The sequence below is a fragment of the Caloenas nicobarica genome, chromosome 1 (assembly GCF_036013445.1).
Source record: "Caloenas nicobarica isolate bCalNic1 chromosome 1, bCalNic1.hap1, whole genome shotgun sequence".
Classification (NCBI taxonomy): domain Eukaryota; kingdom Metazoa; phylum Chordata; class Aves; order Columbiformes; family Columbidae; genus Caloenas; species Caloenas nicobarica.
Genome location: NC_088245.1, coordinates 89,073,270 through 89,316,817, shown reverse-complemented (window position 1 = coordinate 89,316,817; position 243,548 = coordinate 89,073,270). Strand labels below are relative to the sequence as shown.

Below are 243,548 nucleotides of genomic sequence, written 5' to 3'. Positions count from 1 at the left end.
GTTAACTCTTAGTCTGGCTGTTTCCGATGAAGCAACCATACTAAACTCTTTAACAGAGCCTGGAAATGTTGGATGTACGCCGACAGTTGCTCTGTCCGGGAGAAGGTACCTTTGGGAAAGCCATGCTGTGTTTCAGTCTGCTTTCCGTTGCGGTTCGCTCCCCTGTCTTCGGTTATTCCCTTGAAACGTTTAGGACGTTGCCTTCCCTTCCATATACAGTCGTACACGTATGGGGGGTGGGGGGGAGAAGCCACCTGTGGGGCGAGCCCCTGGAGCCAGGGGGCGAAGGCTCCATGACACGGGGGGCCACCCCCGCCCTCTCCCCACCCGGATCCCCGCCGGGCTCCTGGGCCCAGCGCCCGGCGGCCCCAACAGCGGCCCAAGCCGCCCCCGCTCCCCCGCGGCGGGAGGGCTGCGACGGAGGCGGAGCGAGGGGAAGCGAGGGGGCAGCCCCGCCGCGGCGGCCGTTGCCGCGGCGGCCGTTACTGCGGCGGCCGCCTCGCGCCCCGCCCGCCGGTTACCTCACGGCGGGGACGGGGAGGGGGGAGGGGCGGGGCGGCGGCGCGGCGATAAAGGGCGGGCGCGGGGAGCGGGGCGGGGACGCGCGCGCGAGGCTGGCGCGGTCACTCGGGGTGCGCGGCGCGGCTGAGCGGTGAGCGGCGGGCGGGCGGTCGGGCGGGCGGTGGGTTCGGCGGCGGGCGGGGTCGCTTAACAATCTCCTCCGGGCAGGCGCTCGGTGACGCTTTTTAAATTACTGTGGCGACTTAACGGCGCGCGTTCCGCGCGGGGCAGGTGAGTGCGGGTGCTGAGCGCGGGGTGCGCCCTGCGCGGGGGCCGGCGCCTGCGGCCCCCGGAGGGGCTGCAGCTGCAGCCGTCCCGCAGCGGGGCAGCCCGGCGCTCAGCTCCCCTCTCAAGAGAAAACGTCTCTGAGAGGAGCTGAGCCTCCCTCCCCGCCTGCAGTGCCGCCGGGGTTTGAGGGGGCTTGTACCGCTGAAGCGTCGCAGGGGTGCTGCTTGCTGCAGGTACGGTTGTCTACATATTTTTAGGTGTTGTGTCAAGTTATACGTCTTACAGGGCAAAAACCTGCTGCCTGAAAAGTAATGTGCTTCATCACGACAAAGGTGAAGGCACGTTGTCCTTGCTCCTCCTGCCTCTGATTCGAGCTTTGCATCCAAGTGAAGCTATGATACTCTACACTTGGTATTAAAAATAGGTGGTGCCGATCTCAGCTTTGGAGTTGCTTTCTTCCCAGTGAATGAGCATCTTCAGGTATCAGATCTTCTTGTGATGGAAGGTGTTGGTGGTGAAATGAGGCATGTGAGCTGCTAGCACCCCAAGTACTTTAAAGCTACTAAGATCCTATTGTCACTAATGTAAATCTTGCAGAGTAGGCAACACATGAGTGATTTGGGGATGGGAGGCTTCCTAGCTTGGCAGCCTGAGAATTAAACTCTCCACTGTGTTGGAAATGAAATACTTCATTTTCCCACCACAAGGGCAGCAATGCACATTGTTTTCCTAGATAAGACTTGCCAAGCAGAACCTAGTGTGTGTGGCGGGGTGGGAGGCACTTTTCTGAGTCCTTTCTGGTTGCTGGGTGGGCTGCGTGTGTTGTCTTGGCTGCTGAGAAGGTTACCAATGGAAAGGAGGAGAGGGAATGCCTTCAGAGGTAGTAGCTGAAAGCACTTGCAGCTTAAGCTAGAAGTCATGGAAGACTATATAGTGGTTTGAAAGTGAAAATGTACTTGAGTGTGTTTGAAGTGCCGGAGGGCGACTGTTGGCAGGCTTGATTCCTCTGGGTTTATGCTGCATTGCAGCCTTAAGGATTGAGTTTGAAGAATTCCTTGATTTATTGTGGACTAATTATCTCAGGAACCATAGGTTTGTTTCCTGCCTGCTGGAGCTGATGTGACCCACAACAGCAGAGTTTGTAATGCAACAGCTCATGCTTAAGGGCAAAAATTGCTTCCCTGGGAGCACTTCTGCCTTTCTGTATATTTTATCCTGGATTTGATTCTCTCCTGTAGAGGAGGTGACAGGTCAAATGAGCTGTGCAAAAATTAAAAGCTGGAAGAGGACAGGCATGAAATGACAGTAACTGCTCTTTGAATCTTGCTTGGAAGGTGTTCCATGCACTATGTTGATGCATGTTAGGAAACGATATGGTTGGGTTTTAAACAAGGTAGGCAAGAGTTAACTGGCCTAAGTCTAACTAGTCTGACCTTGGCAGCTGCAGTCCTCACAAGTACTTGGGGCAGAAGAAGGTGAGGTCTCAATTAGTCTGTAGCTGTCAGGAAGCACCTGGCCGCAATAGAAACCTGGAACACTTAAAAAGATAAGTGTATTAATACCACTTGGAGTTGCATGACTGTAGAACATATGTAAGTATCTGCATACTTCAAAACACAAGCCACGTAAGCACAAGAGAATGATCTGGTCAGCTGTGACAAGACTCTCTAAAAAGTGCAGAAATTCAGACTAGGCTGTGACCAAGTCTCATAAGCAAGGTTCTCAAGTCCTAGGTGTTAAAGAGTAACACTAACATGATATACATCATCTGAATATAAGCCAGCTGCTACAGCCTTGTTTGCCCTCCACAAATCAGCAAAAGGTTGGGGCAAGTATGAATATTTCAGAAAAGGTAGTTTGATTATACAGGCTATCTGAAGAAGAGTAAAGAGTTGCTTATGAAGACTGGAGTACAAATTGAATAGTTGTGTTATCTGACACTGCAGCTGAAATTCTGTTCAGGGTGCTGAAGTGTTATAGCTTTTTGCAGGAGTAAGGTGTACTTGGCCTTTATCCTATGAGTGGTAGATGCTGGATGATTGAGAAAGGAAAAACTTCTATGAAAAAGAAGAATCTTGTACCTCTGTAATTACAACTGCTTTTGGTGATCTGGATGTCTAAGCCCTGAAACTAACAGTTGAGTGTCAACTCTTGCGTTAGTCAGAGTGAGCAGTTTGAGCTTTATGTATAATGAAACAAGTTCAAAGCTTAACTTTCAGAAATGCTTTGCGGTTACAGCTCTCACTGGCTTCAGCTGGTGCTGCAGACCTTTAGGCAAAGCTTGTGTCATCTTTGATAATTTCGCTTTGACACATTGACACAGACCGCTTTGCTGAAGTACTTAATGCTGTCTTGCCAGAAAAAGTACAATGACAAATTTTTTGCCTGCACTGAGCTGAGTATCTTTTCAGGTGAAAGACTTGCTGGTAGTAATTAATACATAGAATTACTTCTTTCTAGTGCGTACCTCTCTGTGTAGACAGAAAAGCAGAGCATTGGATATATCTAGGAATTGTAAAAGTCTGATTTATCTTTTTTTTTTTCTTTCCCACCTCCCTACAGTTTCTTTGGAGAAGAAAGCCTTAAGATGGCAGGCAAAGGAAGTAACACAGACTGCATGTCGTGCAGCGTATTGAACTGGGAGCAGGTCAGCCGTCTGCATGAGGTTCTTACAGAGGTGGTTCCAATCCATGGACGAGGTAACTTCCCGACACTGAAGATAACTCTGAAGGACATTGTTCAGACTGTTCGGAGTAGGCTGAGTGAAGCAGGCATTGTGGTGCATGATGTCCGTCTGAATGGCTCTGCAGCTGGTCATGTCCTGGTCAAGGATAATGGGCTGGGATGCAAAGACCTGGATCTCATTTTTCAAGTGTCTCTTCCAAGTGAGGCAGAGTTTCAGCTGGTTCGAGATGTGGTGTTGCGATCCCTCTTGAATTTCCTGCCAGAAGGAGTAAGCAAGCTAAAAATCAGTCCAGTTACACTGAAGGAAGCCTACATCCAGAAGCTAGTCAAGGTGTACACAGAGTCTGACCGTTGGAGCTTGATATCGCTTTCCAACAAACATGGCAGGAATGTGGAGCTGAAGTTTGTAGACTGTATACGACGACAGTTTGAGTTCAGTGTGGACTCCTTCCAAATCATACTGGACTCCCTGCTCTTTTACTATGACTACTCGGAAACCCCGATGTCGGAGCACTTCCATCCAACTGTGATTGGGGAGAGCATGTATGGAGACTTTGAAGCAGCTTTTGATCATCTCCAGAACAAGCTGATAGCTACCAAAAATCCTGAAGAGATCAGAGGTGGCGGGCTTCTGAAATATAGTAACCTCTTAGTACGAGACTTCAGGCCCATGGATAAGGATGAGATCAAAACATTAGAGCGCTACATGTGCTCCCGATTCTTCATAGACTTCCCAGACATCCTGGATCAGCAGCGCAAACTAGAGACCTACCTCCAAAACCACTTCTCCAAGGAAGAGAGGAGCAAATATGACTACCTCATGATTCTGCGCAGGGTGGTGAATGAGAGCACGGTCTGTCTCATGGGACATGAGCGAAGGCAGACCCTCAACTTGATTTCTCTGCTAGCACTCAAAGTGCTGGCAGAACAAAACATCATCCCTAATGCCACTAATGTTACCTGTTACTACCAGCCAGCACCTTATGTTAGTGATGTAAACTTCAGCAACTACTATCTTGCAAATGCTCCAGTGCCATACAGCCAGTCCTACCCCACTTGGTTGCCTTGCAATTGATCGCTTCACTTGACTGTTCTTGAATAGAGGCTACTGAAGACCAAGATGCTGAGTGTATATAGACAAATAATAACTATCAGTTGGAGGTTTTCTAATGGAAACATGACTGCATTGGACTGTCCATTTCCTGGTGTGCAGTAGGAATATGCAACCAGGTGACCTGCTATGAACCTTTCAGTATATCTCTACAAATGCCAAGAAGCCTTATTACTTCTTCATTAGGAGAAGAGAACCAGCGGCCAGATGTTAGAGGAGTAGTTACAAAACTTGGTACTAGTTCTGGAAATGGCTATTAATATGTGACCTCAGTGGAGTATTCAGTAAACTGGGTTAGTTAGTAGAAGAAAGACTGTAAAAAGTCTTGAGCAGAAGCCACTCCTGCAACAGCAACAAAACTCTTTCTATTGCCTAACCTCATTACTCTATACTTCCTCAGTTCAAGTTCTGGCCAACTTTCTGTTGAATTGTGCAAAAGTGGACTCATGTTATGCCTGGGCTGCTTCTACTTTCTGTCTGTGTAGAACTGGTGACTGTATGGATACTGTCTGTCTTGTAGAGGGCCTAAGTGTTGTTTCCTGTAGTACCTAGAGATACATGGTCCTGCCTCAAGTTCAAGATTAATTTCTTGGAAGTTAAAGATCCATTAGTAAGTTTATCTCTAAAACATAAACTGGCTAATTTTTTCATGAGTACAAAAATTTGGAAGGTGGGATCTCCAAACATGCACCAAAACACAATCTAAAACTTTGTAATGTGAAAAGTCCTTGAAATGGGGAATTTAAGCCTCAAATAGAATTGGAACCACAGTTTGAATAGTTAGGATGGAAAAATACTGTTGAATCCAGGCTCAAGATAAAGCCTTTCTGACTGCATCTTTCAAAACAATTTTTGGCACAGTTGGAAAGTAGCACAGCTCTTTGCACTGAGGTTTTGCCCAATTTTCTTCCTGACAGGTCCACAGCAAGCAAGCAAAACCAAAACAAACAGCCCCACCACCCTCCCCTCAAAAAAACCCAAACCACTGTAAGTTGCAGGATAATGTGCACTTCTGCCACAGTATAAATTCCTAAAGTGCCTAGTAAAATTACTTGTACAATTTCAGGCAGGTCCTGAAGGCCTGTCTTTCTGTCACCACTTAAGGGTTGGGCTTACTTGTCACTATCACTTGGTCACTGTATGAGATGGTATTTTGAGTGGTTAGAGTCAAATTCTTCCTCTTTATGGGTCTCAACTCTCACTCTAAAAGGTATATGAATGCTAAGCAGAGCTCTCCACAGAGGCTGTGTGTGGTGGAAGTTTGCCCCTGGAGGTATATGGGCTCCCTTGGAGGTGTAGGTGGCTGACCTTCCTAAAGGGTATGTGCTGAACTTGCTGATTTGAAACTCCTGTGCATTATAAGGAAGGTTAAAAATTCCTCAGTTATGTATATAGCAGCATTAGAAACTGGTGTATTAATTGGATGATTTTCACTGAATTGCAATAGTAAAAGACACATAAAAATGATCGTGAGTTTCCTTTGCTTAACCAGAGAAGTAGTATGGAAAGGCAATATTAGAGGCATTTAATATGTGCTAGTGCAATGTTTAGGAATACTTGTTTGCTAAACCTTTTTTATGACTGTCTCTGCAAGCTCATGAGACCAAAGTGCCTGATCAAACAAGTGATTTAAGCTTAGAAGGTAAAGCAGAAAGCAAGTGAAACACCAATGCATGGTTGCTGTTAAAGGTGGAAAACAGTAGCAGTGCAGCACTTAAATGGCAGTAAAAAACTGCATGTTCCTAATAGGACCAATAACTTCTAGTTACATTGCAAGTTCTCTCACTTTTATAACTACTTCATGAAGACTGTCTCAATAAAGCAGTGAGCCTACTCCTTTGTTTGGATTTCTTCATTTAGCTTAGGAAGGCGGGGAGGGATACAATCTAGAAAGCGGCCTGTAGCCAAGCATGCTTTAGCTTAATTTTTTTGACAGTTTTGTAAGCACCTTAGTAGCAAATAATTTGATCTCTTCTGTTGTGTGTCTTTTCATTAAAGACTTCCTGTGTAGTCAGCCAAAGTAGCTAAACTTGAAAGTGAACCCAGCCTTTTTCACTAGCTGTGGCTTGGACTTGGTGTAGCTTACAGACAAGGCATCTCTCACTCAAGACTTTGACTATTTGGAAGGCTTTTTAAAAACCGATATGATGCCAGTGTTGTGTGTCAAACTTAGTGCAAGCTTGCTGCTGGAATGCAAACTTAGGCGTGAATAACTTCTGCATGCAAGGCTATACTTGGCCTAGTATAGAGTATCACTAGAAAGAAGGAAGTTGTTTGCTTAGGAGTTTAATTGCTATCATCTCTTAAATAGCTGTTTTTAAAGCCGACCTAAGCTATATCCGTTGCAGAAGTAAACCATTGGCTAAATTCACATTGTTTGATTTACATATCAAATAGCCTAGATTCATGTATCTGTTTTGTGTGATCTCATGGCTGATCTTTAGAAACTGTCCTATGCATCAGCTTGTGCGAAGAAGTGGTCTGATGCTCAGGAGGAGTCCTCACAAGCTTGAAACAAACAAATTTATGTTTTACTGGTCTTTGAATGCCTTAGCTGCTGAACATCAGGGCAGGTGCATCTATTGGAAAAGGCAGTGCTAGAAAGAAGGCTCTAATAGATTCCTACTGAGAGAGAGCTATGAGGAATTCAATCTTCCTGCCATAAATATCATGCTTTTGCCAATGTAACCTGTTGCTGAGGCCTCCAAGGAAGCTTGTGTTGAATGGCTGCTCCCTGAACAGCTGACTTCCTGGGTTTAAGCTTTGCAGGACTGCTGTGTTCCCTGTTTGTCTATTAAGTTTCTCTGGTGTATTAGAAATACTGATGCTTTGTAGCCTGGCTACTGGGTGTTAAGCTCTTGAATAGTTAAACTACATCCTGAAGCTGCATACTACCTACTGCTTTGGCCCTACTGTATAAGGGGTTGCTGGGACACTGTTTATCTAATTGTCTTCAAGATAATCCTGGTTCGGCAGGTAGAGCAGGTAGCTTTTCATTGCTGTGTTGCCAGCAGTCTACTCCTTTCTGTTTCAAGTTGTCCTAGCAGCCTGATGTTACATATGGCGGTGGCTTGGTTTGGTGTGTACTAGCTGGTTTGAGTTCAGGTTTATCTGGCCTCTCTAGCAAGCAGTAACATGAGAATGAGTGCTAGGTAAGAGTTAAAAATTATGACCTTAGGCCGAGTCTAGGCTGCTTGCTTGATTCAGTCTCCCTTCAGTACTTAATGATGCCTCTGCAAACCTGCTCTATCCTCTGTTGCTCACCTGTGTGTCAAGTGGAGGTTAGAGAAAGACTACTATACTTCAGACTGTTACCCTAATATGTTCCCTCTTTGCAGTGTCATCAAAACAAAGCTGCAGTAACAACAGACTGCAAGTCTTGTATCAGTGCATCATTCCTCAGGACTAGGCTTCTAGTGAACTTGTCTGTGCAGTTTAAAATAGCTGTTTTCTTCCTGTAGCTTATAAAGCTCTGCTGGGCTAAGCCAGTCTGAGGTTAAGCATCTGTTGTCGATATTTTTTCCAAGTCTCTCTTGACTTAGTTTATTGTTGTGACTTCCTCATTGTAAGATAGCATCTTTATCAAACAAAAAAAAATAATCTACCAAGGAGACCTATCACTTTGAAATCCATATGCTGATCCATGGTCCCTCTGAAAAGTTGTAAGGTACAGCATACTCCATGCTCCCTCAGCTCAAGTTTTAATTGTTGCTGTGGTTGTTCTCAGCTAGTTCAGTCAATCACTAAGCTGGAGGTTAAAGACTACTGCTTGCTTTTGAGTAACCATTTTTCACAAGATCCTCACACTTTATTTTAACATCAGTATCTTGTCTACAAAGCAGTAGGTAGTATTTAAATCTAGTCTAAATACCTAATGCTTTCTATCAAAACTTAAGAGACCCAATCTTGGGATTGAGTTCTGGGGTTAAGCATTTGGTATGTTTTGTGCCTAGGCTTTGTCGGTTTCTGATCACTACAATAACTACTAATGTTGGTAGTAACCTCTGCTTATCACTCTACAAGTGCTTGGGGAAAGGCCTCTTAGAAGAGAACTTGGACAAATTACTTCAATTTTAAGCCATCAGTATACTACTGATGGCACTTGTTTATTAACCTCTCACTCATTCAATCAGGGTGCCACAGTTGTTAGGCACAGGAATAAGCAATAAGCTGACCATAGTCACTGGCAACTTTGTTTAATTTGGGCATTGAGAGATCCAAATGGATAGTAATACTTCTAGCCTTTGCATCTAGGTCTTACTCAACTATTTGTTAAATGTGATGAAGCATATTTCATATGTTCTTTCAATGAAACTAGTTATAAGGTGGGATACTGGGCTATAGTTGTAGAAGCTTGGGGAGGAATGGTTGGAGCACTCTAGTTTTTATCACTTCACTGAAGTGTCTGGATTGGGCTTATCTCTGACTAAAATTGCACTTTCTGTTAATTTAGAAGGTCTTTTTTTCTGTTTAGCTTATATTCTTTTTACTATTAAAAGAAGTCAGCTCTTGGAAAATCTGTCTTGTACCTCTTTGGAAGAAGTGAGTGGTTTATTTGTGTTTTTTTTTTTTTAATTTAATCTGGCAAGACAAGGTATGAGAAATATTTGAATTTGTGATAAGCCCAAAGGTGAGACTGTTCACAGTAACTTTGTCTGCTTTTCTTCACTGTTGTGTTCACTTGTCATTCTTGGGAATTAGGGTTTGGACCTTAATGATTCTGAAATTCTCATGCAAATAAACTTATACTAAACACTGCTTGCCTCAAGTAATTCTTGCATCTAAATAGTGCTGACAAAGTATTTGTGGAGCTTATTGGCCAATGTGTGGTTTAAAAAAAACCCCCACACACCAAAACAAATAAACAAAAACAACAAACAACAAAACCGCTGGGAGGGGAGAAATAGTGATGGGGTACACTATAATGCTTGGTTTTAGATGTTATTCAAGGTACTTTTTTCTTACTCATGAATGTACACATCTGCCTCAACTTATTGAAGTCAACTTATTGAAGATTGAAAGATGAGTCATGTCTCAACTACTTTCATTAGAGTGACAGTTTATAGAGAAGCATTTTTGCCTTCTCTGATGGTTATCTGGGCTCAGCTTGACTTTAAAGCATGTCAAGGTGTAGCCCTAGGCCTGTTGGCTCGTGTCTGGTCTGAGCTGGAGCCTGCCAGTCTGTTCTGTGATACACTCCAGTTTATAGGCTACTCCAAGTTGAGGGCCCCTGCATACCTCAACTCATGAGCCAAGGAAGTGAGGAACGGTCAGCAATTTCTCTTCAGGTTACTTACAAGTTGAAAGTCTTTCTGCTTCTACTCTGTGTCCTAAGAGCTGATGCTCCTGCATACCAATGGTCAATGGGGCTTGAGCCTGTGAAAGCTAAATAAAAGCTAGGGGCATGCGGCAGTCTCCTTCCTGCTCCTCCTGTTCTAGGATCAGAAATAAATGGACTGTAAGAAGTGTGCTTGCTTCTAATCCCCTCCAGACCTCAGACAAGCTCTACCCTATCAGTTAAGAAATGCTGGAGAAATTCCAGTCTTCAGGATCTTGTAACACCTGCAGTGGAAACTTCTGCAGAGATTAGTAGAGGTAGTGTGATCTCAGGGAAGTAACTGTGAAGCTTCTGTAGATCTTTTTCAAGATGTAATTGCTTCCCTCTGAACTGAAGAACTGATAATGCAGTGGGGCAGAATGAACCCTCTGCTTGTCACCTGAAACTCCCTTACTCCTCAGCTTATCTCCTCATAAAAGCATTAGAGTTACTTTGGGTAACATCCCTGTGTTTCTAGAATGCCCAACTTAGATTTGCAGGTTTGGAAACTGAAACAGCAAAACAGCTATGCTGAAGCAAGCAGCAGCATGTACTCTTTCAGTTCCACAAGGAACTTGCATAATAGTAAAAACTGAGAGAAACCGAAGATGTTCTTGCTGAGTTGGTGTTAACGAAAATACAATTTTAAGTGTCCCGTTCTGTTGTACCGCTAGAACCCAGCCTTATCCATGCTGTGCAAGATGAGCTCAGTTTTGTGATAGGGGAGTGAGAGGCGTGAGAGAAACAAAGATTTTTCTTTGCATACCTGCTTATTTATAATATTGCTTACTACATATTTAGTGCACTAATACCCTAAATACATGAAGTTGCTGTTTTCAGCAATAAAATAGGGTTTGTATTTATCCAGCAGCTTACAAGGGAGATAGATACATAAAGGGTGTAACCTATTATTTGAGTGTGCGTGCTAGATATAGTGCTCACTTTTTGCTGCAGTAGTGGTGCTATAATCTCTTCTGCTTCATCTCAACAAGAAAAAGATGAGCTTCATATTCTATAGGCAAGACTGCTGGGCGAAGAGAGTAGTTAACCTGCCAAACCTTACTAATTTTCCTAGTAGGAAAGAGTTGAGTCATCTTGCTGGAAAAAGAGAGTCTTGCCAAGAATTGTGTGAAAAGCAGCTGTTTGATCCTAAACTGGTAGTTCACATGTACATTAAGGAAAGTAATACTACCTACTTTGTTGTTACCACATTGAGTCTCAGCTGGGTGGCTTAGTAAACCAGGAGGAACTAGTTGCCTAGGCTGGCTGCTTCCACAAAATACTGTATTGAGTCTTCATCACTGATAAGTAGTGCAGGGAACAGTCCATGCCACTCACTCTTTGGAGACCAGAGAAGTGCAAACTCTTAAAGTGGTCTGGCCAAGACAGAGCATAAGGAAGCTGGCCAGTCTGATCTCATGTGTAGCAATAACCCTCTTGTCACTGATAAACCCCTGTAGCTCGCCTGTATATTTTAGGAGACTCCCAACGAATGTCGAAGGCCTGAACTCCTTTGGGGAAATGATCTATCCCTGTGCTTTCCCAGCAGGCAAGTGATGATTTGATGCTGTAGAAGTGGTCTCGCTGCCAAAAGTTGGAAAGTTTCTCTTCTGATCTTATGTGGTTTATTGTGGTTCTGTTTCAGCATGTGAATGACATAACCAGGTAATTCATGTGCTGTTATACACCTGAAACATATGTTAACTTTATGCTACGTGTTCATGTAGCAAATCTGCTTGAGAAAACTGTGAAACTTGTGCTACCCAGGGATTATACTGATTGCACCTCAGGCAAAGGGAAAATTGTCTCCCTTGCAAGAGAATGGTTGAAGTGCGAGACTTCTGATTCAGTCACTGTCTCCATGCAGGAAGGCAAGTCTTCTAAGCACAGCAGATGTGTGGCACATGAATTACACCCACAGGCTGGTCCCTTTGTGGATGCCAGTCTCTCTTTAGAACTAACTGTCTAACTGCAACAGTTCCCTTCTTCACACCCTCTCTATTGCTTATCTGAATAACTTCTGAAAGCTGTATCTCTGTGTGCCTCCTTGAAAGTTATTCAATCTTGCCCTAAAGGTGCTCAGTAGTGGCAATTCATCATGTACTTGGAGAATCTTTTCGAATATTTTGTTGTAGTCATTACTGAGAAATTAATTTGCATTTCCACACTGATCCTCAAACCATCCTTATCAACAAGGCTGAAAAGTCACAGGCCATCACGTGCTATCCACTAATGCCTTCAATTCTTGGGTGAACTACAGAAAATGAGCACTTGAAGCATTATGTTGTGTATATTGGATTCAGAAGCTGGAAACCTTTTCTTCTGGAACTTTGTTGATCCTGTGCATCTCATGACCCAGCACCAGTTGCTAGCCCAATGCTCTACATATCGTGGATAAAAAATAGTGCTAGGATTTCTTCTCAGCCTCTTGATATTTCTGTCCACAAACTATACCTGCTGGTTTTGCTATGGCATTATGGCATGCTGAGTGCTTGTGCCAAGTCAGTTATTCACAGTGATTTCAAAGTCCATCTGCTGCTTCTCAAGGCAACTCCCATCTGGTACTGACAACATTTGTGCTCCTGGTTTCCAGATGTAATATTTTGCATTTGGTGGTATTAGAAAAACATTTTGTCTGAATCCTACAGGCAATTAGTCACATTGTTGATGGACAGAGTAACTCATCTTCTTCACTATTTACTATCTAATTGACTTAAGTGGTGCGTAGTGCCTGGAGATGATGGAAGTGCTCACAGTTTTGCATTGTTCTTGAGTACTGAAGGGTACGCAAGGTTGTTGTGGGCACTTTGAAACCTGCAGGTGGTTTAAAACCAGCAGCAGCACAACATCTGCAGAGGTACTGGACACAGACTATTTTGGGAGTATTCTTTTTTCTCTGCAAATACAGGGTAGAGACAGTAGAGGAAGCTTAACAGCAGTTCCTCAGTCCTTTTTTCTGCACCTCCACATCTAAAACACTGTGGTGACAAGTATCCCTGGGGCACGAGTCCACAGCATGAGTGAAGCAGAGAGCTCCATATTTCTGCTCTTGCCATCACATCTGTTAGTCATCACAATCATCTGCCTCTCTGTTTTACTGCTCATGTGGGGCTCCCCAAATGTTATGTAGCCCTGACTAATTGCCAGGACTGATGTAGCTCTCTAGACCCCATAAGCTCCCTTCCACTTTCTCCTACTAGGCAGCTTTTCTTAAGACTGGGGGAAAGCAAGTTATTTTTGGGAAGTGAGCCTGCTATCAATCCCACCACCCAAATTCCCTGGGACACCAGTGGGAGCTCGTCAAATGCTATGAGGGATTTGCTGACAGCCTGACAGACCCAGGTGGCTACAGCTCCTGCATTACAGCTGTCCCACCGCCCAGCTCTGCTGGAGTAGGTGTCCACAGCTCTGTTTGGTCGGTGGGAGCAACATGTGTGGATGGGGCTCAGCCTCTGGCAGCAAATTCATGGAGTTACTCCAGAGAAATGCTGCTCGTAAAAAAATGGCATCTGTTTAGGAGCAGAAGAAACTTTGAATATGAGTAATATTCCAGCGAAGCATGTGCATGCTTCAAATTAGTGGTTAGCCTCCTTCCTTGCTGCACTTCTCTGATAGAAGGAGGATTCCTATTTACTACCATTTCCCAGACGAAAAAATGAGCCCCAAAGAGGGGAAGCAGCACACTTAGGCAACACAGACTTGCTGGCAGGGCTAGGAGCAGATATTTTGGAAGCCCTGCCTATTGATGGGGTGGGAAGGGAAGCAGGGGTGAGTGGTACTGGGACATTTCAGAAATCGAGTAGAAGGATGCGGGTGTTTAGAAAACCACACAGATGAACTGGGGAACCACAGCTTTTAAGTAGAGGTGTACCATCATCTCACAGGCATGTCTGATTTAAAACTGCAGCAATGTGCCAGGAAAACTTGCAGAGGGGCTGTGTTATGCCCGTGTTTAGGATACTCTATACATGTAATTTGTAACTTCTTGCAATACTCAATCGCAATATAAAATCATGGGAGTAGATGTGCTGTTCTGTTATTGTGTGTTACACACATGGCTCTCCTCAGCAGTTACGGTATGAACTCTGGCCTTCGGTATTCTCAGCCAGATTTTTAGTTGTCTGGTTAGAAATAAAAGATTGCTGTATGGGTATAATTGCAACTACGTTCAGGAGTTTCAGTTGACCAGAACTTGAATTTTTGTTTTAGTTGAAGTATCAGTTGAAAACTTGGATTTAGTTTAAAAAAGGAAATGTCTTTCATGAATACGAGTTCATTAACTAGCAATGTGATATTTGACAGAAGTGCTCTTACATTTAACTGTAGAACTGCTTGTGAAGTTATGACTTTTAATTCCAGAACAGCAGCTTTTACTTTGAAGGCACTTACTATCTGATTACTGATTTTGCTTATTGCTAATAAAGAATAGACGAGTATTAAAAGGGGCTACAGTTCAGAAGGATAAGGAATTACTGGAGGGAATCCAGCAGCAGGCTACAAAGATGATTAGGGGCCTAGAGCACCTTTCTTATGAGGAGAGACTGAGAGAGCTGGGTCTATTCAGCCTGGAGAAGAGAAGGCTGAGAGGGGATCTCAATGTTTATAAATATCTCAAGGGTGGATGTCAAGAGGATGGACCAGACTCCTTTCAGTGGTGCCCAACAATAGGATGAGGGGCAATGGGCACAGACTGAAGCACAGGAGGTTCCATCTGAATATGAGGAAAAACTTCTTCTCAGTGAGGGTGCCAGAGCCCTGGAACAGGCTGACCAGAGAGGTTGTGGAGCCTCCTTCTCTGGAGACATTCAAAACCCGCCTGGACACCTTCCTGTGTGATCTGCTCTGGGTGAACCTGCTTTAGCAGGTGGGTTGGGCTAGATGATCTCCAGAGGTCCCTTCCAACCCCAACCATTCTGTGATTCTGCGATTCACCTCGGGCATCCTTTGACTGACTTGCAGTATCATAACACCAGCTCATTTTCAGAGAGTTTATGTCCACTGCTGACAAGACCTCCAAATCACAGACTTCATGGGAAAGTAATAGTAGTACTGCTATAATGCATTATACTGTACTTGAATAAGAGAGAAACTGCAGAAAAAATGATAAACCTGGTTTCTTTATGATGACTGTTCTTGAGGCTGTTTCAGCCATGCTTGATAGATTACAAACAATGTTTAATTTGTAAGAAGGACCATCTCAGAGGAGGCTGTTCATTGCTATATGTATTGCATTGTAATATATCACAAATAGGCTGCAGTATAGTAGCACTGGCTTATGGAACTGTTTGAAACAGTCTAACGTAAATGGCTGAATTTTTAACCTGTTGAAGTGACACTACTTTTACAAATGACATCAGAGGGCTGAGAAACCTACTTAAGACATTCAAGGTTCGGGAGGGCAGAGCTGTCTGGCAGCTGTTGGTGTCTTCTCTGCCTCTTGAGGAGAGGATTTCTGTGCATGGGCCGTTTCAGAGAGGACCTCAGGGCACTGATAAGCACAGAGCAGCAGCACGGGCCCTTCATTCACCTGCTGTATTCACTGCATAATGATGTGAATTAAGCGACAAGTTAAATCTTACCTCCAAATGATGTGAATTAAGCAGCAAGTTAAATCTTACCTCCAAATGATGTGAATTAAGCAGCAAGTTAAACCTTACCTCCAAATTTAATTGGGCTCCTTAGCAATCCTTTTTTTTTTTTTTTTTTTTCCCAGTGGTTTAATTTCCTTTTTATTTCCATAGCAATGGATTCTTGAGAATCCAGACATGCCGGAGTGCTGGCACATTACCTAGACTTTAACCAAATCTTCGTTTTCACAGTATAAAGTTAGCAGAGAACTGAAGCACTGAGAAAATAAGGTGTAAATACTGTATAAATGTTGTAAACAAACATTTAAAAAACTTTTTTTAAAGCTCAAAGGGCTCCTATTATGGAAAAAAATTTAAAGAACTAGCATCTTTTATTATGTAGTCGCCAATTTAATTTTTCTTTGGGTAGGTGCCAGTTGTAGCCTGACTTCCAGATATCACCTGGAGATTCTGGACATCAGTGATGAGGACAGCAAAAATCAAGGTGTGACTGTTATTCAGGCTGATGTTTTGCTTCTGATGATCCACTGTGAAGACCTTTTTTCCTTCAGAAAATCATGCACAGGCTCACAACAATATTTTTCTTTCATGAAAGATCATTTATATAAATTCTTTTATAAAAAAATGCATTGGAGCAAGCCGAGGGGTTTATTTTGGCTGAGGGTTCCCGACATACAGCCACCTAAAATAAGTTTCTGATAGCACTTCACACAGTGTTCTGTCTTGCACCCAATAACCCAAGGGTTATTGTGAGATGAGGCAGCCTGTGGTGCTGGTTCCTGGCTGCAAAACCTGTCTGGAGCTTTTTTTTCTCATTGATGCTTGAGGTTAGCTGGGGTTCAAACTCAGCCTCCAGTCAATCTTTACAGCATTGCTTCTACAACGAGCTGGCACACCAGGCATTGGCTGAGGTCAATGCAGCATGGGGGGCATGACCTTTCATAGATAAGCTTTCATAGAATGTCCTGAATTGGAAAAGACTCACAAGGATCATCGAGTCCAACTCCTGTCCCTGCACAGGACAACCCCACAGTTCACACCGTGTGTCTGAGGGTGTTGTCCAGTCTCTTCTTGAACACTGTCAGGCTTGGGGCCGTGACACCCCCCTGGGGAGCCTGTTCCAGTGTCCACCACCCTCTGGGGGAAGAACCTTTTCCTGATGTCCAACCTAAACCTCCCCTGGCACATCTTCCTGACATTCCCTCGGGTTCTGTCATTGGTCACTAAAGAGAAGAGTTCGGCATCTGCCCCTCTTCCCCTTGTGAGGAAGCTGTAGACCAAGATGAGGTCTCCTCTTAGTCTCCTCTTCTCCAGGCTGAACAAACCAAGTGACTTTAGCCACTCCTCATACCTTCACCAACTTCGTAGCCCTCTTTTGGACACTCTCCAGTAGCTTGATATCTTTTTTATAGTGCGGTGCCCAGAACTGCACACAGGGCTCCAGGTGAGGCCACACCAGTGCAGAGCAGAGCAGGACAATCACCTCCCTCGCCTGGCTGGCAATGCTGTGCTTGATGCACCCCAGGACACGGTTGGGCCTCCTGGCCGACAGGGCACACTGTTGGCTCATGTTCAACTTGATGTTGACCAGAAACCCCAGATCCTTCTCTGTGGAGCTGCTCTCCAGCATCCTGTCCCTGAGTCTGTAGGCACAGCCAGGGTTGCTGTGTCCCAGGTGCAAAATCCGGCACTTGCTGTTGTTGAACTTCACGCGGCTGGTGATTACCCTGTTCTCCAGTTTGTCCAGATCCCTCTGCAGGGCCTCTCTGCACTCCAGACTGTTGACAGCTCCCACCAATTTTGTGTCATCATCAAACTTACTAAGCAATCCCTCAAGTCCTGAGTCTAAGTAATTTATGAATTCATTGAAGAGTGCCAACACTAAGATGGATCCCTGTGGAACCCCGCTAGTGACTTGTCACCAGCCCAACATAACCCCATTTACTAGAACCCTTTGAGCCCGGCCCGTCAACCAATTACTCACCCACTGCATTGTGTGTTTACCCAGCTGTGTGCTGGACATCTTGTCCAGGAGGATACTGTGAGGGACAGTATCAAAGGCTTTACTGAAATCCAAACCCATCACATTCACAGGCTTCCCTTGCTCAGCTAGGTGGGTAACCTTGTCGTAGAACAAAATTAAGTTTGTCAAGCAAGACTTTCCCCTCATGAATCTGTGCTGGCTAGGACCAATGACTGTATTGTCATTCAGATGTTTTTCAATAACTGCCAGAACAATCTTCTCCATGATTTTGCCAGGAACAGAAGTGAGGCTGACAGGCCTCTAATTACTGGGGTCATCCCTGTTGCCCTTCTTGTAGATTGGGACATTTGCCAGCTTCCAGTCTTCTGGGACCTCTCCAGATTCCCAAGAGCGTTGAAAAAATCACAGGTCTCACTATGATGTCAGCCAGCTCTTTAAGCACCCTTGGATGCATCTCATCAGGCCCCATCAACTTGTAGGGATTTAGCTGGACTAGCAGATCCCGTACAAGTTCTGGATTGATGGGGAGTTTGAGGTTCAGGGAAAAGCTGTTTGACGTATCAGGTGTACCAGGACAAGCTGTGAGAATGGGACGGTTTCTGTGCACATGCTGGTTGTTGGGAGTGTATTTTGGAAACCTTTGTTCAACCCTGTCCTCTCTTCTGACAGGCTATGCTGTAGTATGGGATCACTGGGCTTTAAAAACATCCATGTTTCTATAGCTACAGAGAAATCCTGGAGCAACCGGTCCAGATACCTACAACCCAGACAACTAAAAAGGGTCAAGTAGAGTCTTATCCCAAACACCCAGAAACCAGACAACAATACCAGGAATTTTCTTCCAAGCCCACTGGAGTAAATTCTTCCTTTCCTGTGACTCTGTTTCTGTGATGACAGTGTGGGTCCATCCTTGCAGGTTGCTTGAGTCTTCTTCTCCACTCTGTGTCAGGTCGGATGTTAGCAACTCTCCCAGCCAAAGGTCTGCATGTAGCAAAGTGGAGACGTCTCCTGCAGGGAACAGAAGTCTTTACACCGTCTGTCTTCCACTCTCCCCTAACATTGAGTGACCCGCTTATCTTGGCTTTTGTTTTTTCCACATCTATGCATGTGCCAGGAAGACCTGCTGCAATGACAGGAGCAGAGGGTTCAGGAAAAAGTCTGACTTGGAGACCAGAGCTTTATTGGAGAAAGATTCACATCTTTTGTGCATGCTTAACGCATGGTTTTAACCATTTTTCTCCAATCATCTTTGATCCACACTTGGGTGAAATCATTGTCAGCCCTGTGGACTTAAAGGACACCTTGCTTCCAAGTGAAAATGACTCCAAAATGACTCCAAAACATTCAGGACCCAGCAGGAGAAAAACAGTCAGTGCTGGGAAGTGACTGATGACCATATAGATAAGATTGGTTCAGACAGAAAGAGTTCAGGGGTCTGAAAGCTGGTCTTGGACTCCCCAAATGACAGCCTTTAGGATGTGAAAAAAGGTGTTCCTGCCAGTGGTTTGAATTGTTGTGGCATGTCTCTAAAAGCCTAATATCCCAAGAGGAGGAAAGTTTGCTTTCCTCTTGGGATATTAGGCTTTTAGAGTGTAAAATAGATGGGAAGAAAACCTTGTGGAGGGAAAAAATGTTTTCAAATGCGGAAAATTATTTAGGAAGAATATATTAGATATATATATATTAGAATATATTAGATAGCCAAAGAGATGATAGGTTTCGCTAAAAGCCATTGTACTGAACTACAATGAAGGCAGCAAGTAGAAGCAAATATGCATGATATTAGATATGGCTAAAAAGGCAGTAATAGGTGGCATTTGATGTGAGTGAAACTTCTGATGTACAAAAAACTATAGGAAGGGGATGCTGAAAACTAACTAGATACATTTTCCTAAAAGACAGTAGGAAGATGTTTTTTCATTTTTGGAACAAAACTTACTGTGCTAAAGGCAGACACCTTTTTGTTTTTTGGAAGTCTGTTAATAAAGATTCAAAAGATGGTATAATTTTTTCTGATGAATGTTTGAAAGGGAGGGTGCTCTACTTAGATGACAAACTACTCTTGAGCCCCTTAGCAAAAGAAAATTATTTGAAAACAGCAACTTTTGAGAGGAGTTGGCTGGAGAGCATCTTGGTCTGCTGATATTAACATTAAGTCTTGTAATACTGGGTAAATTCAAGTAGAATTAAAACATATGGCCTCTATTCCAATATTGTAAGAGGAGATCTAGGAAGAACCATATAAATCCTTATCTCTGGACTCCAGTTTTACAGGTTAGTGGAAGAAATGCCTTGTACATGTGAAGGAGTGGTCCTGGCACGTGAGGTGAACAGAGGACTTTTTCCCATAAGACTTTAAATATAATATTAAGTGAGGTCCAAGGAGAAGCTTCATAGTGACTTTAAAAGAAAAGAATGGGAAAGATTTCCCTTCTTTTTTTGCCATGGGCTTCTTGAAGGTGTTGTTTTGGCTGCAGGCCAATGAACTTCCCACAGTGCAGCATAGCACTTGATACACTTGATACCACTTGATACAGCCACAGAAGATCTAGAACTGAGTTGAGGAGGATGATATGCCACTTCATCTTGGGGCACCAGTATAAGGGGTCCAGTAGCTATGACTGGCCATCTCCAGCCTTGGATAGCAAATGTGTAAGCCCCCATCCTGTCCTAGTTAGCACTCAGGAACAGTCTAGTAAACCCACCCAAAACTGAGATCACACACTCTATGTGATTGACAATGGGAAGCCTGCTGTCAGCTCTGACAGCCCTTGCTTAGCTATAGGGGTTCCACCACAGTAGCCATCTCCCATTTACTTCTGTCGCATTTAGTAGCAGCAATTAGAGTGCATCCAATAGCAGACCAGCCTCACCAGTTCCAGGAATCGTCACAAGGTACATGGTTCCTCTGCTGAGTGTAAGACCCATGATCCTGCCTGTAAAAGTGGGAATGTATGTCCTGTGATTTAACTTCTGCCCAACTTAGCCAATAAACTTTATTCTCTATTTCTAAAACAGTTCCTGCTGTCTCCAAACCCAGTTCACCTCACCTTAAATGAATATTGCTAACAAGGAAAAGATTTGGTTTTAATTTCTCATTTTGTAGAAGCATGGGCTCTACAAGTAAGAGAGAGAAGAGAGGCACATACTTAAATGCCCATTTTTAGTCTCAGAGAAGTTATTCCTCTCTCTGTTTTGTCTCAGATTAGTTGCCTCAATGAATGAGCAGTGACTTGTGCATTCCTACTGTGTTTTTTGGGTGAATCCTTGAGTCATTTTCTATTACTCACTGCCACCTTTTATACATACCACACACCTGTTCAGCAGCTGCATGTGCCTGTTTGGGCCAGTGATAAAAGGTCCACCCCTGCTTTGAGTCTCATTTAATTAATTTTGTTTATTTTAATATCTATTCTATTCTATTCTAGTCTAGTCTAGTCTAGTCTAGTCTAGTCTAGTCTATATAGAATAGATATTACATATAATAGTATATGTAATATATAAAATTTTAATAATATTATGAATAATACTAATTCCAGATCAGAGAGAGGCCTGGAGGGACTCTGGCTGTAAATGTCTGTAAAGAGGCTTGTTGAAAGCTGTGAGGGCAATTAACTATGTATCCTTGCAGAGGCAGCTTCTGAAACTCCTTAACCTCTACACCTCCCACCTCACCGCTTGTCAGGCTGCTGCAGAATTCAGTAGGGAGCCCTCTTCTTCAGTGGCCAGGGAATTTCGTTCAGAATAGGGGCTGAGGATGTTGTGAAGTACACAGAGGACTGCGTCGTAGTTATTTTTTACTTTTAGAGTTGAGAGATGACGATACCCCTGAGCTGGCACGGGGGTGGAGAAAGTCACGCCATAAACTCGTTTTCCAGTGTTTAATTCACATTTTGGTGTTTTGGTTTTGTTTCGGTTTTGTTGGTGTTGTTTTGCTCCCCCGTCCCCCCAAATCCCCGTCACCCGGCTTCACCCCCGCGCCGCGGGAGGCCCCGGGGAGCGGCGGAGGCGAGCTCAGCACCGCGGACAGCGCCCGGGCCGCCCCCGCCGGCGGCCGCCGCGGTGCGGGGGGAGGCGGCAGCTCCCGGGCCCGGCCCGCCCGGCGGCCCCTCGGCTCTAGGCGGGGAATCACAGAATCACAGAATGTTCGGGATTGGGAGGGACTTCTGGAGATCAACTCGTCCAACCCACCTGCCAAAGCAGGTTCACCCAGAGCAGATCGCACAGGAAGGTGTCCAGGCGGGTTTTTAATGTCTCCAGAGGGGGAGGCTCCACAACCTCCCTGGGCAGCCTGTTCCACTGTTCTGGCACGCTCATTGTGAAGAAGTTTCCTCTCATATTTAAGTGGAACCTCTTGTGTTCCAGTTTGTACCCATTGCCCCTTGTCCTATCATTGGTTGTCACCAAGAAGAGCCTGGCTCCATCCTCGTGACACTCATCCTTTACATATTTATAAACATTAATGAGGTCACCCCTCAGTCTCCTCTTCTCCAAGCTAAAGAGACCCAGCTCCCTCAGCTTTTCCTCATAAGGGAGATGCTCCACTCCCTTGACCATCTTTGTTGCCCTGCGCTGGACTCTCTCCAGCAGTTCCCTGTCCTTCTTGAACTGAGGGGCCCAGAACTGGACACAATATTCCAGATGAGGTCTCACCAGGGCAGAGTAGAGGAGGAGGAGAACCTCTCCCGACCTACTAACCACATCCAGGATGCCATTGGCCTTCTTGGCCGCCAAGGGCACAGTGCTGGCTCATGGTCATCCTGCTGTCCACCAGGACCCCTGGGTCCGTTTCCCCTATACTGCTCGCCAAATGGAATGGGGGAATGGGAGACCCGCTTCCCCTGCAGGCCAGGGAGGACCCCACCAAAGCTAGTGTTGTCAGATGGGAGGGGTCTGGAAGGGAGGGGGGAGCAAAGTTTGGATGTTGTGCACATCCTCGAGTTAATTAACTCTCTTACGAGCTTCCTCTCTTGATGGAGAAACCTCAACAAAAATGATGCAGAGACACTGTGGGGATGGTTAGATGGTGAGCAAGAAGATGGGGAGTTCAGCAAACTGAGTTACCATGTTCCCTGTGATCCTGGTCTGAATGGAAGGCTCTGGAGTGAGTGTTTATTCTCCAAGACCTCTCCCCACCAGCCGTTCTGAAGACAGCCTCCTCCTTGAGCCCAGGGAAGGCACTGATCAGGTAGCATGTGACTGAACCTATGTCTTTGCTCTCTGACCAAGAACCAGCCTGCAGCTAATGGAAGGACTGAATTTGGAGACTTTCCTTACAAAGCCTGTCTGTAACGAAACTTCTGCTGAGCTTTCAAGTCATCCTCGCATTCTCCTGTGATTAGAAGTATAAAGAGAAGATGAAAGCTCATTTCCATCCTTCTCAGGGCTTGTCTAGCACTTGTCACCTACACAAATACTGTGCATCCACCTACTCACAGCTGTGGACATGTATGCCAGTTCCTCAGTCACAAATGGTTAATACCATTTCATGTAGATCCTTTCACTGTGAGAGTCTCATAAGGATCATTTGCCCTTTGGCATGAGAGAAGGAAGTATTTTAATTTCAGTTTTATTTGTGGAGACCTGAAAAGAGAAGGAAAGAGAAGAAAACTGTAGTGACACAGCGAAGTTGCTTTCTTCAGGACCTTACTGTTTTGTGTCCCTTCAGGCTCACCTCTGCACTTACTGTGAAAAACTCTTCCCTGCAGCATGGGCTTGTTTCTTCCTCAAAAAGCACAGACAAGAGAAATCTCAAGGCAAATTCTATTTAGTAGGCAGCTGCACAGAAAAAGTAACTCAGGACTAGGGCTTAACAGAAGAAACATGAGAAGAAAAGCTTTCCCACCTCAGCTCCTGCTCAGTGTACATTTGCCAAAAAACACTAGGGACTTGTTTGCAGCCAGCTGAGAACATTTAAAAGGCAATGCTTACCTGGCTGTTGGTTTTGAATAGCACATTCTCCCTTCTCTTCTGGTGTTACAGTGTGAGCTCCCTGCCCTGTTTCAGTCTGCTTGCTTTCTGGGGCCGGAGACCACATATTAGCTTGCAGCAGTGTTTGGGCAATACTTTTACATGTAACTTCTAATCCCCATGAGATGTGGTAGAAAAATAAGGGATAGGTCATGCTGTATGCATTCTTGTGTAGACCTTTGTATGCAAAAGTGTGATATCAGTGTTTAAAAGACAGAAAATATCAGAAGGGAGAATATGTAATTAAGGATAGAGAGGTCAGGACTAGACCAGCCTGACAATGGAAATGCCAACAGGAGGAAGGAGATGGACACACGGATGACCTTTTTTTGGACTGCATGTTAAAGCTCTCTCTGGGGTCTGTGCCTTGCTGTGCTGGTGCACCCAGTCCAAGAGGACTCAACTGCCCACCTCAGCTGCCTCCCTCCAGTGTGCCCCCCTCTCACCAGGGAGAAAAAGGGTGAGGGAACTTGAAGGTTGGCTTGAAAACCTGAGTGGGTTTGAGTGATCTTTGACACGTAAGAGAATTAAAGGTTCTTTCAATGGTAGTAGAAAAACAGATGGAAAGAAAACGCTGCCATGGCATGGGATTAGAAGAGGGGTCATGCTGTGGAACAGCCCTCCCCAGGCTGGCAGGTTTCCTAGAGTGGAAAAATAATTGTTACCACCCTCAGTAGAAAGAAGGTGCAACTGATGGGGGACAATGGGGAATTCAGGAGCCCAGCCACCCAGGATGGCCTGGGGATTAGTGATATTCCTTTCTTCTCCTTCCTCTCCCACAGACCCCAACCTTTACAGCCTCTGCTTGCTCCCCGTGTATGCACCCCCCATGACCCTTATCCTTCTCTTCACACCCCTTTGCAGGACTGCTCTGCAGCTGGGCTGAATTTAACCCTGTCCTTCCCTTCTTTAACTGCAGAGGGGTGCTCTGCTCTGCAGGACAAGGATCAATACCCTCCACCTCTGGGCACTTCTTGTCATGCAGCATGGAGGGGTTGAATTGCATGCCTGCACCGTCAGCAGCTCCTCTCCGGTTCCACACATGTGCTGGCATGTCAGTGGTGCAGAAAGCCCGGGGACATCATTGGCATCCTCCCCGGGAGCTTGTGTCCCTGTGGTATGGGGGAATCCTGGCCAGCTGTGAGCACTCCTTGGCAGCCAAAGGGTGGCACGCTGTGTACATAAGAGTGTGTGAACTCAGTCAAACTTCACAAACAAGGATAAGAACACAGCCAGGACATAATCAGTGCTCAAATATAGCAACTCAAGGTTTTCTGAGAGAGAGACAAGTGAAACAGCGAGGCAGAGCAGGTGTCGCAATCCCTGCGGCTTTCACTTGCCCTCACCTTGGCTTCTCAGCAGTGAAGCTGGTGCTGGCCACAGGGCCCAATTTAGACTACAGGCAGCAAAACAGCCTGTCACAGGTAGCCTTGTTGCTATGCAGGACAGGAGTCTTCACCATGGCCTGCATGGTGCACGTCCCAGTGCCATGCAAGTCCCTCACCTCTGGCAGAGTCACTGCAGCCACCCCCCCCGCCTCCTCTCCATCTCCATTGCTAGCTCCAGTGCTGCTACCAAACCAGCCGAGCGTGGTCCCAGTCGGCAGTTCAGAGCAGCCTCATGGCTTGCTCCTGGACCAAGAGCTGAGTGGCTGTGCCCCTCTTCTGCACAACTCTTCCTTCTGCTCTGCAGAAGGAACCAGCACAGCTGGAGCTCCAGCATGGGAGACAGCTCTCCATATCCCAGGATGTTTCACTACCTGAGAAAGGTGAGGTGGATTGAAATAAAGCTCTGGAGCCTGGAGGTTCCCCCTCATCTCCAGAACAAGAGGCTAGGCATCTGGAGGTCTTATAATACTGACATTTGGGTTTAATCCAGCCCATTGCTTCTTCAGCAAGGGGATCGGTAACATTGTTTGCAACGCAGCTACTGGTCAGATTCAGCTCAGCTTGGCCTCTCTGATGGGTCTGGTTACAGATTTCAGAGGGTGGAAAGATTGGCTTGATGAAGCATGCTGTTGGCCAAGGTGGCTCAAGTCTTTCTGTCAGCCCCTGGAAGACATTATGGGGGGCGCTGCAGCTGCCTGGCATCCCCTCCCTGGCATGGCTTGGCTTGCTGGGTGCCCACCAGTGCTAAGAGAGGCTGTGCTTTTCATTGCAACCAGTAAATTGCTGCCCCTTTGAGCCTGCAGGGAGCTGCTGTAAGAGATGAGCTCATGCTCCCCAGCCATGCCAGGTAGTCTACATGAGGAAAGCCACCTCTAGCTCTCTGTAGGCTTGGGCACAGCTTGGGATGAGGTAGCTGTGTGTCAGACATGGCCTGAGAAAACGGAACAAGGAACCTCTGAACCTAGGGACAGGCTTAGAGTTCTCCTAGGTCTGGATCTAGGCAAGAACTGACTTGTGCTCAAGCAGGGACCACGAGAACCTCAGCAGCCTCAGAAGAAGAATGTCTCTGTTGGAGGTGTCCCAATTCTTGGCTTTTGCATTAGTGCTACAGGGGTGCGGGCTGGCAGGTACCATGGCCATCTTGGCTGTGCTGTAGCCTTGGAAGAGAGGCCAGGTTTCCTGGAGAGCTGGAGCCAAAAGGGAAAACTTTCAGAAACAGGGACCTCCCGGTTACACTGAAGCCGGGACACCTGGGGGCTGAGAGTGTCCTGTGAAGCACATCCTTTGCCTGACCTCCTCTTCAGAAGGGCTGTCTGCTTTTGAGGCCAAGCAGTGATACAGCAGTGCTTTTGGCTGGAAACAGCCACCCTCTCTGTGCCGTTTTCTGACTCAGAACAGCAGTTCTGTGAGAGAACACAGCAGCTAAAATGGGATGAAGACGGAGGTCCAGGTGCCGCCTGCATGAAAGCCTTTGTAGTGTCCCAGGTGCTGATAACATACTCAATAGGGGAGGGAGAAAAGGGGAGAGAAACCAGCCATGTCCTCCCGCGCACCCACAGTGTCTCAGGCTCCCAACCGAAGCCCAAACCAGGTGTTTCCTGGGGTGCGAGCATGCAGGGGGGTCCCTGCAGCTACCCCCTTTCTGCAGGGTGCTTTGGTCCCCATCCTCCTCCTCCTCGCCCCTCATGCCTGCGGATGGCACGGGGAGCGGAGCCTCCTCTGTGCCCCTGAGATAAGGAATGTGTCCCACTGCTTTCCTGTGCTCCTGCACCCCATAAAATGACTCCTGCCCCTGGTTTTGTGCTCTGACCTGAGCACCTGTGGGTAGATGTGAGCCATGGCCAGCAGAAAGCCATTCACAGTGAAGGCCTGCTCTGTCTTCATCAGTCACCATCACTGTGGTTGCCTGAAGCCACAGGCTTTGACGCAGGCAGGTGGAGGGGACCTGCACCCAGGCAGCTGGCTGAATTGGGTGAGGGTCTCTAAGGAGAGGTACAATGCCTTCAAATCCTTCAGCTCTCCAGTGGTTGACTGGCAAGTGAAATGCCACAGATCAGCAAAATTCCACATGTTCTGCTGTATCCCCGGTTCAGCCTGGTGACGGACTGAGCCACCATCCCAGCTGGGTGCCCACTGCCAGAGCTGTGTCCTGCAATGGGGCCTGTGGTCATGCGGCACCTGCTCCATGCACAGCTCTTCTGTGGCCTGGCTGTGCTGTTTCCCAGATCTGAATCCTGTCCCCTGTGCACCCAGTGCTGTCCACACCCTGCTTCGGTGGTGCTCATCCTCATCCCACCCAGGGGCTGGGATGTGGCTGGGTGGAGATATTTCCACCCACCTTGGAGAAGCGATGTATGAGTGTGCGTGGACGAGTTACCAGCTCAGGAAGTTTGTGAGCTGTTCATAGTCCATCCCAGTAAATGATCTGAAATATCCATGCATCTGGTCCCCAGAGGCACTTGCTCCTTTGGGAATCTGGAACTTGTGGTCCTCCCTGAAGGTCTCTGTGATGCCTGGAGGGTTTATATGCCCATGTCTGAGCAGCACAGCGCAGCAGATGGAACAAGTACCATGCTCACTTGGCTGACCCCTCTGTTTTGCAACAGGAAGGGACTCTTTGAGGAGAAGTCAGAGTCTTTCAGAGAGTTTGGAAACTGTGGATGGCAGCCGTGGTGCATCTGACAGCGTTCAGAGTGGTGGCTCAGCCTTTTGGCTGCTCTGCCCCACGTCGGGTGCCAGTCCTCTGGCGTTTGCATCCTGCACAGCATATGGGGCCCAGGGAGCTGCCTCTCAGCTTTGCAGGGGAGCCAGCATTGGTGCTAAGGTTCTGTAACCTCACAGCTCAGTCACTGCCTGCGAGCTCCGCGCTGCAAAATGCCTGGGAGCCAGTGATCCCTGTGAGGCAGCAGCAGGCTGCAGGCACAGCAGCGAGGTCAGAATAAATATCAGCTGTGTACAAGGTTGTTGATGTTTTGTCCTGGAGGAAAAAGATCCTGAAAAGACCTTGAGGAGGCAGTGAGGTGACTCTCTGTGCCAGGATGAGAACCCTTCCCCAGCTGCAGCCTTTTTGAAGAGACCCTTAGTGGGTGCATGCAGCCTCTGGCAACACTCACTGCCCTGGCGTGCGTTCCCAGGCTTGTGTGACCTGGAACAGGGAGGTAAAACAAGCCCTGAACTTGTGCCGTAGCTCCAGTCACATCACGTTTTGGGAAGCTGCAGAACCAGCATCCCTGGGGACACAGAAACCACATCAAACCCTCTCCCGAGCGCTGGCATCCCAGACTGTGCCAGCACTGCTGGGGCTGTGGGACAAGCTGGGCAGCTGCTGGACGTCAAACATGCTGCCAGCACTGCTGCTGTGGCACAGCCTGACAGGTGGGTTTTGCTGGGGCAAATGCTGCTGGCCTGAGCAATTAGGATTGCCAGTTAAAGTGGGCCTAAAACAATTTTTAAAAGGAGTCCACTGAGCTGCTGTGTGCTGCTTCCAGGCTGGAAGAGGTTGGTACAATCGTGGCAGCATGGGGTACGCTGGGGTCTCAAAGAGAAACTGCACACGGTGCTTCCATGACAGGTCTGTGGGTGTCATGCTTGAAACTGTTCATTACCCAGCTGAACCCAAATTAACTCCTCCTTTAGGTTTGCTAATCTTAATCACCGCCCTGGAAGCCTGCCCAAATATTCCTGCCCATGTTCCTACCCCTTCATCTGGTGTTGAGCCACGGCAGTGTTCCTCTCCTTGTTGCACAGGAGGCAGGACTAACCAGTCTCTGCTCTTCCTTAAATATACAAGTCAGGAACCAACACGTAAAGTCCATATGTCCTTGTATGAATAAGGACGGTTTTAATATCTATTTTAATAACCTTAAACACCATGAGGCAGAATGCCTAGAAAGAACAAAACCCTGCAACCCTATATCCATATACTGTGTCTGCAGATTAATTTAGAAAAGACATTATTATTAAAGATCTTTGAAAGTCTGAATAAATGTCAGTTCATTCCCTTTTAGCCACTTTTTGGCTGACACAGTTGAACATCCCATTGAGTTCATGAGACGATGACATTTGCTCTGCAGCAGGCTACTGGCTACAGTCCGTGGGTTTATGATTTTTCTAAATGTGTCTTTTCTTCTTCTTTATTTATGGCCTCTGGTGATTTGCCAGGTAGGGGTACAAGCCCTATGGGTCTGCACTTCTCTAAAATAGTGGGTTAATGCTATTTGGAAGTATTAACACAAAATGTTGGCATAAATTAGCCCATTTCATACTGTCTCCAACTTGAAAAACTTCCTTTTTCATTGAAAAGCAGCATTAAAACAGAAAGGAGACTTCGCTTTCTGGCCTGTCTTGTGAGGGGGTGGAGGCAAGACAGTTCCTTTTGTTTGCGGGATGGTTTTTAGCTGTTTGTTTCTTTACAAGCAGATGCAAATATCTGCAATATTGGCAGACTTGGGTTTCTTCTGGTTTTTTTTTTTTTTTTTAATTTAGGAAATTAGGTCTTGACTTCTTTCTTTTTCTTGGAAGACTTTGCCCAGTGCCAGTTACCAGTGGTGTAGGAGATGGATTTGACACAAGCCAAGCAAGGGGGGAAAAAACAAGAGCAACCACGAGGCAAAAATACTTCAGTTAATCAAACGGTTCATAACATACATGTTTTATGTTGGTTTCTTTTAGCAGCCATTTGTCTCCAGATGTCTGGCAAGTGGTCAGAAGAAGCATTTTGTATGAGAACTCCAAGAGCAGTCACTAACAACGGAGAAGGTTTCCATGTCTGATTATCCATATCTAACCGCCTTCCTGCAGGAACCAGGAAGGACACAGGAGACGCTAGGTAAAGCAGGTCATGCAAAGAGAACCCAATTCAGGATTAAAAAACAAATCCATGTCTAAAAAAAATAAACCCCAAACCCCTTCTTGGCTACCTTGAGTTTTTTATAGACCAGAAAACAAAAGTCCTAGAACAAATTAAACTCTCACAAAGCCACAAATTGCCTGTGACCTTTTGGAGACCATAAGTGACTGTCATCGCCGTGTCTTTGCCTCTGGCAGTGACGTTGCTAAGGGCTGACTCGCTCCACAGCGTGAACCCTTTTTCTACCCAGGGAGGACATTTTGGCTTAACTGATATGGTTTGTATCTTGGGAAAGATTGAAACTTGCTTCGAAAAACCTTCTGCCTCTTTGACTGCTGGCTTTATCTGGCTGAGGACCTTTTGCAAAATGCTAATGGAGCTTTTGCTGCTAAAACTTGGGGGCCAGGGGTGGTGGCGGGGAAGAGGATAGCTCAAATGTTCTTGGACAAAAAGAGGTAGTTGCATTTGCATGCCATGAACTGAACAGCTTGAGCAGAAATCTACAAAGTGCCTGGCAGCTGTGGGGCTTGTGGGGCCCGTTCCCAGCACTGCCTGCAGGTCGGTCCCTCGCTGCAGTGCAGAGGTGCCCCAGTGAGCGGACCTGGCCAGGTTCAGGGTCACCCCTATCAGCTCTGCCCCCTCCCAGGCAGCCCTGTGGCCGCAGCTGCTCATCTTCCCTCTGCCTCAGCCCTGGGGCTGACGGCCCTTGGGCCCAGCCCCAACAAATCTCATCGTCAGCTGGTACCACGGCTCCCCACGCTTGGCCAGCTTAGTGCCAAGGGCAGGGATAAGGGACCAAATTCAGGACCACGGTTCCCCATTCACTGTGCTGCCGTTCCTGGCGACTGGTATCCTTGGGTAAACAAATGGCTCTCTGACTCTTTTTTTTCCCCTCCTTTTTTTTTTTTTTTTTTTTTAAGAATAGAAAGTCAAATCTGTCTTACTTGTTTTTGAAAGTGGCAAGAATAGGTGGGGAGGAAGTTGAGGGGATGTGACCTTTCAAAACAGTGTCTGCCAGCAGGAAAGCAAATGCTAAAGAAAAAAAAGGGTTTAAAAAAGTGAAATAGTTAAAATTCAAGAAAAAAAATCCCATCAGTATCACAGTTTGGGCCACCAGATAACATTCTCAAAGTTTATTCTTTGGTTGAAGAAAACCCTGTGCTTTCTGGCTGGTTTTCTGGGGAGTCCCAAGATACTGCCCAGGCCTTGGCTGGTCAGGCTGTAGTGGCACCACCTGCACTGTGCCAGCTCACCTGGGGACAGGCAGCTGTCTGTCCTGGGACACAACGGCGTGTCAGAACACGGCAGCCTGCATGAGCCAAGACTGAGCCCAGGTTAAAAAAAGCCTTTTGGACCCTGGGAAACAGAGCACCCCACTCCCCTGTTCCCGCCTCCTTCCCACATCTTCCCAAAGGGACCAAGAGACTTTCTGTGGGCCCTGTGGGCTCCCTGTTGCATTGGTTGGTCCTGGGGGGAGCAGCCCCAACATCACCTCCATCCTCTCTGCCAGTCCTCCCTTTGTGAGGTTACTCAACTGTGTGTAGGAAAATAACTCATGTGTCCCAGTTTGTTATTTCTCCTAAGCGGATGAGAGGGTTGGAGACTGATCAGAGCAGAGGAGTCGCCTGGTGAGTTCATTCTTCAAAAACTCGGGTGGGCTGCTTCTCATTAGGGCTTGCTATAGTGCCAAGAGAAAAGAATATTTCTCTCTGGATTCATGTGCATGTCCCTCTGCACTGTCCTGGAGCTGCAACAGCTGCTCCTCTCCTGGGATTTGCCAGACACAGCAAACCCCTTGCTGTTAGCCTGCACGGGGTGCTGGCAGCTGGAGGTGGAGGGCTGGGAGCAGCTGTGCAGCGCTGCTGTGGGCACAGCACCCATCTCTCCCACAGTGCCCAGGTGTGGGCACACACTCCATTTGTGGACCCTGTGACGCATCAAAGAACAACTGAAGAGTCTAGGGAACTCCTAAACAGCTTTGTTTCTCCCCACCCAAAACCCCCCAAGCCAAAACTTCAAAACCTCCAGAAGTGTCTGGAGTCAACATGCTTAATTTAATGGTGATAGTTTAAAACTGCACCAAGCCGCGCTATGGGCTGGGACGCCACTGGAACTGCTTGCTGCCCCTGTCGTCCTTGCTGCTTGCTCCAGGGTTGCAGTGTATTTCCTTGGGCCAACTGACGAGCACTGCCTTGGGCAGGGGGTGCCTGCAAGACCAGGCTAATGAAGGAGTCCTCCATCAGAAACCCTTGCTGCTGACTCTGCAATGTATTTTTCACAGGTGTAAAGACTGTTTCTACTTCTGCTGCTTGCTGCCTATCTGAAGCAATAAAATAACCTGCATCCAACTGCAAACACAGAGATGTCTTTCCAACCCAGGTGTTGGAAAGGTGTTGCACTTTGAGTCCCTTGGAAATCGCGCATGGAGGATGGGGCAGGAGGGAACAATGGGTTTTGCACTGGGGCAGCCCCAAAGTCTGTTTTTAGTGACTCACGTTGAAGGCTTATTGCTAATTGTGAAAAAATTCTGCACCGTTGCTTCTGTAACGAATATTTAAGTAGTTTTGCTCACTAATGATAACAGTGATGATTGCAGCACATAGAGAGAAACATTTAAGTGTGATGCAGCAGAGGAGAATTTGCCTAACTGCATCAATCTCTCAAAAAATGTGTTAGAGGCCATCTTGCCCACAGCCATTCTATCTGCACAAACTCCACCATCTTCTTTGGGTCTCAGTATGCTCTGCTGTACTGAGTACTCATCCCACGCCCCTAGTCTCTGCTGTCTTGAGCTGGCACATCAGCAAGTCGCACTGATGGCTGCTACTGCAGCAGCCAGGCTGCAGAACATGTCTATGTATTGTGCTTTGGAGGCATAAGCTGTTGGGGTTTAAAATTTTATTATTTTTTTTAAAAAATCCTGGATCAGTCCCTCAAAAATGCTTTGGTATATGGCTGTAACAGAGTTAAGTTCAAAGAGATGCTCAAGAGCAAATAAAGCTACCAAGATAAGACATGGAACATTTCCCTTTAACGTAACTACTTAATTGGGATCTGCCAAAAGAAACTATCCTACTGTTACCATAAAATAGGTTTGAATTTTTCACAATAGAGCAGCTCTTATGGCTCTGGACCTAAAGAAATTCTTGCTTAATGTTACTGTTCTGACCATGCTGTTGACCATCAACTGGTCTCTGCTTGGTAATATCTTACCAAGCTCACGTTTCATACTGACTGTATATGAACTTCTGGATACATTTACATAACAAATCAGACTCACATTCCTGAAATGTCATGCTGTCTAGTCACCTTTGGAAGAGCCCTCTGAAGTCCACTGGGACCAGGAAAGGGGGATTGCCCCTGGCCTGCAATGCAGAGCACTTTCAAGGAGATTTTCAGCTCTGCCTAGCAGTTTTCTGTCAGTTTCCCCCCCTTCTTGCAGACTCAAAGTGTTTGATGGGGTGGCCTGACTAGGCTTTACTTACTGATAATAGCAGATTTAAGTGACCCCAGGGTCTGAGGTTTCTTTCTCCACTCTTCTGCCTTTAGGTGAGCTCTTGCCAGGCTGGTTCACTGACTCTCCTTTGGGATCTCCTGTTGCTGGCCTATCTCTGGGTCTTTGCAGGTTACTGAGGATGTGGCCCAGAGACTTTTATGATCTCCCAAATCCACGTGGGATGCATGCAACTCTGAGGGCAGAGTTTGGTTACACTTAGCCTGTTATTGCTCCTGGCTGCTACTGAGAAGACTAGGTTCATTTACTATGGAACCACCTGCCCCAAGCTGCACACTTTCTCATGTGTGCTTTTGCCACTTCCCTCACGTTTGATCCAGCAGGCACATGATGGCCCTGGTCAGAGCAGCTCACTGCTCGGGTAGAAACCCAATGCAGCAAGAGGACACCGATGGATCAGTGAGCCAGAGAGCCACCAGGGCTATCAAACACCAGCCAGGATTTTCCTTTTCTCACTACTAATTCAGGCAAGGGGCCATGTTGCACCTTCCTTGTTCTTGTGATGATGTTCCGTGGTGTTAGTCTTTGACATACAAATGCCCTTTATGGACAGACAGGGTAACATCTTCCTTGCACATAAGCAAACCTGTTCAAATGATGTAAATACGGCTTTTCCTGCCAAACCATTAGCAATGCCTAAGCGTGTCCAAGTTGTTACACCAGCCAGCTGCAGTTATTAGGCTTTTAAACCATGCAAGTTAGGAGCTCCTCATTGCGCAAACATTCTGGTGAGAACAAGGAAGCAAGCAGCTCTTTCTAGGAAATAAGCACAGTAAACTGCACAGACAACACTGGGTATGTTCTGTGGGACGTGCACTTAGCCCCAGCGTAGGACACTCGCGTGTTGATAATCTGGCTGGTTAAATGACTGTGAATGATCCTGTTGACAAAGTAGCTCCACTTAGCAGTACAGACACATTTGAAACTTCACCTCCACCCCTTTTGTAAAGCAGAAGGCCAGGTTACAGCCCAGCTGCACAGACTACGCAGGAGACAGTGTATCCCTGTGCCAGGTAAGAACTGCAGGTTGGGCAGCAGCTCGGCTTTATTATAACCACAAAGACCCTCCCACTCAAAGCGTTCTCCAGTCATGCCCAGGAACCACCTTTCCTGTGTACCAGGCATGCAGGTTTTTATGGGAAAAGATGCCCAGCAGAGAACATACACTGGTCTGCAGCACACCACACAGATGGTCTCAGCAGAGATGGTGAGTGCGTCACTCCAGAGCTTCATTAAAAGGTCAAAACAATCAGTCATTCTCCTTATCAACTACTTAAAAGTTGCTTTTGCTTTCTGGAAAAAAACCCATAACCCAGCAAAAGGATCAGGCTGAGCCTTTCTTCTGAGTGTTTGCTATTCATGTTGGTTCCCAGCAAGTTACAGGACCTCCCCAAAGGACTGAGATTAAGAGCCCATCATGTTTTCTCACAGCTTCCTTGATGGCTGTCCTGAAAATCACATATGCAGATAGAAATTCAACTGCAGGCACCAGGCAGAGATGAGTCGGGACCACATTGACTCATGTAGACACAATGCAGATTTGGTGTGTATGCTGGCTTGGGTCTCTACTCCAGGTGCAGTCTCTCCAGACCATCTCTCCAGGACCTGGCTCAGGCTGCTTATGCCATTACTGGCTCCCTGGCTACAAAAGCCCGATCTCCTTCCTAAAACCAGTTCTGCTCAGAAGCATCAATACTAGAGGTGAACACTCAACTGTTGCTCGATGCCTCAGGCAGTCCTCCTTCCACATTTAACAACCTTCCTCCCTACCTCCAAAAAAGGGGAGAATAAACTCCTCCAGTAGAAGAGACTCTGCTGCCCACACCTTTCCTAGAGTAAGGGATTCTTATAACATCTCTGTGAAAGTGTTGCGCATGCAATACATTGAGTTTTGCTGCTTTTGTGCTAACCGCACTGTAATAGCAAGCAGCCCTGCCTCATCTGGATGAGGAATCTGGTTTTCAAGGGAAGAACAGCTGAGAAAGGCTTCAAACAGGGTCTGATTAGCCAATTAAAACCAGATGCTGTGCTGGCAGACAAAGCTGCTGTGGATCATCTGGTACAATCCCCTTCCTCTCATTTTTGTACACAATGTCCTTCCAAGCAAAGCCACCTCCCCCATAGCTATGTCTAAATTGCATTAGGAATCTTGGCATTTTTTCAGTTATACATCTTGTGAATGGTTTTGCCATTTAAAGTATTTTAGAGGGACTGTAGATTCAAGTAGTTGAGTGCTCATCAGAAATCCACCTGGTATTCAAAGGAGGCAGAGCCCATGCTGCACAGGACCTGGGGCTGTAGCATTTTAATCTCTGCAGTCCTTGACCTTTACACAGCACCTTCCCCACTTCTCCTGGAGGAAAGAGCTCCAGCTACTCTGGGACCAGAGAAAGGACACCCTCCCCACCACCCCACAGGCTTTGCTTTACTTTTAAGCGTATGAGCTAAGAGGGCTCTGCATCCCAACATAAAACATCTTTCATTCAACTTGAGAAGGAAACGGCACCTTGCAGCAGCAGTTTTGCTCACTTCTCACTGTTCCAGTGCAGTTCAGGGCTGCTTTAGCTCATCCACATCCTCATCTTATTCTGATGCAGAAACTGCATGTTGCTGGTCTATGCACTCAGTCATTTATCCCTCTAATTTGGGGCTGAATCCTTTCCCACAGGAGACTGAAGAAAATCCAGTGGGCAAGCTGCCTTAGGACTAGAGGCTAAGTACTGATGTTCATCCTCCTTGGCACTGAAGGACCACAAATTGAGTTGTTCCAGGTAGACTTTTTACCTTCTTCCCCAAATGCAACTGAAACATTCCCTTACTCTCTCTCAAGATTGCACTTGCTAACAGAAGTCACTGGGATCAGTTCCTATATAGCCAGAATCAACATATTCAGGAATTTATGTAATACAATTAGAGTTGCAAAGAAGTTTCAGATTGGGACTATTCATTGGGTTACTTGGTCACAGATGTAACAGGAGATTCAACCAAGAGAGGCCAAGGAAAGGGGATAATTCCTTTTGCTCTTGTTTTTCAGTTTGACAAAGGAAAAAGGCTGATATCAGCTTGTTGAACAGCAGAACCATCTAAATTGATTTCACATGGAGTGTCTGGGCTCAGCAGTGGGATGCTAATCCTTTGCAGAACTACAACCACATAAGCACTGAGGGACAGACCAGGGAAAAGGCCTAATTCAGCACAAAGCTGAGGCAGAGGCACATACAATAGAAAAACACAAGGTTTTAGGCCACTGCTGGGGAAGAGAAGATACCAGAGAAAATCAGCAGTTCTGTTTTCTTTCTAGGATCTTGTAAGCAGAACAACACAGGAAAAGAACAGCTCAGCTTCAAGTGTATATGGCAAGCTCATGCTGGCTCCATGACCTGTAGAAAGCTAACATTCTGACTTCACCCACAACTTTTTGCCCCTTCCTACTCCCATCCGTATCCAATTAAGAAATAAGCACAAAACACAAAGAGAGAAGCAGCCACCAGATATTTACCTTTCATTGCCTTGGCAGTTGCTTCAAAATTCGTCTTGGCCAAATGAGAACAGGTAATCCAAGATACTTTGAGCCACCTGTCCATGGACAGACATCATCTTGACAGACTCCCTCTCTTACGACATCTAATGGCAGTGCCAGCAAGGGAAGACAGGATGCTTTCAGATGAGGTGCAGCTAATGAGCGTCCAAGCACCACATCTGAGTTGTACTGACAACAATGTCACTCTACTGTCAGCATCACACAGGGAGTTACAGGGGTAATAATGACACTCACAATTACGCTAATACACTTCCCCATGGAGACTCCCCTTTTGAGCCTGCAGATAGTGTGAAATAGCCTTAAGCGAGGCAATAAAACCTTCATCAGGGCTTTTCATTATGCAAATGACTGCACTGGGTAGAGGTGTTAAAATGCACAGAGTTATGATATACACAGACTGCCTCCCTGGCCTCTTCAAGAGGAAAGCATAACTAGGGTATGCCAGTTTTTCATCTCAGCCTAAATGAAATGCAGTTCAGCTGGTTTAATGCACATTTTTTGCATATTAGAATTAAACATTTTAATAGCAATGAATATCTCAAACACTTAAATGATTAGATTATTTTTCCACTGGCATGTTACTTTTAAAGGTCTCTATTAAAAATAAATTGGTAAATTGTCCCAACTCCAGACTCACGGGAAAATGCAGGATCTTTGCAGCACAATGCAGGTCTGTCTTGCCGCTCACATTTGCGAGACTCGAGTAAAAAAGCTTTAAGCAAAGTCTTTCAAGGGAAAAATATACACAGTAAGATGCACAATGCCAAGATCTCTTTTTTGCTTTGCAAATGCTCTGGAGGCAGATTCGCACTTCACTGAGCCAAGTCATTTCTTAAAATGACTGGACCAGGGTTTGAAAAACGTGCAGACTGCGTCCTAAGAATTGTTTAGGTTTTATGACTGAGCCATCTGTGAGCTAAAGAGACAGAAACCAGCTAAAAACTGTGAAGCTGAGAGTTCAGTTTTCACGATATGCCCTGAATCACCCTTTATCTGCCTATTAAGTGGACACTGGCTATTCTGCAACAGCCCCGCTGAAAATGCCATGGGTGTGAAAAACAGCAGATGGTTACGGGGGCGGAAAGCTATACAAATTTTAGAGAAGCATGGAAAATTCATTGCTGGCCATAAAAGTCACTAGACAAGGGCAGCTGTAAACAGCTAGGTGAAAAGAGGAGGTAGGGACATGTGGTAGCTGCTCTGTATGGACTGTTGCTATTTCCTTCTCAAAAACCACCAGAAAAGTGCTGAAAGAATCACAAGTGAACTGATGATAAGGTGCAACACTCCCAAGTATTAACACCGTGGCAGTTTTCCATTGTGCTACAGTTTCCAGCTTTAGCAGCACCTTGGATCCAATAATGGAATCACATAAGGACACGGGGGGGGGACACTTAAAAAGCAAAACCACTTGCTTTTTAGATGTTGTACATGTACGACCATTAAATCCCAGCCAAGTGATTATCTTAATCTGTAACTGATATACCAACATGCTGAGGATACACGGAGTATAAACACAACATTAAGCCAGGCTTGGCCAAGGCAGGAAAGGAAACTCAGTATGGCCCATCTTTCACTGCACTTACAAAAGCCCAGCCTCTCAGACTGCAAACACGAATTGTGACATGCAATTAGATGACCAAGACCAAAGGAGGATTTTTTTTTTCCTGTTTATCCCAACAATTTACAGGATCTTTAAACAGGATAGAGACACCTATTTCAAATCAACTCAATGGGCATGAATAACCACCTTCTAAGATATCTCATGATGACTTTTGCTTATGCTTAAAGAAATGTAGTTATTGCAGAAGTGGCAGAACAAGGAAAACTGAAGTTTGGTAAAGAGAGAGCAGCAGACAAGTCAGGACAGGAAAACAGCTAGAATGAAAACATGAAAATCGTACCATCATTTTCATATTAAGTACTGTTGCAACATTCTTCCTACCAGGGATTCCATCCTTCTGTATTTGGGACTGCCTTCCCTGATTATGTTTTACAAGGGAGCCTTCTCCCTCTTCTTTTAGCTTTCCATTGGCAAGCTGAAAAACTTTTCACCTCCAGTTTTGTAAGTACCCTGTGGCTCAGCTCTCTTACATGTGTCTTGTCTGTCAAAAATCAGTGTCAGAGTAACAGCAAATAAAAGGGACACTGATATCTCTAAGAAACAATCTCTGCCACCAGAGGTTGAGGTTGGAGTCACCATTTCACCTTCTCCTTCACACATACTTCAGGCAGATGGCATTCATTTATCATACAAACACATCTGGCCATGTCAAAGGAGAACATAAACAACTATAGTTAGAGAAAAGAAACCACAAGTGCTTTTCAGTTTTATTCTTACTGGGAGGGTAGTGGCATCCTGACATGTCACGTCATCCAATTAAAACTGACAGGGACTTTATCAAGGCTCCTAGCTCACTTAGCATTTATGGTACTAAGTCTTGCAGTAATCTTGGCTTGGCGGTAGTACTTTGTCCAGCCTGCAGACATGGCATTCCCAATTCCAGATATTTTTGCTGGGTCAAGACCAAAGTAATGAGTACTAACAGAAAAGGAAAGTAATCAGATGTGAAACACAGAGCACATGATGAGCAATGTGTCAGGCTGCTACTGCACAGTATTTGTGCAGACCAGTCAGAAATGGGTATTACAAATGGAGCTGAAAAATGGTAATAGTTAAAAGCATGATCAAGTGCTTTTGATGGATGTCCCAGAAAAGAGAAAGTCTGTAACAACTTCAAACCACCCCCCCAAAACAACAACAAAAAACCAAATAAAATGCACCTAGTGATTTTTAAATCAACTTTTCAACTGGATAAATATATTTGAAATAGTTGTACAGTTCACAGTGGCAACAAAGTTCTCTGATTGCTTGAGTGCTTGAAAATATCTCATCAGTAAAAAAATACCAGAGCTGGGGGAGGAAAACCCTCTCTCTGAATTCTGTACATGGGCAAATGCACAGGTTTTGGCAGGCGTCAGGTCATTGGATCCATGGGAAACCAGCAGCATTGCAGGACTGCAGATCACAAGTCAGGGGATGGAGGATAAGAAGAATAGTAAGGCCCATTTTCCTGCAATGAGAACAGAACAAGCAGTTAAACAAAAGTCCTCTCCAATCCATCTGGGTGCAATGGATGATGACACAGAGGCAGAAATAAACAGGTACCCCTGGCTTCATCTTCCACAAGTACAGTGACTGCCACAATTCACCCAGGAGAGGATTGTGCTTGTCATCAGGCAAAAAAAACAGGCCTTGTTTTTGCCTCTGTTTTAAGGAAAAAGTGCACGTTAAAGTTTTGCCACTAAGCCAAAGCTGTGATGCAAGGAAGCCAGAAATGCAAGCATAGCCAGTCACTCAAGACAAAGTTGCTTATGCAGACGCACAGCTCTGGCTATTACTTTGTAGTTATTGAACATCCTCTTGGAATGATTTGGCCAGAAGCCGCCATATTTGATCTACCATTTGGTTAGCGACCTGGGATGGAGAAGGGAAGAGGAACAGGGACCAACACAAAGGCAAGGTGGCCTTCTACAGTTCCATTTTTTCCCTGCTACTTTTTTTATCACCTCCCTGCTCCCCGCTCTCTCCATCCTGTGTGTTTGTTGATACATGGGACAGGGAAGATGAAACACAGTATTTCTTTTTGCAGTCAGTGTAAGGTATATAGCAGGTATATAACATGAATTTTATCTTGTCTACGGGCTCTTAGTGTGTTTTCTTACAGTTCCTGGCTGAAGAAGTGTAGTCTGCCTTTCATGCACAGGCTGTATTGGGAAAGGAGTCTGCTTCTTAGCCAAGCCCTCTACTTGGACTGACATAAAAAAAAACCAAGCAAACACTTTTAAGACAATTATTACCCACAGAAGAACAACTGGAGTCTCCAGGAAGCCCCCCTTTCTTCTCCCCATTCTTAAGATGTGGAAGTCAGCTCCTTGAAAGAATGAGAGAAGCACAAAAACTACACCTACGAGCAAAGACTGATGCTTGCCACATTCAATCACTTACCCTGGCATCATACTCAAGGACAAAAGGGGGGAGATCAATCTGTTCTGGGGGTATGGCTGTGAACAACTGCTGAAGGCTTTCCACATAGTGGATTTTGTCCTTTAGCCCTGAGACTGTAAAGGTTGTGAAAAACCACGCTGAGACCTGTAAACAAACCCCAACAACAACAACAAAAACTATTAAGATGGTGCAGTTTCAAAACCTTCAAGTTCAACATTATACTCCATCATTAAGCAGTCTCGAGTTAAACTTGAAACGCTAATATCATGGCAATAACACGACAATGTCAGGAACAACACACCACTGACTGCTGGCAAGCACTGTCTTGAGATGTTTTGAGCTCGTGTTTTCTGACGCCATACTCACTCCTCCCCAACTTCCAGTTTAAGGTCCTTTTCTTCTGTACAAGAGTGACAGCTATTCTGCTATTTGTATTTCAAAAACCATCAGTATAGTGGCACATTTTCACTCCCTGTTTAGCCAGCTCATGACCTATTTGACTATATCTGAGAGAAGCATTTTTAATCCTTTGCCTTCAAGTTTTCACAGAAAAGGCAACCCAAGGGAGAGAAAGACTTTCGGCTGTTCAAAGGTCCTAAAGAAATCTCCTCTCTGCTTTGGGCTGGCTAAGTGTGTCTTTCTGTTTTGCCACATTTCTTATCAAAGCCTTATCAACGTATTCTACAAGATTTTACTTTAAGTATTCACACCTCTGCCTCTTTTAGACGTAAATGGGACAATTAATTTTTGTTTTGCAAAGGCCAGTAAGACACCATGCATATGACTACAAGTTATTAAATATTCCTGTTTAGGTTGACTTCACAAGCCTTTACTTTTCAACTCACCTTGCCCAAAATTAAGCACTATATTACTTTTTGTTTATTTCTTATCTAGCCTTTTCCTGGCAGACTGAATGGAAAGAAAAAAAAAAATGTTCTACAGGTCAACAAATGCTCATATTAGGGACCACTCACATGGTCCTGGGCAACCAGCTCTTGCTGACCCTGCTTGAGCAAGGGGGCTGGACCAGATGACATTCAGAGGTCCCTTCCAACCTTGACCATTCTTTGATTCTGTTTGATAATTGTATTTTGACCGCAGTAAGTTAACAAAAAAGAAGAAACGACAGAAGAAAAGCCTTGAGGAAAGTGGGACTTTCAAACAAACTAAAACATTAATTGATAAACATAAAATTGATCTGCCTGGATTCAACATTTAAAGAAAAAGTAGATGCCTAAGAACTGTCCTGGATTAACTATGCTGCCTCCTCAAAACAGCACGTTGTCATGAGAAAGGAACAATAGAAAATACAAAAGGAGGTAAAGAACAGGACAGAACATTTAAGATTGGCTTATTAGTTTAAAGGCAGAATTAGAGATTTATGTCAGCAGAAAGCAGGGAGACTATTACTGGCATACATTATTTACTATATTTTTCTAACAAGACCTCTTATGAGTGACACTGGACAGTTTAATGAGTGAAAAATACCCTCTCAATCCTGTATCAAAGTAGCATGCATTCCAAGGTGTATTATGAATTATAATCGCTAAACATAATTGCTATTATGTTTAATGTATATAAGCCTAATAGGGAATATTTTTGCAGCCATCATGAAAGCTGTTATTGAGAAAAGTGATTTTTTTTTTTTTTTTTTTTTAAATTTCTCTGCCCCCTCTCAGTGTACAAGCCATTGCAGTTTGACACATCTTACCCAGTAATGCAGGGAAAAAAAAAAAAGGGGGAGACAGAAATGTTACTAGAATTTTTCTATTATCTCCATTCTCAATAATCACAGGTTATAGAAACAGCAAGATAAGAGCACCCATTTCCTTATCAGTAAGAGGACCTAGAACATGAAATGAAACCAAATCCCTGTTAATGTACTGAAAGCAGATTAACTTATGCCACAGCAGTCCAAAAAAAGTTGAAAGTCTAGTCATCTGCTGAAGTTTTCCTTCATTTTTCTCGTCCTGCAGTACTGAATCTGAATAAAAGGCTATCAGAATCATACTGCCAAGCTAGAAAACGACAGGGTTAAAGTATTAGATGTCTTTCCCTCAAAAAACCAGCACAACACAGATAAAGTGTCACCGATCTCTTAATTAGGTCATACTCCAAAGAGAAACTTACTAAGATCTGGGAAATTTTATTGCAGTTTGAAGGATATTGTGTAGAAAGAGCCATAAGTAATATGCAAAAACCTTTATATTGGCATGCGATCTCTAGAAACTGCTTTTATGACTGCTACAGAAAAACACAACAAAAACTGTTCACTATAAAGATTACGATGATTATGAACACCTAATTTGAGTATTCAGATATATTTCAGTTTTGAAACATTCTTCATTTACAACTAAGTTACTAAGTTTATCAAAACACAATTTCTCTGGGTGCATTGTTTCATATCCAGCCACTGACAATTCACTCAGAACACACCAAGCTCTATGAAGCTTTGTTTGGAGAGCTCTCAGAAGAGGAAAGCCAAGAGGATATACACAAAGATGCCCCCAAAGCCCTTTATTTATATATCAGCAGCAGAAATACATTTACACGCAAGCATACAAAGGAATTTGTGATAGCACTTAAAGGGGATCTTAATCTAAGTCCTGGTGGTGAAGAGTTCACACTGCAAGAGTTGCTGTCAGCCTAAATAATTGCTATATGCCTATGATGCAATTTCATCATAAGTTACATTTCAGCAGCACAGCAGTAGAACCAAGTTCTTCACAGGTAACAAGAACGCTCACATCAAAGCACGAATAAAAGCAGGGTTAGTGTACAAAAACAGATTGTGCAATGACACACCCTGCTTCAGTTACTCTGTGTTCTAGGATAACTGCTGAACCTTCCTCCCTGCATTCTGAAAATAAAGTATTGTAGATAGGCAATTATCCTCAGAATATATATAATTTAAAAGTTTCACATCTAGAAACCAAACAAAGAATCATCATTGGCACTATGAAGCACTTTCAGAACTATGCTTGTTTTCTAGGGAAACACTGTGTATCCAACAGGCAAGACGAAAAGCCTCTTGATCCCTTTTAGCCCAGAAATAAGCAAGACGACTACCACATGGCAAATGTCCACTGTGCCAGGATTCAATACTGCAGTAAAATGGACCATTTATATCAGAGATGTAAGAATTAGATATATGTACAAGGGTGATGGGTTTGGGAAGCTGCATGAAGCCTTCCTTCCACATTTGGGACATGGGGTATCTTCCACGATTTCTATGGAAGAAAGTCAGTGCTCCAAGTAGGAAGATTAATGTGCCAAACTTTTTTTTTTTTTAAGATATTGCCTCCAGCTGTGCGGCTAGAATAGGATACAAACCTATTTGATTTCCAGCCAGTTAGAAGACTCCATGTCTCTCACCCTCTCTGCTTCCCATCAACTATCTGCTTGCTCCATAGACCTGTCAAGTTCCACTGCAGTTCCCAAAGGGACAGAGAACATGGCAATGGGCAGGTGAACATGAGTTCTCCTCCTCCAACAGCAAAAAAGCACCCGACTTCTCAAGCAAATAGAAATGCATGGGAAGAGAGGAGGGGAATAAAGTGCTGCTGGGAACCTAAAGCACTAGTGCTTCCTAGCTAGAGCTGTTCCACTCAGCTTTGTGGCCTTAGTCATGTTCTACATCAGCTCCTACATTTTCAGGAGCATCAGAACTGGAAGATCTAATTCCAGCACACAGGCCTCAGATCTGTACCCTGAAGAAATAATTAATATCCTGACAGAAACTAGGAGGTACACTGTTGGGAAGTCTCAGCCTCATCTACATAAAACACAAGGAAGCTCCAAGTCTCATAGTGTCCCAGCTGTGCGCATGCAAAGAAAGGACTCTTTGGAAATTCAGCAAAGAAATTCCTGCTGAACATGTGCAAACAGATGTTTTTCCAGGCATATAATTTTCTCAAATTTGATCAATGTGAGCAAAAAGCAGAATAAATAGAGGTTAATCTGATGTGAATGTGGAGGATCACAGTTGTAACTGTTTCAATAGGACAAAAAAAATTTAGGAAGGGCTGCTGCTGACAGTTCATCTGGAGTACTCGTACTGCTGCAACAGTACAGTACAGCTCCAAGTACAGAAGGGAGCGAGCTCCATCTTCTGTTGCCACACATGGGTCGTAGCCAAGGATAATATCTTACTGCTTGAGAAGTTCAGTTTTTCGTCTCCTAAAAGCTTAACAGGATTTTTCTGCACACCATGGCACAAAGGCATTCTTCTCATCTTTCTTTGCTGCTACACTCTATAATCCTGATTAACCTCATTGCTGCTCGACACACTGCCCTCTGCCCTTACGGGACCAGCTCTCATGTGATCTGCAGCATGCACACAGTACCTTTTGTGGGGAGAGGAAAAAGGTGAAACATCCAGGAAATTAACTACACAAAAAATAATTCCAGGAGATTTTGGCCATGGTTTGTCACTCTGCCAACCAGGCAGCAGGAAAAAGGACAAAACCCTTCTCTTTTAAATAAACAAGATACAAAGCTTCCACCTCTCTCTGTTAAGAGCACACACAGAACAAGGCACCGACAGCTGCACTGCAGAGGGGTTCAGCTTATCGCTGAGGTTGGAAGACTACAGGTACATCAAAGATGGGGATGAATTTCAAGTTCTGACCGTGGATCCAGAAGATACTGTCTAATTTTGGAAGTCTTTTGTATGCCTCCATGTTCTGCATACTACAGTTTTACATACTACTCCACTAACACCCAAAATACACTTTTCTTTTATACTATTTACCTCACCTTTGAGCGAAATGTTGGGTGGACAAAATACAGTGCCTTTAAGTTCCTCTTGTACCTGGTTTAGAAAAAGAAAAAAGTTCTTTAGAAGTGATTTCTAATTAAGCTGACCCACACAATCCAACTGTCAAAACATAGATCATTTTGCTTAAGTGCCTGTGATGTAATTTTACAAAGTTGGATCTAATACAAGGGCAGATATCAGAAAAGTAAATGTAAAGGGGGAAAAAAAAAAGCAGAATTATTATTTTTCAGGTAAAGACATAATAGCTTGCAGTCTTTTTCTGTGGGCAGTGAAAATTATGGACAAATTATGACTGCCAATGTTATCAAGCCTCTTCCCTCACAACTACCAACATCCTTTCAACAACACCAGGCTCCAAAAGCTTCATTTCCAGATAGATACAAACAATACACACAGTATATCCCTCTAACAGCTCCAGAAGGGAGACTGCAGAGTACAAAACTTCCAGGTTTGAGAGATGGTTCTGAGAAGGAAATAAACCATATCTTTCTTCCTCTTGCCTTTGTTATTTATTTAGGTCTTTGTTCCAGCTTTCACAAATAAATGGGAAAGCAGATACAAGGAATGACAAACATTTGCACAGCACGGAGGACGACCAGAAGGGGTTCTTTTCCTATTGACACTCACTTGACATCAACAACATCATAGAGTTTCTTCAAGAAATTAGAGTCTAGTTGATTGTAATCATTTGTGAGCGTATGAAAGTACACCAGGACGTATTCCTTCACTGCAATGTGATCCATGACATGGATGAAATACAGAAGAGCCTGAGACAGAAAGAAATTAGATTTATATTTGTAAAGAACTCTTTCACAGTAGTGTTACATCTTAATATGCTTCCTCTAATTCATTCACAAATCAGGAATCATGAGGCTGGGTGGCATGTTTGAGTGAAAAAAGCCAGGTAAACATTCCAAGTCTTCAACTTGACTGTAATAATTTAGGTGGGTTTTTTTGGTTTGGTTTTTTTGGTTTTTTTTGTCTAGCTGACCTCACAGATGGAGAAAAATTCTTGCTGTTTCTATGACAAACTAATTTGACTTGTTACATCTCACTCATGTCTTGGCAGCTATAGACACAAGTCAAGTCAGTCTCTTCTTGAGAAGACAGATGACTCCATATTAGGTCTGTTTTTCTACAAAAAGTCCAGTTCCTTCTTGAGAAAAGCCAGCCCAACATACACAAAGTTTTATAAGGGAGTACATTTTTATCTGTCTACAAAAACAGTTTCTAAGTCTTCTACAGATAATGTTTCTAGTATTGACACTGAATTACCCTTTCTAATCAGACTATCATATCCTGAAACATTTGTATTCAACCCACACAACTCTATTTTTACAACGACTTACCTTTTCCATGTCTATCAATGTTACGGGGATATTCCTTCCAACCACCACCATCACTGTGCGGCCACAGTTATCCACACCTACAAAAGAAAGAAAAATATGCCTCTAAACTTCTCTCAGTCAAGCCAGGTTTTGAAGTTGGTCCCTTTCAAACCAGATAGATCCAGCCACAGCTCAGAATTTTTGCAATGCATGTGGTTTCCATCTTAACAGAGGATATATGCTTAGAGTTACTACTCTCACAATACCAGCAGCTATTCTGAGCCAAAAGACGAGGGTGCATCACATCCTAAACTTAAGTCTCAAGGGCAGCATTTTTACATCGCCCATGTAGTTCACATTTATCTAAATCTCAAGTAATAACGTGGTTTTTATTTTAAAAAAAAGCTTCACTTGCAGTTCTACCACCAAAGCAAACTTCTTCCAAGAAATAAAGCTCTGAAATCTAATGCACAGATTGTCAGAGCACACCTTATGGATGACATGCAGCCCACAGAGCCTTGTTTAAGGCAAACAAAAGAATTTAAAGTTGCAGCTACGGAGTGAAAGGTATCACACAGCCCTGATATTTGCACAGAGATCAAGGAATGTATCTGGACTTTCAGGTGGCCAAAGATAGCAGCCAAAGTGCTGAACAGATGTTCTCTGCAGAAACACAGTGATACTTCTGAGAGCCTGACTACTTGCCTATTTCTTCCTGTCATGGTGCAAAGCAGCAATAAGCCACAAATAAGCAATAAGCCATGGCAGATTTTGACATCCAAGTGTGATGCTACCTAAAGAGTTAAAGTCAACTGAAGATGACAGGTTCCCCATCTTCACTTCTCAGGCTGCAAGAACCTATTATCTTCCACAGAAGTCTCCATTGGGTTGTTGATTCTGCCCTTAATCTCCCCACCTACTCAACTCAAGGCTGCAAGATCTGCTGCCCATGGTACTTGGCCATTAGCACTAGGAGTCAGAGAGCAGAGTAACATATACCTAACCTGATGGAAACAAAGCAAGTCAGTTGGTTCAGGAAAGCTGCATTAAAAGTTGCTTTGGTAACTGCTTATTCTCTGCACTGATCATCTGAAAGCAACATTCACCTTTTTGTAACAAAAGGGTGGAGATAGTTCTTCGTTTGGTCTCAATTATCTCACACAGAGCACCTTATGCATTGGCTTTATCTATCAGTATTTATTTACATCTAAAGTTACAGATAATTCAGGATATGCATGTATCCTCAGACTTTTAAAGCAGAGCAGTTTTGGAGTTTACTATGCAGTCTTTCAAGCCAATCAAGACATAATTCCTGCTTTACTGCAGAGGTGCTGCCTAGTTCTTGGCCAGGCTTCTAGCTTAATAACATGAGGTATTATATACTCAACTCCAAAGAAAGTATTAGGTCTTTGTTTTGTATTTTTACTTTAAGACAATGTACATCAGTCATCAGTACGCTGAACTTACCTGTCTGGTACAAGGCTTTAAGAGAAGCAATATCAGAGAGGTCTTCAGCTCTTGCCTGACACAACCAGCGATTATAACTAGAAAGTTAAAAACATCTGGTCAGATCTGATTCCCCCTTTGGATTAGCATTAGAAGCCCAAAGAGGTATATGGGAAGGGAAGGACAAAACAAGCTCTTCCTGACTTAGCCCTCTCTTTAATGTTGTGGTTTTCTGACCTATGGAGTAACTATCAAGTTCTGAAAGAAAGAAGTGTTGGGAGGGGGAAAAAAAAAAAAAAAAAAAAAAATTCAGTGTTCAGTGCCTTAGTTACATATCTAGTGATTTTCACTGGAGCGATGAATACACACCAACTGGTAACTATAGTGGTATTCTATTTGGGCTGAAAACATCTCATTTTTTTTTCCCCATTTATAATAAATACTTCAGTGACAATGTTTAAAAAAATAGGGGAAAAAAAAAAAAAAAAGAAGAGACTTGCTTCACAAAGTCTAGAAGTCAAACACAACTATGTAGCAACCAGTGTCACATATGGCTTTTTTTATTATTTCTCCTGTGAATGGTGAACAACTCAGCGCCTCATCTGACAAAATAAGCCAAGCATCCTGCCTCAGGAAGACTCCAGCATGGAACAGGCTTCTAAGAAAGTGACTGCACATTAGGGTTAACGGGGCAGGGGTGCGGAAAAAAAAGGAAAAAAGTCCCAAACCATCTCAGCATTCATTTGTTTATCATTCTGTTTTGAAAGATGGAGGAAAAATGTTTTGCTTTCTGCCCAGACCCTCAGGAGCAAGCGAGCAGTTTTGAAAGCAGACAACTCCACTACAAAAAGTGGTGACAGAACAGTGACATCTTACGGCAAAGAAATAAGCCGGCTGGTCGGATGCACTGGGTGTGCTAGTGGGTTCTATCACTGGCTTCCCTTTTCCTCCTACTGCCCCTTTCCTTCAGGCCAAAGAGGCTACCACAGCCATCCATGGTGACACGAGATTTTATCTGTATTTCCTTGCCAGAATATTAGGTTTTACAGGTAACAAAATCATCATCAGGGCCGGTCCTCTGAACAGCTAGCTAATCCAAAACATTCACACAGACAAGGAAATTCTCACTTCCTCTGATGCTGTTTTTGCAGCGCTGCCTCTGACAACTGTCCCTGAAGGATGAGGCGTCTCTGTTTGTCAACGTCTCCCTCCATGCGGGCAAAAGCATGGGAACCAATGAAAGACAAATCTGCCTCCAAACCCTCTTCATCTGAAGCATCTGCAATAGAAATGAAGGTGTGTAAAATGTCCAAGCTGTGTACAAGACAGCAATGCTGCTGATTAACTGCTATATATCTCAGCGAGCTGACCCAGTTTCATACTACAAACTAACACAAAAACCCATCATATACCATGATGTGGCTCTGATATCTCACCAGTAGCACCGAGAGATTACAGCATATGATTGATAACTATGGACTCCCTTAAAATATTGGTTTGCTTGGAAACTAACTGGGCAAGTCCTAGTCATCAGTTTGTAACAAAGGGATAATGGTTCACTCCCTCAGAGGATAAGGTCTGGAGAAAGAGACTTGGGCTTTACAGTTGTCCTGCTTGTCACAGGGGGGAAAAATAAGTACACAGAAGTACAGATGCTGCAGCTTTAACCAGTTCAGAAGCTATACGGTAGAACAGGCTCACTTCATTTTATATCATTGGCACTGCTTGAACAGATGCTGTCGACCTGGCAGTAAACTGGGTTTAGTTATTTTTATAGTATTCATACTAATTGGCCACAGCTGCAAATACCACTCTAACCAGCAGTTTGGATGGGGGGGGCGGGGGGGGGCACGGAAAAAAAGATTGGAATCTGATCAGTAGGCTTAGGTACATCAGGTATCAAACTGACCAGGAAAATTAAGTTGTCTGTATCCTCTATGCATATGCACCCTTATCCCAACTGGCCATGCAAAAGCAGAACACTTGTGAAACCCATTCAAAATTACCTGCTTTTGATAGTTTAAGGCTTCATCTGAAGAAGTGTAAAACTTCCATAGCACTGCTCAAAAAATATGGCAGAACATGCCAGATATGCCCATTTATATAGGAAATTGTTTTGCCATACATATCTCACCTCCTCAACCCTGACATCTAAGCAAACTCTTTACAAACACACTTCTTTCACTGAGCATTAACAGCCATTTTGCAAACACTGGTCTCTGTGTTGATCTAGTTCCTCTGTCTTTTAGAGAGTTTCTGCCAGTTTTCATTGAGCATCTACTAGTTTAATGCATGTGCTGTATCAACAGAATTTTATAATTGGAGACATTTGCTAATATATAAGCAACGTTTGGCTAATATGTAAGCTAGACCATTAACAATGATGGTCTTTTTCAGTTACAGGGCTGCACAAGATTCTACAAAAAACCTACAAAGTTCCTAATCACCTTGGAAGAAAATTTGCAAAGGGTATGAACTACCCCACCTCTCCCTGCAAAGAATGAAAGAGACAGAACAGCAGCTCTACCACATCCTCTAACTGCACCACTCTACACAATAAGGCAGAAAGCAGAAGTTACTGCTGTGGAACACATGAAGCTAATGAGGCAGCTTGAAAACTCTCTTCATCAGAGCCTGCCTTGGGTGAGGTGAGAAGACATCTCTGCTTCTCATGTGCCTTTTCTGTTTTCCCATTGACTTTCACACAGAGATATTTATTCCAAGTTTCGGTTAAACTCACCATCCGGAACACCCGGCTTTTCAGTAATCCTGATCTGCCGCTCTGGTACTACAGGCTCCCCTTCTGCATTGCCAATATCTGCAGGGAGGTAAGGCAAGGATTGTATCTCTTCTTCCAACGATCTTGGAAAATACAGAGGCATCAGCTTCTGGTAAGTGGCCTACAAATAAGAAAAATGCGTGAAGATCTATCACGCATCCTTGCTTTTCAGTTAAGTAACACCTGCCTTTATAGCAGGCACCTTCTCAGAGGTTTGGAGGCAAAGTATCACTTCCCTCAATGGCTTATTTTGGGCTGCTACCTGGCAACAAAGGCAGATAACCTTGACCAAGGTTAACTTTTTTTTGCCATACTGGCAAATGACCTTGAGAGGATCCTGCTTTAACCTGCATGAACTTGGGTAGATTGCAGATACTTTAGCTTTGTAATGAAGTTACAACATGCGTAGATGACAGAGTTCTGTGAAGGCTGCTTACATTAAAATGCACCACTACACAGATCATCTTTAGTGATCTGACTGGGAAAAAAGAGAAAGCAACAACCAAGAGAAACCCTCCCCACCTGGAGGAAAATAGTGAAAAATCTCTACCGAACATTGTAATACTTCACGTGTTCTCTCCAACTGATTAATTGTTTTAGAACTGTCAACAAATTGTTATTTTTCTCACCCAGATGCCACAGAACCTGATCACAGTGTGGGTGTTCTACCCAGGAACTGCCATTAGCAAGTCCGATACACAAGCAAAGTCAATATTCAAACTGCTACCATCTGTTTGAACACAGTTCATTAAATGTCAAGCCAGCAAGCAATGTTTAAGATGCTTGCAGGTGACCTGTGGGCATGCTAGACTGGCCTTTTTAAAGAACAAGGGAAGCAGCATTGTGTAAGGAGGAAATCTCATATGGGGAATTTCCGTTCTGGCTGGCAGATACCATCCAGCACAACTCCATGCTAGAAGGTCTAGTATCAGCTCCTGTTTATGGCTTAGGAACATGGAAGCCATAAGTGGAAAGATTCTGAACATGCCCATAGTGACTGCTAAGAGCATAAACAGTTCTGGGAAAGATGCTATGATAGTCAGAGACAGACATGGTGGAACAAAAAGTCTGTGCAAACCAGGATGATCTGAAGGGGAAATCTAAATCCAATTCCACAATGTGGGAGTTAATACTGCTCCAGAAAGGACCACGCATGTCCATGAATTTTGGTGGAATGAACATCAGGGAGATACCTCTTCAAGCTCAGAGACTGCAAACACCACCTTCTCCAGAGTCTCTCCATGAATCTCCAGGAACCTTCTAACTGTGCCTGCAAGGAATAAGATTAAATATAGTCAGTAAAACACGAGGAGATATCAACACACATGACTACAAGTAAGGATATCAACGGAGTGCAGAACAGAAAGAGAAATATCTCTCTCTCCTCATACAAAATTGCTCCACAGGTTGTACACAACTGTGATTAAGTGGTAGTTTAATGCACCAAATGGGTTGTACATATTGGAAGTTCCATCTCCATTCTCTCCTATTTCTTACTCTAGAGATGCATAAAAAAAAAGGGAAAAAGCCTCTGTGATTTTAGCTTAATACCAGTTTGTAGAATATGATCCTAAAGACCTAAAAAAAAAAAAAAAAAAAAATCAAGCCAAATCCTTCTATTACAGCCCTGTGCAAACTGCCAAAACCAGATGATCCTAGAACAAGTCATGGTGCCCTCAGTTATCAGGGAAGCAAGATGATAAGCAAGCCATAGCAGAAGCTGGTACAAGGCAGAGTCAGCTGCACAGAACCTCAGGGGTCGGCTATGCCAAAGAAGCACATAAAAATTATATTTGCAAATCATGAGAGAATTTATTACATATTTTTTCACTCCCCCAAGCTTTAGCATAATCCAGGGACACATACAAGTTCCTAGCTGAGAAGAAAAAATGTTTTGCAACCAAGCTTCCAGTCAGACATGTCCTTGTACAGATGCAATAATCTGACATGGCAGGATTTTACAGTGCTTGAGCTGCAATAATCATGACACGTCAGGATTTTCAAGTGCTTTCCTGTCAGACTGTAAAGAGAGAGTGCCCAAACAAAGATTGGTCTAGCAGTATCCATCAACTGGCATCTAGCCCTACAGAGACAAGAGAAGATAACAACAACGGAAAGAAGTCTACTCTACAAAGACTACATCAGCATGAGCTTTTCAAGAAACAACAGTTCAGGAGACAAAAGAGCTATTAATATTTTCAAATACTTCTGTACAGAAATTTGTGTAATTGGGTTGACCTGCAAGACTACTTTACAGGACAAATGCAGGTGTGCAGTTCCACAGCAGTTTTCTGAACCTATGTGAGCAGAAGTTTTCAGTTGTCTCATGAAACAGGCAGATAGCAGAGAAAACAACAGAAAAATCTCTTTGTCTGGTGTCAGCACCTCTGCTAAGCAGAGGGTAAGAAAGATTTCTCCAGTCAGCTTGCACAGCAAGACGAAAACCCACTCTTCCCACTTGCAACAACTTTCCTATTGTGCAGGAGTACCATGCAGGAAGATCCAAGGACTGGGTGCTGGTAGTGGAAATCAGACAGGAGCAGGCAAATAGAAGTGAAAAAGTCGAAAGAGAAAAGAAAGAACCAGGCAGGTATTGAACATTATTCTCTGAGAACTTTTCTATTAAGTATTTTCAGCCCAGGAACTTTTCTGATTTGTTTCTAGTAACCTTCATTTTTTTCCTTTAATATAGTTTTCTCTTGAACCCAAACAAGTTTGCAAACTTTTAGCATCTACAATGCTTTTTGGTAAGAAGTTCCAGATAACAAATAGTGTATGCATAAAAACCATTTCCCCTTGTTTGTTCTGAAGCTGGTTCATACTAGCATTGTTTGAAGGTTCTTATTTTGGAAGACAGTGAATAGCTGATTCCTAGTCACCGTTTTCATGCCAGTCATGAATTTACAGACATTTATCACACTCCCTTCAAGATCAGTGTATTCCAGTCTGAAAAATATTTTAGCTTACTTAGCTATTTCTTGTCTTTCCCTATTCTTGTTGACTTCCTCATCTTGCAAGGAAGTTGGACTAGATGACCTTTAAAGGCCCCTTCCAAGCCAAACTATTCTGTGATTCTATTAATATATTCTTTTTGAATGCACAGCTTTAAGGGGTTGATGACAAGGCATAGCATTCTTCATTTTGTTGTGTCTTTCTTAGCTTGCTGTTTTGAATTCCAGTGAGCTGTTTTCATGCAACTGTAATATTATAATATCAAGATTTTTCTCCCTAGGATTAGCCCATCATTTTGCATGTGAAGGCAGAAGCACATAGGGGTGGGTCAGTGGGGGAAGAATATCACTTCATATTTTGATATGCTGATGACACTAAAATGGCAGATTAAATTCACTCTGTTGTTTTGAGGTCCAACTACAACTATTCACAGCAAGGCCTCATCTTTGCTATTCTGAATAATCTTCTATTACCAGCAAACTCTCTTGCCTCATTGTTCAACAACTTTTCCAGGTTATTAGTGAATATATTGAAAACTGCAAGTTCCAGCACAGTTTCCCATGGATCTTACTGATTACCTTTCAACAGAGAAAGCATCATTTGTTTTTATCCTCCATTTCCTGATCAATCATGGAAGGTCTTGCCTTTTTACAGCCTCTGATAAACTATAGCCCCCTAAAAAAAAAAAGGTTTTCCCATATCAACAGCAGTCTGTCAGAGGTAAGGGATCTGCTGAATATGGCCATCCAGTTTACATCACTTTCCAACAAACTTACGCAGTGCTATGTGGGTTGCATCTTCCAAGGGGTAGCATCTTTTCAGAGAGTTAATGACACAAAATCCTACGGAGCACATTGCCTGTTCCCTGAAATCCAGAAAGAGAAAAACAAATGAATAGACCGTCAGATGAGAAGAAATGTCTGTCAGTACAGTAGATAACACCAGTTCTCTTCTTCCTGCCTCTATGCAGCAGCAACCCTCTTCCAGGTTTTTGCAGAAGGATTCTTTCCTGGCAAGAGGCATACGTACCAGCGCTAAGCAGATAAGAAGAGAACCATTAATGATTCCATACCATTTCCCCTCATGTTTTTTCTCAGATTTCTCCTTCCACCTGAGCAACATTGTTCCTTCAATTTCTCATATCCTGAATTAATTTCTTCCCTCAAGCTCCCTGCAATCCTTTCCAAAATACTTTCCTTCATGTATAAGATTGTCAGTGAGGAGAAGGAGGGGAAAAGAAGGTGCTCTTTATTGCAAACATTCTCCAGTTCCTCCACCTGACCTATCACTTATCATAGAATAGTTTGGGTTGGAAGGCACCTTCGAAAGGTCATCTAGTCCACCCCCCCTTCAATGAGCAGGGACATCTTCAACTAGATCAAGTTGCTCAGAGCCCTGTCCAGCCTGGCCTGGAATGTCTCCAGGGATGGGGCATCTGCCACCTCTCTGGGCAACCTGTGCCAGTGTTTCACCACTCTCATTGTCAAAAATGTCTTCCTTCTATGTAGTCTAAATCTTCCCTCTTTTAGTTTGAAACCATTACCTCTTGTCCTATTGTTACAGGCCCTGCTAAAAAGTTGGTCCCCATCTTTCTTATAAGCCCCCTGAAAGGCCAGGATAAGATCTCCCCAACACCTTGTATTGTCCAGGCTAAACAGCCCCAACTATCTCAGCCAGCCTTCATAGGAGAGGTGTTTCAGCCCTTTGATCATCTTTGTGGCCCTCCTCTGCACCTGCTCCAACAGATCCACCTCCTGTTGGGGACCCCAGAGCTGGACACAGGACCCCAGGTGGGGTCTCACCAGAGCAGAGGGGCAGAATCACCTCCCTCGACCTGCTGGCCACTTGTTTTGTTAGAGGTCAGACACAGACCAAGGTGGCTTACTCAGTCCTAGCTACGATGAGACAATCATTGGCATGGAGTGATACAAACTTTAAGATCAGTAAGATGCTTCAGACAGAGTGCCACATTTTTAGAAGAGTAAAGCAAAGGTGTTGCCAACAGTTGTCAGATGTGAGCAAGCAGAGAGTTGGTAGACAATTTGACAAGCATCAAAAGTTACTCTAGATAATAGCTTGACTGAAAGGCACTCAAAATTCAGTAAGCAGAATTATTAGAATTTTTAAATTGTTTTTCAAATGTTCTTCACGTTGCTTGTTAACTTCCAAGGCAGAACAAAACTGGCACATACTAGAAACCTTAGTTGTAATCTTAATTATGAAACAGTTACTGTAACGCACACTGTAAACAGCACTGTAACGCACAGTCCAGATTGGAAGAATTTTTAAGTATATTTTGACATTGCTCTTGTTCAGGTATTTTTTGTGACTGCTACCATTACAATAGCCATCACAGGAGAAGAACAGAATACAGGACAGAACAGTGAAAAATAGAAAGCAGAAAGATCAAAAAACCCTGTTAGCTAAGAGGAAGTAGAAAATACCACAGATGTAACAGGAAAAAGTACAAACCCATCTGCAGCAACTGTTGATTTAGAAATAACCTTCCACCCTGACTCAGAATTTTAGATAGCTGTCGTACAAAAGCAGAGAGGCCAAATGTATGAAGCAACAGAGCAGCCAGATCTGCCTGCAGACGCATGAAGTTGCTGCTTGAGCAACGTCATTTGAAGTTTTTCACAGCATGGAGCCCAATTCAGTTGTCAATGCTCCTTGTCCTCAGAGCAACTGAATGCAGCACAGCTCTGGCTACACTTTTCCAGAACTTGAACCAGCTCAGATCTCTCTGCACATTTTATCTGCACCACAACACAGATAACAGGCGAGAAGTATACCATGAAACCACTAACGTTCTTATACTTAACCAAATCCAGTATATGTGAGAAGACATTCACAGCCATTTGACCTCTCTGCAGACCCAACTGTTTAGGAACAGAGGTGCCATGGATGGCAAACCCTCACATAAGCTGTTGTGTGCGTACTTTGCAAGCTGCAGAACATTGCGGTAACAGCTGTATAGAGAACTCTCCGCAGCTGTGCGATACCGGCTCTTGTATTTGGGTCCCACTGTGTGAATGATGAAACGTGCAGCCAAATTAAATCCTTTGGTAAGTTTAGCCTCGCCTGTCCTGCACCCTGAAAAAAATAAACACAAGGATAAATGCCAATGTCATGATAAGAAAGCTAAAAGTGTTCAACCCCTTGACTTCCTCTAGAGTCAGACAACTCCACTTCATATATAGAAATCAGTGGTTCAGACATAAAATATTAAGGATAGCATTCTATCTCATAACAGCTGCTTAGTATCACCTAGTTAGATTGTGGAGGTGAGAGCTGTACTCATTCCACTCTATTTTAAAACTATGCATACAACGACAAAGCAGAAGTTGCTAGAAATGCTGTCTTTATCGTCATGCTTACTAGGCTACATACAGAGCAAAAGGGAGAAATGATTTAACAGCATGCAGAGAACTGATGCACAGATTTGCTATACAACCAGCAATAAAAAGTCCTTCTGAATTTAACAACTTACTTGGGGACATGGCTTTTTCGATAAAGGACTACAGGTCTCCTTAATTAAACCCACCAGCTGTTGGCAAAGCTGTTAAAAATGAATATATCAAGCACTTGTTCCACCTCTGCTCCCAGAACAAGGTAGCTTGCTTTGTTTTGCAAGTTCCTCCATGCCCACGAGGCAGGAGTATGATTCTCATGGAGATCATACTTACTTGACAGAATAGGTGCCTTGTCTGAAGGCAAGGAAGTTCAAACACCACATTTGATTGTTCCCTTCACAGCACCCTCCAGTTAAATACTCTAGGATCATTTACAACATTCTAGCATACATCTCTTCACCTCTTTTTGGTTTTGACTACTCTTTGGCTATCCCCTGCAAGTTAGTCATACTTAATTTCTGTAATTTTTTGCAAGGGAAATCAATTTGTCAGAAGTCTTGATAACATTCATAGACCCCTCTATTCCCTTCAGTTTGTCAGTACATTCCTGATAATGAAACAGCTACTGTGTTTGAAGTCTGTTTTTTTTCCAGAACCTGGAAAGGCACCTGGAAGAAAAGTCTGCTAACTCTTCCCTTCTTCATCCAAATCTAGTCCACTCCAGTCCTGGACAGCTGAAGAAGCACTTCTAATCTTTATCTTTCACTGTCCTCAAAGACAAGCATTTTCCACCTTCTTCCTTCTGCTTGTACAGCTGCACTTCAGCTTTCTGATCAGTCTGAAAAATAATAACTTCACTGGATTAACTTTCAACCTGATTGTACAGGTTGCTAGTGCCCACCAAAAGGAATGAGACGTGAACAAGAGGCTGCGACCACCGTTCTGGCAGCAGCACTGCAGTAGCTTGGCTTAAGTCAATCACAAAGCTGCCCACTGAACAGAAGCATTCACCTTTCCCACTCCACTCTGTTCTTGTGGTGCTCAGGCAGGCTGTTTATCAGCGCACATGAAAGCATATTTTATGGCAAGAGACATTCTACGTTGAGAACCTCTCTTACTCAAAACTTTAATCACAGCTTTTTAATGGCAGCAACCTGTTGCCTTTAAACCAACATCTCACAAACTTTTTGATCCTATAAATCACATCATTAGCTTCTACAGACCTCCACCTTGTTTCTTCTGGGTTAATCAGAAGGAATATAACAGCACACTACAAACTAAGCACACTCTTCTGAATTACTGTACATCCTCTAAGACACCTCAGCTCAATACAGTAACTAAATAAGCACAATACTGAAAGAGTAGAAGATAAAACTGAAACAATATATCAGACATCAAGTTACTGTTCTTTCTCCATGGTCCATGTAAGTCACACAACTTCAAAGGAACAAGTAAAGGCTTCTAGGAAAAACTCTCTCGTGAAAAAGAATGAAGTAAGTTTGAGGTATAGTTGTAAATTCATTGGGGACACTCATAAATTCAGACAACCAGATGTGGCATCAGTAATCTCTAACTACACTTACATCACTCTTAGTACTTCCCAATGCCTTCTGCCTGGAGATCTCTACAAAACTTATAAAACTAAACCAAACAGCAAGTATTATTCTTATTTGAGGATACAGGGCGAGGTGAGCTAGTAGAATGAGCTGCACAAGGTCAAGGTCTGTGGCAAAGCTGGGAACAAAGTCAAGATCTTTTATTTTTTAACCAATGAGATTTCAAACATTAGAACAGCTTCTCTCCAGGTTTAAAATGGAAAGTCTGAATCCTCCATATACTGTGTGCAGCACAGAAAAAGTCTCACTGGAGATTAAGACTACTATGCATGGCTGTTACAGAAGGTCTTTATTAGACTGCAACAAGTATGTGCTGATAAGGCAAGTATATTGCAAGCACTTCATTTGGAAGCCTGGACCCTCGGCTATAGTATTTCTGTGTTAATCAAAACTATGCGCTGTTCCCAGGAACACACAAGTTAACTGAGCCTTAATGAAAGCACGAGCCTTTGAAAGGTCAGCACATCACATGCTTTAAGATCTTGATTTTTCTTGAAGTCTATGAAGTATAAATATATATCAAGCAGTGGAACTAAAACAGGAGAGAACTAACTGAAAATCACCACTGCACCCATTTTACAGCTTTAGAGCAAGGACCATACATTTTCACTTTTTCCTCCAAGACCATTATCCTACAAAAAAGTTCAGGGTTAGATGGGAAAGAACACAAAAAGGAGGCAGAGGTGACAAAAGCATCATAAACAATTTCTTAACTAAGCTCCCTTTCATTTCTGCTACCGTGACAAACACATTAAGGGTGCACAAAACCCAAAGCTGTAACCCAACCTCTTTCCTCCCCAATGCAACATGCCAGTAGAATGTCACAGAACTGATTTCTGAAAACCTCTTCTCACAAGATCAAAAGGAAAATGTCGCGTATGATGCTCATGAGCCTGCAGAATGCACTACTGAGAGAAGACATCAGCATCTTCACAGGGTGCAGGATGCAAAACTACATAAAATCCAGCATGGTAAAAGGGAATTTATGAAGCTAAGACCAGCTTTCACAAATAACTCCATACAGAACCAACAGTTCTCAAATTTTAAGGACTCCTTGAAGGTCATCCTTTTCTTCACACCTCGCAGTGCACACAAGAACCCCAAGTTTATTTTCAAAGAGTTCTGGTATACATAGCAGGATCTTCATTATTCTGTAACATCTGCTGTATTTTAACTTTCACTCAAAGGACACACGCTGACTTTTCCTCTCCTAGGAAATGGTTACTCTTCCTCCTGTTTTACTTTGAAGTTACTCACAAAATGCAAGGTGAATCAGCAAAATATGACTTTATAAAAACAGGAGATGTTTATTCAATTGTAGTTTAAGCTACTGAGTGTTTATATTAGAAATACTATGGTGCTTCTATTTGTTACTACACAATAAGATAGACCTGTTACCCAAGAGAGTGAACAGTGCTACTCAGTGATGAGCTGGGTCTCAAAATTCAGCTCAGTATGATAGTTACTAGAAACGTGAATTCTTAACTGCGAATTATATCAGACTTCTGCATGACCTTGGGTAGCTATAAACTCCTTGTTCCTCACACACAAAATAAGAAAACTCTTATTTTCATAGGCACTGGGCATTCAGCAGGCAATGGGAATAAATCTGAGCATGTGTAAATGTCATTATCAGCCATAAACTCTGCTAAGGTAAAGCAAACCTCATCCATTTCCAGATTAGCCTTCCATTAGGGATGGTCCTGTAACATTCTAATAAAGCAACGTGGTGTGTAGAAGTGGCAAAGGAACCAAACAGTTGAAGACGACACTAAGACTTTTAGACATGCAGTGTTTTATCACTCCATTTATTGTTGCCATAATGACCTGAAAGACTGTCTATGTATATTAATAGCCTGAAAGAGGATACACAAAGTGTATATTGGAACTCACTTAAATTTCTGCAATGGTGAACTTCAGTGCCCCTCTTCCACAGTGTGTACACACTGAACAGGATAAGAGTAAACTCTGAAGATGTACAAGACTTGTCCCTCGAATAAAAGCTCTGATAAGCTAACTACTCTAAGTGGCTTCACATAACAATAGGAATTATCGTATCACAAGGGTTCAGCAACTCAAATATCTGCCACAGATTTTCAGTTATATGTAACTTGAATAGCATTTTCCTCATTTATTTTGCATTAACATCAGATGGGGGCAGTGGGGAGTGGAAAAGCTATACCTTGATTTTAGCCTATGCCCAAATCCTGGTGGTTTGCACTACATAAGGACAGCAGTTTTCAACAGGATAAAAATGTTTCCAGTCACTTACCTTTGAGCTTCTGGAGTTCGTCCCTCAGGTCAGGCCCAGCATGCATGAATATACTTTCAGACACAGGATTCTTATCAGTGAGAGACTCATTACTGGTATTTACTATGGCTGTGCAGTTCAATAACGCTACATCTCCTTTCCTAAGGAAACAAGGAAACAGCTTATTGCAGGCTAAATGTAAAATTAAGCAGGATATTCTCAAATAAGGGCTGATAAGCAAGGAAATGCCAAGTTAAAGGAAAAGCATTAACAGTACTCCAGTGCCCACATGGTGTAGTACCCTGACCCGCTCACCATGCAGAATCATCCTTTGCCTCTAACTGACAAGGATAGATTGGAAACAACACATCATTTCCTTAAAAACTGCCAGCCTCAACAGTAACTTAGTGATGTATGTAGAAAAGACAGTGTTGTAGTTTTACGTATAGCAGTTTAAGTAGCAGAACATGTGACACAGTGTGCTTAACTGATGGAGTGTAATGTATTAAAAAAATGGATTCTCTCTTGGAGATAAGAGGACAGTCCTTGTGGTATTTTACTTTTAGAACTTTAACAATTTTTTCAATGCACTTTCTTTAGTCCGCATACACACTATCCGGGGCATCTTTGCTGCTGTTGCTCTTCCTCAGACCACTGAGGATCTAGAACGACACTGCAGCTAGACAAGTTTTCATTGCTTTTGTTCTGAAATTGTGAACCACATTCATTCTTCTGTCCGAGGATCAGACATGCAGAAGATAAACAAAGCAGAGATGCACAGGAGACAATGGAGTAGCAGAACTCTGACCTGCTTTTTGTCACAGCAGCAGCCATTAGAGATTTTGGAAGAGCATAGGAAGGGAAATAAAGATTCCCACACACTGGGAGAGATCCAAATAACAGTTGAAATTGCGCCCATTTATTACACCCAAGCTCAAGTCACAAGAGATGTTTAATGTTTTACTTCTCTCCTTCTTTACTTAATCAGGTTCAGCAAATCCATGAACAGTCCCATTTCGTGCATGTATGAACCAGAAGGAGGTTCAGGCTGATCCCTGAATCTGTGTTCCTGAGCAAACCTCCTCTTTTCATACTGATTAACAAAGAGTTTCTCATCTAGAGAGCAGGTTTGAGTGTCTGACTTATAGGAGAGAAAAACTGATGGAGTAAGTTCACCTCAGCACACTGCACTTTATCAATAGATTTTGGTAGAAAACCATCAAGATAGAACACAGAATGAAAGGAGAGAAGGGGAAAAAAAAAATAGTTCAAAGCAAGTCACAAGAACCACATGAAAGAAAAATACTGATCTAAAACAGAAAAGCAGAATAAAGTCAGTAAAGAAAGAAAAAAGCTACTACACAGGAAGTATATATTTTAAAAATTTAAATAATTGTATCAAAATGCCTGATTAGGTTTTGATCTTAAGCATACATGACAGTAGGAAGTACAGCGGCAGTCTGCTGCATCAGACAATGACTATGAACACGCAATTTATAACCCATAGTGGAGCAAATCTCAGACTCGCAGATTTACAATGAACAAAACATTATTTTCTTCCCAGACAAGTATGTTTGATTCAAGAAAAGAAGGTCTGAAGGGTTTCTTCTATAGCAGTGATTGTCACAGAAGGCACTCAGATCCCGCAGTAAATGGAGAGGTGATGACAAACACACCAGAGCCATACGGAACTTACCATAAGATTATTTTCGCATTGATGTCTTTCCTGTATGGAAAAGGTGATCTAATGTCAACTTGAGCTTTTTGAACAGGATTTTGGTGAGAGTCCAGCTGCTTAGCTTCATAGGCATCAGTCCAGCCTGGCAGACTGTCAACATCCACAAACTGGGAAGGAGCACCCAAGGGATCCATGGAATGGAAACAATGACTCCTCTCCTCTGTTAACTTGTCACACTCCAATTCTCACTGGAGTTTTCCAGGTGCTTTAAAGGAAGAAAATCAAATCAGGTCACCAGCTGCTCACTAAGAGTAATTGCCACAGAGCCGGACCTTTCACAAGGCTGCAACACAATTACAGTGAGCAGAAAACAGAAAAATAGGTTCGCAACTCAAACACTCTCTGTTTTGTTATTCGTATGCAAAAAAGGAATGTAAATACTTGCAGTAAGACAAACCTTTTCCCATAGTGCAAGACGAAAACACCTTCTCTATTAAATTGGTCCAGCTGGCTTGTGATCTTGCATTTTGAAAATGCTGAACACAAATTCCCAAGTATAAAAAGGACCTTGGTCTTTTTGAAAACTATTATTTATCAAAACAAAAAGCAAATTTGTAGCTGGGTAAGTATAATTTCTTCCTTCAGAAATTTTGGTCTAGTGCTGGATAATACTTGAAAACAAAACAAAACCACAAAACAAAACAAACAACAAAAAAATAAACTATCCTCCCCTCCAAATTACAACAGCAAAAGCCCTAAGCAGAAAAATACCCCTTACAAACAAACCAATGAAAACATGCTCCCTCCCCCCACATTGTACAGTTGCAGTTCAGTGAATTTTGAAGCGCTGCAAATATGACTTACATTGCTTAATTCTTACAGCCGTGCACGCAGGCACGAAACTCCTTCACCCAAAAAGGTTTTGCAAGAAAGATTAAACACGCAAATTTGAACACTGCCCATTGAACTTGCAGACTAAACTCTGCCATCTGACTGGTTTTTTAAGGCTGAGATAACACTAGTTGCTAGATAAAGACTCAAACTCCCCAAAACATACTTTTCAATTGCCAGCATGTAACACTTTGCCTACTGCATTTTCACTTTAACTGCTAAACCACACTAGTGAATTAAGCCAGTACAAACGCACTCATATGGGTAGCTTCAGTTAGTCACGTACATGCCTACTGTTTAGACTTTCTCACATGTTAATAATTTATAAGTTCTGAAAATACAATATCCGCAAGAGATAATTCAGAAACAGAAATGAGAAAATATATTCATTAGCTACCAAAAAAACCCACCCAACAACAAACAAACTTGAACTAAGGGGTAATAAAATCCAACACTAGGACAAAGACGGCCATAAGAGCAACTAAATAAGAATTTTGCCACGAAGGGCTGGAAGAAAAGCCATGAACGAGAAGGTAAGAGCAGTTAGACTGGCGCCATCTCATCTACAACGGTGTCTTCCCTGTGGCGAACAGCCAAAACCAGGGGTCCAAGCAGGAGGGCAAGATGCAGGAAAAGAGGGGTGCACACAAGCTCCCGTGCTCATTCCCCCGACCTGCGGCAGCGGCGGCCCCTCGGGGATGCTGGGCTCGGGACGGAGCGCTGCCAGCGGGACTCCGGGCGCTCAGATCCCCCCGGAGGGCGTGTCCTGCCCGGGAGGAGGCCGCTGTGTCCTCCGCCTCTCACAACCCACCGCCCGCACCCGGGCTGCCGGCAGCCCGCACCGCCGGGGACCGGCCCCCCTCACACCCGGCCCCTCCCAGCGCGGAACCGCCGCCACCGCCCGGGGCAACTCACGGGCAGGCCGCGCCGCCGCCAGCCCCGCCCGGCCCGAGGGTCTCAGTCGGCGCCGCTTTGGCGACATCACCCAGAAAAGCGGAGCGGCCGCCGGGCGCTTCCGTTTCCGGGAGTAGCCCCGCCCCCATCCCGCCCTCCCGCTGCCCGGCCCCGGGCCGCCCGGCCGCCGGCTTCATTGCCTCACTTCCGGTAAGGACTCTCTCCGCGCCCGTTCCGACACACTTCCGGCCGCGGCGGAGGGCACAGGCGCCGGGCACGTGCGGCGGCCGTTGCACCGGCCGGGCCGCCCTCAGCGCCTCCCCCCGCGCCGCCATGGGGCTCACCCGGCAGTACCTGCGGTACGGGCCGGCCGCGCTCTTCGGGCTGGTGGCCAGCGCCAGGGGCAACGCGGCTTTCGTGGCGCTGCGCGGCGAGCGGGGCCGTTACGTGGCCGTGCCGGCCTGCGAGCACGTCTTCGTCTGGGACACGCGGAAAGGAGAGAAGGTGAGAGCGGGGCCCTGCCGGGGCGGCGGGGCGGGGGTGCGGGGGCGGGGCGTGTAGTGGACGATTTTGGACCGCCTGGAGCAAAGCTGTCTGTGGTAGTGGGTTGCTTTTTAAGGGACCTGTCGCCCCCGCAGCTTCCCAACTTTTTCTGTAGTCTGGGCACACCCTGGGGTTTGCTTGTGGTGCGAGTCTGCAGCTCTGGGTGCGCCCTGGCTGAATCTCACTGCTGGTCCGGTGAGGTTGCCTTTGGTACCTTAGCTGGGGAGGAGTAATTACTGCCACAGCGACTGCAAAGTTGTTCACTGTTTACCTGGCGACCAGAGCAGTGCTGGGTGAAACAGCCACGTGGAGTTTGTGTTTTGTCTCTGGAACTGGGCTTCCAATGTGCAAGTTGTATCCTATAGCGGGTTTGTGAGCTGTAACTTTAAGGACTTTGGCACATGTTTCCTCCTGTCAGATGCTGAAGTCGCTTTAAGTAGTACTGTCCATCACAAACTGAATTCAGGATTTGCTTTACAGCCCGTGGAGTGGTGACTGCCGGCATGATGTTTGGAGGTGTTTTATCATTCTCGACTTCTTGTGCACTCAGTGGAAAAGCAGCTGTGTCCTATACCTGAAAAAGCAAGAGAGGATGAGTCAGGAAGAAGCTTTCAGACCTCACTCTCAAACAATGTTCCTTGCTCTGTGACGCTTAAAATGCAGGGGCAGAAATTTGGGCTTCTAAGTTCTAAGCTTCATTCTGCACCAGTTTCCTGTTTGTTTATGAGAAATCCTAGCTGCTGTCAGCTTTGTAAAATGAGGATAATGACACTGTATTCAGCACAGGAAGCTGAAAAAATTAACTTCTAAAGAGCTGGAAGTGCTTAGTTGGAAGTCAGTAGAAAAACTGAGTGTGTTCTTTCTGCTCTGTAAGTATCTGGTTCTGACATGCCATTTATCAACTTTATATGTGTTTTGTCTCCTAAAAATTGCAGGTTCTTATCCTTAAGGGTCTCAAGCAGGAGGTCAGTTACCTCTGCCCCTCTCCGGATGGGTTGCACTTGGCTGTTGGCTATGAAGATGGATCAATCCGTGTCTTCAGCCTCCTAAGTGGAGAAGCAAATATCACTTTCAATGGACACAAGGCTGCAGTTACAGCCCTGCAGTATGACCATCTGGGTGGCCGACTAGTATCTGGCTCAAAGGTGAGGATTAGAATCATAGAATAGTTTGGATTGGAAGGAACCTTCAAAGCTCATCTAGTCCAACCCCTCTGCAGTGAGCAGGGGCATCTTCAACTAGATCAGGTTGCTCAGAGCCCTGTCCAGCCTGGCCTGGAATGTTTCCAGGGATGGGGCATCTATCACCTCTCTGGGCAACCTATTCCGGTGTTTCACCACCCTCATTGTAAAGAATTTCTTCATTATGTCTAGCCTGAATCTTCCCTCCTTTAGTTTAAAACCATCACCCCTTGTCCTATTGCAACAGGTTCCAGGTTGCAAGTCTGGCAGACAAGCCCTTTCATAGAGATGCTCCATGAGAAAGCTGATGTGCACTAAAATATTTGGTATTTTAAGTGCCTGTAGCCAGAGGATGACAGTGAGAGGTGTTAGGGCTGCAAGACAGCAATGGATTTGGGGAGCCCAGGGCTGGGAGAGCAGCAGGGGCTGCGGGGCAGAAGTAGGTAGGGTACTAGTAGAGCTGTTGAAGGTGAAGGAGCTTGTGAGGTCAGGAGTAGCAAAACTGACTCAAGCCAGGGCAGAGGTGCTTTGATTCATCTGAGTGTACCTTTGGGGAAGGAATATAATTTGCCTTAATCATCCCTGACATTCAAATTCAGAGTGAGAAAGTGTGCTCTGGGGTAGTCTTTTCAGTCTCATAGCAGAGGTAGAGGTTCTGCAGAGACAAATGCCAGTCCATTGGACATACTATGTCTGTTCCAGGACACAGACGTCATCGTGTGGGATGTCATTAATGAGAGTGGTCTGTACCGGCTGAGAGGACACAAGGATGCTGTTACTCAAGTCCTTTTCTTGAAGGAGAAGAACCTGTTGGTCACCAGGTGAGCCAGATTAAGGGTAGTGGTCAATCAGGAAAGCAGCCATGGTTTTACTTGCATTTTAGACATCCTAGGTGCTGCAGCCATTTGTGTTTTCCTTCTCAACTCATGATATCTCAGAATTACCAGCATCTTAGAATATGATTTTGTCACATCCACGTACTTAAGTCTGGTGCGTGGATCCAAATGTGGTAAGAGAAACCAAAATGCTTATCCTGAAAAACAGTATTTGGAAAAGGGTTTAACTTACTGGTAAATACAGCAACTTACAATTCTTGTAACAAGGAATAGTGATAATATGTTCATTATGGTTTTAACTATTTTTGCTGTTTATCTTGAAAAATTAAGCATACGTACCTTCTGTATGTGTAATTCACACAGCAAAGTGACAGAAAATTTGCTTCCTAGGAAGCTGTGATTATAGTAAGTTATTGAAAGATGCTAGATTTTTTAAATTGGTTTTTAGTTATTCAACATGAACTGCTAGTTGACTGTATCCATTTAATAATAAATGATTGTCAGAAGATACTATTGCTGAAATATCAGTTGTTAATTTTTTATTTATTAATGTGTCATCTAATAGTGTAATAGAAAAGTGCATGCAGTCAGTTCAGTGTAAAATTTGAACAAGTTTCTTGTGTATTTTGTTGTTTCAAATGGAAAAAGTAGTATTTTGTTGGTTTGGTAGATGATGTTTCTTAATGCAATTTCAAATCTTTGCAGGTCAGCTTTAGAAATGCTTTTTGATTCTCTCAGTAGTTAAATTGAGATAAAGAATTCCTCTCTTTAAAAAAAAACAGGGTAGAGATGTTATCCTGTTTTTTTGGAGATGCGAAGTTTCGCTTCCTTTAGATTTTATTTTTTTTCTGAGCAGTCAGCAGCAGTCCTTTGTGTACAGATTTTTTTGTGAAATTTTCATATGTCCAGTTTACAAATACCTTTGGATGCTATGTAACAAAAGAGATGGATTAACAATAAATGTCACTTGTAACCAAAATTTTTCTTCTCTCGAGGGAGCTTAGTAATGGAACAAGTTTTATATTTTGATTTATATTTTGATTTAATTGAAACTTATTGAGGAATACGGTCTCCAACAAAGTTACTCCCAAATAAAAAAAAAAAGTAATAATTGTTGTAGGATGTACTGAAAGAATCTGTATAAATGCTCAAAGTACTTTTCTTGGGTGCTCTTGTAGTATTGGGGTAGCATAATAGAGCCAGAATTGTGTTTTCAGGGAGATCTAATCCTGTGTGGGCTGTGAAGGACTGAAGCAGCTGTAATTCTCTGTTAGGAGAAGCAGCTCCAAATCACTGCTTAAAGTGAAGGCAATTTGCGCTTATTGCTGTCCTCCTAAGTAAAGAGTGTTGTTCTCACCCTAAATAGGCAAGAAAGGAGGCTGTGTGACACCGGGGTTTGCAGCTGAATCCAGAGGAGGAAGCAGTTTTCAATGGCTTGCTAGATACCTTTTTGCAGCATATATTTTGTCCTAGCAGAGCTTGCGAAATTCAATGTCTAAGCAGCTGGTCTGTGATGTTGTGGCATGTTTTAGATTTTTTTGTATTTCTGCCACTTTTCTAAGCATGTGAGCTCTGGCAATCTTTCCTCATGCCTTGAACTTTTCTTTTTCAGCGGCAAAGACACATTGGTAAAATGGTGGGATCTGGACACTCAGCATTGCTTCAAGACTCTGGTTGGACACCGTACCGAGGTAAAGAGGATGTGTGGAGAGCTATTGGAGTGGAGGGGATTTGGATTACGTGTCATGGCTCACTTTGTGCTTTCTCTGCTCTCAGGAGTTGTAAACTGTTGTTGCGATATGTTTGGCCTGTCATTAGACTTTAGGGATGAGCAAAGGAAAAACTTCCAAACTTTCCAGGAGCTGTCATCAACATGCAGTGGGTGACAGTTCCAATACAGATGTCCCTTGAGGAGGTCCTGGCTAGATCCAGTATCTTCTTGATTGCCATTTAGATAAATAAAGGAGGAACCATAAGCCAGTTGCTCACATTGTGCCTCTGGACAGGTTTGGGGAATGGCTTTGATATCCGAAGAGAAGCGTCTGATCACTGGGAGTGCTGACAGTGAGCTGAGAGTGTGGGATATCACATACATCCAGGAGGTAAGATACTCCCTCTGTTAACCCCTCACAATCTTGCCCAGCTGCTTGTCTTTGGACTAAAATGGGACTGGAACATGCTAAATCTGATTGATGTTTTGGGAAACAGACAAAGCAGTGTCTTTCCTGTCTGAGGGGTCCAGAATCTGCTCTTGGGATAGACTTTGCTGTTTTCTATGTTTTGAGCTTTCAAGTGAAGCTGTGAGTGTTCCCAGAACAAGATTTCCAGAGTGTGTCAGATCTTCCAGCCTTCTGGCTTATGGGTAGAGAAGACAGGCTTGTGGGTGGACGATAGACAGGGTTAGGACATCGAGTGTTTGGTGCCTGCAGGTATGCTGTAGGCCGCTCCATTGTTGCCATGTACACTAACCACTTGTTCATCCAGGGAAACGGAAGTGTGAGACAAACCAGAACACTGTAGCTCTTGTGGTTTAAGGTACTTGTTCTGGGTTTTTAATCTGTGAACAGGTAAAAGACCCTGATGAGCCAGAATCCAAGAAAAGCAAAGGGTCTTCACCTGGAGCAGAAGAAAACACTGAAGATGATGAAACCCTAGAGTTGGATGAGCATCCTGAGGAAGTAAGCTCAGTTTTCCATGCTGTCTTTGGGATGGTGTAGTTAACCCCATTTGCATGATGCTGCTTGCAGAGCCAGGAGGAGTTTGAGTCACTCACACATTGCTTCTCTGTATTTGGTTTATACCCTGAGTGTCATATTTAGCCTGTTAGGGAAAATGTAGTAATTCTTGTCTTGCTGCCCCATCTACCTGGAGAACATCAGCAGAACTATGTGTGTCAAGACACATACACATAATTCCCCACTGAAAGCTTTTTCTTTGCCTTCAGTTTGGAGGGGACTAGCAAGTGTTTGAAGTTTGACAGTGCTACCAAAGTTCTTTCATTGAACAACAAAGGAATAAAATAATTACTAGCTGGTTGGCAGTGGCTGCGTTCAGTGCTGTTGCTCAGCTTTGCAGGTCAGTAGCAGAAGCTGAGAGATCAGAGTAACCACAATGAAATATGGTGTGAGATTTGATTGTGGAAAGCCATTCCCACTTGTGCTGCCGGTGGAGACTTTACTAAATCTGCTTTTCCAGTGGAACTTTCTGGGGTTCTGCTCAAATTTCAGGCTGCTTGTAGTTATGGTAGGTACCTGACCTTGTTAAATACTTTTCCAACTTCCTCTCCAGAGGATGTCTCTCCCTTCAGCCACCTGTTTAAGAGTCTCCATTCTCAACTCCTCTGCCTCTTCTGACAGAGGAACTGAGCTCTTTGTCTTTGTAGCATAAAAATTCAGCTCTGTCTCATAAATGGCTATGGTTTGCCAATGAAGTTATTCTTGCAGTGAGGCTGTTGATTATTTTCAACTAAAATGCAACAAAATATAGGGGAGTAAGCCTGTAGCTCACACAAATGCTTGTTTCATCCCTACATTATCCTTGCTAGCTGTTCTACCAGGACCCTGTAGGTTCATTTCCCCCTCTTCTCTTGAATTCCATTGCCAGTAGGTTTCTGAGTTTGCTTGGGAAGATCTCTTGGCCTTTCATACCAAAGTTCTGCTCCTTCTTTCCTTATAGCGCCTCATAAAGTGCAGCAAAGTTGGATCCATCATGCGGGAAGGGAGAGACCGAGTGGGTACTCTTGCCACAGACCGAACAGGCAAGGTTTTGGCCTGCCATGTAAGTAATGGGGGTCTATTGAGCCGTAGAGGAGGCTATCAGAGACCTTGGGTAGTTTCTGAGAGCCAGCCAGGGCTTTGTGTGCGTTTGATTTTGTTTGCTCTGTCTCTAGGGAACTGATGCTGTTTTGGAAGTGTTCTCTGTCCTTTCTGAAGAGGAAGTCCGAAAGAAATTGGAAAAGAAAATGAAGAAAGCAAAGAAAAAAGCCAAGTAAGCATTCTTTTGAATGTATTTGGATACTGTGTCCAGAGAACTGTTAGAAAAGCCATTCAGCAGCATGACATAGTGGTTGAACTTCCAAGCTACTGGTCATGCTCTGTTAGCTGTTGTATTTTGGGGTCACTGTTCCTGTGCATCCTTGGTGCTTGTCTGAGCAACACTGCTCCCAGAGACTAATTAAATACATTTCTTTCTGAGTCTTCCCCCTGCAAAAAAAAAAAAAAAATAATGTGTGCAAAGGAATGGATATAAAATGGCTTTTTCAGAGCTACTTACTTATACCTGACATTCATATTTACACTGCTTCGTACATCAAATAAAGACCTTGACAGGACATGCAGGAATGAGAGTTTTATCTGAGAAGTTAGTGACTCTGATACCTCATCTCCTGTTTTACAGCAGGTAGAGGTACAGGTGAGAGCTTTCTTAATGTTTACTTCCTGTTAAGTGGCTCTCTCTGTATCCTGGCACTTAACAGATGACTCACACAGCCCTTATGGAGAGGTCTGGCAGGTCTGGTAGAAACTGAAGCACAGGGCCTCTAAATCTGGAGATGCACTTCGGCAATGGCCGAGGACTTTGGGTGAGTGGTAGGAGATGAGCAGAAGTTGATCTCCCTCTCAAATACAGCTTTCTGTTTTGTATCGATCTTTCTAACATGCCTTTTTCAAGTGCTTTGGCTCCAGAGCGGGTTGCCCTTTTTAGGACAGTTTGTCTCTTTAGTAGTCTGCGTACCACCATGAACTTCACTGTCTCACCTTGTTTTTAAATGTAGTTAGCACCACAGGATAAAATGGCAGTTGTTTTCAGCAGGCTAAGTGATTTCCTTTTGTTATGCTCCATCTCTGTGTTAGTTTGAGTTGGCTGTGCCAGGTTATTTGACTCTCCTCCATTATCTGATGTTTCTAGACAGAACTCTGAAGAGGAGCCTGAAGGGACTGTGGAGCTGAGCCTGCAAGAGGAGATTCAGCGGGTCACTAACATCAGAGCTTCTTCTAAAATCAAGTGAGTGGAAAGCCTGCGGTTGAGGCTGAGTTGTGGTTATGCAGCTACTTGAGGAGAGCTCTGCACAGTTCAGTATAGGTAGAGGTAGAAAAAGTTTTCCCCTCGACACCTGTTCAGCTTGGAGCTGGGGAGAGGCCTACCATGATCTCCAGTCTATTCACTCGTCTTCCACAAGCGCTTCATTTCTTGCACACCTCTGTGGCTTACTGTGCACTTATTTGTGGCCTGCACTCTGTCTATATTCCTCTTTATCACTTGTTCTTGATATTTGATCCCACCTACATTTTGTCTTATTGCCCCTGTGTACAGTTCTGATTTTGTCTAATCAAACAGGTCATTTGACTTGCTTCTCTCTGCAAAAGGAGAGCTGAAGATCGTACTGCTGCTCCAGAACAACATCATTGAGTCATACCACCTGAACCTGTCAGCACAAGTCCCACAGGCTGTCCGTGTGTCCAAGATAACCATTGGAGGCCACCGCAGTGATGTCAGGACGTTGGCTTTTAGCTCTGACAACATTGCCATTCTCTCAGCAGCTGCAGAGTCCATAAAGATTTGGAACAGGTACGCAGTCCAGAACTTAGGGATGCTGTGTTCAGAGAGGCAGTGATAAGGAAGAAGGGCCAATGGGGAAATATAAAATAGTGAGTGAAGTAAAGGAAGTAAATAGAAAACGATTTCACTTCTTATTAGGGAAACTGAGAAGCTGTAGAGGTAAAACTGCGTAATTAACTCATTGAGTTTGATGCTGTAAAGCAGCACTGAGGCTAAATTTAGTGGCAGGTATGGAAAAACAAATCTCAAATCTAAAGGCCGTAAGAAGCAGTCCACTATAGACTGTATTTTCTTTTTTTTTTTTTTCCTAACTAACAGAGCTACTAACTGTTACCCTAAACTAGCTACTGCCTGTTCTTTAAGGAACCTGTGGGTTTCTTGGCATTTTATCTGAAGGATGTAGTATAAGACGAAGTAGGCTGCTGTTTTGATCTAGAGTATTCACAGAATCACAGAATCACAGAATGTTAGGGATTGGAAGGGACCTCGAAAGATCATCTAGTCCAATCCCCCTGCCAGAGCAGGAACCCCTAGGTGAGGTTACACAGGAAGGCGTCCAGGCGGGTTTTGAATGTCTCCAGAGAAGGAGAATCCACAACCCCCCTGGGCAGCCTGTTCCAGTGTTCTGTCACCCTCACTGAGAAGAAGTTTCTTCTCACATTTAAGTGGAACCTCTTGTGTTCCAGCTTGAACCCATTACCCCATGTCTTACTGTTGGTTGTCACCGAGAAGAGCCTGGCTCCATCCTCGTGACACCCACCCTTTATATATTTATAAACATTAATGAGGTCACCCCTCAGTCTCCTCTTCTCCAAGCTAAAGAGACCCAGCTCCCTCAGCCTTTCCTCATAAGGGAGATGCTCCACTCCCTTCATCATCTTTGTGGCCCTGCGCTGGACTCTCTCCAGCAGTTTCCTGTCCTTCTTGAACTGAGGGGCCCAGAACTGGACACAATATTCCAGATGAGGTCTCACCAGGGCGGAGTAGAAGGGAAGGAGAACCTCTCTGGACCTACTAACCACCCCCCTTCTAATACACCCCAGGATGCCATTGGCCTTCTTGGCCACAAGGGCACAGTGCTGGCTCATGGTCATCCTGCTGTCCACCAGGACCCCCAGGTCCCTTTCCCCTACACTGCTCTCTAATAGGTCATTCCCCAACCTGTACTGGAACCTGGGGTTGTTCCTGCCCAGATGCAAGACTCTACATTTCCCCTTGTTATATTTCATTAAATTTTTCCCCTCCCAACTCTCTAACCTGTCCAGATCTCGCTGGATGGCAGCACAGCCTTCTGGCGTGTCAGCCACTCCTCCCAGCTTGGTGTCATCAGCAAACTTACTGATAGTACACTCAATTCCCTCATCCAAGTCATTGATGAATATATTGAACAGTATTGGTCCCAGAACTGACCCTTGAGGCACTCCACTAGATACAGGCCTCCAACCAGACTCCGCCCCATTGATCACAACTCTCTGGCTTCTCTCCTTCAGCCAGTTTGCAGTCCACCTCACTACCCGATCATCCAGTCCTCACTTCCTCAGTATTGTCCCAGCATGTCCTGCATGCTGCTGATTTCAAGCTCTGTTTCCTTTGAGTGTACTGTCTTACACTTCTCCCTCCTCTTCTGAATGACAGAAATTGCTGTTGGAGAACAGGAGCTCTGTCCTTGCTCATAACAGCAATCAGTCATGATGGTGGACTACGTAATGGCATATTTTTTGTGGAAAATATTCTTAGCGGTAATGCTATATAGCATTTGGGTCATAGCACAGTGGTGGTATATCTTCTGGCCCCAGCTGAAAAGACAGCTGTGGGCAGAGGCCACTCTGGTCTATGTCTCATTTGGCAGGCCAGATTTTGTGTGTGATAAGAGGTTTTGTGCTCTGCCTTTGTTCACAGATCAACCTTGCAGTGTATCCGGACAATGGATTGTGAGTATGCACTCTGCTCGCTCTTTGTCCCAGGAGATCGGCAGGTCATCGTTGGCACCAAGGTAAATAGTGTCCTTCTGCACTCCAGATAAGGTGGCCTTACAGAAAATGCATTGCATCACTCTGTTTCAGGTGTAAAAACCTTTCTATCAGAGAGAGGTTCTGCTCTGTTCTCAGACTCTGTGTAGCTTCTGTGGCTTTACATGGGCAGCTGGGGAGAGCTTTGGGAAGTCCCTGATAGAGACCAGGACTTTGGCATCTGTGTGTAACAGCCATCTAGTGAAGTTGGCTGTTTTGGAGATGGGTGGCAGGGGTGCTCTTCTGCTCAGAGCTGTCAAGGCCTGGTAGGGTTCAGCTGGTGCTCTTTAGAAATGAGTGTCCAGCCCAGAGCCCACAAATGGAGCAAGGGCTCCTCTTGGCTGTCAGCAAGGCCTGGTCACTGCTGGAATTTCACCTCTGGTAGCTCAGACATTTTGCCTCTGGTCTGCTTTGAGGTATTTTTCTCTTTGCCATTCCTGGGACACCTTCCTAGCACCTGAGGCTCAGGTCTGTTTGCAGATGTGATTAATGCTCCATAAGGTGTTCCTGGAGTGTGTTTTGAAGGTGGAGGGGCTGATTTGTCCTCTAATGTGTCTTTCTCCCCAGACAGGAAAGCTGCAGCTGTATGACCTGGCTTCTGGGAGTCTGATGGAGACACTTAATGCTCACGATGGTGCGGTGTGGTCCATTGCTCTTTCACCAGACCAGGTAACTCAGCCACCCTTCTAAGTATCACCTGCTGTGTGTGTTTTCATGTAGCTCCTTCCTATAGTGCTATGTTTGCAGTACGTACAGGGACATGGGAACCTCTCATCTGGGAATGCAGAGGATGCAGCTGGTACCATCTAAGGACTTTAGCTGTGGATACATGCACAGCTTGATGAAATATCTGTCTAGTTGTGTGGCACATGGCAATGAGTCTTTGGGCTGGGTGGGGCCATCCTCATCACCTCATCTGGCTTCTGCATGATTGCGAACACTTGGACTTCCCTGGTGGAGCCCATGTTTGCAGCAATACATAACCTCGTGGATGTGTTCTAACTGTGGAGAGCTTCAGCCCCTTGTAACCTTCTGCAGTGGTTGATTATCCTTCTTGTTAAATTTTCTGCTTCTTTGTCTGCTGGATTAAAGGTCTCATAACATAGTGATGTTTTTCCTTTGTGTTGCACTCTTGTGGAATGAACAAATCACCTTCCCCATCTGTCTGATGATCATCAAGCTGAACTTCTGTCAGTGCAGGATGTGTTTTCCAGGCTTTTAATTGTTCTCATGGTACTTTAAGTTACTATAGTATTTTTTTTGCTGGTGGCCCCAGAACCTGGGAGTGCTCTGTGATAGGGATTATACCAGTGCCTTTTGAATCCATCCAAGGACTGACTTAGCTCTTTTGGTGATAGCTCTGCAGTGAGAACGTGTAGTCAGATAATAATCTGTTATGTCCCTCAGAGCCCATTTTGGGGCACTGCTTTGCAGAAGGCATCTTTGTGGGGCTTAGATCCTTGCTTCCTAATGGATAAATTAATGTTTTGGTCTTTTTCAGATTGAATAGCTCCAACATTATATAGATATATTTAATTGTTTTTTTTTCTGATAATCCATAAAATCTATAAGCAGCATAGTGTCAAGTTATTAGAACTCCCTCATTTAAAATTAAGCTTTGAAACCTCTTAGCTAGTCTTTAATCCATAGAGTATGTGCTCTATTGAACCATATTATCCTGGTTTTGTAATGAAAATGTAACGCAAGACCAAGAGGCATGCCTTGCATGAGCAACACTTGTTACTATTATCAACTACAGCTTTAATCTTAAGGAAAAGGATACTACCAAGTCAAATTAATTTTCCAGAAGTTTATTTCTCCGTATTCAATTCACTTTGTTTTATGGAAACTCCAGTTACCTGTTACTTATTACAGGCCTGCCCATTTACTCTGAATTCCAATGTTACATTAGTTTCTTCCTGGATCTCCCCCAGTATTTTCAAAGTTGCTGAGAATGGACATTGAGAGTTCAGAGAGTACCTCATTCTGCTCTGGTCTTGGATTCGGGGGATCTGAACCACTGATTTCTAAATGTGTGACATAGGTAGCTGCTTTTTGACAGCCTTGTGAGTTTTTGGAACAGTTTTTCATCACTGTCTTGTAATGTGATTATGATACATGGCTTTTCCCTGAGCACAACAGATGAGGAATGTTTACTGAGCATTGCTGTTTAATAGTCTCATACTTCCCTCTAGAAATGGGTCAGTACTACTGAAAAGATTTTTTTTTAATGTTCCCATTTTACATGCACACACTCTATTTGGCCTAACCACCCAGGCTGTAGAAATCTGTTTGTGTCTTTTTGTTTGTATCAGTTTTTCTCCATTACCACAGTTCAGGTACATACTGGTTTCTGTCACTTTCCACTTTCTTCTGTTTATTTTGTATGCCTTTGTTCTTCTTACATGGTTATGTTGCACTAGAAGCTGGAGTGGTTTTTAGTGGAATCAAAACCATAGCAAGTAATAACCTGCCTCAGATTCATTCACCCTACAGATTAAAACATATGGGATAGATCTTACCCTTGTTCTTAATGTAAAAGGGATAATGTTGAACTGTTCTTCCTTTAGAAGGCTGTGCTTGTGGGGTGGTGGTAAGGTGGTGTGTGATCCAGTAACAGTGAGAGTGTCAACTTGCCCACAAAATGCAAGCACATCATTACCTACTGCTGAGATGACTGCTTTCAGTCCCAAAGTTTCAGTCCATGTCTTGATTTACATTTGGAGTCTTTGTCTGAGACCTCCCTGCAAGAGCTTTTGAAATGGTTGTTGCTCAGCCAATGGCTAATGCATGCTCCAATCACAGCAAGTGCTCCTGGTCGTGTCCATGTAATCATTAATACTGTAAGAATATGGGACATTTCAAAAACCTCCTTGTGTGTTGACAGTTCCTTGCTGTAGAATTTCTTTGGGCTATAGCAAAACCAGTTCATGATAAATTTTTGTTTTCCCCTGCAGCGTGGTGTTGTGACAGGAGGTGCTGATAAATGTGTCAAGTTCTGGGAGTTTGAGCTTGTGAAGGATGAGAACAGTGTTCAGAAAAGGTAAGAAAATAAACCTTTCTAAACTACATTCAGCTGCGGTTTCCATTGTCAGTGATGGATGCTTTGGCCTTTGCTGTGCACTGTAAAAAGTGCCCATGACATGTGCGTGGAACACTTGGAGAAGAGTGTGACCTCAGTGTTGTTTTGTGAAGGTCTGAGCTTAGCTGTGGAAGGGCACTCGCCACATTCCGGTCCCTTACTTGTGTGTGAGTTTAACCTCTAATCACAGGATGGGCATCCAGATCATTAAACAGTAAATTTAGTGGTGAATTGTATCAGCCTACAGTGCTGTGCTTATTCTTGTTCAAGTCCTAATGGGAAATGTGATTCTGCGTGTTGTAGTAGAATTAATTTGCTTTTCCAGGGTGCAATGTGGGAGTTGTATTCATGCCTCTTCCCAACTTGTTTGTTTGGGATAACAATTGGGTTTTTTCCTCTTCTTATTGCCAGGCTTTCCATGAAACATGTTCGTGTTTTGCAGCTGGATGAAGATGTTCTCTGTGTGCGATACAGCCCCAACCAGAAACTGCTGGCTGTCTCCTTACTGGATTGCACTGTGAAGATTTTCTACGTTGACACGCTCAAGGTGCATGACCAAATGGGCTGTGAGGCTGTGCAAGAATGATGTAATTGTAGCCTGTGAGGAAATGTGTATATTTATTGTAGGACATTAGTAAGAATCAGAGAGACCATGCATCCCAGGTCAGGTGCCTGTTTACTAGCAAACCTGACAGAACCATGTCTGGCCCACACTGGAGAGGAGATCCATTTTTCATCTGGAAAGTGTTGTGAAACTGCTAGGTGACAAGGTTCACTCTAAACCCCGTGGGCATGGTGGTACTCAGAGCTGCAAGGCACTGTGAGGGTGGGGGTGGATGTGTCACACATGTCATTAAAAAGGGCATAGCAGAGGCAAAGCCTGAGGGAGGAGAATCTTCCTGTGAGCAGTGTGGTGGTTTTGTGAGTTGTGTATTAGCATGTGAATGTTAGGGAATGACATGAAACAGAGCAGCATTGACAGACACACAAAGAGAAACAGAGATAAATGCCACAGGCAGTGGTGATCAGCACCAGAGTTAACTCACCTTATTTGGGTACTTCCACTCTGCCATCACTTCCATTTCTGCCATCATGGCCCTGCTGCTATGTTCGGGGTAAGAATGAAAGTGGGGCAGTGCTAGAAAGACAGAGCTTCTGAGGCAGAGCAGAACTAGCCTGGAATTTGAGAATTTTGCACATCTCTATCCAGCATGTCTAACTGTGACACCTTGCTTCTGCTTCAGTTTTTCCTCTCTCTCTATGGACACAAGCTGCCAGTGCTGTGTATGGACATCTCCTATGTAAGTATCATTGGGGCTGTATGTTAGGTGGGACTATGGTGATATGGATGACTCTAAGAACCTCTGCTGGCAGCAAGGCTTCTAGGGTAATGCCTGCTTGTCACCTCCTCGCTCCTGACTTAGCTGTTTCTTGATGGGCTGTAGCAAGCCCCTCCTTATCCCACAGTCCTGTGCTCACTGGGAGGGGTCATGGAGTAGTGGTCAAGACAGAACTGATCAGGGCATTTTGTGAGTGAGTAGAGATCAAAATGCTGTGGTGGTTCCATACGCTTATCTTAAGATGTACAGCGTGCTCTCTCCTGAAGTTCTGAACTGTGGGAGCAGAGAGCAGGTGCTGAGGTGGAGCAGCCTCTTCGTGCTTGTTCATTCTTGGGCTGCATCTTGCTCTGGGGTGTCCTTGGAATGAGGCTTATTGGAAGCCAAAAATGTCAAGATATACCTAAGGTCTTAAATGCCTGCAGAGGTTCAGAAAAGGCCGAGGGTGCTGTCAGTACCACAAGCATGAGCCACCTGGTGAGAAGAGGTGGAAGGATCAAGAAGGCAGGTTTCAGGAGCCAGGCATGTGTCTACTTTATCACCGGTTCAGCAGTAATTCCTCATGGAGCTGCCAGGCAGTTACCCACACCCTCCTCTGTCTTTGTTGCTCTGTAGGATGGGACTCTAATTGCAACCGGTTCTGCTGACAGGAATGTGAAGATTTGGGGCTTGGATTTTGGGGACTGTCATCGCTCTCTCTTTGCCCATGATGACAGGTCAGTCAAATCCTACAGCATCTCTGGGCTGTGAGATATCTTAGCTCCAAGGTTTTGTGATCCAGCAAGGACCATTTTGTCTGGCATAAAATGGGGGGAAGTCTGCAGTGTTTCCCAAGTAGGTGAATTTGATTGAGCCTTTTTCCCTTTCAGTGTGATGTACCTGCAGTTTGTGGCAAAATCCCATCTGTTCTTCACAGCTGGGAAGGACAGCAAGATTAAGCAGTGGGATGCAGATAAATTTGAGCACATCCAGACACTGGAGGTAGGAAGTTTTAGGGAGTGTTGACAGGAAGCATTATGTCTGCATGAGCAGTACTTTACTCAGAGGCTGGGAGCTGAGTGGTGTTCATGTCTTACTTCTGTCCACCATGCAGGGGCATCACCAGGAGGTGTGGTGTTTGGCACTGAGTCCCAATGGAGACTACGTGGTGTCAGCATCCCATGACAAGTCCCTGCGCCTCTGGGAAAGGACAAGGGAGCCACTTATTTTGGAAGAGGAGAGGGAGATGGTGAGAGTTGCATCTTCCAGACTTGTTTTCTCCCCAGCAGGCAGATTTCTCATTTTTCACTGCAGAGGAATCTGGCTCCATGCTTGGCAGACTTGCTCGTTACTACCCACAGGCTGGTGTTGAGGTGCCCAGGGTTGACTGGCATCTTTTGCATGATGAGACTGTTGCTGTGAGCTGTCTGGAGATGGCACCACAGATGTTGCTGGTGCTCTTCTGTCAGACAGACATCTGCAATGCAGTACAGACTCTGCTTTGCTTCTCTTCTGCTTCCCAGACTTTATAGCTATGCTTTTCTATAGGTCTGCTGGCTACATCCTTTGAGCTTCTCTTAAGCTTTTGCGCTCCTTTCAACTCAAATGTGCTTCAGAGCTGGTTCAGCAGGTGGCTGTTGTGGAGTGATGGAGAGCTTTGCTCCTATTAAATGCAGTTTGTCTTGATTTCCCCTTTTCTAACTGTGAGAGGTCAATCCTGTCTTGGTAGCAGGCCTCAGAGCTCAGGGATGCTGGAAGAAGCCCCATCTACTCCATTTGAGCACACGTTGTGAGGAATCATAGACTTGCAGAAGAACTTCGATGGGAAGGAAACTCTGGGGATCTCTAGTCCAACCCCTTGCTCACTGCAGGATAACCCTAAAGCTGTATCAGACTGCTCAGAGACTTGTTTTGATTCATGAACATTTCCAAGGAAGGGGATTTTCCAGGCTGTGTGAGCACTTGTTCCAGTGCTGGAAGCACACTTGGGGTTGAGGGGAAGCATTTGTTTCATGTATCCAATTGGAAATGCCATTGAAACAATTTGTAACTCTTGTTTTTTCACCATGTCCCTCAGAGGACTCTAGCTCTGTCTCCCCTTCTTAAAGTAGTTCTCCAGCCACAATGGGGAAAGGCTATAGCAACATGCAGAAGAAGAAGTGATTGAGAAACCTGCAGTAAATGGGGTTTTTTTTTTTGTCCCAGCCTGTTTGCAGAGAGCTGGGGTGACGCACAGCCAGTATCTTGATGCCCAGTGGTTGGGGTGATATGAATGATTGTGGTAAAAGGACAGAGACAGCTCCTTTTTCAGATGCCAGAAAAGTGTGTTTTGGATCAAGTTTGAGTAACAAGGTGGGCAAAATATGCCAGTAGTGAATTACACACTGATGGAGCCCTATTCATGTGAGAGACACTAGACAGGAGGCTCTTTCCTCTTGCAAGCTGGGACCACCCTGGGACTTTTCTAGGCTTGTTTCTTCTGTGCTGTCTACAGGTGGAAGGTCTGGTGCTGACTTGCAGCTCTCTTTCAGCTTTGTGGGCTGTCTAAGGGCTGTTCCTGCATACAGAGCAGATACCTTGATTTCTTCCTTTATGGGAGATTGTGGAGTTCTCTGTGAGGTTGGGACAAGTGTGCATTTTGCACTGGCATTGTTGATCTCTGCTGATTTATCCTGGCTTTGTAATGCGCTGCATGAGCTGCTGGTTCCTTGTTCAAGCAGTCTGGAAGGGACTTATACCTTTGCTTGCTGCTGGCTCACCTGTGTTAATATGTTGTGTTTCTATCCACTGCAGCAAAGAGAAGCAGAATATGAAGACAGTGTGGCAAAAGAAGCGCAGCCTGTGGTGAGTTGCACCATCTGAGTGTGTATCGGTCTGACTGTACAAGGTCTGGAATAACTGTTTCTGTAAGAGAGACAGAGGAGGTGTCAGAGAAGGCTGATAATTTTCTAACTTTGAGGAGGTGCATGGGGGAAGGTACTGCTGAAGCTGTGGTTCCTCCATGATGCAGTTGACTCTGGTTACTTCCTCCAGACAACTTCAGGAGAGCTGTGGAGCTGACCAGACTGTGACACAGTAGCTGTGGACACTGAAACCTTGCTGTGCTGTTGCCCTTCCTCTCTCCCTAGTTCAGGTCCACACCAGCTCTGTACCAAGGCTGGGCTGCCTTCTGACAGCTGCTTTCAGGTCCATGTAGTGCAGGATGGGTGGGGAAGCCTGATCCCTCTTGCTCAGATGCTTGGGTTGTGTTGCTGATTGTTTTGATGCTGGTCAGATCACTGGGCCTCTGTTGGCGGAAGAAGAGCTCTGTTTACCTGCCTCCCAGAGCTCAGTGTTAGCACAGTGCCTCTGGTCCTGAGGAAGAGCTGTGCACTTGGGAAATCCTCTATTTCCCCACATAAATGAGGAGTTTAGGGAATGGGGCTGATTTTTTTTTTTTTTAGTATGGACTGTGGCAGCATGCAGGGGGTGCCTGTGTATCAGCTCTGGAAGGAGGGAGCTGCAAAGTTTGTATTTTGTAGGTGGCTGGAGAGACACAAGGAGAGACAGGGCTGGCAGGAAAGAAGACTATTGAAACCATCAAAGCGGTAAGATTGTGTGGGTCTGACAGCATTGCTTTATGCCTTGTCAGTCTCTGAAGGAGGGGGGCTGGTCACAGGGTTGGAGCATCAGTTTGAAGAAGAGTAACCTGTGCTGTCATGTAAGGGCAGGTTGCCTCTGCCTGCAAGAACAGTCTGTCCTGCTCCATGGCCAACAGGGAGGGGTCTGACTTTGGAGAGTCACGCACCAACAATTATCTCCTCTCAAGATCTCTCCAGAGAATGAAGTGTGAGGTTCCTGTATGCAGCTTTCTCTGCCCGTCATGTGTGGGACAGACGGGGCTGCTCTTGCCCTTTGGGGTTTGCAGCCCAAAGGAGCACAAGGCAGCTGGTATGTTCTCTAGGCATCAGGCCTCTCCCCTAAGGATTGCCCAGTCCCCTTGGCATCTGTGGAAGGTGGAAATGTATTGCAGTGCCTGTGAGGTGGGAGATTTCCCAGGAAGGTGTGGGGGTGGGTAATGTCATGGCTGCAGATTTTAACAGTCTGGTGCTCTTGTAAATGTAGAGTAAATCCTTCATCTGGATAACCAAAGTGCCCCGACCCTAGCTTGTGCCTCAAAGGGGTTCTGCTTGCTGGGATTGGAGTTCAATGTCAATGCAACAACTGAAGCTGCAGCACAGGGCACGCAGGGCAGTGGGGAATGTGGGTGGTGTGTAGCCTCTTCAGGACATGATTGATGTGCTCAGGGTGGTCGTGCAGTCTGGAGTAGAGGTTGTCTTTATGAGCAAGATGTCCTGTGATGCCGTGTGCCACCCGACCTGCTTCTCCCTCCATTTGTCCTGTTGGACTTGAGCTTTGCTTTGACTTGTCTGGTGTCACTGATGTGCTGTTCCTATGCTACACAGGCTGAGCAGATCATGGAAGCTATCGAGCTGTATAGAGAAGAGATGGCAAAACTGAAGGAACACAAGGCCATATGCAAAGCTGCAGGAAAAGAGGTAAGAGACTGAGGAATTTACTAGTCCCAAGTGTGCGAGTGTGTCCTTCCCAGCTCTGTCACCTGGGTGGAAAGGCTCAGCATGCAGATAAAATCAGGGCAGCTGGACATAGCAAAGATTTGATGAAATCTTTTGGAGAACAAGATGTCACTGTGCCCTGGGGCATGGTTAGTGGTATGTTCTTTCTTTATGCTTCAAGTCACAGTAAGATGTAAGTTTTATCCCTGGGAGAGCATGCTGCTGCAAATTCATCCCAAAGTCTATTCTTTGCCTTTAGCTCAACAGTCCTTGCTAAATAAGGGGCTGTGATATAAGTGGGAAAAGTGACAAGAAGTGGAAGAAAATTCATGTGTGTCTGAGAATGAGATTGTCTAGTGGCCGCAAATGAAGCCTTCAGTGATGTTCTGGGGAGGGTGGAAGTGTGGGAATTGCAGGAAGACTCTTGATAAAAGCTCTCTTCTACAGTGGGTTAAAGTTTTCTCTGGGAATATGTATATGTACACACACTCCTGCCTTGTTCTAACCCATTCTGTGTCTTTAGGTTCCCTATCCTGTCAACCCCATCCTCCATGCCTATGGAAACATTACAGTAAGTGAATGCCCAGGCCACAGGCTGTGGGCCATTCTCAGCTGGAGCAGGGCTGTTTGGTTTGCCAGCTGAGCCGAAACACTGGGTTGCTGTGGGGAGGGAGAACTATGTGGTTCGACCTGAAATTAAAACCCAGCACTTCTGCTTGTGCAGAGGGAACACAATTTGGGGGTTTTGTATTTATTTTTTAACGTCTTGCATGTGTGTTACAAAAGTTTAACCCCATGAGGGTTAAGCATAACCCAGATGGTAGCCATAACCTTATCATGTACCTTATCATGAGCCAGCAGTTTACAGTATTCTCTGAGATAAGGGAAAGCTAGTTCAAACTTTACCTGTGCCTAAGGGCACATCTTCCTGCTGCCAGGAGGGTGCAGTTGCCGGGCTATAGCATATTCCGGAGGAGCTGTGCCATCTTACACAAAATACCTGAGCATCCCCTGGAGTGTGTAATTAAGAACCCATGTTGCTGTGCCCCCCACCACGCAGCATAAGCAAGCACTTAGCCAGAGCTCTTCTCTCCCTCTGTGAATACATGCATATTTAATTGCAAGTAAATAGACTGAACAGGGCGAAATGACAATCCTATTGCTCAGTAGCTAGCAATTTATTTGGAGGTGAGTGACATTTGATTGAATCCCACTGTACAGAGAAGGGAATTTGAACCTGTTTCCAAAGTCCTGGAAGAATGTCCAAGTGATAGGCCGCTGAGTAAAAACACAGTTGCAAGTTATGACATGTCCTGTTAGGTGGTGAACTGACCACAATGACCATTCAGTATGTCAGACCATGAACAAAAATGCTTCATGCACTGACAGTCTCTTATTCTATTTCTTGGGAGGGGCTGGCTCTGCTTGTGGAACCCTTGTCCCAATGTACCTGCTGCGTTGCCTTGACTCCAGAAGCAGGACCTAGGAGCACATGAAGGTTTCCTCACCCTAAATCTCTGCCTGTGCAGCTGTAACCACAGCAGGGCAGCTCTGAGTGAGGCAGGGCTGTGTTGTAGCTGCCAGGGTTTATTTCTATGGCATTGGTACAGCACTTAACTGATTCAGTTTCTATTCATAAAGAATTTACATTGGGAAAGTTCTGTATGGTAGTTAAATGTCCAGGTATCGCAAGCTAGAGCTGGTGCCTTTACCCGCTTATGTCATGCTAGTACACAACAATTTTCACTAAACTTTGAGAATTTTTGACTATACAAAATACACACATATGGATGCATGGATTTAATTAATAAATAAAAGTCCACCACTCTGAGGAGATTAATTTTGGTTTTCCTGGTTTATTCCAACGTATACTCCTAGATTGCATTTTTAATTACTCTTGTTTTTTCATTCTCCTCTTTTCTGAGGAGTATGTCAATGCCAGATGAAACAGCCCTTTGTCTTCCTTCTAACCACCTGTGATCACTGTACAAGAGCCCTTCTGTCCCTTCCTCCGTGATTATAGGTATATTTAATTATACGTTGGATGGACTGAACAGAAGTGGCTGAAATCCTATGACTTAGTAGTTAGGCACTTTTCTTTGGCAATTCCTAGCTCTGCTCTGCATCTGCCAAGCATTTTCAAGAGACAAACGGGAGTAGCAGGAATTAAGTCTTTGGGAAATGAGTTTGTGTAAGGTTTTATATGTATAATTTGTCTGTTTCCTCAGGCTTTTTATCCAGTTTGTACAATATTCATTGAACTGAATATGAGATAATTTAACTAGTTGAATTTAAACTGCATTTTCCACGATATTCTTCACCAATTTAGATTATCCTGAGAAGGCTGGGTTTATGTTTAGTGAAGAGAGAACTTCCCAGACTGGCAGCTGGTTGAAGCTGAAGGTGTTTCCTCTTTGTTATATTCAGCTTGAACTATCCATCTCAGAAGATTAGGTTGTGTGTTTTTAACTGGGTGAAGTGGATCTTAAGGCACATATTTATCTTGGAATGTTTTTTGATATTCAGAGCTGGTGTCTTTCCTCTCTTACAGCCTTCTGCATACGTGCTAGAAGTTTTCAAGAAGGTCAAGTCGAGGTGAGTCCCAAGAGCCTTATTGCTGAAGAGGTTTGTGACCAAATATTGGATTTCTGGCCCAGGACTGGCAGGGGTCTTTTGTGCTGGATATGGGCAAAGCTTGAAAGTCTGGGGTTACTGTCCTTGGCAGCCTCTTTTGGAGCATGCATGGAACTGGGGAATGGAAGTTGTTCCTTCCATGGGGAGTGCTGGATGAAGCTTGTGTATATGAGTTAGCTGCTTGGAGATGCATGTGTATGTGAAGAGCAGCTTGGGGATGCTGTGTAGGCACGACTGTGTGCCTGCTCCCTGTGCCAGAAGATGTCTGGTGATGGGGGCTCTACTCCATGCAGCTGCACTGTTCTTTGTGGGCAGTCACAGACAAGCAGTGCTGAACACTTAGCACAGCTTTTGTACCAGGGCCTTCCTATACGGAAGTGTTTCCTGCTCATCTGTAGCAGTGCAGTGGCTGAGACTAATGCTTCTGTCCCTTTGCTTTCTCCTTAGTGAGTTGGAAGAGTCTCTCCTGGTGCTGCCCTTCTCCTACGTCCCTGACCTGCTCAGACTCTTCAATGAATATATTCGCCTGGGTTCAGACATTGAACTCCTGTGCCGAGCTCTCCTCTTCCTGCTCAAGTGAGTCTTTCATCTACCCAGGCTGATCTGCCAGTCTTAGTTCATTTGCTGTTGCTGTCCAGAACCTGGATGCGAGGAAGCCCTGACTCTCTGGTCAGTGGTGGACATGCTGGTTCTTCTGGGCCCCTCGTGCTGGTCCATGTTGTGAACTCGCTTTGTGCCGTTAACATGGACAGGGAGGTGCTCCTTGCTCTTGTGCTGTGAGACTGTGCTTTCGGACAGTACAGAGCTGGGGAAAATGCCCTGTTTGCTGTGCTGCAAAGATGATGTTGTTTGCTGTGAACACATGTAGCATAAGAGTGTGGGGAAAATTTGGACTTCCTCATACATCTCTGAGTCTGAAGCTCTTGGGAAGCGTCACTGGGAATAAAGATGTGGTCTCTGCAGGAGATGTGGAATCACTGCAGCTTGCAGCAAATGGTGTATGGGAATGGACTGATCAGGGGCAGAGTGTTGACATGACCAGATGGAGTTGCTGATCCTGGTCCCCCAACTCTCACTGGTATGAAAGATCCTGCATCAAAGCTGAAATGACAGCATTCACTGGCACAGTCATAAAGCCTGCGCCCTCAGAGGGTACCTCAGAGAGACCTTCCCCTTGAACCACTGTATGTTAAAGATAAACTTCAGATAATAGCTTTTCCAGATAAATCTGCCCATTCCTGTCTGGTCTGGGGAGGCCTGATTTAAGAAAAAACCTGTGTCTAGGACATATAGAGGCTCAGGAGAGGGGCCATCTGATGTTTCTAAGAATAATGTTGCAATACATTGTCTGCTTTCTTCCCAGGATACATTTTGGGCAGATCACAAGCAACCATATGCTGGTGACAGTGATAGAAAATCTGAAGAAAACCACCATTTCCAGAGTCAGTGAGGCGCGGGTGAGTGTTACAGCCTCCCCCTTGCCAGAATCTGCAATAACAGGATGGACCAATATCTGGGAGCACATGTTGTCTGTGGTGTCAAGTAGGAAAGTTGGTTAGGGGTCTGAGCCTGTTTCACCTTCCTCCTGTGCAAATAGGTTAGCCTTTTTCCCTATGTTCTTCCTGATGTGAGACTAGCCAGTGATGATCCTGCACTTCTGCTTCCTCATTTATTCTTGGTTTTCTTTGATGTATATACAGGGTGTTTTAAATAAAAGATGGACCAAATTTTAACTGAACAGGACCTGAAATTTGGTCCATCTTTTTGAAACACCCTGTTTTTGGGCTTTGGCTTGCTAGTTTCTGAATATGTAGGGGGTAAATAAACTCTTAGTTCTCTCGGGCATTTCAGTGGACCCTCAAGCTTGAGATGTGCCCAACAGTGTGGTGCTCATCTATCTCTACAGGATGTCCTGGGGTTCAACATGGCAGGGCTCCAGTACCTGAAGAGGGAGATTGAGGCCAAGGATGAGGTGACATTTTTTGCTGATGCTACTGACCGTTTTGAGGAGAAGAAGAGGAAGAGGAAGAAGAAAGAGAAGATGATTCTTGCAGTGCTCTAGCATTTGCTGCCCAAGACCCAGAGCACCTGGGTGGGTTCATGGGTTTATGTGCTGGCCATGGGAGTGCTCTTGTGGCTGAACATCTGTGATGATGTTTCGTGACTGGGACAAAGTCTGTGCCCTCCCCATGTGGTATAACCCAGCATATAAGCCTGACTCAGAATGCTTGTCTCTGAGATGAACGCTCTGCAGCCTGCTGCATAGGTATGCATTTGAACTGGTTTTGAGTTGGCTGTCAAAGGCCCATGTTTTTCATCCAGTGGAATGCCTATTTGAAATGGAATCGATTTCTCCTACTGAAGAGGTCAGCACATTCTGGCAGTGTTTTAGCTGGATAGACTGAATCCAGCACATGGACGCCTATGGGACCATGCCCTATCCAGGGAGGGCAGCTGGTGAGATGTTATGCTGTTTTGACACCTGCTGGTGGTTTGTGGCTGTGCTTAGAGCCTCTGGGCAAACCTATGTGACTTCTGCCAAAGCGTGAGAACTTGGTCTACAGCCACTCGCTTTTTTTGTGGGTTGGGGAAAAACATGGCTGCACTCTATTAAAGGCATATTTATATATGCTTTGTAAGACAACTTTGTTCATGGAGTTTTGTCCTCATATTTCTCTAGTAAAATCTCAACTGCCTTGCCCTGTGTGTCAGTTCTCAAAGGATGTGTTTTTTTTCCAGAGAATAAAATCTGTGCGAGCAAATTAAAGGGCTGGTGTCTGGGATTGTGCTATTCCATTGAGTTGGCAGACTGAGCATGAGAAGCCTGGGTTGTTTCCAATGTACTTGCTCCAGTTTTTAGAAATTGCACTGAATTGTTGCAATGTTGTACGTGTCCTGTGTCAGACAAAATTATTTATTTTCACAGTGGGGGCAACAGGGCAGGATAAAGTGAGGAAGTCTGCTGCTGTTGGCAAGTTACTAGTTTGTAGTATACTCTTTCTTTTTTACCGATAATCACCGGTTTGGTGTATGTGATGGGGGCTGATTCTGGGTAGTTTGCTGACAGGTGGACTTACAGGTCTGACTTGGGTACTTCAAGCTGGACTTCTTTCTAACTTGAGCTTCATATGGACTTTTAATTGCATCCCAGCTGTGATGGACTATTGTCTTGGGTTCTCTATTACCAGCAACTACACACAATGAAAACAGTTCAGTTGATCAATGTTCTGGCAGCATGTCAGGTGTAATAACTACGTCTCTTACTGCTGTTAGAAAATAATGTTGTCAGGGGGCTGATGGTTCACTTGTTTCTTTAGAATCAGGGTAATTTACAGGAGCACTTCATGCTCCAATTCTAGGACATGGGTTTCAGACTCTCTATGGAAATAGCAATCCTCATACCGCTCTGCCAGTTGTTTCTGGGTGCCTCTATAATTTGATATTTGTCCAGATGTGAATGAAACTTGTGATCAAACAGCTCCACTCAAACACATCTCTATCCTATTCCATCTTACTCTATCCTATTCCTTTACTCCTCTCAAAGGAGACCATCATAAGAGGGATTACTGCAGTGGGAGAGAGAGGAGTCACTGCAGGATGATGAATTATGTTGGTAACCTCAGTTGACATCTTGTATCCATGTCAGCTGCTGCTGAGCTGCTGCTGAAATGGGCTAGCCTGCTGGGAAAACAAAGGAAGAAAAGTGTTAAAAATGGAGGAGTGGCTCATGATACCACAGTGCACCTTCAGCAGTGGTGACTGAGGAGATACCAAAACCAGGTACCAAAATGAGAAGGCTGACTCTATGCCTCTATGTGTGATGTGCTCTGTTTACCTTAATGCTGGGGAGATAAATGTTACGGAACCTACGTAATGAACTGCTGGTTGATGATCCTCTGAGAGGCCTGGGAGAAAAACCGTGGCCACAGGTGTACATGAACTTGGGGACTGATGACAAGGATGTAGATGGTGGTATAGAAGAGTAACTTGGGATGCAGAGTCATCTCATGATGATGGCAGGTGTCTCCTTTGATCTAAGTTGGAGGAGGTGGAATTCCTTCACCTTTGTCTCTGCTGTCACTGGGATTTGGGAAGAATCCTTGGAAGAAAAGGTCTTTGAGGTGGTGGAAGGTGGTGGTTGTCTCTCCTTGGTCCTGACACAGGCTTCACCATTGAACTTACCCTCTGGTTCTCTGAATTATATCACTTGTGAGCGGTCTATACTGGCAACAGTGGCTTGCCTCAGAGCTCAGAATGTGCTACCAAGGCGGCTGATGTAGGACTGTTGGCTGTGTCTGCAGAAAACTGAAAAGCATCAGGGCAGAAATTAGCAGAGTCAGTAGCAAAATCGTTGGTGTTGGAGAATCCTGGATCAAGTTTGGCACTGCTGCTTGCGGTGTTTTCTCATCTGTGTGTAGGGCTTAAACTATGCCCACAGCTGAGTGTCTGTTTCAGCACCTTCCTGAGCTGCCGTTCAGCCTTGGTTAACAGGTGAAATCTGACTCAAAGAGATGATGGAGAAATACTTGTGTCTGGTGGGGCAGACAAAAACACCACTACAGTGCTTGGATGGCTACTGAGGGAGCTCAGCATATGCTTTAAATAGGTCTGTCCTCTGCCAGCAATCCCCTGATATACCAGAATTCTGATAGGTATGTCAACTTGCCCTTAGGTGAAATTCCCTCGATTTATAGACCTGAGCAGGAAAGCACTTGCAAATACAGGGCCAACTTAAAATGTGTATCATTAGAACATGTGTCTCACTTAACAGTGTGGATGGGAGACTCCAAAACTGGCATTCATATTTCACACTGGTGAAAGCTATTATTTAATCTCAGATCATAGGATTCTCAGTCACTGTAAAGTGTTGAGAGAATGAGTCATCTGCATGTATCAAGGAAAATTCCCCATCTCTCAGGATGTCACATGCTGGAAAAAGGAGGAAGGACAGGAAAGCAACTCATTGGAAATTAATTCATAAAAAGAAAGCAGAACTGCACTTGGATATACAAATATGGTGTCTCTAAAAGGGACTGAGATATTTCTTTTAGTCACTACTGTGTAAATAAGAACAAAGAGGGGGCAGAGAGCCCACCTCTAAGTGGCTCAGTCTTCCACTTTGAAGAGAGATGTGCAGATAAGCATTTGAAGATTATCATGTCTAATAGTGAGCAAGAGGATATAAGCAGAATCCCTCTCTGTCAATCTCTCTCTTTCAAGTGTCACTTTGTGTACTCATAATCCCCATCTGGTGCCTACAGCTAATTAAAGGTAGATGAACACACAGGAAGTTAAGCCTATGACTCTGAAAGCAAACGCAAACGTAGGAATTAAAAGACCAGAACAGATATCTTGGGAACCCTTCAGCACTCTTCTGAAGTGCGGAGTATCAGACATCAGGGTTGAAATACAGTAACCTTTCCACTGTTTGCATTTCAGACAGCCATGTCAGAAGGCTGTGCAACTTTTGGACCACCTTTTCCATTAATAGGGGATGGAAACAATATTTATTCATGTTAATCTGATTAGATAAATGAAAAAGTCTACATTGGGATGTTTTCATAACATTGGACTAAGATTCAGGTATTTCAGGATTGCTGATCTTCATCTTATTCTTCTAGGGTTCTGACCTGTAGTGCAAGAGAGAAAATTAACATGAAAGCAAAGGAAAAAACCAAACCCCAGCTCTACATTTGTACAGTTGTCGAAACAAACCCAGTAATTCTGTCCAGATTCTTTGCAAGTGTTGTGTGAGCACTGTGATTGCCACAGACTGGCTTCCATAGAACTGGCCTCTACTCTTGCTGTTGGAAGGGAACAATGTGAGAACAGGTTCTCACATGGGCTTCAATTAGATAAAGGAGTTTGTTTTTATTTCGCAAATTGAGTGGAATAAAAACGACCATGAGTTCAGGATGGGCAGTCAATTTAGGAATACTGAAGGCTTTCATGGGCAGCTCTCTATACGGTATTAAGAGAATCTTTGTGAAATGTTTTAAATATAAATGAGAAATAACTAAGAAAATGTAAATGAGATATGACTTAAATTTGGTCAGGTGGTGGTTCATCAGTGATTTTTGCTTGTTGGTCTTCACTAGGAGGTGTGGCAAATTTGTGATCAATTTAATATTGCAGGGACATTTCTAGGTCTCCCTACAGAGAATCATATTTGCTCTGGTGATAATTGCCTGGGAAGGTTGTCTCATGCTTCCGCAAAGACTTAACTATTTCTATTTTGGATGGCTGAACAAGACTATTTAACCATACGGAGGATTTAACCTAGGAGTCAGTGTTTAATGTTTAGTGATTTTAGACCAACTAGTCCAGAGTTCCTTGATGTATTTGTGATGGACATGGTTTTGAGTCCAGGAGATTTTGTGGGGAGGAATGTTTGAAGAAGCATTTGGTACAGCTGCTTGGGTAGCCTGGAGTGGCTATAGCCAGCTTCGGTAGGAATTATCAATCAATTCACAGAAAGACTTTGTCAGAACAGAAGGGAGGTGTGACTATGGCGATGGCAACTAGGAAAGTAGTGCCCATGATTAGCTGGATTAGCTTCCTGGGAGTAGAATGCCACGAGGTTTACAAGCTCTGGGTGGAGAGACATTATAGATGTTACTGATCAGAATTTCCAGGACTTAAGACTTGCCAGGAAAAAAAAATAAAACAAACAAAACACCAGACTGGTGTATACCCAGTCTACAGAGATGATCCAATAGCTGCATCTTAGGCTGTAGTGGACTGAGTTGGGGCAGTGTGGTGTCTCACTGAAATGGGAACTGTGTGAGTACTCCTCTTTCAGCTCAACAGAAGGTGGGAGAAGTTTGCCTAAATTGCCTTCACTGATGAGCTCCAGGCTGTAAGTCCCTAAGCTGGAAGGCATTAAATTCTCTGTTCTTCTAGACTATAATTGTCTGTTACTCTGAGGGTAAAATTCCACATTGGAAAAGGTAAGAAGATATTTAAACAAGAAAAACAGCTATGTTTGAAGTAGTCTGGACAATCCTAGAGCAGATGCAGCAGTCAGAGGTGCATGTCTCTGCTGTGCTTCTTTTGAGAACTGACTGATGTGGTCACTTTTTCTCCACAGGAGAGGAAATGAGATACAGCTGGGATTTCTTTACTGACTTGTAACATGACAGAGATGTTGAAGTTGAAAGAAAAAGATTATGTGTGTTACAAATATGAGGCAAATGGGGACTCTTGAGCTGAGAAGAAACATCCATAGGGTTCCTGTTTATGAGCTGTCACCATTGATTGTACTGTAGAGCATCTGAGTTGATGTGGATGAGATGAAACAGCAGCCAGATGTTAAACATGTTGGCTAGTGGTTTGAGGAGAAATTCCCAATAAGGCTTTTTTGTTGGCAGGGAACACGTATCTACTCGCCATATAGAGTCTGATTCTGTAAGGGTAGAGAAATGTGCTGCATGAAATAATGCATGCAGAGAGTTGTGTGTGCTTGAACTTGTCATGTTATGGTTGCTCTATCTGTAAGACTCCTGTCCCTTATTAAACTTACTGTCAGTGTCAAAGGGTCAGCAGTAAGACTTGGTTTTAGAAAGTGAAGAGTGTTAAAGAGAGGCTGATTTATTAGGGCTTAACTGCAATAAATCCAGCCTCCTACTGCCTGGAGGCTCAATGACTTGTTTAATGTGGAGACAGTTAAGTGAAGGATTTGAGACAGGACTGGGGAGGCTCTGCTGTGGGTGCCTCCACTGAGATGAGTGGTTGTAGTAATCTGTAAATCTTTTGCAGTGAGTCCTTTGGTTAATGTCGTCCAGTGCTTCCCTTTTCTTGTCTCAGGTTGTCATGTCTGTGTGATGTGTGCATGACAGCTTTGCTGTCAGTTACATGAGGTTTGATGGTGTGGATAAGAAGCCAAGAGGAGGTAAAACAACTGTACTTTAATTTACAGCTGGTATCATTGCATCCAGTACTTACATTAACTAGAAAGTTTTCGGGGTAGTGTAATCCGGAACTGTGTCTTGGCGCTTGTAGGAACTGCCCGGACTGCTGCTGCCACCCCACCCTGGGGGTATCCTTGTGGCCGGCACTCATAAATGTCATTGGTTAACACAGGTGGAATATCGTGTTAAGAATCTAACCATTTCAGTACATTTATGTAACTAAAGATGTGGGGGGGCTGGAATGAATTCTGGAAATAAGGCTGTGAAATAACTTGAATCTGCACTACTGCCCTCAGCTCAAAGATCAAAGACCAGGTAAAATATTGGGGAAGGGCACATGTTTTGGTGACTGGTCTGCAAGTGTGTGTCTGAGGACTTGGGTGAGTGGGAACAGAGCAGGAGCTGATTTGTGCTGCTATGCCACCAGTCCTGTCTAGCTCAGCTCCACAATAATGGGCATAAAAGTCTTCTTTGGGTCACTATGAAGTAAATTTGTGGAGTTTCAATGTCACTTCCAGAGCATATAAAGCCTCAGCGGAGTTGCTGTTAGCTAGTACTCTGGTCAGTCTCAGAGGACCCTGAAGCTCTCCTGTCTTTGGTAAGGGTGGCCCTTGCCAGGAGTGGAGTTTCTGGCATGTTTGGATGTAGCTTGCCTTGCTATTTCTTTTATAGGTTTCCAGAAGACCTCCCAGGCTTTTAAGTGTAAATTTGATTAAAAGTCAAACAACTTCACCCTTTCTTCTGAACTTGCCCTTAAAAAATGAGCTTGTAATTTTATCTAAAAAATAATTATGGTTTCTGGAGCACAACGGAAAGGGAAATAATAGTTCTTGACTTTGCTGTTTTCTTTTACTCTACCTCTGTCCTCAATTAAACAACCGAAAAGCCCACTGAACCCACACTGGGCTGATTTCTGACAGCATCCGTGCTTGTGTCTCTGCTGACACAGGGATTGTCTCATTTGTCTGTTTAGTATCCAGGATGATACATGATTTTGTTGTCTATGAGGCTGTACCATCAGATGCTACTATAGGTTCAAAAATGTTATAAAGGATTTCCATTAGGGATGCTGGGAAAGAGTGCCTATTATTTTAATTTGTTTTTTAAAAGCTACATCTTTCTGAGTTTACCATTCTGCCTTTTCCCAGTTTTCAAAACCTTATTACTCTGATGTAAATTGCTTTTGGGGTCAGAATCTTAAATTTGTCATGCTTTTGAAAACCCCATTTGTGTGTTTCTGAAAAGGACAGTAAAGCTTGCTACCTCAGCAGCATGCACTGGAAATGAAGCTTAAGGCTTCTGACCAGTGGACAGTCCCCAGGGCTGATGCTAGAAGGTGTGTGTGGGAAGTAAGACAACAAAGGATATTTGCTCTCACAGGCAGGAGAAGAGTCTCTGTTTCTGTTAATATTTCAATATCATGGGAAATTTCTTCAAGGCCACCGGTATCCTCCCTTCCAATTACCATGGCAAAAATCTGTATCTCCAGTTCAACCTGCAAGCCTGCTGCCACCTAGGAGAGACAGAGGATTGCTCACAGGTAAAGTGCATGTTTCACACACAGGCCCCTCCAGCAGTGCTTGCAGCTGGTTCTTGTTCTGCATTGTCTGATTAAATTAAAGGCATGATTGTGCTCGCCAGTTACCCAGTATCTGTTTCGCTAGAGAGATCTGTACAGAACAGTCTCTTCACATTGCAGTTTGAAAGAAAACTGCCAGGTGTTTGCATTTTTGCCCCTTAAATTTCCTTTTAGGTTCTAGAGGGAAAGGGGAATTGGACAGCTGGAAGAGAAACAAAAACGATGCCCCATGTGTCAGTGTTTAACAGGCATTTGGACAATGCCTTCAATAACATGCTTTAACTTTTGGTCAACCCTGAAGTTGTGAAGCAGTTTGACTAGATGATTGTTGTAGGTAGGGAGATACAAAGGGAGATACAAAAGGCATGGATGTGTGGAGAGGGAAAGAAAATGGAAATTATTCCAGCTGTTTTAAGTACTGAGTTGTGGCTGGGGCTCTGGACTAGGATGTTTAACTTGCATCCTGGCACTGCCTCCTTGCACAAGTCATTGCTTCTGGATTCTGTGCCTGTAAAAGCATTGGCAAGGATATTGCCTGGTATTACCTGGATGCTGTGGGGATACTGGCCAGTACAATATTTATTCAGATAGGACACGCAGGTGAAGAGAGACTGAACAAAAGCAGAAAACACGAAAGCTTCCTCCTTAATGGGACAATTTCATGTACTGTGATACTTTGCTAGATAAAAGACTTAAGGTGGAGAATATTGCAAGCAGGAGAAGAAATAGCTGAGGCTTCAACTCTCAAAGGTGTCAGGACAGGAAGGAGATAAAGTCTAGGTGTAAGACAGAGCAGATATAACAAATATCCTAAACAATGGGAAAACTCAGTAGCAGAGTTTGCTTCAAAAAAGCTCTCTTTAACCTCAGTGCTTGACCTGCTGCTTTCCACTGAACATTTATCCTTTTGCATTCTGGCACAGGCTCTGAGACTCAGAGTGCACGGGGTGCTTGGTTGAAGGCAGCAGAGGGACAGCGGAAGGCAGTATCACTTCAAATAACTTTAAACAAATCATGTACCCTGCCAGCTCTGTTCCCAGACAGCTGGTGTGAGAGGACCCCTAGATGGCCTGAGGGCCAGCTGCATCTAGCAAAAAAAACCCCTAAAAGATCATCTGTGTAACCTACAGGTCCTGGTGCGTACGTCACTCTCAGTCCTGTGTGCAGAGGTGGTTGCTTCACCCGAAACCTGTCAGAAAGAGGAGAGAATCAGTTTACCAGAAACTGTTTCAGGCAGGCAGGCGGCCTCGCTGGGAAGCAAGCTACCCGCTCTTTCTCTGCTTGTGCAAACAACAGCAGAATTTTGTAGCTCATCCTTTCTGTCACAATGTACAACTTGGGCTACAGTGGTATTCCTGGGCTTCTAGACAAGGCTCAGGTTTCTAACAAAAAAGCCCAAAGGAGCAGCTTAATAGGCCAAGTAAGTCTCCAAAGAGCTTGTTACACTGCCTGGTCCTTACAACAGACTGTGAAACATCAGCATTCTAAGCCTGCATACAGAAAAGGAACTGAAGTACAAATTACATCTTCTTGGCAAACACTTGTGGGTTGCACACCCAGAAGTCCTTCACAATTTTTATTTAATGTCCTTTGATATTATTCTATTGCAGAAGGCATGATACTGGTATAAATTTTGAGTAAATAATCTTTAATTTCACAGTACCCACTAAGAGTAGTTTCACTTCTTCATTTCTCACTGATTATTTCACATCTGTGCAGTCCTTGTGTGCACACTGTTAAGATCTCTAAAGATCATTAGAGCAGCTATGACCTCAACTTTTGCTGGCTTTGGACTTAATTCTGTGATTTTCATTTCCACCTGAAGAACAGTTACCAGCATGTACTTGCACCACAAGCTGTTAAAGTACAAGCAGTAGAAGAGACATTCCTGGTATATGGCTCCATCTTATGGAAAGCTCTGGTAGAATGACAAACTGGCTGTCAGAAAACTGCTTTCTCTGGAGTGCTGTTATGAGAAACTGGACTTGATCTTTGTCAAGACGTCCCAAGAAGTTCAGGCTATGGTATGGACAGTTTGGAAGACGCATAGCAGACACATCTCAGAATTGCCCACTGTTGGTGCTAACCCTGTGCTCAACATGTTCTGCTGTCATTCAGCAGCTAGTCACTTAGGTCTCCTCTCAAAGCATCCAGTAAAAGGCCTAAAAGATAATCTGGATTTATCAGAATCCTGGTGGTATTTTCCTTACATACAGTGCCCTGGCATGACAGAAAAAAAAATGTTATGTGCACATCTGGAGCTCTAGGATGTTGGTATGTGACCTGCTGATTTATCATGGCATGTACCATGATGCTTAAATGTGCATCAAATGAAAAAAAAGTCTCTTTGAGGCCATCTCTAACTAGGCTGATTAAAAAATAATCTCTGCCGTCCACCCTGATGGAAGGACCTATACAGCAGTCTCTCAACTGGTCTTGAACAGATTTCTAAGGTGTCTAGTTGTCTGAGTACTCGCAAGAGATCATGATCATCCCAGCCAAGTTGAATCTCCTGTGAGCTCCTTTTTTGATGATAATTAGCTACCCCAGGAGGAACAACAACAAATGTCAGACATAAATGTTTATTTCATTCCAGCACTGTTGTACCACAGTAAAGGGATGCTGTGACTGCTGAGGTAGTGTCACTGTGACACCTCTCTCCACTCTCTTTTTAAGAGGACATCAGTCTGGGTCACCTGCAGCCAGAAAAGGGAGGTTTGGCAGGTGCTCGCTTGTGTGAAGAAACAGCAGCCAGAAGCTGCAGCACATCATGGCCATGAGACTTGCACACTCAAGCCCAAGAATGGGTAATGCCCTCCTTACTGTTTTCCTTAACTAGTGCTAATCTTGGAGCAAAAGACAAACACTATTTATCACCAGTGCTAAGAGGAGGAACCAGCTTTTGAAAGACCTAGACCAACATGACAGAAGGACATTTATTTCCATGCTTTCAGTTAGCCTCCCCTTCCCAGGACCTGTGGGTCTAGCAGAAAAAAGGCCCATATAACAGCAGTGGTCCAAGCCTGGCTCACTCTAAGTTTCTGAGAGAACAGTATATAACTGTCCATTAGGACAAATGGCTGAGATTGGCCTAAATAGCAGCTTTCAGTTAACTGCTAAATAAACTGAGCATCTCCAGCTGCAGGTATTAATTGAGGATAGATGGGAGTGAGAAGCTGACATTGGAAAACTTTGGTGGGAATAGCTATCTTAGAACACAGGGTTTTGAAAAGCTTGGGTTTGGCTTTAGGGCTTTTGAGCCATTTGAAATGAAAGCCTCCCACCAAGTACTGCAATTCTTGAAACCATCTGGCAGGTTATAACCATTCAAATGAAGCTATTTTGAAGTGTCAAACCTTAGGTGGAAGCCCAGAAGCTGTAAGGACAAAGAGACCGTTATTGCAGGCTCTTCTTTAAGCTAAAACGCAAGGTACATATAGCACAGCAAATGTAGCTGAGCAAACTGAGTGGGAGGAATATCCTTTGCCCTCTTTTCTGTCACATGTATGGCACCTGGGAGGACAGGCGTCATAAGCACATCTGCCTGAATACTGCTAAAGTCAAACCACTGGAACTGTGCTGGTACAGGAGTGACTGAATGAACATATGTCACTCAAAAGGGGAATTCTAGCACAGAAGAGCACTTGTACTTACGTATTCTCTAAACCACAGCTGGGTGAATCTGATAATTTCTCGTGATTTGTCATGCAGTGCAAGAGTCGATCTGCTGGACTGCAGCCCTTGAAATGGACTTACTCATGCTTACCACAGTAGGACACAGTGTGGTGCTATCCTGTCCCACACACTGACGGGGTGACACTCGGGGAAACACGTGCATAAATAAATGCTTTATTTCATCCTCATCCTCTGCTTGTTCCCAGTGTCACCACTGACGCTGTTTTTCAGTGCAGCTAAAGGCATGTTGCTGCCTGAATACAGCTGTGCCTATTTGGCATCCAGTGGTATTTCCCAAAGCCAAATGTCATACTGGTTACCATGAAAGAGCTTGGTCCCTGAACCTGAAAAGTTCAATAAGAACCAGTAGATAATCTGTGATGGGCCAGGACTATGCATACAGGACCTGCTGTTCCTTACTGCTTTCTATCTTCCTAATAATGCTAATATGCAAATAATTCTGAAGTATTTCTAATATTCTCTCCTATATCAAATCAGTCGTTATCAAATGATTCCAAATATAAAAATACCATTTGTTATCTCATATTAATCAGATCAGGTTGACAATTAACAAGCAATGCACATTTGGACAGTTAACCAAGGTACTAAGAATTCAAACTAACCTTAAGAAGTCCACACCAACATTCTTCAGGATCACAGTCGCTGCATAGGTGCAGCCTTCCTTTAGTACTCCAAAATCTACTCTGAGTGGAATGAGATGGAAGCCACTAAGACGCTGTTTTGTTGTTGCAAGAGAAGATGTGTTGACCTTGCCTGCTACAGGATCCTCTGTCTTTGCAAACAGAATTAAAATATTAGACAACAGAGAAAGTTGGTGGCCATCAAGTTACGTTCAGAGTTACTTAACCTACGTTTGCCCTCTGTCTACTAATTCTGAAAAACTACAAAAAGACACCCTAATTTGAGTAAAAACTGAAGAAGCACTTTGACTATTTATACTGGTTTGAATTTTCAGACATGTTAAGCCATTGAGATGTCTCAGGGGGTATGGGGGAAGCTCTGCTCTTTTGGAAATCAGAGCTTTCATGTGGGTGCCTGGCGCAGAACTATGCTTTTGGTAGATGAGTTTGTCCTAGCAGTTGAGAGGAAAGGTACTTTTAGAATTGCCAGTAAAGTTATACAAAAATTGCAACTGCTACAGTTTCAGTAAACAGATCCAAAATACATTACGGTATTGCTCTAGAAGGAGTATTTCCCACAAAAGAGAGGATACTAATATCAACAAAAAAGATGATGTTTTACCTTTTCGTTTGGTATGGAGTTCGGTTTTCTCCCCTGAAGGGATGATGGTAATTTCACTTTCTCTTTTCTTGGCTGTCCTGCAGCATTCACCAGCAGACTCCGAACTTCACGTTTTAAGGGTGTCTCTTGTGATCTTGCAGCCTTGTTTAGGTCTGGGAAGGAAAGATTTTAAAAAAAAATGAAAAATGAAGCATTATATTCAGCCTAGTCCTGAAGTTCTTGTTCAGGTAAGACTTTTATTTTCCGTGAAAGCATTTGATTAGCACAAGGACAGAAGAATTGGTATCATTTTTATTTAAGATGTCAAGAACGGCATTAAGAAACCCCCTAATAGTAGCGAGTAATTAAAATTTAATTAGTAAATAAAGCAGTACTATAAGTATCAGAACTAATTAGTTGGAAGCACCTTGGTGGGAACTCACAATGAAGATATAAAGACCTGTGAAAGAGATTAAAAACAGAAGAGGAGGTACAAAACTCCAAGCACTAAAATAAAAATCGAGGACATTGCTATTGCAAAGGCATGCCTGCACTGCACAACGATCAGTTCTGCAGAAATACCCAGGCTGGTCAAGTCAAATCGGTATGTTCATTTAACAACAAATTCCAGTCCAGACCCAAAGCAGTACAGATCTGCCAGCACAGCCGACTGGGAACCCCTGTCTCTGAGCAGGATTTATTCTCTTGAATGCAACAATTCATTCATATAAATGACCTACATGCTGCTGATTCTGGGCTTAAGATGGCCTTAGCTACCTTGTCATCTTTCAAATGTGCTCCACTGTATAATGTTGATAGACTGAACATAGAGATGGCCAGAGCAACTTAGATCTAAATACAGCTTCTTTTGCTTGACAGGCTAAGACACATTAGCTTACTGTAAAGTCTGATAACTTCTGAAGGGAAAACACAAGACAATTGTGGTGGCTACCCTCTCACCAGAGGTCAACATCTAGATCAATGTTTTGTACTGAAGAGAATTAGTTTTTTCTCCGTTTGGACTGCAGGCACTGTCCAGCTGGAATGCTGAGTCTGGTCAGTTAATCATTGTGAGGAGGGAGAAATGTTATTTGAGAAGAGCATCTTCTCTAGATTCCCCCTCTTGTTTCTAAATAACAGAAATGCAGGTGGTAGAGAGGGGCTTCCCACCTACACAGCGAATGGCCCAGAGCTTATTAGAAAGAAAAAAAAGCTAAGCATGCACATTATGGAAGAACTAGTAGCATTTCTTGTTTTGCCCAAAGGTAAGCAAAATGAATGCTTTGGCATTAGAAGTTAGCGTACTTTTGGCATCGCTTCACTCACCCTTCCCCCTGCCAAGCTGCTGTTCCTTTTGTCACCTACCATGTGGCTCTGGAAGTACAGATTAGCACATCTGCCCTGAGGTCTGTGGATTATGCATATATAACAGAGGAAATTCTGCAAGTTTGAAGGCAACAGCTCTTGCAGAGCCCAGCTACTAAGAAACAGTACCAGTATGTGTGGGAAGGAAAGGAAGAATGGAAGCTCTATGGAACGCAAGGATGGATTCTGCAAGCATGCACTGCCAAAGCTCAGCTGCTGCAGCATTATGTGACAGCCAAAGGTTGGGGCTAATTAAAGCAGACTGGTGGCTCTCCAGTGGTGATTACCCAAAGCTGTCACCACAAGAAGATGCATAAACAGAGTGAACAACAGTAGACATAGCAAGGAAAGCAAAACTGAACGGGCATGTTTAAATGGCAAAGACCATTTAACCACAGCAAACTCTGTTCTAGAGTTTTCTGTCTCAGGCCTTAATGAACAGGAAAAATTCTTGTGCAAATTTTTTTAGGAGAGGAATTACTTCTTGGCTTAGTCTGCAGTTCTACCTTCCCCATCATCCCAATATTGTTACAGCAGCTTCCTAGGGCGAAGGAGGGAATCTCTGGCATTAGTTTTATACCTCTCTCCTTTTCTGCCAGTCTTGCATTCAGATGTATTCAGAATGCTGAACAGAGATAGATGGACTTAAATTTCTATTGTAAATATTTTGTCAAAAGTTATGAGAAGATAGATAATAACCTGCTCCAAACTACATTCTGGAAGGCAACTTTACCTGTTGTGCTGCTAGAAGCTTCATTTTGTTTTGAATGTGCCTGCAGCAGAAGGCCAGGTGAAGGTGGGGGATCACCCATGGTATTGAGACGTTCATCTGAACGGAAAATAATGGAATACTGTGATAAGAGTTTTTCATGATCATCATAATTTTCATAAACACATGAAAAAAATAATCACAAAGTCTCTGGCACTTTAATTTAGACAACCTTTAAAAGCTGTCTCCATAGCCATGAGAGGCTAGGTTAATTCTGCATGTGACATTTTGCTCTGCTGGGCAACAGCGATCAAAAATGACTAGTCATTTCTTGCTCTCTGGATAAGGGAGCAACAAGCCATGAAGGGCTAATAGACAATCCAACACAGGTCTTCTGGTGGTTGCAATATGGTGATTGCAAAATGAGGAAATATGGGAATTAGTGGGGGTCTGATAAAGCCCCATGGAGGACGGTTTTCCTGATATGATTCTTTGCTGTATATGACTTAATCTCACTATGTGATCTTAATAACTTGTCAGGGCTGCTTTTCAAACAGAACTGAAGTATTCCTCTCAGTGCTATAAAGCTCAAACCTAAGATGATGGTTCACTCTTTCACTGCTTCCCATCATCCAGTCGCTGCTTTCCTCCTGCATCCTCCAAACTATCCTTAATCTGCTTGTTTCCCATTCCACATTGCTTTTGCCCCAGTCCCCAAGCTGCCTTGCTAGCCTTTGAGTTTCAGAATTCCATCTCCCAGTTTTTTTCCTACAGTCATACTAGTCCTTTTCCACACTTGGCCTTCTTGGTTCTTGCTCATCCACCTCTAACTACTGTTTATTTAATTTAAGTTTTTCTCAACCATTTTGCATCCAGCCACCCCTCATTCATGGCCTATGGTGCTTCCACATGCAGTGATGTCTGCAAAGGCTCCTTTAACACACTAAGCATAGAAGTTTCATAGACCACATTTATATTAGTGGATTAAACAGGAACATTCCCAGATACTGGAACACAATAATCTACAATGTTAAATTGTTAGAACACTGGCATGATATTGACTGTGCCACCTAGAAGTCTCTCCAAAACCACTCTCAGGTACACAAGTTTTGGCCTGCTAAAAGGCCATTTTGTTCTGGGAGACTGAATTTACACAGCCTACTCCATATTGGTGGGTCTCAATGTCAGGCAATGCTGCTGGGAATGTTCTATATATCGGAATAGATATAGCCACGGTGGTCCAAGTAGTTCATGAGTCAAAATGACTGGAGATACATGGGGTTAGATAATGCAATCTTAAATTTAACCGCAATATGAAATGAGACAAGTGGATAAAACAATGAAGAAGATAGTAAAAGCTCAAATTACCTGTACTGTTTTTTTTTACCATCTCTAGAGGGAAATTCCCACCTTCTTTTTTTTGAACTGGAGGAAGTTTCATAGACAGTGCTTCAACATCAGGATACTAGAGAAAAGTAAGAAAGAGGACTTAGGTGTCCCAGCCAAAGACTTGGAAAAAAAACTAGGCACCACTCCCTCTCCTCTGCCAAGAAAAAAGGGGAAAGGGAAGGAAGAGATGGGAAGGGAAAAGGAAAAAGAAAAGAGGTGCAAAGGAAACAAAGAAGCAGAACCAAAGTGTTAGCTATAAAAGAAAAGAAATATAAGTATACATAAGATTCTGGAGTACATTTTTGAGTATGCTTTATGCACTTGCAGCATTTATCAGGTGAAATTACAACAGGAAAATTTCCCAAGGGCACCTTTAACCCAGGAAGGTTAGTCTTACTGATTCCCTCTTTAGTTAGCAGAGAGAGGTTTTTGAGGGGTAAGTAAAAAAATCCAAGGTTCAGCATCTGCTCTGAATCAGGCTCTCTCCAGAGTTTATGTAAAGAATCTACAGAGTTTGTGCTCAATAAACATATACCCTCTCTAAGATATGTTACCTTTGACAAGGGCATACAATTCCCAGTATCCTTTCTGCCATGGCTGACCTCTGTAATGGTTTCTTGAGATAAATTGAGGCTGAGATGTAAACCCACAACTGTCTTGGTGGGAGTATGGGAGAAACTATGTGGCCTAACACAAATTTGTCCAGTTTTCAGCTACATTACCTTTTCTGGAAAGCACTCCCTGCTGAATTCTGATTCAAAATATGGAGGAATTATTTTGTTTCTTATTGCCATTAAGAACTTCTTTCCTTCATCAAGTTCTTTCCTAAGTTTTAACATTGTTGGTAAGGAAAAGAAAGAAAAGAGCATTATAACTTAGTTCACCCTGTTTTCCAGTGTTATGTTTAAAACATTGAGGAATGGAAGTGATAAAGGCAAGTGGCATTTTTTTTTCTGGTAAATCACATTGAATGATACTCTTGTCATGGGTGATTTTCTCAGTGATAGATCAGGAACAGGCTGGTCTGGCATGCACAGACAATGTCCTCCTCCGATATGGAGGATATGATGATATGATATGATATGATATGATATATGGAGGGGCTGACATAGGGGCAGTGGGATGGCTGCTATGAAGAGCTCCTCCTCAAATCATGCTCTAGTTCCCTAAATCTTGTGGAACATGTCTAAGACTGCCAATAATGTCTTCCCAACCTTCCAACAAACATTTAAATGTGAGAATAGGTATTTCAGATGCATTGCTAAAATTCGTAATACAAAATTAATCTAATTTCCTTCTTTTATCACAGAAAAACTTGATGGCTCTGTGGATACCCAGAAAAAGCTGAAGTTAAGATTCACCAGAGCAATAACCAGTTATCTTTTCAGCTTGAAATAACCCAGTTTTATACTACTATAGTTTCACTGGCTTGCGGGGTCTAATATCATCTATGAAATTATCAGTATTAATCATATTGAGAGTTTTGACACTGGCTTTAAAGCCAGAATTGCACATGATGTTCTTGGGTGCTGGCTACTCAGAGATATATATAAAAAGTAATTCTTTAAATAGTATGCAAACTGGTGTAAAATGCTATATTAAAGCATAAACCTGAAATTATGAAAGTTGTTTTTGTCATGCAAGTCAGTTGGAAAGTAATTAAGAAGTAGTAATGGAAAAGAACTTAGTTTTCTTTGCTATTTAACCTTTCACAAAAACAAGAAAGAAAAAGCAAGTTTCTGATCATAATATTAGTTCATCACCATTTCAAGTTACTCTGTTTAGTCTAAGAAATAGTGAATGACCTAAATAGCTGTCAGTATAATTATTTTAAGTTCATTGTGAATGAATGTATGTAACTGATAGCTTTCTCTATGTTGATTCTAGTTCACATATCAAGTTTTCTATTTCAACATAAATTAAATGCATATTTTTAATTCTTCAAATTTAAACAGTCATGCTTGAATTACACTGAGGAATTTGCCATTCAATCAGATTCATAAAGCTCTTTCTTCTAGAACTGAAAATGATAATGGTTTTAGTGCACAATGCTTAAATAAGAAGGTTTTGTGTGGTACTAAAGAATTATATAATGCACCAATATAATTATGTATCACTATAGAATAATATTCTGTAAATTTACTTTCCAAAAATCATATTTTTCTCTCAATTAATAGTGGCTTTGAGATAATTCATATTTTTTAAATGCTTTAGTGAATTACCATATCTACACATTGAAATCCAGTGACTTTTGATTTACACCTGGGCAGAAATTCTCCTGAAACATCATCTATCCCATTGTGAAATGTACATTTTTAGTAATATATGCTGTTTCAAAGCACCCCTATAGATTTTTTCTTGAATTCATCAAACGGCTTCACCATTCATCAGTGGGAGATAAAGTGAAATTTTTTTTAAACTTGAAAGCAAGTGAAGTAAAGGGAGATTAGAATTAAAATTGAGGGTCAGCCTTAAATACAACTTTCAGTCTTATAAAGATTTTTTTATATTTATACACATATGCACACACATTTCCTCCTGTAAAAGCAATTCTAATCTGAAGATTATAGCACCTGCCTCAGAACTCCCATGAGAAATACTTTACAAATAGGAAACTGAGATACGGGTAATTCCCAAAGTAGGATGTTCAAATGTGACAAAACAGGCCGTGCTTTATTAAGGCATTGATTTTTTAAGATGACCCTAATCTTAAGGTTCTTCTTAAAGATAATGAGTTTACCTACTGTCTACATGTTTTAGCTCCTAAAATGTCCTCAGAAATGTACCTGCCTCTCCAGGGTGTAAACCATGAGTGTATCCTGCCTTTTATAGAGCACTCCACAATGAAATGGGGATGGAGAGAAGCCTCAACAATCAAGTGAGGGAGCGCGGACATAGTAGGCAAACAAATGGCCTGAGGTGATGGGAACATACGGGACATCACAATCGACAAAACAGGGCTGAAGTGAGGTCACACCAAGCACATGCATGTAAATAAGGACATGCCTGTGGGATGGCATTATGGGGAAAGCTTTCAGACCCTTTATGGGCAATTGGCACAGCTGGATGCCTCTCTGAAATGCCTGTACACTACTGCATGCAGCACAGGTAACAAACAGGAGGAATTAGAAGTCCATGTGCACTTACAGGAGAAGTGTGGCAGGATAGCTCACACGAGTGGAGTGCTGTGCAGATGGATACAAGCACTTTACAAACGGCAGGCCAAGGAGTTGAGGAGGGGAAGTTGCCCTGTATGTAAGAGAACAGCTGGAAAGCACAAAGCTCTGCCTGGGGATGGGTGATGAGCCAGCTGAGAGCTTATAGGTTAGCATTTGTGGGCACACTAACTTGGATGACATTGTTGTGGGTGTCTGCTATAGACGGGGAGAGTAGAGGTGGCTTTCTTCAGACAACTAGAAGAAGCCTCATGTTCATGATATCCACCCCTCATGGGGGACTTATGTCACCCTGCCCACCGCTGCAAAGCAGCTCTACAGAGGAGGATTTAGGAGTCTTCGTAGACACCAAATTGAACATAAGCAACAGTGCACTCTTCTGGCAAAGACCAGCAGAATCCTGGGCTGCACGAGGAGTGTTGTCAGCAGGTCCAAGCAGGAAGGGAGGTGATCACCTCTACTCAGCACTACTGAAACCACATGTGGAGTACTGTGTCAGGTTCTGGGTTCCCTGATACATTGAAAGACATAGATTTAAAGAAGCGAGTCCAGAGAAGGGACCCAAAGATGATTAAGGGCTTGGAGTATCTTTCATATGAAGATAGGCTAAGGGAGGTGGGACTGTTTTGCCTTGAGAAGCTTTGAAGCACCACCATGTGATAGACATGGGTCTGGGGTTCTATTTGAAAAATCAGCTGGGATTTGTGGAATACCTGAATCTTAATCTAAAGCATCAACATTTGAAAATATTAATATATTTTCCATGCTGGCGACAGAATCAGAAAACAGAACACTTCTGACTTCAGCCTTACTTTGAATAGCATAAGTTAACAGCAACACTACTAGATTTAAAAAAAAATGACAGTTAAACCATCCATCCAGCATTTCTGTTGCAGAGAACACCCCATTGAAACCATTACCCAAGACCTGGTGAAATCAGTAACAGTCTTTCCAAAAGCCAGCTTAAATTGGCTCATAAAATAAATAACTTTCTGTCCTACTAATATTACCTGTGCTCTTCTTGTCTGCTTTGCCACCTGGATGCTGGTGTTACTCCTGGGCTGAACAATCAGGAAAGAAAAAAAAAGTAGTGAAAATGAGAAAAATAGCATAATGGTCTATAAGCATAAAAATATTTACAAGATAACCCTGGAAAGAAAATGCTTTTTATGAGAGTATGTTAACATCTCAGGTGACTCCTGACTTGGACTTGTATGGTTTGCACAAAATTGCTTGCCCATATCTGCATTTTTATTATATAATTCAATCAAAGAAACCTTAAAAATCCTTTTCCAATGAACCTTAAACTATCTTTGAGCTAAGGAAAAAGAGGTACAGAGGGACAAAATAATCATAGGAAAAGCTAGTAAAACTGTGTTATGGATCTAGAGATCTGGGTCCCAGTCCTTAATGACAGTCAGTAAAGTACATTTCCATGCCTGCGTGCTTGGTTCCATCCTTTGTGTTATTTACATCTGCATCAGTTCTCATTGGCCTGTCCTACCTGAGACTCTGCTGTGGGTCCTCTCCTTGGGTAATTGGCTTTTCTGTGTGATACAGGCGAGGAGACACCACTGCTTGTTCATAGAGCTCAGTTATGTGAGCTGTAAGATAAGGAGTACTGTTAAATATGCATGTTCTACTAAGTGTAATGAATAATAAACAAAGATACATTTTTAATGCATCTTTCTGTCACTTGATGAAAACCTATGGATTCTTTATTAGTGTAAAGGAAGAGGAAGAGGAAGAGAGAACTTCATTGCAAAATCAAGTTCAGAACATTAACAGGTAGGAAATTAATTCTATCCAAGGTTAAGAAAGAACCAGAAGCAGATTACATTTATACTCCTGCCCTGTATTTTCTGAAATATCTTTATGTGATTTCAAGACACAAATCAAATTCCCGTGAATAGGAAAAATTCCTGGTATTCAGCCACTTTCTTACTGGGGAGCAACATTCCATGTCTCTATCTCCGGCTGTAGAAAATAATATGGGCTTTCAGGGACCTTTATTATAATACTTTTAGCTTTCTTAGGTTGTGCTTAATTGTGGCTGTGAAGGAGCCATAATCAACATTCTCATGGAAGGATCTACTAGTTTAACATGTATAATGGAGAAAAGCCAATCTTTCCATATGTAGGATTGTGACCAGCTTTCGGGCTTTACCAAAGACTTTCACTGTCCTCTCTGACGTCTCTGTAAAATGTATTGCTTACTTCATGCCTCATACCTCAACTGTGAGTACAATGAAATTTTCTTGGTTGAAAAAAAATTTCTGTGGCAAAACTTGGGAGACAGGAGAGAGATTTGAGATATGATATTATTTTATTATGACAACATCTTTCAGTGTTTCAAGAATTATGTATTGCAAACTTCAAAACTAGGGGTATTTTTGTGACAGCTTTTTCACCATAAAAGGTATTTTTATTTTCTCACTCTTTCTTTTTTTGCTTCTCTTAAAGAGCTTATCTTTCACACTTTTTTATTAGTAATGGTATGTTGCAAGTACACCTTCATTTTAATTATGTTTTTTTAAATCAGGAAACTGTATAGCAAGCATTTGTTACAGCAGTTTCAATGTACATTGAATAGTGTGGTTTTTCTTTCACAAGCAGAAATAGTCTTGACATGGTGGGAAAGGCAGAAAAATATGGGACTGAATACTGTGGATTTTTCTGTGGGAAAGGCTGATGGATTTTTAAAAGAAAGAAAATTGTTCATTTTATTTGTACCTATTGAAAACATTAATAAATGCTAACAAGTATCTAATGAAAACTTTAACAGAAATTCACAAGGGAAAACTAATACACTGTTCCATCTTTTCCCTCGGGCGAGGTTGATGGAACCAAAACACGCCATCATTTGAGATGAGATTTTCAAATATAATAAACAGCCAGGACCTATCCAGTTGCTTTGAAAACTTGGCTGAAATGTTGATACTTGTGTAAAACTGACTAAATGGTATCATAGTTCTTATACCTGGAAAAACTTCATCTGTTTGGAGATGTGGGTCAAAATGACAAATGCACATGCCTAAATACAGGCAGTAGTTTTTAGAGAGAGTCAATCATTGATGCTAACAAGTTCTATTTACCTATGAAAATCATACTCAGAATAGAAGAGACAAAAGTATGTACATAGCACATAGATGAATTCTCCTTTATGTTCTTTCTTCAAAAATACTACTACAGTACTTTATAATTTACTGTGTTATTTTACAATTTTAGAAGATAGATATTGAATTTTTATTACCGCTAGCACTGAGATCTTCAGATGACTTCTCCCAGTTAGGGATGGACTGCAATGAAGAAGGAATAACTGTGACAATGTGAGAAACAGACCTTACAACATCAGCATCCTGATCAAAGGATTTCTTTCCTAAATAAGTGTTACCTGAGAATATGACTACAAGAATGGAGGTATTTCAGTGTGTTTAAAAATATGAGCTAGGAAAAAAGGAAATGAAGCACAGGGTGTTACAAAAAGATGGACCCAGTTTCAAAGCAGTATATTTAATGATGGCAATATGTTACAATTACTCTAAAATTTACAAATGGTTTAAGTAGTTACCTAGTGGTAATCGTTTGAAACTCTATGCACCACCCTTACCAGTGGTAAGAGTTTCATTCATGGGCAGTTCATGGTTGCAGAGATATAGCAATTTCAAATTGGGTCCATCTTTTTGAAACACCCTGTACAATTTTCCTGGTCTAAACAAGTATTGGTTTTCTTCTTGATGACCTACTTCACAGATGGCTTTGTATTTTATATGCTTGCTGTTCATTAAATCAACTAAACCAGCTCATAATCAAACTCAAATTCTTCTACAAAGGATTTGAACCAGATGCAAAACTCACAGCCACAACAAGAAGTCAAATGGGAAATGTGTTCAGGAATTTGTAGGCTTCGTTACTGAGGAGCTCTCTTGTGGCTGGTTTACAGTAAAGTGTTGGAGGGGTAACAGGTTCTAAACTAAGCTGTTTCCTTTATTCTAATGCTGAACACGAAGCAGTTAACTGGAAACCAGAGTTCCTGTGACCAGGCAACCTAAGTTGTAACAGAGCTGGGGAACAGTGGAGACTTTTGACTCCCATTCCTGGGTCACAGCAGCTCCAGAGTGAGACTCTACTGCTCAGAAAACAGTTGTCCATTGTGAAATCTGTACCTGGAAATGTGCTCATGGTAGCCGGGAAAACTAACAGTAGTCACTAGCCAAGGCCATTGGAAATGAGCAGCATTTGAGATTCAGCACCTCAATCTCACCAAAGCAAATAAATGTCACAGAATCATAGAATGTCCTGAGTTGGAAGGGACCCAAAAGGATCATCAAGTCCAACTCCTGTCCCTGCACAGCACAACCCCAAAAGTCACACCATGTGTCTGAGGGTCTGAGGGTGTTGTCCAATTGCTTCTTGAACAGTGTCAGGCTTGGGGCCGTGACTGCCTCCCTGGGGAGCCTGTTCCAGCACTTCACCACCCTCTGGGGGAAGAACCTAACGTATACAGGCAGATGGAGTTGCTGACAGATCACTTCTCTGTGTTCCTCTTTCCAGCAAGGTTGTGAGTTCCTTATTGTATTTGTTTGGTTGGTTTGTTTTGTGGTTTTTTTGGTTATTGTTTTTATTTGTTTGGGGTTTTTTCTGGATTTTTTTTTTCTCTACTCTTTTTAAAAATTGTATGTCACTTGAAAGTACTCAGCAAAAATATATACAAAATCTTGTAATGTATAAAAAAAGGCTTTAGTTTCAGCAAATGAAAATACTAACTTGGCTAAAAAGTTCAGAGACAAATTCTAGCATTACATGGGGTTTTTTTTAGCTTGTAAAGAAAAATAATAGTAAAGTTATAGATCTATCCAGAAAGCTAGGAAAAGGAAATTAACAGTATTTAAAACTGGAAAGATGTCACACCTAATGTTTTTGCATGTTGAGAAAAGGTATAAAAGGTAGACTCTAAGGCTAAGATGATGTTCATTTCCTAGAATACACTCACTTTCAAAAGGTGGATAGATCATCTGGTAGTGAATATTTAATCTAACCTGTCTAGATCTCATTTTTCAAACACAGATTTTTTAATTGGGTAAGTTTGAAAAAAATCTAATGTGTGAATTCACATCATGCAAGATACCAAATTAAAGGAAGCCATAGGAAGCAAATTATTTAAATACCTGAAATAGAGCAAACTGATCAATCACCTTTTACACAAGATGCAAGTAGTGTTTTTCTCATTCATCCCACCCACTTTTGCTGCTTGAACTTCTCTAATTTTTTTGCCACTCATCTCTCACTAACCTCACTGTTTCCTGACTGCTACCCCAAGTCCCTCTTTCGCTATTTTCCCACCTTTCCCATTCCTATTCCCCTCTCTTTTATTTTCATGCTCTATTTAGCTCTGCAAATCAGCAGAACACATTTTCCAAAAATATAAATGCTGTTCAGCAGTAATAACAATATTCCTCCAGACTGGTTTTGGATTATCCCAAAAGCAGAGTTTAAACGTCCATTATGGAGGTGGCTGTGGTTGAAATCAAATTCTCCCAGCTGCAATGACAACAGACTGGAAACATTCTCATCCTAATGTTGGAGGATATACACATTTCCATAACTTTGGCCTGTGCGTTTGGGAATGGATCACTGTGAAGAGCCAAACTCTGAAGCTGTTTTCAGTATTGCTTCCCCAAAATGGCCTTCAGTAGCCCAAATGAATGCAGAATGTGGCTTTGCTTTACCATTAAACTACAGCAGAGCTGGCACTGTGCTGTCCTAACATTTGCTATTTTATTAACAGATAATGATGTATTTTAAGTCTGACACTTCCAATGCAATACAGTGGTTTTGTTGGAAAAAAGTAGTTAAAAATTGTATTTTTCTTACTGTAACCAGTTCAAGGAGACTCGCAGCATTCTCCTTTTCTTCTTCTGTTCTTGGTTCTTTCACGTTCATCTCTTCCAGTTCATTTTCCTGCTTTAAAATGTTGTCTATATATTCCTGGTGGAACAATGAAAAAGAACAAGAAAGAGGCAGGTGTTTTCTTTGCAGACGTAGACTTAAGGTGCACATATATAGAGAAAAGAGTTTGTAGAAGTAATGGACATATGCTGCTTCTCAGTGTCATAAAGGCCTCTTCTGTGAATTTGTGTGAATGGGTTATATAGATATCTAAAGGTCTGCATGGAGAAAGAGTTTTTAAAAAACCCAACAGGTCAAAGAGAGGAGTACAGGCTGAGAAGGCAGCAGGTGAAAGCTCACCAAGGAATAATCAGCTCTGAAGACCAGCAAGACTATTCGCAGAATCATAGAATGATTAGGGATGGAAGGGACCTCTGGAGATCATCTAGTCCAACCCAATTGAATCTGCAAGAACTAATATACTAAGGACATCAAGAGTCTGCTGAAACTCTACTGGGCCATGAGCACACATTAGCATCCACAATGAGCTGTGTGACTCAAACCACATCCAACAGCTACCTAGATGCCCCAGATGCATCTGTGTTACCCCCTGCTTCTGAGCAGGCAGGTAGGTTTCGTCTCCCAATTGTTGCACCAGCCAGGCAAGAACGAGTGCGTGTGCAAGTGTTTGAGTAAACAATGTGGGTGAATAAAAGAATATGTTGAGTAAACAGTTGACAGTAATAATTATCAATTATATTATTAAGATCAGCTTAATTAATAAAAGGTGTTCTAACAAATGCTGTTTGTGATCTGTACCTCCCTCCTGTTTGATCACCTATCAGGGAAAGCGAAATTTACAGCATCATAATGGAAAAATTAGGTTCAGAAAAAAATCTGAAGCTGTTTTTAGAAATGTGTTTACTTTGCCAGAATCCCACTAAGTGCTACAGAAAAGAACACTTTTATTTTCCCACATTTCTTTATGCTTTAGAAGATCAGTTGGATGGGAAAAAAGGGTCCTTACAGAATGTTGTCCTAACACACCACTCTGCTAGAAAGCTACGTGCAGTATTGAGCTTTATGAATAGACAAGGTTTGCAGAAGCAATCTGTTTCCAGTTTCGGTTCTTTTTCATTCCTTTATACCTCTTAAATCATAAAGGAGATCGAGAAAGGAAGAATACCTTTTTCTTTAGATCTTTATTTAGTTCTGACAAAGCAAATATTTGGCTAAAGATTTAAGATATCTCTTTCTGGAAAAATCCATTAATTAAATATTGATATATAAGCAATGAGGATATTTCCATTGCACATTAACTCAATTATTACAAATGTTTTCCCATTGCCAATAATTGGAATTCTTCCTTCCCAATGTAACAAACAGTGTTCTTCTTTCTCTAAAAGCCAACAACAAACCTGGTCAATGGAAAGACTCACCTTGGGATTTTGGTGTGGAACTCTTTTTTTTTTTTATAGCATTGCTTTCAAGAGATCAGTATGTAAATTAAAGAATATTTTTTATATATTCATGGACTGTAAAAGGGTAAAATTTAATTCTGCTAGACTGGCATGTCCCAAACATGTCAGGGCTGAACAGCTGTCCATGTTTTTCTATTACTAGCATATCTTCTTTGAAATGTAATGTGGGGAAAAAAAAGAAATCCAAGTGGCTACACCATGCTATTGCCTTCTCAAATTTCACATGCTGTTAACTTTAAATTCAATCTGCAATGCCATCATTGAAATATGTTAAATGAATAAATTATAGAACACACGTATTTTGTTATTCTCTATCTGGTAAGTAATGATGAATTTTTAACTCTAAAATCTCTTCTAAGAGGATCTTCACAATGCGAATTAAATAAATCAATGTTTTATACCAAAACTGAGAACTACGAAGCTGCTGACAAGGATCAACTGCAGAACTTTCAGATTCCATCTCAGAATACCTGCACATGAAGTATGAGCTTGTACCTTGTTATGAACCAGTCACTCATGAGGGACAGACACATGCTTTGTCAGAAGGCTACATGGGTATTTGCTAGACATGGATAGAGTGACAGAACTCAGACTTGAACCTCAAAATGTTCTGTACTGATTTATGTAAACAAATACAAAACCAAAACTAGAGTAAATCGCAGTGACCTGGTGACCAAGTTAACTGTAGAACTATGGTGGGTTAGAAATTCTTGTACAACTTCATAGATTTATGTTTTTAAGGCTTTGTGAAGGAAAATAAACCCTAAGCAAAGTAAAAGCAAAGTAACAGATATCAATATTGACAGAAGGGAAACTGTTAGTGTACTATATGTGATGTGTACTGGACTGGATCCCACATATTTGCACAGAAAAGTAGGTTCCACAAGAGATGAGTGAAAACAGGTGAGCTGCTTCAGAAATATACACTTTTATTAGAGCACCTGTCTACATATGAAATACTGATTGTTTTTCAAAAGTAGCAGAATTTTTGTCTCAGCCATATACTGCAAATTCATGTCACCCAATCTGTGTGTTCTCTGTTGCTCACTAGAAGAATTAATAAATGTGATTGTACTACCTTAAGGGAACGCTGCAGCTTTTCTCTTAGTTTGTCACTGAGTGGCTTATACTGGAATAACTGACGTATTTGCAGTTTATTAGGACATTTTCGCACAGGCACTGGCACGTTTGTCTGCTCACTGGATCCAATGCAGAGACCTCTCCAGCTATATGTTCTGACTGAGGGATCTGTGATCATCCTCTGAACACAGACAAGAACAAGCAAAAAGAGCAAGAGGTTACTCATATTGCTGACTAAATGCAGATATCAGCAACATGTATCTCAGCTGAAAAGCACAGGCTCTCCTTATAGCATCACAGATCTAGACAATAAAGTCAGTAGTTTCTTGGGCACGATTTATCCATTCTAAAAAATCATCTGGCAAAATGAACTCCCCTTAAAATTGCTACATCACCTTACTGAGAATAGAAGCAGCCCAAGGCGACCATATTTTTCCTGACACAGCCTGCCCCTTGCTTTGCCTGCTTAATAAACCAGACTTAACAATGTCACATTGCTTAGAGCTCCATTTCCCCCCTGTGACAAACAACTATTGCTTAAGCAGCAAAAGACAGTTTTGAAACAATTATACCTCAAGAGAAGAAAATGTGTCCTGGGTCCTTGATTGAAGATTTGGAGGAACAATACTCTCTGGTTCTTTGTTCATTACCCAGGGGGAGGTTTCAGCCAAAGGGCGGAGGATAGTAATACTTAAAACACCTGGTTCGAAGACACATTTTGCTAAGAATCAGTTCAAATCCAAAAATAATAGACAAGTGTCTCAAACCTCCAGAAAAATATACTTACCTAGGAATAAAAAAACCTTATTATCAAGTAGTAAAACTCCATGTGAAAACGCGATACTTGTGGCTACAGATAATATCGGATCACTGAGGTGGTTATAGAATAGTCGGACAACTTCCAATTACTCAGACCATGTTTAACAGACTGCCTATGCTACTTGTTTTGAGTCTTGGGTAACAGTTCAGTTTTACAGTGTCTGGAGTATCCCAAACAAGGAAGAGCAGACCACTGACCCATCTTTACTGAACACTAATCTCAGAAGAGGTACACCATATTCAGAACAAGCCTAATTCTTCATTCTATTTTACACTTCACAATCTGATCAATGGATGGATTCCATTAGACATGATGTATTATCTATTTTAATTGTTCTGATTAATTTTAATGTTCTTCAAATTTTTTTTCCAACCCAACCCCCAAATCTACTTAATCTACTATTATTTACCACATAGGTGGTCTTCAAAATTGATATTGCTACTGAGCTACTTTGTCACAATCATACAAAATTGTGAAGCCTTTTTGTCAAGGCAAAGAGAGCCAGTATTGAGAAAGGTGGAGTATGAAATCTGGAAAAGCAGACATGCTGCTATTACAAATCACTACTGCTTGTGAGAAGGTTTTCTTGACTGAGATTTTCACTAGGTATGTAAAGCAAACTACCCTTATCATCTCCCCATATCCAGGGGAACCATCTGTTCCTATCTTTTAAAAGATACATGTATTTTCTTAGAATTTACCGGTTATGCAGAGTGTTTTATAGAAATATAGTATCTCCAGCTAACTTCAGAATGATAACCAAACATTTCAGGATGTGACTTCTTGCACTGCTACTAGAAGGTGTTTGGTGCCATGCATGTATTATTGGCATCTCCTATTTTAGTCATATTTTTCCAGCTTCCTAATAAATTACATTTATCCTTTCCAACAGCCAGGCTAAGGGTCAACATCAGAGTATCATTGTCTTCATTGATAAATACTGCTACATGATTAATGAAGACTACGATAGATTCCATGTTTTTTCATAGTAAATACACAGAGAATCTATGCATTTTGTAATTGCTTTTGTTTGCATGTCTGAGAGTGGATAAAGTTGTTTGTTCACTTATCCCTTCACAGTGTCATTCAGTTAATTCTCTGCTTCCCTGAGTTTTCCCACAAGCTCCTTCTTCCCCACGCTTCACTGCCAAAAGTGTGGGCACTTGTCTACATGGGGAAAAACATTTTCAAATTTCCTGTCCAAGTAAGAGTTTTGAAACTTCTGACTCCACCTTTGCAATTATTTGTTTGTCAGAAGAGAAAGGTTTCCTACCTGGACATTCTTGTACATGATCCTGCAAGACAGCAGTAGCAGGATCACTACAGGCTTCAGCCAGATACTTGTCTACGTCCCTGCTCCGCAGGAGCTCGGATCCAGAACCATCTGCATAGATGATGAAGAACCTACACAGCCAGCACACACGTCAGAGTGTATCAAGAAAAAGGAACTCCAATGTGATGACATTAAGTGTTCAAATACAGAGTACTGAACAAAGGAAGCACAAATCTACAAACTCTGTACAAACACAGTGTACTGAAGAAAGTGGACACCTATGAACCCAGTGCAGTTTACCTGGGTGCATGCTCTTCATAAGTGACAGGTTTGTTAATTTCTGGGAGTACTGATGCTGAATTGCTGTCCTTGTCATCAGTGTCAATGCTAGGAACACACACATTTGTGCTGCCATCAGCCATGACCTGTAATAGAAATTATATAAAATTACTTCAGCTACATGGTGGTTTTAAAACAGTTACTTGCTGCTGAATGGTAATATTACCTAGCCCAGTGAAAGGGACAGAAAAAACATATTTCATGTTGAACAACCTGAAATTCACAGGAAAAAGAAACTAAGAAGAAGACTGAAAAGACAGTGAAAAAAAGCAAACGAAACATTTACAGGAAGACATCCCAAATCATAAATACTAATATCACATGGTGATATTTAATAAAAGCTTAAGGACTGTTAGTTATCAAACAGGGCCATCCGTGCTTATGTGCCATCTTCAACACACATATCTGCAGCCATCAATAGGCAACTTCATACAAAAATACTCACCTGCTGTTCAAGCCAGGTAACTGTACACACAAACAGCCATTGATGTACCTCTGTGAGGTATATATGTATCTAAGTATATACACTGACACGCAGAGAAACAGATACACACAAATATATACATATGTCTGTATGCCAATATGTTAGTTAATAATCACATAGTATATACATATGTGCTCCTATATAGGTGTATATATAATAGAAATGTATATATACATATGTACAGGTGTGTATATATAAAAATATATAGATAAATGTGAATAAATATGTACACCTATATATACACGTATCTATATACATGTTGATATATGAAGAGATATAGATGATATAGATACAGATAATATATTTCCATCTATCTGCCTATAGCTATATATAAGTATATATTTATAAAGGAGGCCCTTTTCAGGCATCCATTCCCTTTAAAAATATGATCTCAGATAATCTTATGATAATACTGGGGGAATTTCTACAGTGTTTTCCTTCTTGAAAATACTATGTGATTATTAACTAACGTGCCATTAACATATACACACAAAGTAACTAACAATGAATAATAACTTAACAAGGAATAATAATGCCTGTAATTCTTAGTGCAGGCAGTTGCCTTTGGAAGATACAGTTTAAACCAGAGTGATTCAAAGGATGGTCCATGAACTGAATCTGACACACCCAGTCCGTGCCCTTTTCCCTGTAGTCTCTGGTGTGATTAGGACAGAGGAAGAACCAATCCTATTACACTTGCACCTGGCTGCCGTCCCTATCAACCATGCAGAAGGTGAGAATTGGACTTGAGGAACTGGACAAAAGCCAATTGTAACAGTGGACAGGACCTAAAAGCTGGATGCCTCACAACGAGAAGCTTATATCCATGAGTTGTTGCTGGTACTTGTATCCACATGGTCACCTGCTCCATCACATAAGCACTTATGCAATGAAAATGGGGTCCTGAGAGCAAAATTGTGTGAGATACTGTAAATAAAACATACACCATTAATGGTAAAACCAATGAAACATGTTTTCCCTACAGTTATTCTTCATTCTGCGTCCTCTCATACTCCATTAATCCCAACTGCCTTACTACAACCCATATCCTCTGGGATCACTGCTCCCACAATACTGCCCCACAGCCTCAACCTCCTTCGTTTGTTCCCCAAATATCAACTGAGAAAAAGCAGGATGTGCTCATGCCAATGCCAAGCAACTTCTGTACTGCATTGAATTGCCTTGATTTTCTAGAAACTTGATACCTTTGAAATTTCTGTCCCTCTGGTTGATTAGCTCAAAATTTGTCAGGGAGAGACTGACCGATAGCATAGACATACACAAGCACTATTTCTTCAGCCAAGTTAAAAGCTGTATCATAATGCATGTGTCCAGGGGAACCTCAGTGCTGTTTCACAGGAATCTAGAAAAATGGTAATGACTACAATTGCAACAATAGAAAGGATACTCTAAGGATGTCACATTTAGAATCTTTAATTAGAAAACAGTATATAGGTCACAGACACTTAGATGCTGTTTCTGTAACTCAAAACTAAGTACTAATCTTGCTCAAAAATATCTCTTTGGTGTGAAAGGATCACAGCACAATTAGTATGACTTTAAAGACTGATTCATTCCTTTTACAACAATATTTGCCTTACCAGGTAGATTAGAGTGCTTCTATGGACCTTCTGAAAAGCCAATATCCTCTCTCATTTTTAATCCTCATTTGCAGAGGTGATTTTTTGCTATAAGACAAGTCACACTAGTTAAGGTAACTTTACAGGTGAGGTAAACTGTAGACCATGTGCTTTATTTCAATCTCTCTAAAAAGGAGGAAATACCAAAAAAGGGAAACCCATCACATCCTCGAGAACATTGCAGAGACCTGATTCAGGAGCTGTTTCTTCTGGCTAGCTAGGCTACTTTAAGAGTAAGTACTATAAGGCTGCAAGCTGTTTTTGAGAGATGTTTATAAGAAAAAATTACTTAAAATGCAGAAACTGGTTTCCTTCCATGTATTTTACCTTGAAAAGATTTCCTTCAGGATCCATCATCTCACAAATAGTGCTGGAAGTGTGTTTCATAATGTATCTCCCTCCTTGTTTCTCTTCTTTCTTGCTGATGAAATTATAAACTTCATGGGTATAAACCACTGAGCAATCTTCATCAATGAAAAGAGAGCCTGTCTTCATGGGTAAAACCTATCACAGTAAGAAGGGAAGAGGTTCAGATCTGAAAGGTGAAATCTTCAGTTTAGAGGTACCATGAAAATGAAGAACAGACGCAAATCAAGAGGAGAGTTCTCAGACCTTTACTACTGAATCATCCAGTTTTGAGGGACTAGAGGGAGAGAAAAAATGAAGATGAGTTCCAGGAGTCAGGCTGATGTTGGTCTCTAATACTTTCTTTAACTTCAGGAAATTTAAGCTTATGATTTCAATAAACTACACAGTTGTAAGGAAGTCTGACAGAATATCTCAAGTTGGAAGGGATCCATAAAGACCATTGAGTCCAACTCCCTGCTCCTCAAAGGACTATGTAAAACTAAGTCACATCACTAAGGGCATCATTCAGGTGCTTCCTGACCTCTGACAGGTTTGGTGCCATGACCACTTCGCTGGGGAGCCTGTTCTAGACACTGACCACCCTCTCAGTGAAGAACCTTTTCTTAATGTTCAATCTGAACTCCCCCTGACACAGCTTCATTCAATTTCCTCATGTCCTGTTGCTGGTCATGAGGGAGAGTAGATCAGCACCTCCCCCTCTGCTGCCCCCCTTGAGGAATTTCTAGATTGTGATGAGGTCCCCAGTCAGTCTTCTCTTCTCCAAGCTGAACAAACCAAGTCACCTCAGCTGCTCCTTATAAGTCTTGCCCTCAAGACCTTTCATCATCTTGGTCACCTTCTTCTGGACACACTCTAAAAGTTTGACGTCCTTCTTACACAGAGGGGACCAAAACTGCATGCAGTGCTTGAGGCAGGGCTGCACCAGTGCAGAGCAGAGCAGGACAATCACCTCCCTCGCCCGGCTGGCAATGCTGTGCTTGATGCACCCCAGGACACAGTTGGCCCTCTTGGCTGCCAGGGCACACTGCTGACTCATGTTCAACTTGCCCTTAACCCAAACCACCAGATGTCTTTCTTCAGGGCTGCTCTCCAGCCTTTCATCCCTTGAATTTGTACGTATAACCCCATCCCAGCTGGAGAATGTGGCACTTGCTCGTGTTAAATTTCAGACAGTTGGTGACTGCCCAGCTCTCTAGTCTATCCAGACCTCTCTGTAAGGCCTTTCTACCCTTGAGGGAGTCCACAGCTCCTTCTAGTTTGGTATCATTGTCAAACTTACATTGATACAGGGAATTAACTAATTAACACTTAAGGAGCTAATACTTAGAGAACAACCCTTAACCCACAACACTTAGAGCCCTTAACCCACACTACAATTGCCTAGCTTTGCTTAGCTTTGTGTAACTTCTTGTAAGAGAAACAAAAGTTCACTGATGACTTTACAGGCCTTGCAGAGAGACAAAATCTTGGGTGCATCCTTGATGCATCCTTGGGTGAATTAGATAACCGAAACTTGGGCATAGGACAGGGGATACGCCAGTTCTAACCAACTCAGCACACCAGGCCAGAGGTGAACCTGTACAGAGAAGACGACCCTGGTTCACAATCACTGCGCAGGCGCAACCAGGAGGGGCCAAAGGTGGAGACTATGGAAATGATTTCCCAGAACTCATTGTAATAAGAACCGCCTTCTTGGGGACAGGTTATGAATATGTATAGGCGTTCCTAGAACTTTCATGAATATGTAACACTTTACAGCATTTAACTAAGCTCACAGCTACTGGAAATTTGCACATGTCTTAGGTGGAAATTATTCCCCCGTGTGTCCAGTGCTGTAAATACATACCTTCTTTACAATCTCAAGGGTTGTAAGGTCATTTCCACGCCTCAACATAATCTACATTAAATTCCTGTGTCCAGATAATTTGTAAATCATTAAAGAGCACTGCATCTAAAATTGAGCCCTGGACAACTCCGCTGGTGACTGGCTGCCAGTCTAATGTAACCCCATATATAGTAACTCTTTGAACCTGACCTGTCAGGCAGTTGCTCCTCCAAGGTATTACAGACTTGTCTAGCTGTGTGCATTATGTCCAGAAGGATACTGTGAGAGACAGTCTCAAAAGCTTTGCTAAAATAAAAAAATCCCCACATCTATTGTCTTCCCTTGGTCAACTAAGAGGGGTGACATGGTCATAAAAGGAAATTAAGTTAGTTAAGCAGGACTTTCCCCTTATGAACCTATGCTGGGGATGATCAATGACTGTATTATCTCCCAAGTACTTCTCAGTAACTCCTAGAATAATCTTCTCTATAATTCTACCAGGCACTGAAGAGAGACTGACAGTCCTGTAATTACCAGGGTCTTCCTTCTTACCATTCTTGCAAATTGGGACACTTGCCAGCTTCCAGTTGACTGGGACCAATAATATCTGAATATTGGCAGAGTATAAAAGAGATGGAATCATAGGATTTGTGAAGGCTATAGAGAATGGATTTAAAATAGTCAAGGTGAAGACACTGATGGCAGGGAACTCAGAACACAAAGATACATTTCACTGTCACAAACAAAAAATAATTCCCACCTGATATGTTCCCTGTGGCTTTGCTATAATAGATGTCCCATCTCCAAAGATGGTACAACAGGTACCGTCCTCGCAATTTGTTATAACAGTAGCAAACTCTGGATTCTCTACTTGAATACATTTCACCTTCCTTGTGATGGCTTCTGAGGGTTCACCTAAGAATTAATACAGAACAACTAGACAGGATCACACGAACCATGGAAAAATCTTAGGATTTGCTTTTTCTCTCATAAGGCTGAACCTTTGACTCCTCAGTAAAAGACCCTCAGGCTTCATACCATCCTTTATCACATAATTTTATGTTAGGTAAACAATATACAAACTTTGAATTTTTGGACTGTGCACTGAATATAGGAAAATCCAACAGAAAAAAATTTCTATAACCATCTGTGGCTGGTGTGGTCAGGAGAGTACTCTCTAATTTATGAAGTACAGTACTAACTGTAATGATCTATATATTTGTAGCATACAACCTGGACCACAGAAATTTTTGACACCTGTGATGTAAACCCTAAGATGGGAAGAAATTAGTTTTCAGCAGCAGAATTTGGGGAATACAAATCAAACTGGTATGTTAATTTGGCCATTGCCTTCTCACTGAATAGACACCCCAGCTCAAGGCCATCGTTTTGATTTTTAAAATTCCACAGGGAGGTCATCCACAACCAGAACTTTCTACTGTGTTTGAACACAACAGTCCTGACACCCACACAGTAAATATAGACTTCGTGTTAATTACAGAACTTATTCAACAACTGAACTAAGTATACAGAATATACTACCATCCAGAGGAAACTCCATTAGCCCCACTTGTTTCAGGTGAATGTAATTTCACTTCTACTAGGTGTGGCACTTTCCACAGCCATATTCAATCAAATTTTGAATACCTACAAGGCTGGTGAGTCCATGGCCTGTCTGGAGAATGAGGATGCTCTGGTCCTTATACACCTGTTCAGTTAAGACTCAAATCAGCTTTCTTGTTTTACCAGGCATAGGTGGAGAGCAGGCAATGAATATTAGAACTTGGACACTGTGGTCTCATGGTGAAGGTGGGTCATATAAGTATATACATGGAAAGAAGGGAATTTGCTTGTTTGCTACAATGCAATTTTTGCACTGAATACTGATGAAAGAAAGATAAAGCAGACAAACTAAGCCTATACTGCTCTAGTGGATTTGTTATCTAGGCTATTGGTATGAGCTATCTTTAGTATATTTTGACAATTATGTGCTTCATAAGACACAGCAGGGATAAGTGCTCCCCTTTTGATTTTACCTGTTTCTTCACTATCTTCTGGTATAAAAAGTTCTTCACAGTTTTGATAAAAAGTCGTGATCCTAGTACCATCAGCATGATCACATACTCTGCTGCCATCCAGCTTCTCAACAATTATCACTTCATCATCTCGTACAGTCATAACCTGAAAGAATGAAGGAATGCTCATTTATATTAGCTCTGTGACACTTTTAAGAGCAACAACAATAAAACAAGGCATTACATACCAAAACTCCGATGAAGCTAGACTACTGCAACTTTATCTACTTCAGAGACCAAGGACTTGCATTTTCTTCAAAATCTAAAGCTTTTTTATTAGTAAAAGTGTAATAATACAACCTGTAGGATATGTGTTCAAAGAACAAATCCTACAAACTATATGATGACAGCCCTCTCTCTTAGCTTATTACACAGTGCTATAATAACACAAAAATATTAATACCGTTCCATCAGCTGGGTCAGTTGCATGATAGATTAAGAGTGGCTCCAGATCCATTTGCTTTGCTCCCTCAGTGCCCACTCGAATGCTTGATGGAGTTGTTGTTATCCAGGTTCCCACCTGGTTCTCTTTAGGTTGCTCAGAATCATCCAGATCCTGAACAGTATTTTCAAACAACTCGCCCTTGTTTTGCTGCAATATATTATTTCTATTACTGCCTTTTCCTGCAGAAACAAAAATTTCCGTATCAGACTTGGCATTCTCTAAGGCAAAAGACAAAATCAATAAAGTGAAGAGTGTCTGTGAGTACTAGTTTCGACAGAATTGAAAGAAGATTTATCAGGCTGGAGGGAAATTACAAATGCTGTTACTCAAAGGTGTGCCCTTGAACCAATCTTATTCAAAAAAAAAGTAAACAGCATGCTAATGACATCTGATTATAACATGGCTTCGAAAGGTACCATCAATACAAAAGAAAATCTTAACCAACTACAGAAGAAAAAACATCCAAAACTGTCCCATGAGCTTGGACATTAAAGTAATAGGAATTTGATACAGCCTATTAGAATGAAATTTAATGTGAAAAGAAATAAAAATAACTTGTGCTTCAGAAAAGTTTGCAGCCGTAGAATAAAAGAAAGACCTGGAGGTATCATCCATACAGAATGACTACAAGTTATCAGCATGAAAATATGGTGACAAAAAAGGCAAACACAATCCTATGATGCATCAGAAGAAAAGGGATGGAGATTCTATTGTGCAAGTTAATGGAGAGATCTTTTAAGAATGTGACAGAGAACTCTGGTTTCCCATATTCAAAAAAAGGAACTAAGTGTATGCATGGTCCAGAGAGGAATCAAAAGGCCTACAGCATATACATCCAAGAAAATTAAAAAAAAAAAAAAGAAGAAGAAAACTCTTCACTATAAGTTTGCCAAGACTAAGCAGTGGAGAGGAAAAGTAAGGGAAAAAAGTGATCATAAATAAAGGACAAGGAATTAAGGATATACACAGGCCATAGATACTGAGACTGAAAACAAGAAGATGGTTTGTCAGAGAAGTTCTCAAACATCCTTCTAGTTATACTAAGGAATACCCTAAGAACAAGGACTGGACTCGATGAGTCAGAAAGTCTCTTTTTGAGAAACTTTTCTCTTTGGCAGCAATTTTTATTCACATACTTCCAATAAATTATAAATTACTATTATGACAGGTGATAATTATTCTTTGCATGAAGTAGCACTGACAGTGATCTTGGACTACATCCTGAGCTAAGAGGTAAACTTTTATTTGGTTCTTTCTCAGTCAAACAAAATAAGGTAAGAATAGCTAAAATGGCACAGACCACAAGCCCATACAAAAAAATTATAATGACCAATAGTAGATGCCTTGGAATACGTACAAGAAAGAAAAATATGGTAAGTCCTCTGTGAGAAAAGCATTTCTCAATACCATGACTAAAAACTCTGTAACACATAAGTAAGCATTTGACACTACTGTAGTTACAAGGGTTTCTTTTAAAAAATTGTGTTGAATCACTCTGCTACCGATGTATTATAGTTTTTACACATCCTTTTACTTATTATAATCCTTGCACGTATAAGAAAAAGAAAGCTGGAGTAGAAGAGAAATTATTTGCTCTGAAGGTAACAAATTAGCAGTGTGCAACAACTGAATACAGATAAAAAATCGCATTTTCACACTGGTAGAATTTTCAGACTAAAGAAATATGCCCTTTATTAAGTATCATTAGCCCAGCTAATTTTAAATCTGTCCGTAACACTGGAGATGTTACCTTTCTTAGTGCTGGTCTCAGGTAAAGGCTCCGGTTCTGGTAATGGTTGCATGTTATCTGGAATTGTAGGTGGTGGTAGGACAGGGCCAGAATCAGGACTCCTACTTACTGTGCCATCAGCAAACAGAATCTAGAGAAATAAAGCACATACTAGAGGTTAAAGTAACTTGAAACACCAATAGAAAGTCCCAAAAGAATGTGTTGCAAATGCAATAGTCACTAGAATATTGTGAGTGATGGAGGGGGAAAAAGTACAAACTCTCAGAATGAATATGAGAAATAAAGAAGATATCTCAAAAAGAAAGTGCTGCTGATTGCTGCAGTTCACCTACATAATTAATGGTGACTCTATTTAGTAACAAATAGGCATTATAAAAGAAAAGATTCAAGATTATTCTTTGGCTATTTAAGTGGCCAAAGTTGACGACTTTTTTTTTTGTAGCAGTGGTAATACATCTGCATCACTCTATTGATTTGTATTCAGGTATACCACATGTCTAGGATTGCTGTTACTTTTTTAGCCATCAAGACAGCTAACAAAAAGAAGTAAGGGTTATTCATCTTATTATAGCTGGTTTCTGAGATCTATTGTCCATTACACTCAACTCTTGAGATGCATGTTCCCTGTGTGGCAGGGACTAACCATCCCTGAATTCATTTACAAATACAGTACACATGTTCTAGAGAGAAGACAATGTGGAAAACAAACGGACAACATACAGAAACATCTCGAGAGTTACAGTCACTGTAAGGTAATTTACTCTTTCTTCTTTTTCAAATGCTTATCTATATGCAGTGCATTCTTGATGCATCGCAAACATTAAGTTAATGTAAAGAAGGATGCACTCATAATCTGCTTACACAAAGACTATGGTACAATCATGCTAGGCACTCTTATACTCTTCTGTCAAGAGACAGTATATTGAGAATACACAGACATATAGCAGCTAGCTTCTTTGCATACTTCTGAAATGGATATGTTTCTCAGAAATTCTGGCTAAATGGTTTAAGATTTAAGGTAATGAATGAATGTAAAGAACATGTACTAGGAGTTGTGGTCTACTTAGAAAAAAAAACTTGAGGAAATAAGGAATGTTGAGAGTTTCTGAGTAAAAACTTACAACTCATCTTCTGTGTGCTAACTACACATAGAGCGTTAGACTTTAAGAAAGATAGTTGCTTGTAGATTGATTACAGTATCCACAAAGAGAGTACCTAGCCTATGGCACCTTAAACGTACCAGAATTCCAGGCAACCTAAATACATGTAAACAAAGAAGGTACTTAGGAATAGAAAGTCTTTTTGATGAAAATTTAGGATACCTAAAGGTGTCTGCAGGACTGAGGAATAATAGTTCAGCTCTTCTCTGGGTCCTGTATGATTGTTCAGATGACTGAAAAAAAGATATTGATGCTTTTGGGTTGTCAAAAACACCCAAAGCCCAACTAATCAACTTCAGATGTTTAAGTCTAGAAATGTAGTTCTTAAAACCATATACAGCTATTTCCTAATCTCAAAGTTGCCTAAAATCTTCACATACCTAAAATTTTCATCATTAAAGCTCCCTATGAGCCTTTAGTTCTGATTTTGAACAAAGCCAAGAGCATTTCAGTCTTGACATGGCTGCATAACTCAGTGGTTACTTAACTCCTTCAGCTACAAACTGGACACTTGTGTATCTCAGTTGACAAGCACAAGTTCAAGGTTTGAACAGAAGCACAGAGATTTCTTTCAATGAATTCTACTAAACATACCTGGGTAGATCCATCCATCATGTACTTTATGACAGTTCCTTGACTGGTGATGACTCTTGACACCTCTTGTTCTGCCTGCCTTGCCACAGGTAAATATAGATGAGAGTTCTTTACCTTTTGAGGATAACTTTGCCTAACCAGAATTTCTAGAGTACGCTGCTTGGCCTGTTTTCTTTTAGTGTCTTCATGCTTTATTTCACCTTCTGTAACCTCATGTTCCCTCTCTCCATTTTCCATAATGTCTTCTTCCTTTGCTCCATTTGCTTTGGCCTCACCGTTCTCAACCTCTTCTTCCTTGGTTTCATTTGCTTTGACCTCATTTTTCTTTACCACCTCTTCCTCAGCTTCTGCTGTGGTGGCTTCACCTTTCAAATCTGAAAACAAATTCTGAATTACTTAATACTGTGTAGTACACATTCAAACAGTGCTAAACACCCAGCAACTTGGTGTCTACAGTAGGTGTGAAAGTTTAGGTGAGTAAGACTTGGCTTCCTCTGTAATCCATAGAGTAAGGGACAAGACTGTTTTTCAGAGAACAGTTCAAAGCAGTCATCTACTCAGAAACTCTCTACCCTCCTGCAGATGTGTCTGTCTTTCTAAATGAAAATAAGAAAAATTTGAAGACTGATTTAATATGGATTCTGAACTTTTGGAAAACTGGCGCTAGGTGAGAGGAATTTCCTAACTGCCCATAAAAGTGAAAAAAATTACTGAGTTTCACAAAGTTTGAGTTTGTATAGAAACTGAAGTTACATATTTTGTCGACGTGAACAAATAAGGGGTTTAGACTAAATTATAGCAGTGTGTTCAGTGAGCTAATAATTATGGTAGTTGTGTCAAGTGAATATATGTGCCCGTAATAGCTCTGTTCACCCCAACTATTCAGCTTTTCAACTTACGCTCCTTGCCAAACTATTTATGTTTGAAAACTCTCTGCATCCTCTTTACTTCATATCAGATCAATCAGAGCATATTTACCCTAAACTGGCAAAATTTGCCAAGCTGGCTGCATCCACAGGTGCATCACTAGCAGAGATGTGATCATGCCACTCTACCCAGCACTTGTCAGGCTGCACTTGGAGTACTGTGTCCAGTGCTGGTCCCCACAGTTCAATAAAGATGCAGACAGACTGGAGAAGGTCCAAAGGACGGCCATAGAGATGATCAAAGGGCTGGAGAACCTGTCCTACAAGGAAAGGCTGTAGGAGTTAGGTCTTTTCTCCCTGCAAAAGGCTCAGGAGGGACCTCATCACAGTACTACAGTACTTAAAGGGCACTTACAAAGAGGACAGAGGCTCTGTGTTCACAAGGAGCCACATGGAGAAGACAAAGAGCAATGGGTATAAGGTGTACCAGGAGAGGTTTCATCTTGATATAAGAAAGACATTTTTTACAGTGAAAACAATCATTCACTGGAACAAACTCTCCAAGGGCATAGTAGAGACACCATTGCTGGAGGTTTTCAAGATGTGATTGGACACAGTGCTAGATAATTCCTTTTTCACAAAAGGCTGGACCAGATGATCTTCTGAGGTCCCTTCCAACCTAGGCTGTTCAATGATCCTATGATTTTAATATGAAAAGGAAAGGGATGTCTGAGAAGAAAAAAGAGGGAAGCTTTTGCTAGCAATTCAGATCAAAGTGGCTTCTTCCCCCAAAAAATCAATACATTCAGCTCTCACACGATTATAAATTTGTGCTGGATCCTTGTTTACCATACTACATTTGTTAATGCTATTTAATATAAATTTCTTAACTTCTATTAATTTATATACACTGGACTTACTACTTGGCTGGTTTCTAAGAGGTATTTGTTTCATCAGTTGCCAGGAAGACAAATGATTCTGCTGGTTTTTACGCAACAGCTCAGGCATAGGATGTGTTGGAAATACTGCTAGCATGTACTTTCTGTGTCTGATTAATGTGGCTTATTCCTGGATATGGGCACCTCTGCAATTGTGTTGATCTATTTTCACATACTCAATAGCTGCCGGGCTGGACAGATGTATTGTACATAGGCATTAAATGACATCTGTGAGTGGCTGTTTTTAAAACTGACCAGATGACAACAGCAAAATTCACATTTGTCTGGTCCAAAACCTAGTGGTGTGACTACAAAACCCCAAGATTTACTACAGTTTAGAGCATATAAAGATGAACCTCGTGCTGGTTTTCAAAAACAGTGGGAAATGGAATAATTGCAGAAGGATGTCACGCATAGAGGCTTACAAGTATCTATATACCCTATAAGTTTTCAAAAGAAATCTCAACAATAAGGTTTACTATGACCATCTTCTCTGTGTGTACCAGACGGCATAAACCAAAGGACTTCTGTGAAGCAATTCCTGTTTGAAACTGATAGTATCTTCTAGAAAGGCAACAAAACCTGGCTGTAAAATATCCAGTAGCAGAGAGCCCATCACAACCTGGGTTAGTTTTGTTAATTATTCTTACCCTTAAAAGATGAGTATAGCTTAAATTTAATATAAAGCACTACTTTTCAGTTTGAAGCCCCTGAAATTTGTAATACCTTTGAATACTGTGTTTACAAGCTCTCACCAAAATTCTGTTTCATTTGTACTTCCATACTGGCACCAGTGACTCCTTTGACCTTTTCTTTGGTTATTAAATCTCTGGTGACATAAGCTCACTATAAGATACATCTTCCAATGCTTTAATCATTCTTGTTACTCTTCTTTCAAAATATGAATGTCTCTTGTACACTAAAGAACTGTACATACAATTCCAAAGGAGATGTAGATATAGGTAATGTAACCATCTTCCTGTTATCACTCAAGATTCCTCAAAATATATGCATTTATGAACTGAATTTGCTCATTCTTTAGTATTCCAGTATACATGCACCTTCAACTGATTATCCAAAATGACTCCCAAGTGCTTTTTAGGGTTGTTGCTTCCCTGCCCCCAATGTATTATGTCCAACAACTTGCAGTTCTAGATTTTACAGTTGAATTTAAACACATTATTTATCTTGCAAATACCATTAAATAGACATTACGGCAGACTTAGCAATCTGAGACATTAAAAAATTCATATTGTCACATCTAAACCCATCAAGGCAGAAATTGTTTTCTTCTGTAATTTTAACTTCTTTTAAAATTCCTTAATTTGCAGTGCCTCAGAAAACTAACCTCCAGAACTTGCACCAAGGAAAGTTAATACCAGTCCATTGGGACAGGAGACGTTCAAACTTGGGAAAGCAAGAGCATCTGACATCACTTGTGTTTGGGAAGCTGATTCTTCCATTTCCATCTACAGAATGAAATAAGAATTAGTTTTATTCCACATTTTAAAAGAATGAAGAAAAAAGTTAGACCACAGATTTCAGCTGTAAATAAAGCATTACAAAAAAAGTGCTTTCTACCACTCATTTTTAACATCTTGAGAGTTTATGGATTCTGAAGTGGAAACGTTGGCTTATTTTCATGCTATCTTTTATTCCTATTTATTAACCCTTGAAGAACAACCCTTCCTAACTTTATTCATTTTGCTGAATCATTATTTTATCTTGTGCACAGGGTCAAGATGAGATGACGTTAAATGGATAATGTGAGGCTGAACAGCATGAAATAATTCTTGAAGTTGCGCATCAGTTATTTTAAAATAAAAGAGCACAAAAGATAAGTAAAGCAGTACTTCCAGTCTGCTGCAGATACAGCACTGACTTAATAAGGAGACAAGAAGGAATGTCTGGAAGTCAAAAAGTGTAACCTTCTTTTTGCAGTGCAGTATCCGTAACTGGACACAATACTTCAAATCGGGCTCTACTAGCCCTGAACGGAAAATAACTTTACATGTTTAGCAGGCTATATACACGCTTATTCACCTCAATGTGGTCTTTGCCCTTCTCACAGCAAGATGGCATTGTTGACTTACATATCTCTTGTGATCCATTGCAACTCTCAGACCTTCCTCTGTAGAACAGTTTTTGATAGAACTGTTATCCATTCTGGTAGGTATATGTTGATTACGTAGATGTAATTGTAGAACCTAGCACTTATTCTTACTGAATTGTGTCCTATTTTCCAGATGACGACCATGTGAATTTGTCAAGTTTGCTTCATATTCTAATCCTGTCCTCCAGAATACTGGCAGACTCACACAGATGGGTGCTGTATACACTAATATGGATACTCTCTATCCAAAGACATTCTAAACCAAATAGTAAAAAGCCTTTTGGAAGAAGAGGAGGAACTTAGATGTCCTCCTGACAGAATTTTAATGGTAGGGGTATTTGTTTGAATAGGGTTAGTTTGTACCACACAATTGCTGTATGTTATGCTGAATGCTGTTAGGCAACTCCCTACACTGTCTCCCATGCTCATGCTCTTTAAGTACCTAGCTAAACATCTTGAAATGAGGTCAGTAGGGCTTTTTCTGGATATGGACAAGAATCCATGTTGAAACAAGATCCACAGCATTACTTTATCCGCTGTGCAGAAGCAGCACAGGTACATCATGTTTAGAGAGTCTTCCAAGGCTACTTGTGCGGCCCTCAATATGTGTTCATTCTTGTCTTTTCTATTGTCCTCTCCTCTCTTTTGCTTTGTAATGCAAGCTATCTCCACTTTCTGATTAATCTGCACTGCATTTAACCCTTCATTTCCATATTGCCCATTCTACCTCTGAACAGTTCAGGCCAGCTCTGCCAACAGAATTACAATGTCCATTCAAACTCCCTTGCCAAGGGAGCCAAGAAGATAACCCATATGCCTCTGGTAAGGGCAGAGCAAGAGTGATTTTGAGAGAAGTGGCCAAAAGTAACCAGAGTCAACAAAAGACCAGTTTCCCAAGACATAGTTCTGAAAAAGAAACAATCAGATCTTTAGAACAGAAGGTGGTGAACCTTCTCAGGGCAGTCCCCTAGAAAATGGTAACAAGAACTGAAGTAGAGCTTCATGAAATTACTCTGGAGTTGGAAGCCATCATAATTGGATGAACTAGTGTTAATTTTCCATGGAGAAATTCTGAAGAACAGTGCAAAAGAAAAGTGCAGGAAAAGATGGTAGACCTGGTGCCCTCATGTACTTTACATAGCACCCATCAGCCTATGGAACAAGCAGAACATAAGAGGGAGGAATGACTGGGGTAATGGAAGATCATGAAAAGTCATGAAAAGTATTATATGCAGTACACTGGACTTAAGTGTGGCTCAGAGTGAGAACTGGGACATACTATTAGCAGTTCTTTCTGCATCATTTCAGCCATACTTGATTAAAGATGGAACCAAGTAGAGGCAAAATAAAAACACAGTACTATATTCTTTGAATATGTCTGCAGTTAGTCTGGAAAGATATTAAGAACCACATTTAACAAGCACATTATCTGGATATGCTACTGTTTTGTAACTCGATCAAGTTAAAATGTATAGCTTTTTATCATAACTATCATTAAAGAAGTATCTCAGACGGTATGTTTTAGAGTATTATTGTTAAATGAAAACTGTTTATGGACCTCATTGTTTTGTGTTTTGATTATGCCTGCTTCAGAAGACTGTCCTTTCCTATCTGAAAGTGTTAACTAAATTGGTTCTCAATACAATTCATGTTCATTTCTGTCCTTCTCTCATAGTTTGTTTTGTATTTTGTGTCCATTTCTGGGACACTGTTGGTTTCAGAAAAGAAAATAGGTTGAATAATCTCAAAAAGAAAACTTCTGTATCCTCTTCCACCATCCTGCCATGTGTCTTTGAGAACTCTTCATGTGACTCATACTCTGGCTGATCTGTGAGATCACTGGACCAAACCAACCTCCTGTCATTGCTTAAAATATTCTGCCAATAATTAGCTATGACCCGAAATAATCTAGGTTAGTCTTTTTGCGGAGGGGAACTGTGATCCATTTCTGAACTGATATGGCCTCCCCCACTTATGTGTTTTAATATCAAAAGGCTTCTCATAGAGCTCTGTGGAGGATGTTCAGGATTAAATGCTGTGTATTTTTGATGCGCACGGTCATCAGCATGCATTTGTGCAAATGTATCATTGGTATAATACATGCAAACTGCAGAGCAAACATTTGCAAAATGGTCTCCACTAATTTACTGGTTGGTTAGACTTTACAATACAGGTTTTGGAAAGCACAGAGTTTTCCTACTTGCTTAAACTAAAAATCAATTTCTAGAGCTGTTCTAGTCACTGAGATATTAATAATGTAACAGATGTAATTGTAAAGCCAAAATTGATAAATGTGGACCATGGAAGGCATGCTGCTCTACACCATGGAGTCATAAAGTGTAGTAGCTTCATTAACAGCTGCCAATATGTACTTCTGAGCACAACCAGAAGAGTAAAGCATATCCTTAGAAGCACCATAATATGTTAGGAATTTGATAAGGCACAGCTCAAAGAGTTTATGTATACGAATTTTTTGTTTCTTTTTTGTTTATTGGATAATGTCTATTCTCTCACCTTTTCTTCTTGCTTTACAGGGTCATCAGGTGGTGAAGGGCCTATTTTGCTATGGCTTGCTTTTGCAGATGGCAGAGCTTTTCCTGATTTTTGTTTGACGGACTTATCTTTTTTCCCTGAAGCTGATGTAACAGGAGAAACTACGGTTGGAATATGAACAGAAGGGACATCCAGGATTCTTGCTAAGACGGGATCTGTTTCATCATCTAAGGAAGGCAAAAGTAATATTTTTAATGCTATAAAGTTTCATAAATGTTGATGGTCACATTTCATTTTTTAACAAGATTTGGTACACTAAATTTTACCTTTGAAATAACAGCCTCAGTGGGGGAGTTTATTACTTTGGATAGAAGGACTGAATATATGAAGTTGTTTAGAAAATCTTTCCATAGACTGACTACTCATCAGCCTAAAAAGCATCTTGAAACTATTGTTTCCTATAGGTCGTCACTTGCCTCTCAAAAATAGAAAATACATTTTTAAAAATTATCTTTTACCTCCAGAATACTTAGATAGGTGCAGACATTTTGAATCTAGTATCAAGGAAATGATCACTATTGTTATGCTTTATCATGGGCTGATGCAGCACAGAGGGACTCCAGCCGTTTTGCACTACATAGCTCTGTTTTGCTGTAATGATTCAGAAAGATTCTGATCATCTAGACTTGCTAAGACTCTCCCAATTCTTAAAGTCCAAGTATTAGGGGCAGCCTGCTAAGCATGTTGACAGGAAGTAGTCATGTTGCTTTCCAAAACAGTTTCTTGAAACTCAAATTAATACAAACTAAGATTTTCTGGGAAACATTTTTGTTCCAATGAACCGACACTTCTCTTTAATCAGAAAAACCCAGCCAGCTCCAATGTTCACACTTTTTTGAAAGATTTTTTAAAATAATTTCTTGTTTGAAGGCAGCCTAACTCCCAAACCTACAACTCATGAAATAGCACCTTGTTTCCCATCCAGACAATTTAAGCAATTGAATATATCCATGACCTTTAGCCTGAAAGAGAAATTTAGATCTCCACAAAGATTTTTGAAATCCCCATTTTCATTACCTGATGCATGCCTGATGCATGAGAATCTGATGCTTTGTTAGGTGACTCTGCTTTTATGTACTAAAATTTATGCTGTGTGGCTTTTGTAGCTTATTGGCAATCTGAGGAAAGACGAACAAATCTGTTCGATTTGTAATATGCTAGAGATATTCTCAGCTAATTATATAAAATAGGAAAGCTTAAAATCCTCCATGGGGTCCATTCTGATACACGTTTATTAGAGAGCATGACCATGGAATAAAAAAGTAGTAGTACCCATCTCCAGGTGGAAGGTGGGAAGAAACAGCTTACTAATAAACTTTGACAGAGCTAGTGCTCCACAAACAAGTAGGATAGCCAAAATGAAGGAGTCTGAGGCAACTGTCCAATAAAATCATTAGTGAATGCAATCGATCTTGTCAGATGAGTATAAATAGCCATGTGAACACCGCAAACTGGGTATAAGCAAGTCTTTGTACACCGTGAGGGGAGCTATCCTTCCCAGCCACCCACTGTGTGAGGTGGAGCATGCTCAGTTTCAGATGACACTACTTTCTGCATGCTGAATTTAGGAATAGAAGCTGTTACTGGCTCTTGACCCCTAAGCAAATTTCACCTACCCCTTTAGAATCATAGAATAGTTTGTGTTGGAAGAGACTTTAAAAGGTCATCTAGTCCAACCCCCCTGAAATGGTTTTTCTGGTTGCTCTGAAAAATGAGAACACACTGTCTGAGGGTAACAAAAAAAGAGTGGATTGTCGAGACTGAGGGAAAGCGTCTTTAGAAATCTTGAGAGAGACGTTAAATTCCAGAGGACCGTCAGATTAAGGAAGGTTTCCTTCCTCCTGCACAAACATACAGATCTCTAGCACTTGGAATTGTATTCTCATGATTTACACAAGGCACAAAGAGCAAGTGCAAAGCTTCTATAACATCCAGAGGCAAAAGCCCTGCAGGTGCTCGCTCAAGCAGTGCCAGATTCACAAAGCAATGAGAAGCGTACTTCTAAGTCTGGTTATAAGGTGGTCTGAACTTAGATTTTGGTCATGCTAGAGAAAACAAATAATAACTCAAAACTTAAACACATACTAACATTGAATGAAGAAATAAAGAAGATGCAAAAAGCTGGCAACAGCCTGAGGCCTTTAGTCATCTTAGCTTCCCTAAAAGGAAGGGGGAAGAGATAAAATGAGAAAAACAATAAGGAAAAAAGAGAATTAGAGAGGTTCCAGAAAATTATTTCAATAATGCAGGGAAAATGAGTAATTTGCACCCAATTTAACCAATTAGTGGAGAGATACCATGGATTACATGACATAACCTCATCTAGGTGTTCCTGCTCCGGCAGGGGGATTGGACTAGATGATCTTTCGAGGTCCCTTCCAATCCCTAACATTCTGTGATTCTGTGATTCTTTGATACCATTCTACATTAGGGATGGATGGCATATGAGAATAGTCTAAGAAAATATGAAAATAGTCCAAGAAAGAATATTTCTGGTCAGAATTTTTCTGAGCATTTACGATACAAACACCCGCAAGGGGAATTAGCCATAAGCAAGTGATTGTAGAAAAACTGCAAAGAATGCCAGTCAACAGTGCTGTACTAAAGCACAACATGGCAAGGATTGTTCTAATGTACAACAGGATGCTTATGGTACATGTAAAAAACCCTGACCATCACAGCTGACGTGTAGGTGTTCAATTAGACATATGCCCAAATAAAAGTTTTCACAGTCCACTACATTGTGAATGGTCTCTTGGCCCAAATTTTAAAGGTATTTTTTTAGTAATTCATTTGTAAAACATATTTGAACAACTAAAACTGAGTATAGAGTTGAATGGTTTATCACACTCCACACAAAGAAGCATTCAATTAAATGTTTTCATATTTTAAGATCTGAAAAATGCTGGGAGTATTTTCTGATCAGAGGAGGGTTTCACTTTTATCTGTATGATGGTTTTGGTGGCCTTTCAAACATAATGGAAACAAAAAGTTCTTCGTAAAAGCAGACGCTATTTTCACTGTGGGTTTGTGAAGCAATTGCTTCCAGTTGGTGAATGTGTTTATTGAAAGGCTGAGAGAAATCCCTCATTATGTCTGCACAACTGTAACCTAAAGTCCAACTCCTAACGTAAAATGAAAGTTCCATAATCACCTACATAAGTTTACAAAAATATTATTTCTTGGAAAACCAAGAAGACTCCTCAGCAAATCACATTTTCTTTGGCTCAAATTAATTGGCTGATTTTGCCAGGATACTTAATAACAATACTTGCAAATTTCTCCCCGCACTGCTCTGTTTTCACAGTAAGTAAAAAAGCATGGAGATCTCCCTCCATTTTGAAATTTGAATTATAGAATATCCTTGACAATGTAATCTCATCTCGAGCCTTGCTGAAAATTCCCCAACATGTAGTAACAGCTGCTGAGAAAGGCAGAATTGCATGCAACAAATTATTGTGTTAAGGAGTGTATAAAAAAAAAAAAAAAGAAAAAGAAAATAATTCCCCCTATGGTTCTCAAATATCCTCTTCTATTTGCTTACTTTACCTGCTGTCTTCCCTGTAGGTCCATAATAGCTTAGGGACAGCTGGATTCCATTTTCCAAGGTGGCTGAAAAAGATCCGAACTTGCTCACAGCTTTCTTTTGATTTTTCAATTTTCCTTTAAAAAAGATTAGAATTAATTTTAAAGATAGCAACACATACAGAACCATTTGAGCTGCAAACCAATGACTGGTGTGAACAGCAGCACCTCAATGTTGATGCCCAAGCTGTAAAATAGATTAATATAGGATGGGGAAAACTTTATCATTCCACTCCTAGAGTATTGAAAATAACAGTCAGTTTTTTGTAATATAGCTGTGGTTTTTCGTCTACAAGTTGCATTTTTATTACCTAGGTGTGTAAAAATAGGTTTAATAGCAACAAACAGTGAAAAGTCTGTGAATTTGAACAGCAAAAGAACCTAGTTCTGTTCCCTACCTGGCTGACAAGAATGCTAAACTGTTCATTTGTATCACATGTGTCATACACAGTAATAAAAGTCACTGTCTCTTGAGGTATTGTCACAGGGACTGTACCTTGAAGAGAAAGTAAAAGAAAGGAGAAAAAGTTGAGAAATTAGAGCCAAAGATATGTCTGGCACTTGTGAAAGTGTATCAGGAGACAAGCTCACTTAGAGGTGCAGGACAAGATGTTATGTGATGAGCAAGTCATTCTTGAAAACCACATGAACTATACAAGGTAACAGCCCAAAGACAGTGACACTGGATCCTACTTTGCCTCTAGTTTGACTCCTACTGCCTTGAAGAAATGTTCTGCTGGTAAGAAGAAATCCTTGGGATTTCCAATATGAGGAACAGCTCCTTAAAACTGTGAAGAGTAGCAGAGAAGACTACAAAAGAAGGTTAAGGCAGGCACCCAACACCTAGCTGTCTCCCAGTTCTTTCATCAAGGCACACATTCTGAGACTTGGTCTGCTCCTATTTACTGTCTGTCATCGCAACGTTCATTGGTGACTACCGCCTGCAGGGTGCTGTTTTGCCATTTTGACTGCATTAAAAACCTACCTAGCCACTGCCAAGAGGCTATCAGAGTGGATCGATTCTTTTGCCTAGAAAGGCAGCTATTCCTGTTTACACAGGAGGAAAGCCTCTCACTCGTGCCAAGTGAATACAACTTGCCTCAGATCCTACCAGACTGGTGACTGAAAGTACCATTTGGCAGTCCCCAGAATGATACAGGACTACTTTCAGAAGGGCAGACAAGAAACAACTCATCTGTGGCAGGGATGAAATTATCTACTCAGACAACCTACAATTACATCACTGGTGGCAGTTGAAGCTATGGAGAGGACCATGAGCAGGGTGCTTTCTAACACTGATGAAGATTAAAAGAGCTAACACACCTACCAAAGTTACACTTTTCCAACACTCTTCAATTCAGTTAGAGCTTTTGACAAACATATATACAATATAGTGCTTTTGGCAAACATATACATAAATTGTTACAGACTGGCTTTGTCCTTGGAAATACTCTCACCTGGGTTCAGAAAATATTTGGATGAAATGCTTTCTGAGTGTTAGCAACATGTCAGCCAGCAGTAGAAGTTGCTGAACTGTGTAAAGATCTGTTTCCACAGCAAAGGTCCTGAGGAGGCACTAATGCTATCGTCATCTAGCCCACAAAAGGAGGTCCAGTTCAAAGGGGGAAATCTTCCCTTTCAAGGGCAGACATTTATTCCGGTCCCAATGGACCAGTTTGTACCTTCTTAGGTTTTCCCAGGCCACATTAAGATCTGAAGGAGTCCTCCACTAAATAAGAACATGCTTTTCTTAGCGAATGGAGATTCTTTTCACTGATTTCCTTGTTTTGGAAAAGAGACTGGTTTGCACCTGTTGACCTGTACTGTGCTTCTACATCTTGGTAAGATCTCTCTACATGGTGCTTAAGTTGACCAACTGGATTTTTACTCTGTTTACAGAAAATGGATCTTATTTACCCTCTGCCATTAGCAGGGATTTATTTTCTGTTAGTTGATAAGTTTTGCATCCCATTACTAAATATGTAAAACTGTTAATTCTTTGTATCAGTGATGTCAATCCACTAACCTGATCTGATTTGCTGTTCTTCATTAATTTCTTGCACTTCGATTTCTTTTAAGTTTTTCTTGGGGTCTGTGATATGAATGAAGAAATTGTGGTTGTCTTTTATCACTTTCACCTTTACAAAAGTTGGACCTGCAAAGCAATGGAATACTATTATTGCTCCTACCAGGCTTCAGAACTGCTCCAAACCCAAGAAAACCCTGCACCTGCAACTATAAAGCACACAAAAAAGCAAATTGTTCAGAAGTGGACTGAATTGCTTACTAGTAGACCAAGAAGACAAAATTAAGGTTAGCTGAGTTTAGACTAATTAGTCAAAAACTTCCTGACAATTAGATCTGAGAGACTGCAGAATAACCTGTTGCTTAGATATATTGCATTTGACTGGACAAATTATTGGAACATGCATTCTTGGAATATCATGCATTGGTTGCCATTGAACAGATAAATGTGAACTGATTTTTATCTATTTTTAATTTTCTGGTACTTTATTTATCTATCAATTGAGGAAAGTGTAAACACTAAGGAAAGTGTAAACATTAGTAATGATAGAGGCTAACATTACGTTTACTCTCATAATGTCTTTAACTGAATTTCTACTACTGAGACATGAAAAACATTTATGGATTAAGAAACTATGCCATCAGTTAGTAACTGAGTCAAAGAAAAGCACAAAGAATTCAAGAATCACCTTTTACAAACTCTATCTTCTCTACTTGAATCTGTCCTCCATCAGATGGGAAAAGATACCGATTGGTTCCTGATACATGAATGAGATCCTCCCCTGTATTGTAGCCAAGAAACTGGAAAAACAAGTTTTAGATTATGCATAAATCAGAAAGGCAGAAGCCATGAAAGAGGCAAATGAAGGACAAATCCTCAGGATCCTACTGTTCTAGTCAACATTTCTGCTTAGACATTTAACTAATGTAATAACAACTTTAGCAAACACACAGAATATTATTCTCCTATCCAAATATTTTCTTAGTTACTAACTGAAGTAACTTGTTACACATGAGTGCAGAATTTGGTCCTCTAGTGCTATGGAGCCGTCATGGAAGCTGAAGAATAGCAAGTAGACCGTTGCCTTAACATATAATGGGAAGAAAATAAAAATTCTGGCCAAGTACAAAGAGAAAAAGTAAAGTGCCACGCAATTAGATAAAGGGCAGATGAAAATTCAGGTTCCCACTCTGTAGATTTTGGAATTCAGACACTCTAAATCTGATTCTTAGATTGCTGTGCCTCCCAAGGAGCCACAAACTGGCAAAAATTACGTGAGCGTACTCAAGTAAGTTCAGACTGAAATGTTATATTTCTTTGAGTTTGAAGTCTGTACTAAAGCAAGTTTAGACTAAAATATACTGACGTACACAACTTTTGGAAGCAAGGCTTAGACTCTGAAAATATAAAGCAGTGCAAATTGCCTAAAAACTCTTTGGACACAACTAGTGAAGAGTTCCCTTTGTTAGAAACATCCCTGTGTTAGTATAACAGGCAGAATACCTTGTATTAGAGCACTCCAAGAACATGAATTTTGAAACAGGAAATGGAAGAAACAGTGAACTCCTTTTACTTGATTTCCAATGTGGACAGCCAGAATTTCAACTAGGCCTTGTAGTCCCCAAATACAGGAATTTATGTCTCCCTTTCCTATGCTCTCCCATGAAAATCACATTTTTAGACAAAATTCACCCCATAAATATATTTTCCATAGGCACGAAACCATGATCAACTTATCTTTGTGTTCATGTCATATACACTAAAAAACACCAAGGCTGATTAAGTGGTCTTGTGTAGGATAATCTTAAACATCAGAAGCTGCTTCCCAAAACTTTTAGGAGAGGATCTGCTGCTAAAATGATGGAGTTAAACAAGACCTAGGTATGCTTAATTTGCTCAGAACTACAATTTCACAACGGAAAATAGCTTTGTTGTAATCTTGACTCTATATACAGACAGTTAGCACTTTCCTAAAGTGGTGCAATAATATGACTCCTTACCTTATAAACTTTCTCAGAATGTGGTTCTGGGATGCTGGGATCCTCCTCAAGCCCAGGGGCTTTTTCTGGCTCATCTTTAAACTTCTCTTCGGAATATTTCTCATTGGAACCTTTACTTTCTTCATGTATTATCTCTTGTCCTTTCTTTGTACCTCCTGATTTTTCTTTTTTGCCTTTTGTTTCACTCTTAAGTTGTTCTTCCTCTAGTAATCGGTCCTGTTCCTCCTTCCAAGCCTGCGTTAAATGTAGGAATTCAAAGGACTGTTGTTCTCTTTGTATTACGAGATATTTCATATGTGCATGCTGAAAACAGTACAAGTAAACAAACTCAGAGGAACCAATGTTCTAAGTTACTTTAAGTCACTCATGTTTTTCAAACATGTCTACGGTTTTACAATATTACACACTATATTTTGCATAAAATTATTGACTCATTCAATCCACAGGATCAATTATTTTTCACCACAGGAGATGTATCAGATGATTATTTGTATCTTATGCATTTAGTCATGAAAGAAGTATTTTGTTGTGCACTTTTCCACGAGGTTTATCACCAAATCAGAATGCATCACTGCTATCAGTTTATTCCAAAAATGCAACCATGAGGTAAAATGATTTTATTCTTTTATAGAAAGAGGAATGAGGTATCAATGTAACAGATAGTGCCAATGCTAAGACTTATGTCTTACGTGTGCTTAACTCCTACCTCAGCCAGAAATTTACTGTGTGAACCTAGGCAAGTCCATTCATCTGTAGTGCTGACCATGCTCTAGTTCTATAAATGGGATTCTCTGTCATAAGGGAACTCTGAGGTACCATATTTACATTCCTTAATTTCAAAGAGATGTAGATAGTGAAAGTAAGAGCTGGGTACATAACTACTACCATGAATCTAGATCTTATATTTTCATAGCTTTATACCCAGAAAACTTTGATGAGAATTAGTATATTATCCATAACTCTCATTCCTAGTACTGCAATTATGATTTGCTTTTGGAATGTCTAGTCTAACTCTAAACAGTGTTCCCTTAAGAAAATACATAACTGATTCAATAAGGAATAAATTAAAGAAAACAAGAAATAAAGTATACAAAAAAACAGCCAAGAGCAGAAAAACCAAGAGAATTGAGTCAAGTCAGTGGAAGAATAAAGGCTTACCTTCCTGGTAAAGCAGTGTTATTTAGTCCATTTCAGAAACATACATAGTTTTGCCTCACCTTTAGAGAATCTTCTCTGATAAAAGGACTTCTTTCATTGTTGGACTGAGATTCTGGAATATTCTCCATTACACTTTCAAGTTCTGATGTCTTGCCTTTGAGAAATGAAAGGGGGATAAATGAGCTTATGAATAGAAGAAAATTGAATAATACTCAAAAATTGAAAAATAAAAACAAAATAAAAGAAGTGCAAGTAAATAAAAATCTATTTGTAAATAGTAAAAGTATAAAAGCAGAATAAAGAAAATGTTAAATATTTTTAGAGATAAAACACAAAGACTGTTCAGGTTAGAAGAAACTTAACTGACAAATATTACTTGATAGTCATAACTGGGGATCAAATATGCTAAACAATGCATCAACATACTGAAAGACTGACTCTCTGCTTCTTGCTGTTGAAGGATTTGCTCCTGCAACAAGTTTGTTTGTTCGTTTTTTATGCAGATGAGCAATGCTGAATAAACAATAAGCAGTATTTATTATTTTTGCTACTACCACTGTTGCTGAATTCAGATACAGTGCTTTAACCAGCTCAACAAATGCCAGAACAAGCTCAATAGTGGAATCATAGATATTACAGCCTTTCAAGTCCAAAAGGCGAATAAACGCTGTCTGCACCTTCAAACCTTCACTAAAGAAACACCATATCCCTGTTTACTATCAGGGCTTTATAGCATCTGTGATTCATGAAAAGGGTATCTCTGTGGTTTTATATCATGCTTGGATACCCAATATTTACCTGCTAGAAAAGATAAATTAAAGTACACTATCAGAAACTTGTAGTTAAATTACTTTGTATTAAAAAGTAAAAATTGCAGTATGGGTTACAGCAGTGCCAGTGAAATTGAAATAACCTAAAAACGCTGTTGCCCATCTGCATGTCCCAGACAGAAGTGTTTATCTTCTTTCAGTAAGTGAACTTCTCTACGAATCATATCTGCCATGAGGCATCAGATAGGCAAGACTCAATCTAGCTCCTGTGACAGCTATATAGGTACAAATTATGATTTAGAAGTCATAACTATCATTTCCATTTCCATACTATAATCAGATGTGTTAGTTGGGTTGAGTGAGGAATAACATTCCTATTTTTGTGAATGCTAATTGCTAATACTATAAGGTTTCAAAGTGCATTGTCAAAGAGGGTAAACAAAGCAAAGGCTAAATATCAACAAAACACTGTTAATAACATTTAAATACACAAATAGACATTTTGGATGGAAGTTCTCTTTTGTCAAAAGGGGTTTTTAGATTTTGCTGCCTGCTTAACAGCTACTGTATGAACTGTTCAACTACAATTTTCATTATCCAAAATGTTGCTTGTAATTGAAGTTTGTTCTGCAGTCTAGTCAACTCCAGTTTCCAGTCTTAGCTTCTAGCGCACAGCTTCTGACTTCCAGCTTTTATCCTCCCCATTTAAAAAGGAATTGCTTTGAATTGTGTTGCCAACTTTAACTACTGCTCATCTTTTCATACGTTTAATAATCTAAAAAGAGATTAATATTTGTATGTAACCCTTAAAGTAATTCCATTAGATAAACACAGCTATTGTAAATGTAAATTGTCACTAGAGGTCTCAGTTTTCAGAACAGAGGATGATGCAGAATATTTAAATATGTATATTTAATTAATTTTATGTCTATACAGATCACAAGACAAGGTTATCCTACAAAAAATACATGCAATTCTGCTCTGAACAACTTTGGGTCTCAGCACTCAACATGGAAAATGAATTTTCTAGGTTAAAACAAAAAGGAAACACACTTCTGGCTTTCTTAGGGGAGCCAGTTTTTTTGACAGCAGATGCAGACAATTCAGAAGGTCCTTCTGCCATGGCCTTTTCCAGTTTAAGAGACTCTATTTCCTTAGCCATCTTCTCTTCTTGGTATTTGACTTCTTCCTCTTTCACCCAGTCTTCAATTGAGTTGGCCACCAGCTCAAGATAGTTCCTAAAAAGCATAACATTCCTCTATTTACCATAATACAGTTTTCACTAATATAATTTCTGGTCAAACAAGATCACTTGGCTTCTCAGTTTCTTATACAAATATTATTCTATAACCTTTGAGAGAAGGTTTTCATTTGACAGGGTTTCGCTTAGTTTTTAGAGGAGCTAGTACTTTTGCCTGGCTGGTATTTGCTTAAGCTATCTTATGCTTGGGATTTTAGTCCTCCTTTCTGCACAGATATTAGAAACTTGTCTTCCAAAGAATGCATGCCCTCAAAGAAAATCCAGAAAGTCAGAAAACATAGAGGCAATCAGTTTAAGAAGGTTGAGACTAATTGTCCTCCTTTTACCACAAGGATAACTTCTTTTATTAGTTGCTCTTGATTTATATTGTCTTTTAGAATACACTTCATTTGTTTGTTCAGCAACTGAGGAAGTGTTATACTATTTTATTTCTAGCTCTTCTTTATCAGTGTGACAAGAAAGATGCTTGGAAATTGTCATCCAAATTCAGATTAGAGAATCAGTGCACTGTAGCCTGGTATAAATTAAGAATATTCACAATTAACAGTTGAAGTGAGCCCCAAATGACAAACTGATCCAGAGTTTGCAGCTAGTATGGGTAGTTGCATTGTCTTCTCTTCCAAAGGTGTCTGAAGGTGACTGATAAACAGTTCACTGTGAACAACTGCTTCCAAGGTAGGAAAAAGCCTGGAAGTCTTACATGCAGTTACCACTCAATCCCTTGTTTGCAGTGCTACTATAAGTCTTTAAAGTAAAATTCTTCGTGTGTGCAAAACTAAAAGGGGCTTTAAAAAAGCATGAGAGCCAGTTGTGTCTTCCTAATGTTTTGCGTTTATAAGTTCAAGATGATTCAATTGTATTCAAAAGCTCTGTATGTACTACAGTTTTTGGTTGTGAATATGTAGGCAGCACAACCAATTCTTGACCTCATTACAATTTTGAAGTTTTTATTGCAGCATTACACTGGACATCCAAGAGGATTAGTATATAGGCTGTCTACACAGACTGGAGATGTATACAGTTCATGCACAGCTTAAAGATGCACGCGTCTTTCCCAGGTCCTGCAATGTAGGTGGAATCTGCTTTGGGAAACGTGTATGGAGAACCTGTTGATCATATACTCGGTAGGGACAAGGTGACTCTGCTTGTATCTGAAGAAAAGTGCACAAGCTATAAAAACAAAGGTGTTGAAAACAAAAGGCAAAACTAGGCCGGAACCTAGATTTGCCAGTACTGGAATAGCTTGAAGATGAATATATGTTATAAATAAAAAAGAGATTATTTGTGTGGAACATATTTTAGGGCAATGAAACAGTCATTCAAAGTCAAAAATACACTTTCTATTAATATGCATTCTGATGTCACTACTGCCAATGTCTGACTCAGAATCATTTCTCAGAAAGGATTATTCTTTTCCAGTAACTTGTGTAATGTGTTTACTATGAAACGGTAAACAAACGTCATTAAGATTAACTTTGAGTAAAAGAATAGTTTTGATAATGTCTGAATTCATGTGGCTTCCTGACAGAATGGCCACTTACCCTAACCAGAGTTAAAATGTTTTATACACATGTATTACTGCAGGTACATGTGCCCATGCCTTTGGATCCCCTTAGCCAGTAGCATCCATTGGATTTCACACACAGCTTCCTGCTGCTTACCCTTTGAACAGCACAGTTCCTGAATTTTTTGGATGTTCTACATGAACTATGGGACCTGATATCCATAGAGAAGAAGGAAGGGTAACTGGGACTTCCAGTACTAAAAACTGCCGCAATGTAAGAAAGTTAATTTCCCCCTTGCATGAGAATTTGCTGTAACAGGACCCACTGGAACCAGCTGACAAACAGGTATCAGAAATATATTCCAGATACACAGAACAACATAGAACAACCCTACAAAGTGGGTCTGTCATCTGTAAGATGTTACAATAAAGAAGAAAGCAGTAAAACACAGGTAGAGAACTCCTAACAGAGAGACAGACAAGCACAGTGTCTGTTGTGTATTTGTAACTCTCCTGTGGTGAAAGTGTGGCTCTTAAATATATAAGAAAATTAGAATGATAGTAATTTTAATAAAGGGAAGATCAAAAAACTGTTTTTAAACTCATCAGGAGCCAGTTATTTCATACAAAGGTAAAAACTAGTAATACTACTGCTTTATTAATAAGTAGGGTTTGTGCCTGTTTCTGGCAACTCAGCAGGATCTGGAAGCTAATGCAGGCAACAGCTTCAAGCACTCAAGGTATTTAAAGACTGTCTTCCACAGAAGTGTTATGTTGCTTGGAAACATACACTAGCAAATATTTATGATACTTTGTCTGGAAATCAAAATTATCTTTAGCCAAAAGGTTGAACAAGGTCAGAAAAGGTGCTGATTATTTTGCAGAAAAAAGACAGGTATAGATGCCACACAACAGAACAAAATAAGAGCCCTATAGCTCTTCAAAGATATAAGTAGCTTACACAGCATCTTTCTGTGAAACAAGAGCAAAGCCAAACCTTCTTGTTAGCTTTCATGCCAGTTTCTTTAGGAACTCCTTGCTGCTTCGAAAGAGTGAAGTGTCCCTGAACAAAGATGGCATGCCCCAAGCAGAAGCTACCTTCAATGTCTAAGCCTTGTTTCCAGTGTATGTGAAAGAGTTAGAAGGAGGAAGTGTACAGCTATTCCATCCTCAAGTGAATGATAATGCATCTACCAGAGAATATGCTTCATTCTTTATTTGGATGAAAAATTAGCAACTTTTGTTTTGCAGCTATCCATGCCCTTTCAAGGTGACCAGCCAAATTGTTCTAGGACCCCATATATGAAGAGTTGTTTCAAGGAGAAATGCTTCCTCAGGAGGTCTGGTTCCTCACTAGGTGCTCCTACAGACAACACAACAACAATATGCCATTGAGATGAGGTGTTACTCAGTGTACGTGACCACCCAGTGACATGCTGGATGTACTAGGGTATGTGACCTGGTCTCCAGTGTCTGTTGCAAAAGAGTATGGGTCTCCTATGGGTCTCATGTTAGCCCTGTGCAGACATCTCAGATACACCAGGCAGCTAAACTGGCACCAGGGGTTTACATTTAACAACTCGAATCAAGCCCTTAATGTCTGGTGCCCCAAAGAAGAGTAACAATAGTTGGCAAAGTAAAGAACTCTGGGCTCCAACAGACTTTTGAGTAACCGACTTCGAGACCACTGACCCTCTGCGTTGGTCTATCTGAATGCAAGACCCAGGTTTACTTGAGCATACTTCTACTATCTTTTGAGGAAGATTTCAGCTGTTATATACATGCAAAAAACCTGACTGACCAGACATTCAGCGGATTTGTCCAACAACCACAAAACAGCCAGAATTTTCTCCAAGAAACTTTTTGTTTCTTCTGGTCTATTCTGGCTCTGGTCCCAGTCACTGCTAATCACAACAGCCTCTTTTCATGGCAAATAATTCAAGTCCAAGTGCCTGGAAAGCTGAGATGGACTCACACAGAGTTCCCTAACTGAGAGCAAAGATATGAAATACAATACGAAGTATGTCTTCAGGAAGGCACACTTTGCCTATTTGGCATTCAAACCTGTTCAAATATATAGGTACCAACGGAAGTTACTATTAAAAGATTCCCATATTCTGATAAACGAGGCACTGCACTTAGAAAGGCATGCCTGCAGACAAATTGGATGGGGGGTGGGTTGTCCATTGGATAATTTGCTTGAAATTCTATTTGGTAGATCAAATCTAATTAATCCATAGAGCACCAGAGTGACATGGTACAATACACCTCAGCTGCCTCTCCGTGGCATTGTAAGCTTCTTTACACATCAGTACATGGGCACATATTCTATTTTCTGTCAATTATTTGGAATAGCAGTTGGATACACATCATCATTTGTATCTCTGTTTCAGTGCAAAATTGTATACCAAAAAGAACAGGTCCACTGAAAAAAACTCTAATAGTGGACACATCAACCAGTTGCATACCTCTAACCAGTAAGCAGATAGTGACAAGGAATTAAGAAGAATATGGTACTCTGTGAAAAAATATTCTAATATTTATAAAGAGCTTCTAGATTTTCTCAAAAAAATTTATCAGTGACACACCCAATTTATGTATACATAGTTGAGAAACCTGATAATTATATTCTTAGACAGAATTTTCTTTTTAACCTCCCTTACCTGAAGTGTCCTCAACACAATTTTCTTGATGTGGATATCCCTAATATGACTTTGTATGTATGTGTGCATTATCTATATTTTTATAATTTGTGATAAGGAGTCAGAGTTACTGCATGGTCCTCACTTGGAAAAGCTTCGTCTCAACAGTATTCTCTTGATACAGCACTGTTTTCCATGTGTGTAACTTGTTTTCTCATAAATGTGTTACATCATGGAATCCTTTAATTTCAAAGCTTTGCCCCAAGCATAGCCATGCAGGCTTTAATCAAAAACAACTGTGAATGAGACACAAAAGACAAAATCAGTTACCTGAATCCCACATTAGAATGCAATGCAATATCCCAAGTCTCTTGGCACAAATGATACTGATTCATGGGATTGTGAAAAACAATTAGCAAAGAGTTATCTTGGGTATGATAAAAGGAATCAATACATCTATATTCTTGGGATGCAGTATGAAGAACCTGAAAAGGAAAGAAATAAAGGTATGTCCTCTCTGCAGAGAGTAGCTTATGTACAGATGCTTCACAGTACAGCTTTTAGCAAAATGTGCTTCAGATCTTCACTCTCCTACAAGATGTATGCAAAGTATTTGGATTCCAGCAATCTGAAGTGTTCAGGTAGGTGGAAATTGAAACTCCACCACTACTCATATTGAGAAGAGGCAGTCACCATACTCCATATTCTGAGACTCATTGTGACTGAAAAGGTTTGGCTAAATAATATAAAAATAAATTTAAATATTAAATACATACTTATACAAATGTAAATAATAAAGTATGTAAAGAAATAAATAGTTAATAAAAGCAGAACTATCATACAGCAGGTAAAAAGAAAACAAATCTACTTTTTCTTAGCTTAGTTAAGTTTACTTCGTATTCAATTTACTAAAATATGACCTACACATCTCTGAGATATACAGTATTCTACATTATTCCACTTTGTTCTGTACTGCCCCATCATTTTCAATGTTCACATTGTCTGCAGGCTGAAATTTATTTTGTAGTTACAGCTAGAAGAAAGCCTTTTAAACTATTATTTTTACAGAACTATGCAAATAAAACTGAAAGAATTCCATGTAAATAAATATTCTCTTTAAACATGAAAACCTTAATATCGGCTGGTGTAAAAATTATGTTCTGATATGACATGTACTATAAGGAAATATTCTTACAAAATGTTATTTTCTGTTGCAATAAAATGATATTTTCTATTCCAGTTATTTTCCATCAGTATCTTTTTACTAGATTCACTAATTATTGATGGTTCAGCTAGCATTAGCTATTTATGTTGCATAAGAAGGAATTCCCCATTTACTGAAATGTATGACTAGACCTTAAAGTTGTGATGCTAAAGTGGTGCTGAAGAAGTCCAAGCAGCCTTTACTTTACCCATGTATAGCATGTGTCAGGATCAAATAAGAATTGCAACATATGAAGCTCAAGGCAGCACTGGAACTAATACTCCACTCCTCTCTAGAGAATGCCTACCAACTTATGCCATCTACACTTGAATTTATCTTTCACATTTGTTGTTCTGTCTTTCTGAAAGATGAACTTTAGTCTTTATCTTTCAGGATTTCTATAAATGAAGCTTGTAGCCCTAAAAGGGTGAAATGCATTACAACAAAATATTCTATTTGTCCATAAAACATATACTGCATAGGTATTTGCAAAGTGTGCTTTCACATACACTGCACTAACAAGTCCCATAACTGCCAGGGAGGATCACTCCTAGGGGTAAGATCATGTTGTCTCCATCACATGTTTAGCTAAAGGACTCACCGCCAAAAAGGACAACTGCAGTTTGGCCAAACCAGGAAATAAAAAACAATTGCAAACTAAATTTCACACAAGAAATTGAAAAGAAATTAACAAACAATGGGTTTTGGTAAAAATGGGAAAGGGATAAAACTCAATTATCTAGCAAGGGAATACCCTGTGCTCCACTGCTAATTCTTTGTACAGCATTCTGAGGGGGTCACTGTATGTATAAGATTGTCATTTCACAGATACCTGAAGAAGAACATGGGGTTGAAAATGCTCAGTGAAACTCCAGTCTGTCAAACAACGCCTCTGTGCCTTTTTTATTTCTTCTAAGTTTGGTCCTAGGCCATAATTTTCCACACTCACCTCAAAATACACCAAAACAAAATAATGAATATCAACATTTCAGTGTCAGTTGTATTAAATTAACTGTAATCTTGTTAACTTAATAGACAGCATCCCATGTTGCATCACAGATAATTGCCTAATGCTGCACATGTGTAGACCCGTATGGCGCTATTTAATAAAAAACAAAATTACTCCCAAAGGGTTTTGGTCTTGGGTTTTTTATGGCAAACACAATCTAAATATTTTTATTATTAGGTTATGTGGGTTTGAGTTCTGTAAGCAATTATGAATATTTAAACATGTCCTGTGAAGTAATTTTAAAATTGCTATATTTATCCAGGGGTATATGGCAGGCAGGTGTTTCTGAAGATGCCAAACTACACAGTTTATTAGTGTGACAGTTTGGCCATTTCTCTCAAACTCTCATGCTAGTATTTGACCACTGGTATCAGTGAAACCAGCACAGAATTGTCATTAGCAGCTTCACTAGGACCTTAGAATTCAAAGAAAGTGATTTCGTAGTGCTTAAAAATTACAGCATTATTTGCCAAACATCACAAAATTAACATTTGCATGCAGAACTGCAAAGGAATCCCCAGTAACGTGTCCTTGCACTGAACAGTATCTTTTGCTGTCTCAGGCCACAGAGCACAGCTTATTACATTCCTTGCACTTGCCATATCAGAAGTAAGAAGATCCAATCCTTTGTTCAAAACAGGATCAGCCAGACCACCTCTTACACCTTTGTCACTCATTTCTGTATGTCCTGGAAATTGAAAGGAGAATTTTAAGAAGTATTCCAGAAATTCCAGCCCTAAACACTAAAGATTGGATTGATACAATTTCCTTAGCCTCCCTGATGAGATTGGCATCAAGTTGAAGCTTCCTTTTACGACACTGGTCCTGGAAATACATGATCAGCTCTGCTACACTTCTTTCCTAAAAAAGCACTTCAAAATCCAGGGACAACAAGTGCCAGACAGTTACATAAAAAAAAAAAAGAACACTTCATAAGACACACTCAAATCATCATCTTTATCTGCCCTATGCTGGCCTTGCATAGTCAAAACCATTAAAAATACTCTAAGAAGTGTCCTCCAGATTCATGCACAAAGAACCATTTTCCTGCATACCATCTGAGAAACAAAAACAAGCATTCCTTTGCACAGATGACATAAAAAAGAAGGCAAAATCAATTGTTTTTATATTTTCACTTTTTTTTGAAAAATACTATTTTTAATCTGTAAATTCATTGGATTTATAGAGTTCCATAAGCTCCTGACAGAATATTACTTCTGCTGAGGATCTGACCAGTCATTCCATTCTTACAATAGGCACCTGATATGAGCAGGATCACATGGAGACCTTAACTTCTATATTCTCATAATTTTTTGAGATAATTTCCTTTTAATAAAATTCTTCATGCCCCAAGTTAGGGCAGACATCACTAATGATGATCAAAATTCACAAACATAAGAAAAATATTCTTCCTGGGAGAAAATACACCAGAAAGTATTGGTTCATTAGTGGCTTATAACCAGCTCAGCTTCCAGACATATATCTTTAGGCTCGGCTTCTCTAGGCAATTAGATGTGTTTACTGTCTGCCTTTAGAAGATTTAAGAAATCTGAATGCAAATGTTTCCTCTTCCTGGTATTTGCTTTTGTGCTGTAGAAGTGTTGAAATGTTGGCAGCTGCGTTTGTAGCTGAAATATTTAGTATTGTGGCTATATATAAGTAAAATAAAGTAACAGCCAAAAAGGTTCTCAAAATTCAGAAGAGAGGCCGATAAGCAGGATTCATTTTTGCTGCTCCAACCTTCTAAGGAAAGGATCCCATCTAAGCTGGTTGCCTAGATGTCTATATTAGGAAAGTATGGGCAGCATCACGAACCTAAAGGTATACCCACTTAAACTGACATAATTTCTACTTTTCTTGCATCCCAGAAAAATAATCACTTGTTTTTAATGTTGCTTCTTGGCCAATACTGCTCCTTTAGTCAGGTCCAACAACTTCTCATTATGTTAGAATCTTCAGGAGAAAATGTAGAACTTTTAGAAAATTCACTCTGCGTTGTTTGCAAGTGGTCTCCATCAGATGAGGAGTGAGTTGAGAGTCTGTGGGTGAGAATTAAGGGGCAGGCTGGCAGGGGTGATACTGTTGTGGGTGTCTATTACAGGCCACCAGATCAGGATGAGGAAGTTGACAAGGCCTTCCACAGGCAGCTGAGAGCAGCCTCACAATTACAGGCCCTGGTTGTCGTGGGGGATTTTAACTACCCTGATGTTTGCTGGAAGGACTACTCAGCCAGCCAGCCACAGTCCAGGAGGTTCCTCCAGTGCATTGATGATAACTTCCTGATGCAAATGGTGGATGAGCCAACTAGAAGAGGAGCGCTGTTGGATCTCGTCCTCACTAACGAGGAGGGCCTGGTTGCAGCGGTAAAGGTCGAGGGCTGCCTTGGCTGCAGTGACCATGAGATGGTGGAGTTCAGGATCTCGTGTGGCAAGAACAGAATAGCAAGCAGAATCGCAACCCTGGACTTCAGGAGGGCCAACTTTGGCCTTTTCAAGCAATTGGTAGGGGAAATTCCGTGGGCAAGGCTGCTTGAAGGTAAAGGGGCCCAAGATAGTTGTTTAGCATTCAGGGACTGCTTCTTCCAAGCTCAAGATCAGAGCATCCCGACACGTAGGAAGTCAAGGAAGGGAGCCAGGAGACCTGCATGGTTATACAAGAAACTGCTGGGCAAACTCAAGTGGAAGAGGAGCATTTACAGATCAAGGAAGGAGGGGCTGGCCACTTGGGAAGAATACAAGGCTGTTGTCAGAGGATGTAGGGAGGCAACTAGGAAAGCTAAGGCCTCCTTAGAATTAAACCTGGCGAGAGGGGTCAAGGACAACAGAAAGAGCTTCTTCAAATACATGGCAGATAAAACTAACACTAGAGGCAATGTAGGCCCCCTGATGAATGGGGTGGGTGCCCTGGTAACAGAAGATACAGAGAAGGCAGAGTTACTGAATGCCTTCTTTGTCTCTGTCTACTCTGCCGGAGGCTGTCCTGAGGAGCCCCGTACCCCTGAGGCCCCAGAGGAAGTCAGGGCAATGGAGGAGTTTGCCTTGGTTGATGAGGACTGGGTTAGGGACCAGTTAAGCAATCTGGACATCCATAAATCCATGGGTCCAGATGGAACGCACCCACGGGTGCTGAGGGAGCTGGCTGAAGTCATTGCTAGGCCACTCTCCATCATCTTTGCTAAGTCTTGGGAAACGGGAGAGGTGCCTGAGGACTGGAGGAAAGCAAATGTCACTCCGGTCTTCAAAAAGGGCAAAAAGGAGCACCCGGGTAACTACAGACTGGTTAGCCTCACCTCCATCCCTGGAAAGGTGATGGAACAACTTATCCTTGGCACCATCTCAAGGCGTAAGAGGGTCATTAGGGGCAGTCAACATGGCTTCACCAAAGGGTGCTTAACCAACCTCATAGCCTTTTATGAGGACATAACCAGGTGGATAGATGATGGCAAAGCAGTGGATGTGGTCTATCTTGATTTCAGTAAAGCATTTGACACAGTCTCACACAGCATCCTTGCTGCTAAACTGAGGAAATGTGGACTGGACGATCGGGTAGTGAGGTGGACTGGGAACTGGCTGAAGGAAAGAAGCCAGACAGTTGTGGTCAATGGGGCAGAGTCTAGTTGGAGGCCTGTATCTAGTGGAGTGGCTCACGGGTCAGTACTGAGGCCAGTATTGTTCAATATATTCATCAATGACTTGGATGAGGGAATAGAGTGCACTGTCAGCAAGTTTGCTGATGACACCAAACTGGGAGGAGTGGCTGACACGCCAGAAGGCTGTGCTGCCATCCAGCAAGACCTAGACAGGCTGGAGAGTTGGGTGGGGAAAAATTTAATGAAATATAACAAGGGCAAGTGTAGAGTCTTGCATCTGGGTAGGAACAACCCCAGGTTGCAGTATAGGTTGGGGAATGACCTGTTAAAGAGCAGTGTAGGGGAAAGGGACCTGGGGGTCCTGGTGGACTGCAGGATGACCATGAGCCAGCCCTGTGCCCTTGTGGCCAAGAAGGCCAATGGCATCCTGGGGTGTATTAGAAGGGGGGTGGTTAGTAGGTCGAGAGAGGTTCTCCTCCCCCTCTACTCTGCCCTGGTGAGACCTCATCTGGAATATTGTGTCCAGTTCTGGGCCCCTCAGTTCAAGAAGGACAGGGAACTGCTGGAGAGAGTCCAGCGCAGGGCAACAAAGAGGATGAAGGGAGTGGAGCATCTCCCTTATGAGGAAAGGCTGAGGGAGCTGAGGCTCTTTTGCTTGGAGAAGAGGAGACTGAGGGGTGACCTCATTAATGTTTATAAATATGTAAAGGGTGAGAGTCAGGAGGATGGAGCCAGGCTCTTCTTGGTGGCAACCAATGATAGGACAAGGGGCAATGGGTAAAAACTGGAACATAAGAGGTTCCACTTAAATATGAGAGGAAACTTCTTCACAGTGAGGGTAACAGAACACTGGAACAGGCTGCCCAGGGAGGTTGTGGAGTCTCCTCCTCTGGAGACATTCAAAATCTGCTTGGACACACTCCTGTGTAACCCCATCTGGGTGTTCCTGCCCTGGCAGGAGGATTGGACTAGATGATCTTTTGAGGTCCCTTCCAATCCCTAACATTCTGTGATTCTGTGATCTCTGTTCCTGCTCTCTAAAATGTTCCTATTCTAATATTAATGAGATAGTTATAACGGCTCAAATGCCACACAGCAACCTGCTAAAGATATCCTAATTGCACAGACTGGAGATGAAGACAAGTTGATGAAGTTGAAACATAGCTCAGACATTCTCTATCATTTTAACTTGAGAGTTTTCACATATTTCTGGCCAAATACAGAGAGTGTCCCATGTGACTATGAAAACAGGGTGTTTAAACTTCTATCTTAGGACATCAGTTCTACCATGTTAGCCTTATTCTAATTTGGTTTTGCTGGTCTCACTTTCTTCAACACCTAATAGATATGTTCCTCTTTCCCTGTTACTTCTGAATTTGGCCCTGCATTTTGAATAGCAAAACTCTACACTGGATTAATCTGTATGTGAAAGAAGAGGGAAGCCTAGAAGAAAAAAAATTGAAAGGAAAAGGTATGAATGCATGCATATGTAATTACAATGTATAGCGCACCTTTTTTTAATTTTCAACTTTTTGTACCACCTTCTAGAATCCTCATGTGTAAGTTGTATATTCTTTGCATTTCCTAATACTCATTCACTAGTAATAATTTAATTAACCTCATATATCACTTTTGATTTCACTCTGTGGTTGGTACTGACTTTGTAAAGACTCAGCTGCCATCATAACTCACAAGAGCCTGTATTCAGAAAAGTAGTTAAGCATGTCTTCAGTATTTTATCTCTATAAATTATATTTGATGTCATAAGCAATAAACCACTTTTTTAGTACATACTTTTCTACAGGTATAATTTTAAAGACTTGGCTAAATAAACTGTTAATGTCACACAAAAGAGTGCTTTTGTCTTTATCTTGTATTCCTACACAGAGACTCAACGTACAGGCTATAGAATACTAGAAAATTTGGTGATTTGTACAAGGAAGAAAAAGCACAGCCCTGCAATAGCAAATGATATGGTAAAATAAATAGTGGATTCAAATTCTTCAGGAGTAATGTAAACAGAAAGGTTTTTACCAGAGCCTCTTGGAGATTTCCCACTAAGCTTCTTTTCCATAAGGAAAGGTTGTCTCAGCTGTCTTGCAAACCTGGCTGGATCATCCCAAGGGATATAAGACACTTCAGAATCACCTCCAACCATAGTTCCAGAGCTCTCCAGGAGACCAGAGTCACTGAGCCCAGTCAGCCTCAGACTTTCAAAAGTAAACACTCTGAAGGCTCTCTCTATTTCAGCCCAACTCAGAAGTTCTACAAAATAATTACAATCATTAACTGAAAATGTCCTTACAGCTCAGCAGAAGATAAATAGAAGACTATGTAAATGTATTATTCTTGGCAACTCTGCAAAAGCCAACAACAATTTCCTTAATGGTATTGGGTCAAATTATGTGAGCTACATTTTACATTGCATTCGAAGTTGAATGCTTCCAAATTGCAAAATGATATGCCTAACTATTCATCCATCTTAAATGAAGTGCTTCCTACATCTGAATACCTCCTGGCTCGTTAACTTTATATAAATGATGCTGATTTTAAAATACTGAGTAGACTTTACCAAACCAGTTAACAACTACTTATTTTCAGTTCATGAAAAGGCTCCCATTATTATAAATGTTATTATATGTAGCTTCTTAAACCAAGTATCAAATGTTTTTTTCTCTTTAGACAAAATTTTACACATAATTTACACAGAAGTAGGCAAGGTGCAAACGCAATAATAAATCCTGTTTATGGTTGTATGCACTGGTGTCCGTATAACAATGATAACCATGAGAAGGCCAGAATTTTAAGACAGGTAGTTCAGTGCCCAAATCACGTAAGGAGTATGTTCAGTTTGAAACGTTTTCTATTTAAGGTAGTTAAACAGCCAAGCATGTCACACATCTTGAAAATGTTGGATATCTCATCTCTTGTTCAAATCAATCACCTTACTGATAAAAGTGAAGACATCGCTAGCTAAGTTAACAGTTGGGAGAGTTCAGCAGTATAGTACAGTCCAATGAAGACCATAAAATTTGATACCCGTCACCTGGAATGCTACATCAGTACAGAATACCTTAACAGCTTAGTGTCCAAAATTAACATAACAACAACTAGGAGCGATGCAGCAAGTGTAAATTAATCCAACACCAGGGATTTCAGTACTGAATAGCTAGGAAAGTACCTTCAAATCCTGTGCCTTATATGATGGTACAGATCTAACCAAAGGGATTTGGATGTTTACATTTCTTAGTAGTCTAGAGCAAACTTTTGAAACTACCTCAGGGTATTTATGTAATCTTTGGGATTGTTTCACAGTGTACATCATGGTGTTATGCACACTCCAAGAAAAGGTAACTGCAGAAGTGATTATGGTTCAAGAAATGAACGTATTCTTGGTTTGATAAAGAGTCTGTTATAGAAGCTATTTACTATTAACACCAACAGCTTACACAGAATACATTCTGAAAGCCATTTATTGTCCAATAGAAATCTTCTACCTAAGATACATGTTCTCCTCCACAAAAAGGGTGTTGGTAAATAAACATACAGTTTGCGTCAGTGTCTTCCAAAATGCATTCTGTGTCCTAGGATCAAAATGGCAATTTGTACAACTATTTTTTCCTTCAGATTTAGTATGTGTTTGCATATTTGTGAAAATAAATAAATAAATGAGTTCTAACATATTTCAGATCTTAGTCATGCAATATTTAACATTCTTATAGCCTTTTCCATTAACCATGAAATCGAGGTCTAAAGATAACCCTAACTTGTATAGCAGGCTAAGATATAAGTGAGAATGAGAAAAGGGGCAGCTGAAAAACTTGTTTCAAAATCCCTACTATATAATAGGATCATCAACTAAAACTAAACAATGGGAGTTATATCAATGAAAAAGAAAATCACTTTACCACTGGTACAATAATGCATGAGCTCGTGAGCTCTGGCCAAGCGTTTAGTGTTGTTTTCAGTTGAAGGAAGGGTGAAATGGATAAGTTCTTTAAGAGGCAGTTTATCCATCATTTCACATTCAATCTTTTCTGGATTTAAGTTCTCTGGCACCTGGAAGAAAAAACAAAGTACCAGAGTTAAAGTAAACTTTCACATCTGTGGATTTCAAAAAATCATGTTTGAATAAAGAAGTCTTTTTGTAGCAAAAGACATAAGCATGTGCTTAAGTCAGTTGGACATAAACTTGAGCATGTGCTCACAGTGTGTTTTTGAATCATGGTGTCAGACATTTTAGGCAGAAAAAAATGAGATACATAAGAGAATAACTGATAGCATAATAACAGCTACTTGTTAGAAAATATTTGCCTGTGCTATCTAGACTCAAAAATTCTGGAACACAGAAATATGTACTGATCTATTCAGACAGGCAGCAGGTACCTTCCATGTATCTTTCAGCTGGTCTGTGCTAGTCCTCATAGTAATGAAGTCTGTAAACTCATCGATCAGTCTGTGACAGCAGCATCTCTATATATTTAAGGATTCATCTTTTGAGACTTGCTGGTGTCTTTCAGCTTTGCTCTTTTCAGTATTATGCACTTACAGTACTTTTGCCTTGGAGTGTATCTTCCAAATATTTTTCCTCTGTCCACTCCTCAAACATTGTGCCATATCCTGAATTTCCTCTTCAGCAAGTATATCATCTACATCATGCACATGCCTGCTATAATCATCTCTCCCGATGACTGCTCAGTCATGCCTTCTGCTTGAATAACTCCAATGTGTCAAGCTCAATCTGTTTCTGAATACTGTTTTAATCAATGGTTATCAAAGTATTCTACAGGTAATTTGGAATTCATGAAGCCAGGCAGATACACCTTGGCTGTGAAATGTAGAACTGTATTATCACTTGAATTACCATCAGAGTATTTTCCAAGGTTAATGATAAAACTACACCTTGGCTTTGGAGAAAATTGAGACAGTCAGAGTGTTTTTTTGATTCAGAAAGTCTGGGAACTGTTACTTTGCAATAATCCCAAAACTTGCAGTCTCTGAACCTTTCTGCCTTTGCTAGAATTTGGCAATGTCTTGCTTATACACTATCCTCCAACTATTTAGCCAACCTGAATATACTTCTTGTGCTCACTAACAACCTCTGTATCTTTTCTTACACTTCTCTACATCTCAGTACTTAATGTAGCCTATGTGCTAAATCACTGTTATCAAGTTAGTAATTTATTTTCCACAGTTCCATCAGTGTTTGACTACAGTAAATCATCAGAATTCTGTAACATCTCGCATCTATGCCAAAAGCTAAACATTCATCTTAATAATGTAAACAGATCACTGAAATCAGTATAATGCTCCATGTTTGTGATGTGTCCTCTGTCAGTAGCAGCAACTCATCCCCTCTTAAGCAGACTAAACGCATTTTAGCGTGTCTATCTCAGTAGCAAAAAATCTAGCCTGTACTATTCTGCTTTGTAAAAACACCACTCCATCCTTTCTAGTGCATTGAGTATTCACTGCCTGTGGGCTTTAGAACTGTTTATATATGGTAGGTAGCACTATACCTGCAGCAGGTGCAACCGCTGAGCCAGGGTATCATGGTAGTTAAATAAGAGAGGGTACTTGGGGGTGACAGCCTTTTTTTCGTTGTATATATGAGAAAAGTAGTCATACAGATTCTGTTAAAAAAGAAAGATGTATTAAACCCCAATAATCAGATTCATTTGTCATTTTAGGAAATTAATAAAAGACAACACAAACCTTTTTTTCACTCTCAGAAAGTGAAAGAGAAGGAAGGAGAGAAGCTATATGTTCTGCAATGATATGATGTAGTCCATCTGCCCGAGCCTCTGGCACCACCAGACTAGGTGGTGTAAGGTCTTCTTCACTTGCAATAACCTGACATACAAAATATATGTTATCTTTCATTACAGTATGACTGCTGCTTAACTTCATCAAAACTACCATGAAGACCCTGCTATAAGCTTCCGCAAATTTTGTCAGGAATGAAAACCATATATATTTTTTTTTACAAGTAGCAAAAATGCAATTTTCCATGTTAGTTCTCACCCAAAACAAAGACTATGGAAAACAGAATTAAATGTTTTCTCCCATTATTCACTTTTGGAAGGATGAGAAGAAAAATATTCCCAACTTGAAATGTTAAGAATTCTTAATGAAAACAGATAATTAAAAACCAATTGTGTATCAGTTGTTGGACCTTATTTTCAGTATTTTTGCCTTAGTCTATTTTCAGATTAAATTACCAAAAGTAAACAACAACAAAAAAAGATTGTGCTGAAATTTTATTTCTAAAAGAAGGAGGATTTCCAGATCATAGTGTGCGTCTCTGCTAACTCATAGATTGTGCCTGAACTCAAGAGTCAGATCTGTCTAGCACTAGCATTGAAATACACCACTTTTATGTTAGGCTTGCCCTAAGACCTTTGTACTGAGTACAACAGTAAAAGTTCAGTATATTACTGCAGAACATGAAAAGTTGTTATTGACTTAGCTAAGAAATTACACCTTTTTCCTCATTTAATGATATCGGATCTATAGTCTTGAAAAAATAATTTTGGAGTAACACTGTCTATACAATTATTACACCAGTTCTAAGCCGAATTAGACACAGGAATTTTATAGAGAATATTCTCACCTGTTCCAACATGCAGTTCAGCATTAAGGGTACAGAAAAGTATTCCTCAGGAATCTGACTCAGTAAGTCATTGTAATACCTCATGTCCATGGAAGCAGCCAAAAATGAAGCTTCTTCCTCTGTTGTAATAAGAGATAAAACATTAAGATAAATTTCTTTAAAAATGCCAATTTACATTAACAACCTGTTCAACCTTCAGACATTTTTTCTTAAAAAAGACTAACAAAGCCCATTACTCTAGAGCTCTTAAATCTGACTGACTAGGAACAGATAGAAAAAGTGACTTTCTAAAGAACTTCATTATCACCACCACAGTTTCCAGAGACTTTCACAATGCATTCACCAAGAAACTACTCTCACAACACCAAATCACATCTTCAGCTTACTGTGCAAATAATTTCAAGGATTCATGTTGTCAGGTGAACGAATGGTACAACAGAGTGGACAGCTACAGATGAGTGCTTTAATCCTTTTGACATACCCTGTGACAAAATTACTGTCGGCAGAAAATCTTCTGCTTGCCCTTTTTTCGTTAGAAGTGTAATCTGTGATGCTGATTGTACCTAAAGGAACAAAAATAAAGCTAAAACCTCAGAAATAGGAGAAAAAAATAGGATTGCACAAATTGGTGGGAGAAATTAATTTAATTTAGCTTTGGTTAGTTACCCTAGACTAGATGCTAAACTTTTAAATGGCTGGTATTAAGGTAGGGAAATCCCACCTAACTTTGAATGAAACAAGATAGTAAGAATGTAGTTTTATGAATGCTTTAAATGACCATTCAGTAGTACTGCTACAGATGGAGTAAGCCCATTTTTTCCCTGCTGCTTGTACATGTCTTAATAACCCACTTTCTTCTGCCCACTTAAGTTTTTGTCTGCCATGAACAAAATAAAGGAACTGATCTTGCATAGAACTAATAATATTTTTTTGATAGTTCACAGATCTGCAACAAGACATTGTAGCTCTGTGCAGGCATGTTGATATTTCAGACGCAAGAAGGTGTAATCAGGAGCTATTTAAATATTTTTTAAACCTGTGATAATTTATGCCTATATGATCCTTCAAATTTTCCTTTTACTGTTTTCCCCAATGTTCAGCTATTTTTTCCCATTTTTGAGTATTTAAATGCTGAAGACAAAAATCTCATTTTATTCACAGAAGATTACACATGGAGTGATGGTCCAAGGTGAATTTTTGAGTGCAGAATTAAAGACATGCAATTCTAGGCTACAACTAGTTATTCTGTACAAGAAGAGAAGGAGCCTTGCCTCAGTTACAGGTGGTTGTGTTGATTCGCTTTCTGATAATGCAGCCACATTAATAAACTTTGTGTTTTCCAAGTAGTTACAATGCTGTCTCCTCCAGTCCAGGCAGTCATACATTAAACAAGCAACACTTTCAAACAGCACGGTGCCAAATGCAAGCTATGACAGAAAATCAGATACAAAGGATGAAGTTTGCACACAGATGTGTCATGTAACTTAGCCACATGAGTCACTAGCTCTCTAACCAGCAGATCTATAACTGTTAAAAACCTTCCATGGAATTTTTTCTCCACTAATTTAAAATGTTTTCTATCCTAAGAAAGCAAGGCCTCCTTTTATTTGCCTAAACACTGCCACACCACAGTATGGCTAAGTATTGCCTAACTGCTTTAGGTGTTAGAAAGTCTAACTTGTCTTAACAGTAAACGTTCAAGGTCTTCTCTCTTGTAACTGGAATTTAGGTCATATTTTTTGATGGGAAGGAATAGGAGAGGTAACTTAAAATAATTGTTTCATATAATATGTGCATATTTCTACTGGTGATGAATCTGCAACATGTTTGCAAGGTCAGCTATTCTCCTGCCCTGGAAGGGTAGAAAATAAAAAAACAACCAAGTAACCAATGTCATCTCATATTATTTTCTTCCTTTCTGTTGCCCTTTTAAAACAAAGCAAGCCTCAAGAACAGAACTCTGAATTCTATAGCTGTGCAAGCAAAGAAACGTCAGCATACTGCCCGCTTGTCCAAAGAGAGAGCGCTCTATCCACATGAGTCCGACAAGGAAAGAGTCAAGGTTCTTGAGGTGATGTACTGTGGTTTTCACTGAAGTTCGGAAGGAATAAAAAGAATAATAGCAACTGCTATTTTAAATGTGAAATGTTTTTGTATAAATACCAAAATCCTGTCTGAGACCCCATGCCACATTAAAGTTTCAGTGGCTTTAATGGACGTATTCTTCCCCTGTACAGCCTAGACATTGTGGAAAAGATGAAATTATTTTAATTTTTAGACAATTTCTATCAACAGCACATTTATGAGTGATTCTTTCACTTTTGTGAAAGTAGGGGAAGTCTCTTGTCTTAAGAAGTTTGCCCCTAAGAGGTGGCTATCATCACTGGATGTCTCAATTTGAAGTTTCCTAAAATAAAATATGGTTAAGAAGCACAACTCTCATTAAGCACTAAATATATTAAATGACCCTTAAGAAGTATTAAGCATCTGCTTTCTTAAACTCCGACCCTTTTCATGGCACTTCAAAACAAGCACTCCAAATCAATGATCAGTTATGGAATACTTGTTGCAGGTTTCATAACATTTAAAGACTAGAGGAGATATTTGGGAGAGAATTTCTATTTGTGAAAACAGAATTTTCAGAGTTAATAGTCTTGCACCTGTGTTTTCCCAAACGTTCCATTCATACATTACTTAAAAGAGATCACTAGAGCACATGAAAATTTTAATTAAAATATTGGAGTGTTTGGAATGGGCAACCTTTTAAACAAATTTTTTTTCCAAAGTTAGAAGTAACAAAACCTGCCAGTACACAATGGGACACATGAGAAGTTTAGTATAATTACAATGTTGTGATTCAGCTTGCTTGCTCTCTCCTCTTCTCAGAACAAGACAGATGCTTGTCTAACCATTAGTGACTCTTGAAAAAAGTAAAATATTTTTGAAACTATTTTCCTTTCTAAAGATCTGAAATCTGAATGTGGAGACTACTTGCTGTATGTAATACTCTATCATTTTTATATTGATGTCTAACAATTTGTCACAAGAGTTTTCCTTCTGTGTATCTTTGACTTCAGAGATGCAGCAAGCTAGGACTTGGAGACTTTCTAGCAAGTCCACCAGAACAAACTTACTCTATCCACCTATGGTTCCACAACTTATATTCTTCCTATCTGTTTCTTTAAAAACTTACAAATATTCCTACTTCTTTAGAGGTCTGCTGAATCCTGAGATACAGAAGAATGTGAAATTACAAAAACAATTTGCTGGAACACTTTCAGTGACAGATCATTTTTCTTTTATTTCAGCTATAATATAGCTGCGTGCAGGATATTCATGAGTAGCAACAGTCCCCTATAAGATATGATTATGGGGAATATATACAAGATAAAAAACTTCTTTCCCCAAATAGGCTTCACATTTTAAGATTACACTGAAAGTATAAAGATAAGTGAAGTTTTAAGTAGCATGCCTACATGTTTCCACAAGTGTGGGTTTAGCCAAACTCAGTTCTGATCCCTTCAGGGTCAAGGTGTCATGGTTTAACCCAAGCTAGCAATATAACCATAATAGCTGCTCGCTCATTGGTCCCCATCCCACACCCCTCCACCCCCCGCTCCAAAGAGGGGAGAGAGAAACTTGGCTTGAGATAAACACAGTTTAATAAAATAACAAAATACTAATATACTACTAGTAAATATATATACATATAATAGAAATAGAATATAAAATAAAAGATACTCAATGCAATTCCTCACAAACTCCATCCACACTGAGCAGCCAGTCCCATGAAACAGCACCTGGTCCCAACAGCCGATCCCAGAGAGAGGAAAGAGGAAAAAGGCAGAAAGGCCCAGAGGCCTCTGCAAAACGGCAGGATGGCAAAAGGCCGAATTAATGAAAGTCCCGAGTAGGACTCCCCCGGCTCCAAAAACAAACAAAAAAACCAAAAAACCCAAACACGAAGAAAAGAGAACGCGTGACAGCCTGGAAGATCCCAACTCTCCTTAAATACGAAGCATGATGCTAATGGGACGGAATACTCTTATTGATCAGTATGGATGTCAGTCAAGCTCTGCCCCTCTTCCTTGATGTCTCACACTTGTGGACAGAGCTCACAAAATGTCCTTGGCTCTCACACCAGAGCAATGAAAAACATTAACTCTGTCCTGGGGTGTCCCTTCTTCTTCTCCAAGTCCAAATAATGATCATGCTAGCTAAGAAAAAGAAAGGTTTCTAATTGCATGAAGAAAATTAACTCATCTTCCATCAAACTAGCACACAAGGGTACTTCCTAACTCACCAGATTGTTTATTTACAGGATATAGCATACTATAAATAAGTGTTGGGAGGATGCAGTCTATCCTTTAAGTCTAATAACATAGACCACAAATACAGTAGGTTAAATTATGGCATGTTGCTTTATTTTGCTTTAGCAGTTTATATATTTACTGCTGCCATTGTGGATTGAAAAATACTGGACCTTTTTACCTCACTATACTTGAGAACCTAGTTTGGAAAAAATTTCTAATGGTTCACTTTCTCTTGCAGTGCCTGGTAATAGTCCTGACTCACCAGGCTATAATAAGTAATAAGCCAGAGCCATGTTTTGGGTTAGACAAAAACAACTGGTACTGGGTATGCTAAAACAACAACTTATATCAAAAAGCATTCTTGCATTCATTTTATTTTTTTCTCATGTGACTGTTCTGAGATAAAGCAAGTAGACCTGCTGTCAAGAGGACAAAAATATAATTTTTTGTGTTATTTCATACAGACATCTGACTCTCTCATGAGATCCAAATTGGGTCTATTTAAAGATGCTGAATAAATTTAATACCTCAAACTGTTTTAAAACTCTGCTGCTGTGGGCTACAATACTAAGAAACTCCAAGTCAGGTACTTTTATTCAAAGGACTCCTTGTGAATACATGCTGAATAAACTTGTTGGATACATAGGAAATAATTTTTTGCTCAGGTTTACAGATATACTAACTACTCTGCCTCTGTTTCATAGAAGACTAAGCTACAAATCCTGTCATTTCTAAATTGGTCTGAAATGTTACAAACCCCAAAGCGTGCCATGCATTGTGAAAGCAGAATCTACTGACCAGCATTTTGCTGTCAGACCAATCAGGGGGAAAGGCACTCTCCTTAACTAGGTGATGAAGTCTGGCAACATCAAAGAGTCTTGATCCATGCTTTCCACTGTTCAGAACCGGCTCCAGATATTTCCAAAATGTTTCCAGGTCTTTGACAGCTTCGTCTTCTTTTCTTTTCTCTGCTTCTGCATCTAAAATTTATAAGTATTAGATAAATCATAGGACAATGTCTCCCTTTTACACAAAACACAAATCATATATTAGTCTTGGGTAAGTACTTTTAAAATATTCCCATCCTCAGAGTCTCAGCAACAATCTGACACCCAGCTTTGGGCTTATGAGACTCCAGGAAGATAAATCCTCAGTAAAACATGGTAGTTCTTTCAGAAAAAAAAAAAAAAAATTAAACCAATCTCACACCCTTACCTCACCCCACCAAACTAAACAACAGCAGTGAACATTTGAAACCTAGAAAATGTAAAAAACACAGGTTGCACTTTTCCAAAGCTGCCAGCATACACCTTAGTGAACCTGTTCTTTAAGGTATAGGGTAATCAAGCCTTATTATCACAATTGTATCGGTGTGGAAACTGGGGTAAAAGGAGATTAAGGTACAGCATTACTACAAACAGCAAGCCTAGAAGTCATATGGTTTCCATTTTTACTGCACAGTAATGATCAATTTTCAAAGATGCTCTAGCTACAGAGGAAAACAAAAGTTCTCTCTGACCATCAAAGGTCATCTAGTCCAACCCCCCTGCAATGAGCAGGGACATCTTCAACTAGATCAAGTTGCTCAGAGCCCCGTCCAGCCTGGGCTTGAATGTCTCCAGGGTTGGGGCATCTACCACCTCTCTGGGCAACCTGTGCCAGTGTTTCACCACCCTCCTTGTAAAAAATTTCTTCCTCATGTCTACCCTGAATCTCTCCTCCTTTAGTTTAAAACCACTACCCCTTGTCCTTTCACAACACACCCTTCTAAAGAGTCTGTCCCCATACTTCTTATAGGCCCCTTTTAAGTACTGAAAGGCTGCAATAAGGTCTGCCCGGAGCCTTCTCTTGTCCACGTCAAACAATCCCAACTCTCTCAGCCTGTCCTCATAGGAGAGGTGTTCCAGCCCTCTGATCATCTTGGTGGCCTCCTCTGGACCCTCTCCAACTGGTCCGTGTCTTTCCTGTACTGAGGGCTCCAGAGCTGGATGCAAGACTCTAGGTGGGGTCTCACCAGAGCAGAGCAGAGGGGCAGAATCACCTCCCTTGACCTGCTGGCCATGCTCATTTTGATGCAGCCCAAGATGTGATTTGCCTTCTAGGCTGCAAGCGCACATTGCCAGCTCATGTCCAGTCCTTCATCCACCAGTACCCCCAAGTCCTTCTCTGCAGGGCTGTTCTCAATCCCTTCATCCTCCAGCCTGTATTGACACTGGAGGTTGCTACGACCCAGGTGCAGGACCTTGCACGTGGCCTTGTTGAACCTCATGGGGCCCACTTCCTGAGCTCGTCCTGGTCCCTTTGGATGACATCCCATCCCTCAGGTGTTGCCAACTGCACCACTCAGCTTGGTGTCATCTGTGAACTCGCTGAAGGTGCACTCGATCCCAATGTCTGTGTCATTGATGAAGATATTAAACAGTACTGGTCCCAGTATGGACCCCTGAGGGACATCACTTGTCACCGGTGTCCATCCAGACATTGGGCCATTGACCACCACACTGGGTGTGACCATCCAGCCAGTTCCTCATCCACCAAACAGTCCACCCATGGAATCCATATCTCTCCAATTCAGAGAGAAGGATGTTGTGGGGGACCGTGTCAAAGGCTTTACAGAAGTCCAGATAGAGGACATCCATAGCCTTTCCTTTGTCCACTGATGTAGTTACTCCACCAGAGAATGCCACTAGGTTGGTCAGGCAGGACTTGCCCTTGGTGAAGCCATGCTGGCTGTCCCGAATCACCTCCTCCTCCTCCATGTGCCTTAGCACAGCTTTAGGAGGATCTGTTCCATGATCTACCTGGGCACAGAGGTGACGCTGACAGGCCAGTAGTTCCCGGGGTCATTCTTTCTACCCTTTTTAAAAATATGTGCAATGTTTCCCTTTTTCCAGTCACCAGGGGCTTCATTTGACTGCCACGACTTCTCAAATATCATGGAGAGTGGCTTGGCAAGTACATCAGCCAGTTCCCTCAGGACTCTGGGATCCATCTCATCAGGTCCCATGGACTTATGTATGTTCCGGTTCCGTAAGTAGTCACAAACCAGATCCTCACTTACAGTCGGAGGGACTTTGCTCCCCCAGTCCCTGTCTTGCAGTTCATTTTCTACTCGAGAAGTGTGGGAAGAGAGCTTTTCCATCATTTGGAATTTTTCTGATTGGCACGCATTTCTTATAAGGTCTTACCTCACTGTTAATTTGCATGATAAGATTACTTCAAGTGTTTTTTAGACATTCTCATTTATAATCTGGAAATGGTATTTGTTTTTTAGTGGCTTAGTGGTATTGCTCATTTGTTAAGTCAAGAGGACAGCTTATCTTTCAAACCTGTCATCTAGCCATATGTTCCCTAGCCTTTATTTGTACATTTAATTGTTCTTGTATAAGCATACTATACTGTCCATATTAAACAGAATAGCCTTTTTTCCAGATTATTCTTCTCTATTCTGTCAAGAATGTTTTGCATTTGAATCACACCCCCTATTCCAATATCCATGACAATACCAAATAATACCAGACTCAGCACAAATTCCCTTGAGTCCGCTCCATGCATCCTTCTGTTTGATAGTAAACCTACTTACTCTACAGAGGCCAAGATTTTTGAATGGAACTGCACCTACTATATATTTATTTTCATATAGATGAAATAGCCTTATTAAAACCCAAATATACAACACAGACTACTCCTCTGTGCAGAAGGCCAGTACTTCATTTTGTAAGGAAGTTAGATTTGTCTGACATGATTTGTCTTGAACAGCATACACTAGCTGTTACTCATCCCTTCATTTTTGTTCCAGTATTTTTCCAGAAACAGAAATTAACCAGATTACAGTGCCGTGGCTATTTCTGTTCCTTTCCCTCTTCCTCACAGCTCTTTTTCCACTGTCTCACTTTATAAGAATTCTCAAATATAAATGAGAATGGCAGGCAGATCTATAAACAGAACACAGTTTAATCTGAATTAGTTGATCAGAAAAGTTCTCTACCTTAGCTCAGTAGTACTCAATTATTTTATCTATTCCTCCACAATTTGAAGCTGAATCTTTCTGCTACCAGCATTAATTGTGGTTAGTTATAACTATCACCTGTCTGCAATGGTATTTGTGGTTAAAATAGACTAACTCCTCACAACACACATGCCAGCAATAAGTACCAAAAGCCTCCTTCAAACATTAACCACTGCCAGCCTTCTCAGGATCACCTCCTGACAGTTCTCCCTCTCTGTTGAGCAGCAGACAAACATTTTTCTTGGTTGTTCTCCTGCATCCCATTTTGTATCTTGGCATTTCTCATCCTGTGCCAATAGGCTCATAATAAACACATATTCTCATTCCTAGTGACCTGACCTATTTCTAATTCTTAAATGCTTCCTTATATCTAAGGGCCACAGAGAATGCATGGTTTAGTCAAGCTGTTTTCTTACTATGCAACCTACCCATTCTTAGTAATGGGGAAACCTTGCCTTACTACCTACAATACTACTTACACAATATGCTATCATCTCTATTTCTATTTTTCCCCTTTAACAAGTTTCCTCACAAATTTTACTTAGCTATCTAAGTTTACTAAAAGCTTCTTGTTATTATATATACAAGACAAACAAAAGATAATAAAATTAACTATAAGTTTGAAAATATTTGGGGAAACCTGCTGATGCCCGCTCGCCCCGAGCTGGTGGTATAAATAAAATGAAAATAAACAAACCCATGCTTTCTGCACTTTCAACTATTTTATAGTAAGACATTACCTTTAAATTTTACAAGTTCTAACAAAACTATAAGAAGATGGAAAATATGTTTTCCTCTCATTCTTCTCCCAGATATAACATTGCTCATCAAACAAATTCAGACATGACTTCTTTGAGTCCATCAGTTGGTGCTGTGATTGCCTACGTCTTAAAGGCTAAACCTACATGACTCATATTGCTCACCTTGGCATCTTTGGGGACAGATTCCCTAGTGCCCATGCAATCTAACCTGTAGCACTTGCCATGAGGCAATATGAGTATCTCATTTGGTCAACAGAAATGGGAAGGAAGGAATAGGGCACTAAGATAGTTCATCCTTCACAATACTCATAGGTAAATAGTTTATATTCATCAGTGTCAGAATGGCAGTGAGTCACAACACGCTATCTCACATGTTTTAGCACTCCAGCATAACCAACTCTCATAACCCTCTCTCCTGCCCAAAACACCCAGGACACCATTCCTCTCATTTACTGGGTTGCTTGTGCCATCTCAGCAGTGTCAATCTATCACAAGGGATTTTCCGGTACCACAGAGAACATTGCAGAAAGTCAATAGGCATATTTGTAATTGGAACCATAATTATTAGTCAAAAAACACACCTAGGAACAACTATAGCTACCAACTCAGAAATTCCTGTGTTTCAGTTTTTACCATCGCCTCTTGTCCTGTCACTGAACACCACTGAAAAGAGGCCATCTTCCTCTTCTTTGCATCCTGCCTTCAGGCATTTATATCAATTGATGAGATCCCTCTGGGCTTTTTCTTCTCCACGGTAAACACTCCCACCTCTCAGCCTCTCTTCATATGAGAGATGCTCCAGTCCCTTAAAAATCATTGTCGTCGTATGATGTGACTCTCTCCAGTAGCTCCATATCTCTCCTGTACTGGGGAGCCCAGAACTGGACAGGGAACTCCAGGTGTGGCCTCACCAGTGCTGAGTAGAAAGGAAGGACCAGTTCCCTTGACCTGACACAGCCCAGAATACAATTAGCCTTGTTTGCTACAAAGGCACATTGCTGGCTCATGTTCAACTTGATGCCACCATGCCTAGGTCCTTTTCTGCCAAGCTACTTTCCAGCCAGTCAGCCCTCACCATGAACTCATGCATTGGGTTATTTCTCTCCAGGTGCATAACTTTGCCTTTGCCCTTGTTCAGTTTTATGAGGTTCCTGCCTGTCCATTTCTCCAGCCTGTCGAGACCCCTCTGAACAGCAGCATGACCCTCTGGTGTTTCAACCACTCCTCCCAGTTTTGTACCATCAGAATACTTGCTGAGGGTATACTCTACCCCACTATCGTGATCATTAATGAAGATGTTGAGCAGGACTCATACCACTGATCACTACCCTCTAGGCCAGGCCATTCAGCCATTTTTCAATCCACCTCAGTGTTTAGTTATCTAGCCCATATTTCAACAGCTTCTTTATGAGGAGACAGTGCCAAAGGCCTTACTGAAGTCAAGGCAGACAATATCAACTGCTCTTGCCTCATCTACCAAGACAGTCATTTTATCACAGAAGGTTAACAAGTTGGTTAAGAATGACTTTCCCTTGGTGAATCTATGCTGACTGATCAACTTCTTGTTCTTCATGTGCTTGGAAATTGCTTCCAGGATTAGCTGTTCCATCATCCCAGGGATCGAGGTGAGTCTGAGCAGCCTTTAGTTCCCTGAGTTCTCCTTCCCACAATTTCTGAAGATAGAAGTGGCACTCATGTTACTCCAGTCCTCTTTACCAATTGCCATGATGATTCAAACATTATTAAGAGTGGGCTTGCAGCAACATCACAGCCAGCTCCCTCGGTATTCATGAGTGCATCCCTCCAGGTTGCATGGACTTACATATGTCCAGTTTGCTTATGTTCCATCAATGAAGGGTAACCATACTGAGCTGTAGTAACATAGCCAGTAGATCAAGGGAAGTGGTTGTAGCTTGCTGTTCACTGGGATGCCAGTTCAATATAGGTGTTACAGCCTGAGGACAGCTGAGTAAAATTGCAGGGTGTTATTCTGTGGCATATTCTTCTCTGGCTGGGGCCACAGTCCCAAAGTAGTCAGCTGTGCACTTCCCTTGAAATTACCAAATGAGCCAAGTTTGCTTAGCAACACGACTTCCTGGCTAATGATTCATAGAAATACGCATTTGATAAAATGTTGTTCTTTGGTGGTTGCTGCAGAAAACTGTGGCTGCAACCACTGCCTGTGTAGTCAACTCTCCAGTCTACTCTCCAGATCAGGCAAGCTTTTGCACTGGCAAACCATTTGGTTTGGTGACCAACCAATGGCAATAACAATTTTGCAGTGACAAACACAGCTGCTGACAGGTAGTATGTGCAAACACAAGGCACGGAGAAGGAGAAAAACACAGGAGGAACAGTCTTTACTGGAATATAAAATAGTCTCCTTTCTACACAGATTTTGTTTATATAGCCAGATTACCTTCAGGTGAAAGTAAAGATTCTTTTTCAAGTTTAGTTCCTTCCAAGTATGTCTGCAAGGGCTCATAATTCTCAGAGGATATTCTAATTATGCTTGAAATGTTAATCCCAAGCTCAAACATCACAAGCAACAGCTGAGGGTTGTGGAAATCCAAAATTATAAAGTAATGATGGGCACCATCATCTGGTTCATCATCTGTTCAAAACACAACAAAAACAGATTAGAGCATGGACATTCAACAGCTAAACAAAACTCAGTTTTTTCTTAACTCTATAGGGATGCTGCAAATTAAAGTCACAGAAACAGTTCTTTTATAGCCTCATTGGGATAACAACATAACATAAGTTTAAAAATATTATGTGCACTAGACTGAAGTCTTCTGTAGCAAACCACCTAGAACTCAGCAGGAAGAACAGAAGTCAGAAGTAGTAATTGTTCAGAGAAGCACCAGGAGAAAAACTGGAGAAGCTGATTAAAAGTGGAATGCTAGCTGTAGCAGCATTTCTGTAATTCCTTCTCTTTAAGGAGGAGTGTAATGTCAGGACACACTCACATGCTTTAATGGTAGTTTAAGCTATCCTATTTCATCCTGCATAAAGCTGGCCAGGGAGCACACACAGAGTAAATTACTGTGTCTTAGACAAGAGATTACATTAGCTGTAATAATTCTGAAGGATTAGCTGCAGGTATGACCTGACTCACTGCTGGTTGTTCCCTGCTCAACAGGTTCATGTTTCCTAGATGGACTCCCTGTCAAAACCCTCATAATTCACCCCGGTAATACCAGCTCAGGCTAGATTGATGGGCTGAGGGCAACTGTATGAGGTTGGTTCAACAAGACCAAGTGCCAGGTCCTGCACTTGGATAATGACGACCCCATGCAATGCTACAGGTTTGGGGAAAAGTGGCTGGAAAGCTGCCTGGCTTCTGCCAGGACCTGGGAGTGTTGACCAACAGTGGCTGAACATGAGCCAGCAGTGTGCCCAGGTGGCCAAGAAGACCAACAGCATCCTGGCTTGTATCAGCAATAGTGTGGCCAGCAGGACTAGGGAAGCGATCATCTCCCTGTACTCGGCGCTGGTGGGGTTGCACCTTGAAACCTGTGTTCAGTTTTGGGCCTCTCAATACAAGAAAGACATTGAGGTGCTGGAGCAAGTTTAGAAAAGGTGAATGTAGCTGGTGGAGGGGCTGGAGCACAAGTCTTAGGAGGAGCGGCTGAGGGAACTGGGGCTGTTTAGCCTGGAGAAAAGGAGGCTGAGGGGAGACCTTATCGCTTTCTACAACTACCTGAAAGAAGGTTGTAGTGAGGTGGGTGTCAGCCTCTTCTCTCAAGTAGCAAGAGATAGGATGAGAGGAAATGGCCTCAAGTTGCACCAGGGGAGGTTTAAATTGGATATTAGGAAAAATTTCTTCATGGAAAGGGTTGTCAGGTATTAGAACAGGATGCCCTGGGAAGTGGTTGAGTCACCATCCCTGGAAGTGTTTAAAAGGTGGGTAGAATGAGGTTGTCAAGGACATGGTTTAGAGGTGGACTTGGCAGTCCTAAGTTAACGGTTGGACTTGATGATCTTAACAGTCTTTTCCAACCAAATTAGTCTATCATTCATGAAGCAGCAAGGTCAGATTATCTTTTCCATTGTTAGGTAGTTCCTTATTGTCTTCAGACTGGAAATCAATCCAATGAATACAATTATTTTGAATGAGTCAGAATCGATTCATTTATTATTAAGCCCACCTGTGTGGATGCACAATGAATGTGGTGAATTGTTCAAAATGGCTTCAGATCAGTACAGTCGTGACTGTAAAATTAAATACAGTACGAGTGACCAAGCACAAAATACCTCAACAACTTCTCCTTTGAGGCAATCTGCAAATATCACCATTTTGTAAATATCCTTGGGACTAACGAGACAAGTCCCAGTCAATAAAATCATAGTTTAACAGCAGCGCTACTAGTTCATAATATAAAGCTACTAAGCATACTAAACAAAGATACTTTTCATGGCTGTTAGTTTTTGCAAGCAGTTTGTATTTTCCTTACTTTGTCTTCTCATTAACTGTGACTAACGAGGCAGAAAAGTATGGATATCTTACACAGGTACCTGATGTTTTCTGCTGAAGGGAGCAAAAATGTTGGAGGTGGTAAAATTGTTTCTTTGGGGCCTAATGGAAGCACATTAATACCCATCCAAAGCCACTCTGTACTGTACTTTCTGTACCAATTTTAGTAAAATGACATGAGTTCTCTACATCACTTCAGCTTGGATTCTTAAAGGCATGAATGTTTCTTTGAACACTTCTGCTTTCAGGCCCTGAAAAACCTTAAAATCATCAAAAGAATGTTATAGCCAAACCTCATCTGCGAACATGAGGAGCTATGTGCAGATAGCTACTGTTCTGTTCTTGCACACTTTTGTCAGCCTCAAGAGATTGAGACTTGCTCTAAACGCTGGACCACTTTTTAGATGTTTGAAGAGTGCCATTGATCTCAGATGAGATGCAGATGAAGTCTGATGAGAGAGTGAGGAAAGCCTGCAGCAGTTCAACTAGGGAATGGCTGGTACACATAACGCATCCAAAAAATCAGCAAGTGCTTCTCCAGTGGGAGTGATCCTGTTTATGCTGATGTAGCTCAAACATATTATGGTCCAAATTAAATACAACTGTGAGCTAAAGAGGAGAGCTATGCATATTCTCCAATATTTTTTGTAATGATGGGTGTTGTGTATTAAGAATAAAGATTTTCTCAGCACTAGTTAGCATATTATTCTTTACCTCATATAGCTTGTTTCTGGAGTAGATTTCTCAGTCTAGTCTCAGTTCTATCCACATGTTTTTACAGCAAATGAAATCATATTCCCTTTGTACAGAAACTGGCTTTATCCCCAGACAAGGGTAGACACGTCTGTTACACTTTATGATACAAGGAGAAAGCCACCTTTGGATTCTGACACAAATGCATTTAGTTATTCCAAACTTTTTCTGAAAGAAAGGTTTTCTGTAGGATTTGTTTAGCAACTTCCTTTTAGTCTCACACATGCTAAAACATTTTGATGTCAACATGCTACACATACCTCATCTGTATTTTATTTCTTGGGCTGTACAATCTATTCTAATACTGAGCAGAACACAGTGCCCTCTTCAAATGCAAAGTGGCAATGCTTTAATACTGCCAAATAGATCTTCACTTTTCAAAATGGAAGAAAACAAAGTACTCAGAAGCTAAGTTGCAAGATTTCTAGTAAGTGTATCAGTAGTATATCTGCATTTTTTACATACCAATATATTTGGCTTGCTCTTCCACTTCTCCCCGTCGCTTCAGTTGGGTCTCCTTTTTATCAGTGACTGGCGCTAGAGAGCCCAATTCTGTCTTTTTTCTTTTCTTTTCTTTCTCAGATGTCTTGGTACTAGAACCCTTCTTGCCAAGTTTCTCTTTTCCTCCATCTTTTCCCTTTTGTCGCTCTTCTTCTGCCTGACAAGATGAATAAACTAAGTTCTCATTGTAGCCTTTGTGCAGAGCAAAGGGCAGACTGCTGTAAAATTTTAGTAGTTCAGTTCTTTAATGTGAGTACTTTTCCCTCTCAGCCACTATAATGTTGATGTCGTGAAGCTGTCTTGAATACTCTGCTTTATCCTTCTCAAACACACCATTCAGTTTATTATATTCTTACTACATCATAGTGTTAAGACTTCACATTGAAAAGGAACTGTGAGAGGTAAGTAGACATTTTACCTACAAAACTAATGAAATGCATACTGGTAGAAAGACAAGTAAAGAATCATTGTGCTTTAGTTAATGCTACTTGCATCAGCCAGAAACTTTCCCTGGACTGAAGAGAAGTAAGACAAAACCTCAGTTTTTCTTAAGTCTTTATTATCTGTGTTATCACTCTTGAGTATGGTGTAAAATGGTACCGGCACCATTTTTCTTTGATGTAAATACCTGTCCAGTATAAACTAGAACCAAGAGTCCTGTGCTCATTTCACACAGGATATTACTCAGCCATTCTCGTTATTTTCAAACAAAACCACCTACATTGAGTTCTGCTCAGTAATTTAAGAGTAAAGAATGAAAAAAGATTTTGTAAGTATCCCAAAGCCTCACACTATAAATCCAGAAAGCTCAGAGCCAGTCTAAAATTAAAATAATACAAAAGATATTAAGGTAAAGTGAGGTGCTGTAAGAGCAAGAAAGCCTTCACCTTATTTCTACCCAGCAGCAGTGCTATGCACTAACTATGCAAGAATGACACTTAAGGATTGTAAAGCTAAATTAAAGACAATAAGCCATTAATAACTTACTGTTACTATCCTGCTGGTGTCACTTCAAAGGCCATTAATGCAATGAGAAAAGCTCTCCATGCAAATGAGATAGGGTAGTTGAGTCTACACAGTTGCTTTCCCTAGATCCAACTGTAAAAGCAGACTGTCCAGCTGTAGAAGCTGTGTATAGTTCAAGTTCCAAACCAAAGCAGAAAATCTTTCCCTGCTTTTCCCTTTCTGTAAAATTTAGAAATGCCTTCAAGAGATTCTTCAACTTATCTGTGCTGTGAAATGGGAGATTTGGATCCTTTTATTATTGTCTTTCAAGTTTATTCCACTTTAGACATTCCAAACCAAATATTTTGATACTACTACTTTGAATTCTAAGCTGATGAACACATCAAAACAGACGATACAATCATCAGGCTACAAAGTTCCCAATCAGCTTTATCTATTGCATCTGCATAATTTTATTTAATTAAGTCTCAAATAAGCAGAGACATTTGAGAACTTGCCAAGATTCCAACAAAGAACACTAGATGACCTTAACAGCTCAGGAAGTAAAAGCCTCTCCTTTCTAGGACTCTTTTCTTTTTCCTCTCAATGCCATATTTCTCCTTCCCTACAAGGTGCAGCTTTTTGTGGAGTTTCTAATCTTCCATTAGCTTTACATTCTGCAATTTTGTTATTTTAAGCTTCATATTACAGAACCTTACCACCTGAAACAGTTTTCTAATTAAGAGACACTCTCTTCTGCATATTAATTTAAATGCATACACCTGTCAACTGATGACAAGTTTCTGCTCCTGATGCAATACAGAAATTTCATAATGGTTTATTTTTGCTTATTCACTTTATGCTTTTCTTCTGCCAATCTTTCATATTAACTAAACTAAAAAACAACAGAGAGCTATGTTGGCTTTCTGAGAACTGATCTGCTAGTAAAATCCTGGTTTCAACCCTCGAGTTGTTGGCAATGCAACTTGTACTGTACAAGCTAGTTAGAAAGGATTAAAAACTTTATGGCAGACAACTTCAGAGTTGGAAATTTAAATTAAAACCCAGTTTCTGTACTGCAGAGCATCCTCATAGCCAACAGCCCTCCCAATTCCTGACTCTGTCTTTGTCCTTCAACTACTGCTCTCATGTCTGTCATACTTTGATATAGATATAATTGAGAAGAGGTGACAACTTTGTCCAGATTGCTTGGCTAAAACAGAAAAGAAATTCTAAGTTCCAGAGATTCTTCAGCCTTCAACTATAATCAGATTCTCCAGGGAAATAAAATTACAGTTACAAGAAGAATCTTGCCAAATCAAAGCTAAAGGCTCCATTTTAATATTGAAGTGTCTAATCGATAAGCTTTTTTTTTTTTTTTTACAGTTTACTTATCAGGACTGACTGATACCTAAGAGAAAAGCCATTTTTTCTTCATTCAGTATTAAAAAAAAAAATTGAGAGGCTTCAGCCTCTCAATTTCTCATGAGATTAAGACCACTTTTTTTTTCTCAGATTCTTCATATATTACTGTGGCTTACATTATCATTTGCTAATCAGTTTTGCAATTGACTTCTCTGGGAACAGGACACAACTTTAATTTATCACCTAGCATTTAATGTTCTTGTACTTGTGCGCTATACTTCATCCACCAATTATTCCCACAAACAGAAATATGGATAAGAAAATTTACAGACTTTTCAAACTACACAAAATCCATGAAACCATTTTCTTCTTGCATCTTTTACATGCATAGACTGCTTAGCTCTCCATGTCATCACATTTTACATTATAGTTTTTGATCAATTAACAAGGTAAATTATTGCTGTGATTACATGACCTTCTGATAACGGTCTTCAGCTGCACGAATGTTCACTAGTAAAGGACTATAGCAAAAACCAACTGTTCAGTAAGTTGTTGAAATGTACCACTGACAACATATTTTGTTTTAATTACAGATGCTAGAAAGCAGTTCTGAGAAGCAGACTTGAAGATGTGAACTATTTGGAGAGAGTTCAGAGGAGAGGAAAAGACAATCAAAACCTAGTAGCCACAACATATATTTGGATTTTTTCAGTTAAATGAGGGAAGGTAGGAACTGTGCCCATATACAGTGAGAAGTGAAGCAGTAATGGGTTTAAATGAGAGCAGAATTGATAAGGTTAGAAACATTTTCCAAATTGCAGAAATAGTTGAGCAGTAATACTGATTGCTGTAGAAAAGTGAAAGCACAGCTGTAGAATGTTTTAAGAACTGGTTCAACAAACATCTGCCAGAAATAGTTTATGTATATTTTATCCTGCCCTAAGGCTGGAGGATGGAACAGATAACTTCTCCAAATTTCCTCCAGAGAGGTTATTCATGATAATAACTTCTTCATAGTGCTGCTCTGCATCTATCTTTGATACCTTTCAAGTAATAACCTTTCCTGCCTTTACTTCAGCAGAGATATATTCAGCTGAAGCCAGATTCTAGCTCTATTTTTGATTGGTCATAAGACTCAGCTAAACCACTACTACTTATTAATCTAGCAAAGGCTTCTTGCATGTTACTTTTTCTTTTCTTCTTCTTTTTTTTTTTTTCTCCTTTCCCTGTGTCACCTGCATTTGAGTAGGTGTTTCTTCTCCAAAATCTAATTAACTTAAAAAGATAAACTTCTATTCACATTTCTCTCCAATGACAGATCTAAGAAGTTAAGTATGAGGAGAAAGCACTAGTGCAAACAGCACTAGAGTGGAGGTGCCTTCATAAAATTAATTAAGCATCCTCCATGAGGCATACTACGGTACCTTCTTTTCAGCTTCTCTTCTCTGAAGGTCCTTCTGTTTGAGACAAAGCAGTTGAAATTTCAACAGCTTTCCAGTTAGCGTTACAGGAATTTCTTCACCCCTATCCAGAATGGCTTTGGCTACTTCTATCACCTACAGAGGAAAAAAAAAACCCAAAGTAACTGTTACTTGTGTAGTTTAAATATTGCATTTGACACATATTTTGCATGCTGAAATGAGGAAGTGCTAGATCACATTGTACAACCTGAGGATCAAAATGGCCACACTTTCTGAAAAACAACGTAACAGTAAGATGCATAGCTATTGTTTGGTTCCTAAGACCTCAAACACAGTTACATTTGCACCAGTATGAGATAAAACTAGAATGGAGAAAACTTCTGTGATATATGTAAGGGTTAACAGACACACAGTTCTTAAAGTAAAATGTCATTTTTTTAGGTTTTAAACAGAGAAGCAACATTAAGCAATTACTTTTTATAAAGCAATAAGTTAAAAACATTTAACAGATAGCAAATCAAGGGGAATAGTTTGGAGTACTGTCTACAAAGTGACTAGTGTCTGAGGCACTAGCCCTGAATGAAAGATAAAAACTTCTTGAAAGGAATTTGAGGGTCTGTCTTACTGAAAATACACCCCCTCCCTGTGTAATTCTGATTCTGTTGGTATGCAGCCTAATTGGGGTGAAATAAGGCTATTGAGTTTTCTTAGGGTGATGACAGCAGCGGGAACATACAGCTGCATTGTCCAGATGTGTGGCATTGACAGGCTGTTTTATGACTATGTTTTTTACAGCTTGTTTCCACTAAATTTCATACAACTTACTAACATCTGGACCGTTTTCCTTGGAGCCTCATAACCACTTTATTTACTGCGAAAAAAATAAAATAACATAAAAATACCATAAAAAGTTGTTATATGTTTCTTTTCACTTGTGTTGTCTCTGTAATAAAGTTCACCTATGTAGGAAGCACTGCTGAGGAATAATATAACCATAATATTTTCCTACTTTTGTTTTTAAGCAACCATCAGCTTTATTTATAACCATGGGCTGAATTAGGTGTTACTCAAATGTTCTGACATGTTTCTCTTTTCCCCTCTTGGAGCAATTATAGTTGGGCACATATGGTGTCAATTTTGCTTGCTAACATTCAGACAATGAAGGTGCACACTGCATCTCACTGAACTGTGTCTTGTCTAATGCAAACATCACCATTAGCATTGAGCTTTCAGAGTTTCTTGCCCAGCTTAGAAAATTTCACTTCTCAAGTGAAACCTAGGTAAGCAAACATAGCTACTAAAAATGCTTCTCTGAATAAAACAAAGCCAAAATGAAATCCAGACTATTATATGCCAAATTATTGTTTCATACAAATGAAAGCAAAGTACAGAAAAAGACATCTCCTAAAATTCAGATTTTTCTGAATCGCATAACAGGGAGACAAAACAACCAAAATATTTGCATTTATAAACCCTCCCTAAACAATCCTGCCCCTCCAACACTAATAAACCTAATGATCTCCTTAACATACACATATGAAAATGCATAATGGTTAAGATCAGATCTGCTTTACATCTTTTGTATTGGGAGTAAGACTACCCACTGGTCACTATCTCAACAAGCCAACCATAGAAGGCTTCTAGAAAGACTCCCATTGACTTCAGAGTCATGGCAGAAAATCAAGGATATGTTAAGAACAGACTTAAAAAATCCCATGGACTGTAGGCACACTAGAAACTACTGGATTTTCCAACAAAAAATAGTCACCCAGAGCCAGCTACAGAAAATCTGTGCTCTGAAAGAGAGAGACTCTGGTAGAAATATCATAGTAATCTCCCTTAGAGAGAAAAATTCTCATATAGATTTTTTTTTTTTTTGCAGAAGCAGTGTTAACAGCCTATGGAAAGGGATGCTTCCCAATTGCCTAATCTAGATGAGCTGCACATTTCTTGAAACACAATAGATGGGAAACAGGGATTCTGGAAGGATTCCTGAAAAGTGTATATATAGTAACCCAGCTCAATGGCAGTTGCTGATTTATCGTTCACGGCAGAGGGACGGAACACTTAGACTCTTTTACAACCCATTCTTCCTGAGAACTTCAAAGCATTTTACCAGTTAAAAGAAATAACATCATTTTTATACATATTTTGTAGATTGATAATGCAGAAATGAAGAGACTTGTCCAAGGTCTACAGTGAGCTGGACAACTCTGAGTGGGTGGGAAGGACAGCTTTTCTTACATGAGGTGTTAGCAAAGTATAAACCAAACTCTATTTAACATGAGTACATTCCATGACTGTGGAGAGAGGTCAGACAAATAACACAAAGATAAAATGAGCACACTACATTTCACAATACAAAGAAAGCAAATAGTTTTTCATACAGCAATGTAAAAATCTGCTTTATGCATAAGCAAATGAAAAACAATCCTTCATCACTGCTACTTTAAAGACATAACATAGATCAATCCATGCACAGTAGATAAAAGAAATGAAATTTATTACACATATGCATATGCACTTCATTTGTGGCCCTGTAAATTATGCAGGCACCTGGCATAAACACTTAAGGATCCACAGAGCCTCAATAAAAGAAAAAGCTGAAGACAAAGACTTGGTAGGAGTACAGAAAGAATTTTTTGGGATACTATGAGGTGGATTCATTTCAGATTGGCTGTACTTCATCCCGCCAGTGATGACCTTTTTCTTATGTGAGAAACTGTGGAAACTTGGATGGACAAACTCAGTTAGGTAGGGCCTCTTTGCCTTTAAAGGAAGAGGAAACAGCATTCCTCACACAGCAGGGGTCACATTTGTGAAGTGCAGAAAGGCCTCAGTGATGCAGTATTTGATCTCATATGGTGGCAGTATGAACCACGCAGAGATTTAACTGCCTGATGCAAAGGGCATGTATTTCAAGCCATTCAAACATGGCATGAGTGCTTGTAGATGACGCTATACTACTGGCAGATGCCAGCGCCATTGAGACAGGAGGTGGGTCTTAAAAGTTAGGGAAACATTTAAATCCATAGTCTTTATGGTATCTTTCTTTGAAATGCCTCCTTTTCAATATACAGAACCACTGTTGCTGCTAATCATAATAAAAAAATCTTTCAAAGTGATAAATTGCATTATCAACTTCCACAACTTAATTGATACTTAGAAGCAGTAGCGTCACTTGCTATGAACAGCGGTCAGCCTGTTTCCTATGTTAGTTCTCTCGTATTCAGGATGAGCTTTCTAAAGCTCTGTCTTCTCCCCTGTTCTTGAACTGTAATAAACGCATCACATATACATCAGACTCATACAGAACTTCATAAAAGAAACATAATGGTTCCTAGAACTTCTTAGTAATTCAAATCCCTTAATAGCTGACACAGTGCAAGCCAATTTGAGGCAGGAGAGACATCAATCAAGAGGCTATATGGACTACACATACCAACCAAGTTATCATTCACTGTTCAAATGTATTTTCCTAAGCAAGCTAATAAAAGCAGTGAAAAAAAAAGTGACCTTCACTTATTACAATCTGCCAGCAGTATCACGAATCCCTCATAAGAAGCTTTCAAGACAGACTATGGAACAAAAGCTGCATGTGTCATACTGATAAATTTATTTGTCCAAAGAAGGCTTCTTTACATATACTACTAAATATTTCCAAATCTGCTGATGTCATTTCATTGACTATAGCATACTACGATGGATCATTCTCAAAGAATAGCAGAAAAGCACTGAGTTGACTGAAACAACTTTTTTCAGATAACACCTGCAGTGTGTTGAAAGGCAATTTAGTCTCTACTATCAGACCATTCACCTAATTTCATTTTTCCTCTCAGAATCTCCTCCCAACTATGATGTCAAAAGATCAACTGCTTAATCATTATCCTTCATTGGTGATTTAATGACTCACAATTCAAACTGAGCTTAAGGAGTCATGTAAATCGGTAAATCAATTGCATATCTGAACAGAGTTCCATATAGAGCCTACGTATCCACAAGGCAGACTGTTAAATTTAAGCTAAGCCAATAAATCACCTTCGTTAACCAACGAAGACTCTACTAACATGTATCTCAGAGAATTTTAAAAAATAAAGTAGATTTGATGATTCCTTCTGGCACTCAGAGTCCTTTTCAAGCAAATCTACTAAAATAAGAATAGGACACTTTCACTATTGAGCAATACTAAGCAAATATGTATGCTGTTCCTCTACTAAATATCTGCCTTTCTATTGTGAGAACATTTCTCAAAGCAGCAGCAATGGCTGTTTGTGCCCTAGAAAAATATGTTGTCGCTCATATGAGTGAGTCTGTTTTTTGCCAAATCACAACACAACTTGATCGGGTTAGCAGAAACCTAGTTAGAAATACCTATTGTAAGAAGGTCTGTTCTTTAAACCTCTCTCTACAGAAAATGTGCAACCTGAGGGCATACCTTAGCTGGTTTAATCTCAGCAATGCAGAATGAGAACTTTCTAAGATGTGTATAGGGTATGTGGCTTAATGTTACAAGTAATTAAACAATGTTTTAAGGGAAATACAAACAGGTGAACAAGCTAATTTAAGTAAAGATAAGAAAATACATTACATAAAAATTAGGGTAACCTTTCCCCTTGTCTTTATTACAAAGCTTATACAAGAGCTATCACCATCTGTGACATGTATCTCCTATCTGACCACCTAACTGCTACCAGAACAAGATGCTTTAAGGGAAGACAAAATACAATACAAATATGCAGTGATGCCAAAGATCAGACATTAGCATTGCTATTTCAGGAAGGAGGAGTTCTATGCATAGAGAAAGTTTTCTCATGTGACCTTTCAGATACCTGTTTGCTTTTAACACACTGATTGCAGGGGAGATAATTGAAATAGCACTTAAGTGATTTCTGAAGAACTCCTACAAAACCCAGACCTTTTAAAAAGAGAGGATAGGCCAGTTTGCTGTGTTCTGTGCTTGGAAGCAGAGAGATATTGTTCTGATTCAATCTTGAAATGTTTGCAGCTCGGTGGTATGAATCTGCCCAGCAAGTCTTTCCATTGTGTAGTAGAATATTTTCTTGCTCCGAGAAGTAAATTTTCTCCAGTAATTCCAGCCAACCAGATCCACCCAATGAGCATTATAGATCTAAAAAATTCGGTCATGCTTCTCTAATGTTGCATCTGGCTAGGAAGAGAAGCCAATCAGAGGTGGAACAAAAAGATTTAAGAAGCAAAGCTGTCTCATCAACCCTTGTGCTAGAAGAACGCATCTAGCTACATCTTGCCAGAGCTTCCTAAGAAGCCTCAGAACTTATGGGCCAGGAAGTCCCAATAGCCTTGTGGGCTTGGCACCACAAAACTCCTAGGCAGGATCTTTCCACCCTGGTCCAGTTTTGCAACAGGGATTTGGGCTTTTTTTTTTTTTTTTCTTCCTTTGGTGATAAAGGATTCTGGGATTAGTTGCCCTAATTGATAAAAATGTCTTACACACTATTGCAGGGGTGTCAAACTCGTTTTAACCAGGGGCCACATCAGCCTTGCGGTTGCCTTCAAAAGGCCGAATGTAATTTTAGGACTGTATTAATGTAACTACTCCTACATTTATACAGTCCATTGAAGGCAACTGTGAGGCTGATGCGGCCCCAGTGAAAACGAGTTTGATACCCCTGCTCTATTGTCCTTAATTAACCACTTATAGTCATGTGAAATTTTTGAAGGCAACAAAATAGAAAACAGGATTTCCTCTGGCTACTCCAGAGGGTCCCTCTAACAATTTAAGGATGACATTGTTACGGACATAAATGCTGTTTGCTCTAGTCACACAGAGATTTCAACAAAACCTGCATGGAAAAAGCAAGAAATGTTATACCAAGCTGCATATACGCAGGAAACCTTATAATCTACTAAGCAAAACCAACTTCACACCAGTGTTCTAAAGTTATAAATAAATAGATGAATTTCAAAAGGTATCAAGTTTCTTCCCTAGAAAATACATTGTCAATGATTTTCAGTTTTATGAATGGCCTCAGGCCAAATAATTACAACTAACAGTTGTAAAATAATAATATTAATACATGCGGAGAGCATTGCCTCTACAATCCTAGAATTCACTATTCTTAAGTGGAAAGAAAAGATTAACATGCTCAGTTGTCTCCTGTTAATAGTGGAACTTGACCTTTCAGTTTTTAAGAAACAGAAAATTAGAATACAGAGCTTGTTTCCTGCAGTAGCTCAAGATTTTTTGCCCCAGTTTCAGCATTTAGAAATCCTGGTACTTCTTAACTTGACATATTGTCCTTAGAGGGGTCACTGGAAAGGGATGCTGAACTAGAGATACTTTAGAAATTGATTGCAAACAACTACCATTTCTAGGACTGATTAGTTCTTGGTAACAACAGTTCAGTCTCATGGAATAAATAAATCCCAAATGGAAGGCATATAACTTGGTAACTCAAAGGACTACACATGCTACTATTGATCATGCAGTGGCTTTGGATGCTCTGACATGAGCAAAGGCTGATGCAAAGACATGGTGGTATGTCTTTTCTCCTGGTAATATTTTATTCTTTCTAGGTGGCATCGGTTTCCTATATTTGAAATAAAAATCTCTTTGTTGTTATCCAGTGCTCAGAACTATTTACCTGACCACACACACACCTTTCATGCCACTAGGATGACCTAGGTCATTAAGACATCAATACTGGACTGTCATATAGAACACAGAACTAGACAAGATCTTTGCTGTTCTGGAAAAGCAGCTGAACCCAGGCAAATGCCTTTTCTTTCGTCAGGGTATTTTCTTTTGTTTCTGTTTGGCCAAATTATGAGAAGGCATTTGACAGTGATATTCTGCTCTCTTCAGTACTGGTGCTAGCAAGGCAATTGTCTGTCCAAGCAATTTAGCAAGCACTCAGTGAGTGAAAGTCCGTGAGTGAAAGGCATTATGAAATAAGAACTAAGGTGAGCAGGACAAGTAGAAGCTCATGTAGCTTTTTTTTAGTGAGTTCTAGTAAAATCTTCAAGATGTAGGAAATCTTGGAATACCTTAACATTATCTAGGAGGAATGTGGGTAATCCAAGTTTGCACTGCAGTTCATCTGAAGATGCCAAAGATTTGTGGCCTGGGGTGTGAGAGTGGCTGTTTGCATTAGTTTGGCACAGCCATAGGTTGTCCCTACTCAGTTGGCTGCAGAGCAAACTGAATTCCTTGTAAAGGTCTCCTGTGAGATAAAAAGGGGTGTAAATCTAACCTCAGCTGCCTGCAAATACTGATAGTCTTCCATAAGGCTCATTCATACTGATATTCACAAATTGCTGAAGACCAATGGGAGTTGTGAAACTTGCTAAACCGGAGCTATCAAAATTTTTCCTTAACATCCTTTTAAATATACTGACCTAAATACTTGCACCTAGGAGGCAGAGCAGTTAAGCTCTCCTCAGAAGACAACAAATATCTCTGGTAAATGTACCACCTCATGCAGTGGGATCACTCACAAAACATACTGTATTCTGTACTACCATGTACCTGGTAGGAGCTTGCTAACAGATACAAGAGCTGAAAACAGATGAGTTGTTTTTACTGTCGAACGCTCTCATCAAAACAATGACACTCGACAAGTTTTAGCTCCTGAACTGTTCCATTTTACAACGGCTTTTAAAATTAATTTTGTTCTACAGTGGAATGAAAACAAAATCTTCCTAACTTTTATTACAAAATAGAATTCTACTGACATACATTTTTAGACTGAGAAGGCTGGCTTTTAATATGAGTATCTCTACTTTTGAAAAAGCCTATTCTTGACCACAACCTGATGGTGTCTTGTCAATATTGATACAATTCCACAAAAAAATTTCACCTTTAATTATATGTTTCCACAAGAAACCAAAAGCCTTCCTTAAAAATACTCAATGAGCATTACTTCTGAAACTTGTTCCTTCAGTGAAACATATCCTGGCTACTAACCAGTCTTTGTCCTCCTTCAGATGCCACACAACTCACAACAGTTTGCACCTTCTTGGGTGAAAATATTCCTCATCGTACACATTACGTCTGCAACATTAAGAGTTTTGTTTTCACACCAAGCTAAAATCGAAACTTTTGATTTTTATATTCTAGAACTTCTCTATAACATCCTTAACACAAAATAAATGCATACTCCTTGTCCCTTGTGCTACCCTTTTTTTTTTTTGAAGATACTGTGAGAGACAATGGTGAGACAGTCTAAAAAAAGGCACATAAGACCTACTGAAGAGAGGACATAGAAGTTATTTAGAAGTAGAATATCTATTCTTAACTGGTTCATTGAATGAAATTCATGCCATTGGAGTAATAAGGTAGTTTTGAATAATTATGCACATACACATTTTAATATATATTTTAAATATATCTAATATATAACTATATATGATATAATTATATATAAATCACCATCCCTGGAGGTATTTAAAAAACATGTAGATGTGGTGCTTAGGGACACGGTTTAGTCCTGGACTTGGCAGAGTTAGGTTAATGGTTGGACTCAATCTTAAAGGTCTTTTCCAACCTAAATTATTCTATGATTCTATATAATTATATAGAACACAATATATACAAAGATAAATAAAATTTCATAATATAGTAAGAGCACCTATCCCAGGAACTACACCTCAGTTCCCAATCTAAAGTGGACTATCTCTTCACATCATGAGGTGACCAGTACTTCAAATAGTCTTACCAGCAGCAACCTTGACTTCATAACTCTACATTCTACACACTTCTAGCAAAGCATTAATTCACAGAAATGCTTAAAGATTGCTTTAAAGCCCTTGTTTCCTGGCTAAATTAATTCAATTTTTTCCGCTTCAGCTTGTTCATTGCTATGTTTTAATATCCTACAGAAGTTCTTAATATCTTGGGTTATGTATTTTGTGTTGGAAGTGACAGGAGAAGAATCTCTCTCGTTTACACTTAGAAAAAACAACGATCCTTCTGTCTCTGCTACAGCCTATTGCCTATTAAAGCAAGAAGTACTGTGAACATTACACAATTTCCCAAGGATTCTGATAGCACAATCTTACAGAAAACAAAACAAAACAAAAAACAAACCAAAGAAAAACGTCCGTGTACCATATGAATAATTTTAAAACAATGCATGATTCTGTTTCTAACCAATAAACCTTTCATCTTCAAAATGAGCTGTACAAAGCATGAACTAACTAAGATTTATATCCAAGCACTCAACTGAACTGGATTTTAATGGCAAAGCTGTGCATATGACGCTTGGCGGTATAAAGATTTAATCAGAGTGTCTCTTTGGTTTGTTGAAACTGCACAACTAGATTGCTATCTCAGTATGGGTTGGCTATTACATATGTTGACTCAGACAGTAAAACTGGCACTTCCGCTTTTATCAGTCCTGAAGTTTGAAGTATATGAGCTGATACTCCTTCCATGTCAGCAAGGAGGTAACATAAAGTGAGGTTTTGTATGAGAATCATTTGCCTTGCCATGCAGATCTGGAAGCAAGTCAAGAGGAGAATCAAACAGGTCCTGTGTTCAGCCAATGATGAGAAGAAGCAGAGCAATTTGTAATCAAAATTCTGTCTTTTCTATATTCTTTTCTGTTTAAATATTAATCATTCCTGCATGTGACATGCAAGCTAATGTTTGCTTGCTTGTCACATGCAACAATCAAAGAGAGATAATTCAGTGCAATCAGATGGGTAACAGGACCCTGGACAACCTGATTTAAAAGTCTCCACTGTTTCAGATTTAAGGAAGAAAAACAAGAAAAGCACTGGAGAGACAGCAAATGCCAGCAATGATAAGGACAATAACAGATTTACTTTTTTAAAAAACTGTATCAGGAAAAAAATATTCTTAACTTGGCATTGGTCTGGTATGAAATGGAAACAGTAGAAGAATCAAGAAAGATACAGGAAAAGTAGGGCTAATGAGTGACAAAGAGAAGAAAAAAGACATCATTAAAGACAGGTCACAGGATGACTAAAAAAAAAAAAAAAAATCACTTGCAGGAAAGTTTCCTTTAAACTACACCAAACACTTCCACTACATTTGAGGTCCAAAACCCAGATAGTCCATTTACCTTTTCCTTTTCAATATGAATGCCTCCCCCAGCCCCCTGCAAATTATGGGATTTGCTGCTATCACAGACTTCCCTCTATTTCTGTAATGGCCTCTTCTCCTGGGTTGTTCCCATCTTTTCTACTTAGAGAATGCTTCCACTCTTCCACAGTGTACTATACTGAGCCTAGCAGGAGATGAATTTACTCCTTAGGTTGTTTATTTTTAGGAGCTTTTCTAATATGTTTTGACCTATACCTGTCCTCTAGGAATCATAAGTCTAGCAAGTATTTCTGGAGGGCAGTGCACACCGTTCATGCTGCATCTCACCCCCAAAATGCAGGAGACACCAGTGGTTATCTATCCAATGATTAACATCTGGGAAATACTTATTTACAGCTGATTTATTCTGCTCTGGTCTAACAGAATTCCAGGATGAGAATGGGCCACAATTTGGATTTGGCACTTGAGTTGATAATATTTTTCAGTTTAATAACTATAAATAGGTGCCTCGCTGTGAGAAAACAGAATTAGTATGTTAATTCTTAACAGCTAGTGAAATAAAGATTCATATTTTTAATTGCAATTAAGCCTTTTTGGTTACACAGGATGGCTTGTTGTGGAAATGAGCCAGAGCAGCATGGGGAAGGATACTGTTGCTGCTACAAGACTTCAGTTTTGGTGGTACAAGCACAAGAACACATTCTGAAGGCAGCGTTCTGGGATCTACATCCAAACAAAACTGCTCTTGTCACTGCCACTTGTGCCTTTTTCATCTTTGCACAACCCTTTATCCCAAACACCTCAGCTTATCTGAGAGAACCACGAAATTGTTCCACATCTCTCTCCTATCTCTCTCTCTCTCCTGGCCACATCCCTTATTCAATTGTTCATTTTCAGCAACACCATCTATCTACTTCCAGTCATCTCACATGAAGGGGTCACATAAGGCTTCATCTTCTTTCAGAATCTTTTCTCACCATGGTACTACTCCCCAGCTCCAGCTTGTTCCCTTATGAGCATGGGACAAGATTTCTTCTCAAAATTTCCTGGGTAACAATGTCAACTTTCCTGACCCTGTCCCAGTGAGTCCAACAAAAGTGTAAAACTACTACTGCTACTAAAAACTTCCATCCACAGAGCCCCTGAACTCAATCTCACTAGAATTTTCAAGGAAAAAAAAATCTGCTTCATGAACAAATCTAGTATGGAAAATTTAGGCTTGAATAGATTTTCAAAATTCAAAGTTTGGAAACTAAAGCACTGTCATATTTAGTAGTGGTAAAGCACCTTAATTACGCGTGACCTTACTGACCTTAATAGAAAGCTGACAAAACAAATAGGTACATAAACAACAAAAGACAGATACCTTGCTTATAAAATGCATATATTTTATTCAAACATACTGTAGTTTTAGGACTTGTCTGTTGGAAAAACTGTACATGATAAATTAATTGGATTCATTATGAAATCTGTTGATATTTTACAGGAAGCATAACATTTTCCCTTCCATATCTCTTTATAAGAGAGACAGCCTAGTATAATTTAATTAAATACTGGAATCAGCACAAAACTACACATCAGGACTCCTACTCCCATCAAGTCACTTAAGAAACAGAGAAGGTGCTAGACACCTAATTCTCCTGGATTTGCCCTGGACCGCTTCACTTTTTACAATAAGAGTCATAGAAAACACAACACAGTAAGATGATAGAAACACTGAAGAGAATTAATTTGGAATAGCCAAAAATAATTATTTTAAGATGATATCTAATTAGCTTTCAATATACCAAGAGCAGTTTGTTAAAGTTTCTTGACCTAAAGTAGGCTCTGCAGACTGCTGCGCTGAAATGTATTAAAACCCCTGCATTTCAATAGACTCAATGTGCAAGACCAATGACATGGGTAATAATGTTCCTATTAACATCATTAATAACCACATTACTATGCATGTCATCAGTCCCAAATTCACACACATGTACATTTCATATATTCAAAGGCCATTAAGTTTCAGGAATCTCATTTACAGCCTCCTTTGAAACGAATATGTGCTTGTGGTAATGCCAGTGTGTTGAATCCTACCACAGAGAAGAGAACTGATGGAGTGAAGACAGAAACGCTCCCATCAGAAGGACATTTCACAACCCTGTGTTCTGTGCTAACCTTGTACTTGTTTATCCTTACTGCAGTGAAAGCTTTGAATACACAAACTGCACACAGACTTGAAGTGACCGCTCAGGAGCAAATTCTGCCCAGAGAGGCAGGATCCTAATGCTTGTGGCAACATTATCAATCTTCTAATTTGCTACAGCTAGAACGGAAACTGAGTCCAACCAAAAGGTCAGAACAGGCATTTTCTATTCTCTGTTAAAGGAGGGGAGGCAAAAAATGTCTTTGAGGAGTGAAGTAAGTAGCTAATGAGACACAGCACTGACAGCTGGAATTTAATAAGTATCCACTTCACAAGGAAAATTGCTCGTAGTAATTAAATACAGGTATCATACAAAGCTTCTGCTTAGAGCCAGACTTCAAAATCCTCTGTCAGTAGGACTGAAGGGGTTTTACATCCCAGGTAATACAAGGGCAAGTTTGCCTGGGAGGCTAGAACTAAACAAAGAGGGTTAATTGCATAAAATTCACAGTCATGTCAGTGGTAAATAATTCCAAAGGGACTTGTTCAGATAGTCGTCTGGCATTACTGAAAAACAGACTGCAACTAAAAAGACCTGTTATAAAGCCCACCAAAACCTGAGACACATAAAAAGTTTATTAGTCATTGCGGAACTAAAATGCAAACAAGATCTTTTTCGAGGAATCCAAAATTCTTTATGCTCCAGGTCTGTAGGCTCATAAAACTCTACCTGAGAAAATTTTAAACAATCTTCTAATTAATCACAGGATTTTATAACCTCTCACAGGCTGTAAGTAAAACATTAACAAGGTAGGGAGAAGGAAGTCCTCTTTGTACTAAGCATGATCCCTAACCTCACCGACATGCCCCACTGGAGGAACCAGGTTAGAATTTAACATCAAACTGAGGTTATAATGGATACTGGCACACAGAGATGGTGTTTCATTTACAGGACCGCATTCCCATAAATGAAAGTCTCTAAATTACTGGGAGCATCTGTGAGAGCAGTCTAATTATTTTTTCTGCAATTTCTGACACCACCATCAAAATATGACCATGTAACATATTCTTAACATAATAAACCTCATACCCCTAAAAAGACATCTTGATCCTCACTTACTTAGCAGTCCAACAGAACACTGTTGGTATTGGGGAAAAAGAAGCAGTTTAAGTATCTAGATTGTTAAGTGTTTTTATCAGCTACCTCCAATAGATTTGCATTTACTCAGATATGCATAACACAATTACACAGCTGTATTTACTTCAGTGTAAAAGAGCACTGACTGTGCAATACATCCTTTAACCTACCTCATAGTACATAGGCGTATCCTTAACCTTTTTTCCTTTTTGATTCCCGGATTCTCTAATCTGCAAGGAAATAATACATTCTACCATGAGAAGATTTTAAGTTTACACAAATTATTTTACTCATTATTCCCTTTTGCAAACACTATACTCATGCTCCAAAACAGAGAGGAATCATCTTATGGTACCCCTGTATCTCAGGGAAGGCACTTGAAGAACAGTCTGTAACGAAACCTCACTATTTACAGGGAGCAGAACAGTTTATAAAATAAGCTTTTCTTTTTCTATTTTTAACTCCTATGAATCAGTATAACTTTTAAAACTTCCACAAAGTAATTCAATTGAATATGAAACTTATAGTTACCACAGACCAAAGAAGTTAGTATCTAGAAGTGACATCTACAGTTTGGCTTGTTATTAAAAGTTCCTTTCTTGGAGTACCTGTCTGAAAATGTCTTCACGTGTTATCACGCTGAAGAGTTTCCGCTGTGGCACCTGCACAGCAAGGGACAGGGCCTTGGTGTGGATTTCATCCTCAACTTTGGTCCCAACAACAAAAGCGATGCTAGGCTTCCAGTCATCCTACTTTCCAAAATAAAATATTTAAGGTATTAAAACACAAGCAAACAAAAGTGCTCCTCTGTGGTTTCAAGGAGTAAAACTGTAGAGAGGGTTAATCCCTTTAAGATATATTCAACATCACTGTGTTAATCACACTGAAATAAACTGTATACAACCCAAAAAAGCACATACTACTTTGTGCCAATTCCTTCTGCCATCAGATGGCAGCATTATGCTATGGAAAACACAAATGCCTAGTAACAACCTCTACAAACCTCCTCCCTGGAAAACACTGCATTAGCATGACAAAAAATAAAGTAACCTTTAAATGCCACTTGCAGATTTGGCAGTTCAGTAAGCAAACAAGAAGAGAATTTTGAAAATCTGTATTACTGTCATTCAATATATGTATTATTGCCGTTATTTGCTGTAGAAAAAAATAAACTAATTTCAGCTCACTCATCCCAGGAATTAGATAATACCCAGATACTATTTTCTGAAAACTGTAGAATTCTTTGTATGATGTTTTATGAGAGTATATTTTTGTATACCATGATTCTGTGTATACAGTGTTTCACTAAGTATTCTGAACCAAGAAAAATTATTTATCAACGGCAAGTGATATTTCACTACAATATTGACAAAAGAAAAACACTAGCGGTTTTCAAACATTTGCAATAAAATACACATATTTTTATGAAAAAAAATCTGATTTCACCATTAAAGAAATACAGAAAAAGAGAAGTTTGTAACACATTATTTAGTGCTATACATCCACAAGAGCTTCAAAATTACATCATTTAAGCAACTTTTACTGGTTACTGTTCCTTTCCTTCTGCTTTAACCTACTGGAATCCCTTTCATGAAGTGAGTGGCTATTTCCAGAACATCTACATCTCACTCCAGAGTATTCTTTATCAGCATCAGTGGTGCCTGAACCGTAAGAACTTCAAACGGTTGTGCTATACACTCTTCAGGAATCACCAAATTATTTTTTTTGTTGCACATCTGTATGTGTAAACTGCAAGGATATCAATAAAGCTGCATAAAGGTAAATACGGAAAGAGCTTCAGTAAGATCAAGGTAGTCCCCAGGCACTGTCATGCCTATCAGGACAAGGCTAACCAGTCACATACCAGTCCAGTGTGCATTATACCAAGGAAAGATTTTAAAGACAAATTTAAGAGAGGATGGTCACTTGAGGATTTTGATGGAAATGTTTTTATACATGTATATTACATACAAAGTCCTTGTGGAAAAGAGGAACGAAACCTGAGTTGATGGCAAAGTGAGGAAAAGAACCATTCCAAAAAAACCAGTTAGATGTAAATGGTAAAAGGAGAAGATTATTTTTCCAGTTTTGCTGTACCCTTCTTCATTTGTTGCTTCTCTTAGCTTGAAAAAAGTCTACCCTAAATGTTTGTAATTTGAGCAACTGATAACTTGGGATGGGAGAAAGCAACACTTGACATAAGTTTCAAACTAGTAAATGCTTGCATGGAGGGAAATTGTTTGTCATAGTCTTAAGGTAACAAAGCGCAACATCACATGAATATGGGACACCGTGATTATACATACATGCCTCATTTTTTTTTTAACCATGGAATATTCAGAGAAACAAAAAAGATGGAAAGATCACCTGGGTCACTAAGCATGGTCTCCTGTAGCTGCCAGTAGCTACAGAGCAGACACGTAATCCAAAAGGGCCACTACAGTTCCACACATCATAAACTTCCTTTATGTTTTATAGCAGCACAAAATCTTAAGTTTTCAAAATTACAAAATACAGGAGAGTGCAAGAATATCACTGATGCTCTAGGAGCACACAGACATCATGGAATCTAGGAGAGGAGAACGTCCAGCTTACCTGGGACAGCAGGCACTGTTCAATGCAAAAGAAGTGGCAGCAGTGGCCTGTGTGGGGACTGCACCAAGTACACTGAATTTCTTTTTCCCTTTCTGGTTGCCAGGGAGGATGGAGGATGAAACCTCTTCCTGTTTAAAGGTGACAAGATGGCCACCAGCACACAGCACTGTGAAAGAGCTAGTTATTCCAACATTATCATCAAAACGTGCACAGGAGTTGCAGTTAATCTGAGTTCAAGTTAAAGTTGCCATTTCATAGCTGCCAACAGTAGGACACAAAAATGTTACCATTCTTTAAACAGAGAGCATTTAGATGTCCATACTTGTGTGCAAATGCATAATTTTCCAGGCTTTCTGAACTGAGGATGAAATGCCCTCATGTGGCAGTATCCTGGTGTTTCCAGGGCTCGTCAGCAGAGCCGGAGCCTTTAGAATGACCATTCTGCAACATGAGCTAAAGGAGCAATTGGTATCACTATGCTGTCCACTTCGGTGAGGAGCGCCAAAAGAGGGGAGCAAGACTCAGTAAGTCTCATGCACAGATGCTGACAGCACAAGAGAACAAGATTTAGGAATGTCAGGTTCTACTCTAGATGCTAGAGGAAGCATGGTCCAGCAGCAATATAGGGCCTGCTCTCACAACTTAGAATCACAGAATCATTTTGATTGGAAGAGACTGTTCCGATCATCGAGTCCAACCATAATCTAAATCTAGTACTAAACCATGTCCCTAAGAGCCTCATCTATGTGTCTTTTAAACATCTCCAGGAATAGTGATTCCACCACTTCCCTGGGCAGCCTGTTCCTGAAGAACCTGCGGTTCTTCAGATATGCAAAGAAATCTCCAGCAGAGAGTTTTCAAACCTGTGCCTTATGCCTTTTTTAGTTCCTCCTTAAAACATGCTGGTATCTTGGTGGCCACAAATCACACCTGCTTGGCACTGATTAACATCATCCTGCAACAACATGTTCTGTGAAACCTGTCTTCCTTGTAGTCCTGTCTCTTCTTGATCCTTCCACCCCTTGGTCACAAACGTCCCTAGCTCACTTCTCCTTCCACTTCCATTCTCTGTTCCTTATCCGAGTTCCACCAGTTCTCCTAATGCTTCCTGCATTCGTTACTGGCACCCCTAGCTCTCATACTCAGTCTCCTTATCCAGCTAGTTCCTAGTTTCATCATCTGATCCCCTTTCCAGATTTCACCATCCTCAGATGCCTTCTCCAGATCCTTATTCTCTAGCCCCTCTAATGGTTCCCAGGCACTTTCAGAGTTATGTCTGAGCAATGAGACCCTCCTTCGTGACACTTATGCATTCCTTGGAAAGTCACTATAAGCAATGGAGAACGAATTTTTCTGATTTCCACTGTGATGCCCACCTTCAAAGCAGCCTGTAACAAAGCACCAAAGCGAAACATCAGGTTAAGACCTGCTTGTGAAAAGTGAATTTTAAAAAAACCCTTAGGTTTTATCCAAACATAAATATTCTCAGCAAAAGGTATGCCTTCAGCAAAAGGTATGCCCTTGAAATCAGTGTGGCGCATCATCTCCCCCTGCTAAATTCTCTGCTTCAAAGAAACAAGCTGCTAAAGCTTCTCCACAGAACAGCTCTTCAAATATTTATAGCATAGGCAAAACACTGGCTAATATATTAAAAATAAAATACACAGAATGAGCCTCTACAATATAACTGGTAATGAAAATTGTAACCCCACCTAACTTACTTCTACGGAAGTATATGCAGCTCAATACAAGGTCTTGTGCGTGTGAACAGTGTTAGAGGTAGCCCATACCTCCCTAACTGCAAAACAAAGAAACATTCCTTTTGTAAAAAAGGTGTAATACCTAGGGATTGGAGACAGATAAATATCAGAAATAGCTACACACACTTTAACAGGCAATAATGATCCAGAATTCCCAGAGTCACTAATAGCATGTCATTTGTTTCTAAACTGATCAATTTTGAAGTCCTCGAAGATAATTTTTCAGAAAAGCTGAACATTGAGAACAGCAACTGAAGTCATTAAGGACAGTGAATGTGCGGCATTAGTACATAGTTTAAGGTGTTTAATTGACAATGTTCTGTTCTGACCTTAAAAATATATTATTTTTGCAATATTGCTCTTATATTTATCAATACTGTAACAGTATCCTTAATGTTCCAGGCACTGAAAGGATAGAGAAGAAACAGACCTTGCTTCTACAGCTCGCCACCTAAAATCACAACATAAAAATGAGAAGGAAAAGTAGTAAAATGTATACAATTACTTTAAAAATATTTTCTCCCTCAATATACAACTGCTCCTCTACTTAGTTTAATTCTTTCAAATGTTATTGTAGATCTGAGACCCGAGAAGGGATCTGAAAGAGGATAGATTAGTGACCCTAAGGCTACCTCAAATGAGGTTCCTAGCTTAAAGAACAGGGTAGAGAAAACTATAAAAATAACTACTGGGAAAGTGTGGAAACAGTCTAGGGAGGCTGCCATTGAGAGTATAATGCAAGCGCTACACACTGTGAACAAAGACGACCAACATGCAGGGAGTAGACAGCCCACAGAATCAACAATGCTGATTCAAACATGAATGAAAAAAACCTGAAGCTGAATATGTGGCATTGGTAACTGAATACTCCTTAAACAACCTGAAACAAACTCCAGCTAAGGGCAGGCCAGACCACCGTCACAGGAAAACATCCAGTGACAATCATCGTCACAAATGACACTGTCATCCCCCACTCGGTTTTAAAACTCTTGGCCATGTCAAGAGTTAAAAAGCACCGAAGGCTCTCTCAGTGTTAAAAATAAACATCTATGTGGGAAGCCTGTATATCCCTGAAGTGAGGGGTCCTAGCAAGATCCACCTAACTCTGAAAGCTCCATGTAAGCAGCTAGCAGTTTTCCTAAATCCTTTTCACAAAACACAGAAGGCGTCTCATCATCTCCTTATTTTGTTCTGAAGCCTCCACTGGGTCCCCCTGTAAATGTGATTTTTTTCCAACTGTTAAAAACCAATACACGTGGCCTACTTATCTTATTTGTCACAGTAGTATTGGAATAGCATACGTATATTAAAAAAAATCCCTAACTTCAATTCACATTAAAAAAAAAGAAGCACATAACTAATAAAATTTTGTTTCCTTTTTAAATATATCTTGTTTTCTCTGCTTCATTTCCTAGACACAAAAGGTCAGCTGTTCTAGAGAAGACATTTGAACAAATCAGGTGTATTTTTTATTTGTGCAGCATCAGTTTCTAGATCTCTTTGGTCAGGAAAAGCATCGAGCAGCCATCTCATCTCCCCCCTCCTCTCTTTTCCAGGCAATCTACGTGTCTGTCATTTTGCACCATCACTTATTCTTGTGCTATTTAGTGTGTGGACTTTTTGTTTGTTAGTCTGGTTTTGTGGGTTTTGTTTGTTTGTTGAGGGGTGTGTGTGCGCGCGTTTGTTTTTTTATTTCATCTTAAGGCCATATCCGGCTCATTTAATTACAGCACAATTTCAAATTTAACTGTAGTGGCTGAAAAGAAACAGTTGAAAACTTGAACTCCAAACACTTGAGCGTCAAACAGCAAGAGTTCTTTAATTACCTAATTTTTAAGTAATGCCTCAGAAATAATGAGATTTATCACTGATTTACAAACATGCAGAGCGATATTACCTCTAGCACACTTTGCTTTCAACAATGCGCGAGCTTGTTTTCCATTTCTGGGAAAGGTTGTTCATCAGCAATTTTGTAGCCCTAACATAGTGACTGTGCAGGGCACCACTGTTCAGAAATCTTCGAGTCCACTTTCATTATCTGCTGATTGACACACACCCACATTACTAATGGATTCTGGTTTTAAGAGCCTGATCTTTTGCTGTATAATCTGGGCAGGTTACAGAGTACCAAAACTCAATTAAATGTTAATTCCTCTCTGAAGGGGAAGCAGAATGAATAGTAATGAAAAGTGGAGTCATCGTATTCAGAACAGTTTTAATGGTTTTAGAGGGTTTCATTTCAGTTCAATGTTCAGGCCTTAAACACCAATAAAAATGAAAGAAACCATCAGATTGAAAGTCAGAGCAGAATGTAGCTTCCAGTTGCTATCTTTACTTATACTAGCTAATAAAAATATATAATGGATAACAATTATTTCAATTGTCAAGGGCTATATTTGCCCAGAATTCACCCTTCACTCAGCAAATATTTCCCTTTAACTATTTAAAGCATGCAAATTTTAAAACTAAGTATCTTAATTTTTATTTTGTAATTTAATTCTGCAGTGAACCCAATCAAAATATCTTGATAAACCTCTGAAGGCAAAAACAACTTGCAGCTTCATGTTCTTCTGCATAGCACATGAGAAACAAAAAAGATGTATATAAACCATAATGTAAGGCTCTGCAAAATCCATATTTCCCTGTACATGTTTTTAAGCTGTCTGTTTGCCAGTTTTCACAGTCTGTTTAGTAAAAGCAATTATTTGCTTAGTAAATACCATTTAAATCATATTTTAGTTAGCATATCCTTCCATAAAATGTTAACACTACTGGTAAAATGGCTCCTTTTCACAGATCAGGCTAATAAAATACTGTAAGTCATAAACACACATTAAAATGTGAAATTTCATTGCTCAGCCTATCTGGTACAATTTAAATCCTGTTCTAGTAAATTCCTTTTGGTTCCAATAAATGAAAAGAATATTCTCCAAATTGATACAAGTAAAAGATTTAAAAATTCTTTATGCATGAATTACCAGGAAGTAAATTTATTTAATTGACAGAAGTTCCTGTCATCTCCCAAATAATTTCAGATTCATATGGCATAACATATACAATACTGAGGAGTACAAAATAATTTTGTGCAGTGTGTCTGTTGACACAATTAAAGTTGCTCAACACTCCCTTTTACAGGCTGCTTTCGGCTCCTGACCTTTATATATTCAAGTTTAAATCCTGTATGCTATAATATTACTGGAGGGGAGAGAGAAAAAAAAGAGACTGGTTAAACTATTTGCAGAATGAGGTTTTATTTTAAAAAATCATTTTTATCCGTTAATAAAAAGCTCTGTGATTAAGTAATTAAGATATGCAATTCCCTCTGTGTTCAAGAGGAAGGAACTAAAAATTGGCAGCGCAGCCATACTTGTGTCAAAGACGTGCTTTTACAGAGCATGTTTATTTACATTAAGTATACCCACATTTGGCCATACTTGATAAATCTTGATTCACACATGCTTAGAAGAGATTTGCTGGCATTTGACAGTTTTGCACCGAGTATGCTCCTGCCTATAAGAGCTAATAAGAATTTTCCTGCAATGAGAAATTTCAGTGGCTGCCCATCATCACAGAAGCCTGAGTTCAAGCTGATCACAGCAGGGAGATAGTTTTTCCCATGTTCCCAAAGCTGTGTCTGCTATCAGCAAGACAGAGAAAGTGGAATTAGCTTAACTAGAACAGAAAATGGTTGGACAACACTAGAATTAAGGAACCAAGGTATCTCAATTCAGCCCCGTGGGAACATACATTACAATAATCTTTAATTAGTTGACCGCATATTTTTTCCTACTGAATCCTTGTCCCATTTAGTGAACATATTCAACATTTCTTTCCATCTGCTTCAATATGTCGTCCTGAATAATCCTAATTCTGGCATTTCCTAAATTTTAAGCATTTTATTTCCTACCTTTTAAAATACTTAAGTATAATGGTTTGTATTTAACAGATGTAATAAATTACATGTAGAAGCAGCAGAGTAAACAAAGCACTTTGTTCAGTGAATTCACTGGACAATATCCGCAACCACAATAAACACCACCATAAAAGAAAATAAATCACTAATTGGCACCTTGCTAGTAAGCATGGGAAAAAGGTCAAGAACTGAGTAGGTGATGGAGATTGAACCTTCACCCCCTTCTCGTGCTTCAGAAAGGTTCACCCAGAGTAAGGGTGAAATTCACAAGCAAAGATGCGCTGAAGTGCCTTTGAACTCTACTGAAAATCTATGTTCCAGAGAAAAAAAATGGGTAACAACCACCCTAGCTGAGCAGCTTACTTCAAAAAGCAAATTTGTTTGGCCAAAGTTGTACTATATGGTTCCCACCAAATAAAAGCAAAAGCAAATAAGTATTTAAGAGTTTTTGGACATCCGTAGCATTTTCTGGAAAACTGATTACCCAGTTTAAAGGCCTCCTCCTGAATTCAAAAGTCCTCGTACTTACTAGAACTGCTAGCATGTTAAAAACCACCAAAATCACAGCAGCAACAAACACCCTTGGTTTTTTAATAGGGCACAACAGGAAGCCACCAAACAAGGAAGCCACGGAAGTCATTTGTCTCACTTGCAGAAACAGTGCTAGATAAACACATACTAGGTAAATATTATTGTTTGCTAAACTACTGCCCTATTTTGAAACCAAATTCTCTCTTGCAAGTCAAGATTTATTAGAATTACATTGCTTACATAGAACCTGGAAACCTAAATATGCCTTTAGATCCTCACACACTGTAAAAGAAAAAAAAAAAAGTGCCTTTTAGCTGCACACACTCAAGCAGAAAAATTACAGCCTCACATTTTCAACGCTACAGTTAATGCTGTGTCAGCACCTCCATCAAACCTCGTTGTTCAGCAGTTTATAAAAAGTTCAGTCCGAGCTGAAACTTGGCACCCAGAGCTCCAGAAAGAAAAGTGCCGAGGAGGAAAAGCAAGAAACCCGCTGGGTCGGTGCTCAGTGGCGGGAGCCAAGGGTGGGGGGCAGCTCCGCCACACGTCGGGACGATTCACGTCCCCCGCCCGGGGTGAGCCTAGAGGTAGCGACACTGCCACAGCCAGGCCACGGGAGCCGCGAAGGCCGCATCGGGTTTGGTCCCCCCAACCTACCAGTCTCAAGGCCCGCCCGCCCCGCTGCGCCCCCTGCCCTGCCCCTCGGCCGCCTTCACCTCCTCGAGGTGGGCGGACACCAGCGCAGGCTCCCAGTTGTTGACCGGACCCCCCGCCGGGGCGGCGGTCCCGCTGGTCTTGGGCCGCTTCGGGCTCATGGCGGTGCGGGCGACGGGCAGGCCCCACGCGTCGCCATGGCGACCGGCTCCCGCGGGGCGACGCCTTCCGGCCGCGTCCTCAGCGCGCCAAGCCGCCGGGCGGTTCGTGTGGTACGTGCGGCGGGCCGGGGTCCCTCCGCCCGGGGGTGTGTGCCCGCCCGGGGGAAGCCTCTGCGCTCGGCGGGGCCGGCTGTGCGCGTCCCCCCCGCGCCCCTCCTGGGCTTTCTCGCCAAGCCGCTGCCGCAGGGCGCTAGCGGGGCGGCCGCTGGGTGGGCAGGAGCTTCCCGCCGCTTTGCATCGTGGTTTGCCACCCGGGCGGGCCGCCACCTGCGGCCGCCTCCGCCCAGCGCGCTGCCCAAAGGAGAGGCTGCGTGGGAAGCGTTCGGGCCGTGCACGGTCACACGGCCGCCCGAGTTCAGTCTTGCATCCCGAGGGGTCACCGAGTGACACGTCGCATCCCAAGGGCCGCCCGAAGCCAGCCCGCCGGCAGCCCTCGGCGTGCCCGGGAAGGAGGGAGCTCAGGCCGCGGGGCTGGAGCGTGACCGGAGCGCGGCCGCCTGCGGAGCAGCGAGGCGGGGGGGGGCACAGGTGCGGGCAGCCCGGCCGACATCACTCTCCAAATACTACCATATGTTACAGCGCTGGGACGAGGAGGGGAGAGGGAGGCACAGTTGGGAGAAAGCAGGAGAGCTGCCAAGATAAAGAATTCATTACAGAGGAGTCATGTAGTGATCTCACACTGGAGACGAGTGAAATATTCTGTGTGATTTAACATTTGGTGAAAATATCCCAAACCACATGCTGCCCTTCCCCCACCCCCTTATACGGACCAGGGTTGCTCAAGAGTCTCCAAATCTTTAATTTTGTCGGAGCCTTAAAGCCGTGCTGTGCAGCGCACTATTGCTTTAGTCAGAACTTCATTCTGAGATGATAGTAACCTAGTGTATGTGCTGAATAAAACACCTTTAATTACATGGTTTTAGTGAAGAAATAGGAATTTAGGTTCATTGGGGACGTAACAGGCAAGTTTAGTACCATCTTAGTTTGCAGAAGTGTACCTTCCCTGGCATTTCAGACAGTGATGTAGTTTTTAACATGGGAAGGCTGCACAGTAGATTTGCCAACATCCATAAACATTTTCCCCCACCCTGTTTCTTGGCTGGTATCCATTTTTCTCTTTTTGAGGTTTTCTTTTGTTGTCCAGAAAAAAAAAAAAAAAATCAGACTTCCATTGTTCTCAGAAACAGGCAGTGTGACATTCCCACCATACCCTTGTTCTTCATTAAAGTCTTGGATATGAAGCCTGTCCCTGCTGAGGAGCACTGAGAGAGTATGGGAAGGAGGAACAGGACAGGATCACCAGTTGATACAGCAGAACAGGACAGAGGTATGGAGCAAAATGCACAGATGATGTTGCCAGATATCCATCCCTGTGAACCACCCTTCTGATTTTTCATAGCTCAGTTTTCAGGGTTGGAGGTAAGCTTCAGGAGGACCAACGAGAAAGGGTTGTGTACCCAGGTTCTGATGGTATGGCTGGAAATATGGACTACCATGACATCTGTGGGAGATGACAGCTGCTTAGTTATGCCCACACCTGGGTCTGTATGCTCAGGGTCATGAGGAAGTTTGAAAAACAGCAAGACTGATGTCAGCCTACAAACAGCTCTGAAAACATGAACAATAGCTGTAAGAACCATGAACTGCCCTGTTGATAACTGTTGTGTGTTTGCCTGGATGCATAAGCACTATTTTAAGGAAATTGTTTTGTTTTGCTGCTTACTGTCTTAGTTAATGCATCTAGATAACTTGTTGTTGGATGCTGTAGCAAGTAGTGAGTCAAGCCCAAACAGGACAGCTGATCATTGGAGCTTATACCAGTTCATTTAAAATTAGTTTCACCACACTCCTGAACAAAGGAGAGAAAGTAATTATATTTATTCTGTATTACAAAATGCCCTAGTGTATAGTCCTAAAATAGGTTCTCCGGTAGTGAAATCAGCTAAAGATGTCTCCTGTTTGACTGCTTGTCCCTGTCCATTTGGTTGTGCTGCCAAAGATGCTTGTAGATGAAGCTGTAAACCAGATCACCGAAACCCTCTTGGTTAAATTCTCCAATAGACAAAAAAGACAAATCAAAAATTTTGTTAAACTACTGTCTTTGTTTCCTCCAAATAGTCTGTACTGCAAAAAGCTCAGTTGTCTCTGAGCCATCTGAAAACCTTCAGCTTCCTTCTGATAACTAAAAGATGAAGTTACTGCAATTTTAAAACTTGTATTAGCAAAACCAAGTGTGATTCAACTGGACTGATAAGTCCCAGTTGCCAGAATAGGCAAGTTAGGGCCCCAGAGAGACAATACAGAGTTTGGCTACCCTCTGCACAGAAAAGAAAAAAAAAAAAAAAAAAAAAAAAAAAAGGGTATGCACGGATGTAAGCCTAACATTTCTATGTAGTGAAATTTGGTCTACCATTAGTGCAAGAGTTAATGGGCATATCTGTGATGAATTTGTGTATGACAAGAATATTTATGGTGAGATTTTTCAGGGAGAGTGGCCACCTAAAAATCATTTATTTTCTGTCTTATTAGAAAATGTAGCATGTGAATAAATGAGCCAATGAGAGTGAAGTAACCAAAGCTGTGAATTTGCAATACACTTGCAACTCTGAATAAAACTCTGTGTCAATAGAAGGTGGCTTGCCTTTGCATGCATGCTTAACACTGTGGAGTAGCTAGACACAATGACATGTTCCTGTGCACACACTTAGAATAACAATATTAAAGGAATATTTAAAAATTAGGTATACTCTTTACCTACTTCAGGAAGAACAAACTTTGGTTGCCTTTTGTTTTAGGGTGACTTAAAGAACATTTGCACTTCCTTGTTCTCCAGTAAAGTGTGGGGAGTGGAAAGGCATTACTAGTTGTAGAAGTCATGTCTTCTCTACCTGATACTTCCGGAAAGACTACAGTTGACTAAAGAACTAGTAAAGGTTTTGTATCTTAAATAATTAAAGCCTGGTTGACTGAAAGAGCAATAAATTTTAATCGTGCTTGCTATTTTATTTTTAAGCTCTTATTTTAAATGCTTGACAAATATTTGGAAAAAATGATCTTTTCAGTAAGAACCATCAACTTCTTGCATTCAGTTGAGAAGTGAGCAAAGAGTCCTCTTTGCTAGAGTCCTTAAGAACACACTTAATTGCTTTATATTGCTTTCGTAAGATTTAAATGTTTCTTAAATGGGGAGGCTTCCTGAATTATGGCTTCAAAAAGCAGTTTCCATTTTAAAAACCTTCCAGAAGGTTGTCTAGAACAGCAAACATGGCCTTCAATACTGCTAAGGAAAACAGTCTTTCATATTCCTTATAATTCTAAAAGAAGTAGTATTAAAAAAAACCCCAACACACCACACACACCGAAACTTTTTTTTTTTTAAATTTTTTTTTCGAGTGCACCATTCAATCCTTTTTCCCCTCAAAAAAGAAGAAGGGGAAGAACATAAAACTCATTTTGCTTTCCTTTTTAGTTTCATAGCACTGCAGCATCTGGGCTGGGAACAGCTTTTTCTTGATGTTTGCAACCCCCCAGGACACAACCAGCTCACAAGTTACACAGATTTGGCAGCTATGGCTTCTGTTTCCACAGCCTCTCTGAACTTCCACATACCAAGCTGGATGTAGGAGGTCTTTCCCTACAGTTGCTGCTCTGGCCATCAAATGATTCCTTATAATTTATTTCTTGGTCTCTACATTTTTTTATATGATTTGCATAAAGCTCCCATATGGACTGCACTGGCCTCATGGATGCAGACCAAATATCTGTCCTGGCTTTAGGATTTAGAAAGCTTGTTTCTACATCAGTAAATTATAAGTGCATGTGCCCTGAAAGGGACAAAGATTAAGCTGAATGTAAATATATTAATGCATTCCTCTTCTGAATGTGGCATGGTGTGCTAATACTTTTTCTAGTGCCAAAGGTCAATAATTTCTTAATTAAAGTGAGTTCTAATTATAATGAAACAACAAAATAAAATAAACTCTCCTCCTCAGATTGTAACAGGTCTTCCTAATAATATAAGGGTTGCTAGATGCTTGCTGAACTGTGAAAACATGCAGGGATGGTTAGAGAGAAAGGGAACAGCTAAATTCTAAAAGCAATATAATTCAGTCAAGTCCATCCGCCATATGGCAAGATCTGCCCTCTGATGCTTGGCCCCTATATGCACAAATCGATAGATCTAACCTACTTAAGCCTGTCCATCTAATAAAGTGGCCTAAATCAAAATAAGTTGTACATATTCCCTTCTCCCTCTGGCTCTAGCATTTAGTGTTGGCCTGGCCAGTCATGGTTTTTTCTTCTCTCTAATATTTCACGTCAAGCTGAGCTACAGACATATGTAGCCTCTATTGTTTATCACAGGCATAGTATTCAGAACAGATCAAACTTCCTTTATACATACAAAAAAGTTCACATTTTAGAGACTCCACCAACTTTATTTTACTGGGAGGAAAAAAAAAAACCAAAACACGACAACAACAACAAAACATCAAAAACAAACAAGACACCACCACCACACAAAACCAAAACCAACCAAACAAAAAACCCCACAAACTTACAAGGCCCTACATTTAATTTCAGAAAATGTGCTTCCGTAGTCTGCTCTCTCCCACGTGCATACATGTGCAAGAAGAATGCTTTTTCCTCTCTATAGCCAATGGTATAAGGATTCCTGGCACAGCTCAAAATGAAATCCATTATCATCTGTCAGTAAAATGACTTCCAAATTCCAGCTGGATGCTCCGCAACAGTCTCTTTAAAGAAAGACTCCCTCTGCATTTGGTATTGTAGTTCTACTCTCTCTAAGTAACTGAATTTTGGAAGCAGTTCAGTGCTGCCAGTCAGAAAAAAGTCAAATTTCAGATATCTCAGGCTTTATTCCTGCCCCTTTCCAAAACAAATCACAAGGTTTTATTCTCCCTAAAGGAATAAATCCAAAGAAAACATTTTCCCACCTTTGCAGAAGGCCAAACTCTCCACACCCACCCCATTCTCCTGCACTTTCAAATGCTGTATCATTGCCTGCTTTCTTCTGGCAAAAAAAGTTTCCCTAAGGTTAGAGTGTCCTGCATGGAGATCTGCTCCCGCAGCACTCCTCACTCCTACCACCAGCAAGGAAGAGAGTCTTACACAGTAGTGCTGAGCACTAACTGCTAACCTTTCTCAACAGCCAAACAAAGCAAAGTCTAAATAAGTGGAATTTGAATCATTATACCATTACTGGTGCAAAAATAAAATTGCTTCTAATCCCTTAAAAAACAAACATTAACACCATGGAGGGTAAACAGACCTGAGATGTATACCGGAGTTTGCACTGAAAAATATTGATAATAAGTGGTGAAAAGACATGGTGGATTTGTTTATTATTTCAAGGAGAAGAGATTGTTCATAAAAATACATGCAATCTGAACTGAAATTGGAGCAATTAAATGGCTAGAACTATAAATCTTTGGCCTTGGTATCCTAATTCTGTGAACTCATACTTGGATGTTTTTTAACTGAATTTTCTGGACGTAATGTCTAATCACAGAATAACTAAATTGCAACAATACATACTATTTTGAAACTGTGGCTTCAACTTTAATACTCCCTCCTTTCTTTCCAATCTATTTTGCTGAGCACATAGACCTCTAAGTAGATCTAGTTCAATTAGTAGGTTTTGGAAAGAAGTACATGGAGTAATGATTATTTCCAGCCCTGTTTTGGCACCTGTTTCTCTCAGTCATACTTGTACCTAAAAGCTGCTTTATAGAACAGAACAGCCGCAATTAAACTTCCCAGTCCTAGAAGTGTATCTCAAAACATTGTCATGCCTTTCTTTATCATCCACTAAATCCTTTACCCTTCCATAAATCTGAAGTCTAACTAACAGTCTCCTTACCTCAGATCAGAACATCATCTTATATTTTTCCTTTCCCACTGCACCATTCCTACCTCACAAGCTTTTCTCATTCTGCATCTCCAAAACTCAAGCTGGATCCCAATCCGCTGAAATACTTCCTGCTGGCCAGCACATAACCCTGCCTGTGCCAGCAGACTGTGGCACCATAAAGCCTCAAAGCCAGCATCTCCCAGCAGTGGCAGGAACAGATCTCTCACATTTGAAGGACCAGCACCTCTCTCCTGCCTGTCGTTGCTGCTAGATGCAGCTGGTCCATGTGATCTGTGATCCACCTGCCAAGCCCCACAGCCAGTGAACTCTTGGCATGGACCTCCAAGGAAAGTATTTATGCAGATGTGGTCCTCTCCTTCATCAGCTCTGCTGGAGTGCCTCCTCCCTCGCACTTCATCGAGGACCTCAACACAACCATTTCCCAGATGACATATGAATTAAAAGAATATGGGAAGGCTGGGTACTGCGGTAGTTAATGAGTTTGGGTTCACAACCTGTAAGTTGGCCAGTCGTCCTATAGAACCTCAAATAATTTGACAATTTACTTATTCCTGAGGTCACTGGGATCTAGGCATGACCTTATATAGTGCCTCTGCAAGTGCTGTAGGGTCAGCTATTATGAGGATAAGCACAGTGAAAACCAGGTGATGGGGATGAGTGGATTGTGAGCAGTGTCTGCCTGCCAGGGCCTCATCTTGCAACCTCATACTGAGATAAGCAAGAGATAGAAAGTGTTATGAAATGTGGCTTACCTTTGTGGAATTATCTATAATAGAGAATTATTCTTCAACTTCTTTGGATGGACTCTGCACAGTTATGCAAAATAACCACAAAAAAGGCAGTTTCCTGCCCCCTAAAGTCTGCATATGTATCCTCTGTGCAAGATCTTAGTGAGTCATAGCAATATGGAAAGTTGAAAGAATTCATACTGTCTTTGTTTCTGCTAATGACAGCAAAAACAAGGCTCTGTCAGACTTTCTTAAATTAGCCATTTGAAGGAGAGCAGATTTAATTTAAAATTATCAGAAAAACAATTATATTTATAAAGAGCAATTAACATAATTTTAGAAAGGTAAACAATATTTCATCCCTATCAGATGCTAACATATGTTTAATGTAAAAGCTCCACTTCTGACAGGTGTTGTATAATAAATAACGGTTGCAGAGAACAACTGATAACACCTTATCAACAATACAATACAGCTCTGGGGAAGTGATTGAGTCACCACCCCTGGAGGTGTTTAAAAGATGCATGGATGAGGTTCTTATGGACATGGTTTAGAGATGGATTTGGCAGTGCTAGGGTTAATGGTTGGACTCTAAGACTTTAAAGGTCTTTTCCAACCTAAACGATTCTATGGTTCTGCTATGACCGCCCATTCATATGGGTTCAGTAAGCTTTAAGCAAATAAAATGCAGCGTTTGTGTTATATCATTACACTGGTCAAGTTTAAAAGGATTTCTAATTAGCACTTTTCTTGGTTAACAAACTGTATTAGCACTAATTCTCATCAGCCAAATTCCTTAATTTACATTAACATCAGTCAGAATGAAAAAATGGGCCTTTTTCCATCTCTCTCCATGTCATTACTTCAGACAAAGCAAAACACTGTGGAAAGGCTGCAAGATGCTGCAGGCCGTCAATGGAAAAGGTACACTAGTTAGCTAAAATCTGGCCATGCTCCCAATATATTGACTTGCCTGTGCCAATGTTTTCAGAGCATACCATCTGTAATGCTTATTTTTTATCTAGTGATTTTTAAGAGAGGTACTAGTTAGCACTTGAGAATGATGTGGAGAGATTTGATGTAAGCAGCTGATCTTAGCAGTTAGGCCCAATATACCGCTTGTGGTGTCTAAACCCTAATTCTCTTCTATGTGGATGTATTCTGAGTACACAAATATCATGAAGTCATTGTGACTTTCTGTCATCATGTATGACAAAGTAAGACTGTGAGCAAAATGAAAGAAAGTAGAATTTCTTAGCTTTCTTTAAAGTGTATGTTAAATGCCAGCAGAAAGCTTTTTTTGGTGAACAAACTCCATTTGCCTGGAAATATCTTAGCTTTTTTTCATCATCCCCCAAAATCCTATGATGACTAAGCAATAACAATTTAAAGAAAGCACTGATGAATTAGATATTTTTACTGCAAACTCCTGTCAGTAAACCTTGAGTGCCATTACTACCAGTGTGGATCAATGAAGTGCAATGTGTCTGGTTTCTTCTTATACAGAAGTACGACATTTGTAAGATTTATTTGAACTCTTTTTTTTTGGGGGGAGTGGATTTTGCAACATCATCTATTGCTTTCCAGGACAGAAAATTAATGAATCGAAATGGAAAGGCCGTCTTCTGATCTAATGATGTTTAGACAACACTAGAAAGACAGAGCTATGCCACCAAGAAGTGTGAGAGTTTGGGTGTAATAAAAGGCTACTCTGAAACTGAATCACTCTTAGGGTAGTTTTCATTTCAGAGGTGATGGAATTTTATTTCAGAAATCATAGCCTTTGCACAAAAGGTTCCATCAGCACCTTATGTTCCTTTTTAGAGCTTAGTACTTGAGATTCCAAGATGGTGCAAATATATCGCTGTTATTTAGGGGCAGTAAGCTAGCTGTGGGAAAAGCTGTTCAGTTCTGAAGCAAGGAAAATATTGACTACTAAAGCTCAACACTTACCTCATTCAGACCTTGCCATCAGAGTTGGAGTAATTCTAAATGCTTTGAACAACAGGCTGAGGCCCAGATCTGTAGGCAGTTTGCTCCCCAGGTACCTTGAATGATCTGAGCTTACGTGTCTGGCTCACACACCTTTGGCCACACATCCTGGATCACTGGAGGTATACTCACATCCAATTAGAGGGCTGTCTAACAGGGCGAAACAGGGCAGACTGAGCTGGCTTACCCTTCTTTTCTGCCCAGAATGAGTGGATTAGCAACACATAATAGATACGATTGGCAGCACTTCCCATCCATTGGTTCTAATATTATAGATTTTAATGAAACATTAGTCCATTGATCCACTACACATACTAGGATGCTGTTCAAACCAGAGACTCAAAGACCTTTACTGTCAAGCACAGTGGAGTTCCCTGTAGAAAGCACTGTCCTTTTTGCCTTTCAGAAATATGGCAAAATGATGGAAAGCTTCAGAGTGCCGTAAACCAGATTCTTTGCCTGAGTGTTCAAAAGAAAGGACTATTGATGATGCAGCTTGGCCTTTGAGAGACATTCCTCAAGGCTGCATTTATGCCATCTTCGATTATTCCATCAACTAGCCAGGAACAGTGTGGTTTTTCCAAAAGAATGGCTACATTCCTGTTCCTGATTTTATCTACGGAGGGGATGTGAAGGCATGGAGAGAACAAGGGAAGGACAAAGCTCAAAACGGGAACCCTGGGGCACACTGCGTGGCTCCTGCTACACACAAACAAGTGGTCTGTGCAGCTGGAAGTGTGGGAAAGCACTGAAAGGCAGGCATTTGAAGCTGGGAGAAAATAAGTCCATTTCTGTCCATGCAAATACACTGCTGGTGGAGCATGATACTGGTGGGGCATGGTAATATTATCATTAGGGACTGTGCTGTGTGTACTGAGATACCTTGATCTGCCTTAACGCATTTGTTTTCCTATCCTCCCATGCTGGGTTCTAGACCTCTACTTACATATTTGGAATTTAAAGAATTGTTGAAGAGGGGAAACACAAGAGACTTTCATCCATTTATTTTCCTGAAGTCAGTGGGGAAATAGAATGGTTTAATCAAGTTTTGAAAGGCTGCTGACCTAGACGGGAAACCTTGGAAACCATTTGCATTAGACTTTTTAAAAGAACAGCTTATCAATCTCATAGAGATCAAGCTGGGGATGTCTTTCTCAGCTGATTTATGATATATTTATAAGGATTTGATGACGTGTGCTTTAAAAATCCTGTGAGGTCTTTTTTTTTTCTTTTTTTCCCAAAGAACATGGCATACTTCTGTACAGTAGTAAGTTTAAAACATAATTTGAAGAAAGATAGTCGTAATGTTAAACATCCATATTTTCAGTGTGGTTCTGTATGCATTTCTAAAGCTGGAGCTGCAAAACTCAAGCTAGATTCTTGACAGCAGTTTTTTTTACACTGTGAAAGAGCAAGACTGTTCTCCTCCAAGCTAATAAATGCTAAGTACTTTATGAGAACAAAAGTACAAGCGTAGAAATGCAAACATCAGTGTTGGAGACCACAGCCTTTCCTAGGTACAATAAGGCTCCTTCATGGAAGAGAATATATGTGTTGCAGAGTTATCTCCTTTGCTATCCTTCCAAATGCATTTCAGATGAAGGCTACCCACCTGGACTACAAACAGTGGGATGAGAGTGTACATGCTGAACCATGAAACTTCAGTGTTTTCCATGTGATCATTTGGTTGTTTCAAACTTACACATACAACCTAGAGCTCTTGAGAACATTCATAGTTATGACAATATTCTGCAAAATCTTCTGAAAGGCAGGCTTGTTACCCGAGATGGAGCTTCTGGCATCTATCTTGATTATTGGCTAGGTGGCAGTAGAGGTTATGTATATACTAATACACATGTGCACTATTTACTACACCAGTTTGAAATTCAGCTCACTGTACCGGTGAAAAAATTCCCATTATCAGAAATCTTCACATCCCTGTGCTGCAGCTGCTGTGTGCTCTCTTACATCCAGCAAAAAGCAATTTTCATAAGGACGGCTCACTATTTATCTGCATGCTTCTTTCACATTTGTGGAATGCAAAACCAAACACCGTTTGCTTGGCCCTTTTCAAGAATAAAGATCTAATTAACATTATACAAACCAACCAGACACCTATTGCTCCGGGACAGCGGAACCCTGTTTTCTCTCACCTCCCCAGCAGACTCCCAATGTACATATTTCCAGTGGCCACTCTGCTCACTTTCTGCGACAGTGGGTTTGGGCAGGATATGGGCTGCGGTTTGCTGGCATAGTGATGTGGGCTCGTGGCGTGATAATTAATTCTTTACAGGGTGGCGCCAGCCAGCATGCAATAATGCTGGGAACAAAAGTAATTGTGCCAGCACCAGGGTTCTTATGTTCACTCAGGGAATGTCATCCAAGATGGTGGTTTAACTCTCCTAGCAGAAGAAGGCCTCCTGTCAGTGTGGGCGTCTCTGTCTGGACAGTCACACTTGGCAAAGCAGCTGTAATTGGGAGGAGAACTGCAGTGTAGACAGGGGAGTGTGTAGAGGAAGCTCTGGCAGCTGGTCCCTGTGGTTCCCAGGAATGCCAAGGAAACCAGTGATTTGGAGGCCACATGAAGGATACCATGGCAGGACCACTGGAGAGTGAGGCTGTACACCCACTGCAACGCAGCACCAGTCTCCAGCCCATCAGATACTAACAGAGAAAGGGTAACACAGCCCAGCCTGGGAAAAAACATCTTCTGGAGAAACAGGCAGCTGCTGATCCCACCATTGACTCAGAGACCACCAGGATGATTTGGTTTTGGACCTCTAAACAGGAACTGATGCAACTTGACAAAAATACGCAACTCCTGCCTCCTTCAGAGAAGGAACCTGCCCTGCAGTGCTCTCTTCTCAGTGACCTTGGCCTCATTCCATAGCTGCATGGGAAGATCAGTTTCTTGGGTCCTCAGGAAATGGACACACTGATGTTTAGACTTGAATCTGAGAAACCTGAGGCCCAGAGGAGCTGATGTACATCCTCCAGCTCCTCTTCTTCAGCCCGGTGTTTGCAGCGCCCTGTGGAGCCCTCTGCCATAGCCCTCTCTGCGGCTGCAGCTGCCTTCATCCCTGCTGCTTTGCCTTACCACCTGTTGGTAGATGCCCTCTCACGCGCAGCCTTGAGCCTGGGGAGATTAGGCCCATTCATATCTGAAATGACTAAAGAGGGGCGTGAAATGTTAAAATGGCTCAACCCCCTTCATGCTGCTCCCCCACAGACCCCCATCCTCCCCCTGAACAGCTGCCCCCCTCATCCCTGAAGCCTCTTGGAGCAGCTGCTGTCCGTCTGGTTGCCCTGGCCTCCTTGTCAGCTGTTTGATGTCACCTATCAATCTTACATCTTTCCTGCAAATCTCTGATGATCGAGTTTCACATTTCCAGGACTCCATCCATAAAGCCCCTTTCACTGGTATAATTAGTAATTAGAGGAAATATGTTAGCAAACTCCTCTTGGCATAAACAGACACTCAATCCCCATCTGTCAGTTCAGGAAATTCGCATTAGGATGAAGGCCCAATACAGATTTTTCTATCTGAGGCGAGTGACCGCACACACTCTGTGCTACCTAATTAAGCAGGCCACATGACAATGAGCAAGAGCTATTCATAAGTGATGACTTTGATTATAAACAATTTTCAGTGTTTTGAAAGTCATTGTGTCTTTCCCGCTAGGAGTCCCCGTGGGCTTTAAATGAAATGGGCTCTCTCACCTATGCTCTGCAAACCTTGGTAAGGAGACAGCCCATCGTTCATGACTAGTGTTCAAGTCCATGGTCTTTCACGGAGCTATGCTGCTGAGATGACTTCATTCAGTAGAGTCATCCTATCATTCAAGAACAACAGGTGAGGCAGACTGAGGACTGGACCTCTTCTGTTCAGCATATGAATGCCTGATGATACACAGTGAGTGAAGCTGAAGACAGGCTGGTTCAGACTAGAAACAAGGCCCCACATATTTAATGTAGAATGCAGCTAATGGTTGGGGTCATTTAGCAAGCGTTGTGATGAGCGCCTTTGTCTGGAAAGCTTCCAGGAAAGATTGGATGTTTTGTCCTCCTGTAGGAGATGCTATAGCTCAAATATAAGCTAATTCTGAAAGTTCTGTACCTTGTGTTATGCAGGAAGCTGGAGCAGATGATCACAATGTCTTCTTCTGGCTTTATCATCTGTAATGGAGGCAAATGATGCCAGCCAGATCCTGCTTAATCCATAACTTCGGCTACATGCATTGTTGTTTCCTACAGCATAACCTCTGGTCCTGTTTAGCCGTTTTTAAGGACTGTTTTTTCCCCTTCTGCAGGGTAGAAGATTCATATATGACTGAGGATCAAGCCTCTGGTCCTTCCATAATTAGCTGAGGGAAAACCAGAGTTTGTACAGCTGGGCAAAAGCTCAGCAGTGGTTAAGCTCAGATAGCCTTTTCTGGGGTTTCTGTTTCATGTATAGGTTTTGGTGCAACCAAAACAAGGATAAACAAGCCAAGTCTGTAGCTGTGTTCCATGCCTGAATTGGGCAGCCTATAAATACGAAACAGCAGCACTGCAACCAAGGCAGTTCTTATGTGGCCAAAGTTTCATGTTGCTCTGTAATCCAGTCCTGCCTGGTCTCTCCAAAAGGAAAGCAGTATCTTCCTATGTTTCTGAAGTAAATTAGACATAACAGCATGGGGTTTTTTTCATGTATGGGCAGAGAAGGTGGGCTTGCTTGAGACATACTCAGATAAGGAGCCTTTAGTAAGTGGGAATTGGAAAATATGATCCAACTTTTCAAGCAGTATTTAACATTAAAGTCCCCTGGCCACTATATAGCTTAAAGGGACCTACCTCTAGGAGCTTGAGAGGGACAGGGTGAACCACAGCTGTGGAGTGGAAAACGAGTAATTTCTAGAGAAAGAGAGAACCTCAAAAGCTGTATGAGATGTTTCTGGTCATAGGCATTTTCTCTGCAGGACGTGTAGCTGGAGAAGGGCTCAGACAATTATATTTTTGTTGGAACCATTTCCAGATGTGCTGAAGACTGTGTCTCAGGATACTAAAAGTCCAACTGGACATTGAGTTCACTTTTAGGTAAAAACCAGAAACTAATACAACATCACAGGAGAAATTGTAAGAAAAACAGAGTTAAATACTTACAGTAGCATAACCTCATACTTTGGACATGATGCATGCCTTACAATGCTGACCTTATTTTAAACAACTTAGAAGTCTTTGACCTTAACAGTTTAATAGTATTCTCTTAAAATATTTTTCTGAGTTTATGTTCCTAGGCCTCAAAGAGGAAAGGTGAACTTGAGGAAATATAAACCAGTTATGTAGGATCACAGTGACATCCTTAACTCCACAACTGATAATGTAAGATCACTTTCATCGGCCCCTGTCACTTGAGCTAACTGGAATAACTGGTAACAGCAGAGATTTGCTATTTGGTAGGTGAATGAGCATTAGAAAGAGGTCATACAATTTGTACTACCACATACTATTGGCTTTTAGAGAGACTCCATAGCAGTGAAGGAGTGGTGAGATGTAGACTCTGTTCTGATGGGGACTGTGATCAAAGGGGATCCCCTCTGCCAGCTCCAAACAAGCTGTGATCTTTGTGCCTCATCTCTGATCCCTGGTCCTTGCTGCAGTTCTGTCCTTTACCCATCGTTACATACACATTGTAGTTCAGTCACTTCTCCCCATCCCTGCCCCAATTTCTTTGCCCAGCTTGTCCCTGATTCCCATCTCTGATTTGTGTCAGCAGCATTGGCTAGTTCCCCAATCAATCTGTTTCTCTGCTGCTCTGAGTTTACACTGATTTCTCACTACCTGCGTTTCTTGCAGTCTCTGTCGCTCTGTACCACTTCAGCTTCTCAGAATCTTCATTCACCCTTGGCGTTCATACTCTTTCTGCCTTCCATACTCTCTACTCCCTCTCCAGCCTCTGCATTTAACTAGACAAATTCCTTCACCTGCACACAACTACCAGAAATGATCTCTCTCCTGCTGCACTTCTTCATTAGATAGGTTTCCAGTTTAGCTTGTGGCTCCAGCCTTCTCCCCATGCTGAATCTTTCTTCCTCAGATTCCTCCTCCTCTTTTCTTCTGAATGTAGTCTTCCCTTTTCCTCAGATCTCTGCCCTGAGCATCAACCAAAACCCGCTTGTTTGCAATTTCTATGCTCCAGTCAATTTCTTGCTCCATATCCTTACTTCTCCCCTGCACATCTGCTTCCATTTGGTGGGTCCTCTCCAACACGTTTTCTGAGTGCCAACTGCAGATCATTGCAATCCTAATGAGATCTGTCCTACCACTATTTACTCTAGGAGCAGCATCTATTGCATGACTTCTTATGCATGCAGAGCATGCACAAAATCCTTGGTGACTTCACTGCACAGCTCTGACCTGTGCCTGTCAAAATGAGGCCTTTCCAGCTTAGCCAAGCTTTGATAGTTTTCACAAGGAGAGAAAGAACATTCTTGACTCAAAAGCCATTGCTTCTGGCAGGACCACGTATTTGTTTTGAACATTAGTACCATTGCAGCTTCTAAATAAAGAAACGTGTTCAATATGAGAAAAAAAAAAGGTCCATAATTTTATTTTTCTTTGGTTTTTTTAAAGTTGATTTTGCCAAAAAAGTGTCTTATCATGAATATGACAATGACCTGGGCAGGCTAGGAACAGAGAGGAAGAGAAGAAGCCAAAGTGAGTGGAGACTTGAAAAGGAAGAAACCTGTGCCAAAGGTGTCTATGTCTTTCTTTATCAGCAATTGCAGTAAGTTTTTAACAAGATATGGTTCTTAGGGTACTCTCTTCACCCCCCTGCTTGTCTTGTCTCCTCCTACTTCATTCAATCCCTTCTCTAATTCCTTGTCCCCAACATTTTTATTCTTCAGTCCTGTACCTGTTTCATCTCCTACTCTATCTCCTTATATTCTCTTTGCACCTCATTTTCTTTTTCTTTCCTACTCTACCTCATAATTATCTCCTAAATCTCTTATCTTGGCTCCTTTTCCCTCATGTCATAATTCTTTTCTCCTCTCAATATGCTCCATGGAATAACTCTGGCTGTGAAAAAAAAACTTTAAAAAGGCAAGAACAATAGCTGTAAGGCCAGATGTCTGCGCATCAGCATTCATTTGTACTCTTATTTTGGGGCACATGCAAAATGTGCCCAGCTGTTGCACTAAGCCCTTTAAGCAATCAAGAAATCCCTGCTCTGCTTGCCTTGAATATATTCATGCATAGAACCCCATCTGGAATTGCTCATCTCTTCTCAGATCCTCTTAAACTACCATATACTTCTGGGTCTGGTTGAAAAAAGGATTTTATAAGTAATATTTTGAGAAAATACGAGCAAATCCCATTATCCTAGTTGGAAATCTCTTTCATTCACAGAACCACAGAATGTTAGGGATTGGAAGGGATCTTGAAAGATCATCTAGTCCAATCCCCCTGCTGGAGCAGGAACACCCAGATGAGGCTATACAGGAACACGTCCAGGTGGGTTTTGAATGTCTCCAGAGAAGGAGATTCCACAACCTCCCTGGGCAGCCTGTTCTGTCACCCTCACTGTGAAGAAGTTTCCTCTCATATTTAAGTGGAACCTCTTGTGTTCCAGTTTTTACCCATTGCCCCTTGTCCTATCATTGGTTGCCACCAAGAAGAGCCTGGCTCCATCCTCCTGACTCTCACCCTTTACATATTTATAAACATTAATGAGGTCACCCCTCAGTCTCCTCTTCTCCAGGCTAAAGAGCCCCAGCTCCCTCAGCCTTTCCTCATAAGGGAGATGCTCCACTCCCTTCATCATCTTTGTTGCCCTGCGCTGGACTCTCTCCAGCAGTTCCCTGTCCTTCTTGAACTGAGGGGCCCAGAACTGGACACAATATTCCAGATGTGGTCTCACCAGAGCAAAGTAGAAGGGAAGGAGAACCTCTCTTGACCTACTAACCACACCCCTTCTAATACACCCCAGGATGCCATTGGCCTTCTTGGCCACAAGGGCACAGGGCTGGCTCATGGTCATCCTGCTGTCCACCAGGACCCCCAGGTCCCTTTCCCCTACACTGCTCTGTAACAGGTCATTCCCCAACTTATACTGGAACCTGGGGTTGTTCCTGCCCAGATGCAAGACTCTACACTTGCCCTTACTATACTTCATTAAATTTTTCCCCACCCAACTCTCCAGCCTGTCTAGGTCTTGCTGGATGGCAGCACAGCCTTCTGGCGTGTCAGCCACTCCTCACAGTTTTGTGTCATCAAACACACTGACACTATGTTTTTCACTGTGAAAACAGGATGCATTTCCCCATTATTGTGCTCTGTTCTCTCTATCTGTCTCTCCGTTCCTCCATATATTACTGCTATCCTGTGAATTTGCTGGAGAATGTGTCTGGTTTGTCTATGTTTGAAAGCCCCAGGCTGCTTAGTGATAACACCTGTCCAACCAGTGGGAGAGGATGCAGATCTAATGGGGGCTGTGAAGGGAGGCAGAGGCAGCTCTCCGCATTCAGCATGACACTGAGGGTTAATAGAAGGAAAATATTGATGTTTTATTAAATTACTCCTATAGGTCAGATCATATAACATACCCAAGATCTAAACAATGATCCTGCTCTGGAGGAATGTGAGGTTCAGACTGATGAGATAAACCATTTGCTGGAATATCTCTCATGGTTTGCTAAATTGCTTCCTTTATTTAATTACAAATTAATTGAAAACATTCCTTGCCCAGTGGAACAATACTTAAAACCTGATTTGTTGATAGTGTCATAATCCTCCTTAATATTCCTGTAGACTCTCCCACGATTATGTCATCAATTTTACACTTTTTTTCACTTTGGCAAAATCTTTTATGCAGGACTCATTAACCTAAGGAAGAGAAATAGCTGCAGCCCTGAAGTACACAAAGCCCAGCCAGGATGATACTGACATAAATAACAAAGTAGCGCACTTGCAACGGATGTAAATTTGGTTGCAGGGACACTATCAGAGCTCAGAAGGCAAGGATGTAGCTCTGCTAGCAGGGAGAAGAGATGAGTATTCGGTCAGGAAGCAAATGAAATCTACGTAGTAAGGGGCTGAGTTATGGAATTAGCTGAATTTAAAGCATCTAGGGTCACATGTCCTCTGCCTGTTGCTTTTCTAGTCTTCAGCTGGTAGAAGATTACTTACCTTGCTGCACTTTTCAGTGCTTGGCACTATCTTTCTCTTGATATTCCAAGGGAGGCAGAGTTTGCCTGAAGCAGACAGCTCCACTGTGTGGTAGAAAAACCTGGCTTACAAACACAAAAATCTGAGTTTACTTTCAGTCCCCAAGAAGCAAGTTGCTATTTTTTCATCCAAGCCATTGGCCTCTCAGTTTGGGCTGATGTCTGTTAGTCTGCTGTGAAATACTTGGTAAAAAAAATAGAAATGCAAATACAGCAGTGATAAAGTACGTAGCAATATCAAATTCTTGCAAAACATCTGTCAGCCAGTATCACAAAGTATTCTTAGTCAGACAGCCCAACACTATAAATCCAAACCTCTGTCCACTTTCTTCACCTAAATAAAAGATCCTTCTATCCCTTCTATCCTATAGCTGACCCTTTTCCTGAAGCAGTAATCATATAAAGTTTATATGGTGTAGCAAAAAGGCTGACAGGTCCAGGAGATTTTGGACACTGTGATGGAGGAAAGATAAAATAAGATCTGGAGATTCTGGGTCTGGATTTGTCAAAGTATCTTCCCTAGCTTCAGTGGGGACAGGATTCAGGGAGGAGGGAATGCTTTATGGAGGTTAGTCCTGGCTATTTTGGGTCAAAGGGAAAAGTTGAAGTCTAATAGGCATGTGGGATAAATCCCAGGGCCCTGGGGATATGTGGTCATAGGAAGATGCTCCTTGAGAAGGCAAGTCCTCACTTCACACTCCCATCTCTGCAGATTTTTTTCCAAGTGTAGCCTCTTCCCTTGCACATTACAGTGATCTGTTTCTGAAGTAATGAAAGTATGAAATGTAACGGCACAGTGGATAGGTCTCTGCAAAAGTCACACCCTGATGTAGGTGGTAAAGGCTGAGTTACTACCATCGTGTGAGTGCCAAACAGCTACAGAAGACATTTAGTTAGCTCACAGATGGGCATAGTTCAGAGGCTTCTGTGAATTATGCCCATCTGTTTTGTAGAACTGGAAGGCTGAGACTGCATGTGCTGAGATTTCCAGATAACTGGGGCTCTTACCATAGAGGAACTAGAAGGTATTGTCTGAAGCTCTGCTTTTGCTTGGGCTGTTTACCCAAGTTCCTGGGAAAATGAAACGGTAAACATAGCCTAAGGTGCTACATAAGCAAGCAGCTCCACTTTTAATCAGGTAGAGATTCTTTCAAGCTGGCAGTATCCATCCTAGATATAGCTGAGTGTTCTGGTAGTGGGTCAAAGACCTATCTGGGTCCACACTGGTGTGGACATGTGAATCTTCACTAGCTCTGTGTTGGTTTGGCTGAATACTAGTTAATTTTCCTTCATGTAGTTAGAAACCTTTATTTTTTGTAGCTAGCACAGTCATTGTTTGGACTTAGTTTGAGAACAAGAAGATAACACCCTGGGACAGAGTTAATGTTTTTAATTGCTCTGGTCTGAGAGCCAAGGATGTTCTGAGCTCTGCCCACAGGTGTGAGGTGGCTAGTAAGGAGGGCATAGATGGGGCAGACCTTGACTGACATCCAGACTGATCAATAAGAATATTCCACCCCATTAGCATCATGCTTCATATTTAAGGAGTTGGGATCTTCCAGCTAAGTTCTTCTATTTTTTTGGAGCCGGGACAGAGACCTCTTTAGGGGAGTTCTGTTCAGGAGTTTCTTTAGTTCGGCCTTTTGCCATCCTGCCGTTTTGCAGAGGCCTCTAGGCCTTTCTGCATTTTTTTTTTTTTTCCTCTCTCTGGGATTGGCTGTTCAGGACCAGCTGCTGTTTCCTGGGCATGGCTGCTTGGTGTGGATGGAGTTTGTGAGGAATTGCATTGAGTACCTTTTCTTTTATACTCTATTCCTATTTTTAATATATATTTACTAGTGGTGTATTAGTATTTTGTTATTCTATTAAATTGTGTTCATCTCAATCCAGGTTTCTCCCTTTCCTTCTGATTCTCTCCCCTATTTGGGGGTGGGGAGCGGGAAGTGAGCAAGTGGCTATTGTGGTTACATTGCTAGCTCGGGTTAAACTGTGACAAGCCCAAGGAACTGAAAGGCTGGAGCAGCTCATCAGAAGCAATCATCACATGAGTATAGAAAGGGACAGGGTTTCTGCTAGTTCCACCCTGCCAGGGAGTGGGGGGACCTCTTTCGTCTCTGATGGAGGTGGTGGTGGGGATGTGCACTCTCTGTATGGTGGACACTCTCAGTTACCTCCTCTATAATTCCAACTAATCAATTTCCCCATGCATTAACAGCATCACGCCATTTGCACTTGCCTCCATCAGCCAGGGAGCTTTTAATAGTGCCTTTTCCTGAAGAAGACTGCTCAGTGCAACAAAATTCAAACCAGCTCCCCAGAGCACCCTGAAATAAAAATAACTCTGGGCTATGTACCCGAGAGATAGGGACCATGAGTCTCGTATTGCAAAAAATGCCCAGGCATTTCAGGTAATCAAGTAAAAGAAGTATTAATGCATTGATGGATATGGTGAATAAAAGGCTGTATCAATTAATATAAATAATGGCCTCAGATTTCAGGATAATGGAGAACAGACTCTAGGGTACTTGCAGTGCCCTGGGAATTTCAAGGTAAGGAAAACCCAGCAGAGGTTCCAACCAGTGGCTGTGGATCAGTGGAAAAAGTAGAAGGACAAATGACCCAGGGCTTTCAAAGATCATGTGAACATGTAATAGCAAGATACCTGTATCACCACCTGTGTTTTTCTAAAAGGCAGTTCACAACTTCCTTAAGTTCACTCTTCCTAGGGCTAAAGTAGTCCCTTTCTTCCCATTTTGACATGGTTGGAGTCACTTTAACAAAAATCAGGAAGATTAATTTCTCTTTAATTACAGTGAGAGATGGGGATGGAAGGGAGCAAGAGACCCAAAAGTCATAAATTAGTTAGGTCAGAGTGGGAGGAAAATGCTCACAAACTGCTGACAAGATTAATATGCAGTTGATGGGAAGCGCTTTCACACCAGGGTGCCAACAAATAAACACAATTCAAAAATATCATCCCCACTGCAGTGGATAAGGGTGGATTCCCAGCTACAGACGGGGAGGGGGGAAGGGGGAGACATTTAGAGAGGGCGGGAGACCTGTTTGCCCTGTGAAGTTTCGTGCACAGAATTCCTCTGGTGGAATCTGATAGCTGGGGGCTAGCCGGGCCAGAGGGTTACTGCTTTCCACATCAAAATAAAAAAAAAAAAAAAAAAAAAAAAAAAGGAAACCAAGCTTGTGCAGGGGAGTTTGAGGACTGTGTGTGAAAACCTGAAGATCAAGGCTGTGCACAGCTGCTGTGGGGCTGGGAGCTTCCACCTGCTGCGAGTACTGAGCTCACTTCATGAACGCTGCAGGGTTTGCAGAACCTGGAGACAAACAAAAGAGTAGAGCCCTCTCCCTGCGTGGCACACCATGGGAGGTTGTCTCCTATTTAAGCAATGCAAAAATGTCTTGCTAATGCAGGTTGCCTCAAAAGGAAAAAAATAAATACTTTGAGGGGGGCAGAAAATTAGAGGAGCAAGAAGGGAGGCACTTCTACAAGCTGAACAATGTGCTGCCAGATTAACAGTTTACAGTTTATTAAAAAAAAATTGAGAACCTGATTATTTTTCCCTTTCCTTTCACCTTTTCTGCTTTCTCTGTCTCTCCATACCTCTCTCATTTCCCTTCTACGCTGCCGTATTCTAGTATTGAGGGAAATGCTGCCATTCCACCGTCAATCACCTGTTTAAAACTGCAATTTAGATAATAATCTCAGATCAGCTGCGATGCAATTGCCAGGCGTGGCAATTGAATAACACTGGATTATATGTCTATATATATCATCAGAGGATGTTTAATGAAATTGCTCACTAATGAAATCTTAACTTTAAGACTTCACATCCCTTCAGAGAAATGTGACATTTAGAGCCCTCTACCTCTGTAATGACAGAGTTGTTACTTTGACTGCACTGTAAACAAAACGATAAAAAACCATTGCTGAAGTCAATGGGAATGCCAGCAGTCACTTCAAAAAGGAGAACTTTTTAATGCTTATGTTCATCTTCTTATGGTTAGAAGCACAAGCAGTCCTGCAGCTCTTTGCTGCAGTCCTACAACCTCTGTCCCACACTGCTTATTTTCCCCCAGCTGTGCTACCCCTGCAGTCCCCCCCTCCTAATCTGCTTCCCACCCCTTCCAACCTTGAGCTGTTCCATGTCTATAGCAGGCTTCGCACCCAGCAAACTACAGAACAGTTTTGTGACGCATGTGAATGGGGACTATGAAGGATGAGGACCAGAGTCCCTCTCCTTGCTTATTTGATTGGGAATGTTTGAATCTAGGTTTCCAAAGCAGAAAGGTGCTGGAATAACTCCATCACACCACACTTCACCTGTACCTCTAAGCCACTACTGGATAAGGAGGGACAGTTTCACTTTTTGGGCTGATCCAATTGGTCTCGTAACCTTTCTGTTCCCACAGGAGCGTGACAGCTCTGTGTAACAGCTAATGCTTCACAGTTGGCCTCCAGGGTCAAGGACATTGTGCCGATCTGGGGATGACAGTAATAGTTCTGTTGACAGATGCATTTCACCAGCTGTACGGCCACTTGGTGGGACTTAAAGTTAACTCTTCCTATGCCACCTGACACCAATGGCTCAAATGTAACTTCCATGAGACAGATCATCTACAGCCATGAAGTATAAAGCTCTTCAAAATAAATTGCCTCATTGTTTCAAGGAAGAAATATGCAGGTTCCAAATACCAGGTTCTCCCTACACTGTCTCCTTCTCTTCAACATAGTCTGTCCAGCTTTGTGCCTCTTACCTCTTCTCTTCATTTGCTTTCTCTCAAAACCCTGCTTGATAGTTAAAACTCTCATTTAGACCTTGTGATCTGTCTTTGGTCCTGCTCCATGTCATTGAGACCAAGTCCTTTCCTGATGACAAGACTGACTCAACTACTGCACTGAAGATCCCAGCTGATTGTTGCTGGCGGACTACCTTCTTGCTCCTTTTCCAGTTTCTCTAATCTCTTTCTCTGAATTTTTTATCTGTCCACCTTTCTCCCTCACCATATGGTGCCCAGTCCTCATGTTGAACGACTTAACTTGTTGTGTCAGTGATGTTTTGGTCTGAGTGTAGATTTCTTTTTGCTTTCATTCCTTTCAGCGCTGGCCCAATTGCTTTATTCACCCACTCAGCTGCTCTAACAGCACGTTTTCTGTGAAGCGCTGCCTTCTTATAGTCCTCTCTCTAGGTTTCTTTCTATGTTTCCATTTCTTCCTCACTTGTCTCTTAGCCCTTTTACGATCTCGTTGGGGTCTTCTTCCCTACCAGTCTCTCTAGCATCTGTGCTCACACCTACTACCTTGTTTACTTTTGACATGGGTTTTTTTGCCTTCTTTTCCTGTTGACTCTTTCATTGCCCCAGATAAGTGTCTCTACAACGCTGTTCTCTGAGCCTTCCTTAGCACTTGTGTAGGTGGCTCAGGGAAGGAAAGCTTTTTAAGGCCCTTCTCACCCATAAAGCTGTGGCAGACGCTGCTGTACCTGCAGTGACTTAACACTTAGCCGGGAAGCCCCAGAAACACTGCTGCACACTGCACCAAGGCCCCAGATCAGGCCGAGTTTCCTCATCCCTTGGCTTCTAGGAAGACTCCTGAGACTGCATGACAGCTACACCTGAGCCAAGACCCTGCATCCAACTGATTCATGTACGTGAATAGCAAGATGCAAGAGGCCCCCAAAAGGGCTGCAGCCTTTGGATCTGCAAGTCCAACAGTCTCAATTGCAATCCTGTTTGATGCAAGCATGTCCTTTGTGTTTGAAGACTGGCCTATAGAAGTCAAAATACATGGTAGTTCTGCATCTGGAAAAAAAATAGTCTGCTGACTTCTGGCATCTCTCACCTCTAGATCCTTTTCCTTTACCCTCCCTCTGCTATATTTTGAAGACTAAGTATTCTGTTAGAATTGAAAGCTCCTCCTTGGATAATAAAAGTGCTGTTGGAATCCACTCCCATGTAGCAAGAAATTAAAAGGTGAAAAAATACACAACTGAGGAAAGTGAAAGAGAGGTAAAATGCATAAAATTTTGTGTTTTAAGAACTCTTGCAACACATACATAATCAGACAAGTCAAAAGGCTATTTTTTTTGTTTGTTTTAAACTTCTGCTTTTAACATTGTGATTCCATTTTAGATACACATTTTCATTTCCACTAGTTTCTCTTTTTGAACACTTTTTTCCTCATGCTTAATTTTCTACTGACTTTACTGAACTGCTTCTACTGCCCAGGAGTTTTTATGGAGTGAACTGGCACATCTTTGTCCAGGTCCTAACAAATATATATTGGCCGTCTGCCTAAAATCACCAACACAGCCTCCATCAGCACACATTGCTCTTCCTGTCCTAATCATAAGAACAATCCAGAACTTAATTTCCCACTGAGACTGAAACATTGCTTAACACCCGTTTTGATAGAGGATTTATGAGGGGCTTGAACTACCAGAATGATATGGATCAGTACAGGCACCGTCCTCCTGCCCCTCAACTTTATTAGATTAAGGAAAATCAATCTATCTCCAAAGCTACTCTCTAGGCTTACTATTGCAGATGACCTTTCCCTGCTCTGGATTTAAAGAAATAGTGTGCATCTCTCCATTATCCTCTCCTAGCCACAGTCAATTAATTCATCAAGTTTGAAAAGAAATAGTCAAAAAGAGATGAGAAATATTGAAAGACTTGTATTTGTGTGTGGTTTGCATATGCAGAATACACATTTTTAGTGGACAGCAGTGGGGTGGTAAGTTCCTTCTGAATCTGAATATGATGTTCCAGTATAACTTTGCTAATAACCCTGATGCTTGTACATTCTTAGTTATCATGACTGTAGTGAAAAAGTAATAAAAAACATTTATCCTCTTCCTTTGCTACGAGGAAATGCTAAGTTTGGCTTGATTTTCTAAATGAATGCATCTTAAACAGTATTATTAAAAAAATCAACCAAACAAAAAAAACCCAAGCCTTTCCAAACAGGTGGGGTTTGCATTTAATTTTTAAAGTGGTAAGACTGAACATTCACTTTTGTTTCACCAGACAGCAAAACTCAGTCCCGGCCAGGGTCCTGCTTCCTGTGGTCAGAAGCCTCCCTCTATCGACCGACAATTTCACTGTTGAAGAGAAGGAAGCTTTGGTTAGAAGCAAGAGCAGGAGCTCATCTGCCAGGTATCTGGGACCTCTTGCAAAAGGGCTTTGAATCTGCGATCAAAATAAAGCAATTTAATAAATGTCTCTACATTGTTTTGAATTGTTTCTACATCAACTTCTTTTTATTAATTAAATGTACATTTAATGGTATTGAAGGCTTTGATCCAGCAGGGCTAGGAAATGAAATTCTGCTTGTTTATAAGGAATAAACTATCTTCCTTCCATTGTGTCACTGCTCCTAACCATTGTGAAAAAAAATACTTACTTTCACCAATATGTTTCTCACTTGAAGGGCCTTGAGGCAAGAGCTGTGGAGAACTGAATCAGTCAGGTCTAGTGTTCAGGTATGACTGCACAGTCTTGGCTGTACAACATAGTTGTCATTTAAAGTTACTCAGAATAACTAGGAGAAGTTTTCTGACCTGTTATTTTATAGTTATTTAGGGGAAGCTCTCGGTATACACTGATATGTACAAATAGCCATTTTGATGGTTCCACAAATAAAAGGGAGAAAAAACCAACTCAATTCAGCAAATATATGCTCTGTGATTTTCTTTTTTTCGAACAAGGTCATTGGGGTAAATTATAAATTTGCAGAATCATATGTGTTTACAAACTCCAGTGCACTAGACAACAGAGGAGCAAACTCAGGCAGGCAACTAAGCAGACAACTAATTTCTCAAATGTGCAGTGACCTGAGTCATTGTGATGATGGAGCAGATCCTTACCCAGTGTAAATCAACATGGTGCCATTAACTTCAGTGGAGCTTAACTTCAGTGGAGCAACAATGAAGTATAACTGGATGCTTGACTTGTCTGGGAGAAACCCTCATGATTCTGGGCTTTGTCATGTGTTCTGACATACTGATTTATTATTAAAACTTAGGAGTGCACAGGAGAACTGGACAAGGTATGCTGTGTTGCTATTTTGAGTTGCTTAGGAAGGCTGCAATGTGCACCCAGAGACTTATTTTAACAGGGTTGCTCAGAAAATGTGACTGGGGAGCATGAATTAAGAAAATGTACAGAGTGAGCAAGCTGAGGGAAAGAGGCAAGTTTGAACATATTTCTAGACTCGCAGGACTACAGCTGTGGGAATAATTAAGAAAGCACACTTTTTTGGATAATTTATTTTTGAAACTCTGTGAAATTTGTCAAATCGTTTATTTGATGAGCATTATTTGACCAGCTGTACAGGGAGCCACACTGGAGTGCTGTAATGAGTGCTTTGGAATGCAACCAGCGTTAATGTGCCTGTGATAGTTGGATAATTCCTTTACCCTGCTCATTTCTGTGGTTTGCCCATAACTATGGCCTTGCTTGATTGCAGTTATGATGTGAGCTTTGAATTCTCTCTCTCCTTTGGCCTTTTCCTTTTGGCAGTTCCCGGAGGGCTGCGCCCTGATTAGAACCACAGCAGGTCATTCGATCATCTGATGGCTATAAAAGGTCTGTGCAAGTGACCATCTCGCTTCTGTCCCAAATGGATGATCGTACATAGCGTGCATTGCCACACTCCTGGCATGACTTCAGCAAAACTGGCAAGTTCTCCTTCCAGAGCTAAAGCATAACATGAGGTACAAGGAGCAATTCCATTAACTGCCCCTTTAAACTGTCAAATTTAGCAGGAAATTTTAACAGAGCAGACTTTAAAGTGATGAGGGAGAAGTACCGTTCCCCTGCTTAAAATTGCAGCTGGGTTTGTTACCATCAGGTGTGATATGAAGTCAGCATTTTCCTTGATGACTTTTTCCTTTGCCATTGTTGCAATCTGGCACTGCAGCTCGGAGCCTCATTCCAGGTTTTTAAAGGGAACTGTTACTTTCCTGAAGGATTTTATTCCTTGTCTCCTTCTAAAGGGATTTTGTTACTTTGTAATTTCTTAAAAATAGGTGAATTTGATAAAATCCAGATATTTGGAACCAAGACGGAGAGTTCAGATAATAACAGTTTTATTGCAGAAAAAACAGAGGTTTAAATACTCATGCTATTAAGTAAGGTCTACAGTCATGTGCTGATTTCTTTCATTCATGGGGTTCTTCAGAATATTGACATCCTTTTTTCAGGCACCTGCTTTGTTCAGGTGCTTGTGGCATGTCCATGTGAAATGAAGACACTAGGACTACACTGGTTACCGTCCCAGCTTGGTGGGAAACACCCACAACAGGGATCTCCGCATCTCAGTACCTGCATGTACTTTGCTTTGTTCCCAGGACACATGCGCTGGAACATAGGCTGTCAAGTGCTGGACACATAAATAAGTGCTTCAGGAATCTCAGCCTCTTATGCAGTTCACAAAAGACAATGTTTCAAGAATTCACTCTGATCAGACATCGAGGCAGAGAGTGAATTTTTCTGCTGCTTGCACAGCTGCTGTCTTCAGACGCTGATGCTATCTAGGGCTGAAATTTCTAATGCAGAAAATCATCATATAATGAAACGTCTCCTTTTCTTTTGCTAAGTGCAAGTAGCATCTGGGGATGCCTGGCACAGGAACAGTACTATTTATTGCTTCATTATTTGTATTCATTATTTTAACAGTGTTCAAATGGCAGATTTCAAGCCAGAAGCTTGAAGTTTCTTTCCCAACTCTAAGATCAGCTCATTTTGGACTCAATCAGTTTGTGGTTAAGTGTCCCAGTAGGACAGGATTCTTATTTCGCTGTTCTGTTTTACTTTCCTTTAAGATATCTCAATAGACTCTACATTAGCTCTCATAAGTCTCATCTCCAGTTGGAAAATGTTAATAGCAAATGACTTACAAGTTTAAAGTAGCCCATTTTAGTTTAGTTTAGGTTTTTTTTCTTTTTTCCTCCCCAAAATTTATTTTTGTGAATACTTTTTAAAAGATAATTCTTTAAAAATGTAATGGAATCAAATGATACATCTTCTTGGAACATATAATCTAATTTTTGATTTTGGTAGTTTTGATTGATCAGCTGAGATTTGAGTATTCTTCAAATCAAGATTTTTCCACTTTCTTAGTAAAAAATCACGGTAAAACTTATTGAGAAGAATGATCAGCTAAGGAAAAGAAATATGGTTCACAAGGTGCCACATAGAAAAGTGATTCAGCACTGATACAAACTCCGTTCAGTTAATTGTATATGCACATAATTATCATTATAATTTTCATTATCATTAACACTTCATTGTGTCAGGATAGCTTATAATTATCAAGAGGCCATTCTTGTCAGTGAATTAATTAGAATTTTTGAGTTATATTTTATTTTTCTATTGGAAGCACCATACCTCAGCTGAGCCTGAACATTTGTGTAGAAATTAAAAGCTAAGTACTGGGATGTCCACACAAACACAAACCCAAATTCGTCTTTTATTATTGTTCAATCACACTTGTATTACACAATGTCATATCACAGAGTTCTGCCAGATGTCAGGGAACAAAAAGGCATGCACTGCCAGATGAGTAGAGGGCTAAGGCATCTGTGTTGCAAAGCCAAAGGCCAACCACAGAAATGTCTTGGCAATAACCTTCACCTGAGGGGATCAGATGTCTCTCCTGGAATGCAAGTCCAGCAGTACAGCAAGCACAAGGGATTCATTTGATGAAGTACACCAGATCTCTGCTGAGATGGCCAAAGGTACTGTTTTTCTCTGGCATTTCTGCCTCTGTCTTCTTCTGGAGATGCCACCTTTTTTAGCAGAAGTGGAAGGATAGGAAGCACCTCTATGCCCAGATGCTGCAGTTTCAGAGTGGTTTTTCAGGGCCCAAAGCTTCAAAGCCAGATTGTGATGGGTAGTAGGAACAGACATAATGCTTGTTCTTTCACTTCAGAAAAATTCAGTGAAGATCATCAGTTGGTTACAAGCCACCAGTTCTCATTGAAAGGAACTGTAACTGGGCTCTGTATGAGACACCAGTGATCTACATTGCATGATATTCTGGGAGTTCCCAATATTTCAACATTTATTTTTGTTCCCAAATCAAAACACAAAAATACAAACATCAAAAGTTCTCCCATCACAAAAAAAAAAGTGATTCAGAAATGGTGAATATTTATTTATTTATTTGATGTCTTGATGAAGCAAAAACCTTGATGCATGCCCTCGGATTGATGAGGTTGGTTTGTTGAACTAATATGGTTCATTCTGTGAAACATCAACCCATGTTACACTGAATTGTCCCCACTACGCCCATGCCACCTGAGGAGATGCTCAGCTGATGCCCCTCTATCACAGCTCTGAGTGCAGCCCAGCGGCTGGATTGCAGTGGCCAACCTGAACCCATGACGATCAATTTTGATCAGAAGGGACATGACATGAAGAAGAAGGTAATACAGGGAACTCGACTGACAGGACAGACACTTATGAGCTCAATGAAGCAATGGTCTAATAGGGAAAGGCAATTAAAAAATTTACTGAACTGAGGTGGCAAAAGTTATAGATAACATGGCCCCAAAGGGATGATCATCCTTGCATCACTATTTGCTAAAGCAGCGGCTTCTCCCATTGCTTGTCAGGGACATGCAAAACAATGGGATTGGCACAATAGATTTCATTCAGTATATGTCACTATCGTCATTGTACTTATTACCTCAGACATCTCTGTGATGGGACAAAGTCTCTCTGTGCTAAACGTCCTACAAAGAACACAAAATAGTCCCCTTCCAGATAAGATGATGGTGGAGACAAGAGGCTGGAGGGAGGGGAAGGGTCTTATCTGGTGCAAAGACTTGTTACCTGGAAGTCGTATGTGCTTGGTCTTCTCTCTTGGTCCTCATATCTGGCTATGTAAGATTCATTCTGAGTGAATTGTCAAATATATAAACTTTCCCATCTGCGCTCTAGTTATTTTAATCTTGAGGCCATCACATGATCTGAGGCTGGGTAAGGTATTTCAGGAGGAGATATTTACTGATGTGCATTTTTATAGTCTGCCATACCACTTATTGCTTATGCAGCCTCATGCACCTTGTTCAGACAGGACCCGTAACTACCTCAAAAAATGTAGATGAAGAATCATCTTTTCTTGCACAGAAGGGATGGGAATCCAAGGAGGCATGCCATAGGCAGTACCAAAAATGGCTCAGAGAACGCACAGGTGAACAAAGTATTCCAGAACAGTGGAGACAGGAGTGGAAGAAGCTGCTGCGGGAAGGGAAAAGGTTGCTTCATAGGGAGAAACCTATTTATTGCCATTTTTGTTTATTTTTAAAAGTTAGAAGAACATACTGCTATGTGATAATATTAGAGAGGACTACATCAAAAAACATGACAGGTATGTGGAGAAGCAGATTGTAAAGATGATATCAATCCTGATTTCCTATATCCTGATTCTGATTTTGCACACCTTTACAGTGCATACCCAGAGCACAGGGGAACTGGATGTCATGTCTCACAAATCTGTATGGATGAAATGACAGCCTGTTCCCCTCTGAATGTAGCTGGAATTTCTTACGGGCTAAAGGATTCTTCCTAAAGTTTATGACGTTGCAATTGTTCAGCCATGTGATGACAAAGACATGACCAAGGCATGCTCTGCTAAGACAGACTTCCAGCTGCCCTGCAGTAAGAGGAAATGTCACTTGAAAGTGTTTCTGGAGGTGGCTGGAGAGGGAGTGTGTTCCAGGCTGAATTAATATTTCTGTTATTTTCTTCTTTGCTGTCCTCTTTTCTGAAGTCCCCACAGACCTTCCTTCCATCAAGTGACAAGGAGTGAGCTGATCACATGGCTGAATGTTATTCCCCATTATGCGACCTCATGTGCGCCCCACACATGGTGTGGGATGCTGGCATTTTTGGTATGTGGTGGCTGTGCATCTGATCATATGACAGGAAAAGAGGAAAGGGAGAGCAGCTCTCCCATATGAGGCTATGTAGCTGGCCCCACGCTTCCCCTATTTAAAACTTCACCTTGGTTATCTGATAGGGAATGGAGAGTGTAATTTTGTGAAGCAGGGTAGCAAGGAAGGCTCCTGGAGAAGGTACTGTAAGGAAACACCCTCTAAGAGGAGAGGTCAAGAGACTACTTTTTTATTCATATTTTGAAAACCCATTTACCCAATGCTCAAGAACCCAAGGTAAATACAGAAAGCACAAACTAAACCCCTGTCAACTTTCCTCATTTCTTCTTTATTTTTTCTAGAACACAGGCTTTCGCTTTTCTCAGAACAAGTGTGAGAGACCTGACATTCCTTTTATCAGAACTTGACAGCAAACCCAACTCCTGTGGCACTTTCAGTGTTCTCACTATGAACAGAAAATATTCTTGATACAGTAGGCCTTACTAAAACTGTTTCCACCTCAGTTTACGTGAGGCATCATTTTATCAGTCTGCTGTCTAAAGAAAGGAACAGTCTTCAGCTCACAAAGACACTTGCACATCGGGTTTCTATTTGGATTACTTGTCTCGCAGGATCTGATTTACTGCTGGACAGAGGCTTGACTGAGGTCAGCACAGATCAGTTTAGCTTCATCTTGGTGAACTCCCTCCCCCTCCCCTTACGCAACCCTTTTGGACAAGTGTGACCTGCTTAGCATGACAGTGAGTCATCAGATTGGCTCAGATCACCTCCCCATACCTTTGAGGTGGATGATTAAGATCAAATTGCAGGCCAATTGAAAACTTAACTAGCTTCGGCAGAGCCAGTAAAGCAACTTGGTTAAAGCTGAAATGAATTAATCAGTGAAGCATCCAAGGACTCTATCAGGGATCATACACAAGTGTTCACTGCTGTATCAGTTTTCCACCCAGACACATTTATTTCAGTTGTGACTACCTGTCAGAAGGAAATAGTAGCAACGTTTCCTAAAGCATCTTGTGGCAAGGTTCTGGTTATTTTGAAATAATGAACCTTTCTTCACAGAAGAGCCCTGAATGGAACTATATGCCACCTTGTTTTTGCAGAAGACCTCATACCAGGAGTACGATAGTAATGACAAGGCATCAGCATTTGATGTTCAGCACTAGGAGATGGGAGTAAGGCTGCTGGGCACTTAGGCTTTTTCTGAGTCAGCACGAAGGACTTCCAAGAAAATGAAGCTTCTGACTTTGTCTGCCTTTGCAGGCAAATAATGCCTCTTTATTATGCATTTGTTATATATTTAATTGTAAGTCTCCACTCTGCCCCTCTGTCTGTGGATCATCTTTGCTCCACAAGATGATAGATAGCCTACTATAATCCTTCCTCTCAGCATGTACACAAAATAATTCTGATTTCACTTGTGCCACTGTGTACCAGAAATTTGAAAATACTGACTCAGTCATCTTCACAGAAATGCCAGAATTTCTCACTTGAGGTCAATTTATGGCATGGGGTTAGAATTAATTGAATTATTTGCTTAAATAAATTACAAAAAAAAAAAAAAAGGACATTTTACATGGCAAATGCCTCAAATTACTTTTGTATATCTTAAAGTTTCATGGTATCTGCAGTACCAACAGGGAGTCCAGATATATGTCATTTGAATAGTGATGTGCAAACCAGAACAATAATCATTTATCTATTGTGAATACTACTTACTACTTAGAGCTGGCATATATAACTGTATCTGGATAAAGCTCAGATTGGCAGTGGCAGACCCAACAAGCTGTCGGCTTCCTTAGAATTTAACTAAATCTAAACATTGCAATACAATGAAGCTAGTCCTCAGAGGTGAGGGATTTAGACCTGTTATTGAATCACCAACCTGATTTTGTGGGTCCAAGAACATCTGAGACTCACAAAAGAAAGAAAGACCAGAATCCTGAGAAAGCTCCTGCAGCTGGATGGTGAAATCTGTTTAAACTGTTTAAATTAAGGGGAAGTTTTCTTTGGCCATCACTGATGCTTCAGGAGTTTCTTGAAGGGCTTAATGGTAGCAATTTCATCATCAACTCTCAAGCAATATTTGCAAAGCTGGTTGTCTCCATGGTTCCAGAATGAGTCACGTAAGAGAGTGCTGAGCTTGTCCTGTGTCAGAGCCTCACATGTGTGACTGATCCCCTTCTGCTAGCTCACACACCAGACCCCGTTTCATGGCTTTTCCTCATCTTTCATGGTTTAGTCACATTACAATATTCCTTTACTTGCATGGCAAAAATAACATCTGCAGGAGCTTTCCAACATCCCCTGATTGAAAATAAGATACAGCAGGGATTCTGTATGGGTCTAACATGCATGTGAAGATAACACAAAAGAGTGCCTTCTCACAGCTTTCACAGCAGGTCATTATGATTGACATGTTTGTAGAGGCTACAGAGTAGATTGTAGATTCAGCTGGTATGTCAAACCAGATGGGAGAATTCCACCAAGTACACAATGAAATGAGGAGTGTGATTCTATGGTTTTCTCTGCTTCTAATGGATGGAAATTTAAATATCTCTCCATAATCTCCTTTTGTTTCTGAGGGCCACCTCTACTTCTCCAATCACCTTCCTCCTCTCTTCTTCATCCCCTGTATTTTCCTTCTCAGTTTGTGTATCCCCTCAGCTTTTCCTGTCTTCTGGCTTTTCCACATAATGATCTTTTTCTTTCTTCCCTTCCTTTGGGTCTTCCTCATTGCTCCTGTTATTCTATGACCATAGGTGTTCCCAGTACAGAAAGAGCAGACGATATATGACGAGATGTGCAGCTCCAGAAGAGGCTAAGTGAAATTTTCTATCCCAGTGTGGAAAGAAAAACACAAGATCAAGTCAAGGAATGGGTGAACCCTGTGGCAGTAGAGGTTTGGCAGAGTTCTCTTGCTACTTTGGGAGCTTGTTGAACTAGATGGGATCGATAAGACTTTCTATCTTGTAATTTTATTCCTGTTTTTTCTTTTCTTGTGGTGATTCAGTTAAGGAACCCAAAGATGTTTTCCTAGCTCAAAGGAAGCTTTCGTGAGTGTCAGAAACAAAAGAAGTCCCCCATATGCTGGGTTGGTACAAGTAGTTACCCTATATTATAGCTTTCAAAACAGCAAAACCTATCATTAAGGTTATGTTTGGACTTTTATTATAATCTCCCATTTCAGTGCATCATCTCAGCCCCAGAGGTAAAATTTTTTAGAAAGTTTGCCTACAATCCCATCGTGTGTTTCTTAGTTATGCAAGTGAAAAAAAGTTTCCATTGTATGATGAGTTTAGATACTTTTTGCTCAAGGAATACTAAAAAAAAAAAAAAAAGGAATTTTGAAATGTGAAATTAATCCTAAATAATACTAAAACAATTCTCTGCAGCAAAAGCAATTATCATGTTTTAAAACACCACCAACTGGGTGCACTTCCCTTCCCCAGCAGCACATAACTGTCTGTATAAAGAAAACAGCTGAAGGAAGCAGTGAAAGCATCCTTCCCTTTTCCCAGAGCTACACAGAGCTTCTACATGAGGCACCAATATTGTTGCAGGTTTATTAGTGTATCCAGCACATTCTGCTCTCAAACTTGGATGCCCCTAAAGTTAATGTTGTAATTCTTCAAGCTATGCTTCTGAGTTTGACCCTGGACCTGTAGAAGTGAGGCTGTGCATAAATACAGGAGAACACACCATCTACAAGTCATTAAACACAACACAAGCAAAAGAAAAAAAAAAAAACAGGTGTGTTCAAAAAACACTGATCATCAGGGCCAGAATTTTTCAAAATATACAGAGATTTTCTTGGCTGCAAACTAAATAGAAGTACCTTGTTTACATTATTTTTGGCAGGGTGGCAGGTGTATGGTAGACCTGACTGCAAATATTCTGGGAGAAATAAAATGCACAAAGGCCTCCTTTGCCTGTGAGTAGCCTAAATAGCCAGTCTTGGCTCAAGGAGTTAAGGAGGCTGCCTCCTTTGAGCTGCCGAAATGCACTTGCTACTGGTCTTGAACTCCCCTAAAACACATCCCTTGCTGTACAGAGCACCACTGGGGGCTTCCCACCATCGTGTTCTGCCTTGCTTTGAGCTGTGGCTTCTACAAGGGCTTCTTTCCTCAGCCAACATACAGCTCTTTGTGGTCATCCCGTGTTTCTTCTCAAATACTCATCAGGGCTGAGATGGGAGAGAAACTGATGGCAAAGTCTGCTCAGCGATGGGTGATGTGTTTGGGCCTCTGCTTGCTGGCAACCTTGTCCATTGCCTTGCAGGAATGTGAGCAGATTCACCCAGGGTGCCTCCAGGCTGCCCTGTGCCTGGTCCCCTTCTGGGCTTTGCACCATGGAAGCAGCAACCCTCCCTTTGCAGTGGCAGCAGGAGAGTGGTGGCAGTGGGACAAGTGGCCTCAGGAGGGTTGTTCAGGCTCCAGGGACTGCGACCTTCCCTGGGTGAGGGAAAGAGCCAGGCAGGGGCAGCAAGAAGATGGTGTTGCCCTCTCCTCCAGCTGCCACCACAGTGGCCCTGTGCCCTGCACCAGCCCTCAGGCTGCCAGGGCAACATGGCAGCAGGGCAGGGGCAGCAGTGTGGCTGAGGCAGGAGGCAAGGCCCAGGCCTGGGGCCACTGCACGGGCTTTCAAGGCCTCCTGGGTGGGGATGATCCAGTGGCGACAGCTCCCCCAGCCCCAGGGCTCTCTGCAGCCTGGGGTGAAGCAGAGGGCGAGCAACCATAGTAACTTCCACATGCTGACCAGGCCCACTGGCCTCTACTTGGTGGCCCCTGCCGTGGGGTGGGAGCGGACCCCACCTGAGGGGACAGCTGTCAGCCCCAGCACCAGGGGAGAGAAGTGGAGCAGTGCCTGGTTTCTGGAGCCCAAGGAAGGCTTTGGTGTGAGATGGGCACTGAGCCAGGCTGGCTGTGCTGGAACAGGGTCTGCACACACGTGGCGATACCTGAAAAACTTTAAGTGTTTAGTGCTAACAACTTCCCCTGCAGAGCAATTTTAAAGCCTGTTAAGGTGTTGCAGAGTCCACAAGCTCCACAGGAGGGAGTCTTTACCTATATTTAAATACTGCACCTATCTACTGAAGGTATTTGTCACCCACAGTAATGATGAGTAAGGGCCAATTTCTGCTTTTTCTGCAAAAGAGTGGTGGGTCATGTGGGGTTGCACACTCTTTGGTCAAAGTGGTCCAGGTCTTGGGACTTAGGTCTGCCAAACTTTGGAAAGTCTATGGAAAAAATTACACATCCACACATGGTAGCATCCTTGATTTTTAGAGTGAAGTGTCAAGCTGAGTTTTCTGCTAGAAATTATCAAGTTATTGCTTTCCCTTTTTTCCTCCATGGCTTTATGAAAGTAATTAAACTTGGCTATTGTTAGGTTATAGAGAATAAGAAGACCCAAAGTCTGGCTAAAAGAGAGGAGTCCTGAAAATAATAAAAAAACCTCCTTGCAGATAAGAAGCAAAGCTCCTGCATGTGAACAGTCCCAGCTATTTCTGAGAAGAAGACAACAGCATAGGAAAACATCTAGTCTCATGAGGGTAGAAAGCACTCGCTGTCAGTAGCATGTGCCAGTGTAGCGCTGGCCTGAGCTGGGAGGCTGAGCAGCAACAACTGCTTCAGGTGGTGCAGGTGTATATGCAGCGACAGGCAGCTCTGATGGAAGGATGCACACCTTCTTCGTCCACCCAGTAATCAGTGTTGGTAACACAGAAGCCTTCCTGATTCAGGGATGAGAGAGAATTAAGAGCAGAGGCATGCAGGTGGAAATAAAGCACATTGTAGTCTTGCCATGCAAAGAGAAGGCAAAAGATGCAAGTTAAATCTGAGTTAAGCTAGAGAGGGCTAGTGCAAATGAGGGACCTGGAGTGCAGGAACCACGAATGACAACTGCTTGCAGCACAGCTTGGGAAAGGAATAGTTGGTGCATTTCAAGGATTTCTAAGGCAGTCAACAAAGACTGATAGAGAGCATCCATGTAGGTTTGGCTGGGGAATGGGTCCAGAGAAAACAAGGAGCTTATGAAACATTCACATCTGCCATGTTTAAAATTTAATGTTCCTGGGGGAGAATGCCTTGATACTACTTATTTGAGAAAGGTTATAAACCTACCTGTTTCAAGGGCAAAGTTCAAGTCCCATCTCTTTTTCTGAATTTTCTACGCCTTCACAGAGACAACATTAATGGAAAATCCATTTGTATGCACGTTCTTGCTATGAACCAGGGAAGGACAACACTAACCTTAATGACTCGTAAACTCATTAGTCAGGGCAAAAGTTATTTTTAAAGAGGATTTCTTAAAGTGGTTTTCAATTTCTAGCTCCTCTCAATCTTGGATAAACAATGGTTTGCTTGATAGATGATCAGAAGTTCCTTTCCTACTTGCAGGTTGGAAAATATGTATAGTATATAAAATGCTCCATTCCTCTTTTAAGTGCTATTGACAATGGAGCTTCCCACACAAGGAAAGCCCCTATAACAGGGGCTTGACAGTACAAAACAGGTTTCTCAGAGTCAGCTTGGAGTAGAATAAGACAGAAGCCCAGATGCACAGTCTGGTGGTCACTGCAATAATCAAGCACAGCTCCTGTCTTATCTGCCTACTTTGACAGCCAAGATCTTTCTTCCCCAGGCATCCTGTTGTGTGCTCTGATAACTAAGCAGAACAGAACTTGTATTTCTCTCCCCAAAAGGCCTCCCCTCTTTTCTCTCCCATTTCTCCACCTGCAGCTATTCTTCTGATAGGCACTTCTCCTTCAGCAGAGTGCTTGCTATCAGATCGGGTTTTGCTGGATGCCCCTGAGAGTAGTGTAACCCCTGCCCTGTGCTGATGGATTGAATAAAGCCACTAATCATTAAGTGAAAGTTACACCAGACATCGTATGGAGTGAAAGGAGGGGGCACAGTTTTCTACCTCCAGGGCTTGGCAGATTTCACAACAAAACAGCTGGCTGTGAGACATGGGTGCTGATGGAATACATTAATTACTGTCGTCAAGGTTTTAGACACACTTGTGTGCTGCTGGTAATACCAGTATGCAGGATTATCAGAGAAATTGGCTGTGAAAAAAAGAAAAAAAGTGGAGAAGGGAATAAAGGAAACTGGAAAGAAGGTTGTCCAATTCAGGCCCACACTTCATTTGCATGGGCAGTGTCATCCACTTTGACTGGTGCATTCCTTCACTTCCCCATGGTTTCCACAACAGATGCATAGAATTTCTCTGAACATAGTGAAGTAACTCAAGGCCTTTTATGTCCTTATCATTGTAAATATTTATACAATAGCAGAAGTCTACTGGATGATTCATAGAGACATAAATTAGAGCCAGCCTTCCCTGTTAGATTTACATACAGCTTAACGTCAGCTTGGCTGTAGTTTGTAAAAACAATAAGTAGTGGGGAAGGTATTTGAGGATTTTGTTTCATAATTAAGAGATCATAAACTGAATTGGGCTTGCTGCTGGCTCTTTCTAGTAAAATCTGACATGTCTATTTTGTACATCAATTTTAGTAACATTATCAAACCAAGTCACTAAATAGTCAATATTTGCATTCAGTTTGCTCCTTATAAGTCAGAAATGATTCCTAGCTTAAAGTGATGTTCACTTGAACCTGGTTCTGTTCATCCACTCATAATGTCTGAATATCTCACAGTCTGCCACATAAGTTTTCTTTCCCTTAAGACAAGGCAGGAGGACCCAAAGATATGCTTGCCTGGCGAAATGCACAGTCTGGAAGAGACAGATGAGAATCCATGTTCAAAACTATCTCCAAGGACAGTATAACTAAGTCAGCAGGCATGATACTACCAAACTAGTACTTCCTGCTTCTTTACAGCACAATAATGATTTCAGTGAAGTGTTACCTTGAGGTAACTATTGGTGTTTCTAATGCCTGCGAGTTTCATGCAATGTGCCACCTAGACTTATCTTCATAGATTTTGTCTACATTTACATTTTTCTTTTTCGTTATTTTGAGGTTTTCTGGTGTGGGGGTTGTCTTGTTTTGTTTTGTTTTGCTTTTTCCTCAGTGTAAAAGAACAAACCATGTCTTCTGGCCAAGTGGTGGAAGCTGGCCTTCAGCCATACTACTCCAGGTCAGGACCTGCTGAACGGGACTGTTTACCCAAAAAAGATTTCACAGGAACACAGTAGGAGGGGTAGTGGATGGCTTTCACACCCCCACACACTGCCTCCATCTTGTTCTCGTGATCATATTAATAATAAGAATTTTGAATCACTTTGGAGACCAATGGCCAGTGACACCAGTTACAACAGCTCAGTTCATTATATCCATTCTTATGCAACCTGGGACAGACATGGCCAGGCCATGACCCTGTCGTCCCAAGGAGACATCAGTCATCATTGCTTCAAAGTACCAGCCTATGATTTAAGGGATGTTACTTATGACCTGCAGCTGTGTGCTGACCACACAGAGCCATATGCCCTTTGTACTTCGGCCCTGAGCTCCTACAGAGCAGAGGTGGAGTATACTTTTGGGAGCAGACACATGCTGCAGCACCCTATAGAATAAGCTGGATCAAGCTGGATCAGCACAAGGATCATGGCAGTTTGTGGCACCAGGCACAGCCAGCATGAGAAGCCTGGCAACTTCTTCCAGGCAGAGAACATCAGGACTGAGCCACTGGTCCACCTATTCACCACTTGGCTTTGCTACCTGTTGGCTTATGGGAGAGGGAATAAGTACACATTGTGAGGCTGTGGTGATGCTGTCT

At 41.4% G+C, this 243,548-nt stretch overlaps 4 protein-coding genes across 11 annotated transcripts; 2 read left to right on the top strand and 2 right to left on the bottom strand.

The window, feature by feature from the left end:
• The first annotated feature begins 3,376 nt into the window (after nt 1–3,376).
• TENT5C (terminal nucleotidyltransferase 5C) lies at nt 3,377–7,510 on the top strand. Its single transcript, XM_065643820.1, has one exon. It carries the CDS (start codon nt 3,377–3,379, stop codon nt 4,547–4,549), a length of 1,173 nt encoding a protein of 390 aa, XP_065499892.1. The 3' UTR covers nt 4,550–7,510.
• Nucleotides 7,511–38,381: 30,871 nt separating this feature from the next.
• GDAP2 (ganglioside induced differentiation associated protein 2) lies at nt 38,382–64,835 on the bottom strand. Of its 4 annotated transcripts, none has more exons than XM_065640026.1 (15): nt 64,738–64,835; nt 62,950–63,196; nt 61,275–61,414; nt 56,973–57,126; nt 54,807–54,895; nt 52,272–52,348; nt 51,040–51,199; nt 49,428–49,578; nt 48,321–48,397; nt 46,875–46,951; nt 46,153–46,292; nt 45,504–45,558; nt 40,746–40,889; nt 40,598–40,649; nt 38,382–39,810 (listed from the first exon to the last, which is right to left on the bottom strand). In XM_065640026.1, the coding sequence occupies exons 2-15, from the start codon at nt 63,123–63,125 to the stop codon at nt 39,770–39,772; spliced, it is 1,533 nt and encodes a 510-aa protein (XP_065496098.1). In that variant the 5' UTR covers nt 63,126–63,196; nt 64,738–64,835; the 3' UTR covers nt 38,382–39,769. The 4 variants fall into 4 exon arrangements, with proteins under 4 accessions (XP_065496098.1, XP_065496117.1, XP_065496089.1 ...); XM_065640017.1 differs by having other exon boundaries at nt 38,383–39,810; nt 40,602–40,649; XM_065640035.1 differs by lacking the exon at nt 40,598–40,649 and having other exon boundaries at nt 38,385–39,810.
• A 136-nt stretch (nt 64,836–64,971) lies between these two features.
• WDR3 (WD repeat domain 3) lies at nt 64,972–89,196 on the top strand. The gene is made up of 26 exons (XM_065636827.1): nt 64,972–65,220; nt 66,195–66,404; nt 67,143–67,261; nt 68,889–68,967; nt 69,283–69,378; nt 69,844–69,954; nt 70,952–71,053; nt 71,166–71,263; nt 72,182–72,277; nt 72,611–72,841; nt 74,732–74,825; nt 75,409–75,510; nt 77,799–77,884; nt 78,335–78,470; nt 79,168–79,224; nt 79,876–79,976; nt 80,130–80,241; nt 80,354–80,488; nt 82,033–82,083; nt 82,761–82,826; nt 83,685–83,777; nt 84,319–84,366; nt 86,347–86,390; nt 86,877–87,005; nt 87,793–87,886; nt 88,336–89,196. Exons 1-26 carry the CDS (start codon nt 65,050–65,052, stop codon nt 88,489–88,491), a joined length of 2,817 nt encoding a protein of 938 aa, XP_065492899.1. The 5' UTR covers nt 64,972–65,049; the 3' UTR covers nt 88,492–89,196.
• A 2,729-nt stretch (nt 89,197–91,925) lies between these two features.
• On the bottom strand, nt 91,926–204,151 carry SPAG17 (sperm associated antigen 17). 5 transcript variants are annotated; one of them, XM_065633577.1, is made up of 48 exons: nt 203,907–204,151; nt 195,000–195,140; nt 194,562–194,621; nt 181,081–181,212; nt 177,311–177,503; nt 174,032–174,226; nt 167,641–167,822; nt 163,801–163,956; nt 163,011–163,092; nt 162,530–162,648; nt 161,632–161,769; nt 161,436–161,549; nt 159,825–159,975; nt 157,951–158,181; nt 152,927–153,015; nt 152,151–152,267; nt 150,445–150,599; nt 145,761–145,945; nt 143,997–144,091; nt 142,780–143,013; nt 141,468–141,579; nt 140,780–140,908; nt 138,718–138,831; nt 135,130–135,335; nt 131,851–131,971; nt 128,699–129,072; nt 126,945–127,074; nt 125,153–125,373; nt 124,711–124,855; nt 123,435–123,589; nt 120,808–120,984; nt 118,318–118,442; nt 118,018–118,148; nt 116,497–116,624; nt 115,923–116,105; nt 113,349–113,462; nt 110,728–110,773; nt 108,979–109,078; nt 108,485–108,535; nt 105,021–105,123; nt 104,278–104,374; nt 102,934–103,029; nt 100,857–101,008; nt 100,217–100,386; nt 97,047–97,107; nt 95,708–95,852; nt 94,374–94,511; nt 91,926–92,059 (listed from the first exon to the last, which is right to left on the bottom strand). In XM_065633577.1, exons 1-47 carry the CDS (start codon nt 204,003–204,005, stop codon nt 94,375–94,377), a joined length of 6,591 nt encoding a protein of 2,196 aa, XP_065489649.1. In that variant the 5' UTR covers nt 204,006–204,151; the 3' UTR covers nt 91,926–92,059; nt 94,374. The 5 variants fall into 5 exon arrangements, 4 of the variants coding, with proteins under 4 accessions (XP_065489649.1, XP_065489658.1, XP_065489670.1 ...); XM_065633586.1 differs by lacking the exon at nt 174,032–174,226; XR_010606106.1 differs by lacking the exons at nt 91,926–92,059; nt 94,374–94,511; nt 95,708–95,852; ... (2 more) ...; nt 100,857–101,008; nt 105,021–105,123 and adding an exon at nt 107,446–107,547 and having other exon boundaries at nt 102,977–103,029.
• Between the last annotated feature and the right edge of the window lie 39,397 nt (nt 204,152–243,548).

Coding starts and splice junctions, on each gene's coding strand:
- TENT5C (XM_065643820.1), top strand. CDS start 3,377: ATGGCAGGCAAAGGAAGTAACACAGACTGCATGTCGTGCAGCGTATTG.
- GDAP2 (XM_065640017.1), bottom strand. CDS start 63,125: ATGGATCCCTTGGGTGCTCCTTCCCAGTTTGTGGATGTTGACAGTCTG. Junction 48,398..49,427: donor CAAAAACAGCATCAGAGGAA/GTGAGAATTTCC, acceptor TTAACTTTCTAG/TTATAATCGCTGGTTGTGTC. Junction 46,952..48,320: donor TAAAGCCTTGTACCAGACAG/GTAAGTTCAGCG, acceptor TTTCTTTTGTAG/GTGTGGATAACTGTGGCCGC.
- WDR3 (XM_065636827.1), top strand. CDS start 65,050: ATGGGGCTCACCCGGCAGTACCTGCGGTACGGGCCGGCCGCGCTCTTC. Junction 65,221..66,194: donor ACACGCGGAAAGGAGAGAAG/GTGAGAGCGGGG, acceptor TAAAAATTGCAG/GTTCTTATCCTTAAGGGTCT. Junction 72,842..74,731: donor TCCATAAAGATTTGGAACAG/GTACGCAGTCCA, acceptor CTTTGTTCACAG/ATCAACCTTGCAGTGTATCC.
- SPAG17 (XM_065633577.1), bottom strand. CDS start 204,005: ATGAGCCCGAAGCGGCCCAAGACCAGCGGGACCGCCGCCCCGGCGGGG. Junction 181,213..194,561: donor ATACGCCTATGTACTATGAG/GTAGGTTAAAGG, acceptor TTTCCTCTGTAG/GTGATAGAAGTAGCCAAAGC. Junction 113,463..115,922: donor AGCTGCAGCGTTCCCTTAAG/GTAGTACAATCA, acceptor TTGTTCCACCAG/GAATATATAGACAACATTTT.